The 268,340-nt window shown below is 39.8% G+C and overlaps 9 protein-coding genes and 1 long non-coding RNA gene across 17 annotated transcripts; 4 read left to right on the forward strand and 6 right to left on the reverse strand.

Annotated features, from left to right (window-relative positions):
* Window positions 1-295: 295 nt before the first annotated feature.
* Window positions 296-18,359, reverse strand: galnt12 (UDP-N-acetyl-alpha-D-galactosamine:polypeptide N-acetylgalactosaminyltransferase 12). Its single transcript, XM_017694677.2, has 10 exons — window positions 17,101-18,359; window positions 13,843-14,012; window positions 11,135-11,324; window positions 10,867-11,052; window positions 10,334-10,451; window positions 9,616-9,792; window positions 6,524-6,655; window positions 5,919-6,032; window positions 4,559-4,714; window positions 296-3,400 (listed from the first exon to the last, which is right to left on the reverse strand). The coding sequence occupies exons 1-10, from the start codon at window positions 17,463-17,465 to the stop codon at window positions 3,263-3,265; spliced, it is 1,746 nt and encodes a 581-aa protein (XP_017550166.1). The 5' UTR covers window positions 17,466-18,359; the 3' UTR covers window positions 296-3,262.
* Window positions 18,360-19,884: 1,525 nt separating this feature from the next.
* poc1bl (POC1 centriolar protein homolog B (Chlamydomonas), like) lies at window positions 19,885-36,653 on the reverse strand. 3 transcript variants are annotated; one of them, XM_017694692.2, is made up of 11 exons: window positions 36,313-36,653; window positions 33,318-33,754; window positions 31,093-31,262; window positions 29,282-29,471; window positions 27,864-28,049; window positions 27,333-27,450; window positions 26,478-26,654; window positions 25,447-25,578; window positions 23,951-24,061; window positions 22,118-22,270; window positions 21,912-22,040 (listed from the first exon to the last, which is right to left on the reverse strand). In XM_017694692.2, exons 2-11 carry the CDS (start codon window positions 33,692-33,694, stop codon window positions 21,912-21,914), a joined length of 1,743 nt encoding a protein of 580 aa, XP_017550181.1. In that variant the 5' UTR covers window positions 33,695-33,754; window positions 36,313-36,653. The 3 variants fall into 3 exon arrangements, with proteins under 3 accessions (XP_037391403.1, XP_017550181.1, XP_017550191.1); XM_017694702.2 differs by having other exon boundaries at window positions 36,563-36,649; XM_037535506.1 differs by lacking the exon at window positions 36,313-36,653 and having other exon boundaries at window positions 19,885-22,040; window positions 33,318-33,694.
* Window positions 36,654-50,387: 13,734 nt separating this feature from the next.
* On the reverse strand, window positions 50,388-62,110 carry LOC108425766. Its single transcript, XR_001857731.2, has 3 exons — window positions 61,917-62,110; window positions 53,542-56,601; window positions 50,388-53,442 (listed from the first exon to the last, which is right to left on the reverse strand). It is a non-coding gene; the product is annotated as an uncharacterized LOC108425766 (long non-coding RNA).
* Window positions 62,111-65,435: 3,325 nt separating this feature from the next.
* On the forward strand, window positions 65,436-84,737 carry c27h18orf21 (chromosome 27 C18orf21 homolog). The gene is made up of 5 exons (XM_017694723.2): window positions 65,436-65,711; window positions 71,126-71,145; window positions 71,543-71,742; window positions 82,663-82,859; window positions 83,813-84,737. The coding sequence occupies exons 1-5, from the start codon at window positions 65,563-65,565 to the stop codon at window positions 83,955-83,957; spliced, it is 711 nt and encodes a 236-aa protein (XP_017550212.1). The 5' UTR covers window positions 65,436-65,562; the 3' UTR covers window positions 83,958-84,737.
* A 1,071-nt stretch (window positions 84,738-85,808) lies between these two features.
* On the forward strand, window positions 85,809-95,374 carry rp9 (RP9 pre-mRNA splicing factor). The gene is made up of 6 exons (XM_017694735.2): window positions 85,809-86,252; window positions 88,101-88,131; window positions 88,616-88,745; window positions 90,066-90,157; window positions 90,477-90,538; window positions 94,328-95,374. The coding sequence occupies exons 1-6, from the start codon at window positions 86,104-86,106 to the stop codon at window positions 94,515-94,517; spliced, it is 654 nt and encodes a 217-aa protein (XP_017550224.1). The 5' UTR covers window positions 85,809-86,103; the 3' UTR covers window positions 94,518-95,374.
* A 6,337-nt stretch (window positions 95,375-101,711) lies between these two features.
* On the forward strand, window positions 101,712-206,046 carry elmo1 (engulfment and cell motility 1 (ced-12 homolog, C. elegans)). Of its 6 annotated transcripts, none has more exons than XM_017694746.2 (23): window positions 101,712-101,857; window positions 129,223-129,352; window positions 134,059-134,099; window positions 134,243-134,315; window positions 134,406-134,456; window positions 135,425-135,594; window positions 141,278-141,313; window positions 143,375-143,474; window positions 143,923-144,074; window positions 144,190-144,268; window positions 149,324-149,365; window positions 149,618-149,668; window positions 150,268-150,390; window positions 150,473-150,601; window positions 154,605-154,709; window positions 155,532-155,640; window positions 174,342-174,478; window positions 190,666-190,829; window positions 194,169-194,281; window positions 199,456-199,563; window positions 199,655-199,737; window positions 203,671-203,748; window positions 204,792-206,046. In XM_017694746.2, exons 2-23 carry the CDS (start codon window positions 129,275-129,277, stop codon window positions 204,990-204,992), a joined length of 2,223 nt encoding a protein of 740 aa, XP_017550235.1. In that variant the 5' UTR covers window positions 101,712-101,857; window positions 129,223-129,274; the 3' UTR covers window positions 204,993-206,046. The 6 variants fall into 6 exon arrangements, with proteins under 6 accessions (XP_017550235.1, XP_017550249.1, XP_017550259.1 ...); XM_017694752.2 differs by lacking the exon at window positions 101,712-101,857 and adding an exon at window positions 121,287-121,489 and having other exon boundaries at window positions 204,792-204,992; XM_017694760.2 differs by lacking the exon at window positions 141,278-141,313.
* Window positions 206,047-214,629: 8,583 nt separating this feature from the next.
* pex1 (peroxisomal biogenesis factor 1) lies at window positions 214,630-231,728 on the reverse strand. The gene is made up of 24 exons (XM_017694794.2): window positions 231,498-231,728; window positions 231,272-231,412; window positions 230,888-230,971; window positions 230,170-230,284; window positions 229,371-230,083; window positions 226,972-227,091; window positions 226,708-226,831; window positions 226,518-226,627; window positions 226,317-226,408; window positions 224,194-224,326; window positions 223,911-224,007; window positions 223,641-223,811; window positions 222,919-223,073; window positions 222,244-222,436; window positions 221,992-222,158; window positions 221,408-221,542; window positions 220,895-220,959; window positions 220,590-220,732; window positions 219,224-219,327; window positions 217,804-217,980; window positions 217,423-217,656; window positions 216,186-216,380; window positions 215,918-216,048; window positions 214,630-215,814 (listed from the first exon to the last, which is right to left on the reverse strand). Exons 1-24 carry the CDS (start codon window positions 231,603-231,605, stop codon window positions 215,730-215,732), a joined length of 3,792 nt encoding a protein of 1,263 aa, XP_017550283.1. The 5' UTR covers window positions 231,606-231,728; the 3' UTR covers window positions 214,630-215,729.
* Window positions 231,729-231,997: 269 nt separating this feature from the next.
* Window positions 231,998-234,894, forward strand: rbm48 (RNA binding motif protein 48; the record flags this gene model as incomplete). Its single annotated transcript, XM_017692804.1, has 5 exons — window positions 231,998-232,132; window positions 233,219-233,409; window positions 233,497-233,642; window positions 233,737-234,323; window positions 234,433-234,894. Coding segments are annotated over 5 exons (1,119 nt in total), but the record flags the coding sequence as incomplete, so codon positions are not given.
* On the reverse strand, window positions 234,325-237,194 carry efcab1 (EF-hand calcium binding domain 1). Its single transcript, XM_017692818.2, has 6 exons — window positions 237,066-237,194; window positions 235,594-235,749; window positions 235,392-235,496; window positions 235,154-235,305; window positions 234,963-235,067; window positions 234,325-234,676 (listed from the first exon to the last, which is right to left on the reverse strand). Exons 1-6 carry the CDS (start codon window positions 237,139-237,141, stop codon window positions 234,626-234,628), a joined length of 645 nt encoding a protein of 214 aa, XP_017548307.1. The 5' UTR covers window positions 237,142-237,194; the 3' UTR covers window positions 234,325-234,625.
* A 170-nt stretch (window positions 237,195-237,364) lies between these two features.
* LOC108424660 (progranulin-like) lies at window positions 237,365-244,054 on the reverse strand. Its single transcript, XM_017692829.2, has 6 exons — window positions 243,927-244,054; window positions 243,415-243,549; window positions 240,448-240,717; window positions 240,234-240,371; window positions 238,168-238,404; window positions 237,365-238,056 (listed from the first exon to the last, which is right to left on the reverse strand). Exons 2-6 carry the CDS (start codon window positions 243,547-243,549, stop codon window positions 237,928-237,930), a joined length of 909 nt encoding a protein of 302 aa, XP_017548318.1. The 5' UTR covers window positions 243,927-244,054; the 3' UTR covers window positions 237,365-237,927.
* Window positions 244,055-268,340: the final 24,286 nt, after the last annotated feature.

Genomic DNA, 268,340 nt, shown 5'->3' on the forward strand with positions numbered 1-268,340 from the left:
CTCTCTCTAAGCACTGACATGAAAAAAAAGAACGCACATGTGCTATACTTCCGAGAAAACTTTAGGATTTAATATTCCACCAGTGCTGGGTTTGATTTCAGTTTCTTCATAATCCCTTTGCAAGAGAAAGCGATGGAAGTAGGCCTAAGAAAAAGGGGATTTTAAAGGGACGTTATGGCTGGAAAGATTAGTGTTCTAGAATTCCTAGAAAAAAAAGAAAAAAGAAAAAAAAACACGGGTAAGATGGAAAAAGTATCTACATACTAGGTCAGACATGACATAGCTCGCACTCCCAAACTGTTACTGAAAGGTTTTATTTTAAATGTTAAGATACAAAATACAAACAAAACCCAGATTCACCTGAAACATGCCTGATTCTTCAAAAGGCCTACTGTCATTTGAAAAGTACAAACTCCACCAGAAAGCACAAAGATTTTAATTACAAGTTACTGGAAATATATAAAAAAAGCTGTAAATTAATTTATGATATGTCAAGGGCACTTGGATAACAGCAACAAAGTTACCTGAAGTCACCAGCATTTAGATTTCTTCCCAAAAATCATTTCTTCACTGTAAATCCCATCTCAATGACATTACTATAATGTTAGAAACAGAGTAGATTGTTGAGAATCAGCAGAGGCCTGGCATACAGTGGCATCCAAAAGTCTGAGACCATGTTAACAATCTCAGTGGTTTACAAATAAACAGAAATAAAGTTTTATGATTTAGAGTTTTCTCCAAAAATGATGACAAGCGAAATAAATGAGAAATATTAAAGGCTTCACACTATTTAAGGTCACTACTGAAATTTAAGCCTTTTTTTTTTTTTTACATTGACCATGTCAAGGCCTTTGTACACAAAGGTTCAGACAACTATCGGGTGCATTCAATTTACTCATGAAAGGCGTGGAGTCTAATCCAGCTCGAGTGCTCGCCGTCATTAAAGCAAAAAAGCAAACAAATACTTCAGAAAAAACTCATGTAAACACTTCAAAAGACTTAACTTTTCACTCAAACTGTTATACTGATAGCATCGCTTGCAATGAAAAACTCTGTATTTAAGTAGAAAAGCATGCAATATAGAAGCTTTTCAACTTGTGGTCTCAGACTTCTGGAACCCACTGTAATTGCTCCTTTCAGTTAATGCTTCTGCTGTAGCATTGCTTCACAAATAAAGTGCATATACCAGTGGGTCAAAAACACACCGCAGATATATGAATTATTCATAGCCCTTAGTGAACCAGTTAGCAATGGCCAGTACTTTTAAATGAAAAGAGTACATTTGTTTCTGATTTTATAATACTATATAATAGTATGTTTGATAAAAAGATGTTGTTGCAGAGCTGTATATCTTTTCCATGTAGTGGACACTGTATACATTTTCCTGTTTGTGGATGACACAAAGTTAATATTTATGAAGCGGAATGGATTTCAATTATTCAGATCATAATTGGTTTCTTGGAGACTCATGAACATCAGTGGAAACTGTCCACAGGTTTATATTCTCCTCACCAGTTAACCATTCTCTGCACTCTAGCATTTTGAGGCTCTGACAGGGGAAGCTCCCCCATCGTTGACACAATAGGCTCCAGTGTAAATCCACAGATAATAAATCAGACAACCTCCTGCTTATCTGCAGAAGTTCCATGAACATCTGTGCAGTATTTTGTCAGTGTCACATAATCTCAGCTCAAACAATGTTTGGTGAAATGCAGAGAATCAACAGACTCTGTTCTGCTCACCCAAAACCTCATCTGTAAAGTCATCCAGCTCAGAGGAAATGACTTCAGCAAAGAATGTTAACAAGCAATCTCTTAGACCACTGAGAAAGATTTGTGTCTTCTGTAACACAAAGTAAGGCACTTACATCAGTGAAAAAAATTATAAATTACATTAAAAAAATAGTGCAGTTCCTCGCTGCACAGAACATCAGTTATTATAGTAATAAACAAGAATAATTAATAATTTAGGACACTGATTTCTGTCTATTAATTTGTTAATGTATGCACAGTGAAAAATCAGCATCAAAGTAGTGGAACACTCACTCTCAATGACCGATTACTCAGTTACAATCTGAAGGATCTACAGAGGTTTACGTCCAAACACTCTACACAGGTTATTATTGACGGAGTGCATGAAAAAGAGAAAGTAAAAAACAATTTGATTAATAGGATCACCTAGTATCTACGGAAAGCCCCTTCAGGTCATGATATTTCTTCAAAACATGGTCCCATTTTGAAGCTACCCATTTTTTATGTCCCCATCAGCAGGTGCATGACTATAAGAGGTAGGCTAATGTGTGATTTTAAATGTCAGCATCATGATTAATCTTCATCCTGAACTTTAAATGCTTCGGCACTGCTAAGACCAGCAACGTGAACTACTGTAATTGGAACGTGGGTCGTGTAAATGATCAGCGTTAGCTGAAGAGAGAACATGGAGGACAGGGCAGAAGGATATGTAGGAGAAAATGGAGGAGTTGGCACCATCAAGTGGTTCATAATGATAATTGCAGCAATGCCACTGTGTATATCACTGTGGCTGTTCATCTCAATAATGAGCCAAAAATGCACACCACAGCCTGCTGGGAGTGAGGGGAGTGGAGGGATGGGGAGCGATCCAGCTGCCCGAAGAGGTAACTTTGATGACGAAGTAAATTGTGAAGGTGAGTTTTAGATATAAACAAGCAGAGCTCCTTTAAATATACAGACACTGAAGAGCTCACAGTAAAGTTGATTAACACAAATGACCAGCTTGTGTTATTCTAAATGCCAGTCTGAATATTCAGTTATAGCACTGAAGTCTGGACAAAACTGATGTTTAGAATGTGCTGCGTATGTTTCAGCCAGTAATACTGAGCACCTGCTGGAGAATAACGACACACAGATTATTCTAAAAAGAAAATCAGTACTTCAAAATAATAATCTGAGCTTAAGATCAAAAACATGTTTGCACTGACTAAGAAACTCTGATTTAGTCGACACTTTCAGCTCTTTAGCTATAATGCCATAGTTTTTAAACAGTGGAAATAAAGTCTACACCTCCCTCCCACTGTTTGAAATTCCAGAAATACACTCGCATGAAAAGAGCACCAAATTCAGCAGAGTGAGTGAAATAAAGTGATACACACTGGGGCAAGGACATGCATGAATATTTGTTGAGTGACAGAACTGCCTTTTTTGTACAATGCCCTTTCAAACCTGACTCTATCGCTGCTAAACTGCAGAGAAAGTGCTGGAAGCTTCTGGAAGGTTCCTTTCTGTTACGCTCTCTCCTCAAAGAACCACTGCTGGTAGGCTGAGCTAGTGCAAGGCCGAAGAGCAGGACCAGGGTTGCCGTTGTCCATTGTCTTTACAGCTTCGACACACTTCTGAGTTTGGACATGGTACAGAGTGCCATCCTGTTTAAGCAGAAAGATCACTGGTTAGCGTCATAAGCTCTTTCAGCTCTCTATTTCTGTTCTGCTTTCTTCTTCCATCATCTACCTTGATCTTCAAGGCACTAATTTAACCTCATTTTAGCCCCACATACTACTATTAACAATTTTCTGAATCTGTGTTTGTTTCCTTTATCCTCATTTTGGCAAGTGTGGAAAATGTTGCTGTCTCTGTGCACATTTTAAAACATAACGAAATAAGCATAATTAAAAAAAGCATCAAGAGTAATGGATGCCATTATCCAAGACTTAGAGATCATTTAATCTGAAGAAATAAACTAGCCTTTTGAAGCCTTTTCTATGAAAATTCATTTTCTTTGAAGTGACAAACTGAGTTTACTTGATTATCTCCACATGACTAAAACATTTAACATTAATGCAGGTATTGCAAAAAGTAAATAAATCAAAAGGCAATCTAATTATGCACACATTTGAATCAAGTAAAAATCACTGCATCACTTTTCCAGTTACAATTACAGTCCACTAAAATGCACAACGTTCTTGTACATCTAAACTACCCCAATATGGCTGTCAAGAAAAATCCAGAATGAGCCTTTTGTAGAGCTACACATTAATATACAGAAAAGCTGTTTGTTGTGTGTTGAAATGAAAGCCCCGCAGGACAGCCGAAGGCTTCTCACTCGTACGCTTATGGAATGAGAGGGCCTAATGTCAAAGCTTTTGGTCTTTCTCTCTGAGAGCACTCCAAGGCCTCAGGCTCACTCAAACACAGGCACCAGCCAAACGCAGTGTTGCAGCCCCCTCTCCCAATCCCCAAAGAAAGCCAACACTGGCCCTCCTCATTGCTGCGATGGCCAATGTCCTTGTCTTTCTTTGCTATCCAGACAAAGTCTCACTCTGCTCGCTCACACAGGATTTGAATCTTCTCTGTTCTTGGAAAGGAGTTTATTCAGGAGCCCTACCACAACTAAGTTCCATCATCCTGATTTGTTCAAAAAAGAAGCGTTTTTCCTTTTGATCATTCAATGCACAGCTTCAAACTGCCAGGCGAGCTCATTACCATCAGCATTTTTTCTCAGTTGAAATGAAAACCAAATGTCTAATGAAGTTCAAATATCATGTGTTTCCATGCAGTCCTCACAACCAATGACAGTATCTCACCTCTTTGAGCACAAATTTCTGATCTTCCGGCACTGGCTCTCGGGGTTTTCTGCATAGGCTGATGGTGAGGAAGGTGGAGACTGGGTCAGCCACGGCACAGCCGGCAGGTTCCCTCGTGTTGTACCGGATCTCACTGTCTGAGGAGTACTCAAAGAACTGACACACAGAAAGACACACAGCAGAGGGGGGGGGGGATTAAGATGTGTGATTCAATACAGGGTCCTACTGCATTAAAAGGAATGATTTGGTGTTTGATCTTAAAAAAGTAAGTAACCTGGCTGCCTTAAAATTCTGATTTTACTGAACTTCAAAGTGATGTTAACTTAATATGAAATGCTCAACGAATGCAAAATGTTAAAGCAGCCAGGTTAGCTACAAATACAATTTTTTACAGTGTAGCATTAGGGCATATGTTAAGACTACATACTTCAAGTTGCAGATATCTGTAACATTATTCTCACATGACGTCATAGTTAGATGAAAGAATTATTTGTGCTCATCTGTTCTGCTATTTATATACATAAAATCTAAGAAACAGAAATATTTAAATATCCATTTAAAGAATGGATAGTTCTTTCATGAAGACATCACATCTTTGAAAGATTTGCTTATACCTCTTCAATCTATATTAGAATATTGGAATAAGAGAGAATTCTGATTTTAAAAAATGATATTACTGCTCATCTGATGTTACTGAAATGAAAGTCTAACCCTACAAAATATTGTGATTTTCAGGATGTTTAGCATAAGACTGCCATAAGTCATTGCTGTACAGTATGAACAGGTGTGTACTTGTAACCATACACAACAAAGGGTTAATATCACCATGGAAAAATATACAAACATCCCACGCTAAGCAACCCTAAATGCATCTCCCAACCATGATCTATTTAAAGCACAATCCTGATAGGCCAGTCTTAAAGAAAAAAGTAGGTAATAATATACCATATTGTTTTTATTTCTTTTTGATTGCCTAGTGAGGCTACATTACAAGCATACAAAGTATATTAGTTTGATCCTGTGCGCACAACTGTCTTCGGATCTTGCAGCTTGTGAACAGCATATCCCCCTGAGAGGGAGGAGCTGTTGGAGTCAAACTGCAATGCCAGGCAACTAGAGTCACTAATAACAGAACTGCTTAGATTTACAATGCTATTTTTAATGCAGCATATTATTAATGCACTATATTACTGTTATCTTAAAGCTGTGGAGGGCAGTGCATTTCCTAGATGAGACATAATTCACTTGGTTGGAACAAGTTATGGGGAGAGAATGAGTTACAGTGGTCAGCTGTGCATTAGGGAACTTTACATAGAGTGAAACTGCTCGTACTGCTATAAAGTTTAGAAGAGTATCCTACCTGGTTTTGGCCCATGCCATGACATGGATACAGAATGATTCTGTGGCCCACCACATTATGCTCATCAGGTGGATTGTAGTCAAAGCAATAGTTGGTCATACCTCGATTCTTTAACTGCAATTAATAAGAGAGTGAGGAGCAATGGTAATCAGGGTTTCCCACTCTTAGGTTATACTTCGGCAACCCCCTAAAGTATACTGGAGGTCAACAAACAATGTAAAAAATAAACAATGGCATATAGAGTCACTGATCACCTTTTTCCCTGTGGTCATTTCCATGAGCTAAACTATCACTTTAGACAAACGCTGTCATGAGTTCAGATATCCATATATTCAAATAACCTTTGTCAGCCCCACATTACTCACCCAAGCACTGTTAACTGCAACTGTGATGCTCATTTCAAATTAAAAATGCACTGTTATACACAAACACTCATCTAGGAACCAAAATTACAGCATGGAGGATAAACTTTGATAACTTAAAGGTCTCGTTTGCATACTGAACCTTCTGCAATACCAGTACTACCAAGACCATTAATAATTAACCAACAATACATTGCACAGCTCTGAATAGTGTACTTGGAAAGTTCTACTTGGCCACCTCACCATTCCAAACCTGCCAGGCTGATCTTCTGGGACATGGATGTCAGGATAGACGTTCTCTAGATACCACTTGAAGTCCTTACAGTCTAGACGCATCCTCAGTTTCCGTCTGTCCGTCACATCACCATACGCCTCCTAGACAAAAGAATGGATTAATACTGCACTAGGTTTCAAACAAAAAGCTCTTTAGTATCAGAACCATTCAGTCTCATATTTTACTTCCAGATCAGCTGAACTATTACACAAATAGGTTCTGTAATAAACGACTTTAAGCTGAGGAACAAACATATTCAAGGCTCTGTCTTTTATAGATGCCATTTACACTTTTAAGAAGCAATAAACCTGAACTGTGAACACCAAGAGCACATATTGAACACCAGAACTTTTATATACTCCAGTTAAGGTGAGCTATGGCAGACATTTGGGATAGGTGACAGTACAATAATAATTTAAAAGGTTCACAAAGGACATTCCTAGTCTCTCAGCCATCATTTAGACAAAAGCATGTCATAAAGAGAACACTAGATGGCATTATGAAGAACCTGAAATGAAGCTTCACTGCTTCAATTTTTTTTTACTAACATCACAAGACTGCCCATAATGACACAGTAGAACCACCACAGAGGGTACTGACCCGAAGCAAGTACACCAATAAAAATAAGCTGAGGCTATCCATCAGCATCAGCACACCCCTTCAAAACAGCTGAACCCAGCATCATCTATTCTACTGTTTCCACAAAAAACCCACACAAATATTCACTCGTCAGGGGGAAAAACACCATCCTGTTATTCTAACAACCAAGCATTTCAGCACAAAAACTCAACTGACATAGTCACCCACACACTGCCACCTCACATTTCAAAGATGAATGTGCGTGCTGCAGCCTCACCCTTTAAGCAATCCATGCACAACCTGAAATGCGGCGTGGGGCTTGTTTGTTTGTGAATGGCTGCGGTCGGCCCACATTCCTGCCATCTTAGATGCTGGGTGCTGCTGAGCTATGGCCCACAGAGGAGCAGCGCAGACGCACTTATTTGCAAGCAACATCTGGCGAAGGCAGAGCCCTGTCTGAGCCATTTAGCAGCACTGTGCAAAGACAGATGACAGTGGCCATGGCCGCTTTAAATGAGCTACTGCTTCTTCTACTGCTGAGACGGTGATTCATCAGATTCCTGCATCCGCCAAAGGAATAGTTGGGTGGCCAAGTATTATAAAAGCATAGGGAAATAACTTAAAGCTGAGATTATGCTTACCTTTCCAAATATGGAGTGAAACATATGATCGTTACATTCAAATCAAGTCATCAAAATCAGACTGACTAGGCTGGCTGATGAGAGATCCATCGTTGATCTTTTATGCCAGACTGACACAATCCAGAGATTTGGGCCATTAATAAGAAATGGTTTGAGTCTCTGAGAGTGAAAGAGAGTGAGATCCTTTTACAAAATTGCCTGGAGAAGGACAAGACTTAGTCACACTCGATCCACCCTGGCAGTGCTGGTGTTTGCCTGTGGTACAAATCCAGAAGAAGAAAGAGCCTTATCAGCTCCAATCGCACAAGATCGATTTCCACCTGGGACTGCCACCCTGGCACAATCTCCCTAACGGAGAGAGATGAGAAGTACCCGATCCATGCTAAGAGTGTCTCTTCCCTTAAGTACCGACCCCAGAGGGGCACCAGGAGCTGGCTCCTCAAGGGCAAGTGGAAGACATACAAACAACCAGAGAGAAAATCTACTTTTCAATGCTGTAATCTTACACCTAGCAAACAGGGTGTCACTTTGGGACAGCACTCAACTGAGTGCTGTCTGTCACTGAGTAGGTTCATGCTTACAGCTTGTGTGCATAAGTAAGCATGCATGTGTATCTTATTTCTCAAAGGCCTCATAATCAATCAAGGTCTCCTTTATGCTGCCGTTAACCTGTCATTCAGATGACTGAGTGATAAACATGCCTCATGAAACAGGAAGACAAACATGATGGTCATGGTAAACACAAATTAAAGAGATGGTACCCTTTTCCCAAACGCCGTCAATCAACCAAGACATGTTTGGTGTCTGATGTCTGTTTCTTTAGTCTTACAGTGGAAAATTAACAAGATTTCTACTACAACATTTAGCTATGCAATGTATGTCTGTCTATTTTTATAGATAAATGGGTCATACAGTGTATTGCTGCTGTCAGAAGAAACCCTCGTTATCTCTAAAATGACAACTTTACAGGAGAAAGAAAAAACCTACATTACTTTTACATTTAAGTCAATGGATCCAGACTTTTTCACAAATAATTTGAATGAAAATTGAAATTTACACACAATGTAAAGGGTCTATTCTATAACTTGATGCAGTTTAGAACAAGAGTGTGATTATTTTAGGCTGCAGTTTGCTCAGTGCCAACTCCGGGCCATAGACATCCCTTACCTGTTAGCTCAGACATAAAACTCATAAGCAAGTCTAAAAAGCAGTCCTCTGGGGTAGTTTACTATACCAAAAGGTATTTGACAGACTTCTTCTTTTGAGATCCCACATCTATTATAAATAATGGTCACCTTTCCCATTATTTGCATTCTGTTGGCTACACACTATGCTTGGCCCCCGATGATTGCTGTTTGGGATGCTACTTGTCAATGGCAGCCAAGCTTTCGTAACAGTTTATGACATCACAGAGAAATCAACTAGATTTTCAGACAGAAACAAAGTGGTAAATGACTGTCTTTGTTGCTGAAAATGATCATTTTCACATATTGACCATTTTTGCTCACTATCTGAAAGCCACTGGAAAGAAGTTAGAATACACAAAAATTATATCAGCTCCACTGCTCAGGGAACAAGGATCTCTTTTCATTTTCCAGTAATGTTGGCTTAGTTTTCATTGGCCATAAAAATATACTATATCTGTAGTTTAGATGACTGTGAACTGCTGCTGTGCTGTGTCTTGGAGAGAGGAGGGATTCTCCCTCAGAATTATCTGCTGGCAGTAGACCTCCTCTCCCCCAAACACATCATAGCAAACCACCGCATTTACAGTAGGAGGAAAATTGTGTAAATTTGACCAGCTCAATCTCATACAGTCCAGTGTTCACCCGCGTTCATACCAGGCGTGCATGGGGGTTGCGGTGGTAGTACAGTTCCTTGTAGCTGTCCATCCAGACCTCTGCTGCCCGTACACTGTTAGCAAGAGCCTTGCTGCGCGAGTATGGAGCCTTTTTGGGAAAGACGTGGCCCACATGTGAGCAGGGGTGGATCTCCAAACTTCCTCCACATTGCCAGATCTGTGTAAAAGCAAGGCCACAAGAAACAAATTACCCTAATGCAGTGATGCACTTAGGACTCATACAATAAACAAGACTCTCTGTGCTGATGAACTGAACAGCTATCTGCTCCGTTTCTCATCGGAAGCAAGTTGTTGTGTCATAAATCCATAGAAGCGGTTTCCTTCCTGTCATGACACTCAGAACATAACTCTGCCATTGCTTGGCAAGCATCAATGAAAATGACAGATTTCTTAGAAGCGTGCTTGCTGGAGTTAGTAATTAAAGGACTGAGGTGAACAAACACAACATAAACATTTGAGTTGGGTGAACAAATACAGCACAGGCACACAGGAGATGGCTGCCAAAGAGAATCTGACTGATGGTGTGAACAACACAGGCTGACCTACAGAGCTTGGGAAAATAATCATATTTACTTCACACCAACACAGTGAAAAGAAGTTACATATTACCACTGCAGCAGCATGGAGAAATGGGAAAAGGCAAATAATAGAGAGCTCCACACACAAAAAAGCACTCACACCAGCGCATATATACTCACTCTGAAAGAAAACTCAAGGTTCTCTCCTCCCCAAACCTCCATTCCTGTGTCGTATGTACCCAGGTAATGGAAATACCTCTTGCTGACTGCAAACAGGCCACCAGCCATGGTTGGAGATCTGAAAGAAAACAGGATAAAACTGAATGTACAGAACTTTCTATTTATCCCTGTTACAAAGGTGCTTACAGTTTTTCCTTGACAATTATTCTGAACGATTTCTCTTCCTTCTAGATATTATGTAGCAATTCCTTTAAAAAATACACAGAAATGTTGTTCTTCTTTGCAAGGAAAGGTGATTTAAAGTAACCCGCAGTCTAACTTCAGTCAACATTTCAATACAGTTTATCAGCGTAATACTCTAGGCTCATAAAATGTTCAATGGATCCAAAAGGCACACCTATATAACAAATGTCACTTTTACAGCTTGACCCTGCAGTGTAAATAGTGACCATACTGTCTAATGATGATTTAAGATGTCAGCTAGCAGCTATATAATAGAGCTAATCACACCGTGACTCACAAAGAGTGCATACCTGATGACATCAATAGGGGAGCGCCTTCGTTTCTGCTCGTATTCAGGAACAGTGTGCCAAGTGAAAACCAGGCGCCAGTCAAAGCCCCCAATCTGGGGCTCTCCCGGATTCCCTAAGTACTGGAAAGTGTTCCAGTCAATTACGTCTATTACTGGGCACACAACAGCAGAGGGTTCCTCCTTTATTCTGCAAGAGATACAGAAATCTGGGATTAGCACTATGGCTGAAAGGATGAATCAAAGATTGAAAAATCCTGAGGTGCTCTTACCTATGAAGCAGGGGCTCCAGCCAGCCTTCATGACATTCACAGTGACAGTCAAGGAAAGTCAGCACTTCGCCCGTGGCGATGGAGGCACCCAAGAGCCGAGCTCTGACCAGACCTTCTCTCTTCCTGGCTCGGATCAGACGAACTTTCCTCAGGCTGGCTATGTAGTCCTCCAGAGGCTGCTTCAAATGTTCTAGAGGAGTATGTTCCAAAACCATCACACCAGTGCAAGTTTCCCTGCTTTCAAAACACTTATACACAATATATTTGGGTAGAAATTGCTTTTAATAAATGTTTTGACTAAAATTATGATTAAAATAGTAACTGACTGGATGTGACTTATTTTAGCTTCATAAGCAGAAATAGAACTAACCTCGCCTTTAAAAGAAAAGATCTGAGATAATCTACGTGTGCCGATTCTAAAACAGTTCATAAACAATCATTGATGGTGTTTCTTTTGAATACTGTATTTTTATTTAGTACTTACATGTTCTAAAAGCGTTCTAAAATGCAAAAAGTAACTGTATTCTGAATATTCTGCCTTTTCAAAATGTAATTTGGACTAAAAACATACTTCTGTATTTCTGTATTGTGAATGTGTTCTAAATATATATTCCCGATACCAGTATTCTGAAAATACAGGTAAACGTGGGTAAAAAAAGGGGTAGATGAAATTCACCTTTTGTAGAATTTGCTTAATCTCACACTACAATATACATTCCTTAATTTAAGCAAATTTATTCTGAGAAAAAAAATATTTTTAACAAAACCACGTGTCACAATTATTGGCATCCTGCATATAATAATGTGTAAAACCTCCCTGCGCCAATAAAAGAGCACTTGATCTTCTCCTATAACATCTTTGTTGGAGTTGGAGAATACAGAGCAGGGAACTTAAGACCCTTCCTCTTCACAGAATCTCTTCAGACTGTCCAGGCCTCCAGGGCCTGTCTCGTGCACGCTCTTCTTTAGCTCTCCCCACAAGTTCTCTATGGGGATCTGATCAGGACACTGAGATGGCCATGGTACAAGCTTGATTTTGTGTTCAGTAAGCCATTTTTGTGTTGATCTGGGCCTGTGTTTTAGATCATTGTGCTGCTGGAAGATCCAATGATGATCCATTTTTAGTTTCTTGGCAGAGGCAAGATGATCTGCTATTTCATTAGAGTCCATGATGCCATGTACCCTGATGAGGTTCCCATGGCTTTTGGAAGAAAACATTACAAACATTACCACAACATCACAGACAGTCCACCATACTTAACATTGGGCATCAGATCCTTTTGTGATTACATGACAGAAAAGGGCTTTTTCTTCCAAATAATCTGCTGGTATGGGGGTGGTGTCTCGTGGTAGTTTTGGAGACTTGGTGACCCCATGTTGCTACTTTTTTCTGTACTCTCCAACAGTGATCCTTTGGATTTGTTTTACCCCCTTACCAACCTCCTCACTGAAGATATGGGCATTTTTAGGTGACCTATGAAGGTAAACACATTGTTGCCTTATTTGAATTGTGTGTTCTCTTGTCTTTTCCCTGTTGAAAAATGACTAATGGATTTTGACTTTGACCTTATATATCCCAGTAAAACAGGATGTCATGGATTACAGCTTGAAAGCTTCTGACACTTATCAACTTAAAAAAGTAAAATATAAATGAAAATAATGCTTCAGTTACATTTTGTTTCTAGGAATTTCTGTGGGTTCCAGTAATTGTGTTACATGTGGTTTTGTTAAAAATAATTATTTCTTGACAAGAGATGTTTTTTATAAATGTACAATAAACGTACTCAAAGTAAAGGCTGGATTTTTCTCATTTTCTCAGTGTAAGTTTCTAATGGTGAGCCAACTCACCAAAAGGTCAACCCTCTTTACTTTTTACCAGGGCTGCAAATAATTGTGGAGGGGCCTGTAAATACAGACACAATTATACTGTACCTTTAGCTTTTTTCTTAGTGGTACAGATTTGTTGTGACAGGAGCACTTACCACTTCACACATATTACACAAAACAATTGGAGTGAGAATAATAATCATATTTATAGTATTTTACAGACTGGTGGTTCAGGACAGGATTGTTTTCAAGCTGTGGAAGTATGTAAATGGCTGTTTAACCAAATGGTTTAACTTGCTCTGCTCATGGGGGAGCATCCCTTCAGTGGAGGAAAGTACTTTTTGGTTCCAACACTGGATTCTGACAGTCACTATCATCACTATCATCTGACCCACTCAGCCACTGCAGCACGTAATGAGCCGAACAACATAAAAGTATGATTCACCCTGCAGCCCTAGTACGGTTTTAAAGGTATTTTACTTCTAAATTTGAGTTTATTTACACAAACCACATGTAGCTTCTACTAAAAGTAGAACTTCTACTTCTACTAGATTCAATCTTTTTCACTACTGAAGTGGAGCTTTCTATGGGCCCTGTAAAGCAGGACTTCTCAACCTATCCCTTGGCTGTTGAGATCAGTTGAGTTGGGAGGTGGATCAGTATGAGTAAACATCCTGGGTTGAGAACCAAGTCTATAAGGAGATTATGACAGCTAATACAGACATAATACACACTAAGTAAAAAGCTGGCGGTGAACATGGGTCATATTTTTACTTTGCCACTTCCTTTGCTAGTATTTGCATGTCACCAGGTTTCTGAGCAGGAACAAACAGTGATGAAGTGTAAATAGTCTCATAATTTCTAAAAAGTCCAGTCCAAACCTCTGTCGCTGTAGTCATCCACCAGAATCACCTCTGTAAGCAGTAGGTCAGGTGATGTCTCCAGTACACTGTGCACTGTGCGTAGGAGAGTGGACCAGGCCTCATTGTAGAAGGCAATCACCACTGAGGTGGAGGGCAAGCTCTGGTAATCATATTTCAGATTTTTGCATCTGCAAATAAAAAAAAGTGCAGGCATGACACGAAAACTCTGACCTGACACAGATCATCATTAATTCTCACATTACTACATTACTTTGATGAGGCATGGACCCTGACTTCAACTGCCTCATGTGAACATTTTTACAAGAAACATATTTTCAAAGTTCTAATAATTATATAATAACAAAGTAATTATTTTTTAAACAACTTTTATATTAATTTCTTGAAACTTACAAAGTAAAGCTTTTGTGAAGTGCTACCCAGGACTGTAACTAAAAAAAAACCTAGTGAGGTCCATTTTGCATAAAAAGGAACCTACATCACAGTGACTAAACTAACTGACAAATATGTGTATTACATAAGCTGGAAGTTTCTCCTTTAAACTGTTTAAGCAAATCATTTCACACTTTAACTGTCCATAATTATGTAGTTTTTCCGTTCATTTATTCTTTTCCCCATCCCTCCAGTCTTCTATAAAGCTACTATTACTGTTCCATAAACTTGCTTGCCTGTTAAATTGTATTGAATTAATCATTTAACTATTTATACATTTATTTCAAACTGAAAATACATGTTGAGACCTATATATACACTAAACCAGTTGATAGTTACATTAAGTGTATTTCATTTATCTCTCGGACTCTATTTTGCTCTCTTTCTTCTCTGTCCTCACAGAGGACTGACTCAGCATGCCCTACAAATACTTCATCAAAGTCTGTCACTATCAAACCCCAGCTAACAGGAAAGAAGATACTCATACAGTTAACCAGACATAATACCGCCAAATATACCTCTCCAATATAGTAGAGAGGTACATTCGGTACAGGTACAGTAAACCCATGTTAAATGCAGAGGTGGAAGTGAATCACCACATACACACTAGGGGGCAGTGAGCACACTTGCCCGGAGCAGTGGCCAGCCCTATCCACGGCGCCTGGGGAGCAGTTGGGGGTTAAGTGTCTTGCTCAAGGACACCTCAGTCATGGACTGTCAGCACTGGGGATCGAACTGGCAACCTTCCGGTCACAGGGCCAGTTCCCTAACCTCCAGTCCACAACCGCCCAATTCACTACCAATTGGGTAGTCTCGTCCCTGTTTCCACACTGAATGGCATTAAACCCTTCATAAACTCCCGGGGATCTCTGCGTTCTCACACTAGTTGCTAGTTACAGCCATATACACTCTGTAAATGTAACACTAGCTAAAAATTGTGTTTTCCACACAGACACCCATCGGAGTTTAGTCGAGAGCTGGAGGCAGCACAAAATTTGACAGTGGCGGTCGTAATTCCCTATGCAAGACAAAAACCTGCAATTTATACTCTACATTCTTAGGAAAAAAAGGATCTATATAGTACCAAAAAAGTTCTACAAACACTTACGGCGAAAATAAAATTTGACGATACTTGAAGAAATTTTCACGATACATATGTCAAGATTAATTGATCAGACGTCTGATCAACAAACAGAGAAAAAGGAACCAGTAGTGCTACGTTAAAAAATAATAATAAAAATACTATCAAAAACTGTGAACAGATTTTTTGCAGACTCTGTAGCACTGAATCCAGCTGAAACAGTACTAGCTTTGCTCCCTTTATAATGAAACATGCAATTAGTCTGTGTTTCACAAGTGCTAAAGCGATGTTCAGAAAAGCATATCATACTGTATTGTGACATGATTTACCATGTTAATGATATATACTGTCACAATGCCAAGTCCTATACAGAACCACTCTTTAAAAATGTTCTTCAAATCATAGAGAAGAACCATTCATGTGGCTCTTTGAGTTGTCATGGTTCTATACATAACCAATGCCTTTGCTAAAGAACCCTTGAAAAAACTTTCAAACGGTGTCTATTGTGCAGCCCAACTTTATACTAAAACTATGAAAGCCTCTCCACAGCCTTTTATCATTTCAACAGCGTTTAAAGTGATTTCAACCAACTCTCTGTGAGCACAGCACCAATATACAATTATACAATCTACAATTACAGACTGTTGACCATCTATTACTTTATTAGCACCCCTTTACCCTGTTGTTCAGCGGTCATAACTCCTACAGGACCACCTCAGAGCAGGTATAATCTGGGTGGCGGATCATTCTCAGCACTGCAGTGATACTGCTGGGGTTTTTAATCCGCTCTATTAGACACATCCGCCTTTCGGTCCACCTTATAGATGTATGGTCGGAGACAAATAGCTCATCTGTGGCTGCACAGTTTGTGTTGGTCATCCTCTAGTCCTTCATCAGCGGTCACAGGACGCTGTTGGATGGATATTTTTGGTTGGTGGACTATTCTCAGTCCAGTGACACTGAGGTGTTTAAAAACTCCAGCAGGACTGCTGTGTCTGATCCACTCATACAAGCACAACACACACCAACACCAGCACCATGTCAGTGCCACTGCAGTGCTGAGAATGATCCAGTCACCAATCAATACCTGCTCTGTGGTGGTGGTGGTGCTGGAGGTGTCCTGACCAGTAGAACAGTGTGAAAGGGGGCTAACAAAGCATGGAGAGAACCAGATGGACTAGAGTCTGTAATCGTAGAGCTACATGGTGCACCTATGTAGTAAGTGGAGCTGATCAAATGGATAATAAGTGTAGGTACAAGGAGATGTTCCTGACCAAGTGTTCTGTGACGGTAGAACCTGGTAGCTTTTTTTACTTTACAGGTATATACTTACGGTTCTAACCTACATGTTCTGCCAGGCACAGTGGCTCTACATGCTTGCTTGGTTGGAAGGTAGAGTCAGTTAAGCAACTTCTTGTTAACTAACATTGCTTATCAACCTTCACCTCACACTTGTCAACATTTGCATTACTCCACAGAAATATCACTGAGAGGAGCGTAAACTGGGATGTGGGCTCTTCTTATCTTCAGGACAGGTGTCAGACAGGCCTGCTTTCAGTCTCCTCTGAAGCTCTGCAGGCTGTTTGACAGGCTTTTAAACGTGCCGCAGTAAAAACACAACCACGGTGACCATCTTACAGACGGACAAAGGCAACAACCTAAAATGTAAATGAACCTCTACTTCATTTCAGCCTCTCTCCCCAAAAATCTGCACAAACACAGAGAAGACAGAGAAGTGAACTTACAGCGGGTTCCATCTCTCCGGCAGCCTGCGGTGGAGAGAGATTCTGTCGCTAACGTACGTGTTTATCTGGTGTTTTTTAATGCTCTCCTCCTCTTTTATCTTCTCCTCTCCCGTCAGGTCTAGTTTAACGGCTCTGCCCATCTCTCCCAGCGCATTTAAATCTAACGGAGGCTTCTCATAGACGGGTCTCTTCAGAGACTCGGAGTCCTCCACATCGATGCTGCCGCCGTCTGACACCCCTCGTCGGTTTGGCCGACCGACCTCGCCTGAAGGGCTGCTTCTGTGAAATACGAAGTACACAAACACCGAGGCTCCGAGAATGCACAGCAGTAACTTTGAGCGGCTTCTTCGCCCCCTTAATGCCATAGTGCCTCTCCTCCTCCTCCTCCTCCTCTCCTCCCGGCTCCGAGAGAGCGAGCGGCCCACTTACTTTCAGCCCGAGCTGCCCGAGTTCAACTCCATGAGAAGTTCAGAAGTTCGTCCACTTCCAAAGACAGAGCTGCTCACATGAAAGAAGAACGAAGTGCAGGTACAAACGGTGCCAACTAACCCGAAATCCTCAGCCTGAGTGACAAACGGGAAACCGGCTGAGGGCTCATCATCATCTCCGCATAGACAGACAGACACACAGACAGACGCACGGAGCTGGAACTGGGGAACTGAGGGCGAGGCGTGGATCAGGGCGCAGTGCAGGCAGGAGGAGGATTTGCCCGATTAGATTAGCTAACTGCTACAGCTAGATTAGGCTAGCACCGGAGGAGAAAAAATCCAGGTCAAATCACAGAGTCTTCTCGGGGGTTTTACACAGCAAGAAGTGCTAATCCAAATCCATTTAGCGCCCGCCCGCCCGTACCCGGCCGTGCCCGGCCTTCTTCCTGCCGTGGTGAAGAAGAAAGTTCAGTGAACGAGCTTCCCTCTTGGGCTCGTAGTAACGCCTAGCCACGGAAAAGCGTCGGACTAAGTGTTCAGACTGGTCTCCAGGAAACTGAAGGGAGGAGAGAGTGGGAGGGAGCCTAAGATACCTAGGTTAACCAACTACACTCAAACTAATCTCATGACAAAGTAAGCCAGCGAAACTCGACGAAAAGTCTTCTCTCGTGTTTGTAACTTCGAGTCGCTTTTTTTGACTCAGCGGCCGTTCACGACCAAACGTAGCTACGCAGTTTATAAAAGTAGTATTGCTGCTTCTTTCGAGTTAGTTTAGACACGGCGCGATAACTGCTTCCGGGAGGAGTAGCTAGCAAAGAAGTTAAAACACCGTCCAGACTGGAGCGTCTAAAACGGGCCAAGTCCCAAACGCCCTCCTTTTATACAGCTAGTGCACTATAACGGCGCAGAAGTTATTGCTTCTTGACCTAAGCAGTGCACTGTATTAGGGAGTAGGGAGCCATTTGAGATTGAGCCGCGGTTCAAGTGAGGGACAGTCATGTGAGAGTGTTACTGAGCCATGTGTTACACATCCCAGACATAACAAGAGGCTTTTGACCAGTCAGCAAAATCTCTTCACAGTTTAAAATCTTTATTTCTTTATTTTTAGTTGTCCCAATAAACAGGCCGAGATTAAATTATTTCAAGAGCAGTGACCGGAGTCAATGTTAAAGGGCTCATATGCCTCTTTTTGTTTCTCTGAGGTCCTCTCATGACATTTGTGTAGTTTTATGCAACAAAAAATAGCCATAATTAATTATACATGATCATTTTCAACCCTTTCTTTACCCTTTAGGGTTGTGTTACTGTGCCTTTAAGAGTGATACATGTAAATATTAATGTTTTGATTGGCTGCCCTGAACTGTACTTCATTCAAATAGCTGTCTGGACTGAAACAGGCCTCTTAACTTCAACATAAATGGACGGAGCTAAACTGCTGTAAACGGAATAGGCAGATATATGAATGGATTATATTATATTATTAATAAAACTGTCGTCACAAAACTGTCATCACACAAGCAACTGAACTGGGCTGTTTTTGCTGCTTAGTGTACTGTATGTATGGAGAAGTGAGCAGCATGTTTAGGCATTTTAACAATATTTACTTTTTTACTATTTTTCCATGAAATGGGCCTTTTAGGTGTTTTCACATAACAAAGGAACTGAGCATGTTATGTCAACCTTAGCAAAATAACACTATTCCTTCTCCGAGTTCTTCTCTGAACTATTATGGCTTAGGAGGATGACCTGAATGTGTATTAAAATGTGAGCTGATATGTGCAGCACAAAATACATGTTTATCCAAATTAAAGTCCTCAATAATTGATGAATCTAACAGAGATGAAATGGTAATTTGAGCACCACACACTTTGATTGAGTACTCTTATTATAAAGGTGACAAAGGGTGTTGTAATAATCTATGGTACACTGCACGCCATTTTGCAGAGTCTTTTGAAACCATCCAAACAAAAGGCTGGTATAGTGCTAGAGCTGTTAAAAGGACTGAAAAGAGCTGTCAATAAACATGTAACACATTTCTCAGGACACTATAAACTAATAGGTTTGTAACGTTTTGTATATGTTTTGCAATGAAGAAAATCGAAGCATTGCACCCTCCAAATAGGATTGTCACTGGCATCTTGCAGGTCCTGCCACATTTTCAAAAGGGTGCCTCTGCTCATCTGCATCACAATGGCTTAAGTATATGATCAAACACTTAGTGCCCATAACGCAGTGACTTTCAGTTTCAATATGCTTGACACAGTGCAATTTCCCATATCACAGGCTGTCAAGTGAAACGTATGTAAATGATTTACCACCAGGTGGCACTGTAACAGAGTACAGAAAGAGACATAACACTGATGCTTCTTGTCTTTATAGATTCTACATTTTAAATGTAAAAATTAACCTTGATTCAAACAGAACAATGACAGACTAGATTCATTTGATGGTCAGAAATGAGTGATTCAGCAAAGAATCTCAAAAACAAAGAAACAAACTAACAAACAATTATGTAACAGAAAGCAGTCACCATCATTTGTGCTTATTCAGTAGTTTTAAATAGTCATTTACACTTTACATCATCTCATTAAGGTCCCTTTATACCATTTCATAGACTTTAGACAGACATACAGAAAAAATCACCCTCAGAAACTACAAAAAGTAATGACGTTGGTTATGAGAAGTCTTTGAGGCCACAGTTGGTTTTCTAATATCCATGGAATCCTAACCAGTCCTGTAATCTAGTTCCCATCATTCCCAAACGGAAAATGTAAGACCTTCTGGAACTATTTTACTTCAAGCATAATATTGTACAGTATGTTATTTTGATAGCTGGAAGACCTTGGTAAGAAAAATACTCTGAACAGTTAAAATGTTTCCTTTGGCTAACATTGGGGAAAACTTTCTTAATCCTTAGGATACTTTAACACAGAATGCAGCCAAGAGCCATAGCAGAGGCAGTGTCTATAGACAGTGTTCACAAAATCATGCAGATATTGCACTGCACTTTGTCATAAATGCCTGCCAATGCTTTGAAGTACATCTTCAGATCATCTTCAGATTTATACCAACATGACAACGTCATATGGCATTCTCTTTGGCTGTTGTACATTATACGTCTTTTGCAGTAAAGTGTAGATGTGTCGCAAGGTGACTGAGGCTGCAATGAGCCCAGCGAAATAATGCAGCAGGGGAAACTTGATATAGAAAGAGGCATTCTTCCCTCCAATTCCCCTGTGGACACTATACGAAATCAGATTGTGGTAAAACAAATTTGCTCCCTAATTAAAGAAGGCACAAGTGGTAATTAAAAGCTTAAGTGGTCAATAAAAGTCTCACTATTTGATCTCGTTGTAATCACATTTTTCTTTTCACATCTTCTGACAACCTTCAAGTGCAGTTTCCAGCTTTTTTGCCCAGATTTAAATTGAAACAAATCTAATATCTAAAATCAGTCCAAGTAGATTTTCAATATGACACAAATGTGCTGCTACAAAACATTTTAGAGTCTATGCAAATTATACCCACATCATAATGTAAAGAATCCCGCACATCTTTTTACATTTACAGCCACAAAACATTAAACACGGAACAATGTAATGACAAGGGAAAATCATACAGCAACCCAAAGAAGTTCTCACCGCCCCCTGAAAATTTCCATCCAATATAATCCTTTATAAATAAAATAGTTGTGAGATGTAACCAACTAGTGGCAACCCACAAATCTGCCAATGTATTCATTACTTAAAATGTAGTGCAACCATGTAAACACAAATGCTGTTCCAACATAATATCTTCCCTTGTTGCTACAGAGAGGAATTTTGGTACAGTCTTGCAGTTATTTAAAATATACATCGAACATGTGGCAACACATTCAAAACTATCCATCAGAGAGACATAGGATACAAATACAGTTACAGAAATAATGGCACTCTTGTTCATGTTTGGTTTGTAAAGGCACTGAACTTGATAGCCTGGCTTTGGCCTGTCTGAAAACCCCAACCTCTCTCTTCCTTCCAGTCCACCATTTCATTTGGGACAGGCCAGTTTCAAACCACTTCAGCCAGTAAACAGGCGACGTCCTTTCTAAGCAACTGAATCAGCCTTTATTTTCTATTTCCACACCTAATTTTGGTGCCTCTCAGTTCTTCAGCCCTCAGGGGATTTGCATTGGTCAAACAAGTTTACACAGTAGAGAGGACCAAGAAACTCACAGTGCAAAATAAAATGTCTCAGAATGGGTGAACCAGGCCACTGAAGCGATGACATCATCCGTGTTATAGAAGACTTCACACCAGGTCTTTTTTTTTTGTATCTGCCCCATGATTGAAGAGCTATCCTCATGGTAATTGCACTTGGGTTAAGAGTAATGTGGAATTATAGTCATTCAAACTTCCATTGCTGGTGTTTGTCTCCAGTGGAGCATCTGCTCATTTGCACATCAGTGCGCCCCTGCGACGTGCGGTAAGAGGTTATACACATGTCTGAGTGAGGGTGATATATACTTCCATCCTGAAACAAGACAAGAACCACATGAGTTTTGGTGTGTAAAACATAACGATCAGTAAGGGGTTTGGAGGGGCACTCACATCTTTGAACTCCCAGACAATGGTGGGAGGAATTGGCTCGCCATCTTTAGGACAGTGCTTCATTCCTATGTAGTTCTGCCCTGCTGGAACCTCAGCACACAGCTCAGTCACAGAATTAAAGCGGATCTCCTTATTAGATGTGTATTCAAAGTACTTATAGAAATGGAGACAAAGAGGAAAGAAATAATGTTTGTTAAATAGGTTGGTACTACTTCAAAAAGTCTGACTAACTCATCACTCAGTGCAATACAGTTACAGTACTATATTTTGGTAATAATAGCACTTGCTATTCACAAAGAAGGCAAGACTAAACACCAAAGAGCTCATTAGTGGTAAGCTATGTTTTTTTCCCTAAATGCAATGGTGGAGGGAAAAAAAAATCATCTATTTTTTTCTCTTACCTCAAACATAATCAGGCAAGTTTAGATATTTTAAGTGTATATTTTGCTTCTAGGAATGTACATGGTTAACCAAATAACTGTTGCCACCATTTTTTCCAATAAACTACACTTCCTGTTTGAATAAGCAGGTTAGTTATTAAATGTTTTTTTAATTGTATGCATGACAGCTCTTTGTGTGCTGCTAAAAAATAGCAATACTCATAGTCACAGAAAAAGTGTGATGAATGGCGTGGTGATGCGTGAAAATTACAGAAAATTTTGGGTGTGGAAATTTAAGAGAAGGACGTAACGGATATGACAGCTTTTGAGAGCTCCAGAGCCAAAGCTAGCCCAAGTCATGCCACATGTGCTTGTTTTTAACTTGTGCTAGTAATAGTTTTAGAACTTTCAGCAATTTTCCCCGTTTTAGTTTTTAGACATATATTTATGAACACATTATGATCCTAAGCCCTTTGGTTTCATTAAAGCAGTACATGGTATGACTGTTAAAGTCTCAAGCAATAGAAGTGAAGTTAATAATTAGTAAGCAGGCCAGCACTCTCTCTCTCTCTCTCTCTCTCTCTTTAATGTCACAGATGGACTCTTTCTGCATAAAGGTCAAGAGTGAGGTGTGGCTCTGGAGTTCTACAAAGAGACTGTTCTGTTATAGGAGTGACTTTCACATGTAGATCCTGCTTTGCCATGTCAGAAATCAGCCTCACTTTTCAAAGCACAGCCTCAGACAGGCCACGTTAGATTCAGAAGTTCTGAAACTTATATATTAATTAACTGATTAGTCTGAATCAGCTGAAAGCATTCCACTTAATCAATCACCAGGGGCTGATCACTCTTCTCCCCTCACTGAGTTCTCACATATCGTCCACACAGAGCTTCTATAAAGAGAGGGCCCCTGTTGAGCATGAACTTATTTACCCAGCCAGCATCAGCCATTCTGCTCAGGGACCCTCATGTATCTTTTAAAAGGGGACCATTGTGGAGAGGTGTCTAAGGTTGCCCTTACAGTCTAGGCGGTGGAAACATTGATTTTCAGTCCCACATGGTGCTTTTTCAGAGATACCTGATGCACAATCAAAGCATCAATGAGTAATCAGTGATATCAATCACACACCCAAGCCTTCACTTCCCTATGCCATCCTCCATTAAATATACATCCATATAGACAATTCACTTATTCTACTGGAAGAGGAACTCAAAGGGGCTCCGCGCTTCATCATGGAATCCTGTTTCATGACATATAAAGCCTGCTTTGTTTGTGGCAAAAGACACAAACCAGGTTTGATCACATGCCTACATAACAGGGGGCGAAATGTATCCTGTACCTATTCTGAGGTCCTGCGATAGCACTGGCATTTGTAGAATACCTCTTTTATCTTTCTGACAGATTGTTGTCTATTAGGTATGAGAACAGGAATAGGACACCAATGTTAATTACCTGATTGCCTCCCTGTCCGTGGCAGCCAAACAGGGACAGGTGAGCCCCCGTGGGGCTGTGATCTGGAGCATTATAGTCTAGACACTCGGAAGGGATCCCACCACTACGGACCTGCGCCAGAGAGACAAGCAGAAGAATGACAGAAAGAGAAATAATATAAGCAATAATCAGGTGTGTCTGAAATCACAGTAATTGCATACGTGGTTACTGCAGGATATTTAATGACAATCCATTCTAAATCCATAGGCATTAATATGGAGTTGGTTCTCCCTTTGCTGCTATAACAGCTTCCACTCTTCTGGGAAGCTTGCCACAAGATTTTGGAGTGTGTCAGTGAGAATATTTGCCCATTCATCCAGAAGAACATTTGTGAGGTCAGACAATGATGTTGGATAAGAGAGTCTGGCTCACAATCTCCCCTCTAGTTCATCTTAAAGGTGTTCAATGGGGCCAGTAAAGTTCTTCTACACCCAACTACCCAACCATGCCGTTATGGACCTCGCTTTGTGCATTGGGGGACAGTCATGCTAGAACTTTAGGGGCAGTCGTGGGCTGGAGGTTAGGGACCGGAAGGTTGCCAGTTCGATCCCAGGGCCGACAGTCCATGACATATAATCCACCTGTGTGCACCTCCCTCCACTCTTGTATGTCACCCTGTGTTCTTCCCTCTTCTGAAAATACGTGTTTACCACAGCCATTTCCATTCTCTTTGCAAAATCTACAACCATCTGACCTTCCACATTTCTGTCTTTCACACCATACATACCCAGCACCTCTTCATCCCCTCTGTTTCCTTCACCAACATGTCCATTGAAGTCTGCACCAATCACAAATCTCTCCTCTCTAGGGACACCATCTACCACTTCATCCATCTTACTCCAAAATTCCTCTTTCTCCTCTAACTGACAACCAACCTGTGGTGCATATGAACTGACCACCAACTATCATCATCAACCTCCAACATCAGGCTCATGATCCTGTCTGACACTCTCTTTACATCCAGAACACTTTTCACAAGCTGTTCCTTTAGGATTATCCCTACTCCATTTCTCTTCCTCTCTACACCATGATAGAACAGTTTGAATCCACCTCCAATGTTCCTGGCCTTGCTTCCTTTCCATCTGGTCTCCTGAACACACAGAATATCTACATTCCTTCTCTCCATCATGTGTGCAAGCTCCCTTTACCATTAAATATCTTGTCTTTGTAGTGCATTCAGTTGAATATAGGTTGAAAGGGATTTGCAAATCATCGTATTCTGTTTTTATTTATGTTTTACACAACGTCCCAACTTCATTGGAATTGGGGTTGTATTTGGGTGGTGGGTCATTCTCAGCACTGCAGTAACACTGATGTGGTGGTGGTGTGTTAGTGTGTGTTGTGCTGGTCTGAGTGGATCAGACACAGCAGTGCTCCTAGAGTCTTAGTTACTGCTCCTCTGAGAAACCAAAGTTTTTTTCTTTTCAACCATTAAAATCCACTCCATTGACACTTACAGCTCCATGCCAGCCGGGTCTGTCCTCTGGCACATGAAGATCAGGGTAGATATTATTCAGATACCAGTCAAAGCTCCTGCATTTAAGCCGATCCCGTAAAACAGTCCTGTCTGAGATGTCCCCATATGTTACCTAAGAGACAGCAAAGACCAGTTCGTACATGTTGTAAGAAGCAAGAACAGGAAATCTTAAAACGAAAAAAAATCAAATGTATAACATTTTTCCCCTTATCCCAAATTTAGCTGATCAGAAGTGTTTTGCTCTCTAAAATTTGCCTCTTTAATTTTTAACTGGAATTGGACAAAAGTAAATCACATGACTGCACCACCAGCCATCTTTGAAACTGAATTTCGTAAATTTCTTTGTAACATTCATCCGAAATATAAATAACAGCATGTCTGAAAGTGTGATAACGTGTTGTGCTACAATGTCTTGGTGAAACTATTTTTGGATATCTGTGTAAACCTGACTAAATTATTTAATGAATTCATATTCTTTTATAAAATAAAACCAGATATTATGTGGGAAACGAAAAAAAACTTGTTTTACACATAATTCATGAAGTTATGATTCTAGTATGTACCCTACCTTCTATTCCTGGATAATGCTGACACGTCATTCTCAGTGACCGGACCTGTCTATCTACATGTGTCAAACGTAAGATAAACAAAGCCTACTATTACAACAGGACTCCCTTCAGTGTCCACACCCAGCGCAATCACAAATGTAGGTTAGTGTGTTTGCATTCAAGCAGGATATCACAGAATAACCCTTATTCCACAACATGGCTTCTGCAAGGACACGGATACTCTCATCCAGGAGTGCAAGCCTGTCAGTCTCATGGGGGGAGTAATGTACAAAGACTTGTTCAAAGACTTTTAATAATGCAATCATATTAATGAAGTGATATGCACTCAGAGCTGGAAGCAACAAAGCTCAGTGAGACATAATACATGCAAGGCCTACTTTCTTCATCACAGTGCTTTCCAAGCGAAGGTAGCAGAACAAATAAGCCAAGACCAAAGCTGTACCTTACGAGCAGGAGGGTTGCGGTTATAGAAGTGTTTCTTGTAGGAGTCCATCCAGACTTCAGCAGCTCGGACCGTGTTCTGGAGGAAATTTGGCCTGGCGTAGGGGGCCTTTTTAGGGAAGACATGACCCACATGGGAGCATGGATGAATCTCCAATGAGCCACCACACTGCCAGACCTACGAATAAAATTACCATAGGACAGAAAAAAAAATAAATGTTTTTGTTTTTACAAATTAGCAACAAATCCAAGAGGCGTAGTCAAAAAGAATTTCAGACACAAGCAACATATCAGCAGATCACTAGATATTTCCATAACTGAGACTTCATATCTGTCATGGTAATCTTCCTGAACTTCAGGCTGTTACTCAGAGACAGCATTTGCATTTTGGAAGTTCTGTCCTGTAATCTGCAAAAGAGGAAGTTACTGTGGTACAAGTACAATTTTCAATAACAGGAAAACATCTCTTCAAATAACAACAGAACTGAACTTCAGAAGAGGTGACAACTACAGTTTTATTTTGGTGTGAGATTTTATGTTTTTTTTAGATTCACTGTCCATCAATTATAAATGAAACCTCCTTCAAGACACTGTACTATATTCTGTTTCCACATGCATAAAACATTACTCAGAGGTACGCACCATCAATCTTCATTTTTACCCACAGGCCGGAAGAAGGAAATTCAATATGCGGGATACAACCAGTTATGGAAAGTTCAAACTAAACGGCTATCATACTCGCTGCATTAACTTACAGGAGTGGTAATGACTATGTATTTCAAACACATCCGCTAGCCACCACCAACAAAGGCTCTGGCTACTGGAGAGAAAGCACAAATTACTCAGAAAATCTTACCCTGAAAGAAAGTTCCAGATTCTCTCCTCCCCACACTTCCATGCCCATGTCATAAGTGCCCAGGTACTCAAAGTAGGCCTTGCTCACAGCAAACAAACCCCCAGCCATGGTGGGAGACCTGTGAAATGCAGAGGAGCAGAACATTGGCAGCACATCAGAGATATTCATCAGCACATCCTTGCCAACTCTCCATTGGGTAAGTGCTCCTTAGTTTGCATGCACTGCCTCTGGACAGCATCTACTTTTACAGACATGAGACTGAACCTATTAGAGCATAGCACAAGTACGCACCACAGAGGTTAGGTGTCTATGTGCAATATAAATATCTGTATTCATGCTTTGAAACCCAATTTCAAATTCAAGTGTGTTAAGTAACAGGAGTGATAAAGTAATCGCTATGTATTTCAAGCACATCTGCTAGCCACTACCGAGACAGCCTGTGGCTTGACCCTCTTGCTTAGCATTTCAGATCTGCTTCTTCAATTACTAACACTGCGGTACTCTTTTCAGAGAAGCTGACGAAGCACCAACCTAATGGGGTCAGTCCGGGACTTCCGTCTCTGGCGATCCACCTCTGGCACAGAGTGCCACTGGAAGGTCAGTCGCCAGTCAAATCCACCCACCATGGGCTCTTCAGTCTGCATGTAAAACTCAAACGTGTTCCAGTCAATAGTGTCAATCACTGGGCATATAATAGTGCTTTCATTCTGCCTAATCCTGCAAGAACACACAAAACACATTAAGAAAACCTTGAGCCGTGGTATCAACATGGGGTGAGAACACCGACAGAGATGTTCTAAGCAGACCGGCGTCTCCATCAGTACACACATCTGTGACTTGCTTCAGTGCTAGCCCTCAATAGAGATAAAGGCTTTAAACAGTGCTAGGACGCGATGTACAGCAATATCAACTGTCCTTGTTTATGTTCTAGTTTGTTCTCAGTGGTCACCTTGACATACGCATGAGCACACAGTGGACACTTGTGCCATACTGTTTAAACACCTCAAATTACATGTTTTGCTGGGAAGAAAAGTTAACATATCCTCTACAGAGAATAAATATAGAATCATTTAAATTTGTTGAAAATTCTACATATTTACTGAATTCTATCAATTTATTATTATATTTGGGGAAAAATATAAACTTTAAAATGTGCCACAACTTTTGCCCATATCACATTTTATGGTTTGTTTTTCAATATGTCCCTTTCCAATACTGTCACTATCTTTCTGGCAATGTATTCTTTAAAAAAGGAGACTGAATGTTAAGCCTGTCATTATAAAATTTTAATTGATGATTACTTTCCACATAAACTTTTTTGATTATCAAATGAATTGTCTTCATTTAGACACAATTAAGTTGCTCATGTAATTGTTTATATTAAAATTGATTATATAATAATTGTGAAAGGCCTAGCTGGTGTGTCTCAGATCATTATCATTTGAATAATTTCTTTCTAGGCTTCAGCAGGTTTAACTCTATAATGCCTTTGCACACTTCCGAGATCATGGTCCCATCAATGTATACAAGCTCAAAGCTAAAAACACTAAAAAGTGTTTTTCTCTGTAAATCATTATATCATATTAAAAATTATAGGAAGTAACCTAAAGAACTGGAAACATGCACCCCTCCCCCAAAAACATGCCCTGCCCCTTTGTACTACAATAAACTTTTGAATCTCACTATTGAGGTGTGAGCATTCTGCACAGTTGAGTTTTGGCTTGTATGCTGCATAGCAATGGGGGGGGGGAGCCCCTGCCGTGGTCTTGTTCATTAAGTAAGTAGTAGATGTGGATTCAAGCAGAAAATTCCAGACTGAGAAGCCACAGATTAAAAATAAAACATAATTACAACTAATCTTTTAGTGAAAGTCATGGTGTCAATCATCTGTCCAGACAAATCCATTAACATTGCGAAACTTTTCTCTGCACTTGTCTAATGGAGTATACCTGTCCAGCAGTGGCTCAATCCAGCCGGGCACACACTCACAGTGGCAGTCCAAAAAGGTGAGAACTTCTCCAGTAGCATAGGTGGCACCAATAAGCCGGGCTCGAACCAGCCCCTCTCTCTTATTAGTGCGGATGAGTCGTACACGTTCCAGGTTACTGATGTAGTCCTCTAGCTGGGACTTCAGATAGCCTTCGATAAGCACAGAAAGAGAAAAGCAGCTCTATCACCACCTCACAGTTCTTCACTCCTAACAGACAAACCAGCACAGTGCTCAATCCTGCCAGACAACACCTGATCTATCCAGGGCACTCAACAACTCTTTCAGTGTTATGTGATGACTGAGGCTGTCATGATTACTCAATTAAACTTGATTACTTGCTTAAAATAAAAATCATCAACTGAAATTACAAGTGAATGATGATAAAGCACATTTCAAATAATAATTTTAATAACAACAATCAATTTTATTTATGTAGCCCTTCTCTAAAGGTCATCGTTGCTTTCCAGAGCATCAAAACAGGCCATCAATGATGCAGACTATGAGACACAAGAATATCACAAGGAAAACAAAACAAGAGGGAGAGCTGAAGGCAAAGCAAAACACAACAACACAGTAGAGATGTACTGTATTAACAAAAATGACAAACAGAACAAAGCAGAACAAAAATTCATTCTCAGAAGATTATAAGGAACAAGCAAAACAAACACAGCAGAATCCAAAGACAACTAATAAATAAAATAAAAAGATGTAAAATTAACGAGAAAGAAATGAGACTACAGCATACACCAAAAGCTATGAGTTTAAAACTATTAAGCATCAATTTTCAGGTCTGTTTTGAAAGACGAAATGGATTATCAACTTACCCAAATTATCCAACTTAGATCAAGAAACCACACCAGATGTACACAATCTTTTAAATGCATCTATGAACACAGTGTTTAAAAAAAATTTGGGCAAAGTTTATCCTTTTCCTGATAATCTCTGAAATGGAGAATTGGAGAATGGAGAAATCTGAAGAATTTTGCTGCTGTTAAGTCCATTTTATTTTTATTTTTTTAACTTTAATTACTCTATTAATCATTAAAATAATTTATAGATTACTTGATTACAATACAATCAATAGTGGTAGCCCTAAGAATGATTAAAAGGAAGAGTGTGATCACTGCACATCACCCTTTTTGTGTCTTTTCATAAAAAAAAAAAGTAGGTCAGAAAAAATAGGCCTTTGTTCAAGGAAAAGTTCTTAGCAAGTTAAAAGTTACTGCAAACCACAAGATGATATCACTGTAGACATGTGAATGTGTGGTGGATGCAACTTCTTCTGATCCTTTTGTTCCCCTGGAGGGAACCATGAGAGGTCACTGAAGTCTGAGTTTTATTTTATCCACATCACATTAAGTTTTTATCACTTCCAGTCCCAATCCTTCTGCATAATTCAGTTGGAATTACATATTCCTAGATGCAAATACTTTATGTGTAATAAATTTGTAATTTGTATGTGTAATAATATGTCGAATACATTTTTTGCCAAAGTGCATTTTGGGTGTCTCAGTAAAAGCAGCATGAGTTCAGCAGAATGAGTCTGAGATTCCAGCAGAGCGCTTCAGGGAGGCCACTTGAGAGGAAATGGTGTCTTATGAGGTCAGTTAAGACTCAAGCCACAGGCATCAATGTAATGTCTGAGATGAAGGCAGTGCTGGATCCAAACCAAGCTGGAGATTAATGTTCCTATAAACACTAGGGTGTGACTAGAAGACTAGAGGAGTCGTTCCCCTCTCTTTCACTTGTTCAGTTCAGTTTCTGTCTTACCTCGGTCACTGAAGTCATCAATGAGTATGACCTCCTTCAGCAGGACAGCAGGTGTGGTCTCCAGCACACTGTGGATGGTTCTCAGCAGGGTGGACCAGGCTTCGTTATAGAAGGCTATGATCACCGATGTGGTGGGAAGACGATGGATGTCATACTTTTGGGATTTACATCTGTCAGTGAACATTGGAAAATCAAAAGCAATAATGACTACACAGGGCACAGAAACAGCACCAGTAAACGTTCACAATCCTATTAGAATCAATTCACACCCAAACCAGGCTGCTTTTGTATCAAACTCGGTGATTGACTGTGAGTAAGAAAGCACTGAAAAGTATAAAGTGAAAAGGCTTTTTACACGTCAGCGAGACATGCCAGAGTGGTTTTCACAGGAGTCTGGGGAACAGAAGCCAGTGCCTGAGAGTGGGGGTTGAAGCAGTGGTTAAAGGAGAGCGGCAGCAGTATCCTTGACTAAATAGAGGGTGACAGCTTGTGTTTTGCAGACTGCTACTGGACTCACTCCAAAACACAACTACAAGGGCAGAAGCTCCGCACACTCACTAAGAAGCAGGGAAACTGAAGTGGCGCTGGTTTCTTCAAGGATCACTTATCACAACAAACGATATGGAAAAAAAAGACACCAAGGACAGAAAACAAGCCATAGCAGAAGATTAATGGAGGCAATGGCAGACTTAGAGACAAGTACTGACTTGTTGAACAGCACTTCGGAAAGAAGGTGTCAAAATTTAATACCAGAATACCAGACAGTGTCGAAAAAATTTATTAGCACAGCTTGAGAGCTCCAAAACAGAACTGCAACTGAAGACATTTGCAAAGAAAATAAATGTTTGAATCTTGCCATCCCTTCATTTCCTGAGAAATCTTTAACAGGGGTTTCAGGAAATAAACAAAGGACGTCCTCATTACGGTACTCATTAGCAAAAAAAATCACTGACTAAAGCAACATGGGTTAGATGAGCTAACATGGAAACTGTGGTAGCGTGAGCTGCAAGGGCAAACCAGCTTTAATACACAGGTCTACATTTCATTAGCAAGAACCTGTTGCATGAGAGGCGACAGAACATCGCATAATAATATGCATAATAATATGCATGATATTAATATGCATGATTTTAAAAATCTTAAATGTGTTACAAATGCATAAACGCATAATAATATGCTGAAAGCATGAGAAAACACCAAGATCGTTTGTGGTAAGACCTAGGGCCTCATTTATGAAACGTACATGAATTCTAAATTTGTTCTCAGCATTAGTGTACGACTGACTTATAACAACACAATGTTAATGAATTGTGCACTTCAGTGCCTGCACCTCACTGCTGTTGGTATGTACCGTCGGAAACTTGCATTTCATCAACACATATTTTCAAATTCACTTTTAAAAAAAAAATAACACCTAAAGCTGCACTATGCAAGTTACAGGGATTTGAAGATCTATGGTGGAAACGTGTAACTGCAGAAAACTTGAGAAACAACATTTATTGGTGTAATTCGTGCTTCCCCAAGAGGATGAATCTGATGATTGTGAGTACACTGAAAAAGTTTTCAAAGAGAACTCAGTCAAAATTTGACGAAGAACGTGTCATCTGAGAATTTAAGTAAATTATCTACTACTGTCATCATATATTCATCAATATAATGTTGAGTTTGTATATGAGACCTAAACATCCAGTCAAACCTTCTTTTTGAGTCTGTGCATGTGACATTAATATGTACAGATATATGTGTTCTGAAAAACTCCTGTGAAATCTGACCCAACACCTCTGACTTTTAAATTACTATTTCATGATTTATAGGTGACTCACACCAGCACAAGCACACCATATTTCAGCATACTTTTTCTCCTCAGGTTTTTTTTAGCAAAAAAAAAAGAATTGCCAAAAACATTAAACAAAAAACCTTATATAGTGAAGCTCTAAACATGACTCACCAACAGTGATTTTAAAAATCTTAAATGTGTTACAAATTTTTTAGAACTTAGGCCTCTGGTTTCTTCATAAAGTCCAGCCAAAAATCCAATTCATGCAATTGTTCCCTTTCCCTAAATGTAGTCATAAATGTGCTTTAGTAATGCACAGAAGCTACAAGGCTATAAAGCTCATAAATAATGAAATCATATGGACACCAGGTTAGCATTCTTTATACTGTATGCCTATTCCATCACAAACTTGCCTCAAACTGTCAAATTTAGGGGAAGATAAACTCACTCATGCATTCTGTTATCCTGAATGTGGCGGTGGAGGGATATCCTATCACTGATGAAGATGTTGATGGCATAGCGCTCAATACTGTCCTCCTCTTGTTTCTTCTCCTCAGAGTTGAGACTTAGCCGGGTAGCTTTGCCCCACTCTCCAGGCGCATTAGGGTCTGGCGGGGACTTCATGTAAATGGGCTGCTGGAGGCGCTCTGTGTTTTCTTCAGCCTGCGGTGAGAACTGCCGGACCAGGATGTTGTGGGCAGCATCATCTCCGGACGGTGCCACAGTAGAAAAGCGGAACAGGAGGAGGTAGAATAACCACAGGACGGAGAACAAGAAGCAGGCCTTGGTCAGCAGAGTCACCTTCCTCGACCAGCGCACCCTCATCTCCCAGACCACACACAGCACTATGTGCTGCCACTCAAACAGCTCTGGTGCTACAGCTCACTGAAAGAGAAGTTGAGTACTAATATGAATAACATGACAATTAATAACCATGATACTCTTCTGAAGATCTGAATGCTAAAACTGTGAGTAGATCATGACGTAAATGATCTGATTAGGCTAAGGCTACATCTTTGTATTAAAAAAATCTAAGCCGTACACTAAACTGTACAGAATTTATGCCTTAAAGACAATGTAAGTCATTGAATCAATGTGAAAGCATTTTTCTCTCATAAAATATTCTGGGGCTCTGACTTAGTTGAGGGATAGAAGGTAGGGATGGAAGAAGTGGAAGGTCAAATATGATACTACTGGTTAATAATATTTTCCCTTGCCTGGTGCATGGTGACATTATCAAAACTCAGAATATGAACAGGCAGGAAGAGTGATTACATTTTAAGGAAAGAAGACAGGGAAACATTTTTTTTCTTTTAAATGATATCATAAATCATGATTTATATGAACTTGGACATAAGCCAACAAGCTAAAAAAAAGATTGGTTTTGATTTCATGTTGACTTTAAAAAAGAAAAGAAAAGGAAATAGCTAAGGTACTACCCAAGGTAATTTATAGAGATTACAGGATGATACTGGACTTATTAATATTGGCAGATAAAATCAAAATGTTGGCTTCAGACAGACGTTTAGATTTGGCCAATATCTCAAACCAATATTTGATGATGCATTTCTTGTTCTCCGGAGGAGAAAGACGTTTCGGTGACGCTGGGCTACTGAACTAAAATCTCTGCTCTGTATTTATTTTACTGCATTTTAACCAAAATAACAAAGTTCACATCTCTGAGATACTAATTCAGGTAGATGAAGTCCCAATTTCTAAATGTAATGTTCCACATTCCACATTGGCAGATACGCACAGGAAAAATATTTGTAACTACATGTAAGTTGCAAAGTTACTTTCTCTAGGTAGACAAATCACTTTTTGTAAGTCACTCTGGATAACAGCATTTGCTAAAGGCTGTAAATGTAAAAATATTGGATATTGGCCTCAGCCCACAATTCCCAAATCAATACTGGTGATTAAAAAAGATAAACTGCAGGCATCTTAGCTTGTTTAGTGGGCCCAGTATCAACTTTCTTGTTTTTATATCTTATTCTATGACAAGAAGGTAAGAATCTTCAGAGACCTCAATAGGAGCTCCAAGTATGTAATCAGGCACAGGACAACGGTCTTTCATCCCAAGCTGGAAGAATGTGCTACTCAACATCACTTTGCCTACTGTTAGCCAACCATCCTAGTCAGTAAGACTTACAGACCTGGCAAAGAGCGACATGGCTGTGTCTGAACAGGATCCATCATCATCATGTGAAACCCACAGCGTAATCACATAATTGGTCTTCATTAATATTTGAGCAGGCAGGGATTTGGACAAACAATAGCATTGATAGACATTCGGGCTGATCCTGTCCCTCAATCTCTGCTGCACTATTCCTAAAGCTCATCTGATAAATCGGTGCATTTTATACTATGGCTTCATGATGTGGCCACAATGAAGTTACGGCAAAATAATGATTGTGATATGTCCTCCTACACTCCCGAGTAACTCAGACTAGAGAGGGAAAGAGAGGAAAGAAACAGAGACGTAGGGTTGGGTATCTAAGGGATGATCAGGGTACATGCTGCCATCATTTCTCTGTACACTAAGATGGATGCTAGCTCTACTTGATGAATGAGGGGAGGCACAACTGGGGCACACGCCACTGTAAATAATGATAACTTTAATGTCAGCAAGGGAAAGTGATCTCCAGTGGAATTCGTTATTACCTTGCTGTCTACCATGCAACAGCTATTTTAAGAGAAAAATCCTGAAGAAAATGACTTGACAATGTCGGGACATCCAGACGGATCTGACAGTGTCTGGGGTTTTAGACTATTTTGACAGTGAGCTCTACATTTACTGAGCCGCTTCTCCTGTTATCCTTTACTATGCTTAAGAGAAATGACTGATCTCTGAATCTCTAAAGGCAGCTTAAGACGGTTTACTCTCACTACACTATTCTTGAAAGAGGACTTAACAGCGCAAAGTGGACAGTGCGACGTGGTCTTACGCTCAGTCACCTTTCTGGTCTTTACGCAACACAGTCCAGTTAAACTCCTTCTTCCACGTCAAACCTAACGCCGAACTGTCATCAGAGCCGGTAGCTAACAGGTAGGCTGGGGTTCAGCGCAGAAGAAAGACCTCAAGGTTCAAGTTTCAGAAGTGGAAACCCGCTCATATGCAATGGAAAAACAGGAAAAGCAGGACCACGAATCATGTTAACTTAATTCCAGAAAACTGTGCAGAAGTTAGCTAACGCTAGCTATGTTAACGGAAGCTAGCAAATGTTTCCTGTCGCTCGAAGTTGCTGGATGGAGATAACCTACTGCTGTTAGTGTGAACCACCGCACAGCCACTAACACTGCCGTTACAAAACCCCAAATCCTCAGCAAAACCAGCAAAGTAAGAGGACGAGGGTTAGCTAGCCTGGTACAGTCGGGCTCCAACGACTGTAAAGCGCTAACAGACTGTTTTATGAAGTAGCTTAGGCTGCGTACAGCCCTACCTGTGGTCTGCATTCCGCGTCCTTCCTTCCAGCTGCTTGTCAGATTCCTTCACGGAAAGCTGAAGAGCAAGCGGGGTTAGGCTGTTAGCTAGCTAGCTTGCTGCAGAGTGGGCTGGAGCTGTCAGCTCTCTCTCTCTCTCTCTCTCTCTCTCTCACGCACAGACAGAGAAACCGTCTCCTCGCAGTTCCTCACATAGCGCTTATGGAGGACCTGTTTAGCCTCGCTAATGAGACTAAACTGTGGACATACCGGCTCCTGGAACAGGTAGAGAGAGCGGAGGGGGCTTCACTCTGAGCTGTTCGTGCAGAGAGAGAACATCTTCAGGCTGGTCCTTGTTTTTAGGAAGTTGGCCAAGTTTCAATTACGCCGCTGATCACGTGACTCGAGCTGCACGTTTTAAAACCCAAAAACGGCACGATATACAAAAGCTGCATTCGCTACAGTCACACCTAGCACGCCATTAAAACCACCTCCTTGTTTATACACTCTTTGCCCATTTTGTCCTCTCTGTTTAGCGTGTACATGCACAAATTCAGACTGTAGCCTGCTCTGCATACTATATAAGACCCCTTTTAACCTGGTCTTCAATGGTCAGGACCCTCAGAGCAGGTACTATTTGGGTGGTGGGTCATTCTCAGCACTGCAGTAACGCTGACGTGGTGGTGGTGTGTTAAATATCCAAGAAAGTTCGTTCTTATGCGCACTGCACGGTGTTAATTTGAATGACAGCAAAGTCTGTCTAAGTCTAAGTGTGTGTAGTCCACCAACCCAAAATATCCAGCCGACAGCGTCCTTTGGGCAGCATCCTGTGACCACTGATGGACTAGTCTTTGACCAGCTCAAACTGTGTAGCAACAGATGAGCTATAGTCTCTGAGTTTACATCTACAAGGTAGACCACCAAGGTAGGATTGTCTAATAGAGTGGACTGCACTGCTGTGTCTGATCCACTCATGCCAGTGCAATATACACAAACAAACCAGCACCACGTCAGTGTCACTGCAGTGACCCAAATAATACCTGCTCTGAGGTGGTCCTGTGGGGGGTCATGTACATAGAAGAACAGAGTGAAAAGGGGCTAACAAATTTTTACAGAGAAATTACAGTCTGTAATTGTAGAACTACAAAGTGCACCAAAAGGTAAGCAGAGCTGATGTAATGGACAATGAGTGTGGTTATAAGGAGGTGTACTTAATGAATTGGCTGGTCAGTGTATACTATACTGTTGAGAAGTGTGCAAATGGCATTTCACTGCACAAAAACGTTTCACATTTCAAACTGATGGATAATATCTGCTTGGGTAAAAGATAGCTATCAACATGACATCAACCTTTCACTGCTATGTAGGATGGGACAAACAGGAACTACAAGTCTGAATGATGCAGTAGAAATTTCAGTTCTGACCGAGGCCAATATACACGTAGAAATCCAAGATAAATTGCAAATTCTAGGACGTACATTTTTTTTAGTAGGTACAGTCTGCTTGACACTTCCGTTCAGGAAAGATGTAGTTTCTTTTCTTAAATGTAATGTTTACGGCAAGAACAGAAATTGGTTATTAATTCTTGACAAGCGTTTCCACCATAAAACTGCAATTCTCCAAGACTTTTCACAATCATAATGATAGCTGGCGCAGCGTCCATTGAGAAATAATTAAACAGGCTTGAACTTGAATTGCAGGTTGGCGAAGTAGGACTGTTCAAGAGAAGGCCGAGCTCAATTACCCTGACATTGCACTGACATTGCACTTCACTTTTGTTTTAAACATTTATGTACGTTCTAATCTGTCACTGTGAAGATAACAGGTAACCTTTGGCTCCCCTCCAGCAGACTGATATCAATTGTGTGGTTTTATTTGTGAGGAAGCTGATGCTGACATGTAATGATATGACTGAGCAGGACTGGGAAATACAGACAAGCTTAAACCTTGAGTTAGGAAGTCTTGGAAGATAAATTCTGTGGAAAGTGATCAGTGACAACCTATACTTTATATAGCTATAACATTAAAACCAACTCTTTGGTCTACGCTCCTTGTCTATTTTATCAGCTCCTCTTAAAAAAACAGGTGCATTTTGTAGTTACAGATTGAAGTCCATTTGTTAGCCCTCCCTTTACCCTGTTCTTCAATGGTCAGGACCACCACAGCTTTTTAACACTCCACCTCACCTACTGTCCACTCTATTAGACACACCTACCTTGTTGGTCCATCTTTTAGATGTAAAGTCAGAGACAGTAGCTCATCTTTTGCCCCATAGTTAGTGTTGGTGATTCTCCAGTCCTTCATCGGTGGTTATAACACTTTATAACACATATAACATTTTTACTTAGATTTTTTGGCATAAAATTTTGTAAAATCAACCTATACTGTAAAGGTCATTACTGAATAAAATAACAGATATTATAGCAATTATTAAGTGATTCCAAACTTTTTAACAGTAGTGCATATTTGCTTAAATCTTCTGTGATCAGCCTGTTGTAAGAAATATAAATGGCTAAGTCAGAGTTAGCACAAAAAAAGGGAATTTTAATGTATAATGGCTGTAATTTATAAGGTAGATGTGCCATGAATTGGTAAATAGGTGTACAGCAGCTTTGAGCTGCACAAGTTTAGAATACTGAAGGTATGTCTTAAAGTCCTTACATAATTAGATCACTAATCTGTCTGATCTTACCTGCTGTACATGAAAAACTGGTTTTCACAGCCTCCTCCCAGCTTGTTTACTCTTGGAGGGACCAGCCATTCCTTCCCAACGTCTCCTGCTAGTGCCGGATACCGTCTGGTTCAAAAGTACTGTTTGCCAAACACCTGTGACACTTGGCATTTCCCCAGGTTTGGTGGTCTTTCTTTTCCTTACTGAACCCAATTGACTCTTTTTCTTCTCCAGGAACCTCATTGCGAGTGCAAGAGTTCTATTTCCATGATAACATCTCAAGCAACCTTTACAAGGCAGGTGCTTACATTGTATGTCTTACATTACGGCCTTTCTTCAGTGCACAAACTAAATAAGCTGCCCAAGCCTTTGTGTTAGACCTTGTGTTCTGGAATGGATAACAGTTTGCCTTTTCTAGAGGATCAACAAATTATTTGTGCTCTTAATTTGATGTTTGAGGTGCAGAATTGAGAACTGAATTTATGAGGGGGGGTGGTCTTTGTCCTGTTTGGTTTATAGGCTAAGGATTTCAAGCTGATCATTATTATGCACTGGGCTATCACAGAGCATTTAGAATCTAGAGTCTCGTAATATTAATGTGTCATTAAACTTAAAATGGAAATTTCTGTACTCAGTTATTTTAGCTCACAGAGCAGAACAGGGCCAGTGGGGCCTAATGACTCAGAATATGCTGTCACCTAGTGGTAATTGCTTGGAACTTATGAAAATCAGACAGAGCATTACTACAATAAATTGGTTTCTAATTTTGGTTCCGTTTTGCTTAATTAAAATGGACATGGCTGCTGTAAAAATGAATGAAAAATGAAAATGTTTAATACATTTGGTGCTCCAGTATTATTATTATTATTATAAACCCTGGTGAAATGCATTTTAATCTTTGATAGAAAGCACTCAGTGAATAATAACAGAAACTGATGTAATGTTTCTGTAATGCATTAAAATGTGACCACAGATACAGTGGAGCACTGTAAATCACTGCTGTCCAAAAACAAACCTGTATCTCTGTTGTTGTGTTTATTTACACCGTTAGAAATAAAGGTTTTGTGCAGGTACATTTTTCATTCATCAAGGTATGAGCAATGTAAATGTACAATGTAAAGGTTTAAACAGTGGTTTAAGGTCAAACTGAGTTTTTTCCCAGGTGAAAAGTACACATTTGTATCTTTTCATAAGCTAATGTTTTAAAACAGAACGAGCCTGGAGGCGAGACGAAGTGTGTGGAGTTAAAACTACTTAGAAAATATCACTTTAATGGATCATGGAACAATTATGTTCCCTGACTAATGGTACTGAGATGTACCCTTCAGTGTTACCACTCCAGTGACAAGAAGGGTACTGCCCCAGTCACAGTTTCATACCTTTATTTCTGAGAGTGTATATTCTACACTGAGTGACCATAGAATGACCAATAGAAATCTCTTTACTATTTCAGAGTCATGTTTTTTTTCAAAATGCAATCAAAGATTCTCCAAGTGATGCGAGAACAGAATGCTGTATCAAATCATTACTGTATGCACAGAATCATTGGTTTACAACACTGAAGTCCGTAAAATGCATCATGATTTATGCTCTGTTTTCTCATCCTGGCTATCATGCACTCAGCTTTTGTTTCTTTCTGGAGGTCACTGTTCCTTAATTGAAATTGATTTCGACCCACCGAGGCCCCTCTTCTACACAGAATAATAATAAGAATGATGACTTTGCAGCGTCTTCAGCGATTGCATTTGTCCATTCATCCATATAGAGAGGCTCTGGTTACCTTGATCATGTAAGTAATGCTGCCAAACATCACAAATTCAATGAACACGATAGGCCACAATTTGCACATTCTATTTGTTTTTGGATCAATATCTGTAATAAGGTTTCATTTAAATTCCATCTATGAAAAATCTCTCATTTTTATCATATACACACATTTTATAGGCTTTCTTATATGATTTTCTCCACAGAAGGGGGCACAGGGGTCATTCTCAGCTTTGGCTGTCCCAAGGTTGCAGGAGGCTGGGTGCTGTCCAGTGATTCTGCAGAGTGGAACACTGTGTGCTGTCTGGTGAAAGAACTTGTCCCCAGCAGACCAGTCAGCAACTCTCTTACATTGCACCTCCTTTAAAAGTGCCAGCAGCGAGACCTTTTGCACTGATCTGAGAGCAGTTTTGCAGTTTCTGTAACAAATGTCAAGCGAAAGTTTAGCATCGGTGCAGCTTGTCCTGCATCAGTGTAAAAGGGCAACATTAACAAACAACTGGGAAGCTCACATTATGTACCGGCCTTCTCCCTCCACTTACCCCAATGGCCCTCACCAAACAGCCCCCAGATCTGCACTCGGTGCTCAGCAACAGTCTGAGCTGCTTGTTTGTTCCCAAAAAGTGAGACAAAAGGGGGAAAGTGTAGAAAGTAGGAAGTGTAGGACATTAGTGAGCAGTATTGGCGAGTATGATTGAAGAGCGCAAAGAACCTTTATGGAACAGCCAAAATTTCATCCAGTTGTATTGAGGAAAAAGCTCGTGCTGGGCACCAGAGCTTTTCAGCAGCAATTGGTTTACACCAAAGTGTCAGCTCCTTTTAGCTACTGGAGAACGCCCTTTTGCAATAACATCTTGGCCACAGCACAGAAAAGCAGCTGCTTCAGTGACCTTGTTGGCTTATTTAATGGTAAAATGCCACTTTGATATAGTGTATAAAGGAGGAGAGCAACAGCAGGGTGTGAATTTCACAGCTTTTCATCTAAGTGTCAAAGAACTGTGTCCAATCGTTTTTATAGTAGTGAAGGTTACATTTTTACCTTTTTAATTCTGCATGTTCCTTAAAGAAATTGTCCCACATTTTTTCCACTCAAAAAGCTTAGTTTTTCGTGTTTTTAATGTGAGTTTTTGTTTGTTTTTGAATATGAACTTCTCATGTAAGATATGGTGCATATCATTGCAGGCTCTGAATGGTTTTGTTTGGCCTTTGAATGCATATTTTAATGTGTTCACAAATTTTTACTGCATATAAGTCTTGGTTTGATGGTTATTATTCTGGCTGTACTAGGCTGAGTTATCTGTGCTCCCACTCCTGATAAACATGGATATCAGTGATTTACAGAAACACATTACTCAAACGAATGACGAGCAGTAAAATAATCCCGGGCAAATTGATTTTCAAGTGACAGCTTTTTTTTTTTTGCTTTGCTATTTATAGTGTTTATATGGTTAATTCATTACCATACCCCTGCGCAACATAATCAATACATCATATGCAATATTCTGTGTGCAATACATGTAAAATATTTTTATAGTGTACAGATATTTTTGCTTTTCCATTTATAATGTCTATGTTGTGAATTTTGTGAAGAAAAGAGTTTATGTTTTTGGATCTTTAGTATTACATATATTGTCTATTCAGTAATAAGTAATAAGCTGTAACCATGTTAATTATTAACAAGGATAATAACCTTGTTTGTTAATTCTCTTCTTGTTAGTTCTTTTCTTGAGTGCCTTGCTATCCCTTTGCTGCTGTGGCACTGTGAATTTCGCTGGAAATCATAGCCTGACTGTTGGAGAATATTTTGTTGTTTACATTAACTGTATATAAGAGTTTGTACAAGCAATTTTGCTGCTTCCTTCTAGGACCCATAGAAGCTTAATGAGAGGATCATTTTTGGGCTGTTTCTTACGTTAGCAGAACACCTTACTTACTCTTACTTTTAGAAAAAACACAGAGTACCAGGATCATTTTAAAATTCCGAAAAACAGAAAAACACCTTCAAAAGCTGTCTGTTTCTTTGAATGCAAATGGGGTGGAACGTGGCAGAAGACTCATTGATTGTAGACATTTCAAAACAGAACAATGTACATTGTCTGAAAAATATGACAATGCTGGTTACGTAAGCGTGGCAGACATGCTTTGCATAACCTCTGAGATGTACTCAGCCGTGTCTTGCTGTAAGCGGTATAAGTAGTTGCTAAGAGCCCCCGTGCCACCAGCGGGCCTTGCGAGAATCGAGGTTTATATAAGTATTTATTATAAATAGACACTCAGTGGCCACTTTGTTAGACACACCAACCCTGGATCTACACTCATTGATCATTTCATCAGGTCTGGTTAACATACATGCACTTTGTATGTAGTCCAGACTGTAGTCCATCTGTAATGTCTCAGCATAATTTGTAAGCCTTTCTTTACCTTATTTATCAAAGGTCAGGACCCCCACAGTACCACCACAGATCAGGTATTATTTGGGTGGTGATTAAGGACTGGAGGATGACTAACAGAAACTGTGCAGTAACAGATGAGTTACTGTCTCTGACATCTACAGGGTGGTCCAGCAAGGTAGTAGTGTCTAATAGAGTGGACAGTGAGTGTTTGAAGCTCCAGCAGCACTGATCCACTCATACCAGCGCAACACACACTAACACACCACCTCCACGTCAGTTTCACTGCAGTGCTGAGAATGATCCACCACCCAAATAATGCCTGCTCTGTGGTGGTCCTGTTGGGGGCCTGACCATTGAAGAACACAATGAAAAAACAGATGGACTACAGTCTACAATTGAAGAACTACAAAGTGGACCTCCATAGACCAAATGGACAATGATTGTAGAAACAAGGTAGGTGTGCTTAATAAAGTGGCCAGTAAGCATATTCGATATTATATTTGATCTTTTGTGTCGATCATAATATTGGCTGAAATATATTACGGCTAAAGACGTTATTAATGACTTGATCGTTTTTAAATTTTTAGTTATGTAGACAGTTGTTTCGTTGTTCAAGGCTTAATTGTCTACACACACACACACACAGACACACACATTATCTAAGCCACTTATCCTTCTGGGTCACAGGGGTGCTGGAGTCTATGCCAGCAGTCATTGAGCAGAAGCCAGGAACCATGCTGGACAGGTCACCAGTCCATCGCAGGGCAGATCTTCCGAATACAGTTTATTATTATTATTTTAAATTGTTATGAGGGAGAAACAGGGAGGACAGTATCTAGTTTTTCTGAGTTAAAGGTGATTTATCAACATATACTGGATCTGTGAGTAGAAAGGAAGTGTATACTATAGTCAATTGAATGCAATTGCCAAATGGAAATGCTGTGCCGGAGCTTCCTTAACAAAACTTGTTTCTGCTAATATAGTGTTTTTCCCTCACCAATCAAAAGTATAGGTGTGTTTAGGTGTCAAGTTCTCAGGGCCACTGAAAAGTAAAAGTAAAAAAAAAACTTAAATGTGAAAGTGAAGTAGAAAGTGGTCCACTGTGCTATGCATGCTAAGGACACTCTCTAGCTTATGGCCTCCTTGTATCTTTCCATTACACTACAATTGAATGTCATGGTCTTTAGCTGGAGCATGTCTGTGGAGATTGTAGTGGGCTTTGTATAGTCTATCAGTCATATAGAAGCCAAAAGCAACAGCAACACTTTTGAGAAGCAACAAACATTACAGTTTCAGTCAATTGCGCTGTGGACTTTGAGTGTTGCAGTCTTGTTGCCTGTATTCATCTTCACATCTTGCTGCACTCTACAGATGAGAGTCTGGTGAAAGTAAGAATTGGAAATAATTGGAAATAAACATGGGGTGATAGGGAGCTATTATATTTTTGCCGAGTTTTAATGTTGTGACAGGTGTGATAAATTAGCATGATGACAACAATGATAATAAAGCAGAGTCACCGACTGAAGGCGTGGATGAACGTCTGTGAGATTCAAGCCGTGGTTGTGTTTTGTAGCTCCTCTATTTCCTCTGAAGGGTCTCGTGCTGTGGGATGGGTCTCCTGACTCTGCTTGCTCCTGATAACACTGAGGGGATTGTTCCTCGCTTCCTCCACCCCTCAGCACATTTATCAAAAGCGGTCACAGACACGTTGTGCTGCTTCTACCAAGCAGGGGTGGATTTAGTGATTCTGGAGCTCTAGGCAAAAGACAGGAATGGAGTTCCTTGTATGTACATGCACTGCAAAAAATGATCATTTTAAATAGTGGATATTTGTAATGTTTGGAACTCATCATATATAATCATAATGACTTTGCTTGATACCCTGTATTTAAAGTAAAGGGGTCACTAAAACATGAACTAAGCATTGTATGGCTTTTTAATGTAAAATGCTGTACAACATAAAATAGTATACAAACTAAAAGATCATCCAGAAAGGCTTCAATCGTTACTAAACGTTTACTATCTAATTTGTATTGTCATGGGGCTCTTGGCTCATAGTGGTCCTAGGCGGCGACATATGCAAAGACCGCCCCTCATCCCGAGGTATTTTCAAGCGCACATCTACATCGAACGACTTTTTTTCGCACCCGTTTTCCGACAAACCCCGCCTCCTTCGCTAGGATTGGCTAGTAGTTCCTGCTCACAAGCAGTCCGCGGAGGAGCTACTAGCCAATCGTAGCGCAGGAAGCAGGGCGTGTTGGAATATAGGTGGGAAACAAATTCAGAAAAAAGATCGTTCCTCTCACAGCCCACTGGTCCACTAACGCAGCAGTATTTACCTTTTTAAAGGTGTACTAAAATGACTGTACTCAGTAATCAGGCACTGCTCTTGTGATCTAGCACTTTTAAAGCATTTCTATCAATTGTCAGTGCTTCTCAAAGTGCAGTTCCCTGCCCTCTCTTTGGAGATAAAACACCATAAGACAGGCCAGAGAACTTGTCACCAATCTGCTACTTCCACCTCGGAGGGGTCACCATGTCTGGGCCTGCTGTCCTTTAACTCACCTGCCTTTCCTGAAGCCCGAAGCCTTTGCCATTCAAAGTCATTCAAAGCTGTGCATAGCTGAGGCAGATGGAAAGCTTCTGCTTTTTTCTGTCTGGAAGAATGTGACATTTCCACTACACAGGATGCTGACGTGAAAAGCCAGAAACAGCCATTAGGTGTTTAATCCAGAGCAGTCATCACAGGCAGGTCCACAGAGCGAGCTCAGTGAGCTCACTGGTTTTCAATTTCCAGATATCATAAACACAGTGCATCACTTGACTACCATTCCTGCGGTTTCTCTGTTTGACTCCACTTCTTATTCCACTTTTAGGAGTGAATGTGCATATTGCATGAAAGTGTGTGCCACCATGTTGGTCTGTCTGATGACTAAGACAAGAGTGAATGGGTCTTGGAACATGTCTATAACAAGACTGATATTAGGTACACTGTCAAGGATGTTGATCTGGATTACAGTTGGTTTTTAGGGTTCACTTCATTACATTACTTAAACACTGACTTTTTTCATTCCTTTTCAGGTGGCATGACTACTGGTAGTGAAGGTGGGGCAGTCACACTGGAGCCCATAGTGTGTGGGGACCCATGCTAAACAGGTTGCCAGTGTGTCTAATGGATCCCTAAATTGCTATTGATCAGGGTCGGGATACTACTTTCCCACTAATTTACTACTTTCCCAAAATTTGTAGCTAGTTACAATTTAGCTACTTTTCCAGAAAGAATAGGTTACGTTTTAGCTACTTTCAAAGCACGATTGTCAGAATGTTTGTTTGTGAATACCTGACACACCAAATAGGCCCAACTGATAGTGTGAACAAGACACTGCATTTAATCATGTGCCAGAAAGAATCATACACCTGAAAAGCTGCAAATAAACAAGATCGCCAAAAAATGAAACCAACAATCAAACCTACACACCCAAAAACTTGATATCCAACAAAAATTCAGACTATAGTCAAAGTAAATCATTCCAGGTTTTTACTAACATAACTCAACAAAAATAACTGAATACAAACCAGAGAATTTTGTTTAAAGTTACTACTGTTGAAATAAAACTGCTCCAATTTAAACATTTCAGCAAGATACACTGATCATAACATCCTTGTTTCTACACTCATTGTCCATTTTATCTGCTCCACTTACTGTATAGGTGCACTTTGTAGTTCTACAATTACAGACTGTAGTCCACCTGTTTCTCTGCATACTTTGTTAGCCCCCTTTTACCCTGTTGTTCAGTGGTCAGGACCCCCATGGACCCTCACAGAGCAGGTACTATTTGGGTGGTGGATCATTCTCAGCACGTTATGTTATGTCTGATTGGTGTGTGTACAGATATAACATTCAGAGGCCTTATTAAACTTCAGCCTCAAAAACCTCATCAGTGGCTCTGTTTGGGGTGAGAATCAGGCCTGAAAAATCTCTCCACTGCTGCAGAGCTGCTGCGGCTCCTCAGCAGAACTAGATTTTTGGCGTTAACGCATAACTGCTAATTCACCAGCCTTTAACGCTGAAGACTGACGCGCAGACTGTTGATCACACAATAATGCAGAAAACTGGACTTTACATGATTATAAATCACTGGTTTTCTGATACACTTAATCTGCAGCAACTTGCAAAAATAAAGTCAGCTTCTTGTTTGAATTCTCCTGTTCCACCTTAAATGGAGCAGCAGCATAATCTTGCGCCTCAGGCATCATTTAAGGTGGAACGGGACAATTCTAATGAGAAGCTGGAGAAGCGACTTCAACCTTGTAAAAAGTTGAATATTGAGAGACATTTTAAAAGAAACTCGTGCAGAAGTTTCCTGAGATGCAAGAAAAGCAGCTACAGCTGAGCTGAAGGTTAAAGCAGAGCAAAGTGAGTCTGAGTTTGGGTTTATATTTTTAGCCTGTATTAGCACATCAGCACACACTGATATATACTTACAGCCAAGACGGTAAAGGAGACAGAAAATGTGCCTCTCAACGTGGTTTTATTATTGCTGCAAGGACAAAATAGCTCTTCTTAACATTTCGGTTGCGACCCCTGAGTTTAGCTTGCTCGTAAGGGGTGATCAGCGCGCGGGGCGAGCACATGCACATTTGCTCGAACTGTCCGCAGCTCAGTCAGGATTGCACGATCGCCAACAGCCCAGTGAATGACTGCGCTATATGGTTCAGGTTTTGCTCAGATTGACTGAAGCCTGTAGCGAAATTGTAGGGAAAATTTTCACTATAGATACACAGACAGTTGTAGGCACTACAGCTACATTTCATAAAACTCTAGCGGCTACAGCTACTAGCTACAAAAATTTGTAGCTAACTACAATAAGTAGCATGCTACTTCGCTACTCACCCATCTCTGCTATTGATGCAATTTCACACCCCCAAGTTATGGGTAGATGCAATAAGGTAAAGAGCTAGTGTCTTCTGTTTTTTCATATTGTAGTGTGTTCAAAATGTTCTGCATGTTCATTTTGGAATATTAGATTTATTTGCTGGGTTATTCTATAAGGGCTGTTATTGTGAAGGCAGGTCTAGTAGACTGTCTGCTCTCCTTTTGATTACAGCCTCATCCAGAAACTTTTGCTACTGTGTCACGATTGGCCCCTCCCAGTCACCTCATGTACTTTTGTTTACCTTTTATTTCTGTCATGTGCTTTTGTTTTAATTTCTTCCCAGTCCGGCCCCCTTGTTTTTTTGACTCCGCCCCAATTGTTCCCACCTGTTTTCCACCTGCGTCTGGTTATCTCTCGTTATCCCTGTTTGTATTTAAGCCCTGTGTTTTCCTGAATTTCTTGTTGGACTTTGTATGTTTGTTTGATTTGTTGGATATGTTTAATGTTTGGATGTATTGTGTTGTATTCTCATGTTGTTTGGTTCTTGTTTGAGGTTCTGTGTTTGTTTACCATGTGTGCTCCCCGATCTCTTCACATTGGCTCTATGAACCTGAACTGTTTTGACCCTGATTTTGGATATGCCCATAATAAATCTCGCTTGTCTCCGCACATGCGTCTGCCTCAACATCGCTCCCCATCGTTACATACTGCTTCTGTCCTTCTGTTCCTATGGCTCCTCTCCTACACTTGAAGAACACAGAGGAATCAAGGAGAGGTGAGGAGCAGGAGTAATGGAGAGAAAGAGCAGAAACTGGAGAAATGGGACTTTTAAGATCATTCAGCATAACGTACACAGCACAAAGAATATATAAACACAGATAAATCACAGAATTTAATGTATAGCAGAATTGCTCCATGACTGTCTGTCCTCTCTGGGTGTGTCTGCAGTGATGTCACATTAAATCTGTGAAGGACTCCCTGGATAGCACATCGCTGTTGTCAGAAGAAAAAAACCTTGTATCTCCAAAATGGTAACTTTACAGGAGAAGGAAAAAAGCTACTTTACTTTTAATGTAAGTCAATGGAACCAGACATTTTTCCAAGTCATTCTGGGTCATTTCTTTTAGTTGATTCTTCATGAAATTTACACAAAATATAGAGGGTAACAGGCATTTTCAAATTATGTCAAAAACTGAAAAACATCAGAAGTGAAGATACAAGGTTTTCTTCCAACAACAGTGATATACTTGGGTATCCTCTGCTTAAAGCTGCTTCAGCAGGTACTTTAAGTGGCCTCTCTCATCTCCTCTACTATTAGGACGGCCAGTAAGATGGCATCAGTTTCCAGGTCATGGAGAAGAGGAGGAGGATCAGTAGGAAAAAGCACTAACTTTTAGGGCTTCTGGGCACAGCTTAGGAAGTACCCGTCATTCTGATGCTGATGGCAAAGGAAGCAAGACTCAAGCAAGGCTCAGAGTGAACTGTTGTACTCTCTTTTTGTACGCAGTGGCCAACTACAGCCTTTTAATAAAGCACCATGATTTGCACATCAGCTGGGTCTTCCTTAATAGCACTACAATATTTTTTTTTTCATGAGGTCCAGTTAAGACATCTGTGTGGTCTATGTATTGAAAACAGTCATAATTCAGTTTTATATGATCAATTTCCAACATGTCTGTACCTCCTACAGCCAGGTGGTCTAGCTTGCTAGCTTTTATTTATGCTGGGTTAGCTTTAGCTTGTAGTTTTCCATGATTCTGAAGCTGTTTTGTGTGGGCAGGGCAAGAGACGACAGCCTTATGCTCGGTTAGGAAATGCTTAGGAAGCTTTACCCAAGTTTATGACTGCCAAGTTTACATTGAGAGGAGAGAAATATGGTAAAAAACAGCAGATGTTTATAAGACCATGGGAAAATATTCACAAGACGTCCCAGAGGAACAAGATTATCTTAATGAGAAAAAACTCTTATTTAGGTTTCACTGGGGCTTTGAACAGGTTGTTTGTGCTGCAGTGCCTTTAAAGCTGCGCTCACAGTGAACGTCAATAAAATGGTTGAAAAAAAAACAGCTCACTTAAAGGGGAAAAATACCAAAATGGGAATTCACTTCAGTTAATCTTTAATCCTACAAAGTTGTAAACATTAGAAGCATAAGTCTGACTCTAGTCATATAAGAAGAGGAACGAAAGAAAAGCAAGCATTTTTCAATGCTAGTTCAAGTAATGTTTTATCACTAGGGATGGGCATTTTAATCAAAATTAGATTTTTTTAAATGATAGTATTTGAATATTCTAGTGCCAACAAGAAAATATTTTGTTATATTAAATATAAACATGGATGCATTAGAGAGGCTGTAGGTGACAGACATAATAAAGCACAGGATACTCAGTAATTTCCTTAACACAATTTTATTTCACTCTTTAATGTAACATTTACTTCTAAGTAGCCTTTTTATCCACCATTACAATAATGCTAATTTGCACCCTTATTATCTGTATTGTGTCAGCTTAGTTGTAGAGTATTTTCATTTTCTCACACAAGGTTTAGCTTAAACACAAACTTTAAGCTTGTAAGACAAAGTAACATTCTTTACTGTCTACATTATGGAACCCTGCTAGTGATATCCCATATGAATAAAAATAATGTGTAGCCACCATAATTAAGTCATGGCCACGACTTAGTAAGCCATGGAAACTAGATCATTAGAAACTAGGTGTTTCAGCCAGACCCATTGCTAACAGGTGTATAAAATTAAGCATATAATCATGAAATCATAGACACACTAACAGTAGAGTTGTACTGAAGAACTTACTGACATTAAATGTGTCACTGTTATGGGATGCCAGCTTTGCCACTGAAAATTCTACCTATTCGATCTGCTATATCTGTCCCGCTTAACTGTAAGTGCAAATATTGTAAAAGGGAAATATCTAGGAACAACAATAGTTCCATCACTCACTAGAGAGTTCCAAACTGCCTCTGGATGCAACACAAACACAAGAACAATGATTCATGAAATGGGTTTCCATGGGCCTAACACCTGCACACAAACCTAAGATCACTCTGTGCAGTGCCAAGCGTCAGCTACAGTGGTGTAAAGCATGCTGCCACTGGACTCTGGAGCAGAGGAAACATGTTCTCTGGAATGATTAATCATGCTTCACCATCTGGCAGTCTCATTGATTAACCTGGTTTGGGTGAATGCCAGGAGAACATTACCAACAGGAAAGCATAATGCCAACAGCAAAGTTTGGTCCAGGAGGGATAATAGTCTAGTCTAGGGTTCAGCTCCTTAGTTTCAGTCAATGGTAATGTTAACCCTTAAATGTCCAGGGCCCACTGGCAGCCCACCAAAAATTTTACACACTTTTATAACATTAGAATAGCCAAGCCAGTTTGCATTGCCCCTGTAGTTACTGAATAATAAAAAATCAATGATAGCAAAATGATAACAAAAGCGCGTAAATATAAATTACTTTATCAAAATAAATTACACTGTCACAAGGAGGGCCCATATTTTTTTATTTTATTTTTTGTGCTGGGGTCCACAGGGTCCTAGTTACATTACTGATAGGGTGATGGAATAGTGCAATGTCTCTTTAAAATATTTTACCCATTTTTTCCCCTGCTTGCAGCCCTAGGCCCACAGAGCAGAGCAGATGGTGACGTGTACCTTATCACACTCAGGCTGCCACTCCAGCTTGGCCTGCGGGGCATGGCTAAAACTACATCTGTCTGCGTCCTCCATGCTATGCCTCACTGCCTTTACTGGACCTCTGCCACCGTACACCACAATGTCCTCAAATGTCCTCAAAGTCACTCTGACCCCTAAATCCTTCTCTGTCATAGTTCTGTAATTTTGTTCCCCATCTGCTGTGCTACACAGGCAGCATAGCCCTTGATAGGCTTGACAGTCTTAACACTGTGGATCATATCTGTCACTGAGTAATAGCAGAATGATATTCTATTTGAACTCTTTTTTCAACCTAATCTCAATCTGCTGTGACATGTACCATGTAATCGATTACAATGGACAACCAAAATCACTGAATTAAGACATACTTATAGTAAAAGCCAATGGGCAGAGGCTTCAGCTTCAGCATCTGCCCTCTGGCTTATGTTAAAATTAGGAATGGACTGATACCACTGTTTCCTTTCTGATACTGATACCAATACTAACACCTGATCATTAAGTATCCGCTTACACTGAATACCAATATGGAAACTATCCTATATTAACCTAATATTTATACAATTACTCATAGAATTCTATTCATATGTATATGGCCAAAAGTATGTGGACACCTGATCATTACACCTATATGAGCTTGCTGAACATCCTTTTCCAAAACCATGTGCATTAATACAGAGTTGGTCCCCAGCCTCCAGTCTTCTGGGAAAGCTTTCCATAGGATTTTGGAGTGTGGCTGTTGGAATTTGTCCCCATTCATTCTAAAGAGTATTTGTGAGGCTGGCTCTGATGCTGAACGAGAAGGCCTGACTCACAATCAATATTCAAACTTCTCCCAAAGGTACTCGAGATCCTTCACACCAAACTTGTCAAACCATGTCTTAGAGCTCACTTTGTGCAGAGGGGCATGTTGTTGGAACAAGAAAGGGCACCTTCCCCAAATGTTGCCACAAAATTGGAATCATATAATTCTTTATTTTCTTTGTATGCTGTAGTAATTTTCTCTAGAACTAAGGGGGCAAGCTCAGACCCTGAAAAACAGCCCCATACCATTATCCCTCCTCTACCAAACTTTACTGTTGGCATTATGCATTCCAGTAGGTAGCATTCCCCTAGCTTCTGCCAAACCCAGATTCATCCATCAGACTTATATATATTTAGATTTGTCCATCTGTTAGATTCATCACTCCAAAAAATATACTTAAAATAGATTCAAACTCCAGTGGCTTCAGCACTTGTGTGTGAGATTGTGTGGTCTACTGCGTCATGACTGGGCTGTTGTTGCTTCTCTGGTCTCAAGTGTGAACTAGTTCAACATCGCAGATATGATGCTTGCTTCAGTTCAAGGCTTGGATTCAAGGCAAAAGTGTCTTAAGAAACAAAATCTTTTTCCTACATACTTAGGAAAGAATGATCGTTCCTCAAAAAATCTCTTAACTTTTCTCTCATGTATTATAAGAACATGGTATTCTCATAAACAATATGCTCTTAAATATTTTCTTACCCTCACAACCATCTCATACTCAAATTGTACAAATGGTAACTTCTAATGTGTGTCATAAAATATAATTGTTAAAACGAAAAAAAAAAATCAAACCAGTAACCTGCAAAATGATATTAACAGTCTACATGACAACCTAACCTACATGACAACATAAGCTATAACCTACTATGAAAACAATTACCCAGAAAATGGGGGAACAATAGGGATCACCGAAGCATGTAGAACAGTCAGGATTGGAAATGTGATGAGTTTCTGGGAATGAAAAGAAAATTACAGATTAGGAGATAAAGATTTGTTTAAATATTTACAATTAAACTATAATATTGCAATTTTAGTACAAAACACACAAACTTTCAAGCCTTTAGGTGCAGGAGTAGATGCTGTAGTGAAGACGGGCAAAATTTAAGGTGACGTCCCTGCTTTACTGCAGCCTGAGGGAATGTCAAGTGTCCTCCACTCTGGACATTAAAGCTAAATGAGAGAAAGTTAAGTATTGATATCACAGAGGAAGATGGGACTAAAAGGTATGGAACACAACACACAACCACAAGGATATGGAAAGAATTTGGATGAAAAAATGTGACTATTTTATAACATATAATATTATAACATATATTTAGCTGTTTTATAACACCTGAAATAGGAGTGAACAAACTGATTATGAACAGCCATGTTGGAGGATGTGTGGGATTGAAGAGGCCAATCACACACATCTTTTGGAAATGTAATAAACTGTACTCTTTATGAGAAAGTGTATTTGACGAGGTTAAAGACATTTTGGGCTGTTCAGTTCCCAAAGAATGCAAAGTTATGTACTATGGAGATATAAATGATCATGTGATGGGTAATGAAATATTTAACACGAATACTTCTGATAGCCAGCAAAAAAAGCAATAACATGAAATTGGTATAACAGAGGGGGCAAGACAAATGTATATACTAGAAAAAATGAGAAACTAGAAAATTAGAACTAGAAAAAGACTCACCAGTTTTGAGTGAAGGAAAATGGATGACATGAGACACCATACAAACACACAGGGATAAATGGGACATGAATGCAAGGATACTACACCTTTAAATACATTCATTTGATAAGAGCTTTTAACCACAGGTAGCCTTTTGTCCCTGCTGATGTTTTTCTGATTGTGGCATTCCTTTATTGTATATATTTACATATTTTTGGAAAAATCTTTGGAAAAACACTTAAGTGTCAAAAAGAGAAAACAATTACAGACTTTTTAGAGAATATTTGAGAAGTTTTTACAAGAATTGTATTTAAGAACATTCTTGAAAACCTCTTAGTGTTTGTCTTAAGATTCTTCCTAAGTTTTGTTCTTAGGAAAGCTTTTTTGAATCTGGCCCCAGGTCCACCTACCAGAACGCATGTATGCATTACTCAGTAGTGTACATGCTAATGAAATTGTTTCATGATATCAGTCTTCTCTATTGCTGATATCAATACTGTGCCAGTATCAGCACCGATACAGATACAGTATATGTGCATCACTGGATGAGTGTATTTTGAGTCAAAATGCAGTTTAATAATTGCCCAGAGATTACACATGCAGCAGACAGAGATTAGGCTGTAAAATGCTGGAGTGTTCCTTTAATAAATCATATTTAGCTCTCTCTGCGCACTTTGTCACATTTCTGAAAAGGGGGCCACTTTTTTTCCCTCATCCTCCAGGGAGTGAGTGTATATTGAGTCGCTGTCGAAGCCGTGAGTCCTTGGAAAGCCTTCTCAGGTGTGGAGAGGCCTTTGCACTGAGGGGGTGCTAAAGCAAGGTTATAATAGGCAATGGAGAGAGGAAGCACTTTTCTCCGCAGCACAAATTGCAAGCTGACCATGTGTGTGTAAATGAATACAGAAGAATATTGCTGATAAAGAACTTGATGAATGGATGTGCTGAGAGAAGACAGTGAGCTTCCTCTCCGCATTCAGCTCAGCACTCGGGCAAGCATTTGATGTAATGCGGTGACAGACTCCGGTTAAGTCTCCGTTTAAAGGGCATGGCAGCCAGCCAATAACCGAGTCCACCAATCAGAACATCCAGTAATCCAGCCGCAGCTCCATGTTACAAGGTTAAGCCAGAGACAAGTGATGACAAGGCTGAGCAAGACACTCATTACCTATTGGAGGGAGCTAATAAGTGTCCTGACGACTGGCTGGTGCTGTAAGAGCTTTACAGAGTTACGATGAAACGTTTGATGGCAAGAAGTAAGAAGTCTCTCAGCAGAATTTCACATAAAGGCATCAACAAAGTGAGCAGAAGCGAGGTACTTGACTGATGCCAAGCCTTTGGCATCTGTCATGAGTGTTCATCTGATGTGCCTTGTGAAGCTTGTGAAGTTGTTTTGCGGTTGTTTCTTTGTGGTCTTTCTAACATAAAATAAATAGGACAAACTTGCAACATATGCACAGTCTGAAAGGGTTTTACACTTGGATTCCTTTTACACCTATTTTTTTTCCCACAGCATATGGTCATCCCACGCGTTACTGTATTTGGGTGTTGCTTGGTAGGAGATCAACCTGTGCGTTGTCACACTGTGATAAAAAAGGCCTCAATGTTCTCAATTGCCATTAGCCTGAAAAGCATAGACGCTGCCATTATACCGCATTCAAAACACGGCCTGCAATTCCTTCAACACAAACAATTCAGCTGCCACTGAGAACAGCCCCGACCTCCTGGATTCGCTCTTAGGTTTGAATTCCAATCAAGCGAAACCCTGACACAAAATGACTTCATTTCGCAACTTTCAATTATGCCCACCACCCTAAACCCGTTCCCCTCAGCACAGCAACTCTCAGCTGGCACGGCAGCAACATGATCTGAATATTTACACCTGGCAGCAAATGGCTCGTCGGAGGCCACTCTGTGTGTGTGTGTGTATGCGAAGGTCTGTGCGAGTGCAGAAAAGGCAATCTTGTGCTTCTTCATCTGTGCTATTCATCCCTAACCTTGAGGGAGATAAAGCACCATTAATAAGGGGGGAGACAGGCAGCAAACACACACACACACACACACACACAGGTGCATTACTGTTGACCTTGTCTCACTCTGTTGCTCTGCGACAATGTTTGCTTCTGTTAGAGGAGCGAAAAGTTGTATTTCGGCTCAAGGTGGAACACATTTGCTGTCACCTCCTGTGACACAGCAAAAGAACTTAACAAGCTTTGCAGATTTGTATTTCTTTTATTCAGGTACAGGCTTTCTGTGCTAAAAGAGGGCTGTACATTAAGGCCGTCTGGAGAGAAGTGCCGGAGCTTCATGGTGTTTTTTGTCCTCCTGATGTGCACAGCGCAGCAGTTCCACTGGCTGCAACACAAGACACGAGCGGGAGTCAGAGGCAGCTCCCATGTCCTGTGTTGCAGCCCCTGGCCCAGCCACAGGTCACCTTCAACTGCTCCTGCTGGGAGAGAGAGAGAGAGAGAGAGAGAGAGAGAGAGAGAGAGAGAGAGAGAGAGAGAGAGAGGGAGAGGGAGAGGGAGGGAGAGAGAGAAAGAGGGAGAGTATCAGAAAGAGACCACAAGCAAGAAACAGACAGAAGGACAAAGCAAAAAGACAGAGCGATAGAGAAAGAAGAGAGAGCATGAGAGACAAAAAGTGGGAGGGGGAAAGAAAGAAAGAAAGAAAGAAAGAAAGAAAGAAAGAAAGAAAGAAAGAAAGAAAATGTGAAAGAGACATGCCAAACAAGATAGAGAGAAGGAGCAGAGAGACACAGAAAAAAGGGACAGAGAATGGAGAACAACAGAGACAAAGACAGACAATGAGAGAGAAACGAAAATGAGTGAGAGAATGAGGGAGTGTGTGAAAGAGACAGAAAGACAGTCAGGCAAAGAGACTGAGAGATTGACTGAAAAAAGAGAGAGACAGAGAGGGAGGAAGAGAGTGAGAGGAACAGAGAGCATCAGAAAAGCAAGAAACGGAAGGAGAAAAAATACAGAGAAATAAAGAAAGAGAGGACAGGCAGCATGACAGAACAAGGGGAAGACAGAAAGCAAAAAACAAAGAGAGAGAAAGACACAGAAAGAGTGACACAGAGAGAATAAGAGAGAGGAAGAAGAGTGAGTGGTAAGTGAAAGAGCAAGCGAGTGAGAGAGAGAGAGAGTGAGAGAGAGAGAGAGAGAGAGAGAAAAAAAATGTTCTTCACTGCTTGGACTCCACATTCATCAAAAGCACTCAAAATAGCATCCCTGTTTCACCTTGCACCCGAGGAGGGCAGCGCCTCTCCTGCAGCCACTTGAGAAAAAAAAAGCTGCCATGGCCCAAATTGCCTGAAAGTGAGGTTAATGACATCTTAAGTCACCTTCCAACAAAAAAGAGAAAAACCTCTGGAGAGCCTTGTGGCTCAGAAATCGGTCAATGTTGGAGCAGAAAAATTTCCATTTTTATCTCAGGTATTTAAATCCCCAAGGTAGTTGCAAAATAAAAGGCTATTGCTTGGAGAACGTCATAGCTTGGATCATTTGCGACTCTGTTTCAAGAGTCCTCTGATGCTCTGAAAACACTTTTGAGCTCCCTCTTATCTGGGAGGAAATATATACTTCATCTCTTTACATCAATGTGAAACCTTGCCTACGGTCAATTACCCATCAGTGTCTCTGTCTGTCTCTGTCTCTGTCTCTCTCTCTCTCTCTCTGTGTCATACATAAATACATAATGCGGTTGTCAGAACAAAACCATGTATTTCCAAAATGGCAACTTTACAGGAGAAGGAAAATACACACTTTACTTTTAATGTAAGTCAATGGAACCAGACTTTTTCCAAGTCCTTTCGGGCCGTTTCTTTTGCTCCATTCATCATAAAATTCGACACAATGTAAAGCACAACAGGCATTTTCACATTACATCAAAAACTGAAAAAAGAAAATGAAAAATGAGTTTTTTTCCAACAGCTTTTTAAAATTCTGATGCAAGTTAGTGTAAATTGATTTTATTAAATCAATAGACCATTTCTATTAGTTCATTCATCATGACATAAAAAATTTCACAAAACATAATAATACAAGGAAACAAGGCCTTTTATAATGGAGATACAATGGGCCTCATTTCCCAATAACTCTGTAAGTGTGTCCTTAATTTTTTTTCTTGAAGAAGATCCTAAGAAAAGGTTCTTAAACTGCAGAACTGTTCAGACCTTTGTGTTCTTGAGTGTGCAAAGATTCTGTTCTTACCTAAGAACAAATCCCAAAGAAGAAAACATCAGCCAGAATATGCATGAAAACTGCATAAGTGGGTGTTTAAGAAGAAATTTCTTCTTGAGAACAGTTGGTGAATGAAGCCCAATGTTCTTTTTTAACAGGAAAAATCTATATATTCATGTGAACGACAGCAATCATAGAAACCCCGCAGTTCTCGCGGTTCTCTGTGTGAAAACTGGTCCAATCTACGTCTGAAGCTGCGAGGCCGACCGCAGCGTGACACCAGGTGGCCCAAGGACAGCAAGGTGAACAGAAAGAGGAGTCGACGGGGGGAAAACATGCACACTGACAAAACAGCGAAATCCAGCCTGGGCTCAATCAGATAATGCGGAAATGAGAAGAGTGCGGATGTGCTCTCCTGAGCAGCTTTGACATTGTCAGCCAAGACAGCAGAGCAATGCCTCACAGTGATGGTGACATCACATTTAATGAGAATAAACAACAGAAGTGAAATCCTTGGAGCAATTCAGGTTATCACAACCAGAGGCTGCTGTCTGATTTGTTTCAACCCAATATTTATGCTGCAACCAAAGGGGCAGCCTCGATGTCACTCTAAGTGAATGCAGAATGTAGGTGCACTTCTTTAAGAAAAAACTAGGCCACCCATTAATGCATTTATTATATTGCTTATCTGAATAGCCTTTTATTATCAGTGCAAGAGCCGAATAGATAGATTTGAAATGAGCTTGCATGGTGACTCGCTAAAGTGGCTGTGGGCAATTAATGAGACTTGTAATTAAAGTATTGATGCAAGTTAATAAGTACCACTTACACAATCAGGACAATGACAGCGCGGAATGGGACGGATACGTGCGCAGCATTGTGACTCGGAAAAAAAAAAAAACACCCTCCTCTTTCAATAGAGGGCCTCTCCACGGCCGCCTTATTCTATAGAGCGCCATGACAATGGGCTACTGTATGTCCCACAACAATGGCCAAGGAAAAGAGTGGCACCCGTGCCAGTGGGAATGGCAACAGTGAACACTTTTTCAGCATTTTCCACCTTAGAGAGCGGCACAAAGCTGGGACAGAGAGCGTGGGCTGTGATCTAGGGGTTCGGTATGAGGCTCCTTTGTGCTGTGTTCTCTGAAGGGCCCCATCGCACGCGGACCCACGGCTGTGCCTGCCACCAAAACAATACAGCACACTGTTCCACTGGCCTACTGGTAGCCCGCTATGCACAGCCTTCGGCCCAAAAATGACGACCTTCGTCTTTACCAGGAGCAGCCACTCCACATATTTAGGTGACAGGGGCTTAATCTTTATCAGATCGGTGCACAGGCAGACAGGGACATGCAGGAGCCATCTGTGCTTTATCCAAGGAAAAAAATCAGAGAGCTTAGCATTAGCCATGTTTTACAAGCTCCGATTCATCACTTGGTATTTGATTTAAGCTAACCAGGCTTAATTAAAAATAAAAAAGGGATTTCATGAAGCAATCAGTAGGCTAACATCAAATAATGTATTTCAAGTAGGATGTGTTAAGATAACTTTCAGAAAGAAAAAAAAGAGGCACCAGCAAAGTGGTGAGCTTGTAAGAGCTTAGAATATGATAAAGCTTCTCTGAAAGAAACCGCTTCACGAGTTTCCATCATGTCCTTTTACAATCCACGCTGAGATGGGCAATGAAAAGTCTGGCTCTGGCTGGGCACAGAACCACATGACCCTTTTGAAAAGCCTGGCATCTTTATTCTCTTAAACCTGATTATGCATGGCAGTGCAGGGCATCCTGCAGCACTGTGGCTCATGCAGGAAGACGTCAGGGGAGAAAGAGCCCAAAATGTCACTTTGAAGAGCCATTTAATGCCCTTGTTTTACTGACTCCCATAACCAGAGCAAGCATCTTTTACTTGGACTGAGGCAGGTATTTAAAAAAAAAAAAGTGCAAAAAATAATACTAGGGATTAGCTCTTATATACCCAGACACCTTGTTATGCTACAGTAAATCACCAAGACGCTACACCAACAGAGTTTTTCTGTTAGCTACTTGTCATTTTGGCGTTTCTCTATAGATGCAGTTCCAGACACATTAAGCCAGAACACATTGACTGCTAAATGACTTTTCAGTAAGAAAAGCATCTTTTGAAACGGGCAGAAAAATAACGATCTTGAGGAACACTTAAAAATTCACATTTGTTTTGGCCCCAAGGCTCTGCGCTTTCCATCTCCCACAAAGATTAGAAGAGATACACAGCTAAAAAGTGCTTCATTAAAAATATGAGGCTCTTCATTGGCTTCTATTCATAACACAAGTGTCTCCTTCAGTTTAGCATCTCTCTTTTCTCTGAGCAAAACAGGCTCTTTTCAAAATCTAGTCATACATGCCTTAGAATTCTCAGCTATGCCAAACAGCACATTTGAATGACAGGCGTGCTGGAAGGATGAGGGAATGGGCCTGAGCACATTGTTTTCAGTCTGAATGCATAATAAAAAGGCCCAATGAAACTTTTTAAAAATTGCCCTCTTAATCAATAACAGATTAAGGTTATCTGCCTACAGCCTTTTGAGTCATTCTTGAAAACTATTCATGTGCTAATCAAAGTATTTCCTGAATTCATTTTCATTGCTGAATGAATATTACCATCCCTTAACCAACACATACCCAAACATTCCTGGACGTGCACTGAGTCTAATGTATACAGGGCTACTGCATCTTGCAATACACTTAGCTAAATGGACTGGAAAGTGTGCAGTTTCCAAACCGAACCCTCCCACCTAGCCATACTTCCCGGTCCCGCATCAGTGCCCTGGCTATCATTCACAGGTCTCAGCAAAACCAGAGGTGTCGTGTTATGAAAGTAGAGCTTAGATCTTTGCCTCCTACCAATCTGTTTAGTGTACGCTGAGATTTCTGTTGCCAGGTCATGCAGGAGAAAAATGCTTCTTCTGGCACTGTGCTGAAGCAGAGCGTTTAGTTCAAAAGCTACAGCATCTCTGAAAATAGCTGCCAAGACATTGGCACTTGGAAATGAACATTCTCGCACAGCTGGTACAAACATTTTAACAGCAATGCTAGAGGGGAAATAGCACTACAAGTCTGGGAAATAAGATAAACCAACATAGACTACACTTAAACAGCGCAGAGGCTGTTGAGTGCAGTGAAATGGAAAGTAATGTAAGTGATATGCTTCAAACCGTCTAGAAAAATAAAGAAAATGAAATGACCACAGTCTATGATTCTAGTTGTAGGAACCATTAAATGAGCTGTATCAATACTGCATTAAAATAAATAAATGGAGAACAAATAATGTGACAAAATATATGCCAGGGAACATTGTGGCAAACACACCTCACCTATATATAACTTAATATATAATATAGCAGTATCATATTGAAAACATCAGGTATGAATAACAATAACAATAATAATAATAATAATAATAGAGTAATAGAATTATATCTGCCATTAGAACAACAGCAGTAACACAAAAACTACTACAATGAGGTTGTAAGGACCTGCAATGCAATCAAAATATTGGCTAAAACAGTCTTTTATAGTCGCTGTGGAATAAATGTATTTTACCTGCAGTCCAGGAGCCGAGTTCTCAGATCGCGTGAGTCCAGGCTTTCCTCTCAGAGGGGCTGTGTGCTTGGACGGCTGTAGAAAGCGCTGTAGCCCCTTTCAAACACGGACTGCAGGTGCTCTCCAGCACTGTCCTCAAGGCGGTAGGCTTTTTTCCGCACCCGTATCCAGACAAGCCCCGCCTCCTGACAATCACGTAGGAGATGTGAGACTCTCAACCAATCACAGCACAGGAGACGGGACGACACTAGCCAATCGTAGCGCAGGGGCAGGCCATGTCAGAAAACGGGTGAGGAAAAATATCGCCGCCCGGAGAGCTCGCTCATCCCTAACTCAGCCTCACCGCTAGCTCATTCTCTGCCCGCTCACGTTTTCACAGCCATTAGGAGGTCGAGCTGTTTTGCCTCGCTGCTTTTACATGCCTACGTTCACATATGCCCACCGCGCCACCAGGGGGCTTCCATGCCATTTATATTACTGTTTCCCAGGTCTGTGAGGTGCCATTAAAGCAGAGGTTCACTGTGTTCGCGCTGTCTGAGAGGAACTGTAAGGGTGTGATTTCAGTCTCACAGCACTGTGTGACCTCAAGCCTGTAAAATACATTTGCAAAATACTTGACCTTGAAATGAAAATCACCAGTATTTTACTGTGCTTACCGCAACATTAGCAGGCCTGTCCTGTCCTGGCCCCCTTTAGGTTTGATTCGCTTGAACCACGGTTTAATCTTTCATTCTTGTAGACTAGATAGACACCAGAAGTATATAATCATTATTCATGGAACTATCATGCTGGATTAATTCAGTGATCAACAACTCATTTCACTTACAAGAGAAAACCAGTGGTCCCAAACCACCTTCCTGCAGCCTTTAGTCTTTACCTTATACCTCTGATTATTGCTTTCAGATGTCATCGATTAGCTGAATAAACTGTGTTGTAGTTTTACATTTACATTTACAGCATTTGGCAGACGCTCTTATCCAGAGCGACTTACAGTTTGATCATTTTACACAGGTAGGTGAAGGTGGTGTTAGGAGTCTTGCCCAAGGACTCTTATTGGTTTAGTGTAGGATGCTTACCCAGGTGGGGACTGAACCCCAGTCTACATCTACAAAGCTTATTCATGTACTTAGTACAACCCCAATTCCAATGAAGTTGGGACGTTGTGTAAAACATAAATAAAAACAGAATACGATGATTTGCAAATGCTTTTCAACCTATATTCTAATTGAATACACTACAAAGACAAGATATTTAATGTTCAAACGGATAAACTTTATTGTTTTTTTTTTCATCATCTACAGTCCATACTATCATCAAAAGATTCAGAGAATCTGGAGAAATCTCTGCAAGTAAGCAGCAAGGCAGAAAACCAACATTGAATGCCCGTGACCTTCGATCCCTCAGGCGGCTCTGCATTAAAAACTGACACCATTCTGTAACGGATATTACCACATGGGCTCAGGAACACTTCAGAAAACCATTGTCAGTGAACACAATTCGTCGCTCCATCTACAAGCGCAAGCTAAAACTCTGCCATGCAAAGGAAAAGCCAGATATCAACAACACCCAGAAACGCCGCCGGCTTCTCTGGGCCGAGCTCATCTGAGATGGACTGACGCCAAGTGGAAAAGTGTCCTGTGGTCTGACGAGTCCACATTTCAAATTGTTTTTTGGAAATCATGGACGTCGTGTCCTCCGGGCCAAAGAGGAAAAGGACTGTCCGGATTGTTATCAGCGCAAAGTTCAAAAGCCAGCATCTCTGATGGTGTGGGGGCATGTTAGTGCCCATGGCCTGGGTAACTTGCACATCTGTGAAGGCACCATTAATGCTGAAAGGTACATACGGGTTTTGGAGCAACATATGCTGCCATCCAAGCAACGTCTTTTTCAGGGATTTCCTGCTTATTTCAGCAAGACAACGCCAAGCCACATTCTGCACATGTTACAGCAGCGTGGCTTCGTAGTAAAAGAGTGCGGGTACTAGACTGGCCTGCCAGCAGTCCAGACCTGTCTCCCATTGAAAATGTGTGGCACATTATGAAGTGCAAAATATGACAACGGAGACCCCGGACTGTTGAGCAACTGAAGCTGTACATCAAGCAAGAATGGGAAAGAATTCCACCTACAAAGCTTCAACAATTAGTGTCCTCAGTTCCCAAACGCTTATTGAGTGTTGTTAAAAGGAAAGGTGATGTAACACAGTGGTAAACACGCCCCTGTCCCAACTTCTTTGGAACGTTTTTTCAAAACGAACAAATTTTTGCAAAAAACAATAAAGTTTATCTGTTTGAACATTAAATATCTTGTCTTTGTAGTTTATTCAATTGAATATACATTAAAAAGGATTTGCAAATCATCGTATTCTGTTTTTATTTATATTTTACACAACGTCCCAACTTCATTGGAATTGGGGTTGTATTTAAAGAGCCCATTTCATATATTATTGTATTTTATTATTCTATTGTTTAATGTTCACTTATGGCTTTTGTGTGAGCTTGCGTACCAAATACTGTCAGAATTGATTTTTGCATGAACACTTCCCAACCTCCTTATTTCTTCCCTTTCCTTGTGCTTTTCTTGCTCCCAACACAACTGAGGCAATGAATCAACTTATGAACAAACCTTCTCGTCTGGGTTGCAATGAGGGTGTCAGAGCTGAAAAGGGTGCAAAACAGGGGGCTCTGCAGGACCAGGGCTGGGAAACTCTGTCTTAGAATGAAACAAGCTGTTCTCGTTACTGCGCCACTAAGACTGATATATGTAAATGAGCTGTGTTCTGATTGGCTGCCGTGTTTTGCGCTTCATTCCGGAAGACTCCTGTGTGAAACACTACTTAGAGCTTCGGTGTCAGTGGTCGGGGCTAAACTGCTGTAGGCTATACACGTGGAAGTAAACATGTTGATTTCATGACATCAAAAAAAGAGTGAACACAGCACGAGCTGTTGTTACAAATGAGTTTTCATGAATGGACTGCATGAAGTGGGCAATGAATACTACACCAAACTCCTTTATTTCATTATCCACTGCATGGGCACTTTAAACTCTAAAACCAGCTTTTATATTAAATTTGGCTTGGATGTCAAATTGTCAGAATCCTAAAAAATATCTTTTTTTAATAATATATAATATATTAAGTATCTCACTTCAACTTCACTCGAAAAAAAAAGAACTTATGTGGATGGATGGTTATTTTTTGGCAAAGGTCAATTTAGACAAATAAAATAAAGCCCTCTTGTTTTTTTATTTGTTTTCAAAAGACATTGAAATGCATTCGTGCATGCTGAGCCATTAAAAGAACCTTTAGCAAGTGTAACTTTTTTGCCCTCCACTGGTGTTAAATTCTCACTTCCTTTAATTATATATATATATATATATATATATAACATAATAAACGTCATCAAAAAAAGGCTGATTAAATGCGCTGCTCACTACAACTGCATCCTCTCTATTTACAACGCTTAGCATTTTAAACCATAAACTCTCAGTCTAAGGTTTAAACTCATGAAAGCGAAGGACTTCATTTCCCACAGTTCAATGGTCGCGAGTGAAGAATTGTGGGTATTCTCAGCCGGATTAGCGTGCTGTAGCTAGTCGTGAGGGAGAAGCGTGGCTAATTCTTTAGGGTGATTTACTTCTGTAAAGAAAGATGTTACCGTCGTTTCTGAGCCCTGCAGCCTGCAGTACACCGGAAACTACAGCCGATAAAAAGCAAAGCGTCGACAGAACCCTGCAGTTTCTAATGGAAGCCTCCATGCTGTATAAAGACGCGTGTCCAGAGCAGGCACGGTTCCTCATGTGAGTATCCTAACGCTCCCCACCCGTTCTGCTGCTGTCAGGCTTTTAGAGCAGCTCCTCCTCATGGAGCTCCGGCTTACCTCCCCACATGCTCAAGGAAAGTCGTGTCTGTAAGGCAAGTCTGCGGACACAGGCCTAAGACGTCTTGACCGGGACGTAGAATGCATATTGTGTATTTCTTTATACAGGTTTGCTGCAAAAGTTTGAAAATCATATTAAGCGCTTATAAATACCTTTATATGGTAATTAACCCTTAAAGAAAACAGATTCACTCTTTTGCAATCATTTAATTTGTTTTAATTGAAGTTATCTGTCATTTTATCAACCTTCGTTGTAATAATAAAGTAAAAAATACACATAGGAATTAAACCATAATTGAAATTCAATTATTTTAGTTTTTAATTACCTTGTTAATAATAATTTTATAGTATGTCTGTAATAATACAACAACTACTTAATAAAAAAAAGCTGTTTTTTTAAATAATATTACAGGCAAACAAAAACCGTTGCCTACCGAGTTTAGTTCCAGTCCAGATCTAATACACCCAGTTCAGCTGATCAGAACTGTTTCACTGGTTCAGGTGAAGTAGATTAGGGCTGCAGCTGGACTCTGCAGGACGGTACATCTCCAGGAGTGGAAAAGTTTGGTGACCACTGTTTAGTTTTAGAATGTCTTCTGTAATAGCATTTTATTACCGTTAGGTGGCAGATCTGCCCCTTCACCCGAGGTCCTGTCACTTCCACGTGTTATTAGTTCTGGCTGTGATCACAGAGGAACGCTGCACTTGACCGGTCCGCCAGCTCGTAATTACCGTTACTGGGAAGCAGCAATTCTCCCACTGGTGCCATCAATTTCTGACGAGAACTAAAATTGCTTTGGATCTTTGGGTACTCCTGTTATAGTGGCAGATCCACAGCCATTACTTTTCAGTGTTACTCTACTGTAAATAATATAAAAAAAAACTACATATATGTGTGTGTGTGTGTGTGTGTATGGTTAAAAAAATTTAAGTGTTCTGTGAAAAACTGATATTATCACCTATTATATTCCTGTAGTCCCACTTACTACATAACATTTACATAACTGTAAAACATATTATTTATATCTATAGTATTATATAAATGTTTATAGATATGTATACATATAAGTATGTATACTTGAGGTGATGTGGAAAAGGGGGTCCTTGATTCAGATTGCACTGAGAATCAGGTGAGAGTGGAGATCACATTTTAATACGATTAATTATGCAACCCTGGTTTGTATTAGTATATAAATAATTTAAAGGACCATGTGTCACAGGGTTTGCCATCAGCAATGCTGTCAGATGGTTTCATCAGAGATTTCTTTTTTTGGGGTAGTTTCCACAGTGAATAGAACAAGACAGCAAGGTTAAGACTTTGCTTTTAGAAATTCTAATGATGCAATGTTGTCCAATGGTGTACTTTATTTCCAGCTTATAGCAAGGTTAAGACTTTGCTACCCGAATGCATATGATGCTTTGTACATGCATTGCTCTCCACTTTCCAATCTCTCTCTAGATTTAGAAGCACATGTGACTAAAGTTGGTTATTCTGATGGCCAGAATAAAAGCTTTCAAGCTTATGGGTGTTTTTGTTGTATATGTGTTTTTGTGGTAAAAGAGTGAACTATTCCTTTTATTTTTAGAGTATTAGAATCCTGACAGATGGCTCTTTTGCCTCTGCTTTGCGGTCTGCATCTTCTCATTAGTATGCTTTGTCCCACTGCCACAATAAAACAGAGCACATCTTGCTGACAGCTTAAAATTAGATAGGCTATTATAGGCTGTATTGATGCAACTTAACACATCAGAGTGGACCTTTTACAGCAGTCAGATAAATCACGTCTAGCTAGCAAACTGAATTTAATCTAAATAATTTGATGTTACTGTTTATTTACATCTGAACCATGTTGATTTTGTTGTTGCTGTGCATCAACCGCCTTTAATGATATTCATGATAATGAAGTCAGGTGGAGAGTTTGTGGTCTTAACGCTCGGCTGAGGGGAGCAAACAACCACATCTGAAGGTGCATTGCTTGTACACAAAAGTGCCCATGTGACTTGCTGTTATTTTGTTTATGTCCGTGTCCTGACTGGCACGTACTGAACTTGGTGCACACTGGTGTGTGCCTCATAATAACCTATAATCTTACAACCGTGTCATGCAGGAACACTGACTACTCTCAGTCTCCTGTATACAATTGTATGCAAAAGTGTTGGTGCCCCTGTCAGCTGACATGTTTTGTTGGGTTTTTTTTTGTTTGTTTGTTTGTTTGTTTCTGATGAATGAAAATAAGTCAATGCACAATTGCAGTTTATTTGCTAAATTTAACATACTGCGGCCTGTGCAAAAGTTATTGCACATTTAATATTTATTTTTTTCCTATGTGTTAAACTCAGCAAATAAATAGAAATTGTGTTTTGGTTTGTTTGTGTAATCAGGGATGATCAAACTTTTGTTTGTGTTTGACCTAATAAACAGTGTTTTGGTTTTTTTCCCATTTCAACTGTTTTTCACTACCTCTGTGCCATGACTGAGATTTGTCCCAAGTTAATGAAAGGTCAGAAGGATTTAAAATAGTGCCTCAAGCCTTAAATCCTCTGAATCCCACAGCTTTAATCTGTTAGTGCCCAAACTGTGTGTGTTTTTAGGAAGTGGTACTGATATTGTGGTGGAGAAAATTGCCCAGATATGCTGGAATTAGTGATGGATCAAAAATATTTAGCTTCCTGCTTGAATTTATACTAATTTTGTTTATGATTTAACCTCTTATTATCAGCTCTTGAACCACTTAAAAACAATAGGAGAGATGTGGTGTTACTGTGCAAGTCTAGACCATAGTGTCCTGGCTCTTGGTCAGGACACTGTGACTGTACTGTTATAATTCTTAATCATTAAATTTAGATGTGGACAGCACTGTGTTTGGGTTGTCATGGATGTTTCCTGAAGTGTGGCGACAAAATACTGACCCAGACTTCAAGGGTTCTTCTGAGGATTTTTCTGCCATTTATGGATGGTGTTACATTAATTGAATGGAAAGAAGATTATCTTAGAGTAGTTTGTTTGGCTTTACTTATGTGATGCTATTCTTAGATGAACCGTCATTTTAGTACACGGTCAGTCAGTGAGTCTTTGTCTTATTGTACATATTAAACGCTCTACGCGTTTCTGTTGCCCCCACAAGTGCAAGGTGTCATTGCTCTGACTCACGCCAAGCCCGTACGCAAATTACTGGAAGCAGCACGTCAGTTATGTGGACTATGACAGCCGATGTTGATTAAGTGATTTTCTGCAGATGCTTGAAAATCTGAGGTTGCTTATTTGGTAGTTGGAATCATCCCTGTTAAGCCTAGTTGTCCATGAAGTCCAGTGGTAGCAGCTGCCTCTAGATCACCATGGGGTGTTCCTGACAGCCCGTGGCCAGCTGTGGTCAGTTTTAGTGGAGACTGTGCTGGTCACTTTGGCTGGGACTGCCCCTGCCATGTACATTAAAGACATCGGCCAACTTGGGGTGAACAGGACGTTCTTTCTCGATGTTATCAGGCATCCACTGAGAGAGCTCTCTTCATCCCGAGAGCTTTGTTGATAGCATCTGAAACAGCGAAGGTTTTGTGTAGTCCCAGATGTTTATCTGACTTGAGTATGCACTTATAAGGAGTTGCGTGAGAGGTATTTTAATTAGATTTGCAAAGGAAGCCCGTATGGCAGTGTAACATCCCTATAAGACTTTCTCAGATAGAGTTGTTTAATAGATGTGGCAGGAGGGGACAAGTTCAAACAGTGCTGCTTTAGACTTTTAGTCTGCTTTAGTGCTACTTTTCAGACATCGATAACAGCTAAGAAATTCATAGGAAGAGCTTATTTTTTTCATCCTTTTTGTATGAATAAGTGTTCTCCACACCAGTCCAGGATCTGAAACTCCAGTCCTGATTTGATTTCAATAACACACCCAGCAGTGAGTGCAGAACAGTGGCATACTACCAATCAAGAAAATTGCATCAGGAACAGTAATTTTCGGTTACTTTTAGTTTAATTTTTAGTAATTGTGAGGTTTTTATGCAGAGTTGCTTTTTATGTATGAAAAAATCAGATTTTTAATGTGTTGAAACCTTCACTTCAAGTGTGTTGCATTTTTATAATTAAAGGGCCCATATTGTACATTTTTCTTGTATTTATTTTTTTGCTTGAGGTCCACTTTATAATATTTTGTTTAGTTTTATACACCAAAAATGGTCATGATTAATTTTTACCTGACCATTTTGCTGCCTCCATTTATCCCTTAGAATGAACAGGCTATTTTTGTTACTGTGCTGTTAAGGTTGTTTTTACACTCGTCCCGAATACTTGTCTGCACCCAGGACCGATTCTGGGCTTGTTTGTGGGAGAGGCTCACTATCACTGGTTTGCTTTCACACACAAAAGCAGTGAAGAACAGCAGATACTTGAAAAGACATAAGTTGAAGCAGTCACCTTAGAAAATGACTGACATTACAAAATGAGCCAGACACACATCACATGTGACACTGGGAGTGGACAGCTTCCACACGCACAGCAGACAGCAGCAGATTGGTTCTCTGGACTGCTTCCGGGCTCGGAAGCAGATTTCACGTTTGACCAAATGTACAGAGTTTTATAAGTTCTAACAGTCCATTCTAATATGATCCAATCTTTCAAAATCAGTGCACTTGAATCACTGCATCACAGTGGGTTGATGCATTTTACACCTCCAGCTTTGGCCTTGACTGAAATTTATTTGGCTGTGTGACATATTGCAAGATACTTAGCACAGGCCAGTTTGTCAGCACAAACAGCATGAGTGCTCTCTGAGGGCTTTGTTTGGCACTAGCTTTGTAGATCACTGCTGATGCGGGCACTTGCTAGATATAAGAAGGTGTATTATGATTAAAAAGCACCTGTTCGTAGTTTCACAAACATTGCACACTGTCCGTGTGCCTCAACATGCCTGATATCGGTGTTCAATTATTAGCATTATGTGTACTAATTTTAGAAAGGATTTAGAAAGCTTAGGTGAAGTGGGCTATTAAAATAGTGCTGTATTCCAAAAATAAGACCCATACACAAACAGGCTCAAGGGAAATGAAGGCATGGAGTTTTATTTTGTGTGAGCCATTTTGGTTGGAGAGAATAGCTCACGTTTCCTAGTTTTCTTACATTAGAATGTAATGCTTGGATTGTGTGGAGCCTATTAAACATTTTTGTTTCATGGCAACTGACAGGATGTAGTGTGATGAAGTGCTTTTCTCAGCCACATTGCTGCACCTTGCCCAGCTGATGTGTTGAAAACAAATTGCAGGATATTTTTATAGGAAATAAAATATGTAACCATTGCAGACTCACCAGATAAACCATACCTTTTCTTGTCTTTATTTCAGGCAAAAGCATCAGACGAGTGGTAAGTTTTATGAGACAATTACACTTTATTGCTTTTGTGTTGTTTATTTTCCTAGACTGGTTTGTTACTCTGACCTTGACTGATCCTTGCTAATGGAGGTACAATGTTTATAAAACACTGTGGGGACATTTAGAGTTAGTAAAAGAAAAGTACCGCCTGCTAAGCAGTGCCCACAGTCCCATGTAATAAAACCAGGCTCCACAACACACACTGGCCCTTTCCCAGGCCTAAAGCCTGCCTCGCAGCAGAGATAGATGACCACGTATTGGAAAAGCTGGAAGAACTTCTATCCGATACATGAAAGAAATACCTGCCAGCCTCAGAATAGCACATGATATCACCTGTTGTATTTAGTTAGCAGGCCAAAACGCTCATGAGGTATTGTCCTGTGTTTTAGCTCCTGCCCTGCCAGCGTTTGTGCTCTGCCCCTTCTGTTTCCAGTGGCGCCAGCCGGGTGAGTACCATGTGCGGGTGTGGCCCAAGCGAAGGCCATCAGCACAGGTGAGGAGGCTGCTCAGGAAAGAAGCAGCCCACAGGAGACTTGGTGCAGAAGAAAGAAAAGTTCTCCAGAAATTCAAAAAGGCCTCCAATGTTCTGGTGAGAATCTGTACATCAGACTGAGTGCCCTGCACTTACAGCTCAAACATAAACATCATGCGAAGCACTTTCTAGATAAAGTCATATTTTAGTGATTTCCAGTGTAGGTCTTAGATTAACCCTTGTCATGCACATTTTATACCTCCTTCTTTCTGCTGTAACACACACTGTTTCTGTTTGGAAATGGCCACAGGTGTATAAAACCAAGCACCTAGGCATGCAGGCTGCTTCTTCAAACATTTGTGAAAGAATGGGTCACTCTCAGGAGCTCAGTGAATTCCGGTGTGGTACCGTGATAGGATGCCACCTGTGCAAGTCCAGTCGTGAAATTTCCTCGCTACTAAATATTTCACAGTCAGCTGTCAGTGGTATTATAACAAAGTGGAAGTGATTGGACAGCAACTCAGTGTAAAAAGTGTAAAATAACAGAGCGGGGTCAGCGGATGCTGTGGTGTGTATTGTGCAGAGGTCGCCAACTTTCTAGTCAGTCACTACAGACCTCCAAACTTCATGTGGCCTTCAGATTAGCTCAAGATCAGCGTAGAGAGCTTCATGGAATGGGTTTCCATGGCTGAGCAGCTGCATCCAAGCCTTACATCACAAAGCACAATGCAAAATGTCAAATGCAGTGGTGTAAAGTGCCGCCACTGGCCTCTAGAGCAGTGGAGACGTGTTCTCTGGAGTGACGAATCACACTTCTCCATCTGGGAATCTGATGGACAAGTCTGGGTTTGATAGTTGCCAGGAGAACGGTACTTGTCTGACTGTATTGTGCCAAGTGTAAAGTTTGGTGTGGGGTTGTTTTTCAGGAGTTGGGCTCGGCCCATTCGTTCCATTGAAAGTAACTCTTAATGCTTCAGCAGATCATGAGATTTTGGACAATTTTATGCTCCCAACTTTGTGGGAACAGTTTGGGGACGGCCCCTTCCTGTTTCAACATGACTGAACACCAGTGCACAAAGCAAGGTCCATAACGACATGCATGAGCAAGTTGGATATGGAAGAACTTGACTGGCCTGAACAGAGTCCTGACCTCAACCCGATGGAGCACCTTCAGGATGAATTAGAGCAGAGACTGCGAGCCAGGCCTTCTCGTCCAACATCAGTGTCTGACTTCACAAATGTGCTTCTGGAAGAATGGTTAAAATTTCCCATAAACATACTCCTTAACCTTGTGGAAAGCCGTCCCAGAAGAGTTGAAGCGTTATAGCTGCAAAGGGTGGGCCAACATCATATTAAACCCTATGGGTTCAGAATGGGATCTTACTCAATTTCATATGTGTGAGAAGGAAGACGAGTGAACACTTTTGGCAATATAGTGTATCTTTTCCTAGACTAGCTTGTTATTCTGAATTTGGCAGATCTATGGTTGTGTAGGTTAAATAATTGCAGTTATCTCAAATAACTGCGATCCGGCAATTTTGTAATAATTGTTACAGGCCTATGTGTAAAAGCCAGGCCAAGATATGCAGAGCAAAGGAACTCCTAGCTGTGCAAGCTAGACTCCTAGATACTGTCAGAGAGTCTGTGGGGTTTTGTCGCTCAGTTTGGCCACATACCACCTACTTTGACAGGTCAAGTCTGTTTGACTGATATGAGCCCTACAGCAACAAAGGAGCTGGAGGAATTTCTGGCAGGTACTGGCCGCTCAGAGCCTGCCATTTGCTTGTGACAGCAGTCAACAGACATTGCGCATATGTCTGGGCTATGGGATATTGGATTAATCAGAGTTCATATAGAGTTTACCAAAAAATAAATACATCACCCAAAAACATCTACTGAGTTGAAGGTTGAAGTTTTTGGCCTAGATATCTAAAAGATTTATTTGGTGCAACAACAATGTAGCTCATCAGCTAAAGAACACCATAATAGCTGAGAAGCATGGTGGTTGGAGCATCATGTTTTGTGGCTGATTCTCTTCAGTGAATGGGGCCCTGGTCAAGGTAGATAGAAAAAATATCAAGATATTGTCACAAAACCTGCTGGCTTCTGTCAGAAAGCTAAAGATGAAGAGGTATTTCCCCTTCTGTGTTAATGCTTCGAACCCCAGATCCAAATAAACCTGTGAGTTTGAGGAGCTTGAGATACCTTTTCACAATAGAAGGAACGGTCCAGGCATTAAAAGTACTAAAATATGTACTGCTTATGTAAATGCAAAAGATACTGTGAAAGAATATTAGTTGTGGTAATGTGTATGCTTATGCAGTCAGGGTGTTGTCAATTTTTCATTTTTGATTACTTTTATCTGTTTTTCTCTTGCATTTGGTGGTTGCAAAGTTGCATAAAAGATGTCGGATGTGATTCATCTTAATTTCTGCTGGTTTACCTCACTAAACAGCAGCAGTTTTACTTAGGGTATGTTGAGTTTTTATATCTGCTGTAGATGATCGGTGTATCTCTGTGGGTGTAGCGTCTGAGACCGAGACTAGGGGACTCCAGTATTCAGAAACTTGCATCATAAAACAGACAATATAAGTCTGGGGCGAATCTGCTCCACTGAGCCTCTGGTTTTGGCGTTGACTGGTCTAGAGTAGTTTGATCAGTCATTTGTGTTTTAGCTTCATGGAAATGCAAATGTCATTTGCATTTGATGTCTGTCTCTCGTCCACATCAGCAGATAACAGACAGATAGTAGGAAGTGGCTGCTCACCCAGCTAAGGGCAATGGAAATGCTGTGGCCCATAATAGGGGCTTTTTCTGTGCCTCAGGCTGAAAGGGAAAGTACCATCGATGTGGCCCTCTGCATGTCTGCCATTGACTCTCCAGCCTCATTAGTATGGAGAACAAGCAGGAAGAATGTAAATTTGGAAGCCTCAACTTGACACTTTGGCTTACTCTGTGGTACTTGACCACCACAGTGGAGAATTTGAGAAGTTAATACTTAAAACGACTCTCAAGATTTAACCACAGGAATGATATCTCTTCTGAAGCTATCGTTTAATGTGCAAGACGATCAGCATTTTCTATGCGACTTCAGACGTGCCTTAATCAGATCGGCTTTTTTTTTTTAAGCCTAAATCTTGTAATTTTTGGGCTTTGGATTGGATGATTAAAACTGGAAAACTCTTCTGCAGCCCTCTTTGAATGTGAGGTGACTGCTGAGTAATTTGGGGGATTTTTTTGAGCTGTTTGGTAATGTGTAATAATACTAACCTTTGGTGGCGAACAAGGGGTGGTATACGTGCTACTTCACACCGATACATAGCTGTGTGTTACTGATACTGAGTTGCTGAGGATCTCTGGGGGAAGATTAGCTGGTGTGTGCAGATGCTGTTCATAGCATTTGTTTGTGTGTGTGTGTGTGTGTGTGTGTGACATGTGACTGAACTGCTTGTCACTGCAATGCATCTTTCTCCACCCCCTTGTCATTTGTATTTGTTTTCATTTGACAGATATTTCTAGCCTTGCAAATCATTCCTAGGTATACATATTAAGAATCCACTCCCCAAACAAGGTATGAATAGTACTTATACCCAATACTAATTTGGTCTTAAAATCATTGGCAATTCCCAGTTCTTCAGTTTCATTAAGCATCAGCAGCTTACCGATGTACAGCTGGGTGAGATGGCTCCTCTGCTGCCCAGCATGTGTGTTTAGTTTGGAAATGGGCTTTGGGAGGAATTGTGAGAAAGTGGTTGGATTCTACTAGAACTAACTTATTTTGCACATTCTCAATTCCTTGTTTTGATGCTATGCACTTTTAGCTTCAGATTACACAACATTTACCTATACCAGACTTAAAAAGCATATTTTTAATATTTATTAATAAATATATATAAAACGCAGCATCTGTGGATGGAAATCATCACCAGGTGTCTTTGTGTCTTTTGCAAGCTACTTAAAACAAGAGGCAAAAATAGACTTGAAGCAAAATTTGTTTTGTACACATGTGATCCCTGCTGCACATGTACTGTGCGAAAGACTACACTGATGGGATTTGTTGCTGCGCTTGACTTATTAGATTGCAGCCAGAATAAGCTCCATGATTTTGCTAGATGACTCAAAACATCATGTGTTACTTTAGCATGGGGTCAACCTGACCTCTCAGACTTTATACTTGGCAATAATATTCAACCTCTGCATTTCTTTCACATTGAGCTGCTCTTGGAAACTATTTCTCATCATTTCCAGCATGCCTGCAATTATTGAAGCCACTGTCATCTTTGTGTTCCATCTGCGTCTGGCTTCAATCTTCAAGGTCATGTACTTTGATATTCTTTGCGTCCTTGCGCTGGACGTTGTTGTCTTTAGGAATGATGATACATAGGCACGTCCTGTTCATCTAGGCATGGAACACAGTCTTCTCTGTCAACACAAAAAGTACAGTTGGTGGGGATGGTGATGCCTCACATAACATATTCTTTAGTGTTGACCAACCTCTTTTGGGAGTGTTTCTTCAATGTTGGAATATCCATTTACTGGTGTAGTGCCCAATGCACATATTCATGAACCTCATTGCATTATTTGAGGTGGTCTTTGTCTCGTTTATTTTGCCTACTGTCCTGACTTTTATTAGTTATTCCAAAGAGGATTTCTGCTGTATTGCAATTGAAATCTATTTTAGTTATTCTGCTAATACATTCTATTAACATTCTGTTAACTTTGTCTATTTTCTTCAGTGTTATTGGGAATCTTTAGGATCATGAGAATATGCAAATTTTAAACATTACAATCTATATTCTCTCCATGTTTTCAAGCTCCCTGAGTGTCTGTTTCCAGGAGCTGATGGGAGATTTGAGGCACAGAGATGTCTCGCCTCATTTTTTCCATCCACAACCCTAAAGGGACTGACGCCTGTCGTGGGTGTGAATGGATGAAATGACGGCGCAGAGGACGGGTGGGGGGCTGTTTGGCCTTGGAGTTTTAATCAGATGCTTGACCTGCTGGATCCTCACGTGCAAGAGCTGCCAAGTCTTTAGTGAATTATTTTAAGCATCCCTTCTCAGGTATACCCATGTCAACAAGCAGAATTAATGGCTATTTTGTCTGCCATGACCAAAATAAACTCTACAAATAGTACATTAGTCCCACTTCATTATGGTGGTTTTAAAAAGAGTGAACTTTTAGTAGTGGACAAAGAGGTGATTCCCTCTTTGAAATGCTTTCTGTTGTGTGTAGTATTGCGCCTCTCTAGGGCAGGGCACAGCAGCCGATGTTTTTGTGGCCATAGGCTTAAAACTGCCTCGCTGTATTTCATTTCCTGTGCGCACTCACTCACTGAATCCATCTGGCACGTGCCTTTGTCCTCATCCGTTATTATCACCTTAGATGAGGAATGAAAAACAGCCGGGTTGTAGACAACATGATGAACTGATGTGTGTCTCTCAGCACCCTCCACATCACCATAAACAAGCTCTGACCCCATTGGCTTCTTGAGTGTTAGTTAACTGTGTAAAAATGTAATATTTTGACTCCTTGGAATTGGCTCGAGGGCTTGATGCACATGTTCTTAAATCAACCTGTGGCTCTAACGTATTCCAGCACAACCTGGATTAAAGCAATACTCCAGCATTTCTTCACCAAATCTCAATGTGCTGCTTCTGTAATGTGCATTTGATTACCATAGATATTGCTTTTCTGGGCTTAGAAAACAAAAAAAATCCATTGAATCAAAACACACTTCAGAAGATTCAACTTCAGCCCACCTGCCATTTGAACATCAAGTTGAATGTGACTTACATTCATTCATGCACATTTTCACTTCAAATTGACTGATAAATCCCAACATAAATGTGAATTTTCACCTACAGCCTTTTAAGATCAAATCTGTGCATGCGAATGTTTAATAAATGAGGCTCCTGGTTTTACTTTATTTATACATGCACTGCAGAGAGCAGGGAGTTGCCCTGTGTAAGTGTATGCCACTGGTGCTCTGTAATACAGAGAAAATGCTATTGGGAGGAACAATTTCTTGCTTAATTATAGTTTAATGTTTAGTCATTGTGAAGTAGTTTTGCAGATTCGATATCAAGTCCACGTTTATTCAGGACTAAGAATCTGAGAATACAGTGAAAAGGAAGATGAAAGAAATCCATTAAGTAGGGCTTAACAAAGTCCTCATTTTTCTTTTGTTCCGTGTGACTCAAAGGCACTGGGTAACAGCTAGGACTGGGCAATATGAAAATGTTTATCAATATCATGACAAATTGTTACAATATACTTATCTGAGCATATGGTAGATATCATCAGTACTTAAAGAACATTGGAAAACTGCATACATCATTACAAGACAACATAACTAGTTATTTTGAATTGGATTTAGTGCAGTGTGTGAAACACAATGAAATTCATTTGTATGGACAGTTTTGATAGTATTTTTTTAAATGTGGCACTACTATTTTTCCTTTTGTCTTCCAATTTTACACAACATAAACATGGTGTTGTATATCCAAATCTCCCATCACTAGTAGCATCCCATTCTGTAAAAAAACAGTTTAATGAAACACCACAGGGAGTTCCGCCCAAAACATAGAGGAGCAGACACGCTGCAGCAGCGTTGTTTGTGGGAGGATGTATTTCAGCTTGAAGCCCTGAACATGAAGAATCAAACTACAGAAACAACTGTGAGCTCTGATGACAGTAGCATCAGCATGTGCACTTTAAAAACTTAATGTGTGTGCTTCTTGTTTGTTTTGGTCTGAAGAACTTGGACTTGTTGAAAGACCTTAAATGCTCCGCTAATAATAAAAACTGCTGAGTATATTGTATTTGTAATAGTATATTTCCATTTGTTTCAAAATTGCTTGTTGTCTCTACTCTGGAGAGATTTTAATGTGAGTGTTTAAGCTGACATGCATCTGGCTTTCTCTTCTATGCTTCTACTTCTATACTTTGTTACCTAATAACATGGATGATGGAGCATTTTTCTTTGAACCTTCAATGTTCATAAACTCAATAGTAGAATCACATGAATGACTTGGGTCTTAAATTCTCCCTGTCTTCTAATTGCTGCTAATTGCTAAGTGAAAACTATCTATTGTGATAGAGCCCACCCAACCCCAAGTCTGTATGCAATTCCTGGTGTTGATGACAACCTATTTTCCCCCTGGAGTGGCCTGCCCATGTTTGGGCAAAAGGGATCAATCATCATGGAGAGCAGATGGGTCTCAGTGTTTCGATAACCGTGCCACTCATACACACACCACACATTTGCCACTCTTGTGTATCAAGGGCAGCTGTGTCTACTAAACCACAGTACCAAGGTCACAACAGCCAGCCTAGCCCAGCTTGCGGCTAGTAGGGTATTTTAGGAGCCTGGCCTATTAATAGATAACAAAGAGCTCATCTGCTGGATTGATTTTGTGCATGTGTGTGTGAGAGGGTGTTCAGGAAGTGTGTGGAAAGCTAAGCACTCCAGTCAGAGCCAGTCCTATCTGGGGCTTAGGTGGGTCTGAAGAGAAGCTGACACCTCCCAGAAGGACAGGAATGACTTTAAGCATCCACTAGTAGCAAATTAAAGTGAATTCTTTTTCCAAAACATCTCACAAGTGAAATATTTGTGTCTTTAATTAGGGCTGAACAATCATTTTAGTGCAATTTTCTTGCACTTGCAAGGACTGCATATCAATTTATACTGCCTTTTAGCATTGTTTCACAGAATGCCTGGGGCTTCATTTATAAACATACTTGAATGTCATTGTAAATTTCAGAATCAAATTTGTACACAAATGAGGCCACTGGAGCTTAGTTTATAGAATATTATCACATTTAACATGCAATTTTGGTAAGAAAAGCAGCTAGATATTTTCTCCAAAATGGTTCATTCTTGGAGAGCTGTTCTTCATGCTGCATTATATCATGTAAAAAGTGACACGCGTATGTCGTGCTGACAGGTATGACTGTGTAGTCTGCCCAACACTAAACTAAATACAGCTGGTCTCAGTTCACTTCCATCTCTCTCTGTTCCCTGCCGCTCTCTGTGCACTCAGCTGCTGTTGACTGATTGCATCAATCTCATTGGAGCCGCTGAGTTTTTGGTGGTATGTGCATGCTTCAGAGGGCCCGCAGATTCTTCCTGCTGTAGTAACCCGACCATGCATGCGCATTAAATAGCGCAGTATACATGTCTGTGGATCGCAGGAAATTAGACTTGCACGTGATGGCGGAAAATAAGAGTTCAGCTATCCCAGTACATCTGCTGTTTGACTGTGTTAACTATAATGCTACAGGGCATCGCGTTTATATGTATCCTAGAAGGGGATTTGTGGAAGGATTATTTTTGAGGAAGAGAAGAGTTTTTCTTCATAATGTGAGCTATGTTCCCATCTTTACTCAACTGCAGTGGTCTCTGTACACATCTCTGTACATGCCCTAATGCTGGGTGATATTTATAAAACATTAAAACATTTCTAGATTTTATATATATATATATATATATATATATATATATATATATATATATATATATATATATATATATATATATATATATATATATATATATATATAGAGTACAATATTGTAGCTTGCAATAATAAAATTGATGACACTCCTGAAGACTGGTACTCAGTGCTAAAACATGTCTTAGAAACCTGACATGACTTGTTCTATTTTGCTTTTCTTAAAATCACTACAAAACATGCCCAGAATGTTATACATTAATCAGACAAAGTTATTATTTATTGATTAACTTCTCCATAAAGTTGTCTGTAAACTTAAATTAAACATACAGAGGGGATGGATTTCGAATGTGGCCTGTGCAATGGTTATAGCACTTTTTATTTCTTTTTTTTTTTTTTTAATATGTTAAATTCAGAAGATAAACAGAAATTGTACACTAAAATTAACAGAAAAAGTCCAAGTTTAATGGTGTTCACCATAGAGAATGTTAACGTATTTCTTCCTGAGAAAAATCAACAAATCTTATTTTAATCTTAATTTGACCAGGGATGTTATACTTTTGCAGACAACTGTACATCACAGTTAACTCTGCTTTTGTTATAAATTAATATTACTAAAACTAAACATCAGTATTGTTGTGTGACCAGTGTATATGGTCTACTGGCCCCCAGGACTTGGCCCTGCTACAGAGGATCTCTATCAGGTGGCCTGAAACAAGTGGTCATAAAACTAAAATTACGTAAATAGGAATATGATCATGAATTAGCATAAGCTCTGAATGCTCTGTTCCCATACCACCCCTCCTTCACCCCCCCCCCCCACCCTATTAGGATCAGGAAGCTGAGTATATCTGTTATAAACTGGTTCATAGTGTGTTTTATGGGGTTGTTTTATAGCCAGATTGTTGTCATGGTGAGTAAGATATTTTGGGAGGCTTTCTGCCTCTGATGGAGGACGTATCCTGTGTCCAGGGTTTTGCATGTTTTTAGCTACATATGGAGAGTTCATCTTTTTATCAGCATGTTTAACTGTTATGCACTATAATCACATCTGTAATCGCCGCTGCCATCATTGGCACCCTCAAGCTTTTAGCTTTAGAGTGTTTAAGCCAAAGACAGTAAAGGACCCTTTTAACTGCCATGTTTTATTTTCTCTTACATTTGCCCCCAAAAAATTATTACACATTTTATATTGTGACAAACTGTTAATTGAATTTTCAAGTAATGCCTAAAATCATGTTTAAGTATGTAAGTATAATTTTAAGTAAAATATTTCAGAAATAATTCAAATAAAAAATAAGACACGGCTGGAAGGTTCTCTACCTTGTATAGACTATTGATTAAAATTCTTCTATAATGGCCCTGAACAGTCTGATAAAGAAGTGGTTAAAAAAAAAGAAAAGCCTTACATGGTAATAAAAACATTGACTTCCTGTTACGTTTTGTAGTAGTGTTGAGTCTCTTCTAGTACTTTGATCCAGTGCCAATTATTTTGCTTCATTATGTTTGCTAACCAATGAGAGCTCAGAATTAGTCAGAGTCTCCGCCTCCAGTGAGCTGATTGGCCGAATGCCTATGTGTCTGTGCCATTTTGCTTTATAACATTGTGCGTGCAGTCTATACAGACAACCAGTATCCATCTGATCGAGCCTTGTTTCTGCTCCACCACCTGTTCCTTTCAACAAGCATGGCTACTTTTATCTCGGTGAGTTTTAACTCTTGTGAAGAAACGTCTTGCTTTGTCTGTTTTATAACTGTTTTAATGATTAAATGGGTATGCATACTGGCTGTGCAGCCTGTGGTTGATGTGTCTGAGTAAGGTGGTCTATGAAGTGAAGTTATTGCATTGCTGCTCAGTTGAAGTCAGAGTATGCCTCCTGTTTTGGTCTGGTGGTGAAAAAGGAGCTTGTGTTCTTGTGGAAGCTGTTTCACTGTAAGTCCTTGCTTAGTGTTTGGTATGGATGAGTTGTGCTGAAACAGAGTAAAACTAATTTAGTGGGAGTTTTTTCTTTTTCTTACATGTTCGAAAATATCTTGGTTTTAACTAATTGGGAGAATGTGGCTTTACTTCTTAGCACATAACCATTGATGTAGCCTAGTTCATGTAAGTTGTTTATGCAGCAGGTGATCTGAGGTACATGTTGTGCTCCCCATGATGACTCTGTAAAGTCCCCTGCTCTGTTGTATGCAGATGTAGATCAGGTATCCCAGCATAGCTGCCACCCCAAGTACATGATTCATTAAAGCTGCTGATTTTGGATCTCTCTGAGTTTTTTACACCACTAACTTCTAACTTAACCTGCTTTCCTTTCTTTTATACATTCCCAACATAAAGCTTTACAAAGCTTTACAAAGAATCAACTGTGAACTGGCTGTTAATGAATAATAGAGAGAGGTATTTTAGTCAGATTTGATATGTGTAAGGCATTATTTGGAATGTGTAAGGCATTATTAAAACCATACCTCCTCCAGAACATGTGCAGTGAAAGCTTATATGAGTATCAAAATGTGATGGTTCTAAAACTAAGCATAATGAAACTTGAAATATTGACACTAATTTATTTATTTCTATCTCCACTAGATGGCCACCTGTCACACCTGTAATAAGACATCCAGGCAAGTTGGAGTAAACAGGGAGTTTATGGCTTCCTTTTCAAAAACCTATGGCACTCCAGCGAGCACGAGCAAACGCAGGACACCTCAGTCAGCGAACAAATCAACTCCAAAGTCTGGGATCCATGAGAAAACACCAGGCAGAACACCAGGCAGAACACCAGCGTAAGCCACTTTACATGTGCTGTCTTCAGAGCAAACGTTATGTCACTGTATTGGGAGAGTGGCCAATATGGCAAAACTGTATACATTTTACATTTTACATCATCAACACATTTTTACAACACCACATTATAAGTGTATTCTGTGATGTTTGCAAGTTGGAATGGTTAAACAAAATCCAACAAAAGATTTGGCACATTTAATAGGGGCTAAAAAAAAAAGCAGCATATTTTCTTTAAGTTGTCTAAAATAAACTAATTAAGAAGAAACAGAAGAAAAATGGCTAGAAATAAATACTAACAATTTAAAAATAAATAAATAAATAAGAAAATGGCATGCTTCCATCCAGTCCATTGTTTGTAACTGAACAGTTTATGCAGTTACTGATACTGGTTCTTGTTTATAGGCTCTTTGTAACTGGTCTTTTTGATATATGTAGTTGTGCTCAAGAAGTACTGACTATATACAGTCATATGCAGTTGTGCCCAAATGACATGTTTTTAAATGACATGTTCTTGAATTTGTAAGCAAAAATAAGATCACACATGCTTCACTAAGAGCAAAGGTCTGCACATTTTAATGCACAGTTACTGTTTATTTGCTTAATTTTACATATTCAGGGGGAAAAAACAAGAAGTGTGGCCTGTCCAAAGGCCATATAACATTTAATGTTTTATTCTGTGTTTTATTTTCTAATATGTGAACTTCATCAAATACATAGAAATAATGCAGAAAAAGTTTGTTCATTTTTGAAGTTGTGTTAACTTATTTTCACTTAGAAAATGTGTAAGTGTAAGTAACCTTATTGTCATATGTAACTTTTGCATATGACTGTATATATACTACATACACACTCCTATATGTAGTGTATTGCTGTTTAGAAGAGTTGAGTGGATCTCTTAAGTTTGCCGTGTAGAACACAACCAATATAACTTTTCTGCTTTCTTCCTCTATAGGTCCAAATCATCCAACACCAGCAGCTCATCAAAGTCGGTCAGTGGGAAGATGTCCACTTTCTCTCGCCTTAAGAAGCTCCTGATGGTTGATGATAACCAGAAGAGTAAGAGAGGGGGTCTGAAAGACTTCCTCTGTTCTTTGTGAGGGTCTTTAATGGCACAGAAACCCTACAGCCTACTTGTGCTGTCTGGTGCTCCTGGAATTCAGAGCGGCTCTCAGAGTGGGGCAAAGTGGGGCAGACTGCTGGTCACTGCATCATGTACTACATTGCCACCTTGTGGACTGGAAAAGTAACTACAGCCTGAATTACAAATTCCAGGCTCTTCATATTTCTAGCCCATTCGCCCTAAACCGTATGTGTTCCCTCTGGAGTGTTTTGGGATCATTCCTGTCCATAAGGGCCATTTCAGCCTTAGCAAAGGTTTTCAGTACAGCTGGTAGACCAAAAACACTGTGTCTACCAGATAAACTATTTTGTTTAGGCTATTTGTTCTTTTCAGAATATTAACTGACTGCTCCCTGTTTGCATTTGCTTCTTTGGGTCAGCTTATTGGGAGAAAGTCACTATGGTTTCAGTAAATTTTCATTGATTTGTTTGAGTTTACAGCTCTGTATATGTGATCCTGTTATTTTCAGATCACTACTTTTTATATCAATGCCTTTATAACTTTTTTTTGTTTGTTTACTTGATGCACATGGCCAGGTCAAGTTATGATTACTAATTAAGGGCTGCTAGTGGTTCACCAGTTGTTTACATTTGATGGGCTGTTTTTGCCCTGCAACTGTATTGCACAGACCAAAGATGATGTGTTGTATAAGACACTTTCATGCTATTTCAGCTTAATGCATCTTGTGTGTAAATCATTGATTTTTATTCACTTTACCACTTTGTATTTTCAATAAATCAGTCACAAAGCAAGAGAACTTTGTGTAAATGTTTGGGCCTTTTCTTTGTGCTCAGTAATGCACCATGTACTTAAATTATGTTTGTGGAAGCAAATTAATCACATTCTTTTCACTGCTTCTCATAAATGAGGGGAAAGTAGAGATGGGTTGTGTGTTCAGTATCCGAGATAACAGTGCAGCTGTGTCCTCTGACCACTTTCAAAGGCAGCTTTGAACTAGATTTTGGAGGCAAGGCTTCAGAGGCTAAATTTTATTTCCATATTAAACCATTTCAATAGTTATTTGTTTCTGTAATAATCCTTATTAGGTTAATATAGTAGCAGTAATGTAGCAGTATTTGTAAGGGTGTCAACATTTCATTTTACATGTAAGGGGTTATCAGTTATTAATGTACTAGCTACAATCAGAAAGTTCAAAGTGTAAGAGTAAAGAATATCAAATACATTTAAAAATGTCTGAATATGGCCAAGATGTAGTTAGCTTAATGTACTTAAGCGTTTGAACTACATTTTAGAATGAAACAATATACGCGAAATGTATTTAATGTAAAATTAAATGTATTTTAAAAATCCAAGCCCATGTATCTCTGCTCACTACGGGCAGTGACACCACCGCTGCCTACAGCCGTATCTGGGTCTTCTGTGTGTAGGATAACCGTCTATCAGGACTGGGGGTGAAATTCTGAAGTACGGATTTGGTTTATTTCCACTAGTTTAAAGGTTTTTTTAATCCATAGTTCAGATATAAACAGTCATTCTATAGACGCTTAGCTACCTTGCCAGTATTGTTTACAGCGGTGCTGATAGGAACCAGACGTGCTAACGGTTTAATGCCTCTGAAAGCGTCCTGAGATATTGTTTTACGATAGTTCAAGTAAAGTTTGACTTGTTCTTTCTCCTTTCTTGGCGAAGAGGTACAGGTGCAGCATTTTAAGGTAAAACACACACATTTTCTAAGCCGCTTGTCCTTCTAGGTCGTGGGGGTGCTGGAGGCTACCCAGCAGTCATTGGGCGGAAGGCGAGATCAAACGGAACGATCCCGAATAAGATCAGACTCTTCAGTTTGACCCCTGGCTCCTATCACAGCCGTCCTGAGGAGATGTGAGACGGCATGTCACTGTACAGTTCACCGTGTCACATCCAATGACTATTAAATTATACACGTTTTTAACTTCGCTGTAACGTTAAGCCCCTTAGTTTCGCAGCGTCTCTGTGGGACTCTTACTGTGACACACGAGGGCCACCTCAATTCACCCGGAAGCGAATAGCAGGCTGTTAACTTTCCAGTGGCTCCCTTGAAACTGAGAATCTGACAAGTGTTTTGTTAAATCAGCCAAACTGGATTTCAGCGATCCTGAACATCTACACACACACCCCCGGCTGCAATGTCAGACAGAAAGCGGCGCAGAGAGCATCACGAGGAAACGCGCGAGAAAAAGAAGCACAAAGACTCCAAACAGGAGGAGGAGAAATACAACAAACAAGCCGCGAAGCTCAGCCAGGAGGTGCAGAAGATAAAGCACGTGGAGACTTTGTAAGTTAGCAAGCTGCGTTAACTGTTTTTGAGGCTTCCTGGCGCAGGTCAGTCTTAATTTCCCCTTTGGCTTAGTTACTTGGCTCTGTGCGCTGGTCAGAGCCTCTTGTGGGTGATGTTACGGGACTGTCTGTAACAGCACAAATGAACAGTTACTCTAGGTTTCTTACACATCTTCATTAATTCCAGAGCACATCTTCATCATTTACAGAACACATCTTCATCATTTACAGAGCACATCTTCATCCATTCCAGAGCACATCTTCATCCATTCCAGAGCACATCTTCATCATTTCCAGAGCACATCTTCATCCATTCCAGAGCACATCTTCATCCATTCCAGAGCACATCTTCATCATTTACAGAGCACATCTTCATCATTTACAGAGCACATATTCATCATTTCCAGAGCACATCTTCATCATTTCCAGAGCACATCTTCATCATTTCCAGAGCACATCTTCATCATTTACAGAGCACATCTTCATCCATTCCAGAGCACATCTTCATCCATTCCAGAGCACATCTTCATCCATTCCAGAGCACATCTTCATCATTTACAGAGCACATCTTCATCATTTACAGAGCACATATTCATCATTTACAGAGCACATCTTCTTCATTTACAGAGCACATCTTCATCCATTCCAGAGCACATCTTCATCATTTACAGAACACATCTTCATCATTTCCAGAGCACATCTTCATCCATTCCAGAGCACATCTTCATCATTTCCAGAGCACATCTTCATCATTTCCAGAGCACATCTTCATCATTTACAGAGCACATCTTCATCATTTACAGAGCACATCTTCATCCATTCCAGAGCACATCTTCATCCATTCCAGAGCACATCTTCATCATTTACAGAGCACATCTTCATCATTTACAGAGCACATATTCATCATTTACAGAGCACATCTTCTTCATTTACAGAGCACATCTTCATCCATTCCAGAGCACATCTTCATCATTTACAGAACACATCTTCATCATTTCCAGAGCACATCTTCATCATTTCCAGAGCACATATTCATAATTTCCAGAGCACATCTTCATCCATTCCAGAGCACATGTTTATGATTTCCAGTGCACATCTTCATCCATTCCAGTGCACATCTTCATCATTTCCAGAGCACATCTTCATCCATTCCAGAGCACATGTTTATGATTTCCAGAGCACATCTTCATCCATTCCAGAGTACCTCTTCATCCATTCCAGAACACATCTTCATCATTTACAGAGCACATCTTCATCATTTACAGAGCACATCTTCATCATTTCCAGAGCACACCTTCATCATTTCCAGAGCACATGTTTATGATTTCCAGTGCACATCTTCATCCATTCCAGTGCACATCTTCATCATTTCCAGAGCACATCTTCATCATTTACAGAGCACATCTTCAATAATTCCAGAGCACATCATCATTTACAGAGCACATCTTCATCATTTACAGAGCACATCTTCATCATTTACAGAGCACATCTTCTTCATCCATTCCAGAGCACATCTTCATCCATTCCAGAGAACATCTTCATCCATTCCAGAGAACATCTTCATCCATTCCAGAGCACATCTTCATCCATTCGAGAGCACGTTTATGATTTCCAGAACACGTTTATCGTTTCCAGAGCACATCTTCATCCATTCCAGAGTACCTCTTCATCCATTCCAGAACACATCTTCATCATTTACAGAGCACATCTTCATCATTTACAGAGCACACATTTTTCGTTTCCAGAGCACATCTTCATCATTTTTAGAGCACATCTTCATCGTTTCCAGAGCACATCTTCATCATTTCCAGAGCACATGTTTATCATTTGTTTTTTTTCTTCTCAGCTATGAAAATCCTCCCCCTGGACTTATAAAGGTATGCAATTTTCTGAAAATATCAAATTTATGATTATATATATATATATATATATATATATATTATATATTATAATATTATATATATAATAGTTTTTAAAAATATATTTATTTAAATCCCAGTATATCTGCACTTAAAGATGGTTCTTCAAGAGTTCTTTCATAAAGGATGTGGTTCTAACCATCAGTTTTTTATAGAACCATTTGCATGCTTAAATTAATCTTCAGATTGATGGGGAATGTTTCATATATGCTTCTTTATAGGACCAAAAAGGGTTCATCTACTGTTATAAGCTTATAGAACCACACTTTCTCTAAGCAAAGAGCTGTTTAAACATGCAATTGTTCTGTATAGAACTAATGGTTCTATAGGTTCGTTGCTTTTACTAAAGAACCCTTGAAGAACTGTCTTTTTAAGTGTGTAGCTAAATCAGTTTTATGTCATGGGGATGCTGAATATTATGCTCAGCAGGCTGGTTTTGCAGGAAGAAGAATACAGACCTGAGGACTGTATTCCTGATGCTCCTGGTAATGAGGATGCCAGGAATTTCTTGGCTCATGCGCCCACCAAAGGGCTATGGATGCCTCTGGGGAAGGAAGTGAAAGTCATGCAGTGTAAGTGAGCTGTCAGACGGCCCTGTCCTCTACCTGCTAAGACAAAAGAAGAGGCAGTATATAGATTAACTCAAAAGTAAAAGGCTGTGCACATAGGTTGGAAAACTAAGACAAATCTGAACGCAAGATGAAAGAGCCTGTACCTCGTTTGCAAGTGAGCAGGCACCTTTCTTACTCCTTTTTTTTGGCAGCATTGATTAAATTTAAACACAGAACCCTTTGGTGGGGCAATAAATCAATGTGTGGGAGAGTTTAATAGGCATGCAAACAACTCATCAGTGGTAAATGAGGTAAGTTTGTCTTCTTGTCAAAATGAGTAAACTGAAGTCCCTTAGCACCACCTCCAGGCCAGGTGGTGTCACTTTTGTCCAAGCAGTTATGAATTGACTCTTTAGCTTTGTCCCAGTTAATGTACTTGCGGTCCTGAGGCTGTTGGGTGTCCCATATCAGCATTCAAAGTGGCACTCGCAAGCACTTTATGCACACTTATTGCGATCTTTGGTAAGGGTATAATTGACACGTGCTGAGCAATGGCCTTTTACCCAAAATTCCCTGACATAAAGGCTAGTAACAACCAGAATGGATGGGTTTGTTTACAGCTGCCTGATCAACATGCCAGAGAAGAGGACTTTCTGAGTTGAGTTAAATACATTGTTTATTTATTTGTCTTGTCATCAAGCTGTATTATTATTATAATCTGAATTTAGACTTGGTAGAGAAGTTAAATGGCCAGGGCCCATTAAATGGAAAAATGAATTTTCTTCACTTTTTAAATAAGTTTATGTGGTATATAAACATTCACATATATTAGTCTTTCACATATATCAGTGTTACAGACACAGCAACAAAAATAGCCTGTTTTAGGTCTAAGTAATAAAGAGAGACTTGTAAATATGACAATTTTTGGTATGTAATGTACACACAAATGTGGTAAGTGAATCTTATGGTAAAATATAAGAGTACTACTTATAATATTGCTGGATGCAGGATATGCCCCAGGAGTCTGTGCCAAATGCAAGTGACGTTCCAGGCAGAAATGGTCAAGCTAAGGAAATAGCACTCATTTTTATACACCACTAATTTATACCCTCTTATATTTATGAAATTATTTTCAGAGGTGAGGAGGACTTAGTTTGAACTTTTATTTCCTCAGTAAATGTCAGTAAAGGGGACTGTAAAAACACATTGGGCCTTGCTTGATTTTATTTTTGCACACAGGAGGTCAAATCATGTTATATACTGTGCAATCCTGGGAACTCTGTGCCTTCAATGATTCTTTCAAATAAGGAGACTATTAGAAGGGTCTTGTTTGTATTTTAGGCTGGAGATGCAAGCGTTATGGCCACAGGACTGGTGACCGAGAATGCCCTTTCTTCATCAAAGGAAACCAGAAACTGGAGCAGTTCAGGGTGGTGAGTGTCCTGTTATCAACATTTGATGTCCAAACATGTACTGCTTAATGGTGGTCTTGAGTGTGGTATTGTTGCTGTTGAAAGATAACTGGACCTAATTTCTCTGTGTTTTAAGCCACATGATTAGGTTTATTTATATCAGTGTGTGTGTGTGGGGGCGCTCTCATAACAGTCTTTGGGCACATGCTAAGTTCATTTTAATTATTGAAAAACTAGAATGGGAAAAGCATATAAAGAGTTTAACTTTTATAGTGCTTTTCATGCTTTTTAAATACTTTTCAATAACTACTTCAATATTAAACCATTTATTTTCTTTCAGGCACATGAAGACCCAATGTATGACATCATTAGGGAAAACAAGCGCAATGAAAAAGAGACGAGGTAAATTTCCCTACTCTGTCTTTCATACGTACGTTTACACAATGAGAATGAGATGACATTAGATTACTTGATGGCTATTTTTGGTGTACAGTGATGTTTTGCTGTGCTGTATTCCATATTCTTTTATTATGTATCCTTTCAAGGGCATTGAGTGCAATTATAGCAATAATTTATTTGAAATAATTCAGAAATAGTGTAGTGAGTTCCACTTTAATCTATAAACCAACAGCCAAAGTTTTCGTCCACATTACACATTCCAGAATCTGCAAAACAAGACTGTAAATGACAAGAGAAAACATTCAAATACATTCATATACAGTGTGTTGGAAGGGCTTAGTGGGAAGTGGTTTGTTCCTTTAAATGGAAACGATCCATTATGGTTCATGCAGATCGTGCCCTTTAAGTAGTCTTACTTCAATTTGAATAGTTACTGCCTGCATAAGAATCAGTTATGTGATTGTAACGTGGTACAATATTTCCCATCCTGCACATGCTTTATAAATGCTTGTTCTGTATTTTGCTGTATTAGAGCAGCAAAACAGCATGTAGCTCTGACAATTATGTAATCGTATAACACGCTGTAATTATCATCAGCTACGTAAGGATGTTTTACTGCTGTTATAAAGGGCTAATTATTTACTGGGGGAGTATTAAACTTTCAGCTGGCCATGGAGTTGATTTTAGTCTCTAATTTAGTCCCCAGTAGAGAAGCATTGCTTTACCCTCTTTCAGGCTGCATAGTGTCTGGGTAGATGAGTGGTTTCTGTTACATTTTGGACAGTCTTTTTTTTTTTCTTCATTACTTTTTTTTTAAACTTTATAAAATGGAGAAGTCTAAAAATCAACACCTATCTCTCTGAGGTTTTATACTTATTAAGCTCAAGCAGTGTAAAAAATCCAGTTCTTCTTGCATTTTTTAAATAATGTAGCTTTTCAGAGATGCTTGACTGATTTTCAGCAGCATGTCGGAAAACAAGAAAATTCTTGTTAAAAATACAGAGTTGAAAAACAGATTTGAGCAGCTTTGGAACTGATGCAACCATCTCAGCAAGAAGAGAAACAAATCAATAGGAGTGAGGCAGTGTGTGAGCGGGGGGGCTGCTGCTGTGCGGTTCCCAGGGATACAGGCCTCTAGGAGAGGATATGGACATTCTGAAGAACAAGGCTCCACTGATAAATTCTTAATAGAGTTTTAGGACTGCATGGGAAAAGCTGTTTTGAAGTTGGCTGTATTTTGTACCTTGTGATGTCAACATATGCATATCCAAGTTAATGGTTTTGATTCCGAGAGCATGGCAAATTTATTTTTGGTAGTTTCTTTCACAAACTGTACTTGAACGGATTGGCTGTGAAAATGTGACTTGTGACTACTTTCTTACTCCTCATATACTCAGGTCAGACCTGTGGATACGACCCAGTGGCTGTATGTTCATTCCCTATCAGAACAACTCAAAACGCATATGTTGTGTTTTTATAGCATTCTAAACTACGTTAAAAATATCAGTATATAAAAGTGTGGGTATCTTGGTGTGGTAGTTGCAGCAGAGCAGCTCCTGTGCTGTACTGATTTGTGTGGAGTATATTCTTGTCTGATACAGTGATAAAACTTGCAGTTGTGATTTTGTTGCAGTAAAAAAAAAACAGATCTGCTGCTCATGCTGTGCTGGTCTGAACCTGCTATGTGTTTAATTAGAAAACAAAAGGAGAAAAACAAGCTACTATTTCTGTCTGAAGCGGTTATGTGACAAAACTGAATAGGAAGTGGTGTGGGCCAGACATATGATGGTACTCTGATAATCACTATGCTTACATATTTGAAAAGATTAACTCAGATTAACTTGTGTGTGCACATTCTTCAAACTGCTTATTACAAGTTTTGCACTGAACAAATTTCTTTACAGCTGTTAAAGTGCTCCCCCCAAGGGTTCTCTGTTCTTTTAGCTTCAGTTGTCACTATGGTGAGGTGATGGGATGCTTATAATAATTTAATAATGTATTAGAGTAAACTAGCTATAATTTCTTTTATTTAACCTTTATTTATTTGTCAAAAACCACTGTTGACTATTATGTTGCTGTTGAAACAAAACCTTGTATCTCCAAAAGAGCAACTTAACAGGAGATGGAAAGCTTTAGTTGTAGTTTAAACTTTTTTAGTTTTTAGTTTAAAATATATTTTAATTTCTGTTGATCAGTTTGTCTTGAAATTTTGGTGCAGTTTAAAGGGCAGCTGGCATTTCCAAATTATGTGAAAGAAATGAAAATGACGACCATGGAGATACTCAGTCAGGATGGTGTTCTCTGAATTCAGTGTATGATGTCAAATTAACACGGCTGCTCACAGTCAATAGCAATAATAATATGTTTATTTTTAGAGCATTTTTCATACAAATGGTAGCTAAAAGTGCTTTAGACAAGTGATAAAGCTAAACAGTGAAAGAAGAATCTATGTGTATTAAATTTATATAAAGCAGTAACAGATTAAGTATAGATTTGAGTTCCACAGTTTAGAAGCATAATAACAGAAAGAGGTTCTCTATATTTTACAGAAGTTATCTGCAGATCTAAAATTACAGGTTCAAATATAAACAGACAGACATTCTGTGAGGTATGCGGGTGCTTCAAGGTCACTTGGAGCCTTAAGAAACTAGTAGCAGAACAGAAATCTATCCTAAAAGATACAGGTAGCCAGTGCAGTTGATATGGGCACTCCTTTTTGGTTTTGTTTTGATCTGTGCTGCTGCAGTTAGTTTGAGTTGTAGAGAATGGATTACTGTCTTAGAAAGTCCAGTAAAAAGAGCATTAAAATCTCTGCTTGAAACAAACGCGTAAACAAGTTTCTCTGCGTCAGTCTGAGACAAAAAAGTCTGAACTTTACTAATATTTCTCAAATGACAAAAAGTTCCTTAATAAACTACATTTACATGCCAGTTAAAAAACACAGATTTTGTACATCAGGTTTGGTACACAAAGCAAAAGAGCCTGAAGTATCTTTCTTGGAATTTTAGATCCAAGAGTTATTATTTGAGGTTTTTCTTGTTCTACCTGTAGAAATTTTTGTGGCATCCACTAAGAAATATTTTACACACAACACCTGTGAGAGGAATCTTGGTTTTCAGAGGGAATGGAAATGTACAGTTGCATGCCATCAACATAGATGATGTAAGCAATGGAGTGACCTTATCTAACGGTATCATGCAAAAAGAGAAAAGCAAAGGTCCTAAAACTGAACCTTGTAGGACTCCGCAAGGAAAAAAAAGAGAGAATTTGTTGTACATCAGTCAACACAGTTGGTTGAATCCATAACATTGTTTGAGAAGTTAAGCTATTGTTATATTGCTAACTTTACCCGGCTAGCTTGTTCTAACAGTACTTGCTTTCATGGAGGTGTCCATGTTTTTCACACTTTTTATATTGAACCTGTGGTTGAAAAGGCTGGAAATAATTATGCACTCCAATTGACCTAATTCCTACTGTCCTATTAGTCAAACAGAGCCTTAATCCTGCTCCTGGTGAACCACAGCACTGCACAGTTTGAATTATTCCTTGACTCAACACTCCTGATCCAACTCATTATCTGGTTAGAAGCTGGGCAGGAAATGGTTGAAACTGTGCAGTGCTTCATTTAGCCATGTGCAGGATGAATGACGGACTGTTCTAGAATATTTAAAGCGCATTTGTTTTTAAGGAAACAAAAAGTTGTCCTTAATTGTCTTCATCAACGACTGCTTGACAAACTAGTCTTTTCACACAGACATAGTATGTTGATCCTATGTTGTTGCCTCCGTACAGGATCCAGCAGCTGAGGCAACTCCTGCAGGACACCACGTCTGACTCGGACTCTGTGTCCAGCTCCTCCTCCTCTGACCACACCCACAAGAAAAAGAAGAAAAAGGAGAAGAAGAAAAAGGAAAAGAAGAAGAAGAAGCACAAGAAGAAGAAGAAGCACAAGTCGAAGAGTCATGACGATGGCTCAGACTGAGAGGAGAATGCTGGTGTCAATGTCTTTGTTGGGAGATGAGAAGAGGTGTTTCTAGAAGCAGCTATAGAATCTATAGAGACCTCTGCTAGACCTCTACCCTTCCCCCCCTTAGCCTGCTGGGTGCTCCCTAAAGCTAATTAATAATGCATACAGGCATTTTATTCCTTCTGTCAACAGGGATGGTCTGCTTATTTGACGTCTCCATCGCCCCATAGCTGGATCATATTAGCATGTATGTGCCTCAGGCTTAAGACTGTGCTTGCCTGATGATGAAGTAAAATCTGTATTGAATGGGTACGTTTTGAATGTTGCTCTATCTTGTAAGTGTTGCATTGATTTGTTTTTGAATGTTTTGTACACTTGCCCGATTACCAGAACAGGATTGAGATGAAACCCAGGCTAAAAAAATGTAGGTGATTTACCATTGGCACTGCCATGTAGCCCAAGACTAGGCTTAATCCACAGGCGACAGGCATGCCAAACTAGGGAGCTTCCGAGCCAGAGTGCTGCAGAGATTAGTATTTACCCTCATCTGACGTTCTGAATTCAGTAAATAAAGGCCTTAACAATTAGCTGATGAACTGAATCAGGTGTTTTTAATGAGGCGATGTGCTGAAGTCTGCAGTGTTTTGGCCTACGAGGACTGAAGCTTGACGTGTGTTTCATGGGAAACCAGCCCTGTGTGTTTTGGAAAGTGGTTAGTGAAGTGATTGTGGAACTCTTTGTAATAATATGGTTCCATGGGTTGTGAGACAGCAGCATGCACATGTCCTGAAAGTGTATTAATGCTGTACTGCTGTAAAGTCATTCATTCATTTGAAGTGACATTATTAAACACATTTTCAGTGTTTCATTCACTTTCTGTCTGATCTGTGGATAAAGGAATATCTCCAAGCTAACTTGCTAACAAATCTTATTTTCTTGCTTTCCAGAGCACTTCAAAGTTTCATCCACTCCGTGAACACTTTCCACACAGCTCAGTGTTTGTTGTGAGACAGCTTGTGTGTCAAACACAAGGCCCACAGGCCAGATCAGGCCTGCGACACAATCCTATCCGGCCTGCAAAATGATTTTCATTTCCTATTAATATTAGCTAGTTTCACAATGCGCTGCACTACAGTCCCCAGCATGCACTGCAATGTAACGTTTTCTGACTCTTGCTCCCCAACAACAATCTGTGAAACCGTGGTTACAACTTAGTTCTACACAATTGTACGCAGTTCCACACTAGTCACATCACCTAACAACTAACAGCAGTTCAGCCAAAATGAACACTTAACGGCAGCTCAGCAGTTCAGAAACTGAGCCCAAGTGTTAATGAAATTGCAGCAAAGAGAATGCATTTATGTACATTTAGTACATTTAGTAAATAAAATGTGATCCCCCAAGTAATTTTGGAGCTTTTTTAATTGGTCCATTCCTCATGAAATTTAGACACAATGTAAAGGACAGCGCACAGTTTCTGTGATGACATGAAAGCAAAATGCATGCACAATTGTCTGTATTTCATCCTACACATTCATATGTGTAGGATGAAATACACAGGCATTTATTTACATTGTGTCCACATTGACATGTACATCTACATTGAACATTGATGTTCATAGGGGCGGCACAGTGGTGTGGTGGGTAGTGGGTTTGATTCCCTGGCCAGGTGCACCCCCCCCCCCCGCCACCCTGAGGGAGAAGCGGCTTAGAAAATGGATGGATGGACATTACATGCAGCACATCAGAAGAAGAAGGTTATTTTATACACATCAGCCTTCAAGCACTGTAACAAAAAAAGCAAAAAAAAGCCTATATAACTCTCAAGAGATAAAGAGAGGTTGGAAAATGGTCATGCAAAAATAAAGTACATCTGTTTTTGTTGCATAAACCACACAAAGCTTATGATTAGACATCGGAGGTGGGAAAAAAACAAAAAGACAAATGTAGGACCTCTTGTAAGGCGATACGATGGGTGAAAAAAATGCCTCCTTTAATCTTGAGCTCATCTTAGAAATCTGGCATTCTGTGTCTGTCTTTAATCTTGAGCTTGTCTTAGAGATCTGGCGTCCCATAGCTGTCTGGGGTGTATGTCTGCCATTTTATGCTGAGTTTAACTCTGGGCTCCACATTAACAGAGCACATTCACTGGGTCTTGCCTTAATTAGATGTTATTTAAATACAAATGAGCTGTATGGAGAGAAAAAGAAAGCCAGCAGAGACTGAATATGATAAGCAGGCTATTTAACTGAGGCCTTGGGACACATTTTAGAAATAATTTGTTGGCTTGTTATAATCGCTGACCTTAAGCATGTGTGCATGTGTGTATCTTCTAGTAATATTGTGCGTCGTCTCCTGTGGTTCCTCTTCTTTCCCTCTTTTTATTTTCCATGGTAGCTCTCTGTGGCGATTTGGCCTGAGGGGTTACATAAATCAGCAGCATTAGAACCTTGTGTGTGTGCAGCTCTTTTATCTGGCCTCGGACATCAATCTCCCAGATGAGTCTTCTTAACTGGCACGTACCCCTGTGTTCTTCAGCCAGAGTGAGACCAGACACTCCTTATTGAATCACTTTTGTTCTGAAGCTGAGGGTTTAAGTTCATTTGGAATGATTGGTGCAGCTGTAGAAGGCCTTTCAGCACAAGCAAAGCTGTGAGATGTGTGTTGTGGAAGAAATTATACAAAAAACAGCTTCTCTCTGGAAAGTATGTGATGGAGAAAGAGTAAAAGGTTTTTTAATATGCAGAAAATCTGGAAAAGCGCATGGTTCTTCTCATACAGGAGGTGACAGTGGTTCAAGTCAACAAATTGTGGGCAAAAGGCCTTTTCTGATTGTCACTGTTGCTGTGATATTTCAAAAACATTCTTACAAAAAACTGCTTAACATCAATCTAGGTTTGATTATTTGGCTGTAATCGGAGTGGATTCAGAAATTATGGGCCAACAGATACTGAAGACTGCCTTAAATAACACTTACTAGTGTGTACTCTTTATAATTAAGCAAAGTATTGTAAATAGGTACTTTACAGTACAAACCTACTGGATTGTAAGTGGGAAATTACAACTTTCAGGACCAATGAGTGCTCACACTGTAGCATTTAGTATTTGAATCTAACCTGTGCTGGAAAAAAGGGAGTGAACTTACTGAAACAGATCATGGTACATAAACTTTAAAGAAAGAAAAAACAGTGAAATCAAGAGCTTCTTTTGTTTGAGTAATTCATTAAGATCAAAGTAGTAAATTATTAAGCCAATTGTTCATTTAAAACTTGACATTAAACTGGGAAGTGCTTGATTTAGACATTCTCCATTAATGATGATGGTATGTGAACAGTATTTGACCATAAATGGAATAGAAAAGAAAACTCATGTCACTGTACAAGGTTTAGAACTTCCTGTGCTACACATGCTGAGAATAATACTAGTAATATGTGGAATAGTGACAATAATTGACAATAATAATAACAGAATAATGCAGATAAGACTACAGACATACACAAGACACTCACCCATATGTGCATGAAAATACATAAAACTGAGTGCTAAGTGTTCGCGGTTAATACACAGAAACACAATCCTGATAATACAGTAGCACAATAGCTCCAAATGTTCAGCAAATAACAGACTCACTGCAGTAGAATCAAACAAGATGGAAGGCTAATGTACAGTTTTGTAGTTGTGAGGCTGGTGTGTGTAAAGTTGTGTAAATGTAAGGGTGATGTGTAGTTGTTTATTAGTGTAGTTGTGAGGCTGGTGTGTGTAAAGTTGTGTAAATGTAAGGGTGATGTGTAGTTGTTTATTAGTGTAGTTGTGAGGCTGGTGTGTGTATAGTTGTGTAAATGTAAGGGTGATGTGTAGTTGTTTATTAGTGTAGTTGTGAGGCTGGTGTGTGTATAGTTGTGTAAATGTAAGGGTGATGTGTAGTTGTTTATTAGTGTAGTTGTGAGGCTGGTGTGTGTATAGTTGTGTAAATGTAAGGGTGATGTGTAGTTGTTTATTAGTGTTGTTGTGAGGCTGGTGTGTGTATAGTTGTGTAAATGTAAGGGTGATGTGTAGTTGTTTATTAGTGTAGTTGTGAGGCTGGTGTGTGTATAGTTGTGTAAATGTAAGGGTGATGTGTAGTTGTTTATTAGTGTAGTTGTGAGGCTGGTGTGTGTATAGTTGTGTAAATGTAAGGGTGATGTGTAGTTGTTTATTAGTGTAGTTGTGAGGCTGGTGTGTGTAAAGTTGTGTAAATGTAAGGGTGATGTGTAGTTGTTTATTAGTGTAGTTGTGAGGCTGGTGTGTGTATAGTTGTGTAAATGTAAGGGTGATGTGTAGTTGTTTATTAGTGTAGTTGTGAGGCTGGTGTGTGTATAGCTGTGTAAATGTAAGGGTGATGTGTAGTTGTTTATTAGTGTAGTTGTGAGGCTGGTGTGTGTATAGTTGTGTAAATGTAAGGGTGATGTGTAGTTGTTTATTAGTGTAGTTGTGAGGCTGGTGTGTGTATAGTTGTGTAAATGTAAGGGTGATGTGTAGTTGTTTATTAGTGTGGTTGTGAGGCTGGTGTGTGTATAGTTGTGTAAATGTAAGGGTGATGTGTAGTTGTTTATTAGTGTAGTTGTGAGGCTGGTGTGTGTATAGTTGTGTAAATGTAAGGGTGATGTGTAGTTGTTTATTAGTGTAGTTGTGAGGCTGGTGTGTGTATAGTTGTGTAAATGTAAGGGTGATGTGTAGTTGTTTATTAGTGTAGTTGTGAGGCTGGTGTGTGTATAGTTGTGTAAATGTAAGGGTGATGTGTAGTTGTTTATTAGTGTAGTTGTGAGGCTGGTGTGTGTAAAGTTGTGTAAATGTAAGGGTGATGTGTAGTTGTTTATTAGTGTAGTTGTGAGGCTGGTGTGTGTATAGTTGTGTAAATGTAAGGGTGATGTGTAGTTGTTTATTAGTGTAGTTGTGAGGCTGGTGTGTGTATAGCTGTGTAAATGTAAGGGTGATGTGTAGTTGTTTATTAGTGTAGTTGTGAGGCTGGTGTGTGTATAGTTGTGTAAATGTAAGGGTGATGTGTAGTTGTTTATTAGTGTGGTTGTGAGGCTGGTGTGTGTATAGTTGTGTAAATGTAAGGGTGATGTGTAGTTGTTTATTAGTGTGGTTGTGAGGCTGGTGTGTGTATAGTTGTGTAAATGTAAGGGTGATGTGTAGTTGTTTATTAGTGTAGTTGTGAGGCTGGTGTGTGTATAGTTGTGTAAATGTAAGGGTGATGTGTAGTTGTTTATTAGTGTGGTTGTGAGGCTGGTGTGTGTATAGTTGTGTAAATGTAAGGGTGATGTGTAGTTGTTTATTAGTGTAGTTGTGAGGCTGGTGTGTGTATAGTTGTGTAAATGTAAGGGTGATGTGTAGTTGTTTATTAGTGTGGTTGTGAGGCTGGTGTGTGTATAGTTGTGTAAATGTAAGGGTGATATGTAGTTGTTTATTAGTGTAGTTGTGAGGCTGGTGTGTGTATAGTTGTGTAAATGTAAGGGTGATGTGTAGTTGTTTATTAGTGTAGTTGTGAGGCTGGTGTGTGTATAGTTGTGTAAATGTAAGGGTGATGTGTAGTTGTTTATTAGTGTGGTTATGAAGCTGGTGTGTGTTTGTATAGTTGTGTAAATATATGGTTGGTGTGTAGTTGTTTATTAGTGTAGTTGTGAGGCTGGTGTGTGTATAGTTGTGTAAATGTAAGGGTGATGTGTAGTTGTTTATTAGTGTAGTTGTGAGGCTGGTGTGTGTATAGTTGTGTAAATGTAAGGGTGATGTGTAGTTGTTTATTAGTGTAGTTGTGAGGCTGGTGTGTGTATAGTTGTGTAAATGTAAGGGTGATGTGTAGTTGTTTATTAGTGTAGTTGTGAGGCTGGTGTGTGTATAGTTGTGTAAATGTAAGGGTGATGTGTAGTTGTTTATTAGTGTAGTTGTGAGGCTGGTGTGTGTAAAGTTGTGTAAATGTAAGGGTGATGTGTAGTTGTTTATTAGTGTAGTTGTGAGGCTGGTGTGTGTATAGTTGTGTAAATGTAAGGGTGATGTGTAGTTGTTTATTAGTGTAGTTGTGAGGCTGGTGTGTGTATAGCTGTGTAAATGTAAGGGTGATGTGTAGTTGTTTATTAGTGTAGTTGTGAGGCTGGTGTGTGTATAGTTGTGTAAATGTAAGGGTGATGTGTAGTTGTTTATTAGTGTGGTTGTGAGGCTGGTGTGTGTATAGTTGTGTAAATGTAAGGGTGATGTGTAGTTGTTTATTAGTGTGGTTGTGAGGCTGGTGTGTGTATAGTTGTGTAAATGTAAGGGTGATGTGTAGTTGTTTATTAGTGTAGTTGTGAGGCTGGTGTGTGTATAGTTGTGTAAATGTAAGGGTGATGTGTAGTTGTTTATTAGTGTGGTTGTGAGGCTGGTGTGTGTATAGTTGTGTAAATGTAAGGGTGATGTGTAGTTGTTTATTAGTGTAGTTGTGAGGCTGGTGTGTGTATAGTTGTGTAAATGTAAGGGTGATGTGTAGTTGTTTATTAGTGTGGTTGTGAGGCTGGTGTGTGTATAGTTGTGTAAATGTAAGGGTGATATGTAGTTGTTTATTAGTGTAGTTGTGAGGCTGGTGTGTGTATAGTTGTGTAAATGTAAGGGTGATGTGTAGTTGTTTATTAGTGTAGTTGTGAGGCTGGTGTGTGTATAGTTGTGTAAATGTAAGGGTGATGTGTAGTTGTTTATTAGTGTGGTTATGAAGCTGGTGTGTGTTTGTATAGTTGTGTAAATATATGGTTGGTGTGTAGTTGTTTATTAGTGTAGTTGTGAGGCTGGTGTGTGTATAGTTGTGTAAATGTAAGGGTGATGTGTAGTTGTTTATTAGTGTAGTTGTGAGGCTGGTGTGTGTATAGCTGTGTAAATGTAAGGGTGATGTGTAGTTGTTTATTAGTGTGGTTATGAAGCTGGTGTGTGTTTGTATAGTTGTGTAAATATATGGTTGATGTGTAGTTGTTTATTAGCGTAGTTGTGAGGCTGGCGTGTGTTTGGGTAGTTGTGTAAATGCAAGGCTGATGTGTGGCTGTTTATTTGTGTACTTCTGAGGCTGGTGTGTGTTTGTGTAGATGTATGATCAAGGCTAGGTTTACTGAAGCTCAGAGTGAGTGGGCGTGGCCAGTGCTCAGGGTTTCTGCGCTCTGATTGGTCCGCGAGACTCCTCTCTGCTCTGAGCGGAGGAACTAAGCGGCAGAGGGAGGAGGAGGAAGTGAAAACAGCAGCGCTGTCTGAGAGCGAAAGCCAGAAACAGATAGATAGAGAGATAGAGAGATAGAGTGCGCATTACTACAGCTCCGAACTCCGAACAGCAGCGCTCTGGTGGAGCCTCGCCGCTTCAGGTTAGTGAAACCTCCTCGGCTAAAGCAGCGGTGCGACGACCCGCCCGCAGGCTTGCCTCTGCTTTACTTCTTCAGGCGGCGGGTGAATAGTTTCCCGCTGCGCGGAGGACAGCTGGCCGGTGCAGCACCCCTCGGTGGGGTTGTACGAGTGGATACAACATGAGAGATGGCGAGGGAGGAAGGAAGGGTGGGGAGAAGTTAAAGGGGTGAGAAAGAGCAAAGTGTTGCCCCCGCCACTTCTCTCTCACAGGCTAACTTTAAACGTGGTGTTTGTGAACCGCTTTCTCTCATTTCTCTCAGTGCCTCTGTGACAGCAGTGCAGCCTCCAGAAAAGGGCCAACTTTCTAAAGCAAGTGGCTTCCTTTGTGTCCAAATGCAGAATTGAGCGTCATGTGTCAGGCTGCCGTGTCTTTTCAGAGGCGCCAGTGTTCGTGTAGTCCTTTAAAAGTGGAAGTTAAGGGTGAAATGGGCTACATGGTGCTTGTGTTTCTTGTCAGGGTCTCATGTGGCTGTGTGGAGGGAGACAATCAGAGATGATCACACATGGACACGTAGCTGTTAATGACGTATGCTAATACAATGTGACTGCTAATTGTAATGGGCTTTACTTTCCCATTTACAAGTGGGGTTCACTTTGGAATTTGTTCGTGTAAGGAAATACAGGAGCAAATGGATATCTGAGTATATGAGCATTTGGAAAATGGTCTTAGCCGTCATTCCTGCCAATATTTCTTCTAATACGAAAAAGTGCATCATCCGTCACCTGCAAAAGTTCAACACTGAGCACTGTTTTTCCTGCTTTGGCTTTAAGGAAACCTCCATTATTCTCCATGATATGATTTAATAGCTTGACAACACTAGACTTTGTCTCTAAAGCACCAACAGTCGCTTTCTTTCATCCTCAAGTAGTTGAGTCACTTGTTGGGCTGGAGGCTATGGTGACATCAGTGCCTTCGCCCAGTGCACTGATTGTGAGCTCTTGTCCATGCTGCGCTCGCCAGGACAGGCATGTCTGTATGAAGCAGTCCAGAAGCACACGTCTTGCATTTTTGGGTCAGACCCAATTAAATCATAGTGGAGTCAATGCCCAATGGATGGCTTTAGTCATTGTTGTAATAGCAGCGGATACTCACATTCACATGTGACTACCGCGTGGTGTCCAGCCACATATTTGTTGGCCATATCTGTTATTATTAGTAGCAGATGACGAGGAGTAGTACAGTGAATACATGCAAATGTGTCAGAGCTAGTTAGTACAGTAAGCATCACTTATGGTTTGTATGGCCACTTCAACACCACTTTTAAAGAGAATTTACACCAATGGGTCAGTGGGTGCTGTAGGCTCAGTCTAAAATTATTGTTTTCCTCAGTTGAGCTTTTGAGCTGTGGGGGTGTTATGCTTGTTGAAGACAGCAGCAGAGATTTTTTGTTGTTGTTGTTGTTGTTTGTTTTTTGTTCCACCCACCCAGTTTAAGTTCCTAGTTGACTGTCCTGTGATGAGGAGCTCATTTGAATTACCCACACGTGCAGTGTGCATAAATCTTTTGTGCAGTTCCTCAGTCTCTCACCTTCCACTGCCAATTTTACGAGTAGTCATTTACGAACTGTCTTTGATTTCTCTCACTTCTGTCTTTCTAGCTCCACCCCACACTCATCAGCTCATATCCAGACTGTTCTACTCGAAGGGAGTTGTTGCTTTGTTAATTGCTCCTCTGCTGGTGGTTTCCTCCCTGGCCTTTCTTATCTCTCCCTCTTGATGACAAGCCTGCTGGAACAGTCTCTACTAGCTCTGTTGCCAAAAAAGCTTCATTTCAGGTTAAGACTCTTCAGTTTTTTGCGCAAACGTTGCTGTAGTTGTTCACCGGTTTTTCAGGGGATTGCTGACACTATCAGATGGTGGGTACATCAACACCCCTCCTCCATACTCCATAGTTTGCAGGGTTAGATTAATTTGCTTCCCGTTTGAGATGAAAGTTGCCATGCATGTAATTACCGCCTCTGGTCTTACATTAATTACAGAAGAAGACAGGTGTAAATGGAGGTGTCAGAGTCACAGTGCTGGGAGTGTATGAGGAGCTTTGCTAATATCTAGTGATGTACAATGATATTGGAATAATATCAGTGTCAGCAGTAAATTGCTCTTAAAAAATGACCAGCATTGACAGATTGACCGATGCTTGAAACTGTTATTTGATGTATTTATTATACTCTAGAAGAGCTGAAAGTTTAGGAAACACTGGGCTGTTGTACTAAATTTAGCAAAATTAGTCCCTTAAAATAGGGTTATTTCCTACCTTGATGTTTGCTCATCTTTACTCTTTGCAGGTCTGCTTCTAGTTTCCTTTTCTGCAGATGATTAATGAACTAAACCCTGCTAAGACAAAAATCAGGCCAATGTAAAGATGGACCACTTTAGGGCTTTACTTAATACTAGCTGATCAGAGGCTATTTTGTGGCAGCCTTCCTCCAGTCCAGTGCAAGAGTAATAATCTATGGTGGGCTCCCCTGCACCTGTGTGATCAGGAACTCAGGAATATGATGGCATGTCCCTTCTACTTGCTCCTCTTCTGGATGGACTGGCCTTGCTGGTGCAAATTTGGCACAGGCTGCCAGCCTCTGCCTAGGCACAGAGAGTCTTTTGTATAGAGGCTCACCACAGAGTTGTGCTTCAGCTCGCTGCAGCTGCATGCTCGAGGTCTGTCCAGCTGTACTCGCCTGTATACTCCAGCTGTGGCCGCTATAAAAAGTTTCCCTCGCTGATATTTGTCAGATGTCTACGCTCCTGGTGTAACCCTCAGACCAGAATATCAAGCATCGTCCCCGTTGCGAGTTGCTGTCCCTTTTCTCCACTTCGCCACCTCTCCTGCTCTGGCACTGCCATTAAAAGAGCTTGTGACTGAGGGCGATGACACTAATGAACTTGGAGCTCAAATGCAAATCTGTATAAATCCAGCAGTGATCCTGATACCACTCCATGGATCATATGGGCTTAAACTAAGGCACTAATGGCTTAGGTCTTTATCCAGTTTGCTCAAACTTGCTGCTAAGTTGGGATTTACTGTGTCTGTAGTGGGGCTTGCTAGGTGTTTTGAATTTATTGCTTGTGGTCGCACTATTTCACTGGTTCCTGGTCTATAGAAGTATTCCTGTGTGATGGACAGCACTGAACTTTGTTGCAGACGTGCTTTGAGCTGAGTGAGAGAGAGAGTCTCTTTGACCTCTTGAACTGTGGGTTCCATCATACTAAAATTGTTAATTTGATTTGACAGCACATATGGATGACTTGCAGAGGAGAAGTGAAATAAGGGCTATGTAGTAGCATTGTGCTGTGCTTTGGCTTCTAAGTAAACTTTATCTCCCCTTGCTTTGTCTTCTGAATAAGCTTTAACTGCCTTCACTTTGACTTCTAAGTGAGCTTTTACTGCTTTTACTTCGACTTCTTAGAAAGATTCATCTTCCTTTGCTTTGACTTCTAAGAAATCTTTAGCTCTCTTTGCCTCGACGCTCAAGTGCTTTCTTTCTCAGCTTGGCCCGGATATTGCATTATCGGCTGCAGTTTTCAGTCTGTTTATTTTAAGAGGTCAGAATTGCCCCTGTTTTTGAGTGCCATTTTCTTGTTGATGAATCGGGCAGCATTAGACTTAATTAGGCTTTACGCCACTAGAAATGTTTGTTTTGGGCGTGCCTGATGTCTACATTGTGAACTTCCTTTTACTACTTCAGTTGTTAATCTGGAAAGTCATGAAAATTGTTTGTGGTTTTGTTTCTCTGTAAGATCCTGATGTGCTTTTGTGTGAAGATCACTGCAGTATCTGGCTGATTGTATTACATTGTGCCCGAGGTCCTCATTGCAGTCTGACCTTGATTTTAAATGCTTGCACATATAGAGAGCAGCAAGATAAGCAGTTACTGAAATATGCAGTTCTCATATGGACATTTGATTGACTCTTGGCACAGATTATTTGACCATTTTTACAACAAGATTAAAAAAAATGCAGAGATTAACTAGTTGATTAGTTGCTGCAGCAGATCTCCATATATACCTCCAAAAAAAAAAAGACTATTTTGCCTGTTTTTAGATGTCAGTCTGCTTAGACTGCATTTGCTGGTACATTGTGGAATTTAAAGCACCACCAGAACTAAGCACTGTCCATTTGATGGTGATCTGCAGGCTATTTCTCATTTTTCTGAAATAACAACTTCCACTGCGAATATATCTCACTGTCTATGTCATATGCCCCCAGTGCTCTCCTGACATGGATTTCCCCGTTGGATTGACCCAATTTGGCAGCACTATTGAGCACTGAACCCAGCTGATTAAAATGCACCAGTGGTCACCTTCAGCCAAGTTTTCAGCACCACTGATTATGTTGGGCTGCTTAGCATTACAGCTGGCACAGAGCCAGTCTCAGTGACAGTTATTCTTTATGCAACATCATATACTTAGAAAATAAGTCGACCATGAGGCACGAAAACAGAGTGCTGTATCTGAGATGCAGTGCCAGGATGTCTCACATGAACCTTTCCCAGTTTTTGACAGCAACTCCACTATGAATATCTCACCCATTCAAATCTCTTTAGCTCTAGATCAAGGATGCATAACTTTACTGTTGATGCGCTACTGACTTCTAACAAGTGCTTTTCTTTGCTACACTGTAGCTCTGACATCACCATAGCCCCAATATGTGTGCAAAGCCCATACAGAAGGAACTGGAGCTGAGATCAATCTGAAGGTCGACATTCAGTTGCACTGATTTTTGTAATGTTAGAATTACTTATAATAAATGACATACAATGAAGTTTGCGCTGTTTTTTGGCCCAAGTCAGATGTTAAGTTTATTTTCAGTATCAAAAATTACAAATGGGTGTTTGAGTCATTCGAATTTGTGGTCTGCAGGTATGAAATGTAAATGTATATGTACATTTTGCTTCATTTCATTTAATGTTATAAGCTTAGACACACAACTTATTTCCCCTTATACCTTTTAACATAAACGTAGTGAGTTTATGAAGAGTTAGTTACATAACAAATTATGTTATGTTTTATTCCATTAAATTTCTATGGACACATTGTAAAATAGGCTTGAGGTTCCTGTTTTATTCTGTAACGCTTCCTGTGTGCTTGGATTCTGCTGTCTATCTGCTACCTGGAACCAGGGTCCCTTTAGCAGCGCGGTGCAGCATTTCTTGTCTGGTGTGTGGTAGCTTGGTAGTCTTCAACTGGCTCCAGTCAATTTTCTAAGCCCTCTGGTCGAGTATAGTGTACAGACATCACACTGTTCTTTGGTATGAGAACGCATGACATTCTATTTACTAATTTGCAGCACAATTCAAATGTTTCAGCATTCTGATTCATCTATAATAAAAAAAATAAAAAAGATGTGGTATATTGTTTTCTGCATACCCACATCTGCTAAACACCTCTGGTCACATTTGAAATAATGAAATCAAATTGTGATGTATTTTGAGATTTCATGAAGCATTGAATTGATTCAGGAGTAAAACAAGATTTGCGCCCCTATTGGCAGCCAGCTCCCCTCAGTGGGACCTGGAATTGGAACGAGACAAGCGACTGCTGAGTGTAACAGACAGTGAATCTGTTTTCCGCTTTTTGTTAGCATGTGAGCCGCTGGAATTCCCATATGCCACGCTTCCACTCCAGACATGCTTGACCTGGCCTACCACTCCAGTCGGAATGCACTTCAGGTGGTTTTCTTTTCTACTGCCCTGCTTTCCCTGCTGCACTGTTTGACTGTTCCCCGTCTCTGTCTCTCGCTCTGGTTGCCGGTACCCTGCTAGGCGAGGCATCTGTCTGTTGGCCACCTGCTGTAAGCTCTGTCTCACAGTCTGCCCTCTCACAATACTGTGTCTGCAAACAAACAGTAGCACTGTGCTGGACCAAAGCTGGGCTGACACCAGGCCAATGCCAGGCCGCCTTCATGCGGCTGTACAGACTAAGCTGGGTTGCTTTCCACTTGCACTTCTGTTTGGATTTGGTGTCTGACTGGACTGAGCGCATTGCTCCATGATCCAGGACTTAAGTCATGCACGACTGTCTCATAAGCCACTGCTAACAACAAAGAACCACTGAGGCTCTATAAAAGAGAAAAAAAAAAGAAGAGCTCACATCCGTCCTCAGCGTGGTGGAAATGTCTGAGAACAGAGTCAGGTGAGCTGCTTCCTGTTACAGCCTGCAGTGTGCTATCATCCATTTCCTCCTTTAACAAACACTACATTTTTCCATCAACGAGTATCATTTTCCTTCCTTTTTAATGCTTGATTCTATCAAAGTGACATTCAAGAGGACAAGAGAATCATGTCGATTAGAGGACCACTCTCTCCATGGGCAAAATGCAGTTTATTACCAGATATAATTTGAACAATTAGATAATAAGAGTTTGCAGACTTTTTTAAACAGGCTGAAGAGAGTGCTTCTGTACTGATGTGTTTTTTTTTTTTTTTTTTTTTTTCAATTTCTCCTTCCTTGCAAAAAAATAAATGCACACAACCCACATTTAACCTATGAAAGGACAAAAAATTATGGTTGTAGGTCACCATGCCTGTGTTCATGGCCTGAAATAGATGTGCAGCAGGCGCATCAAAGCCTTTGCCCCCAAATGAAGGACCTCCCTCACCAATGTAACTTTGAGTACCATAAAAAATAATAGCCCATAGCAAACCTAAATGAATGGGTAGGGCTGAAGAAGGGAGAGATGAAAAGGGTGTGTGTGGGCACATACAAACAGCAGTCTGGCATTGTGTAGCCCTCATTGGCTGGATGGGGGCGTTTCTGCTGGCAGGGCTTTGACTGATAAAGATGGCTGTTCCTCATGTCCAGTCAGTGTGTAGAGCCTGGATCTCTGGAGCTTACCCAAGCCTGGTGGAGCGAAGGGTGTGTATTAAACACAGCTGGGGTAAGGGAGGCGAAGGGGACGTGTGTGTGTGTGTGTGTGTGTGTGTGTGTGTGTGTGTGTTGCTTGGATCACAGTGTCTTCTTTGTTTCCTCCCCTGTGCCAGTCACAAAGTGGATCTTTTAAGACTGCAGCCATTGGGAGGCCCCTGTTTCTAAGCCTTAATCCTCAGTATCCACATTGTGGATCCGTTGCTATGGGTCAAATTGAGAGCTGAAGGAGTTTTGAAGGCTGAATTGATCAGCAGGCCATAGACTGCCACCTCTGAAGCTGTGTTGTTGTTCTGTAGTCTGACACACCCATATTAGGAACTCTGGGTCTGAGCTCTGCGAGAAAATGAATGTTACTATCACTCTCTGTGGTAAACAAAACTGTTCCAAAGCCCAAGTGTTTTGCCATACAATTTTTTTTTTCCACACAATGTGGCTAATTCCTTTGAATTTTGAGCTGAAATATGAATAATGCTACAGGCTAATGCTGATATTTAACTGACATTGTAACACCAGCAACCTTATTAAAAACTAAAAACATGCTTTGTCAAAAGTGCTAGTTAAGCTGCTTTGGCAGTAGTAGGCTACACTTATACAACTGTGTTGAAATATTAAATAGTAGACTTAACTTGCAATTTATAAAAATTGTGCAGGAGTATTAGCTTGCTTGGGACGTTAGTGTACATTGCAGCAGTACAAAATGTATTGGATTTGGAACACTTTACCTCAGGGTGCTGCTGAGACAACTTTCAGAAGTGCCATTCACTTTTCTGAGAGACAATTTGTTTAGAGCAAGGGCTCCTAATTTAGACTAGAAGCCTGAATTCCCAATGACACACAACTTCAGAGGTGTAAACTGTTACATTATAAGTGTTGTATTTATCATTGCAATATAAGCCTTAATGGTTTAAAAAGCAGTATTCAATATTGTATCATTATGTCGTATTGTAGCGTTTGTAGTGCTATTTTGATGTGACTGCTGTGTTTCAAAACCCTTCTTTTTGGGTAGGAGTGTTGGTGGGGGGGTGATGCTGAAGCTGTAGTGTCTTTGAAAATTAAGCCAGCCAAGGGGCCTTAGATGTTTGACTTCATTTTGTGTGTGTGTGTGTGTGTGTGTGTGTGTGTGTGGAAACATGTTTATTTTTGTGGCTCTCAATAAGAGTTTCCACAGACTATGGAAACTGAGGATAGAAAAGCACTGTGCCTCTATGTTCTGTTTCTGTCAGGTTGAATGGTAAACTGCTAAGTTTTTCTAAGGGGATTCAGACTTACCCTCATTTAGAAAAAGACTTTTTCTGTGCCCGACTTCCACTGTCTGTGTATGCTGAACCATTTTTCTTGAAGTAGGACATATAAAAATAGTAACAAATCAATCATAGAACATTCCAGGCTCTTGCTGGTCTCAATCTAGGGTAGCACAGCCCATCAGGGGTTTTCTCTGATATGCTCCTAGGATTTGCAGAGCTGAAAAACTTGACTTGTGAACCTAAAAGGGTAAAAATAGAGCACCTGAATTTAGTTTAGCCTATAATTATGGACAAACGATGTTACACAGGATTTGACTTGAGTGTGAGCATGTTTTGCTCTGTTTTGTTTCATTTTTAAAATCTGAATAGTTAATTCCAGGTCCCTTCCATATCATGTACGTACTAGCAAGTTGGTTTTAAAACTAGCATTTTGACCATCATAATTAACAATGGAGCGCCTCCACTAACTTGGAGGCGAGTGTTACTGTGCCATCATGCTGTTGCCTGAATGGCTGCTGTGTTGCATAATTTAATAATTGGCAAAATGTGGAAACGTAGTGATTTGTAGGTAAGCTAAATATGCAAAGAAATGTGTATTTCTAGATGCAAAGAACCCCATGGACCTGGCTTCAAAATTCAATGTCGCTCGTGTTTAGCAGTCTGCTTTAGGGTGGGTTCCCCATGTTGCGTAACTGGGGGGAAGTGAGGACTTAGCCCAGTGAGGACTAATTTACCATTAAACAGCTTGTAAATACTAGGGTTTATATTTGAGAAGTGTGTGGACATGTGCCCAAGTAATCTGTTGTTGTTTTTTTTTTTTTTCCTGTTTGAGAGAGACAGGAAGAGAGAGAAAGAGACCCTTGTTCAGAAGAGCTGTGATGCTAGCCTTCCCGATGGCTCTTACCCTTCTACTTATTTTACACTGTTACATTCAGCTTGACCAAAAATAAACGGCAACATACTCCAATTTGCTTCAGTGAGTCACTGCAGTAAAACAACCAAACTACAGTGAATGACTATTACCCTAGAGCAGCTAGTACCATCCCTGAAGAGAAGGTTCTTCTTATACGTGCAGTAACGTCTGTTATATCAACAGGTGAAATGGTTTTCAAAAGATGTTAGGTTACTTTTTATTGTAGTATTTGATATGTGATTTTATTAAAGAGGGCGACATGGTGGATAGCAACCCCCGCGACCCTGAGGGAGAAGCGGCTTAAAAAATGGATGGATTTTATTAAAAAATTTTGTTTAAACAGTTAATGTTAAAAAAATACACAAAAAATAGAATAGAAAGTAGATAAAAGCTGCAGCGGACTGTGTGTATTGAGGGGACATATAATTGGTAATCATGAGTTTTGTGTTGTGCATTTTCCTGTGGCTCATTTAAGAACTGAAAGTGCTAATCATTTGTAGGGAAGCTTGAATGTTCTCCAGATGAAAAGTGCCTCATGGACCTGGCTTGTGAACTCACTCATGTTTAGTTGTCCACAAAGGAGAGCTAGCACTTAAGTATCTTTTGTGTGCATTGAAAGAAAGGATGAAACCCACACCAGCTTGATCACATGCATGTATGTTTTATACCTGTTTTCCTCCAGTTCAAGTCTTTTGTGTGTATCATGAAAGGATATGTATGAATGAAAGGCCTGGAACCATACTAAACACACTCCACATAAGTACACAAAAGCAGGGTCCATTCAGTGTTGCTATCTCTTTAGAAACTCAATCACAGTTATGAAACTTCAGCAAAAAGCAGCAGGGATGCTGTAGAAGAGGGCTGATTTGCGTCATTGACACTGTTCACCTTCATTTGTTAGTTTTGGGCAGAGTTACCTTCACAGGGAAGAGAAAGCGAACAAAGTGTGTGCAGGCTTGCAGTATGATCTCCAGGTTGGTAGTAGATTCTCAGGGATGAATGGGTGTGTGACCTGATTTAAACTTTTTGGACAGCCTGTGTGTAAATTCCACTGCAGATGTCAAGTGTGCATGCTTAACAGGCCCTTCAGCACAGAGACGCAAAGACTTTGTGTTAAAGTGCTTGGGCCTGGAAACTCGCCTGAGCCACCATCATGCTGACAGTCATCGTTAATCTTTTAATTGTGTGATGGATTGTGACTGGTATGATGGAGCACATGTGACCACAGTTAATTTCCACATTGCCTGAGAGGACCTTGGTCATCTGTTGTGGAGTCTCTGACCTGGAGTATGCGGTTCACCATTTCCACTGCCTTATTGACTCTAGGGAGAACTGAGACAAAACAAGAGTGCTGATCTCCTTCTCTCATTCGAACCCACTCACCTCATGGTGAAAGGAGTCATCAAAACGCATTTAAAACAGCCACTGAAGCGTGAACCCCTGCACTCCGTTCGTGAAAAGTGAATCTGAGCATTTTTGTGGGGAAGCTGTTTAGAGCAAAGAGAGTTCAGTAGTGGGACGGAATAGCCGTAATGGAACGTGAAGCCTTGTAATTATGGTAATGTTTTTTGTTTGCTTGTTCCTTTTACAGGGAGGGGGTGGCGGGGGGATTATACTTGTTCAATGCTTGTGTGGTTTCATCACTAATGAGTGGTACAAAGCGTTTAGCTACAGCATTGTGTATGTGTAATCCTGCTGCTCGGTGCTGGCTCCTATTCGCACAGCGAATCCCCAACCTGCTTGCCAATTGTCTGAATGAAGCTCCAGCTCTACTCGGCAGTTCAAGTGGAGCGAGTGCACAACCCCTACAGGCACACAGCGCATTTACCTTGACTATGAAATGAAGTTCTCCCCCCCGAAATTTCATTATCTATTTAATGATCTCTGTGTCTAACAAAATAGAACTTGGTCATGCAGGAGCTGCCTGCTTGTAGGGACTTCCTTGAGGCTTACTTCGACATGGTTTATGTTGAATTTCGTGGTTAAACACTGATAAATTACCCTTGCCTGCCATGACGCAGAGTTTGAAAGACTGAATGGAGAGGCCAGACATGTGTCCCATCCTGCAGTGTTTATTTTTACTTTTGGGGAAACGTGCTCTTCCACTTCCTCTTTCTTCGTGGATCTTTACATGGTTTAAGCCAAACCGGAGGTCTTTTTTGTTTCATTACTACTCTGCAGCTGGAACCATAAAATGTATCTATGAGCTCTTGGATCTCACATATTATGCTACCTTAGCTTGGCAGGAGGCCAAGCTCAATAGAAAGAGGCAGCTTGCTGCGCTCCTGCTGCAATTCCCAATGTACATTACAACCAACTCTTCATGTTACTGAGAGCAACATGGCAGACTTTGCCTTTATTTCACCGTTCTATTGTGCAGTAGAGTTACATATTTGCCCTCCTATTGTGAATTTAATAAGGAAGTGGATCTCTGTGGTTAGACTGAGATTCGTGATCATGAGTCTTCTTTTTACCCTGATTACCTAATATTTGGTTTATTTTTCAGCGTGAGGTGCGTTTCATAACCCACGTATGTGAGCCATTCAGTGCTTTTTATAGCGCTGAATATTTCTGAAAGAACAGTTAGATTTTTTTTTTTTTTTTTCTGCTACCAAGTGCCGCCCACTCCATCCCACTCCGCGTTAAGTACCGCTAAGAGCAGCATTGCCCTCACGTTGAGCATATCTGTTTAGATATTACAGTGGTTGGGCTTTGGAGCTGCTGAATAAAGGTTTTCCTGGCCTGTCCCTAGAGAGATCCACACCATTCCCTCCTCCACAGGCCGCCACCATCAGCCTGTTTGGAAAGACAATGGAGACGGTGGGCTGTTCCTATGGTTGCCCCACCCACGTCCCCAAACAAGGCCAGTCATGAGGGTCGAGGACAAACTGCTTTGTGCAATATGTGCTGCCCACACAGCCAGAGGTCAGCTGCATGTTCTCATAGTGCGCTCATCCTTACTGAGTAAATATGGTAATAATGGAAAAGCTCATTCATTCAGCTATTTTATTGATTTCTTACATGTTATACTTACCCCTTTCAGTGTTCAGTGAGAGGATCCTGGATTCCTAGTCCTGGAGTACCCCTGCCCAGCATACTTTTGATGTTTTTTCCTTTTCTAACACACCTGATCCAATGAATCACCTAATTAATAAACCCTTGCTGCAGTGAAGTGTGTTAGGGCAGGAAAAACAATTCTAAATGCTTTTAAAAAACTCTAGAATGTGTTTCACTGAAATATGAACCCACATTGAAGAAAAAACATATAAATGGACCAAACCATCATTTGCTCTCTGCAGACATTCTTTGGTACGTGCAACAGACAAATTTTTGGTTGAGTCAGTAATTACAGAATGGGTATTTTGGCTGAGGCATGCTCGATACTGCTCTAACATACTCCGTCCACACACACCATCACACGCATCACTCATACATTAATGTGGCAAGTTGTAACATTTTATGAAAGCAATAAGACGTTCAAGGACATGTGTTTTTCACTGTGACTCAGTGATTTCACCCTGCACCACTTTGGAAAACCAGTGTAATGCATGGCTTTTCATTGCTTATATCTTTAAAATATCACAAGACCTGCATAAAACCCACAAGCTGAAAGAACACAGCATTGTTCAGAACGAACAGTAGATATTCTCCTAGTTATTGTTGTTGTCAAATGATGTCATAAAATTTGCATTATGCTTTTGTTTACATCTTTTGGTTTAATGCGAAATATGTCTGTGTAAATGCTAAGTGGACCAAAAGTAAAATGCAACAGTGTACTTTCTGATTTAAAGAAACCAGACTACAGGCATGAATGCGCCCTAAAGTGTACAGGGTGTGGGACCATAACTGTACTTACAAAATCTTCCATCTCTATAATAAAGAAAAAAACTTTCTTAACTTAAACGTTAATTCTAATTTATATTGGTCAGATGTTTTTCAAGTTTTTGACATTTATCAAAATGTAAAATGATAAAAATAGGAAAAATGGAGTAAAAAGTTATAATAGTGATGATATTCTTGGTTGATGTAAGGATCAGAGAATAAAGATGATGCATTGCTCTTCTTCGTAGGTGCATTGGGCAGTAATTCTTGGTCTAGGATAAGTTCAGAGCCTCTGTAAAAGATGTGAGGAGGATGGGTTTGGCGTCTGCAGGCCTTGCGTAGCTGGATTGCTGGAGATTGTCATGAGATTCAGATAATGCAGATTGTTGGGCTTGTAGTAGTTGAGCTCACATTCCTGACGGAGTTGTTCTTCAGGCATGAACGACTGCAACCACTGGCCTAATCTCTCAGCTATGTCAATAACACATTTTGATGAGCCAGGAGATGTACTAAACAGAGTCTTGTGGGATGTGGAAAAAAATCCTAGGATTTCTCTCATCCCATCTTCTTCCCCATTTAAATAGATATAATTAAGTGGAAAAGAGTGCGGTGCTTTGACAAGGATTGATTCATAAGAGCACTGTGCATCTCCATTTAATCAGGCTGAGAGAGAGTTGATAATCCGTCCAGTCATGCTCCAGGCCATATGCTGGAGTGTTTCAATATGTATCAGTAATTGAACAGTAATTTAGTAATTGATGAGTGTTTTAAATAGTCAAAAGAACTCTGAGCACCCAGCAAAGGGCATTAATAGCAGAAGAATGCCATGAAAATGTGTATACATTATTTTAGGCTGTTAGTGTGATTACTGTTATGGCTAAATTAAAAGATTTGCTCATCTCTGAATGATACCCAAGCAAATGTGCTGTCCAGGTTGTTGATACTGCAAATTGAGTTAAATCTTAAACCAACAGTGTTATATAAGCCATGATCTACTGTAATTCTATCCAGGCCTTATGAACAAAAGCAAAGAATGATTTGCAGGCCTAGTATTCTGCTTGTGTTTACATTCTTGGCTAGTTGGGCTTTAGGTATCCCTCAGTGCGAGGCACAGTCTGAGTTCCCCTTTCTGTTTTGTTGGAAAGAGTTTGTGGGCTCTTGCCTTCTTTGATCTCTCTCTTGCCTATGGTCAGTGTTTATTAGGGCAGGGTGGTGCTGCCCCTGACCTGCTTAGCCTGTTGCCCGCTGGGCAGCAGAGCCTGAGAGCAGAAGGTCACACAGTCAGTGACTCTCTCAGCCCTCCCTGCCTCCATCAAACATACTGTCAGTGCAAAAAGCTTCAGCACCACTGACCCTTCAGGTTGTTCAGTTCTTGTATTTAACAGCAGCTCTCACATCCTTTAAAGACCCTCTGTGCTCACTTTGCCCAGAGTTTAAATGACAGAATTAAACTGCAGAAGATGCATTGAAAAAGATTTTCAGTGCAAGTTACTTTATCACCAGTTCCTGGAATACCCTGGGAGCTAAAATGCAGCTTTGAGTTCTGCTGCTATTTCTGCTGGTCCCTCCCTTCCTCAACTAGGATAATGTTACAATGAGGCGAAGTGCTATTGAGAACACAAAGGGATTTCATTTGAAGGCTGTAAATTGTTTTTCCCAGTTTAAGAGCTGATAAAGCAATGCCAGTGGCAGCTGTATGCTGCTGCAACATTACATAAGACAACTGTCATGTTCTCTCTTTTTTAAGAGCACTGTTTTTAGAGGATTTCATCCAGATTAAATGCCATTAAACCAATAGCACTGGAATATGACTTCCGGAGTCCCCTCTACAGTTAGCTGCACTGTTGAACATAAACCTGATTTTTCATTCTGAACCATGTATTCATTATTAAGTTGAATTAAACTCTTTGTTGTTTATTTCTTTTTGCTGTTCGCTTATTTTATTAATCACATTCTGACATTTTAAAGAAGGCAGCTTTGATGCTGTGGCCAAGCGGGCCGCACAATATATTTACAACAAGCACATCCTCAACCTTGTCCTCATCTGGCACGCAGTCTTCAGTTCTCCATTCTTTAGTTCTTTTTCTCAGTAACAGCTTTGTTGTTGACTTCACGAGTGGTCTCCTCATAGTGGAAGGAAGGACAGAAACATCTGTAGATTTTTTTCAGATTTGATGCAAGAGTGCAGTTTCATTTTCTCTTTTATCTCAAAGATGAAAGTTTAAAGTGCTTTTTTTCTGATAATGACAGTTTAGTGATCTGCAGGGTCTTGCATGCCTATTAGGAGTCTCATCTCTATCATCTAATAATTTTTTTTTAAACTTTTGTTTATGCTCAGATTTTCCTTTGACTTTCCTCTTCCTTAGGCTAATCTCCTCAAAAGCATCTTCTGAAAAAAAACTAAGTTGTGCTTAATGGCTATTTTCATCAGCCTACATTTCTAACGGTTGTTTTCTAACACAGAAGAAAACAGTTGCCTTCCAAATTAAAACTTCTGCATTGCAGCTGGACTAATGATATGTTGCCTTTATTAAGCACCATTAAGACTTCCCTAACTAGTTAGACTAAATTGCTTAAACTTGTTTTCTAGCCATGCTGAAGCACAGCTTTGAGGCCTACATATAAAGGGGGCACCACATATAAGGTATAGTACCTTGTCATGGCAAAGTTTGTGGTCTGTAATTTCTTTTTGTTTAAAGGACCCGTCTCTTGGATTTAAATTTCTCCCTTGAGTCAACTGACCAAAAAGAGCCATAATTCATTTTTTCTTGTCCATTTTCCAACTTTTCTTTATCCCATTTTAAACAGGCTGTTTTTCCTGTGACTAAGACTGATATATGTAAATGATCTCTGTTCTTATTGGCTGCCCTGCATTGCGCTTCATTCAAGAAAGCAGCCTGGGTAGAAACACTCGTTAAAACTTTATCATAGTCAGAGCTTAACTGCTGTATACCGTATAGATGCATGTAAATGTAGATAAATGTATTTGATTTTCATAACATCACAAAAACGAAGTGAAAGTGAATTGAAAGCAGTTTTTTTTTAAGCTTATTTCTATACATGAGCTGTTTGGACTTGGCACTGAACAGTATGTTCTGAAACTTTAGCAGTGTTTATGTACTATGTCAAACTTTGTGATTTCAAAGAAATTAAGAATTTTTTTTTTTACGGTACAAAATATTGACTTTTTTTTTTTTTTTTCCCCCATCCTCGTGCACCCCCCCTCCTTCTGTATGTTGCATGTACTGAAGGGGTGTGTGTGTATTTGTGGACCACTGCTGTAGCTCGTATTGCAATTAGAAATTATCTCACCTCAGTCCCAATTGATAAAATTTTCATTCTTGGCATGTGCCCTACTTTCATTGCGAGTCCTCATGGGCCTGGTAGCATGTGGTTTCATCAGACCTGTTGGAGGCAGACTGCTGTAGGGGAGGGACGAACCCCAGGCTACTGAGCAGAGAATGAGTGGAGGTACTGAACGCTGCGTACAGCTAATTGGAGCACGGCGCATCACACATGCATCTCCAAGGAGATGCTCGACTCTTTGCTGCACAGGAGGTGCCAGCTACGTTTGGGTCAGCCATATGTGTCTCAGGTTTAAAAACAGGTTGAGAGAGGCCTGTGGAGTTTAACCTTCAGTGAGAAATTTCCCATGTAGCTGTAATGTGGTTATTGGGTCGTTTGGGTTGATATGGGGAAAAAATGAATTTGTCACAGTGTGTTTTCTTCAAAGACTCAGTCTTGCAGCAGTAATGGCCTGTGATGCACCACACTGTGTGAATCATTCACAACTACACTGTAGACTTCCTGTTCAATGTGGAACAGCGATAGATTTTTCACGGTAAAGACGTGACAGCACAGTTCCTAATTTTAGAGCGTGCATTAACTGTAGAAATTCCTAATAGAATCCACATAAAACTCTCTCTCTCACTCATTCTTCTCTCTCTCTCTCTCTCTCTCTCTCTCTCTCTCTCTCTCTCTCTCTCTCTCTCTCTCTCTCTCTCTCTCTCTCTCTCTCTCTCTCTCTCTCTCTCTCTCTCTCTCTCATTCTCTCATTCTCTCATTCTCTCATTCTCTCATTCTCTCATTCTCTCATTCCCTCTCTCCAAAGGCCATCTGTAGCAAGAGACAGTGTCTAATTTTACCAGTTGTATTCTACAGTGCTGGCTTGATGTGCTTACCCGCCCAGTGCCTTGGGCCAGGCCAGACCTTGTCGTGGTGCTGCTCTGCTGATCCCTATAAGGAAGGCAGAGCAACTCCGCCTGCCTGGCACCTAGTAAAGAACAGGCTTATCCCTCAGCTGGCAGACCAGAACAGCCTGCCTGGCCCTCCAGAGCCCACGCTGGGTGGAACCCACATACGTTGCTAGTCATCTAGTGACATGAGCCAATTAAACCATCATCCCCCTCCACTTTTAATGTGCACAGAGACAGTAGAAGCCTATGTGTTTGACACCCTCCTTCTTCCCTTTCCTTCTTCAGCACTAAAGAGCAGCTGCTACTGTTGCATCAGTAATAAGGGGAGCGTTCACACTCCTCTAAAGGTCGTGAAAGCGGGAAAGGATGTTGGAAATTAAAGAAGCTAGAATGCTGTAATCAGCAGCTCTTGTTTTGGATGGGCTTTTTTTTTTGCCTTTGTGGTAATTAGCTCACTGTGATTGTGTGAGACTGCAGTTCAGTGCTATAGTTTTGGAGATGCACCTATCTTTGAATGCTATAACACAGCCTGAATGTTCCTTTAGCTACCTATTCTGGGCAACTGTAATCCTACTTTACTAGTTTGCTGTAGTTATGAAAGATGAGCAGTTATATTTTGAAAAAACTTATTGTTGGCTTGTTAGTGAGTGGTGAGTTGATTTGTGCCTGAAATTATTTGGATCGCCACTGAAACTCCTGCATATATAGTTGTATGCAAAGGTTTGAAACCCTGGACAAATCATATGTTTTGAAACAAAGTTAACACATCCTCTAAAGAAAGCACATTTAAGTGTGGCATTTCTGAAAATTGTAATGCGCAATATCTGTCTGCCAATAGTGATATTATGGTACATCCCCACCAGGTTTTGCTTAAATAGTTTTCTTTTCTGAACTACTGTTAAAAGCACATTTTGAAAATCTTTTAGTCCAGAGGTGGTTTAAATACATGAAAGGTTTGAATGCTGGTGAGTGCTGGCATTGCCACAAGGGAATAAAATGTGGGAGGTATGGTTTTATTTACAGGTTAATGCTTTTTCAGTTGTTCTTTCAGTGTTGCAGTTTTTACAAAGAAAAATAATTGTAAGATTTTTCTGTTTAATATTAGGTTATTGTAAATTGGTGAAGAAAAACATGATTATTTCTTAAAGCCTTTTTGTCAATCTGATTGTCCCCAGTATTTTGACAGTATGATGGTGATGATGACAATGATAATAATGATGATAATAATAATATGCTTTATTTGTATGGCACCTTTCATCCATATAATGTGGCTCAAAGTGCCTCCAGACAAAAGCAAATTATGAAAAACAAAGTTTGCTGCTTCTTAAATGATGTATCAATGTTGCCTGTCTAATCTCACTTGGTAGACAGTTCCATTTTTTGGGTGCTTAAAAGCAAGAAGCTGACTCACCACATATTTTCTTGTAGACTTTACACTGTACATTACTTGTACATTAAACTGCCCTCCAGTGCTGGATCTTAAAGAATGATTCAGGGTTTACTGTGACAGACCGTTCAGGATATATGATGTTGCTTATTCCATTGAATGCTTCAGAGGGCAAATACCATGGTAAATCTAATTTTCCTTGCTTTATTTTGGGTTGATGTAGTCTGTAAACACTAAAATTGAAAACGTGCTGTTCACTCCCCAGCCCATATGGTCCATATATGAATAGCTGCAAAAACTGTTTTAATGTCACTCTTTCTGTGATGTCGTCGTCATTAAAAACCAAAAAGTTTACATATCCTATCCATATATATTCAGCTTACAGCAGCTTAGCCCCACCCATTCACATTTAAGTAAAAGGGGCTATTTCAGCCTGGGCTGTATTTGAATGAGGCACAATATGGAACAGCCAATCAGAACAGAGGTCATTTACATTAATCGGTCTTAAAGGCACAGTAACAAATATTTATGTTTTTAAATGTATATGTTCTGTCTGGAGTGTTCCTGTTAACACAGCGTTCTGAATGAGCTGCATCTTATCAGTGAGCTTTGTTTTTTAGGTTTAATCCCTTCTTATTTTAGTGCATTGTCTTTTACGCAACCCCAGCTTCACCTGTGTTCAACCAATTCCTGCTTTCATTCTTTTATTTAATCCTTTCTTCTCTAGCCTCCTACCCGTCAGTGTGGAGGAGTCACTCTGACAGAACTAACTGTCTGTTATTGTTCAGTTATGTGTGCAATAGGTGGCTCTTTAGTTGGCTTCCTCTAAACGGCTTCAGTTGTTTCTGAGCTTTGAATTTTACCGCTTTCGTGTGGGACCGCCGCCGAGCAGTTTCCTCTTCTTCTGACGAACGCCTACTTCCTCCTTCTGTTCACCTCTCCTTCTTTCTGCCTCTCTCTCACTCTCTCTTTCTCTCTGGCTACGACAAGAGTGCTAAGTAAAGTTGTCTGATAAGTAGCTGTTTAAGGTTTGGCCCAGGGGGCTGCCGTGCCTTGCTGGTGATGTATATCTGAGGAGAAGCTGCATCCACTGCTGCCTGGCACTAATCGGCTTACAGAAGAAGCAGTGGCTGCTTCACACAGTTGGCCTGGCGTGGAGGTTCTGGGTGAGTTCCTCTTTAGCTTTCAGCAGCACACAAGGCTTCAGGGTGTGGCCTCGAAGAGAAGAGGCATCTCAACTGCTGACCTTAGCTAGAGTCCATCAGACGGAACTTCTCCTTTTGGTGAGTTTTGATATCCAGTATGCAGAACGAGTAGGTTTAGAATTCTCTGTGAGTTATGTTTTTAATTTTCATTTGATTAATACTTGATTACATGAGGATTATAGTCTCCAAGGGAATCTACTTAAACATGCCCTTTTTAACACTCCAGCCTGGTGCACATCACCTCAAAGCAATGCACTGCATGCTCCCCCGACCCCCGACATCCCTCCCCCCCGACACTTGAGTTTGTTGTTGGATTTCTGCTGAGGCTGGTACTTTTTAAACATTGCTATTTCAGGAGGCAGGCTTTAAAAGAGAACTCTGCTTGGCTCCTGTGTTATGAGATGAGAATAGGAATAGTCTGAAGTGTAAATTGCTGTTTTGCTGGATGTAGAGTCTTGGCGGAGTCATTTGACAGGATATCCTGGTTACTACATGAGAGAAGGAGGGGATGTTCGTGAAACAAAGACGGCTGCCACGACCCAGTGCTGCTAGCTTGCTGTGCTCTTGTTCAGACTGCAACTCACTGAGACAAGTTTATTTTAATTCCAATGGCCCACATCCCACTTTTTTTGCATTTTAATTTCTTATCTTTGAGGTCCACTTGTGTTTAGGTAGGTTTATGTACCAAAGATGGTCACATGCATTTTAACATGATCATTTTCCATCTCTTTATGCCTTAGAATTAAACAGGCTGTTTGTGTTGCTGTGCCTTTAAGACTGATGTATGTAAATGAGCTCTTCTGCGTTACTTCTGTATCATGCTTCATTCAAAAAGCAGTCCCACCTGAAACACTCCTTATAACATCAGAATGAGTTGGCGGGGCTAAACATCACAAAACGACTGGATTCAAAACAGCTGTTTTTACATATTAGCTTCTTTATGTGGACTGTATGAACTGTAAATTGAACAGCAGATTTGAAACTTTAGCATTGTTTACCTCAAACCTTTTTATTAAAAAAATAAGGCACTTAAAGAATTTAATATTAAATTTTTATGTTTTTCATTGTGGACTATTTTGCTTTAAATTGCATATCCTGCTGAGCTCAAAATGGCTTCTGCAATGTGTTTTTTTTTTTTTTTTTTTGTATGTGCTAAAAGTCTCCACAGTGCCCTGGGCCACTGTTTTCTCCTGCTGTGTATCACTCATTGTTTTGTCACACAGAGATTAGTATAAGGGATGTGGGTACAAAAGCTCCCCTTTTAACCTTGAAAACTCATACTTTAACAAGCTCGCTGTCTGAGGGAAGAGGAGGGTGGCTAATGCATGTAGGTATGAGAGAATATCGAACATCGTCTTTCATAAGCCTTTTTTTAGGTGTATGTTCTACATCACCCCTGCAGGTGTGTGAGAGAAAGAGAGAGAAATAGAGGAGAGACAGAGTAGTAATAACCCAGTGCTCGTGTCCTGGGCTTTTGTTTTCCAGCAGAGATAAAGGCTGCTGGTCCTTTGTAGCCATGCTTACCGCCGTCTCTTTGTGGAGGTGTCAGATGTATCGCCTAAAGGCTCTTTTGAAATCCATATAGGATGGGAGCAATGGCCAACCCCCCAGGTGCACACACAGAAGGCCAGTCAGTGAGAGAGCTGAACAGGACTCATTTTCTCACTCTGTTTGGGGACCGGACACCGGTCACGTTTGATACACTGCAGCTGTCTGGTTAGGTGGTATTGAGTTTGTTTGAAGTTTAGAACTCAACACTAAAGCAACATGGTAAAGACTGTTTGTTGGCAATATTGGCAAAGAGATCCAGTGACATCAATGCCTTCTGTGTCTGAGATTTGAGCAGGAAGCTTTTTTTTCCCTGTCCACATCTAAGTTTCAGTTGATAATTTATGCTTCAAAGTACTGGTATTAGGTTCAGTTCTGTGTATAGACAGACTGTGTACAGAAAATGTCCTATCATGATATTTGAAACCTAAAGTGAATAGTTCTGGATATTGTGCTGGTAAAAATGTGTTTATAAATGTGTCATTAGAGCTCAAGTTCTTGAATAGTTCTGTGGAATGTTATGTTAAATATTGTATCAGTCAGTCAGTCAGTCAGTCAGTCAGTCAGTCAGTCAGTCAGTCAGTCAGTCAGTCAGTCAGTCAGTCAGTCAGTCAGTCAGTCAGTCAGTCAGTCAGTCAGTCAGTCAGTCAGTCAGTCAGTCAGTCAGTCAGTCAGTCAGTCAGGATAATGAAAAAAACATCACGGATAAACTTTATTTTCCCATGCAGGTAGCATGACACACTAAACTTGCGCAGTCTGGCAACCCTAAACTGATTGCTGGTATTGTTTGAACATGTCAGTGGTGTGCGGTGCAGGTCAGCACATCTTTAGTTAAAACTCATTGTTGCCTTAAATCAGCCAGTTAAGAACGAAGATTCAACAGTCTTAATAATCTCCCAATATTCTTGTGTGCAGAGCTGGCAGCTCTGTGCTACTATTGATAAACTAATGTTCAGCTTGATAAACAAATGCTTGTGTGGATGGTTGATGAGTGTTATTTGAATAACACTAATAGTATTAATTTAATTATATCAATTATCTAGTTTTTTTTTTTTAATATTGAACACTTGTACTGCTGTTATTGGAATTATTGTGTTTTGAAATGTTTATATTATAAATGTATAATAATTATAAGAATCTGTAAACATGTAGTGTTTTATCAAAGGTTTTTTACTGTCCAGTATATGATCAGCAGTTGTCCCGTTTCTATTACTGTAATTGACCTTAGAGCAGCATTTTCCCCACCAACAGTTAATGCTAAAATTAGTTTGGGGGAACTAATATCAGCACAAAAGGGCCAGAATGTACAAACCGTTCTTGGAGTGCACAGTGCCAGCTGGGTGGAAGTGCTTTGCTGTGTCTGAGCTGCCAGTGTTGTGTGTCCCCAGTTTTCTCTGGAGAGAGGGATTGCATGTACTGCCTGTCTGAATTACTGAGCTCAAACTTCACCATAAAATCCTGTCTACTCCATGAAGAAATCAAATCCCTGCTTTCTGGGCGTCAACCAACCTGCCTCCATTTCAGTGATGGGACCTGGGTTTCAGTCTCGGTTTGGATTCCCATCCTTATTTGAGTGCTCTTTGGGGTGGTGTGGTCCAGATGAGGGAAAATTTTTAAATGAAAAAGTGAGGAGGACTGCCAGTACTAGAGTGTAGGACTATGCTTACATCCAAAGATTTAGTTTATCAGTATGACCCCAGCTGTGTGGGTTTTGGTGTATGTGGTTAATGTTATAATGATTTATAATAATTTATAATCTTAAATTGATAGTTTTCCCCTAAGCCCCCGTTTAGTTGATCAGCCAAAACTAAAGAAAGAACCTGGATAGGAAACATGTCTTGGCTATGAGCACACAATCTCTGCTTAAAGAAACGTTCCAGGATTAAAATGAAATAAAATCTTGTTTGACCCAGATGATGTGGCGATTGCTAGGAATTGAATAAGGGCTATGTGCGTATTGGAACTGAAAGAATTTTTTTAGGACAGAGTAAGTCTAGTGATCCATTTTTTAAAGTTTTTATATATATATATATATATGTGTGTGTATATATAAAACTTTAAAAAATCCACATGAACCAGAGCTGACAAAGCCATGTCCCTCAAGACTAAACTTGTAAAACACTTGAGCTGTGTTCATGAAGGCTCGCTACAGGGTTGTCAGCTTGATCTCAAAAATCTCTCCCATCAGACAGTGTGGTGCGGTTGTTGCCCACATCCATGGTATTTTCCTTACCCGTGTTGGGTCAACAGGCCATGTGGTATGCAACAGCTTTTCCTGGAATGGCGCAATAGCTCAGTGCCTGTTTGGTTTCTTGGATCTTGAAGGGAAAAAGACACCCAACCCTGCGAAAGGGAAATATTTTGAAAGAGAGGGAGTGATTTATGATTGTTGGAGAAAGAAAAATCAGAAAAGATCAAAGGACAGTGACACACACTGCCTGCTAATGATGCACTTATATGTGTAATATTAATATAATGGATTCATTGATTAGTATGGGCCTCTGTGATGACCATATTAAAGGAAAGCTTTGAGGGAAAAATCTAATATTCACATTTTCACATACTGCATATGTAGTTGATCAGCCATATTTGGTGTCCAAATTTTGCTTTATTCAGTTTAGTTCTGGTGCAAGTCAGTAGTCATCCAAATCTTTTCTTAAATCACAGCCCCAAAACCCTCATCCAGGTCTAGGTTTAGGGCACTGTACAACTGATCAGAACTTCACCTACCTCTGTAGTATGGTTAATTATAAAAGGCATTATATAATTGTGCCTGCCTTATATTTGTGCCTGCCTGCATAAATGTAAATGTATTTGGGCATCTGTTGACTTCTAGTGTTGGTTAGCAATGTCAGTCTTGTAGCCCCAGTGCTAAAGTAAAGAAAATTTGGTCTGTGTAAGTAAACTGTGTTTGGGGTAAGTGGAAAATTGTGGGTTTTTTTTTTCCAAATTTATTCCTATAAACAGGTCAGATATAGGCCAGCCCAGACTGATCCACATTCAGTTTTATTTCACAGTCATTGTCAATTGAACATAAAAAAAATATAAAAATGTTAAGTTTTATAAACCTACCAGGAGAATATAATTTTAAAGTCTTAAAAGTATTTTGATTTGACGGTCTCTTAATTAATAGTAAAGGCCAGTGTAGGGCCAAAATAATCATGATTTATAATGGATAATTGGATGATTGGGTTCAGGAAAAAAAAACTTGAATTGCTTTTAGAACCTTTGTATTATGTGGGCATTCTTTAAGCTCTAAAAGGTTATACACACTAATGCATCTTGTTTAAAAGAACCATCTAGGTACAGATTTTTTTACAGAGCCAAAAGCTGTTCTTCTATGGCATTTTGCCAAATATTTTGTATGATTCAAGGTATATTTGGTACATTAGGTCCTACTGTATATGTATGTGCTTTACTTCTAAGAAGCTAACAAACAGAGCACCAATATCAGGTCAGTATCTGCCGTCAGCCAATACCCTCAGAATTGTTATTGTGAGAGAAAAAGTTGGATTGGTGCATTCCTTCTCTCGGCTGTCTGCAGATTCTGTCAGGATTTGTGGGCTCTATGTGTTTTGCGGGTTCAAGGATTTGGCCATGAGAGATGTGACTAACAGTGACAGTGGCATACTCCATGGCCCTGCTTTTGCGTCATCAGTGCAAGAAAGCAGACATTGCAGTCATCTCTGAAACACAGAAGGGGGATGTTTTCTGAGGTTTTTTACCCCAGAGCCTTAAGGAGAAAGATTATAGAGAGAATATCACATGGAGCTTGGTTAACTTGCACACAGCTTGGTTTTTAACCCACCCCACCTCCCAAAAAAACAAAACGCACCCACTCTGTGCTCTCTGCCATCCACCAGTCTGTCTCCCATGTCAGCTTAAGAGCTTTGTCCATCTGCTGTTTGGGGAGTTTCACTGAGTCAGTGTCCGGGAAAAGGGGGAATCAATAACCACAGGGTTTCAGATCTACCCCTTCGCCTCCTGTTCTCAAATTCAGTGAAACTCAGCCCTGCTTCGGTTTCTTACTGCCAAAGCCTGCAAATTCATGATGAACCAGCCTACTAAGGATGTGCCACAATGAAATTTTTTGGCGTTACAATGTGGGATAATAATCTTTAAGTTAAGACTCTAAAGATTGCATTGTATAGTTAAAGCAGACATGAGTCATTGTACATATTTAGCTTATCTTGGTAAACGTTTAAGACATCAGTCAGTCAATCAAAGCAGAAAAAACGTGACAACAAAGGGACAATGGGAGCACAAGTAGGATAAAAGACAAAAGGGACCCAAATAAAGCGATGATCAATCAGATAACAGATGTAGGTGTTGTAGTCATGAGGGAGAAGCATGTTATGTTCTACTTCCAGAGGTGCTTCTGTAGAGTGAAATGTGATAACTGAGCGTAGTATGGATAAAAAGAGGGGCAGAGAACCAGAAGAAGATAAGTGTGCTAGAGGTTGAAGGAGGAAAAAAATCAGTAATACATGAACAATTACTGAGGACGCTATTAGTGAAAAGAAAAAGAATTACGTTACGAATTGCAATTTGCTGTCTTGTTTATTCTAGCCTGTGCCCAGGAGGTACCTGTGTACATCTGCATGTGAAGAAGGTCAGTGCCATCTGAGGAGGCTAATGTTATTCCCAGCCTCATTTCGTATGCGCTCTGAAGAGTGAGGTGTGGGGGGGGGGGAAGAGGCTCTTTGGCCACCGTTGGGCGGAGGGAAGAAAGGGCAGCTTGTGCTCCTATGGACGATGCCTGTGTATTTCGGATTGCTGCGTTTTTCTGTTTCTCAGGCCCTTCAAAGAGCACAGAAAAACAGGCATCTCTGAGTGAGTTTAGAGGAAAGTAAAGAGAGACAGGAGACAAGCAGGCTAATCTGAAAGGAGTGCTCGCTGCTCCCCTGTTGGCCATGGCCATGAGTCTTAAATCAGGGTGAACACCAGGTTTTCACAGAGATGTTCTTTGAGCAACTGGTACGAAAACACGACTGAAAAGTTGTGTTGTTTATCTGCGCAGTTCCATCGAGAAGCAGCTTAAACATTACCCAAAACACCACCCTGCAATGATAGACGCAGCTAATGATGCAACAGCCACCATGGCAACAGGCCCTGGGTGATGTCTGTGGAGATTATTATGGGATGAGTCATGGCAGGCGAGTGACACGACGACATATTTGAATAGACTGCATTGATGCCTGCTACACTGACCGGGGAATGTTCTTGTTTTCACCAGAGGAGTCATCCCTTGCATTATGAAAGCAGGATTAAAAATGTAAAGAGGTTCATACACACAGAAAGAGATTATTCTCACCATCCAGCCTGCCTGGAGTGCTGAATAATTCACTCGCAGCTTTGGGGGGTTCTGTTTATCAGGCTTTTTTTTTTTTTTTTTTAATAGATGTTCTCTGAGAGTCTTCATTGTTTACTGTACTTAGATTATTCAGAATGGAATTTGAACTGTAATTATGTAGCATGTAAGTGCAAGTGTATTGCCAAAGCTTTATTTGAAGGTATATATACCTTTTTATATATTTGCAGTATTATATAGTTGTTGATCGGCAAGGCTTACCAAATTCATTGCTTCACTTTCACTAGCTCCTAATACTTTATGTATGTGCTACCCAGGCCCTTTGATTAGCCTTATTTAACCATGGCAGGAAGTTCTGCTTTTTATGTGGGTTAGCATTGACAAGATCCATATCTTTTTTACTATAAATATATGCATGTTAGCATGGTGTTGGCTCTGTTGATTTTTGCTATATTTTGTCCTCTGTGCATTTGTTGTAATTTGGACGACTACAGAATCTGCCTCTTACCACAGGCTTCACATTTGCTGGTGCTTGGCCCTTTTAGCCTCTGCAGCAGGCCACTGATTGATGTCCAGTGGGGCCTGAGTACCTCCCTGGTTTGCCGGTATCATATTGTTGCTATTACACCATATAAAAACAGCCGCTGCCCTTTAGATTTTTGTGAACCTTTTGTCACATGGATCCATTAAAATTTTTAAAAGCAAGTTTACATTTTAAGTTAGATTAAGAGATGCTAAATTATCTTTTTTTTCTTCTTCTTCCTTTTATGAAGATTTTCTTAGGGTGCATTTTGGGTTATATTTTGACCCTCTGTATTTGTGTCTCCTTTTACAGGTTTGAATGAGAGCCAGGGAGCAGTGAGGCTACATTCCCTAGTGCTGCAACCATGCCACCACCAGCAGACATCCTGAAGGTGGCCATTGAGTGGCCTGGGGCCTTCCCCAAACTAATGGAAATAGACCAGGTCAGTGTTTAAAAGGTGTATGTTACTGTGTAGCATATGTGTATAAATAGCATGCAACAGAATGATCATGATGCAGGGTCAACACTGCCTTTAGGTGTGTAAGTAGAACATGCAGTTTTGATACAGGAGGTCACGTGTATGGGCTCTGTGTTGGGTAAAGCCCACAGGCCTGCCATGTTTAATAATAGCTGTGAACCTGCTGGTTGTATTGTCAAGCCAAATGTGAAATGTCACACAGTTCTTGCTGTGAACTGTTGTGCAGTCACAGTTTGAAGCTATAGTGCAGTAAATATTTCCACAGTCATTGAGATCCCTGCTGTCTGGTCCTACAGTGTCACAACTTCAGGAGCATTATGCTGTAACATTGGATGACTAAAGAAGTATTTGAGCTTAAATAGCTTTACCAGGGGTGGTTCTGTGATTGTAATTTGTAAAGGATTGGACTGGCTGATTCATACAGAATCGGTTTAGCAAAATAATGCTTTTTTTCTTTTTCTTTTTTTCTACTTGCCCCATATGTAGAGGACCAGTTGAGATGTTTAAATGTTTCTTTCCAAGCATTGAAATGTTTCTTCTTTTGTTTAGAGATGGAGACACATTGTCAGCATTGCTAATAAACACTAAATGTCAGTATTCACCCCTATTTTTTTCTGTAAACACATCACTAGAACATCTCTCAACATACTCAAACCAGAGCTTCCTTAAGGTTACAGTGTGGTTTAAGTACGACTTGCATTGAATGCAGCAGGAAGCCACTTTACATAGTGCTTGAAGTTTTGAACATGAATTAAAAAAAAAAAAAGGTTAGGGTGACTATTCACTATTAGCAATGTTAGCATCATAGTGATAAACTAAAGCATCATCAAACTCTCTTGGCTGATTGACTACATCTGGGGTAAGTGCAAAAAATGTGCACTTATTTTATTATGTTTCACCAAACCATTCCTTTAAATTATAGTGAGGTCAACTTGGACAGGCCCAATATTACTAAGGAAGCTATACACAATGGATATTTATACTAGATTAAAATGACAGATCTCAGTACCTCCCCAGGTAAAAGTAATCCAGCTGGAGTAGTGGCCAAGATGCACTACTTTAGTCACCTTAAACGCTCCTTGCCATACCTACTACATTGTCGTTTTATAATTGGTAACATCTTTGCCGATTGCACACATCTGTGTGAGCATTGTGTTCTGGTCTGGGGGGCATTCGTGCACGTCTACTGTAAATTTAGGAGTACACAAAAGCTCGGGTTTGCTCTTAATCCAGTGTCAGTGTGGGTCCATGTGGCAACACTAAGCCTGCAGCATATGCCTGAGTGAGTCACTGCTAGAATGTGCTAAAGAATCTGTGGAGTCCACCGAGAATAAGCCTGCATAAATCAGCACTGAAGTGCGCTCTTATTCAAACATGCTCTTAGGTGCTTTCTCTCCCCTTTTCCCTCCTGTTTGCTTAAATATCTTTTGCCTTTGGGCTCCACATGCAAGCATGATCTCAATAGATATCAAAATGAGTTCAGCAGGGATGTGATAGCATGGATTCAGGGAGTTTGGTGGGTTTTATAGCTCTGTTCTGGAATCAAACTGAGGGGCTTGAGGGGGATTGCAGTGCTGAGGAGGAGAAAGCTGTGTGTGTGAATGTGAGTGTGAAGACTGGGTTGACCCACAGCCGCTATCACAGATGAGATCACTAGGGCACTGCTAGAGAAATAGGATAATCTTTCTTGCTAGCTGTGGGGAGCGTGTGCAGACCTAATGCTAACTGCCACTGATCTGGCCACACTTGGATATAATTGCCACACATAATTGAATAGTGAATCTGCCCATTAAGTGGATTAGAATAAATCATGTGGATTAGATTTCAGGAGTGCTATTGGATAATATTAACTGACTTAACATTCCTAAAATCTTTGCCTTAATGGTGCTGATAAATGAAACCTTTCTGCAGGTTAATTGGAAACAGGTGAGTGTCATGATTGGGTATAAAGGGAGCATCCCTGAAAGGCTCAGTCATTCACAAGCAAGGATGGGGCGAGGTTCACCACTTTGTGAACAACTGCGTGAGCAAATAGTCCAACAGTTTAAGAACAACGTTTCTCAATGTGTAATTGCAAGAAATTTGGGGATTTCATCATCATACAGTCCATAATATCATCAAAAGATTCAGAGAATCTGGAGAAATCTCTGTAAGTAATCGGCAAGGCAGAAAACCAACATTGAATGCCCGTGACCTTCGATCCCTCAGGTGGCACTGCATTTAAAAACTGACACCATTCTGTAGCGGATATTCCCACATGGGCTCAGGAACACTTCAGAAAACCACTGTCAGTGAACTCAGTTCATCGCTCCATCTACAAGTGCAAGTTAAAACTCTGCCATGCAAAGCAAAAGCCACATATCAACAACACCCAGAAACGCCGCCGGCTTCTCTGGGCCCAAGCTCATCTGAGATGGACTGACGCCAAGTGGAAAAGTGTCCTGTGGTCTGAGGAGTCCACATTTCGAATTGGTTTTGGAAATCATGGACATCGTCTCCTCCGGGCCAAAGAGGAAAAGGACTGTCCGGATTGTTATCAGTGCAAAGTTTAAAAGCCAGCATCTCTGATGGTATGGGGGTGTGTTAGTGCCCATGGCCTGGGTAACTTGCACATCTATGAAGGCCCCATTAATGCTGAAAGGTACATACGGGTTTTGGAGCAACATATGCTGCCATCCAAGCAACGTCTTTTTCAGGGGCTTCCTGCTTATTTCAGCAAGACAATGCCAAGCCACATTCTGCACGTGTTACAACAGCGTGGCTTCGTAGTAAAAGAGTGCGGGTACTAGACTGGCCTGCCTGCAGTCCAGACCTGTCTCCCATTGAAAATGTGTGGCACATTATGAAGCGCAAAAACAGAGACCCCGGACTGTTGAACAACTGAAGTTGTACATCAAGCAAGAATGGGAAAGACTTCCACCTACAAAGCTTCAACAATTAGTGTCCTCAGTTCCCAAACGCTTATTGACTGTTGTTAAAAGGAAAGGTGATGTAACACAGTGGTAAACACGCCCCTGTACCAACTTCTTTGGAACATGTTGCAGGCATCAAATTCAAAATGAGTGAATATTTGCAAAAAACAATAAAGTTTATCCGTTTGAACATTAAATATCTTGTCTTTGTAGTGTATTCAATTGAATATAGGTTGAAAAATAAATAATTTGCAAATCATTGTATTCTGTTTTTATTTATGTTTTACACAACATCCCAACTTCATTGGAATTGGGGTTGTAGAACACGTCTATTTCTTTGTACTTTTGTACTCCCTATGAGAGCTAAGTGGTCTGCAAATCGCAAGTGGCAATTACAGGGGTCCAAGCACTTTACAGAGTTTTAGTATGGCCTCTAATTATAATACCTTGGATCTGAAAACGAGATGTCTGCAGTATTTTGCACACATGGACAAACAGTTCAAAATACCTGTAAGGCTGTACAATTTGACATGACTTTGGCATAATTGTTACCTTCTGTGTACTGAATAATTCTACAGGGTTACCCAGACATAGTCCTGGAGAGCTACCACCCTGTAGAGTTTAGCTCCAGCTGGTATCTAACACACCTGATCTAGTTAATAAAGGCCCCTGAACACAAACCGTGGCACCATTATGAACCCACCTAAAAATGTAGAATCACCATTGGTAAAACATATTACATGGAAAAAAAAAACCACAGTATGCTCTGCTTGTGCATAAATGTACATTGTTCTGTGAACTGTCTAAGGCACAATGTTTGCAATAAACTAGGTGCATTACATGATTTAGATGATTATAATATTCGGCTATCTTATTGACCTGATTCCAGGTCATTAAGCAATAGTTTGTTACTGTTTAATTACGTATTTTTGATTTGATCTTTTTAAAAAAGCTGATGCTTGATAGATTACTCAATGAATAGCAGGGTTTTCACATTAACACATTTACAGTTTTGCTCAAATGTTTTTTTTTTTTCTTCAAATTAAAGTAAAAATGCTTTATTATAAATGAACTTAGGGAAGTACTATATTTTTAGTACTAGTCAAAGCACCATTTCAGAGGAAAAATGGACTCAAGTACTATAATGAGCGTAAATGTACTTCATTGCATTGCATGTGGTCTTGAACCACTAAACTTTGGAACATTCTTTCCGGTGATATTATTCTCTCTGACATCAACAGTCACTTTTAAGGGATGACGTAAGACCCATTTTTATTCTCTAGCTTTTGCGAGTTGTGATCATATATAGTGTGTTCTAATGTGTTCTTTCTTGTGGGGGGGTTTTTTGTGTGTTGGTATTATTTTTTTTATTTTTCTCTTTTTATTGTTTTTTTTCTCTTATTTGATTTAATACTTCATTTATGATGTACTTTGTAATCTTGGTTTGGAGAAATGCTATATAAATAAAGTTTGCTTACTTTAGTAGTTTAATGGGGCAATTTCTCTCCATTTTGTTCCATTACTTCATAGCTGCATTAGCTTTGTAGTTCCAGTGCACTATATTTGGTATAATCATATAAACTTGTTTTTCAGCCAGGCAGTCACTTTCATAGCGTTATAGTGTGTTAATACATGCAACATATATTAAACTCAGCTTCTGTGTTTTCCCTTATTGCAGTAGAGGGAAATTTTGTATGCCTCTATTATTATGTTAATGTAATGTTTACCATTTACATTTTCCATTTCTGTTCTCTGCAGAAAAAGCCACTCTCCGCCATCATTAAAGAAGTCTGCGATGGGTGAGGAATTGGAATTTACATGCTTTTAAGTCTACTTTTGCTTGACTGGTTTTCATTTTGCCATTCTATAACAGTGTGCATCACTACAAATCATTGTGCATTTAAAGTGCAACTATGTTGTTTCCTCAATCTCTGCTCTCCAGGTGGCAGCTGCCAAACCATGAAACTTATGCTCTGCAGAATGCTGACTCCACTAACTTCTACATCACAGAAAAGGTTTGATGACTATTACATGTCTCGCTAAATTTGCTGCTTTGTGAAAGTCCAGATTTATTTTGTTGTCTAAATAATAATTCCTCTCCACAGAACCGCAACAACATCAAAAATGGCTCTATTCTGCGGCTGACCACCTCTCCTGTGAGTAACAGCTTTTGCAGGTTTTTTTTTTATTCTTGTGTCAGGTGGTGTTTATGAGGGCACTGTCTGCCTGAGAGACCTGTTTTTATCCCATTTACACCACCCATTCCCGCTCCGCTCCGCTAATCCCCCAGATATGATGGGGATGCTGATAGGTTAGGCTGCTGAAGCTTCCTAAAGTGTCAGCAGCTGCAAGGGATTCTTGCGTGACGGCTCGAGATGGAAGCTTTGGCCAGCTGCAGCTTTTCTCACCCCGTTGCTTTACTGCCAGCCGAGCAGTAAAAGCTCAGAGGATTCTCTGCATGCCAGCCCTTTGTTGGGGTTGGCACTTCGTTATGAAATGCATCCTTCTGCTGAAATGCCTGTTTTGTTAGAGGTGCAAATGAAGAAAGTGCTTATCTTGCAAGCAAACGTAGGCCAAATGGGTCAGTGCTAATGAGAAATGTGGTACCACCTGTCATTCACAAGTTTGGAATTTGTTGTAGTAATAACCTATATAGTACAGTTGCCATATTGATAGAATAGTATACATGTCCCCATAAAAGATGTTGTCTAGAAGGCAGTTGCTCCAAAGCCTGACTATATCTTTCAATATTAATGGTTACTTGTGCCATGGGCACTAATACACCCTCTACATCATGAATGACCCTGAGCTACATCATGAATGTTTTGAGCTTTATGCTGGTAACAATTTCAGTGGTCCATCTCGTGGTGATATCCATCACATAAGTATGTCAATATGTAATGCAGTACCAACCCAAGGGAGTTTACGGGCACTCAGTTGTGGTCTCCCTAGCTTTTATGCACAGAGATTTACAAGAATTAAATGAAAGTATAAAATTTAAGCTTAGAGTCTGTTTAGAATGTAAAAGCTGTTAGATGTCAGCTGTTCAGCCGGGTAATGACCTCATTGTGTGTATATGTGTCTGTAACCCCTGTGCGTCTGCCTCTGCTGGCTGTGCTCCCAGGCCCAGATGGCTATGCAGCTGTATGAACGCGTCCAGTCCACCAGTTTGGACATGAAGCTGGATGCTCTGAAGGAACTAGCCAACTCTTCCAGAGACATCACCTTTGCCCAAGAGTTCATTAACCTGGACGGCATCACCCTGCTCGTCCAGATGGTGGAGAGTGGCACAGAGTAAGTGAAGTTTCTCCTTCCTCGCTTTTCTTCTGAAGTCATGCTCTTCATGACATCCCTTCATTCTCCGGTGTGCCCACGCAGCCGGACTGGAGCTGTAGAGGCACACTATGAGACACTGCGGCCCACTGACTTGCACTGTTAACTGTTCTGAACTGGAGTCTAGCCTGCATTAGCAGCATCTTTCCTTGAAAAACATCAGCTCTACTGAGTCACCCTTGAACATTGGCTGCAGCCTACCTGATTTTTTTTACTGGCATAGAATCTCAACTGCATGGAAAAAGGTTTTGAGGGCAGTGGTTAGTTTACATTACAAACACACTGCTCTGAAAAACCCTGAAAATATACTCCATTATTCCACTTCTTTTTGTCCTCCTCTTGAGCGTGTGTGTGTGTGTGTGTGTGTGTGTGTTTATACGTGCATGCATACACAGTTGTGTGAAACAGCGTGGCTTAGCCGAGGGGTTGTCGCAGTTGAAGGTTAAAGCGTGGCTAGACTATCTGCTGAGGTAGAGCTTTTGCAGGGTTTGTTCTGACGGCAGCCCCATAGGGAGCCTGTACTCAGCCAACAGACTGCAACACTGCCTCTGAGAGAGAGAGGGACGGAGAAAGGGGGGAGAGAGGAGAGATTGTGAGATCTAGAGTGTAATGTTACCAGTAGTATAATATAAAACTGATCTAGTGTTATAATCCTCAGAAGTGGTCTTGGGACATTCTCTTAATACAATTTGTGTCTTATTCATGAATTATTTTTATAATTTGTTTCTAAAAAGTTACAGCATCCAGCAACAACAGCCAGGTTTACTAACTGAAACTCAAAACAATCCTGATTAGAAACTGAAGACTTAAGCGAGGCAGTAACATTAGTGAGACAGGCTTTATTGTCTCTGTCCTCTGTAGATGTTAGTATTTAGTATTTTTAGGTTAATATTTTGTTGCATATCCCTTCTTTTGGATGACCGCTTGAAGTTGTCTAGGCATGGAGTGCATACGTTTGCACAATTGATATTCAACCAAGCTTGTTAAATCATCTCTTTTGGATGGCCAGAGTGAGGCAGGTTTTGAACACGTCTCTCTCTTTCCACCTCTTCAGCACACGTTCCTTTCTTGATTGTGCAGTTTTCAATGAATCTGTCTCAAAGATGTTTTGTTACCAAGAGGTAATATTTTGAGAGATTTCTTCAACTCCGTATTTAAGTTTCCAAAGAAATATCTTTTAGAATGTTAATAAAATTTAGAGTGAAGTGTGTTTGATGGTGGCTTTACAGTAGTAGTATTGAAGATCTCTGGTGTTAACGTGACATGTGGACATGCATTTGGATTATCCATCCATCCATCCATTTTCTAAGACGCGTCTCCGTCAGGGTCACGGGGGGGTGCTGGAGCCTATCCCAGCAGTCTTCGGGCCGTAGGCAGGATACACCCTGGACAGGTCACCAGTCCATCGCACTCCAGACCATTTGGATTATATTTATTTATTTTTTAAATGGAGTGCTAAGTGAAAGTTTTCTAGTTTACTATTTATTGTCCAGGACCAAATATCGATTAATGTGTTATAGCATAAATTGCTTGTGAATATGGTAATGCGTAATTTCCACAATACGTTAACAAGTAATTCAATAATTCTAATGATGATGATGATGATGATGATGTCCAAAGACTACTTTTGAGCATTATATGTGGTCTAAAATGAAGGCTTTATTTCAGTTGCTGATTTTCAGTTGCAAATTGACAGTTCTAAAACGGTTCTAAACAGTTTCAAACACTTAATCTGAATTCTGTATTAATGTCGCAAGTTATAAAGTCATTGTGATGTTCACTAAGTTTCTTAGATGACATTGTTTATTGAATTGCATATTTGAGCATTATGTTAGGTTGTAAATGATATTTTAGAGATTTGATAGGTGACTGCTATGGCTAAGACTAGGGTATCATTACAGTTTTGTCAATACCAGTACAGAATACCTTACTAATTACCTTACTGTTTCTATACCTTCTTTTAGGTTACAGCCAAAACGTAGGTGGGGCTTAAAGGACATATGAATGTGAAGTGCTGGAAAGGGGTATATTTAATGACAGTGATGGATTACAGACTAATAAAGAAGCAAAGGGCATTTAATAACATGCTTACGGAATGCAATTTAAACAGCCCATTTAGCAGTGTGGATTTTGGAATATGCCTGTTAGCTTGCAAGTGGTAAGACTGACTACTTTTTGAAATTCAGCATTAAATGAATACTTTGTTATTAAAGTTATTCTGTTAGTGCCATAAAGGTATTGCATTTCAGTACTCAGCTCTGGTGAGAACTGGCATAATCATATAAAAACTATAAACCACTAGGGACCATACATTGCAGTGTTCTTACCATGGTTAAGAGAGAAGTGCTTCATGCCTAACAGTATAGCTTGAACAAATCTATGGTAAATTCTCTGTAATGTGTTGCCTCTCTTGTCATATAGTTTTGATATGATTGTCAGTTCTTACCTGTCAAATATCTTAAACTGAAAAAGCAGAAGGCTTCAATTGTGGTTTTCTTATGTAACATTTAAAGAGATGGTGCCTTGTTGATGGGGTTTTTGCCAATGCTGATGAATCTGTGGAACTTCAGTATCAGTAAGTTTTATAAGCCAGTTGATGTATTAGCTGGACCTTTCAGAAGGAGGAGCTGTAGTGAGAGTGCTGGACAAGGAGAGAAAGTGGGGTGGGGAATGAGAGAACAAAGACTGAGATTGAGGTAAAAAGAGAGCTGAGTGCTTGTGGGGGGCAGAAAAGGAGAAAGAGAGAGTGGGGACATATCTCTGTTGTTACGCTCCAGCTTATCCACCCACTGAAAGCAGCTTTGAATTGTGATGAATGGCCGATGGTCCTCGCTATCTGTCCTCCAGGCAGGTCAGCCTCAGGACAGCGTGGGGCCACTCAGCATGGCCTCTGGGGAGTTTTAGCCTAATTATTCCTCCCCCAGTCAAGCAGTAACGAGTGGGATAAATATGGACTTTTTTTGCTCAGGGCTTGCAGGCAAATCAGACAATAAATGTTTTCTAATTTGATAATGGATATTATCTAATGGACCTTATGCTGTGTCTTTCAGAATGGTAGGTAAGGATGGGACAAAATGGAGAGCAGAACAACCACATGATGTACTTAAACAAGTTTAAATAGAACATATTTTGGGTCATCTTCTTTATTCCCATATTCTAGTACCATAAAAGTAGCTTATCAAAGTTTTTGTTTGAAAAAGTAATTTTACAAGTGTATCTATTGTCAAGTTGTGCATGTAAGTCACAGATTTCATACCTGTGTTATTTTAATCGCTCTCGTTTCCAGCACTGTTTTGAGGCATGCAGTAAATCGCAGCGAGAGCTAGCCAGGCTAAATTACAGCCTCCGTATGATGGGGTTAGTTGTACACAGTGTTACAACTAAGACCAAATAAGTAAACAATGAGAGAACTCCACATAAATTCTCAAATCATATTGTATTTGTTGTGATTAATATAGTATGTATTTAGTAGCTTTTAGTACTTTTAGTAGCTTACAGCTAGCCACACCTATGGGGCAACATTTGCTCTCATGTCTCTTTTTTGGCTCATTTGTTTGTAGACTGTAAATCCTCAAATCTATGCTTATGTTTTCATGTGTAGTGCATATCTGTATTTTACTTTCATATATTGAAAAAGATCTTGATGAAATTTTTAATATCATTTTTAAAAAATTAAAATGTGCTGTGCCCTGCACTCTCCTGATGATTTTACTGTGGTGGCAATATAAAACAACAAAGATAACTGTACTGTGTTATAATGTATTCATTTTGATAACTGGGTATCATTACTGTTCTAAAAGTGACAAATAGCCTACCATTGCAGTCTCCCCATTACACGTGAGAACAATGCATGGTTTTATTGTTATTTATTGTAATTAGACCCTTATAATTGATTTATTTTTTGTTTATAAAGAAATATATGAGGGGTTATAAATTAGTAATAGACTATAAAAAGTCTATTAATATAATACAAATGGTAAAGTGTTTCTGTTTGAGTTGGAGCTTTGAGTTTTTTTTTTATCTTTTAAGAATAATGTGATAATACAGAAAACTGATAATATTAATAGTCCCAGATATAAAAGGCAGAGTGGGAAGAATCTAGTTAGATTTACTCAAGTGCATGTACTTGTGAAATATTGTTGAAGTCATTTAGATTTACTTATTAATTTCTGTTTAATTTCATTATATTTTGTTGATCACAGTATGTGTACTGTGTACTACTATCTGTCCTACTCTAATCACCTCTAATAATAGGAAATGTTCATATCACTCGCTCCCTGGTGTTATGTCCCTCCAGTACTACAGGGGAAGGTTCTGCTCCCTTCAATGTGTGCAGCTGGGTGAATTATAGTTAGGAAAGAGGCTGTTTGTCTTACTTCAGTGTTCCAACATCATTATTTTTTCATCATCCTTCGTCCCCCCACATTGGCTCCCAGTGGAAGTATTTCCACATCACTCTGAACTGGAGCAATGGCCTTGCTTTTGGTTTCTATGAGCATGCCATACATAAAGCAGCTCTGTGTCAACAGCTCCTGACCTCAAGGAACTTGTATGTGGGTTTCTGTGAAGTCCTTTCATACTGAAAGGCACCAAGGGGCACGCACACACAAACACACGCACACATGCCGAGACTCAAATTCTTGCCACAGATTCCTGTGAGGCACTGACCATACTGTAATTATTAAGGAGGCTAAAGCGTGACTGCAGTCTTGAGGGCACAGAACCCATGCTTCAGGCTCGGTCTGATGACATCATGAGGCATGAATGTGGGCAAAAGCAGGCTTGATCAATAGAAGGTCTCCCTCTAGTGGCCATCTGCTCTCATTAAACTACATACCGTAAGCACCACATAAAATAGACAGTTAAGAATACAGTGTAAGGCAGTGGGCCAACAATTAAGCTGCCACATGAACAATGTGCTTCAGCTTGAAAGAACAGCATGTCACACGCGATCAATCACATTTATGGAACATACAGTATATCCCGCTGACAGTACACTGAGACATGACAGAGAAACAAAAGCCATTTGTTTCATAATGGTTTATGATACATGGTAACAAACACATGTATAGGAGTGATGCACATTGTATTTACTGTTTGCTGTTATTTGTAATTGCAGTTAATGTAACTAGTTGGCCTGTGTTCATGTAATGCAGATTTTGTGCACATATTTGCTGATGTCATACCTATTTCTAATATTTTGCATTTAGAAGTATATATGGCAATGTACATTTTAAACGCTGCACCAAGTCTGCATTGTATGAAGATTCAATGCAAGAGCTGGTGAGATTGTGGTGAGCGATGCTCTGCTTTGCATGCTTTTTGTCTTTCGTTTGTGAGTTCATTTTGTATGTGTATCAGTCTGAAGTTGTCTTTTTCTTCAAGTTGTTACATGTAATGGAAGTTATAATGGAATTTTTCATAAAACCCTGTTTTTTTTTTTTTCTATGTTGTTTGATAATGTTGTTTGTTCTGTCGCTCATCTGCCCTGTCACGGGTACGATCAGTAATAACTGTCCTGCTGTTAGAGTTTCTCTATGTGCTGGCTCTGATTGATTGTATCAGAAGGAGACCAGCAGATCAGACCATTGTCTCTGTTCGTTTTTGCTGTCTCCCTGACGTCAAAGTTTTTAAATCTTTGCAGACGTTATCAGAAACTACAGAAGATGATGAAGCCCTGGTAAGCCCCCCTCGAGCTGGATAACCCCACTGTCTCTTAGCCTCTAATCCTCCTGACCACAGTCTGCATGATCTGGCTCTGGTCAGCACCATCAAACTGATGGAGAAAAAACATGGCAGTCCCTGCATCCACTACTGGTGTCTTTTATGGTTCTGACTTAATGATTGTTTTCATGTAACCCAATCAGCACTCTTCATTTCTTTTGCATGTGGTATTGGGCAACTCGGGCTTTTAAGGTGTAGACTGGCACTAACCAACCTGCTCACCTGGGAAATGTAGTTGTGGCTTTTTTTTTTTTTTTTAAATAAACCCTAGGTATTAAAATCATTTGGGTAGCTGCACATAGCACTGACAGATTATCCAGTTTAGTTCATCCATAATATCTGTGCCAACAAAGAATAGCACACTTATTAAGAGTAGTCTTTTCATAAACTGTATAACTATTTTTCTGCAGCTTAGATTCTGTAGGTTTTCTATTTAAACCAGTTATCATTGTGCGATACCTTGTGTATCCTGTGAATCTAAGACCTAAGCTCCTCTCACATTCCTCTTTTCTGTACACTTTCCAAAACATCTAGTCACAGGAGTGGGTAGATGATCTCACACCTCCCCACCCCATCATTCATATGATCTTTAAAAAGCTGTCTGCCAGCAGTCTTAGTATAGTTATAGTATAGTTACTGCTCAATTCCAGGTGCAAATGCTTACTTACTCAAGTGATTAATGTACTGACTGCTATACTCAAACTAATATCTCACTGGGCCCCTGATGCTATATTAACCCATGCTGCCTTCTGGGCCTACTCTCAACAAGTCTGTCAACTTCCAAACAAATCTACAGACTATGTTTTAAAACTGTTATTTTGGTTAGACATCATTTATAACATGTTTTGTTGATGTTAAAGGGTCCATATCCTACATATGTTTTATTTTTCCTCTTTTCCACAGCCATAATTAATTTTTTCTATAATCATTTTCCAACATCTCTCTATCTTTTCAAATAAAAAAACTGTTTTGGTTACTGTGCCTTTAAGACTGAATGTGTGTAAATATGTATATATTCTGATAAGCTGATTTGCATTGTGTCTAAACCAAAAAGCAGACCAGCCTGAAACACTCTTCATAACTTTAGTGGGAATGGGAGGACCTAAACTGTTGTAGGAGTAGTTGGACATGTGCAAATACACTTTTAGACAGGCTACTTTTTCAGTTCAGTTTCCATATATGGACTACATGGACGTAGCTTTAAAACATTAATAGTTACATACTACAATATATTAAATTCTCATTTCAGAAAATTGGGAAAGTTGCTTTGCAATGATATGGGCTCTTTAATGTTTTAATGTTGATTTTCCTTACTTCTGTTAAGATTCTTATTTATTTATGTAAATTTTATTTATTTGTTTATTCTGTTTACACAATGTCTATGCTGGTTTCAATTCAGCTTTATCTGTTTAGCAGTTTGTTTGTTTGTTTGTACATATAACTCAATTAAATTTAAGGAATGAGCTATGAAAGGGAATTGTTATTTAGTAATGTTGTGTCATCAAGGTATGGCCATGAAAATGCAAAAATAGACAAAATGAAAAATGTTTTTGTTAACAGCTTTACAGTGTTTCACACTGATTATAGAGGCCTTCTAATTTCAGTATCCAGTATAATCTGTTGTCATTTATTTACTGAAAGAACTTACCTAGTAGAAGATGATAGTTCATTTACAGATTTACTAAGCTTTGCCTCACACAACCTATGATGTAGCAGTTCCCCATCAGACAGAAGATTTTTATGCACGGGTTTGCTGCTGAGTTGTGCTGCCGCCAAGCTGCTGCCTCGCACCCGCTGATGCTCTGGCGCCCCCTATCGCTGTTTGAGTTGAAGACTTTAGTGCCAGTCTGGCTCTTCTACTCTAGCTGTGTTCGCTATGGCTTCTCTCTTGCCGTGCCGTTTGCTGAAACCCCTGCAAATGCCCTCCCTGCCCCAGTGAGGCTGACGCTTGGCTGTGCTCCAGGGCAGCTCAGTAGGTAGACACAAGGCTAGTCGCTGTTGTCTTGTTTTTCTGCAGCTTTGGGGAAATGCTCTCCTTCACACTGACGGCCTTTGTGGAGCTCATGGACCATGGCATCATCTCATGGGACACGTTCTCTGTGGCCTTCATCAAGAAGGTGTGTTTGTAAACCCTACATGTCTACGTTACACAGAGTGGGTTGGTTTGCTCATTTTGATGTATGTCTTTAATAAATTAATACATTAATAAAATAAATTAATAAATTAAGCAGAAGAAATGACCATCTAGGATGTCTTATATTTGAAATGTAGTGATAAATTGCGAAGGAGACAACATGAAAAGAAATAAATGGTAAAATAAATCGATAAATAATTTTACAAAAGAAAATTACAGTATATTAGCATTTAAGAGCTTCCTGTCCCCCAACAATATTGAGGAAAGGTTTAAAATGTCTTCTGATGTCTAGATGATAGTACTTTAATTTTGACTGTGTAGGTAATTTCTGAATAAAATAACAATCCTGTGATTCCAAGCTTTTAAATAGTAATACTAACTTGAAGTAACTGAGTGCTGCTTACTCAGACCTCTTCGCCTCTCTGCTGCAGATTGCCAGTTTTGTGTGCAAGTCCTCCATGGACTCCGCAGTACTCCAAAGGTCATTGGCCATCCTGGAGTCAATGGTGCTCAACAGTCAGGACCTCTACCAGAAGGTGGCGCAAGAGATTACCATCGGCCAGCTCTTGCCCCATCTACAAGGGTATAGATGCACAGATATGTATCATCATTTACAAAAACAAAAGAATTGACAAAGACTAAGTGTTGTTCTCTGTCCCTGTGCCTCTGGGTATTGTTTTTTTTCTCTCTGTGCTCAGAACGGATCAGGACATTCAGACTTACACCATCGCTGTGATTAATGCTCTCTTCCTGAAAGCCCCCGAGGAGAAGCGACAGGTACACACTCACATCCACAAGCACACACTACATGTATTTCTCATAATGCCAGTTCTTGCTGGTAAATTTGTGCGCTACAGGCACTAAGAATGAGGAATGAAGCTCCTGAGCAAAAATGACAATTCTAGTGCACGGTCATAGTGGATTCAGTTCTGGTAACCCACAAGACTGTTTTTACGGTTTATAACCCACTGCTGATAGCAGGACTTTGTGTAAACCAAATAAGAATTGCAAGAGCTGCACAGTATATTTATTGTTAATCATTATCGCAATTTCATCTTTGCGCATCTGCTATCCCATAAGGCTGAAATATGCACATGAGCCTCTAACCACTCAGGGGTTTTCCCAGACATGGATTAAGCCTTGTCTTAACTACACAGACTTATAAAAGGAGATTCCTAGGGATGCACGATTGGAATTGGCCAAGATAGGAGTTGGCAGACTTTTGCTCCAAATGCACAATCAGCAGTTTGCCGGCAATCTGTCTAGATAATTTGAACAATTTAAATGCGCTCACCCTGTATTTGAGTGCTGCTGCTACACCTGAACCAAAATGTCCTAGGATAATTATGCATGCCTCATTTGCCAAGTTTCTAGGTGGTGCTGTATTTGGTTCATGTTATTTAAATAGACAGCTGTTTTCTTGTTTAAGGATGTTTAACTATGTTTAAATATGCTTCTGTGGTTCATGTGTTCATTTAGTCCACACAGTGTAAATGTCTAGTGAAAGAAATAAAAAGATAACAAACTACCAAAAAGCCATTGGCTATTTGGTCCATCAAGAAAGTGGAATTGGAATCAGCCCTGAAAATTCATGATCTGTGCATCCCTAGAGATTCTCCATTGAGAGGAAAATGTATCCAAAAATCTAGTCTGATGTAATGCATTTATTTTCATCTGCTTTTCAGCTGCTATCTTCTTTTTTTCAGGTAGCAGCCCTCAGCTTTAGTTACCAACAGGGCACAATTTTCATGTATACCTCAGGCCACTAAATTACTGAATAAAACTACCCAAAATGTCTGTATGTAGTAACCCTCCCCTTTTTCTGTCCAGCAGATTTAGAGTGAGGAGCTTTAACTTTCTGTCTTATTGTGTTGTTTTCTTGTACCCGTGTTGCCAACCATGGTTTTTACTGAAAAAGCTATTTAACAATCGGTAAAGTTCTTACTGATTTAAGGGAAGTTCCATTTGTTTTCATTTTATTAATCAATTCATTTAGTAAACTTGCTCATTGTTCACAGTGATTGGAACCAGATGACTGAGAAGTTTAATGCCTTTTTTAAGCTACATCTCAAAAAAACATATAAGGTTATGAAGACACTGACTGGTGCCTGAGGTATTGTTTTGCAGTAGGTTTGAGAAGGTCTTGACCCGTTTTTTTTTTTCTCATCTTTTTTTTCATCATCCGTTTATTAAAAAAAAAAAAACTCTGAAGACATGTCAGATTCATTAGTCATTTTGTATAGTAATTAAAATATCCATGTTTGTGTTGTGGTGTTTTAGTATTGAAACTCCTGGTTTCTTTTTTTTAAATATATATTTACCCAATTTCCTCCCCAATGTAGTTGTCTCCAATTTCACCTGCTAGTTAGGACTTCCCCAATCACATGATACTACCAACACTAGGAGGGTGATGGCTAGCACAGGCTTCCTCCAAGTCCTGTGAAACCACCCACCCAGAGAGAGTGAAGCCAATTGTGCTCTCTTGGACGCCCGGCTACGAATGGCTGCAGCATCACCAGGGATCGAACTCGCAATCTCCTGATGATGGGGCCAACGCTTAGACGGTTGTGCCACTCTGGAGCAAAACTCCTGGTTTCTTTTAACACATTGTAAATAGTCTGTATATTTCTCTACAAAAAATTTCATACTCTGAATGATTTGCTTACATCTCAGCCATTAAATTATGCAGAAACTTTGAACATTTTTACTTTGAAATACTTTGTTAAATTGTGCCCAATTGTGTCGTTGTCCCTCCCTGGTGTCATGTGACTTGTTAGTTACAAGGTTCCAGGGGTGAATGGGAAGCAGGGCTGTTAAATTTGGTGTTATTGGGTACAATTCGCTCATACTGGTCACTGGATATTCAACATGGCATCTCATGGCTAAGAACTCCCTGAGGATGTGAGAAATTGTTACTCTCCACAAAGATGGCCTAGGCTATAAGAAGATTGCCAACGCCCTGAGTTGAAGTTGTCCACATGTTCATGCGTCATATCCAAAGGTTGGCTTCAAAAAATAGGCGCATGAGTGCTGCCAGCATTGCTGCAGAGGTTGAAGAAGTGAGAGGTCAGCCTGTCAGTGCTCAGACGATACGCCACACAATGAATCGACATGGTCTGCATGGCCGTCATTCGAGAAGGAAGCCTCTTCTGAAGCTGATACACAAGAAAGCCGGCAGTTTGCTGAAGACAAGCAGTTCAAGAACATGTGTTATGTTCCCACAAAAGGCTACAGTCCAGGGGAGAGTGTGGGGATAGCAACGTGTGCGGTGTGAGTAGTTGGAGATGGCCAACCAGTGAGGAAACTGGAGAATACAGAAAACAGATTTAATTCAAAGACACGTTGATACACAACATTATACATAGGACATGAATTAATTACAAAACACCTCAAGACAACAAACAGTAGGACGTTGAAGAACTGGACCAGCCTGGGAGAGAACACAGACAGCACCAAAGAAAAGAAAACAACAAAAGGAACTACACTAGCTTGTATTTTAGTATCTTATCTAACAAGCAGAAATAAGAGCTGACTGCTACTCTAAGCTAAACTAGACCAAAAGTACAGGGGGTGGTACCGCCTCTAAACTAGTGTCTAGACACTCAGACTACCTGCGTGTGGCAGTGTAAGTGCGCGCACGTTCTAGACTGTTCTTCGTCCCAGCAGGAAACCAGCTCAGACACAGGGGAGACAGTCACAACAACCAATAACAAATGGTTAACAACGACAACAGCAATACAAGTCATACATATAACGATAACGGTTATATGTAAAGAGCTAAACTGAGACACAAACGAATTCACAAAACAGCGCTGTCTTAATCGAGCAGCACAGCGTGAACACATCCCAACAAGCGAGTCAGAAGGCTTCCGCGCAAGTGCCGCCGCGCAGCTTTTGAGCTCGAAGTCCCGCCTCTTTCTGGGTCCGAACGTGCCCTCTGATTGGCCAGTAAGAGATGAGCATCGTAGGATGATGAATGACCCCGATGCACCTATAAGGTGAAAGACCGACTGGAGCAGAAAAGAGGAGAGAAAAGAGCTAACGAGAGAGAAAAAACGCACCAGGCGCTTGTTTCTGTGATTTGTTATAATGAATACAGGCTTATAAAATAATACAGGCTTTTAACATGGTAATCAGTGTTCTTTTTAATATAATACACGGCATATCACGTTTGCAATATGTAACGGTGTAATTCCAGTGTGATATTTTGTCCACATTGTGTAGTTCTACTGTGTGTGTGTGTGTGTGTGTGCGCATGTGTAGCTGCACCTGTTTTTTTGTCAGTTTTGTAAGAGAACAGTGATGGAAGTGTGTCTGTGTGAGTGTGTGAGCGTGCTGTATTAGAGCACTGTATCTGTGGCTTGCTGAGTGTGTTGAGTGAAACAAGCTGTGACTGTACCTCTCTTCTGTGCTGACGTTGGAGCCCACTGCCCCTCTGGTCTGCCAATCATGCAGATGCTGAGGCTAGATGGCAGGACTGCTGGTCAGCAGTTCCGTCCCAGAGCTCTAGATTAGTACTGATCCAAAAAGTCCAAATCCAAAAAGAAAGGCTGATTGCCTGTCTGTACACCTTACAGTAAGACTTTAGTTCAAAAATCAGATGCATTTAGTTTGTGTGTGTGTGTGTGTGTGTGTGTGTGTGTGAGAACTTTGTGAGGTAGCTTTCAGTGACATTAAATCAGTGATGTATTGTAAGAAAACAGTGGGTATACCATAAATGTTTGCCAGCCCAGCACACACGGTCAGCAAATAAGAGATATTTTAACTGTAGTGTTTTTAGATGTTGAAACTTAAATACTGAAGCACTGAAGTTCTTTTTATTCTTTCATTTTTTTAAGTGTACAGGTCACTGTACAACACTTACTTTTGGAATGAACTAATCAAAATAGTTTTTAATCAGGGAACTGACCAGTCATAATGAGCTCAGAGAAAGTCACATGATGGTTTGTCTTGGAATAAAAAATAAGTGAGTATACACAATTCTTTTTTCTGACAGCCCCCCAAAAAAAAGTCTGTATACAACAGACTGTGTTCAGTGCTTCAGACATCTGGTTTCTATCACCACTGTGAAAACTCTGAAAGTCTGAAAAGTCTTTAATTCTCTCTAGAGCAGAGCATTTTGTATCAAATCACTCTGAATGAGGTTTAAGTCTTAATGGTTTGGTTATGCATAAAAACAGTGGAACTCCCCTGTCGGTAAATTCAAAGTTATTAAAGGACTTGTTACTAAAGATTCTGATACTGTATGAAATACTATAAGATTAATCTGTAAAAATTGATAAAGGAATAGACAAAATCCATTCAACCTACTGCTACTGTCAAGGATTTAGGTGTGATGCTAAATGGAGGAGTAGAAACCTCAATTGCTTGTTAGCTACAATATTCTAAACTATATAATAAGTGCTTTATTATTAATTACACTGATTACAAATGAGTTTGATGTTAAACATTCAATACAGTAAGCTATTCTGGAGTGTTGAATGATAATAGTATTTGTATTAAAGCTGTGAGGTTTTGCTTTATTGTTATGGAGCGGAGAACTCAGAGGCCCAGAATCTGAACAAGTGTTTTCTTTATGGCGATTTTAAAACTGCTTATTGAAATTTTTTTTTTTATCCTGAGTGCTCTTCAGTCTAATAGCAGACGTATTAGGATGCACAGAGATCTGATGAAACTGCAGCTGAGCATAAAAGCCAGAGTGAAGTTTCTCTGCACTTGTTTCGCTGACTCACTGCTCTCTCCTTTCTGCATTACTAACAGAATGCCTTTGCTTGCCCTCCCTCTGAATTTCTGTTTCTCTATTTCTTTTCCTTGCTGCGTATGTAACGGTAGTTTGATGAGAGCAATGTGAACATCCTTGATTGTCCCCTCACAGTAAGTGCGTCTGATTTGGTTTTAAATCCTCTGTTGTTAGAATGCAGCTGTTTGTTCAGCATCTAATCTGTGAACATGAGAAAATTATCTCTGTGTGAGCGACGTCTCACACTGACCATTTTAATAGCTTTTCATGAGTTGGATGTTTTTTGCTGTATTTCCTTTAAGACTCTCATACAGATTTACCTCTTAAAGTCATCCAGGCTGTGATTGTTGTTTGTGAGTGATGGATCTCTCTGTGTCTGCCTGCAGGAGATGGCTCATATTCTTGCACAGAAGCAGCTGCGCTCCATTATTCTCCAAGTGAGTTTCTCTCTCCTCTCTTCTCCTCTTTCTCCTTCCCTTTCTTTACCTTTCTTTTGCTTTTTCTTTCTTTTGTTTAAATTTTCTTTCTTTTTTTTTATTTTCTCACTTCATTAGTTTCACTTCATTTGTTTTGTTTATTTTTGTATTTGTTCATTATATCTTTTGTGCTTTCTTTCATTATTTCTGTCGGTCTTCTTTTTTTTCCCTAATTTTTCTTTTGCTCATTTTTGTTCTTTCTTTTTTCTTTTGTATTTCTTTCTCTTCTTTTCTCTCTCTCTTTTTCTTACTTTGGTTTAATGTTTTCTTTGGCCCACTTCATTGTCTGTCTTTTTTTTTTTTTTCTTTCTCACATTTTTTTTCTTTTTTCTTGTTCTTTTCGGTCTCCTTTTTTTCTCTCTCTTTGATTCTTTCTCTCTGTCTCTTTCTTTCATTCAGTCTTTTTTCCTTTTTTCTTTTTTCTACGTTTCCTTATTTCTTTTTTGTATTGTATGACCCATATAGTGTCTAAGCCAACTCAGCCACTTTCTGATGTGTTCTTTTCTTTCTTTCATCCTCCTTTTTTTACTCTAAATATTGTTTTGACTTGTCTCTTGCAGAATGTCATCAGGAGCACCAAGCCCATTAACGACGAGATGGCTCACCAGCTCTACATGCTGCAGGTGCTGACCTTTAACCTGTTGGAGGACCGCATGATGACGAAGATGGACCCTCAGGACCAGGTGCATCTCTGCCCTTGATATGTAAATAATCTCTCCAGTCTGTGAGGTAATTTATCTCGCTCTCTCCGTCTCTCTCTCATAGGCTCAGAGAGATATCATCTTTGAGCTGCGCAGGATTGCCTTTGATGTCGAGTGCGAATCCAACAACAGCGGCAGTATTGAAAAGCGCAAGTCCATGTACACCAGAGACTACAAGAAGCTTGGTTTCATCGTAAGTCTATTTCACAACCCACACCCACATTAAGTTAGCCTCGTTGTTTATTCTCAGATGTTCAGTAAGACATCTTATTATGCCTCTCCTGAGGGCTCTAAACTGTTATGCATCATTTTGAAGTGTGCTGTAAACACTCAGCACCCCTCTGTCAGCTGTGTGCTGCAGCTTTGGAGCTAACAAGCAACACAATTCGGCTGATATGCTACACAGGCTGCTGTTCTCTCATGCATGCTCAAGAGCAGGGAGCAGAAGGCAGCTGGGCTGCTGGCATGAAGCAGTGATAGCAGCTACAGCTTTCTTCCTGAAGTCTCTCAGGCAAGCCTCCAGCAGCCTTATCCATGTGGGAGAAGCAGCATCTCAGGCCTGGTAGAGTGGACTCTGGACTCAGGACTGCAGAGTGAAGGGCTTGGAGGCCTTTGAGCTTAAAATGATATTTGCACAGTTTTCTCCTTACTTCAAATGCAGTGTTTCAACTACAGCAGCTACATAGTAGTCTATAAGACATTTCTGATGTCTAAATTTTGCTGCAAAGTTAGCTGCAAGGCTAATGTAGCTAAGGAGTAATGGAAGCGTCCTGGTTAGCATTGTGCAATCTATATGCGTAAGTCATGATTTCCTTCAAACCGCATCAATTTGAAAAGGTAAATGTACAGTAAAGTAGTTACAGTAAACAGTAGTAGTAGCAAATGGGCTACTGCTGTTTTTAGCTATGCAGTGTATGTTTGCCATTTTTTGTAGATGACTGTTTATTGAAATGTCACACATTGAGAAACATTTAGACATGCAGTTTTCACAAAGGAGAAAATGGTGTAAATTACATTATATTTATTTTATTGAAAGGAGTGAGAATGCAATGATATACAAGATTTTGAAATCATTGTATGTAATTTTTTGCTGCAGTACCCATTCTGCGTGCCTCAGCTTGCATTCCTAAAGCTTTCCATTAGTGTACCTACCCAACCAACAATGTCCCCACTTTCAAAATATATGTATGTATATAAAACATATGTATTTATACATACACAGACACACATATAATCATGTATATGCATACATGTCTGTAAATACACCGATCAGGCATAACATTATGACCACCTCGTTGTTTCTGCACTCACTGTCCATTTTATCAGCGCCACTTACTATATAGTTGATCTTTGTAGTTCCCCTTTTACCCTGTTCTTCAGTGGTCAGGACCCTCATGGACCCTCACAGAGCACTAACACTCAAAGCACTTAAAAACTCCAGCAGCACTGCTGTGTCTGATCCACTGAGCAGAGCTGAGAATGTTCTGCAGAAGACATGCAGAGCTCATTTAATCAGGCTGAAGCCAGCTGAAAACTGCGATAACTCTGGTCTCGTAAGTTTATTGCATGTCACACTAGCAATAGGTTTTAGCAACCAAATTTTTTTTTTTACAATTTGCTATTTTTGTTTGCAACGGCATTTTTGCAGCAAAAATTTAAGAGTATATCTCACGAGAGAGACAGAGAGAGAGAGAGACACACAGAGAGAGAGAGAGAAGGTGAGTGGCCGAGTGAGTAGGAGAGAGAGGCAGTGAGGTCTGAGAGCATCAGAAAGCGTATCACTGGCTGTGGCTTGATGAGGGGGAAGCTAAAGCTGTCATTTTCTCCTAAACCCCCCTGAGCTGCCAAGAGCTTGCTAAAGACCCCTCTCATGCTGCCGTGTGCTGCAAACTGATAAGGCCTGCCTTAAAATCCTGCAGTACTGTTAAAGCCCTCGCACATACAGACACACACTGACCCAGGATGTTCTCATGTTAAGCCCAGCAGGTAGACGGTAAGTTTGCAGACCTGAAACTTTTACTTGTAGTAGCAGTGGTGGTTTGATTGCTCTTAGTGGAGTTATGCAGGGTGTGTTTAGAAGGAGTGTGCTAATGAGGCCTGTATGTTTTTGCTTTCAGAGCAGCCCAGAGTGTCTCTCTCTCTCTCTCTCTTCAGTGTTGCCAAATCAGTGAATAGTGATAACTGACAAAGAAGAAAGGTTATTGATTGTATACTTATTGTACATAAAGTTACATGCATGCACATCTTTATAAAAAAAGAATAAGAAAAAACACTTTTGAGGTTATGCAGTTTCTGATTTTATGCTGCTAAGCTTGTAGTGGTACAATTTTTTTTTTTGTATGGTCTACATGAAATGAGGACATTTGAAGCTTGTGAAAGTCTGTTATTCAGTGTTTCACACATTTGAAATATTTCATAATTTTTTTTTTCCCCTTTTGTTTCTTTTAACAATGGTAGCACTCAGCTATAACATATAATCAGGTTTTCATTTACAAGATTACGTTGGTGTGTCAGTTACATACAAACATATACATATATATACATGTATATACAAATATACATACTGCACTAATGCACTTCTAATGGTGGTGTGCCATTTTTACATTTAATATTATACGGTTTTTGATGCAGCCAAGGACTTCTGAAGTTAATTAGCAGAAGCAGAAATGTCAGATGGTGGCTGGAACTAGACTGTACAGGAAGTTAGATCTCCAGGGGTTGGTGACCAGTGCTGTAGAGCACTGCTGCTGTGCTATTCTTTGAGTACGAATTAAGTTTCTTTTTTTTAGTCTGTGAGACTATTGGGCTAATGAGTGAATGTCAGGATTTGCATCCTTTTCTGAGTGGTTTTGCTCTGAGAGGTCACACTACAGCCTACCAACCAAAGAAATCATACTAGCTGGCAAAAGAGTTTTGAAAACAAACATGCTTTGAAAACAAAGGTGCTAGCTAAACTCGAATGTCATTAACTTGAATGTTGAATGCTGAATGACCAGAATGCATTCTCTATACCTTGTATGTAGCAGTTTTACAGAGACATTTTGAGTAAAGAGCCTTGGCATAGATTATTCCACCTTTTTTCTCTTTTTAACAGCTGACTGAAATCTGATGATGAGGCTATCTCTTATATTCACTCTCCGTGATCTATATAGGACTCCAAAAGGCCTTATGCTTTTTCTCATCAAAATGTGATTGGTTGATTCCACTGTACATTCCTAATTATGCTTGTAATTATTTTATTATGTTAGACCTCCTGTCAAGCTCTTGATAATACAGTAAGGATTAAGATTAAGAGACTTCACCTCCACATTTAACCCATCCGTGAAGTGAAATACCACATACACTCTAGTGAGCGTACACATACTAGGGGGCAGTGAGCACACTTGCCCGGAGTGGTGGGCAGCCCAATCCGCAGCGCCTGGGGAGCAGTTGGGGGTTAGGTGTCTTGCTCAAGGACACCTTAGTCATGTGCTGTCGGCTCTGGGGATCGAACCAGTGACCTTCTGGTCACAAGGCTGGTTCCCTAACCTCCAGCCTGCGACTGCCCCCGATTGTTTGTGTGATTTGTAATTTTAGATTTTATACACATATTTACAGAGGACATCTCTCCCCCACCCCCTTCCTTTTCCTACATATAAGAGAATATTAAACAGCTTGGCTACTGATGAGTTGCTGCTCATAACCCCTTTAATATTTCTCACTGTCTGTAGATTTAGGGCTGAACGTGTGCTTAATGTGCCAGTGGAGATAGCTTTTTGCCTTATCTTTAATCAGCCATGTCTCTGCTCATCTCTTTCCCCCCCAGGGGCCCAGCAGGCCGTCCAAGCCTCGTTGCTCTTGCGTAGGCAGAACAAGAGCCACCCGAAATCCAGCCAGACATCTGCAAAGCTCACGTCCTTCATGCCACCTTTTTTTCCTTGTTTGAAAAGCTCAGATTTGTTTGAAGTAGACAGGCACATAAAGAGAGGAGATATCAGTGTATTCACATTTTTAGTGAGCTTGTGACCAGTGATATATGGGGTATATGTGTCTATAGAAAATAAAAGTTCTGATGTCGCTGTTGATTTTCGCTTGGTGCAGCAGGACCATGTAGGAGCAATTTCTAGTTCCTGTGTTGTGTGGGAAAATAAAGTGTTAGTATGGGAATATATTGTGTGATCATAATTCTGCGTGTATTTGTGTGTGTGCATTTCTAGAATCATGTGAACCCAGCAGTTGACTTCACTCAGATTCCTCCAGGGATGCTGGCTTTGGATAATATGCTCTATTTTGCCAGACACCATCAGGATTCGTATATCAGGGTAAGATGTACTTTGTGTCTTTCTGTCTCTGTCTCTCTCTCTCTCTGTCTCTCTCTTTCTTTCTTTCTCTCTCTTTCTTTTCTTTCTTTTCTTTCTTTTCTTTTCCCTCACTAACTTCTCTGAATTGTTAAGGCTACAGCAATGTTCAATTACACTGAGCTTCAAGTCAATTCAAGCCAAAGTTTATTCATATAATGCTTTTTACAACAGACCTTGTCACAAAGCAGCTTTACAGAAAATCTGGCTCAAAGCCCCACTGAGCAAGTCAGATTCGACAGTGGCAAGATCAGGTGGAAATAACCTTTATAGAAGCAGGACTTAAAAATTAGAACTCATGCACCTTCAGTCGAAACCAGATAACATAAAAACATAAATTCAGGGTTCAGTTCCTTACAATGTAAACTGACATTTTTTGGAAATTATGTTAAATTTTGCAAACCGTTTGACTTTTTAACAGCATGGCAGGTGTCCTGTGTCAATGATTTGAGGACATTTAATACTTGTCCTTGTTAAGTGGTTCATTGATCTACTTTTCAATATAATTTCAATAAAATATTAGTCCAAACAGAAGTAGATGAACAAATCCACCTTCAAATCACTCCATCTGAAACTCCATTTACAAAAATGACGTTCATTGATTCCTGGAAAGTGTTGAGCACACCTCTTAAATCTACTTAGAGTTACTTAGGGATAAAAGTGAGGCGATTTTTGCCATATTTTCATATATCTATTCATACTTGAGCTTAAAGGCCACTGATATTCTCAGTCTGATATTCTCAACCTCTTTACATGAAACACTGTGTGTATTTGTGTGTGTTTCAGATCGTTCTGGAGAACAGCAGTCGAGAAGACAAGCATGAGTGTCCATTTGGCCGCAGCAGTATTGAGCTCACCAAAATGCTATGCGAGATCCTTAAAGTAGGAGAACTACGTAAGTGTGGCTCTGTTTCTCTGAACTCCGTTAAGAGTTAAGTCAGCAGAATACCTCAAATAGAAATAAAATTTTGTGCTTTTTCATTTTGCAAATGGATGGACCACAGTAGACCCATTGGAGCTTGAGATCAGTGCAGTTGATGCTCAACTTACATGTGCAGAGTTAAGTTCTGTGCAAAGAAAAACAGCCAAAGATATGCAGGCAACCATACTATATTACTTACCATTTGCAGTTGAATATGTACATGACATGGCTGTGTTAAAAATTTTGTCTAATTTGACTGACCAGCCTGCATTCACAGCTGTGAAGAAGGACCAGTTTGGTCACAAACCTACCATTTTTCCTCTGCGAATTTGCCAAATTCAGTTTCCTTTGAAGTACACTGCCAGCTTTAATATTAAGATTAAAGTGACTTTAAAAGCCAGGTGCATCTCTGTCTCTCACTCTCTCTCTCTCCTTCTTCTCTGTCTCTGTGGTTGAGAGTAAACTGTCTCCCACAGTGAAGATAAAAGCAGCCATTAGACTTTATAAGTGTGCAGGAGTTCATCGATTAATAATGCTGAGGGCCCAACGCTCACCCTTTGCCTGAATTGCCCTTTTCCAGCTCTTCTTTATGTCTGGGTTGGGCCTCTGAGAACTGGCTGCAAGATTCTGTGGGCCTGGCCTGAGTCTAACCCAGGCTGGATCTGACTGGCTTTAGACTTTTGTCCAGGATCCTCAATCACACTACATTTTCTCCTCTTACTTAAACATAGTGGATAAGCCGAGACATGCTTGTTGCCCAGAGTTTGCTGTTTAGCTTTGCATTGGAGCTACATTGGGCTAATGTAGCTAACAAGTAATGGAAGCTTTTTTTCCCCAAGAGCCCATATCCTGCTTTTATTTTTCTTTTTTCCTTTTCATTTGTGCAGTTTTATGTGTCCGTTTTCAGCTTATCTTTATCCCTTAGAAGTAAACAGGCTGTTCTGTTACTGTGCCTTGAAGACTGATATGTATATGTCAATGAGCTCTGTTCTGATTGTCTGCCCTCTGTTGTGCCTCATTCAAAAAGCGGTCCGGCCTAAAACACTCCTTATAACTTTAGTGTGAATAGGTGGAGCTAAACTGCTGATTAAGTGGATATATATGTAAATTAGTTGGATCTTGTGACATCACAAAAACATTTCATTTAAAACAAGCTGTTTTTGGAGCTTAGTTTCCATTTTGGTTTGTATGGACTGGAGAGTGAGGGGAAATTTATTTTTCCATTATACAGGCCTTTAAAAGGCTGCTTCTGATGGCCTGACTTTCTTTTGATGTGATTGGTCAGTACAGAAAAATACATCCTGACATAGCCTAGTTGACTACTTTGGGTAGAACTTCTTTCAACTCGGGGCACCTGGAGCTCTCTGCATAAGAGAGCCAAGCATGGCACATAAAACAGAAGGCACTCAGAACACAAAACCAGTGAGCAAAATTTCCATTGAATTTCCCATTGAAAACATGCAAAAAAAACATGTACAGTGTGAATCTTCCTTAAACATTACACACTTAACTCAAACCAGGTCACTTTGTTAAGTAAGCTCTTGAAAACCTGCTTATGTTATTTCAGACTCTGTATGATCTACAGTTGTCTAAAAACATGGGCAAAAATACAGTGGACTGCTATACTAGTCGTACCAGCCATTTTAAACCATTTTGTCCATACTTTTGAACATTTGAGGGCGAGAGAGGGTAAAAGGTGATTAATGAGAATAGGTATAAGAGGTGCTGAATGTGAAACTGAAGAATTGAGAGAGGAGGTTGGATTGGGATCTCTTCAGTTTTCAGCTGCTGAGATGCAGTGACCTGCAGTTGGTCTTTTGCTTACTCCTGCCCAGTCTGTACTTCTGAGTCCCTCTCACACCTTTTCAGGTCAGCAGACCATGCAATATATTAATTTTTCAACATCAGGAAATTAGCAGAAAATCCATATTTAACCAAAAAAAGTGCACTGAAGCTTGTAAACATATACATCTCCATTTGCTTTTATAGCAGATTCTGTTTTTTTACCTCCTTTAAGTTTTTAAAAGCAATCTGCAGGGATATTTTACCACACCTCCAAAGTTCAGTCCTAAAAATTGGTTGTTTTTTGGCTTCTCATGAACCAAATAAATTTAGCCTGTTCAGTCCATGAACCCTTACTCTATGTATCAGATGTCAAGTTTCTAGTGCAAATCATCTTTGTTTCTGAGAAAAGCCTATAGAATAAAGCTTCTTGACAGCTACACATCCTTTCAGACTCATAATGAGGAGTTATTTTCTTAAAGTTGGAGAATGATGAGAAGCAGAACAATTGTATTAACAGTTCTTAAAATAAGGTTCCAGTGTCAATCTTTACTTGTTCTGTAGTTCATCTCAGTCAGTCACAGAATCAGGACTATTTTGTCAGGAATTGTAACAATAAATTGTATCTCTAACATGGTCTAGCTATCGAGTAATGTCCATGTTAGTGAAAAAATAAATCCTCAAGAAACTAGTCTTTTAAAAAGAGAGCAGGCTTTTCTTCTGGTTTGAGCTCTTTTGCTTTGATTTTTCAGCCTCACAGGCACCCCCAGCACAATGAAGCTCCTTTGTCACACCTCTCTGGAGGGTAAAAAACATGCAAAAGCACAGTAAATCTGTTGCTTTGTTCAGTCACGCACAATTTGAAGCAGCACCTCCTAAAGTAGAACCCGCGACAAATCCTTCACCGTTCACCCAGTGATTCACTGCATACTTTATTCTCTTACTGAAGTGTTTAATGTTCAGCTACTGTCTCCGGCAAAGCATTTCATCATCTGAAAACTCTATTTGGCAGTCTAATGCAGGTAAGAAGGCTGGAGGTATTAGCAGCTGTACAGCCGGTTCCGAAGAAAGAAATATGGGCATTATTTAAAGTCGTGCTTACCAAAGTTCTTAGTGCTGGGGTACTGCAGAGTTATTGGAGCCGAGGAGGCAGAACGAGATGTGAGGCGAAGATAATGCCATCCAGTGTTCTTCAGCCTCTAAATGATTTAGAATGTGTGGGCTGCAACATGGCGATGCAGTCAACCGTTAATCCACCAAAAACTTAATTAAATGAATTAGAAGAGGAAGCTGGATGTAATTCCTCATTAAAGAGTAATGAATTCCTCTCAGAGTTTGGGCCTAGAAAAGACCTCCTACTGCTCAGTGAAGACTGAGATCTTCAGAGAAAATTCTTCTCTCCTGCTTGTAACTGATTGGGATATCAGGGATGAAAAATAGATTATTGAGAATTAATCTTGATTCAGTAACCTATCCTTGTGAATCATCATCATCATCATCTTTTCCACACCCTCATAAAGTGTCAGTAAAGCTTAGAAGGCCTGAAAGTCCTGGCCCACGCTCAATGGAGCGCAGCTTTACTCTAGCTGTGTTTATTGGTAATTTGATAAAGTTCAGTGAAAAGCCTTCAAGCAATTTCATGCCTTTTACACCAAGTGCCTTCTTCAGAAATAGTAGCAACAGCAGTGGGGGTGTGGAAGACTCTGGGACCCGGATAGAAGTCTGGTGTGCAAGGCTGCCAGCTCTGCTAGGAGCTGTTCTTGCCGTCCATTTCAGTACTCATTTTAACTTTTCTTAGTGGCCGTTCCATTTCTTTATTAGTTCAAGTGAAGTTTTGATGAACTCTTGCAGAGTTGAAGGACAGAGAGAACATGTGCCTTCAGTAGCAGAAAACATCCAAAATGTTCTTTTCAAATACCCCATAAATGCTGGACCAAGCTGGGTTTTTAGCAATAAAATACTTTATAATATTCTGTAAAAATTATGACATTTGATTAGCACTTTACTTGTAGCTAGCAAGCTAAAGGCTGCACAGCTAGCAATACCCAAAGAAAGGCAATTACCTAAATGTCTAAATTAAAGCTTATGGTCATACAAGGCACATTTTCACTAAATGTATGTGTTATTTTGCCCTGCAATGGACTGGCGACCTGTCCAGGGTGTAACCTCCTTCCTCCTGATGACTGCTGGGATAAGCTCCAGCATCCCCCATGACCCAGAAGGATAAGTGGCTTAGAAGGGGTGTGTGTGTTTTATATTCACACGGTTAAAATTCTTACTGAGGCTAAGTGAGTTTAACTAATCAGCTACTTGCTGCCTCTTCCTCCAGTTTGTAATGTGCATGGCCACTTCTAAATGTATGTGTGGCGTACTTCCGAGAAGCAAGTTGAAATTGGCATGGGAAAAACAGTATTGAAACCAGACCTTGGTCCACAGTGCACAATGAAGTTCTCCTTCAGAGTTCATTGTGCCTACAAATATAATAGATACAGAAATGCCAGCCTTCATGTATGCATTATTCATGTGAATACCCAGAGTTGATAGTTTTAGGTACACATCTCTACTATTGTATTGAGCCTCCTCTTGTCTTAAGAACAGCATGAATTTGAATTGTATAAAATGCTTCATGTGCTGAACAGGAACTTTGTTGTTTTGGGAAGTGGTTGATTTGTGCAGCAGCTGCAAAGTATTGCTGTATACAGGCCTTAACCACCTCATCCCAAAATGACTTGATAGAGTTGAGATTTGACGACCGTGCAAGCCACTGAAACAATGAAAAATTGCTCTCCTCTTCCTGGATCCTTTCAGTGACAGCATGTGACTTAGGATATGGTGCATTGTTGTGTTGGAATCGTCCATCTGAATGTGGATAAACTGTAGCCATTAAAGGATTAACTTGGAGAGCACAATTACACAGAATACTGATCGCTCAATTACATTGAAGCAAAAGGAATCTGAATTTGTCAGACTAGGCAGTTTTTTTTACTACTCAACCGTTAACCCCTCAAAGTTTTATCACACTCTTCTATAACCCAACTCAGCCAGATTCCATGAAAGATCCTGAATGATGAGCCTTAGTATGTAGTAAGCCTTGTTTTAAAGGGGTTGTGGTTCAGTGCTGATGTGCCCAAAACAGTGATTTTCCATTTGAGACAAGTTCCGGATGGCATCCTGCTCTCACAGGTCTTTAATTCTGATGTGATCTGTTGAATCATTAGTATTTTTTTTGCTTTTATTTCCTCTGTAAACATTTGAAACAGCTGTGCATAAAAAAACCCATGACCAGACGTTTGAAGTGGTACACTTTGCACCAACTAACATTCAATATTCTCTAAAGTCTCTAAAGTCTCTAAAGTTGATCATGTTACCATTTCAGGTGCTCATTTAGAAACTATGTTAGCAAAGTACAGAAACAGTGAATATATACTTGTCTGACAAACTAACACGTTGCCACATCATCCATTGAGCAGCAGTCCCAACATCCAGCATTGTACCAGTTAGTGCAGCCATCTCCAACCATGGTCCTGAAGAGCTACCTTCCTGCAGGCCCTAGTTCCAACAACAATTTGCCAGTTAGTTCTACATTAATTATGGCTGAAGCCCATGTTTTCCATTTTGAGTTTGTTTTTTTTTTTCTTTACCAAAACGAACTGAATATTCATTCATTAATATACTCATTCATAATGAATGAGGCAGTCCTGTGCTGGAGCTTAGGGAACCAGCCCTGTGACCGGAAGGTTGCCAGTTCAATCCCCTTTTGCTGACAGTCCATGACTGAAGTGCCCTTGAGCAAAGCACCTAAGCCCTAATTGATCCCTGGGCACCGTGCATAGGGCTGACCACTGCTCTGGGCAAGTGTGCTCACTGCCCCCTAGGGTGTGCGTTCACTAGTGTGCATGTATGTGGGTGTTTCACTGCACGGATGGGTAAAATGCAGAGGTCTAATTTCACAGTATGCAAACACAGTGACAAATTGTTGTAAATTCTTCTAATTAATGAATTCTTTCATAAATATTCATTCTTATGGATACATAAATATATTCAGAATGCACATCCCTAATATACGTCAGGCAGACAAGCATTTCTAGCATCAGCTAGAGTAGTAAGCCTAGTTAACAATAAAGTTGCCCTACCTCTGACTTTTTAGTTGCATCCTCAACAGTGCAGTCCTGGCTGTGCACTTATGTTTTGGAGTAGCAAGCAGACTCATGACTTTTTTACAGTACTAATTTTTTTGTCTTCCTGTAAGATACCTGAACATTGATTTTAGTTTTTAAATACTGGCACTTTTGAAAAGTTAACCGAGTGCTTGAGTATGTGGGTGAGTCCCTGATGTATACAACACATTATCACCTATGACTGTAAATGTTATATGAGGGGTTTACCTAATAAACTGGCAGCTCATTCTATTTTGATCATGAAATGGTGAGTGCTTTTATTTTGGCTAGAGCTCCTGTCAGCAAATGCATTAATCATGACCCATCCAGGTGTCCCTGTCTCACCTCATCTGCAAGAGCCACAGCACCTAAAAGATTTATAACTCCCCATGTTTCTCCAGCCAAAGCCTTAATGGAATCGGCGACGGTCAGGCACCCAGCGATGACTTCTCGCACTTCAGTTTAAAAAGCCTATGTAATATTTATCATGAGATTGAAAATGACAGTAGAGAGAAATATCTCCCCTTATTGATTCATGTTATCACACTTTTTGGGAGGGAAATGGATTCGCGGTTCAGGCTGATGGAACACAATAATTTTTGTCTTTGACAGTGAGAAGTTGAGTCTGCCATATAGATGCTATGATCATGCATGGATCTTGGATGTATGTCTGCAAAGAGGAATGAGTGAGAAATGAGGTCAGAGACTGGAACGTCAACCCTTTGAGACTGTCTCTGCTGGCACCTGGTGTATTAGGAGTGTCCGCAGCTGTTATCATCACCACACATCTGCTGGAACGAGATTTCTGAGGTATCTCTTGGGCCTCAGAGGTTTCCCGCTGAGATGTAGCACACTTTCTAGTCTAACACCAGGCACCATGCCTGGGCTGGCCTGTGAAATGCCCGTGGGATGGAGCGTCCAAGGTAGTCAGCCGAGCCAGTGCAGTGTTCCGGCAGCTCTAATTGTTGCCTAGATGCCAAGTGAAAAGATGGTGTGGGTTTTTAAGAGGTGCTTGTCAAGCGTCTCTTGACATGGCGCTCCCCAAGGTCTTGTTAAGCACAGAAGTGTATTTGTTCAGCAGTGAATGTTTGCACTTTGTCTAGATTTTTGCTTCCACAGTTCGCTTCCAGTCCACACACATTAGAGGTGGATAGGGCTTTCAGCTCGTAAATCAGATATTGGCAGGCAGTGCTGCACAAGCACTTTACTTCAAGTCCTCCTAGGCTCACCAGTAAGACCATTCACAATTGCAGTTTCTGGAGTACGGTGGAGGTAATTGTTTATTTTAAAATTAGAGTTTTGCTAAAATTTTAGATGGGCTTTCAAGTGGTCCGTTCAGCCTCTTTTGGAAATTAAATGATCTGTTATCAGCTCCAATATACTCAGACGACCTTTGAAGAGTTGTGTTTTACTGGGCAGTGCAATATGCTGATTAAGTTTAATGGGCAGAAAAAGCTGCCCTTTTAACAGTCTTAAAGCACTGTTTTAAACTGAAAGAGGAAAGAAACTCAAAGAAATGACGCAAAATTTGAAAATATTTTTAAGATGATATAATTATAAGATAATATAAAATATTTTTAAGATAATATAATTTTCTCTTTCCAAAGTGGTGACATGGGTATGCTACTTTCCTTGTTGGAAAAGCAAAAGAGTTTCACTGCCTCACATGAACAAAACTTTTGAGCATTATTTCCAGATGGCTATGATGTGTTTTTTTTATTCTTTTTTGGTTGTTCTGGAGATACAGCAATATATTCAATTTTGACATTTGTCAAAACATTTTGGTTGCTCGGACATAACCAATCCATCATCTTGGTTGTTTGTATGTGAATGCCAAGGACAAAGGTCTTCATGTCGTATTCAAGTTTACAAAAGTTGAACAGAGGATGAGCAAAATAATGTTGCATTTTCACCTTCTGAAAAATTGTGGTTTCTATCATCAGTAATACATGTTTTTTTAATAATTATTAATTATTCTTATATATTATAAGTCTTATTTATCCCAGTAAATCACACTTGGTGTGTAAAGGCCTTTACAGTAGTGTGAAAATAACCATGAGTGCATAGACCTGAGCATTGACATACATTATAAATAAATGGAAAAAAAAGGAAATTTGTCAGGCTGGTTGAAAGGTCTCAAACGCAAATACGTCATTATATTACTGAAAACATTATAACAACAGTAGATAATTCACTTTCATCTTCAGAAGATGTGCCCTTCACAGAGTTTTTGTATTCTCTTCAAATACTCTTTCACCGTGAATGTGCTTACAGTTTTTTGCAAATCCGTATTTCCTTCAGAGAGGTGTCCACATACCCAAACTTACAACCCCATTTCCAAAAAAAGTTGGTATGCTGTGAAAATTGTAAATGAAATCAAAATGCTATGATGTCCAAATCATTTAAACCGTATAGTTCATTGAAACTGATTAAAAGGCAACACATCAAATGTTGAAACTGGGAAATCTTTGTTTGTGGAATTATTTTTTTGTTTGTTTGTTTTTTTGTTTTTTTTGTTTTTTTAATATGCCCATTTTGCGTGCTCCAAAAAATCTTGGACGGCACAGCAAAAGGCTGGTAACGCTGTGTAATGCTGCTTTTAAAAAAAAAGAGAAAAAAAAAGCACCTTGCCTTTTTAGGTGATGGCTCTGGTGTTACCAAAACATTTAACAGCATTTGAAAATGTGCTATTATTTGAAAATAGTCAAGGGGAATTGTCAGATTTTTGGTATTACATGAGTAACGGAGATTTCAGGTGAGCCAACACTAACCCAGTGGTCTCCAACCCTGGTCCAGGAGAGCTAACAGGGACATGAAAGAGGTTGATTAGCTGGAGCGGGTGTGGCAAATTGTCGGAACTAGCGCTGGCAGGAAGGTAGCTCTTCAGAACTGTGGTTGGAGACAGTTGCAAAAGTCATTTAAACCCTATATTTAATTGAAAATGCAACATATCAAATGTTGAAATTGAGAAAGTTTTGCTCAAATGTTTACATACCCCTGTAGAATTTTTGCTTTCTTGGTCTTTTTTCAGAGAATATGAATGATAACACAAAAATATCTTTTCCACTCATGCTTAGTGGTTGGGTGAAGCCATTTATTGTCAAACGACTGTGTTTTCTATTTTTAAATCATGACAACAGAAACTACCCAAATGACCCTGATCAAAAGTTTACATACCCTGGTGATTTTGGCCTGATAACATGCATAGAGGTTGACACAAATGGGTTTGAATGGCTACTAAAGGTAACATCCTCACCTGTGATCTATTTGCGTGTAATCGGTGTGTGCGCATAAAAGCTGACTGAGTTTCTGGGATCCAGACAGACTCTTGCATCTTTCATCCAGCCACTGATGTTTCTGGATTCTGAGTCATTGGGAAAGCAAAAGAACTGTCAACAGATCTACAGGACTAGGTAGTTGAACTGTATAAAACAGGAAAGGGATACAAAAAGATATCCAAGGAATTGATAATGCCAGTCAGCAGTGTTCAAACTGTGATTAACAAATGGAAAATCAGGGGCTCTGTTAAAACCAAACCACGGTCCGGTAGACCAACAAAAATTTCGGCCACTGCCAGGAAAATTGTTCGGCATGCAAAGAAAAACACCCTGAAAACTAGTGGTGTGGCTGTTTCAAGATGCACAATAAGGAGGCACTTGAAGAAAAATGGGCTGCATGGTTGAGTCGCCAGAAGAAAGCCTCCATCTCGCCTACAATACGCCAAACAGCACAAAGACAAGCCTCAAAACTTCGGGAACAAGGTAATTTGGAGTGATGAGACCAAAATTGAACTTTTTGGCCACAACCATAAACGTTAGTTTTGGAGAGGTGTCAAAAAGGCCTATGATGAAAGGAACACCATTCCTACTGTAAAGCATGGAGGTGGATCGCTGGTGTTTTGGGGATGTGTGAGCTACAAAGGCACAGGAAACTTGGTCAAAGTTGAAGGAAAGATGAATGCAGCACATTATCAGCAAATACTGGAGGCAAATTTGCACTCATCAGCCCGGAAGCTGTGCATGGGACATACTTGGACGTTCCAACATGACAACGATCCAAAACACAAGGCCAAGTCGACCTGTCATTGGCTACAACAGAACAAAGTGAAGGTTCTGGAGTGGCCATCTAAGTCTCCTGACCTCAATTTCATTGAGCCTCTCAAGCACGCAGTTCATGCAAGACAGCCCAGGAATTTACAGGAACTGGAGGCTTTTTGCCAAGAAGAATTGGCAGCTTTACCATCTGAGGAAATAAAGAGCCTCATCCACAACTACCAGAAAAGACTTCAGGCTGTCATTGATGTTAGAAGGGGCAATACACGGTATTAAGTGGGGTATGTAAACTTTTGATCAGGGTCATTTGGATGTTTTTGTTGTCACTATGATTTAAAAATAGAAAACACAGTTGTTTGACAATAAATGGTTTCACCCAACCACTAAGCATGAGTGGAAAAGATATTTTTGTGTCATCATTCATATTCTCTGAAAAAAGACCAAGAAAGCAAAAATTCTGCCGGGGTATGTAAACTTTTGAGCACAACTGTATGCCTGTTTTGAGTTTGATGCCAGCAGTGTGCTCCAGATAAGCTTGGACAGGGCAACAAAAGGCTGGTAAAGCTGTGTAATGCTTAAAAAAAAAACACCTGGCGGTTAAATGGTAACAGGTCAGTAACAGGACACTGTCCTCTGGGCTAAAGACCACTCAGCTTCTTATCAGTGCACAATTCAAAAGCCAGCATCCATGATGGTATAGGGGTGCATTAGTGCACATGGGTGACTTGTACATCTGTGAAGGCACCATTAACAATGAATGATATATACATGTTTTGGCAACATATGCTGCCATTTAGACAACGTCTTTTTCAGAGAAGGCCTTGATTTCAGCAAGACGATGCCAAACCGCATTCTGCATGTGTTACAGCAGCATGACTCCATATTAAAAGAGTCTGGGTGATAAACTGGCCTGACAAAAATATTTGGCACACTATAAAATTAAAAATACAACAATGGACTATTGCGCACCTCTAATCCTATATCAAACAAGAATGGGGAAAATATTTCACTTTCAAAACTACAGTAATTGGTCTCCTCAGTTTCTAAACGCTGACAGTGTTAAAAGAATAGGTGATGAAACACAGTGGCAAGCATGTCCCAGTTCCAGCTTTTTTGGAATGTGTTGTTGGCATCAAATTAAAAATGGCCGTATATCATGAAAAAACAATGTAATTTCTCAGTTTCAATGTTTGATCTGTTGTTTTGGTTATATGTTCAATTAAATATAGGATTTAATGATTTGCACATCATGGGATTTTATTTTTATTTACATTCTGCACAGCTTCCCAGATTTTTTGGAAATGGGGTTATATATTGTTCAGCACATTTTTTTTAAGTGGCTTTGTTGTTTATTTTGGAGAAAAAAAAATTGTTGTTTAGGCGAAACAACTCTTTTCATAGTTGTTTGATGCAAAATTCATGAGTTTACAAATGCATCCGCAGACAGTACAGGGTCTCGCATTCATGAATATCACACACATAAAGTTCAGATAGAGCATCTGTTCAGGTCGTGTCTTGGGCAAATTGATGCCCTGAAGTGAAACAGATAGGAGATTCAGTCAGACGTAGAATGAATGGTTGGTCTGTTAGAAGGAAAATGGATTGGGTAAAAAAATGTGTGTATGTGCATATGTGTGTGTCAGATGGAGACGAGATGTGTGAACAGACTGGGCAGCTGTCTCAGACCTCATCTGCTGTGCCCCATTCTGTTGTTTACATCACAGTGGCTAACCTGCCAGAAGCGATAGCTCTGGCTCTGCTCAGCTAATGCCCCTCAGCTGTCAGTCCAGGCAAATACTCTTTGCGTCTGCTTCCAACTTGGTTGACTAAAGATTGACTCTGAAAAGAACAAGAAACTGACTCTGAAGCATTCGTTAACCAATGTTGAAATACTTCCTTATACAATGCCTGTTATGTGTCTTGTTAAGGGCTATTCTTATGCCAGTTTAATGATAGACAACCGAAGAGGGAGGGGGAGACTCAGTGCTAGAAGATTAAAGCTCATGACGTGTCAGCTGCACTGTATTTTGATGGGCTCTAGAGAGTTGACTTCTTTAAGGATGTCCTAAGACAGCTGGTGGGCTGCTGGTGATTTTCTCTCCCCTGCCCTAGCTTTGCATGACTGGCAGGCCTGCAGGGCTGTTCATTAAGATCAGGATGGCACCCTTCACTATGCATTCATCAGTCCATCTCTGCCCTTGCCTTCAAGGTGACTCGCAGAGCAAGTCTTGTCTGTTTCCCTCCTTGCTATTGCCACGGTCTGTCTGAGAGAGAGTTTGCCCAGATGTTCTCTCACTCATTTAGTCACTGTGTTCTTTTTTTTTTTTTTGTTGTTTTTTTTTTTGGTTTGTTTGGGCTCATCTGGATGTCTGCCTGTTCTCTGCCATAATTAGTGGTGGCCAAATTTGATGCACTCATGTCAGATTTGGGAAGATGGACGGACATCGATGGCCCATGCTGCTCTCTGTCCTGGGCTTCTCTCACTTCGCTGCAGATGAAGTTAGATCTCAGGGCAAGAAACCAATTTGCAGCAGAAATGACACTTTTTTTTTTAACTGAGGTTCCACAAAAATAATGAAGTATTAAGACCTTAGATGCCTACAAGGATTATGCTATAATCTATTTAAACCCAAGGCATCGATTGAGACAGTAATAAGCTAAATATATACAAAATCATCCTTTATAGGGTACTTTCTATTAGGAGGTGGGTCCCCCAAACCCTAACCCCTAAAACTGAACTTCTGAAGATAATGCTTAAATTGTTTTTGCATTTCTTCTCAAAAAATGTGTAAAGAGCTATTTGATCTTTCTTAAAGTGACGTTGAAAGATTTAGATTTATCGTGTTTAATTAAACAAAAAACTTATAAAGATAATAATCTAACTAAGATAATACAAAAACGTAATAATAAGAAAATGCTGCTCCATGTGTTCGTCACTACTGAAACACAGAGGCTGAACCTTATTTTAGACACACCCCTGCAGTTACAGGCAGGAAGACTGCATCTCTGTCCCTCATGGCCACGTGCTGAACAGTTAGAGCCCATTGTTTTGAAGTAAATGTGTCCCACAGTCTGAAGATCTTTGTGTTTTATTGAGGAAATATTGATATGATTTTGTATGTGTACTAACAGTACCTGTTCAAAGCTTTGTTTGCTAGTCATGTACTGATTAGCATTTTTGAGTTATGCTCAGAAATAGCTAAATTTGTCATAGTGACAAAATGAAATATTCAGCCATTTGGTTTAATAAAAAAATTTAAGGTATAGGGTCACTTAAAGCAAAATAATTTTATTAATAATTTAATAATTAAAGTCCAATTCAGTTAAAGGTCTAAAAGTGTCAAATACAGGAGTGAAAAGTTTGATGTCTGTAAGCTAAGAAAAAGTCAGCTATTTTAATTGTAATCCATACAATAAAAATCATAAGCTTTTGGGTGCAATACCGCTGGAATTTTAAGATGTTACAATTGCAATAGCCCCTTACTAAGCTTCCCATTAAAAGACGCACAGCACCTTACTTAACTTCCCGTTCCCATTAAATTTTGGATTATGGTCACATCCCTGCTGCATCTGTTACATCCCTGCTTAGATTTCTCTTTGCTTGGCAGCACAACTATCCAGGGAATATTATTCAGTCATTGTGAATAATGAATAAAATCCCCATTAGGAAAATTGGAAAGGGTTTGGAGTTTCTCAAAGATGTAAAAGAACCATGCCAAGCATATGGAAGCTCCAGCACAAACAGATGGGCTCAGTTAGTTAGGGATTTTGTTTCATTGGTTAAAAAACACATTAAAGACTCTGAGAAGGACCGAATTCTCATGAAATGCAGGATATAATATTAATAAGGCAGTAAAACTTTTATTACTCTGTTGATGGTCCTGAAGGTCTGGAGATCAACAGTACTTTATTACTACACATTTTACTGTACTACAGTACATTATTGAAATTCATAGGATGTCCTTGTCCTCCATTGTGATGCTGTGAGAAGAGTTGGTGCCATATGGCCTGTGCCCTCCTACTGAAGATGAGTCATCTTCTCAGCATGGGGCTTCTCTCCTCCCCTGTGGAGCTTCATTGCCCACCACAACCTGACCTTGCTGCACCAATGATGTGACACTTTCAAGGAAACCTCTGGACAGAAAGGACTCACCTTGCATTTGTTCAGATGAGCTTGGTTGTGATTAATAAGGAAGTTAGCAATGCATGTTTATGTATGCAGCGTTCATCATCATCATCAACAACTGCTTGATTCAGCTAATGTTGCCGGTCGCAGTAGAGAGAGCAGATTTCTGCAAAACTCCCTCAAGCTCATTCTGGGGATCCAGAGCTGCCGCTTGTAGCTCATTCTTTTGTTCATTACACAAAGCTCATGACCATAGGTGAGGGTTGGGATGTAGACCTTACCTGCAGTGGACAAGCTATCCTTTCCGAGTCAAGAACCATGCACTTGGAGGTGCTGATCCACATACCAACCACTTCACACTCAGGAAGACCTTCCACAATATATCTCGGAGAACATGGCCGTACGCCTTCTCCAAGTCCTCATAACACACATGGACTGGGTTGTCAAGCTCCTTTGCCCCTTCATCAATCTGCATGAGAGTGAAAAGCTGGTCTGTTGTTTGACAGCTGGGACATTGTTCCTCTTCAATCCAAGGTTCAACGATCGGTTGAAGCCTTCGTTGGCTTCCTTGGCATAAACTTTCCCAGGGAGACTGAGCAGTGTGATACCCTGGTAATTGGCACACATCCGCCACCCTGCAAAGTCCCCTTTTGTATGCAGCACTCAGCTAAAAAGTGCTAAATAAATAAAGTACTGAATAAATAAAATGGAACCAATTCTGTGCTGGAATGTTCTGGGCAGAAAGAAGAGAAAAAAGTATTACAAGTGTACAAGTGAGATTGAACAGTGTCTTGGTTCAGACTGAGGAGAAACCCATTCAAATGTAATGTTAGAATTCCATCAGAATATAAGAAATAGATCTGGTGGACTGCCAATCATGTTGGATGTGAAAACATGGTAGGTAAAAACTCAGTATTGTGTATGTCCAGAAACAAAAGCTCAGGAGTTTATGCAAATACAAATAATGACTGCTGTTTAAGTGATGAATCCCTGTTTAATTAGATCTTTTTTCCAACCACACCTTTTTCACCACATTTAAATAGCATATGCAGATGTCTCCAGAATGATCAGACTAGTCTTGTGGTCAGGTGGAAACACAACAAGAAAATTTCATCACCAGAATTATAAGACAGCAAGGGTGCTGGTATACAGGGCAACTTGTTGAGAGATGTCAAAAGTATAACAAATTCAAGGCTCACCCATTTTGTGTGGCTTTTCTGTCTTTGGATTGTTACTTGATGTGACCCTGATGCTGTACACAATGAGCTTGGATGGTTTGTGAGAGTTCAGAGAGGCTACTGAGCTTCCAGATTAAGGTCATACTGTGCCTGATACTGTGTCCAAAGAGCTGAGGAGCATTGCTTATTTATACCGGAGTTATTGCCTTTTGTTACACTGTTGATGAGGTTTAGTCATAGGAAGTGTACAATACTTGCTGACAGCCACCTGATCAACCACGAACCTCACCAGCTTGTTCTTTCTCACCAAAATGTGCTGATGTTTGCAGCCTATGTCCGATTTATAGGTCTACTTGGTGATTTGTTTGCCTTGGGAGATGCGTTGCGAGTTGCTATGATGAAATATTCAGGCTTTGGAATTGTACATGTGTATTGTTCTTCAGGGGAAAGTTGCCCCAGTTAGAGGAATTATTGTAATACTACATCATACTGCATGTTGATCAGGAAATAAATGGTGTTCAGTTGAAACAAGATTAACATATTAAAAAGAAGCAAGATTAACATATTAAGAATAATGAGCAATATTGAATTGTAGTAATTGGAAAATGTCACGTAGTGAAGAGATGGTTCTGTGTGAGCAAGTGTCTTCCTGTGCTACACTGGGTAGGAGATTCGTCCTGTTCTACTATTGTGAACAGAGATGGTGCCATCTATAGCAACATAAGCCAGCGACATGTGACTTGGAATGAAATCTGACAGTTGGGGTGGGCAGTATGAAGATATGTTATCATCCTTTTCTGAGTATGTCGGTAGAACATCTAGAACACTGAACAACTGCATGTATCACAAAAAATTTACACCAATAATAGAAACCCTGTCACCGACAGCAATTTAGTAACTGCAGAGAGGGTCTATGTGGTAAGGCAGTGTAATTGGATATCAGAGATGACTGGCTTGTATCCCAATGATGATGCTTCAAGGGCTTTAATTGCAGTTTTGGGAAAGAGACTTAATAGAATACAATGGTTGACTGCGTTTAATTTAGCTTACTGAAAAGTAAATAATATGTATGTGCATTGTTTTTACTGTTTTGTAATATTATACAAATGATTCCTAAGGGGCATTTAATAAGTAGATAATGCTCATTGTCTTTGTTGTCCAGAGTGACATATCGTCTGATGACATATTGTCTGAGGAAAATTCTCTGCTTTTTCCTGAACTAATGAGTTGTAAAAACATAATTAAATGCTTCATGGCTTTCCACAGGCTTCTATAGCTGAGTTCCATAGTGCTTCTGCTGTAACGACAGATGGAATCTTTTGTATTTTCATTATGTAAAACATGTGGATGTGGATTTGGAACTTACTTGTGAACATTAAGTACTCTGAAGTTCCTCCACAAATGGGAGCTAGTAGCATGCAAGTCATTTTTTGTGCATGGTTTAAAGAGAAGAAAGCCATGAACCTGCACCAGCAGGAGCTCATGAATGTATGAGTTTGCAATAACAATTCTATAATAGTTTATTACCAAAAGATGTTGAGTTACTCAGTATTATTTGATTTTATTTTTGCTGGTGCGTTTTGTCTGTTTAACAGATTCTTAGATATTCAGTTTTATGATGCATATCATGCAAATGTGAAAAAAGTATTGATATTTTTGACATACTGTATGCCTGTATGTGGAAATATTACATCATCTGCATCAGTTCTTTCAGTAACAACGTAATTTCAAGTTAGATTGTGTACCTGAGAACCTGAGGATTAAATATAGAGAGCTGAGATTGTGCTTTCACTAGATTGTTCTTGTTATTCAAATCTGTGAAGTCACATCTCCAGTGAACCTCAAAGTGACTCTCATTCCTCAGTAGAAATCAGCCAAGGCCACCGCCCTACCTCCTCCCACCTTCCTTCTCTCTCTCTCACATCTCCTCCATCCCTCAGAACCCTAGTTGTCCTTGAACTTCTCTAACTCTTGAGAGACAGAAACCACTCAATCGAATCTGTCTAACCCTTTCTGGTTGTAGCCATTTGAATGAGCATGAGATCTCTGAGCTTGTTTGCTCCTTTTGCTGGCCAGCAAACTGATGGCACTTCTGTCCTGCTATTGGCTGGACCAGCCGGCACACTGCTCCCAATGAGAGCCCGCTGTTACCCTTGCAGCCATCATTCATTATGCTGTGAAGTTTCAATTTCTGCAGAGCCAATTCAATTACCTGGCCTCCGCAGGGGCCTGGGACTGTTGTGAAGCCTCCAGGTCCACTAAATGTGCTCTCCAAACAGGACTTGCGATTCAGAGCTCCATTGTGCTGTGGCAGAAGTGCACTTGGTTTTGTATTAAAGCAGTGCGTTATTGACACGCCGGCACACTCTCTGCAGGGGCTCCGGCTGACTGTGGCCGCCATTTCATTTTCTCCTTCAGCACGGCCGCTTATGAACACAATAATGGTGCCTCCAGCTTTCTTAGCTTGTGCCCAGAACTTTATTTTGCCCTGCTTTGATTTGATTTGAGGAGAAGATGCTCCTCTCACGCCAGAGGCAGAGGATTCACTCTCCAATCTAGCTCAAGCTCCCCCAGGGAAAGGTTTAATGAACATTAATTAGGTAGCAGGTCAGGTGGAGAACGTGTATTAGCCTTTTCATAAAGGTAGCTGAATTGCTTCACAACAGGCTTTGAATCGTTTTCATTCAATTTATTGTTGCATAGGTTCAAGTGCACTTCGACAGCGAATTGTCAAAGTTGTTACTCTTTGCTTGAACATGTTAATTTAGCACAAACATATCAGGATGTTGTAATTAGTAACTCTGATTCGCTATTATGTTGAACAGATCACAGAAGATAGTTTCTTTACCACAAGATGAACACTTATCATGAATTTCTGAATAAAGAGCAATCAGTGCAGGCTGGCACAGGGTGCATTGAGAGAAAACATGCCCATCAAAATGCCATTTATAGCCTGCCGTTTACATCCTCACTGAGCGTGTAGGTGTCTTGAGAGCCAGGAGCAGAATCCTCTGGGTAGAGAATGAATGTCTGATGTGTTTCAGTGGGAAACATCGTGAGGAACCTCCATCTATTCCTAGCTGGGCCTTATGTGAGCATGCATGAGGAGCCCACGTGAGATGTTGGGGAGCTAAAAGCAGACACACATTTGAAACCAGTTTGAGTGTCGGAAGAACCTTTTCACCTGTTAGATGTCAGAGTTGCTGAAGCACCTGTATGATTCTTATCTTCCATACTTCTATCTTCTTATGTTTACATACAGCTGTGGCTTTGAGTCAGTGAGTGAGTTCTTGATAGCTGCACAACCTCCTGTCACACTCAGAGTTTAATATTTTGCCCCACTGAAACAGCAAAGTTTCTGTCTGCACTCTCTCCACAGCCAGCGAGAACTGCCACGACTTCCACCCCATGTTCTTCACTCATGACCGATCGTTTGGGGAGTTCTTCTGCATCTGTATCCAGCTGCTCAACAAAACCTGGAAGGAGATGAGAGCCACATCTGAAGACTTCAATAAGGTAAACGGTTTTGTTACTAGAGTGCATGCATTTCTCTTTCTCTTTCTCTCGCTCTCACTCTCTCACTCTCTCTCTTACACCTCTCTGTAACTCTTTCTTTCCCCCTCTCTTCTCCTGTACCTCACTCTCTGTACATCTCTTTTGCTTTCTCTATCTATCTTTCTCTCTCTACCTTTCTTTTCCCCTCTCTCCTTCTTTACCTTTTGGCCATCTATTTAGCTCTGTATCTCTCTCACTCCTTCGTTTTTTTTCCCCCCATCTTTTTTACTCATTGCGGCCCCACTGACACACCACATATTTCTATGCCCACTATAAACATATGCCCCCCCCCCTTAGAATCTCTCTATCTCTCTCTCTCTCTCTCTCTCTCTCTCTCTCTCTCTCTCTCTCTCTCTCTCTCTCTCTCTCTCTCTCTCTCTCTCTCTCTCTCTCTCTCTCTCTCTCTCTCTCTCTCTCTCTCTCTCTCTCTCTCTCTCTCTCTCTCGGTTTGAATATGAAGGTAGTCCAGGCCACTTGCTGGAGACTAACCTTTGGCGCAAGTGTGCCAGAATGTTCTTTGTGTAATTATGGTAATCACACTGCAAACTTGTCCCTGCAAAACCCACACTGGATGAAATATCCAGCTTGCATGAAGCTTTAATATTTGAGCTTAATGAGGATGCATGGCCATGAAAATGGATTTATTATTGTTCTTCTTTTCTTTTTTTTGATTTCCATGGATCACATTTGTCTGTGCACTAATCAAATCCATCAGCGCTTATATTCTTACATGAAAAAGCACATCTGAAAATTCTTTGGTCGCTTTTGTTTCTCATCTGTATTTCAGCCTCATTAAAAATAAGCATGTGGTATATAGAGAAAAAGAACACTGTTTTAATGTAGTGATCAGAGGAAGTCCCAATTCCGTCTGTCTGCTCATGTCCCCCATTACCAAAATAAGAACAGACAGGCAGGTATGGCAAACTCAAAGGGAACTGACTCTCTCTGTGTTAAACTACCTTTTGAGAAACTACCCAGTGATGATTTGTTTTAAGTTTGCTCTCAGCATGAGGTTTGTTAAATATGAATTTGACTCGAATGAGAGACATGAGTTATGGCATGCTTTGTGGACAGTCTGGCAGCACTGAAGCGAGTGTGTTTGTACTGCAGCAGTGTGGAGCAAGAGGAGAATCTGCTGTTCTCTGGATCACAATGGACTTTGTGGACCAACTCTGATTATCTTTACACTAAATAAAATGCAGTCATAGACTTTTTCACTATGGGAGTAGTGTTCTGTGCACTGCCATGTTTAGACCTGCACTCATTAAGAATTACAACTTGAAGGTGACACTGTAATTGGGAATAAATTCTAATTCAGCAGCCAGTGTCCCTGTTGAGCAGTAGGAAGACACAGAGCAGCAGTATTTTTTTGTGTGTTTACACTAGGTGGACTCTGCAGTCCTCTGAAAGTGGCCTGACAACTTTCAGATGGACTCTTCGTCATAGGTGGGTGGGCACACAATGGGTGCAGTTGGGTCAGGATAAGTTTTAACCTTTACAGATGCTGTATTCTCACAATGTCTGGACATCAGGCTCATAGCCCATAGCTCATCCTACCTATTCCAAAGGTACAATACAGTAAAAAGACACATGTGTGTACACATAAATGAGAATGCAGGCAACTGACACTGTAGCACTCATCCCTATGAAGTATGTGCCTGCTTCGACAGACTACTTGTAACTGAGCAAAGATTACATAACTAAAATATGCTATGACTTCAGACAGCTGAGAGTAAGCTACACAACAAAGTTGAGAAAAATATCATCAGCAAACTTAAAACCTACACTGTCAAGCATCCTAAGCTAATGCATGCTGCCACAGCAGGCTTGAAAAATGTGAAAAATCGGCACAGGAGTAGACAATTGCTTTGACATAGCCCGTTTAAAGCTATTTTACAAATAGAATTTTACATTGTTCACTAATTATAATGCTGTTACCTTTTGCAAAGGGCCCATCATGTTAAATCAAAATTGAAAATATACCATTTACACCCCAGTCTGTATAGTCCACATATGGAAATGAAGCCAAGTAGCCTGTTTTGATATATTTGAGCTTTTAATATGCAGCGCAACACAGAGCAGGTAATCAAAACAGAACTCATTTACATCTGTCATTCTAAAAAGCACAGTAACAAAAACAGCTGGTTTAATTCTAAGGGATAGTTTTTTTTATGGTCATAAAAATGTCATTTATTAATTTTTGGTGCATAAATCCATCCATCCATCCATTTTCTAAGCCGCTTCTCCGTCAGGGTCGCTGGCATAAATCCACATAAACATAATATGTATGTAGGATATGGGTCCAGGTAACATATGTATGTTTGGTTTCAAAATAGGTAGATGACGCTCTCTGTTCTGTCAGAGTGCTAGATAATAAAGAAAATAAAGCAAGGCTTGGGTTGAACTGCCTCACGCATATATATATATCCATCCAACCATCCATCCATTATCTTCCGCTTCTCTGGGGTTCGGGTCGCGGGGGCAGCATCCTAAGCAATGAAGCCCAGACCTCCCTTTCTCCAGCCACTTCCACCAGCTCTCCAAGGGGGATTCCGAGGCGCTCCCAGGCCAGCTGGGCGATATAGTCACGCCAGCGTGTCCTGGGTCTTCCCCGGGGTCTCCTCTCAGGTGGACTTGCCTGTGACACCTCCCGAGGGAGGCGTCCAGGAGGCATCCTAACCAGATGCCCGAACCACCTCAGCTGGCTCCTCTCGACATGAAGAAGCAGCGGCTCTACTCAGAGTCCCTCCCGGATGGCTGAACTTCTCACCCTGTCTCTAAGGGAGAGTCCAGACACCCTGCAGAGGAAACTCATTTCGGCCGCTTGTATTTGCGATCTTATTCTTTCGGTCATTACCCAAAGCTCATGACCATAGGTGAGGGTGGGAACGTAGATCGACCAGTAAATCGAGAGCCTTGCCTTATGGCTCAGCTCTTTCTTTACCACAACAGACCGGTAAAGAGCCCGCATCACTGCTGACCCAGTACCAATCCGCCTGTCAATCTCCCGCTCCCTTGTACCATCACCCGTGAACAAGACCCCAAGATACTTGAACTCCTCCACTTGAGGCAAGACACTATCCCCGACCCAGAGAGGGCTCTCTACCCTTTTCCGCCTGAGAACCATGGTCTCGGATTTAGAGGTACTGATTCTCATCCCAGCCGCTTCACACTCGGCTGCAAACCAATCCAGCGAAAGCTGAAGTTCGTGGCCTGATGTCCCCAATAGGACCACATCATCTGCAAACAGCAGCGATGTGACCCTGAGGTCACCAAACCGGACACCCTCCATCCCCTGACTGCGCCTAGAAATTCTATCCATAAAAATTATGGATTCACTGATGGAAGGAGGTTTTGACTTAAAATCTTACGATACATGGCCCCGTTCATTCTTTCCTTAACACAGATCAGTCATCCTGTCCCCTTTGCAGAAAAACAACTCCAAAGCCTGATGTTTCCACCCCCATGCTTCACAGTAGGTATGGTGTTCTTGGAATGCAACTCAGCATTCTTCTTCCTCCAAAAACGACGAGTTGAGTTTTTACCAAAAAGTTCTATTTTGATTTCATCTGACCACATGATATTCTCCCAATCCTCTTCTGGATCATCCATATGCTCTCTGGCAAACTTCAGACGGGCCTGGACATGTACTGGCTTAAGCAGGGGGATACGCCTGGCACTGCAGGATTTGAGTCCCTCTCGGCGTAGTGTGGTACTGAGGGTAGCCTTTGTTACTTTGGTCCCAGCTCTCTGCAGGTCATTCATCAGGTCCCTCCGTGTAGTTCTGGGATTTTTGCTCACCGTTCTCATGATCATTTTGACCCCACGGGATGAGATCTTGCGTGGATCCCAGATCGAGGGAGATTATCAATGGTCTTGTATGTCTTCCATTTTCGTACAATTGCTCCCACAGTTCATTTATTCACACCAACCTGCTTGCCTATTGTAGATTCACTCTTCCCAGCCTGGTGCAGGTCTACAATTTTCTTCCTGGTGTCCTTCGACAGCTTTTTGGTCTTGGCCATGGTTGAGTTTGGAGTCTGACTGTTTGAGGCTGTGGACAGGTGTCTTTTATACACATAACAAGGTCAAACAGGTGCCATTAATACAGGTAACGAGTGGAGGACAGAGGAGCTTCTTAAAGAAGAAGTTACAGGTCTGTGAGAGCCAGAAATCTTGCTTGTTTGTGGCTGACCAAATAATTATTTTCCACCATAATTTACAAATAAATTCTTTAAAAATCCTACAATGAGATTTCCTGGATTTATTTTTTCTCATTTTGTCTCTCATAGTTGAAGTGTACCTATGATAAAAATTACAGACCTCTCTCATCTTTCTAAGTAGGAGAACTTGCACAATCAGTGGCTGACTAAATACTTTTTTACCCCACTGTATGTGTGTGTGTGTGTGTGTGTGTGTGTGTGTGTGTGTGTGTGTGTGTGTGTGTGTGTGATTTTAAATAATAACTTTAGCCTTTTTTGTAGTATTTTTAAAAAGGGAGTACCATTTTGGCTGTAGGACCTTGTAGTTTACTCTAAAGTGGTCTAGAAAGTGTGCACATACACGCTTAATTAGAGGTTAGGACAGCACTGCTGTCTAATCGGTGTGCTGTAGTGTGAGCTACTGCAGTGAGATTATTAGGAGCTGTGTTCTGTTAATTAAATTTAATTCTGGTTAATTAAAAAAGAGGCCTGGTTTAGGTATGTGTTGAAATCCATCATCATGGGATGAGAAGTAGTTGAGTAAGAAGAATTGACTTATTCATCATGGAAAGCTATTTGAAATGGGGATGCACCACGATGGGAATGGTGTCCACTGTTTTTCATGTCCATATCTGCCAAAGTCAATGCCAATACATAAACATTTCTAAAATCTGGAAAATAAGGCTTCCTGTATTATCATTACTGAAAATGTAACATTTATTGCTTTAGGGTTAAAAATATAGTAAAATGTATAAAATGCAAACACTTTAGCACAGTAGCCCAGCATCACCTAAACATTCAGCTCTTCCAGAGTACAGTAAATATGTTGTCATATCAATTAACTCTTTTGTCAAGTCTGTGGTCAAATCTGTCTGATGTAAGTAATTTAAATCTGAGTTAAATATGCTTGTACTGATATTAGTTTATTAGTCAGGCATCTCTGATTTTAGTGGTTATGGAGTACTGTAATTGAACACTACTGTACATTGCTTGAAGTATCAGATCACTCATTTTTGTTACATTTCAGAAATTGATTAAACACTGCAGTTAGCAGTTTTAACATATGGGAGTGCCTTAGTTCTATTCAGACATTTACATTAGGGATGCATGATGATCACAATTATTGTGACTGATGGTAAAGTATCTGCATTTGAGTCATATTACTGGATTTGTAAACCTCTAGAAATGTGTGTTAAAATTGGAATAGATTAAGTCTTGTTTCTACATTGTGTAAACATTTATGTATCGACACCTGTATTGGCAGATATATGGATAAAAAATAATATATCGGCATCAGCCCACATTTCCCATATCAGTGCAACCCTGACTTATATTGTGCATTTTGGACCTGATGGAGGAAAGTGCGTTTGCTGCTGCTCTTTGTTCCGTCCACTATCAGTGTGATATCTACGAGTATGTCCTCCATTTTGTGCTGGGCAGCAAAGGCCGAGTCAGACATACTTTAAAATGATGATTACGAGCCTGTTTACAGATGACTGCACATCCTCTCAATCATAAACCCCTGTGTACGCACACTCACATGCACACCTCATATTTCTAGGCACACTATAAACACATGCCCCCACCCCCCACCCCTCTCTCTCTCTCTCTGTCTGTGTGTGTGTGTGTGTTTGGCCTGTCAGATTTAGTAAATGGTAAAAATTTGTTTGTATGTGTATGATGCTGAGGAGGGAGGGAAGCATTTGTGGTCTCTCTGATGCTGATGCTCTTGGGGGCAAAAATCCGACAGGCAACGTTTTGCCTGTTTCCATGGTGACCGTATTCTAATTATTGCTACTCCAGCTTCTCCACGGTAAGATGGAATGCCTATTGTGTGCAAGGGCGAGAGAAAGAAAGACATGAAGAGAGAGAGAGAGTGTTTGCTCACGTTCAGCTGCTAACCCCCCACCCCCTCCACCAACCCTTCAGTGAATGACGAAAGCAGTTTGGGCACCTGAGCACAAACGGGCGCTCAGTGCATCCGAGCAGAGTGGAGTAGTGATGTAGCGGCTGTGTTTAAGCTAGCAGCTCGTGCTCCTCCCCCTGCTTCTAAATCCTCCCCCCACCCCGACCCCCTCTCTCCTCCCTGATATAAAACCCTCGTGATTTCCTGTACTGGACTGCCATTGGCTTAGTCCCCATTGCATCTGTCCAATCACACAGCAGCGCTGGGATGGACATAAGCAGAGATGCTGGGCGATGCTTTCTGTCTTCAGCGCTGATCCAGTGAAGAGAAATGAACAGGCAGCTGAACTCTCCATCCTGTGGCTATTAGAGAATCTGGCTTCATTAGTAGTACGTCTGGACCACCAGGGGACCCTTTGGTTACTGCAACACTCCATTCTTTCACTGACCACTTGCCTCAATACCTGGTCATTTGTCTACTCGGCTGCTGTGAGCTCCACCAGTCTGGAGCCCAGCTCCCAAACATGGAGGTGACGGTGACATGTGAGTACAACACTGACTGAACACAGAGCTCGTGTCGGACTGTCACTGGACACGATGCGTGGAAGTGGCAGACTGGAACTAGCTGCACTCATGAATTTGGACACTAGTATTAGTAACAAATTATTTTAATTTTCATCCAAATATTTGCTTTAAAGATTTTAAACATAACCATAAAATTCTGTTTACCAGTTAGATGCAGAAAAGAGAGAATGAGCCAGTGTTGAGATTAACTCCTTAAAACCTAGACTTATTCAGTTATTAATCCTGAGGCATAGTATCCAGTGGCTACTATTAAGCAAGTAAGTAACTACTATGTAATGTGCATACTTTTGAAACTGAAAAATGGGGGTCCTTAGAATTTAAAGGGTTAAAATAGAAGAGGTTAGAGAGAGTGGATAGCGAGGGAACAGGCTAGTGGCCGAGAGCCTGGCCACGGACAGATGGGGCTAGCTGAGGCTGTGGCTCAGGCGCAGGTTGCATGCAGGCTTTGTGCGAGGCTGCCAGTAGTAATCAGGTTAGAGGCAGATTTCAGCTCACGATTAAATACCCAGCAATCTAGAGCAAACACTCGCTTTGACCTGTAGACTCACCCTCACAGGGCACCAGATATTATGAATGGGCTTGTTACTCTTTTCTATGTGGCTTGTTTTCTCAGTCAATCTAGTGTTCACTGATATGTGGTTGCAATGTATATTCTTTGTTATTTGTAAGGTGAATAGGAGCACAGTAACTCTGTATATGAAGTGCACGTGTGCACTTTCAGACTGTAAGAGAATATATTCTTGAGCGCGGTTTGTTTTTGGGTGTTAACCCAAAAAAGCCTGAATTAGGGTAATCCTCTTTTGTACTTGCTCATTGTTTTGGAGAGCTAAGGATTCTGCCTGATTCGATATTCAGAGGATCGGCTTCTGTGGATTATCAAAGAGGAAAAACATAACAGCCTGCAGGCTGTACTGCTGATGTACACAAAGGTTTGGAGTATGCTTTCTGATGTATGTTTTGCTGGGTCAGATTAGCATCTGACCATGACTGGAAATGGTACTGTGGCATCAGAGAGAGTAATTTGTGACATCATGTAAATTTTTCAGACTAATTAATGTGTGTGAACATATGATAATTAAGGCTGTCTTAGACAGCAGTGCTTAGCCTTCATTAAAGCCTGGGAGTGTGCAGCTTGTTTACTTTCTTGATTCTTTGATTTTTCCTTTGGATTTCCATCCTTCTTGTCATTCTATAGGGTATTTTTCACACAGCCACCTGTCTTGCCTTTCCACTATAAAAAAAACATTTGTGAAGTTATGACAATATCAGCTTCACAAAGCTCTTAATATCAGCCTTGTGACTGTGCTCATTGTCATCTTTGTCTTTTTGGCCTAAAACTAACATTATCAAACAAGGTCACAACTGGACCTCTGTCCTCTGAAACAGTTTTGGCCAGCGGTATAAAGCTTTTAGATTTATTCAGAAAGGCATGTCTGGCTTTGGAGTGTTGAATCACTCAGGCCAGCGGTGGAAATGCATTTCTAAGTGCTGGGCTAAGGCCCTCAGGTGTCGTGTGTTGGTGACTCAATGCCTCGATCCATGTTTGTGTTTGAAGCACAATGCTAGAGAGCTTTGGATTACTGAAACATTCAGTATTGTGAGCTTTTAGGCTCAGTCGAATTTCTAACCATGGCTTCCAGAAAAATCCATCTGAGAGAGGATGAAAAACCGTCTGCCTCGCCCTTCTGTTTCTCCCTTCATGTGAGATTAATCTTCTGCTTTGGTTTATGTTTCCTGAGGCTCTCTAGGCCATTTACAGCCCGTTACTAAAATCACTATAGAATCGATCTGTGCCACCTGAAGAAAGGAGGCTTTCATACCAGTTCTGACAGATTTTAGACCAATTACATTTAACTAAGCAATGACAAATGTTTTGCTGAAGTGCTCTAGAGCAGTGGTTCCCAATCTGATCCTCAGGGACCCCCAGGTGGTCCACATTTTTCCTTCATCCTTATGTGTTAGTTTGGGTTGGAGAAAAAATGTGGTCCATATGGCGGACACTGTGGACGGGGTTGGAAACCACTGGTTTAAATCCTCCCAGAAACAGATAAATAATTTCTATAGATTCTAAAGCATTTCAGCAGTGTTCATTGGCTTTCATGCCTGAAGAAGTGGCTGCACTGGACACCTCCTCCCTTTTAGCATCAAAAAATCTAATGCTACTTTAAGTCACTGTCATTAGAGTTAAAGCAAAAACTGTGCCATCAAAATGTAACTTTACCCTTTGTTCCACCAACAACAGCTTTGTCACATGGTAGCTTCTGTGGCTTCAAGATCTCTTAATGACGGAGACCCTAAAATTGATCCATAGTGAACCTGAGAAAATATTTCTTCTTTAACGTGTGAGAGAAACAGTAAGTAAGAGAGAAAAAAGGGAAAAAGAGGTAGAATACTTTCACAAACGTGACATGTGCCATCACTCCACAGTGGGCTGAGGACCACTCAGCCGTGATGGAGAGGACGAGCCATCCCTATTGGTGCCTCAGTACTAGGCCGCCTGCTCCCCAATCAGTCCAGTCCATTCTGCCTCACAACTCAGCATAGGGCATATATATATTGACGACAATTACACACAGTATCCCTGTAAGCATCACTGTGACTGGTTAGTTTGCACAATTCTTCATTAAATGAAAATCATGAATTTTTGGCTTAGAACTAAGATCATGATTCTCATTTAAGATTCTTCACATACCAGTTTGCCTCGTGGTGCTGCTGCTACTGCAAAACACAGTCAGCATCATCGTTAAAACTGAAAGCTCCTCACAATGAAAGTGTTATCTTCGCAACTTCTTAATTATGCTGGTCAGACAATTTGTTTTCTTCGTCATGGCATCCTCTTCATGATTATTATTTTTTTGAGGTTGACTCACAATTTTTCCAAAGTTGTTTCAACGATTTCCTTCTGTAGACTTACATAGACTGTTAAAGCGTTCTTAAGTACAGATGATGCGGTGTTTCGACCCTGAAAATAAGGAGAATTGGGCATTTGGATTTTTCTACTGATTGCTGCAGAATTGTCATGGATCTTAATGCAGATTTTATTTAGAAACAGATTAATAATTTTTTTATACAATGGAAATCTTTTCAAAGCTTTAATCTGAAGAAGTGCCCTCCTTGGACTCGTTAAAAGAAAAATGTGTTGACTTTTCTTACACAGTTGCTTGTTGCATTTAGAAATGAATTTTAATTTTTAATATGCTGAGCTGGGTATCCCTACAGTCTAAACAGTTATGTTCGTTTTCATGTTATGAAGCCGTGGTCAGACTTCAGGAGCTCATGAATGTGCTGGTAGACGTAGACAGTCTGTGGAGGGCCGCACAGTGCAGCACACTGGGTTCTTTTGCCTGCATGCCTCTGATTCCACATGAGATGAGTTGTGCTTTCTGCTTCACCTGCTTCCCTTACTGCTCATAGCCTGCCCATAGCTTGACACTACACAGCACACATGGCTAGCTAACCGACCCATCTGTTTAGATGCATGAATATACAGCATGCTGTACTGTTTCATATCCAAATGCATTGAAATGCGATGTCTGTCTGATGCAGTGGCTTCCCACATGTGCTGATTCATTTGGAGAACAGCACATTGCATGGTTACTAGCAGTAGTTAGTGCTTGGTAATGTAAACATTTTTGCACAATAATCATGTCTATTTGTTCCTGACAGTAATGTCTCTCGCTTTGATGTGGAGTGTAATTAAGTGATATAATAGACGCCCAGATAAAAAATAATGTAATTAACATGTCAATAGTGAAATGCGCAATGTTCCCCTTTTTCTACCCACAAACCCTACAGCACTCTAACAAGCACAAAGCAGGACACATTCATGATTGCAGAGCCAGCTTCCTTGGCAATTGCAGTTTCTGGCTGTCGATGAATTGATTGCTTTTGTTTGTTTTTAGATGTGTATTCTCTGAACTTTTATGTCTGCTTTAATGATTCTCCAACTGAGCTTGATGTAAGAGGCAGGTGGAAAGCAAGTAAATGGAGCAGCTGTGGTGGTAGATGGGCTGTTGATGTGCATTGCAACATGTACTACAGGGTCACATGCCATCGCTTCTAAATCATAACCTTTGTGTATGTGTAGATACTCAGCGCTATTTATAGGTTTTGGTTTGTAATGTTTTAAGCTTTGAATTTTTGTGAAAGGACACCATATTCCAGTGAGTTTGTGGTCTGTTAAAGGTACTGTCTCCTGTTTGACCTGAGATAAAGTCACCCAAAGTCATTTCTGTTCTGCCAGTAATAAGTTTTGCTGGTCTAAATGTAGGCTTTTTCATAATCACAGGTCAAAAATGAATCTGAGGCTTAATTATGAGGCAGTACGTGCAGTGGAGACGACTCTGTGTGCATTTATGATGGATAACCAGGCAAGGTTGTAATTAAAATTAGAGACAGGAGCGATAAATCTTACACGCCCTAATTGCAGACAAGCCAGCATTCTGATTGGCTGTCTAGACTCCAAAGCTGACTAGATCACTAAGGTGGAGACTAAACTCGGGTACTAGTGGTACTAGAGGAGAACTCTGGCTACCTACCGGAATCAACTAGAACTAAGAAAGATTAGCCATGGTGGACTGGAATATGGATAGTAGTTATGTCCTGTCTCAGACCAATCTAAACCAAAGTTGGAAAATAACTCATTTCTTTCTCTCTGTTGATTGGGGTTCATCTGATCATTGTACAGTATAGTGACTTAACTTTGCTCTACCACCATACAAATATTGTTCGCCGTGGTACAGGGGTGGTCCCTAAAAACTGTTTACTAGTTTGTTGTAGGTACATGGTAAATGCTTTGTAAATTTACTCTTTTAGTATCATAGTGTGTTTTAAATCTAGGGGTGAACAATATGGCAAAAATATAATATCACAATATTTTAATGCATTTTCAGTTATTCACAAAATGTTTTGTTTGTTTCAAACACAGTGCTGCATGAAATTCTAATTAAAATGACTAATTATGCTCTTTAAGTTACTGTTCTACCGCCACCCTATCTGGACTGAGTGGTTACTGACGATGATTTGTATATCAATTTCCACTTGGCTTATCACAAAATATATATATTTTGAGTCAACGAAGTTGAGTAGAAATGGGAAAATGAGTTTGCCTGGCAATCCTGCCCATGAACCCTTTAGTTTTTTTGTGTGTCAATCAAGACCAACTATTGGACAAAAGCTAATCCAGAACAGCAGTATGCTGAGTCTGTTTTTGTTTTGTGCTGCTGTTGTTTTCATGAAGGGTCCTGACAGTGTGCTATAATTCCCCATTTTGAGTTCATGTTGTTTGAATAAGCTTGTCGCATCAGAGGTTTGTAAATATCTAATAATTTTGCAAAGCTGCTTCAGAAACACAGTAATACTGGGATTAATGCCTTGTGTATTTGAGTTTGGAAAAGGCAGCAGGATGTGGGAAGGAGGATTTAACTTTGAATGGTTAGGTGCTGTTTGGGAGTGTAAATGGGGCAGATATATGGTTAGAAATTTGCAATTTTGGTCTTATGAAGAAATGAGGAAAGGCTTTGTCTCTAGAGAGCACTCAATTTGAGCACACAAACGAACATGCCTCTCCTCCTCCCCCTGTATGTCGCTCTGCATTATCTGTGAGCTGACACTGGGCGAGTGCGCTCTGTGCATATCGATGCTGGGGAGAGTATAAAAAAGAAGAAGGTGGTGGCTGGTTGAGACTTCAGTGTCTCAGTGAGGCAAAGGCACCGAGTCTGGCTCATCTCAGCGTTTCTAAAAAAAAAAAAAAAAAAAAAAAAACGGGAGCTTTTCCACTTTATTCACAAATACCACCACCCACCCTCTCAGCAGCAGTTCTGCCATCCTTCACCTCCCTGTCGCTCTGCCGGAAATCACACTCTCATTCCTAAAGAGGCTGCCCACCATTGTGACCGCTGTTGCTTTTTACAGGCTATCTAGAGTTGCCTCGAGAAAAGTGCAGTTAAGCCAGAATCAGAAAAAAAATTGACAACATAGAAATAAATTCAGTGCCCTCAAGAGACATAGGCTTCCTTGATGTAGGCATGCAAGCAAGACTGTGAAAAATGTCTATGTTTATCAGTATGTTTATCAGAATGTAGCCCAGAAAATGAGAGAAACCCATATGAAAAACTACAAATATTTTTTTTTTCTTCAAAAAGTTCATAACAATCTTCTGATCGTTCAGTCTTTGGTTCCTGTGGATTTGGACATCTGTGTCCTGTTGGCAGAAGCAGTCAGGATTTTCTCAAAAGTCTCCTAGATGCCAAGATGTAATATGTCCCAATAATATTCCTCACAATCTTTAAGAACTAAAACAGCTCTATGACACAATTGATCCACCAACATACTACAGTGTGGATATTAGCTTCTTTTATGCATCACTCAAATGAGGTGTTTGTCAGTGGTGGACAGTAACTAAGTAAATATAATTTGTTACTGTACTTAAGTAGTTTTTTTGTGTATCTGTACTTTACTTAAGTTTTTCCATTTTGGGTGACATTTTACTGTCACTCCACTACATTTCAAAGTCAAATATCTTTTTACTCTACTACATTTTGAGAAATCTGTCGTTGCTTTTGGATTTTGTGTGTATAAAAATGTAACATGTCAAAATTAAAGAAGTGCAAAGTAAGAGCACCAATCAGGGCACAGCGGTCGTTTTTGTTTTTAGCTTGTTTTGACCTGTTGGTCATACCGACCCAGTGCAGCACACAATTCAATGTCGTAAAAATTTGGGTTTCGGTTAGTTTATGTTTATGAACATATAGACCTACAGATCAATACAGTAAAGGAAAACTTATTTGTGATCCTGAGTTTAAAGCAAGCTTTTGCTCAACTTGTAACTAATTTACAAAGTAATTCTTAAACTGAAACTTTGCTTGTGTGTAAAAAGTGATTTCAGAGCCACTCGGTTCTCCCTGATGGAAACTGTTTACCTTCAGTGTTTTGTGCTTATGATCATTTTAATAGAAGTCAGCATCACTAATTAATGACGTTCTATTAAAAGACTGGTTTACCAAGAGAGACGCTGGAGGGCTTTCACCTGAAATGAGTTCAGGAAGTGAGTCTTGTTATAAAAATGATAACAGGACATCAGTCATGATTAATCTTTTAGCATTTTTACTTTTGATACTTAAGTATATTTGAAGCCAAATACTTTAGTACGTTTATTCAAGTTGAGGTCTAGAGTAAGGACTTGTACTTTTACTGGAGTCATATTTTACCTTGAGTTTCTCTACTTTAACTCAATTACATGACTTGTGTACTTCGTCCGCCTCTGGTGTTTTGTTGCCAGAAGCCTCCACTGTTGTCTCATCTATGAATAAAACCTAGTTCCAGTGTTTCAGTGATATTTTGCAAGTTCAGACCACGCCTCCACCATATGAGAAGCGATTGTATGAGGTGATGTAGGAGGGCAGAAAACTCTGAGGACTCTGGTCAGCTTCTGCTATAAGGCTGGACCCCCCTTTTTAATGACCGTGATAGGACAGAGGAATAAGGAGCAGCTGTGATGGTGGTGGGGTGCAAAAATATCATCACAGAAAACAGAAGAGGGTAAAGACGGAACTTTTAAGGACATTACATGGTAAAGAGGAGGAACTTTAGGCATGGCCCTCCTCCCTACCTATTAAGTGATCATTTCTTTTGTATACTCTCTGATCTTCTCCATGTTGACAGAAGAGTAAGGGCCCCGCATTTTGCCTCATATTTAATCCACTGCAAAGCAAGAAGTCATGCAATTTTTGAGAAATATTTCATCAGATTATTTTACTTCACAGAAAAATCAGATTTCATATATTTTCAACGTACCCAAAGTGTTGAGTAAAACCTGGTTAAAATACTGCGTAGTGCCAACAGCATCTGCCATTAGATCACAGGCAAATAAAATACAGAGTATATATAATATAAAACAATGCTATAGTGTGTGTGATATAGTGAGCTATCCAAAATAAACTTTGAATTACACTTTAATAAATGTATTTATCAAGCAGTACAATTAATTTCATCAAAGAACATTCCAGACGTTATTCGCCTAGGTTCAGCTAAATGTTTCAAGCTCTAGTTGATGCACAGATAATGTAGCTAGCAGCTACCTCTAGCTGATGGACAAAAATATCTTCAGCCTTTTTTTGGCTCATATTGACTGAGGGTGGCAACAATTTCAAAAAGCACCATATTTTTTACATAGAAATCAGCGAACATGCAGATATATGCTTAGAAAGCTGAGTGCCTGATTAGAGATCGCTCACAGAGCGCAGCTCACATCTGAGACACTGACTGCTGTGGTCCTTTGAAAGATTATCATGGCTATTACATCACACCATCTAGGTTTATCCCTCAAGCAATTACTCCTTCCTTTTCAGAGCACAGAGGCAGATTAGGGTAGTGATTTGGGAGGAACCCTGACCTCTTCTTATCACTAATTAAAACCTGTCTAATCCCAACGCCACTACTGGTTAGCGGAGACGCTGGTTGTGGGAACGGCGGCTGGCCTTGACTCCACAGCTAAACACACCACGCGCTCAGCAGCTGGAGGTTCAAGAGCAGATTCAGTGACTCACTCTTTTCATGCTTGGGGCCGTACACTATCAAAGCTTTGCAGGGTCTGGGTGAGCTGAAGGGTGTCCAGGCTTCATGTGTGTTCCCTGGGTGCTGAGTGAGGAGAAGAGGGGGGGAGGCTGTAGGCTTGTGTGTAGAAGAGCTGTGAGCACGCTCTCTGCTGGGGTGTGAGGGGGATGGTGGCTGAGCTGCTGGCTGTATGGAGAGAGCTCTGTGCACACTGGCTCTTGTCCAGAGTGCTGCCACGCTGTAGCTGATCAGGAGCTAGGCTCAAAAAGCTGAGAGCATAGCCCAGAATGTCTTTGGATAGATTTTGGGCACTTGATGAAACAGCATAACAGTGTTTTATTTAGATTTGTGATGCATAGGTTTTTTTCCATGCACATTTTCGCCCTATTACTACTACTACTGCTAACAAAACTGTTGTTGCTGATGTTGTTGTTGTTGTTGTTGTTGTGCAGGTAGAGAGCTTTTTAAAGTGTGAGGGTCTGTCAAAAATGTCACAGGATGCCAATACAATATGATCAGTCAGTGGCCCTTTTTAGATCATCTACAGTGTTCATGAGATACCCTGCGTATGAACAGGTTAAAAGGAAGGTTTCATTGTTACCCCAGGCTTTATATGTGGGGCTACAGTGCTTAGATGTTTTTTCTTACTCAGGTGCCTTTCCTTTCAATGTTATATATTATATTCCTTTCAACTCATGAGGGACCAGTTTCTCCTCTTGTATTCATACAAAACCTAAAACATACTTTGATTTTGTGTCTCATTTTTCCAAGTGACTATTATAATATTATAAGTCACAAATACACCACAATATTTTGAGACTAATACAAAATAGGAAATTATGAATTGTCTGTTTGTCAGACAGTCTCAAAACTCATTGTTTGTTTTATGTCTGTGTGATATAGGTGATGCAGGTGGTGAGGGAACAGATCACGCGAGCTCTGACAGTCAAGCCTAACTCTCTGGACCAGTTTAAGAGCCGCCTGCAGAACCTGAGCTACACGGAGATCCTCAAAATCCGGCAGTCTGAGAGAATGAACCAGGAGGACTTCCAGTCTCGGCCCATTCTGTGAGTACAACATACACTGGCCTTTCACATAATCACATCTGCATGGACTGTACTGTCTATAACACACACAATACCTTGGCATCATAAACACCCCCAACATTATACTTCAAAAGTTTGCAGTCATTGTTTTCAACGATACAAAATCAGTTGCTGATATAACAGCCCCAGAAATTATTGTATTTATACTTGTTACAGAGAAAAACACTTTGCACAACACTTATGATAGGCCCTTTGTATGGAGAAAATCTGGAGAATTCCAACCACCAATGCTTCTGTAAATGTTTGACATTTTGGTTCCTGGCACAACAAAATTCATACATTTCTTTCATTGCACACTTGCTTTCATTACGTCTCGGTTAGAGTACTGCAGTTTTCTGTTTTATAGTTTATCATCTAAAACTATTTGTTTTCTTCAGTACCTCCAAAATTCTGCAGCCAACCTATATCCACTTAGAAATATACCTATATTACGCCCATACTTCATCAGTTACACTAGCCACCCACTTGCAAAGCATATATACCTAGATATAAACCTAGCTTTTTTCTGAATACTTTCACACCCTGACCTTGTAAAGCGACCTTGGGTTTGTGAAAGGCACGATACAAGTGTACATTGTATTGTTATTAATATTGTTGATTTTTTTTTTTTTTTGTAAAGTAGTATTTACTTACTAGTTACTGTAATGATTAAATGCATGTACTATATATCATATAAATAATATTACAAATCCTCTATAAATGATAATGAATAAATAATGAATAGAACATGCCCAACATTATCTAGTTTCTAATATTTTGATTTTTTATTATATGCATTATTACTGAATAAAATAAAAATTATTTATATGGGAATGATTTCAAACATGGTGTACACATGGCCACCATGGTAACAAATCATGCTGGACTTGTAGGAACACAATAGCTAAAAAGTTCAATCATCCAGCTCCTGATTGTGTACTCTGTTATAAAGGAACATGCACTGTTGGCCTCTTGATGATGCACCTGTGTCACTCATGATTGCAAGCACACATTAAAATGGCATTTCCGCTCAAATGGCAATAGGGGTGAAGGCACCATAGACAATCTAAATGTCATTAGGCTAAAAGGACTCTCAATTAAAGAAGTTTTGTGGCTCCTGGCATGCCATTTGTGCAGCGTTCTGTGCCAGAAAACATGCTGGCAAATCTCCATGCAACATTTAAACTTGACAAAAATGGCTACGATGCCCTTTTTAAGAATCATTTCAGATGAGATTTAACAGAACTGTATATAGTTTCATAGCTAATTGATATGAAATGTATGTAATAGAACCAACTGATATGGAAAAAGCTGTAGCTGATATTTTAAGGGGCTAAAATCCTGATATCATTAAGTTTATGAGTTTAGCCCTTTTTTTCCTTTCCATTTTGTATGCATGAGCACTTTGCACACCGACCTGCTCTCTGAAATGCCAGTTCTGGTTTTGCTTCAATTAAACGCGCAGCAGTAAGTTGCCCTGTGAGTGAGGGTCTGCCACAGAAAACGCTACCAGAGACCATATTTATAGTTTAATATTTTGTTGTTATGACATCTTTTCACACTGAGCAGATCTTGACAGCTATAACGCACTGATAGCTTCACATCAATTCCAACGCATGAAGAGTGTGAAGAGAACGTGACAGGAAATAGATCCAGCGAGTAGTAACTGCAAAAAAGTTATGATTTTGCTTTTAGCCAGTGTGACTCAAATACATGCAGCATGTGGAGTTCTAATGACACACGTAAGCTGAAAATCTGCCGTGGTGCTATGTGTGTTGTGTGAAGGAGCTCGTGCCTCTGATTCAGAGCATTAAAATGAGTGAACAAACAACAGGAGGGACCATGAGCGCAGATGTGAAAAAAGGAGTTAGTGTTCATGTTTTTGAAACTTGATGTGTTTTTGTTTAGTTGGATTCTGTGTGCATGTAAAACTGAATGTGAAAAGCCCTTTAGCACCAGAAAAAGTGACAAGGCCAAGGATTTGTCACCTCTTCTGGCACAAATGGAACCTGTTACAGATATCCTGACCACAACCATAGTTTTAAATTATTAGAAAACAATGTAATTCTGATTGATCACTTTTTATATTTATTATTAATAATTTATCACACCAGCCCTAATTTATATTTTTCATTTTATACTCCAATTAAATTAAAGTTAGTTAAACTTTGCTTTGCTGGTCAGTATGTCACACTTTTTAAACTCAAATAAATGGCAGAAACTTACAGCCTTAAATTATGTAAAGACTAGCATTGGGGGTGGAGCTGCCCAGAATTCTATTTACGATTTTGGTTTCTGTTAATTACTTCTTTTCTTATTTTTCATTAGATGTCTCTTGTTTTTTGTGTTATACTGATACTAAAGGTTAGGTTGGGATACATTTTATGTGTTTTATATATGTTTTTATTCTCTTGTTCTAGCCATGATGCTATTCAGCCTGCATGGCTATCATATTGTTAAGCAGGAGATTAATCAGTTTTTGTAGGCAGGAAGTTGCAAGGTTATATCTTGCTAGTTTTGTGTCCAAAGATTTTTGGTGATCATCAGCATGTTATCTACAATATTTTTGCTGATGCAAATAAAACTGTGGCATCAATATTAGTGGAATATCAGTTAGCCTCCAGAATGTAACATGTTAAGATCTAAGAGAGAAACTCTTCATTTTTTTCAAATCCTACTCGCTGCACCCAAAGGTATCTCCTGATAATGTCATGGCAATAGATGAGTGTCCATTATTATTTAAATTTCCTACATCGCTGTTTATTGGAAGATCATTAAAATCCTTTTTTCCACTGCCTTTGTGTACAGATTATCCTTTTGACTTAGTGGTGACAAGATAGGCAGAGCTTCAAACCAATAATCAGTTTAATGAAGCTCTATGCTGCAGATTTGAAAGCAGTGAGGCACAGTAAATTAGGGAGAAGTGTTAGCAGGGCCATGCAGATGAAAGAGGGACGTTATTGGAGTGTCAGCACAGTTCTGACCCTGTTCCACTCATTTGCTTCCTCCATACACCCCAGCCATGCAAGCCACATGCCTCTCAAAGTCATGCATAATTCACTTTAATGACTGCTTTATGCATACAGGAGAGTGTGCACATTCATCAGGAGAGCATGCAGAATATGAAAAACAAGCAAGCTATTTGCAGACTTTGTGATGGCTGTCTGCAATGAATCATTGTCTAGCAGTTTCGATCATGTAATTTTTGTTTTGATGGTTTTCCTGCACTACTACAGTTACAGTTTCTGTGATTTTTGTTATAACAGCAATGATATAAACTAAACACAACATAGAATGGCATTTGTCGTGTGTGTTGCACAGGGAGCTGAGGGAGAAGATCCAGCCGGAGATCATGGAGCTGATCAAACAGCAGCGTCTGAACCGTCTATGTGAGGGCACCTGCTTTAGGAAGATCAGCAGCCGCAGGAGACAGGGTAAGGCTTTGTCCTACACAAGCACATGCAATTTCACACATCTTCTTTGTTACATATAGATGTATCTTCTTGTCTGGGAGTGTTTTTTCCACCGGAATCTCAGTTGCTTACTGGCCTGAAGTGCAGGAATCGATTGCAGTAATGGAAGAATTGCTTAATTCAATTCTCCTGCTTCTCAAGGAGTCCAGGTCACGAGCACAACTCAGATTGACCACAGGGGCTGACGGCACATCCACTAATCTACTACAAAAGGCCGCGCTTCTTTCTCACATCTTTCAGAGCATTAATACGACACTGCTTTGCATGGCTGAGAGGACAGTGCCCTCGCAATAACAGCTCTATCCCTCTATCCTTCCATGAATAGCTTCATGGTTTCTATTGTTAGTTTGGCAGGGAGGCTTTGCGGGTGTAAAAATAGCTGATGCGAGGCTGAGAGAGCGCAGGATGCTGGCTCGTGTTTTAAGTGAGAGCCGAGTGGTGGGAGTGCTGAAGCTTGTGTGGAGCAGAGATGCTGAAAGTAATATCGGCTTTCACGCCAGCTTGCACGAGAGCAGAGCTGTCTGCTGGAGCTCAGAGAGGAGATTTATCAGTTAGACCAGATAATTTAATGCTTTTCACACGACTGGATTAGATCACTATGAGGCTAAGCACCTTTCCGTCTGCTCTCCTGCTCTCCATTTCACTCCCTCTTTCCTACTCATTTTCTCTCAGTTCCGGTTCTCCTACACCCTTCTTATCTTTCTGTAACGCTCTCATTCAGGTGCTCTTTATGCCACCTTCTTCTTTTTGAAACACTCTTAATACACTGGCACTGGGGATATGCAGCAGTGTCTGACTGGTTAATTCTTAAGCTGTAGGCTTATATATGTATAATTTGTTAATGGTTCCTTGCTCCAAGCTCATTAAATTGAGAAATTCTCTTGAAAGTGTAGGTCTCTTATTTTGATTTTTCCAATTTTCTCCCAAATTTCATCATATTCATACTTTCACTCAATAGTTACGACTCCGCTTGGAGTGAAGCCAGCCACAGCATCTTTGAAACTGCTGCTAACTCAACAGCATTGGACAGCTTAAATGCACTTGGAGGAGAACACTAATTGCCAGTTCTGTTACATCAGCTAACAGACGCCTGCACAGACTAGCATAGCTCTGACTGAAGGGGCCATCAAGGGCCATTTTTTTTTGTTGGATGATCAAAACAAACAGAAAAGTCAGTAGTGCAGGCTTAAAGTTGTTGATACAGATTACAAATTTGACTATTTTAAATGTAATTCATTGCTTAATTTGCTGTGTAATTACATGTATAGTTACATGATTTCATTTGAATAATGTAGCCAGATGTAATTAAGTAACTATTAATTTTAAGGGTTAAACAATTCTGTAAAAGATTCCATCTTTTACTTACCTTCATGTTAGGCTACAGTTTAGCATCAGAGCAAAATATGTACGACTCATCTCTTATGTAGTTACTGACTAATTTGTAGTAGTTACTGAATGGCAAAACTTAAGTTTAATAATGGAATACTAAACCTGCAGTTGAAGGGGTTAATTCTAAATAGACTTATTATTATGCATGTAGGGGTCACTGCACTGCATCAGGGTCATTAAACTCATATCAGATTATTCCCCCATATATCACAAGAGCCCTTGACATTCTCAAAATCTAAAAATGCTCTTTCCACAAATTCCATCTTTACAATAGCAGTTGGATGCAAAAATGCATCTGATGGACAGAATTCAGATGTTATCTCCACATAACCCCAGGCCAAGAACATGCATCTAACCTCAGTAGGGCAAGATGAAACACATGCTAACCCTGGCCTGTCATTACCACTAGTCCAGCTCTAGCCGTGTCACATACTGATCTGTATTTCATTCTCTATTACTGTTAAATTATTATCCATGTCTCATGTATCACTGTTACATTTTGATTAAATACAAAAGGCCAAACCATAAAAACTGAACAATAACAAATAATACATAGCCTGTCAATGGTTCTGAAATATTCTTTTGGAAACTATCTATAGGGATAGACTAGAATGCTACATGGCAAAAAAAGGTTAGATGCATTTAAAATATGTATAACTCTGATTCAAACTGTCACCTAATCATAGCTGCAGACTCAGAAAGAATATAGATTTTATTCCAAGATTATTTTTAAAATTGAGTTTAATAATGTAATTTTAATGGTCCTACCCTTTCATTTTTAATGATCACATATTTGCATATTACAGTATAGTGGTACTTCATGCAGATTCCCAGTTCTTCCCCTTATTCTTGACTCACAAGATGACCAGCCATTCAGAAGAATGAGAAACTTTGCTCGCCACTGTTTTGAAGAAGTCTTTTGATGTGCTTCTATTTGGGGAATGAGATGAGTAATATTTTGTTGGTAACTCTCGTCTGAGTAATTTCATGGCAGAAGCAGGCATGTGCACCCACACATCACTTTGTCTTCACTGCCTTTTCTCTCTTTGTGTATTTATTCATTTAATAAGTGTACTTAATACTACATTCACACACAGCTTTTTTTTTGACAGTGTATTATAGCGTGTTCTACTGTTTGCTAGTATCTGCTGATGTGTTATGTATTTTAATGTGTACTGTTGTTTGTGTGTGTGTGTGTGTGTGTGTGTGTGTGTGTGTGTGTGTGTGTGTGTGTGTGTGTGTGCCTTCTGCCTGGACTTGGGCTAAAGGCTGTATGTAATATACATACTGATTCCTGTATCTCTCTCTCTCTCTCTCTCTCTCTGTCTCTCTCTCTGTCACTCATTTTCCCTATTGCTCTCATTCTCTTGCTCTCTCACTGTCTCTCTCTTACTCTCACCTTCTATATCTATATAGTCACTTTCTCATACTCCCCTCTCTCTCTCTCTCCCTCTCCCCTCATCCCTGCTGTCTCTTTGCTGTCAGTACTCTTCAGTACCTGAAGAGCTCCTCTCAAAATCACATCTGCCCATCAAATATTCATCGAGCTGCTCTTAAATGGAAATAACTTCTCTCCCTCTGTCTCTGTGCACCTCCTTCTCTGTATGAGCGTCTGTCTGTCCATTAGCAACAAAATCTAACAAACCTTGCAACTAGAGCCCCTGCAGAGGGAACTCTCTTTTGAAGCCTTGTTTCATTGTGCGCTTACATCTTAAACTAATCAGCATGGCGGATATTTTCTGACATCTCGTGTGCGCACACAGATGGCTGGCGCTTCCACTCTCTTGTCACTCTCTCTCGTTCACTTTGTGTTTGTAGATAAACGAGCTTCAGTCGGTTGTGTTTGTGTTGTTAGGAGGTCTGGTGCTATGGAGAAAGCATGAGAGTAATGAGCAGGCTGTTTTGCTTGAAATCCTCCTTGCACTGTGCCATGGGAGCGAGCGAATGAGCTATGGAGCGCCATTCCACTCGACTCCACTTAGACCCAGGTGCTGGCACCGTGCCAAGCTCCTGTTCCCAGCAATTAGCTTTTGGATGGAGCTGCCAGGGCAAGTGCCAGCCATCAGCCTCTAGCCTGTGCACAAGTAGCAGCAGCAACGGCAGCTCGTGCCAGCCTTCTGCAGAGTGCAGGGGGCTCCAGGCAGGGGGCTACAGAGCCTCTGTGCCAGTCCCAGTGTTATCCAGTCAGTAGGCTAGTGATGTGCCTGCTACTTAACCACAAGTCCTACCCTTATACATAGGTGATACGGAACGTTCACACAGAAGCTGGAACATGTTTGGTAATGCAATGAGAAGTAGGTTGACCCTTATTCAGTTGTCTGAAGACTGACCATCAGGGCCTCCTCCTCACCATCACTAACCGGCTCTCCAGTTCATTTGTGCCAGCTGCAACACCCTCAATTACATCAATGTGCCGTCCAGATGTACCAGCATTGAGAGAATGGGACTGTTTCAGCTTACTCCCACTTTTCATAAAGATTGTCAGAAACTGCCTCTACCAGTGCAGTTTCTAAAGCTTTACCATCCAGTCTTCAAACACAGATCCTCTTAGCTTTCATATGGCATTTAGCTTATTAAATTGTAAATACTGCTTGTCCAGATAAGCATGGATCTCCCCTTGTGAGTCTTGGTTCCTCCCAAGGTTTCTTCCTTCAGACTGAGGGAGTTTTTCCTTGCCACCGTCGCCTCTGGCTTGCTCACTGGGGGATATGTTATAACTGTGTGTTTTCAAACTCCTGTAAAGCTGCTTTGTGACAACATTGTTGTAAAATGCACTATACAAATAAACTTGAATTGAATTGTCTTTTTGACTCTGTTTGGCCCAGTGACCCTTGAAAAGGCCAGTCCAGTTCCTTCATTGTTGGCTGTGTAACAAATAACAAATCTTTAAGGTATTAAATATTAGAAATTGTCACTGTATTATGCAAACCTCACAAGCCAATATCAGAAATGGCAATGTCATACCACTTATGCCATTTTTTATTTCCTGACCTTAAACATGTTGGGCTGGGCAGGCAGTGCCACCCAGCATGACTGAGAAAATGCTGAAGGATTGGTAGATATGAGATTTTATTGCAGAAGATTTTAACATAGTGTTTGGATTGTATTTGCTTCCTTGCATTCATTTTTATATGGTTTGCATTAATTTTTTAGCCAAAAGAAAATCAGAATCTATAAAAATATAGTAAATTATTCTTTGGGCTGCAAAAGCGTCGAGTTCCACATGGATTCTCCTGATATAAATTAACTATCAGTGAACTCCTAACCTCACACAATTGCACTTCTTGACACAATAAATGCATAAATGTGAAATTTTGGGTATACAATGTATTTTGAAAAATAATTCTGTGTGATGCTACTTCAGCCCTGTGTGATGGCAGCACATACATAGGACAACACTGCTTTGAAGGCTCTACCATCCAGTCTAATAAAGAAAAAATAATTATTTTACTAAATTAAGTACAGAACAATGTCACAAAATATATAAAAAAACAGTTACTAGAACCTAAAGGGACCATTTTTGAATCATTTCAGATGGTTCAGCATGAAAAGTTTGCACAGTGTTAAGAGCAGGTGGCATTTTCAAATGGTGTACAAAAAACATGCAAATTGAAAGAAAAATTGTATTAGGTTTTCTTATGATAGCAACAAAATGTTTGCTTATTGACATGTCAAAATAGACACACCTATGCTACCAAACTATTGAGTAGATTAGCTGACACTCTGTTTCTTTGTTCTTCTTACAGACAAGTTCTGGTACTGTCGTTTGTCGCCCAATCATAAAGTGCTGCACTATGGAGACTTGGAGGAGAGCCCTCAGGGAGAGGTGCCTCACGACTCTCTGCAGGACAAATGTAAGTGTAACTGACGGTATCAGTGTAGCTCAGTGAAAACTTCTGATAGCTGATGCAGACCCAGCTCAATGTTCCTTTCTCCTCTCGGCAGTGCCCGTGGCTGACATCAAAGCCGTCGTCACCGGCAAGGACTGTCCGCACATGAAAGAGAAAGGAGCCCTGAAGCAGAACAAGGTGAGAGGGAATGAGGGAATGTGTGCGTGTGTGTGTGTGAATGTATGGGTGTGTATGTGTGTCAGTGAGAGACTTGGGTGGATTTATCAGTATTTGTCCCTAGTTGTGTATCCTCTGGCTGTCTGTGCTTGTATGACTCAAACATCAGCTCATATCACCGCTAGAGTCACCTTTCCTGTTCTCTGAGCCAGGCTCAGTGTCAGCAGTATAACAGATGACTTTGGTCAGATTAAGTTAGAAGGTATGTTAAAGGGTTCATATCCAAATTGTTTACTTGCTTTTTAAAAAAAAAAAAAAAAAAAGACAATGTAGTGTCTAAATCTAGCTTTTTAGCAAGTTTCAAAACATGACAAATTACATCATAATATGCTTTTCTGATCCTCAGTACAACTACATTTTATTACAAAGAGCATAGTAAGTCCTGTTTAATATTATTTAATGCAGTGCATGCAATTTTGAACCAAAGCACTGTATAGATTTTATGTTTTTTAATGTGGCACTACTGGCTTTTTTCTCTGTTTTTACAAGACAAAAACCATATCGCCCACCTCTAGCCCAATTCAACAGTTTACATCTATTTGTTGCACTCTCAATAAAAATACAACACACACTGTTTAATCTTATGTATGTATGTTCGTTAGTAAAGATGAGAGTTAACAATAGAAGCTGCATCCTTAATAAGAAAGAAGCCAAATATAATCAAAAAGAGTTAATTGGAATAGTGACATAGAAGAAACCACTTTTGGTTCCCTATAGAACCTTTAAATGGATGATTGTTTAAGGATCCTTTTAAAGGGATTTTTCTTGTTTTTGGTTTTGGTTTGTTTGTTTGTTTGTTTTTTTTTTGTTTTTTTTTTTCATGAGGTCCACTTTTGGGGTCCACGATTATGTGTTTTTATTTACCAAAAATACATTAATTCATTTTATATGGCAATTTTCCAACCCTTAGAATTAAACAGGCTGTTTTGTTACTGTGCTTTTAAGACTGATATATGTAAATTGCTTCTGTTCTGAATTGTCGGTCATTTAAAAAATAGTGTGGGCTGAAACACTCTTTACAACTTTGGCATAAATAGGTGGAGCTAAACTGCTGTAGGCTGAATAGGTAGGTATGAATTCATATTGGGTTGTTTTACAGCCTAATTTCCTTTTATAACCTGTATGGACTTGGGAATGAGTAAATTAAAAAATGTTATCAGTGTTTAGATCCAAGTCTTTCAAAAAGGTGAGGGAAATGATATGGACCCCTTTAAAGAAACATTTCATAAATGAGAGTCATGGTTTAAAGAACCTCCATAGAATGTGAGTTCTGTGCAAATGAAAGGTCTTTCCAATAACCATACATACAAGTAAGCCAAGTAATGTTTGGGAATCTTAATTTTTTGAAGACTGTAAATGGCAGTTAGCCTGTGCATGTCCAGCATAAGTATAGTACATTAAAAAAGTTCAAGAAAATAGTACTTGTACAAATAGTACAAATTACTTGGGCCAGACAAACTGACAGTTTCCTCAGACTTTCAGCAGAGCTCTGAGACTTCACTTCACTGAGTGCACTTCAGTCATGCCTTTAGATGTCACAGACCAATCATAATGTATATAATTTTTAAACTAGAGTTATTCTCATAAAGCTGCTGTGAACACTGTTTACTTGGATGAACTCAGTGGCCCAGAGGCTCCCCCGAGCCTGCCATCCGCACACGGCTGCTAACTGATAGAGGCCGATAAATGTAGCAGGAAAGACAAAGGAGCTTTGCGCCTCTGTCTCAGCCAGCTTTATAGCTCTGTCGATAAGCATGCAGTAGAAGAATTGCTGAGGGGTTCAGGGAGAGCCCCAGACTGCCCGCTGCCTCTGGTCAGCAAGAGAGGAGCCACACAAACCCTATAGCTATCATTCTTCCTGAAGAATAAGCAGATACACTGTCTGTGTCAGTAACTGGAGACCACACCATAATTTAGTTTAAATCAAATATTTTTAGAAATACTCCAAGGTGCAAAAAGTAGCAGAAATTCCTACTTAAGTAAGAGTAGTGTTACCACAATCATGGTATCCTTAACCTAAAAGTAATAATAAAGATAATTACTTAAGTTTGGCTAAAATAAAGTTTTGTGCAAAAACACTGTATATGTGTGATTACAGTCTGAAAGTATTTTGGAAATAACCTGTACAAACTGGTACAATCTAGAGCCGTATTTTCCACCAATTTTATATATATTTTTTGTCTGTGTCTGTCTAAAGCACAAGGTTTCACTAGGCTGTGAATTGAAGGAATACTTTGATGGAAAATCAAATATATCCAATTTTCCACTTATTCCAGAGTAAGTCCTTCAGCCAGGATATGTTCTGAGTCCAGTTTTGAGTCAATCTCCACAGCTCAGTAGTCACCCAAATAATTTCTGTAAAAATATCTCCCCAAAAACCTCTCCAGGTTTTCATTTACTGTGAACTAGAAAAAAAACTAAATTTCACGTCTGGGTAGCCATTTCAGAAAACACTGGTATTCACCAAGCAGTACTGATCTTGGATCAGTTTCCTCTATACTTTATATGGCTGACTACAGATTTGTTCATTTCAGGTTTTGAGTGGGTTGAAAGATGATTTGGTATTTTTACAGAAACAATTTGGGCTATTTGGGTGACCATTCAGTTCTAGCGTTTGTTTAGCGATGCTAGCCTTCTGCTGTGGTCATAAACAAAAGAAGCTAAATATGGACTTCAAACTTATCTCAGCTGATTGACAATGTCTGGGTTTTGAAAAATTGTATAAATGTGATTTTTTTTTTTTTTTTTTTTTTTGCTGAGCCACCGAACAGTGCTTGCTTTAAAAAAAAAAAGATAAGCAAAAAAACAACCTTACTGAATCAGCAGTAATTAGTTGATGATGATAATGAGGGCATCTAATTACCGGTCAAATTGCATACTGAAGATTATTCACAAGGGGGAGCGTTTCACACTCGGATCACATTTGTGGGCATCACTGAAAGAACGGAAACCCACGCCAGCAGGATCTCATGCAGTCACAAATTATGTGTATATGAAAAGGAAACCGAACTGAACATGCCCAGACTTTACATGATCACCTTGCTTTTTTTTTCTTCAAAAAGTGCCACATTTCAAACCTCAAACTGAGCGTGCATACTTTATTGAATACTATTATAGGAAATAATAAATGAAATGGATGTGTTTGAATCAGAGCGATGCACTGAATGCATTCTTACACCATTACTGTACACAATAATACTGCTTACTGAAAAATTTTACTCCTATATATGACAAGAACTTTGATTGCATAGTTATCAGTGACTGTTTAGCATCTGTTACAGTCTAGCATTTGAGTATTGACAGCTCTCCAATATACTCATGCTTCCCTGAGCTTTGATTCCCTGCTTATGAATGCACTGGGAACAAAGGCAAATTGGTTGAAACAGGCACAAAACTTTGAGGGTCCTTCTGGAGAAATAGTGTTTAAGCATGTTCTGCAACTGAAGCCCACTTAAAGTCTTTGTACCCCGTGGGGGAGGACTCTTGTAAGGATTTGCAACGCATAAATTTTTCAGTTTTGTAAAGACTGGTTTGTCCGACATGCTGACAGTTTTGTATCCAGTAATGTTTGCCTGTGGTGCTAAGTGGATCCCCCTGATAGCTATCCTAAAAACTTTTGCTTGTACTTTGTCAGGAGCTGAGCCACAGTGTTGAAGCCTCTTGTTACAGTAAAGCAGTGAAACGCTCCCTTTGCCGATTGTCCTAGTACTGTCCCCTGGTGCCCAGCAGGAGATGCAGCGCGCACACACACACGACAGATTAGCCATCTGTTGTAGTAATATGTGCTGAGGAGACGTGTGAAAGGCACGCAGTAGGAGGCACGCAAACACAGCAGCCCCATTAGCATCTGACTGGTTCTCTCTTTTTCTCCCTCTCATTCTCGCTCCCTCACAGGAAGTGCTGGAGTTGGCCTTCTCTATCCTCTATGAGTCTGACGAGTATTTAAACTTCATCGCTCCTGACAAACATGAGGTGAAATCACCACACAAACGTCACAGCAGGAGAAAAAGCATCATTTCAGCCACTCCATATTTAGCTTACTTCATATCATACAGCATATCTCTGCATAAACACAGACATTGATTTAAACATTCTAAATGGTTCAGAGAAAGAATATACACTCACTGGCCACAATAATAGATATACTTACCTTGTGTCTACACTCATTGTCCACTTTATCACAGCCACTTACTGTATAGTAAGGGTGTAATGATTTCAAAGCATGTCGAAAAATCAAATGTGAAATTAAAAATTGTATCACTGACAAAACCCCTCTATTATATCAAATCAGATCTTACACTTTGTCCATTGTTACACCATATAATTGCACTTTGTAGTTCTACAGTTAGAGATTGTTTCTATGTACAGTTTGTTACCCCCTTTACACTGCTCACAGGAGGTATTATTTCGGTGTTGGATCATTCTTAGCACTGCAGTGACACTGATGTAGTGGTGGTGTGTTAGTGTGTGTTGCACTGTTATGAATGGAGCAGTGCTACTGGAGTTTCTAAACACTGTCCACTCATCTGTTGCTGCACAGTTTGTGGTGTTCATCCTCTAGCCCATCATTAATGATCACGATTGGTGGACTTTTCTCAGTCCAACAGTGACACAGAGTTGTTTAAAAACTCTACTCATACCAGCACAACACACCACTAACACTCACCACCATGTCAGTGTCTCTGCAGTGCTGAAAATGGTCCACCACTCAAATAAGACCTGCTCTGTGGTGGTCCTGTGGGACATTGATGAATAGGATAAAGAATATCTTAACACATTGTGCAGAGAAACAGATGAACTTTAATTTGTAATTGTAGAACTACAAAGTAGACCTGATAATATGGACAGCGTGTTATGGTGTGTAGATATGGACAGTGAGTAAAACTGTAATAAGCAGCCAGTGAGTGTGTATTTTTAGTTTTCAGTCATGTTTACTTGAGGGACACTGTAAAGTTTAAAATATCATGATGTTACTTTATTTTATTGATATGTCTGTGCATGTGGCTCTTTTTCAGTACTGTATGTGGACAGATGGGCTGAATGCTCTATTGGGGAAGGAGATGACCAGCGAATTCACCCGCTCGGACTTGGACACTCTTCTGAACATGGAGATGAAACTCCGCCTCTTGGATCTGGAGAACATCCAGATCCCTGAGGCTCCGCCCCCTATCCCCAAAGAACCCAGTAATTATGACTTTGTCTATGACTGCAACTAACCCCTCCACTGGACCAAGTGATTTATTTTTTTTCTTAAATGAAAACTGGAAGAAAAAGAAAAAACTTTTAGAAAACTGTCAAAGAAAAAGTACAAAAAAGGATTTTTTTTTCTTTCCTTTCGCTATACTTGCTAAACTTTTTTTTTTTTTTAAATGCGTCTGCTCACAGTGAGTTCACTGGACTTCAGCTGTTGTTGCCACTGACCCATCCCGTCTGGTTGGGGAGAGACCCAGGTCCTCAGGTCCAAAAACCTCCACTGCACAAAAAACCTCCTGCTGTCAACACACTCCCACTTCACACGTCATGCACCTGCACCTCATGTACAAGCGCTCACTCTGTGTTAATGCTCGGTCCATCCCAAAGCTTTCAGTTGTTATTCCCATCCTTCCAGGCGGTTTGAGGTGAGAGCCTTTCCTGCTGAGCGTGTGCTGAGCCTGGGGACTTTGGCTTTTAGCACTTAGCGCAGCATTACGACTCTGAGTCACACAGGCGGCAGCTAACAGCACAGAAAAAAAAACAGCAGGCCAGTGTAGTCCAAGTACATCTCCACCACTGTCTCCAAGTGTCTAGTTCATGCTACACAAACTGTAGACTGTTAACAGAATGGGGCAGCATCAGCCTCCTGTGTCTTATATTAGCCCTGCTTTGAATGGGACTGACATACCTGGTCAGTGCAACTATAACACAAGCTTGCAAATACAGCCCTCTCTTCACCTTGATACCCACCAAACTTGTGGTAGACTGCTGTAACATTCCAAAGCAATATTGAGCTTCTGTTTTTGTAAGATGGTGTAAACATTAGTGATATTTGTGCTGCCAAGTAGTCAGTATTAGATGATTTTTGTGCGTCAGTTAAGGGATCTTGTTTTTTTTTTTTGTTTGTTTGTTTGTTTTGTTTGTTTTTTCAGGATCATCAGAAACATTTGATCATTTATTATTATTTAAGTTAAATGATATATCCTGTCATTGTTATATCTACTATGGTTTATTTTTTATCCCATCAGATGTTATAAGAGCCCATGCTGTTTACATTAAAGATCAATTCCAATTCAACCCTCTGGCTGCATTTCTCTCAGGATAATAGTTCGCAAATTCCAGTCATTCTTTGTGATTGCTTGTTGGTCCAATAGTCACATTAATGTGTCATTAAGTCATTTAGGTGTGTTTCCCCACACCAGCCAGTTGCTGTGCTTGGTTTTAATTGCCTAGCTCAGGGGCACAGAGAGAGCAGCTGGAATCGAACCCATTACCCGTTTGGCTCATGGTTCAGTGCTCATAGATCAGACTACTGGCATACATACGAATATGGGTTGGTAAAGTGGTTAATTCAAGAATGCATTCTAATGGCATTTGTACTTGAGTATGGAAGTCGGGGGAAAGGAGTGAACTGTGCAGTCGAAGCTTTGCTACTGGATTTTCCAATCACACGCCTGGCTGTCTGGGGAGGCTTTACTTTACAGAGATGACCGAAGTCCCTCAGTGGGCCCAAATCCCTCCTGTGGAGTGCAGTTCGCAGAGGCCCATCCAGCCTGAACCCTAAAACTGTTTTTAATAAAGGAGCATGTATTCTTTTTATTTGCAGTATCTTAAGATATTGAGGATTAACCAGGGCTATTCTGAGGAAAACAACTTTGCTCTTGAAGTGAGACAATGAGTGAAAAACTGTTTATATATATATATATATATATATATATATATATATATCCCTTAGCAGCTGTTACTGCTGAACATACCATCTTTATACAAATATTCAAGAATGCCTTAAAAACTGTTCCTATAAATTACATGCCTTTATAGCTGCTGCGTGAGTTTTGTTTTTTTTTTGTATGCAGTCTTATGAAAAACGAGCCTCTAGTCAAATTAAATGTTTTGTTGATTTTCTAAAGGGAAAATAAGTTAATACGCAGCACATAAATAGAAAATGTTCTCTAACATTTGCAGAAAAGTGTCATATTGAAGTGTGTTCTCCATAAAGAATTATTTTTCTTATAAAACAAAAAACATGTAACTGGATGAGGGTTCTTAAGACTTTCATATGACTACAAATGCATAAGTTAGTTTTATTATCATTATTATTATTTATTTTTGCCATAAACATGCATGTGTGCAATTGTTATCCATAACATAATCCAGGTTTGTGTTTCATATTATTAACTTATACTAACTACACAAAAACTCTTTAAATTACAGTTTTATGGAAATGTTTCCAAACTTTATTGAAAACATGACAGACAGACAGATTTTGGCTCTGTCACTCACAGGGTTAATGTACAGGTGAATTGTGTCCTGTTCATTGTGGTGGTAGAGACCACCAGTGGCCAGTGCAGTTTGCCCAGTCTAAATCTCTGAACTCTGAAACTGGACTCCAGTCTCAATGAACTTCAGGTCGATGTTCTGTGATATTCATGTTGAGTAAAGTTGGCTTCCACTTAAATACGTTCTTTGTTTAAAAAAAATATAATTGTATTTGTTTTTTGGAGATCTTCCCATTTTGCTTATGTAGTCACATTAGTTTCATTATGAATTTTGGGTAATTCCACTCGAAGTGTATATGAAAAAACCATTATCCCTCTTACAAACCTACAAACCACATCAATGAAAGAGTTAGATAGCTTTACAGACCTGTGGACTTGCTCAGTAACGCACACATTAAGTTTGCATGTCTGCAAGTCTGGAGAAGACCAGAGATTTAGACTGGGAAGTTGAAGTGGATTAGGTCTTTCCTCTGTGCCTGCCTGTAACACTATGACTATTAGCTCCTCATTAGCAGTGGCTGGGGGCCTACTGCACTGCTTCAGGAGCTTAGTAGACTCAAAAAAAGCCACAGGGAAGAGCACAGATGATTCTTTGCATTAACAATGTTTTGCCTTCTCTTGTAAAGTTCTTCTAATTCTAATTAATTATTATTATTATTATTTTTAAACGGCAACAATTTTGCATGACTGGACTACAGTGAGCTGGCATTATATTCTCCCTTAATTCGTGTGTTTGTCTTTCAGTCAATGTCATTCTCAGAAGTCAAGTGTGATCCAGCATTACAAACAGAATTTTAACATAGCCGGATAAATTCAAGGCGACAGCCTGAAATATTTTTTGTCACTTCTCAATTGTCAGTCATCTGTAATCCGTTTGAGTGCCGGGAGGAGGTTCGGTTTAGGATTTAGTTTCAACAGAGGTGAGACCAATTATTCATTAGAGCTGTAGACAGATTTAGTGGAAGAAAGCCCTGAATGAATAATTCACAGCACTTGCGTCCCCCCTGAGTGTCTCTCTCTCTCTCTCTCTCTCTCTCTCTCTCTCTCTCTCTCTCTCTCTCTCTCTCTCTCTCTCTCTCTCTCTCTCTCTCTCTCTCTCTCTCTCTCTCTCTCTCTCTCTCTCTCTCTCTCTCTCTCTCTCTCTCTCTCTCTCTCTCTCTCTCTCTCTCTCTCTCTCTCTCTCTCTCTCTCTCTCTCTCTCTCTCTCTCTCTCTCTCTCCCTCTCCCTCTCCCTCTCCCTCTCCCTCTCCCTCTCCCTCTCCCTTTCCCCAGCTTGCCTGTGAGTGAAGTTACGGTGCTGGCTTTGTTTAGATCCAGATGCTGTCATGTTGCTGTAGGGCCTCAGTACACGCTACTCTGGAAGCCAGCCAGGCACGCTAATCAAATCAGATTGGAGGTGGCAATTATTTGATGACTGGCATGCTTCAGCTACATGTCAACATTCCCCCACCCAGGTGTTCACGGCTAACTCCACACGCTTCACATCCGAACAGAGAAGCCAAAATACATTTCACTTGATCACAATACAAGAATATCCCAGACTAGAGCTCCTGAAGCAGATGCTTTAAAGGAATGTCACACTTGTATTTGTGTGATAACATACCCTGCTAGACCATGCCCCTATTTCAGCAATCCCAGTGAACAGCGTTTGAAAAAGATAGTACGATGAACTTTTAAAGGTTAAAAGAACTCCGTATAACACAATTAATGAAATTTACATAAACAGTTCTCCAATGGCTATCCACTTAAAGGTTTTTAGGGAGTCTCCTCCACAGACCTCAGACTTAGGGGGATATCAGATGATCGGTGTCAGAAATTTTTCTAGTTAATCAACACTTATCTGTTAATTGCCAAGTTTAGTGGGTGTGTTTGGGTAGAGAAACCAAACTGTGCTGGACCCCTGCTCTAGATTCATCTATGGACCTTGCACTTTTCTGTGGATTTGCTGAATGACTGTCAAAGCGGTAACCAAAAGGGCTGCAACAGAAAGCTTGAGCCTCCAGGGAGGGCAAACTGAAACAATAGTAAAAGCAACTGAACAACATGCTTACACAGATAGAAGATAGTTAGGCTGGGCAATATATCATCTGTACTGATCAGATACTATGATATTTACACATTGTTACGTTGCTGTTCTGTTTTAACAATATTACAAGCAATGTATTTAATAGATGATAGGTGGTAGATGATTATATCCATGGTATTGTTATGAACCTTTTTCTGTGCCATGAAAAAGAGCCTGGAGACTGGATGCAGTAAAGTTCTCATTGCACATCAGCATGCAATGCCTGTTTTTTGTATTCGGACAGTGATCTATTATCTGCATTCTCAGTTTGCAGAGATCTTCCTCCGTCATCAAGCAACGTCCCAGTCTGTAAACCCAATCTGTTTAGATCTGCACCGTTATATACATTGAAGCATAAACTGGCACACCTGTGTCCATAACCTTTGGTGACAGGGGCTCTAAAAATTACAGGAACGGTCCCTGTAAAGACCTGGAGTCTATTCTGAACCTAAAAGAGTGCAGCATGCACCTAAAAAACACAAACTGTTCAGGATGTAGTCCTGGAAACTCCGAATAAAGCTAGACAAACCAGAAAATTCCTAGTATGACATGCATGAAATAGCATGGTTCCTGTTTCAGTTTTATATTTTGTGCAGTATATACAGAATCGGATAGTTTACTACAGTGTACGTCATTTAGTGAGGTGCTTTAAATGGTTTTAAAAAATCAGCTTAAATGTAAATGACAAATGGTATGTCTATAAGATCTTTTAGCATGCAGTAACCTGGGCAAAATACTTTAAAAAGGTGGTGATGGCTGAATACTTGTTTGTGTATTCAGTTACATATTCCATTACATTACATGCGTACTTTTTAACCCAGTTCACTCTGTTCATCACTCAGTTTTCTTCATGTAATTCTTCTGTTAACAGTTTTCATTAAATATTTGCTTGTCATTTAAATTACATTCTAAAAATTCTTTTTTCTCTCTCTCTTTTTTCCTTTCTGCCTTCTGCAGTCCACTGCGGTTCCCACAATCAACACAATTGCTGTACAACACCAATACTTGCAAACATCACTACAGAGGATTTGATCATTCCTCAGCAGAGCTCAATAACAATGAGATCAATAACTGGTTCATTGCCTTATCAGACTACTCAGGCTTTAGGACCTTAAGTGCTTTTAAAGAAGTTGTTAATTGAGACCCACTCTAGGATTTGCCTAGCATGATTCTAAAATAGTTAATAAACAAGCGTTGATCGTTTGAAGACATATGTATGTGTTTTATTTAGTGGGTAAGTGTTCTAAAGGTATTCTCCTTTATTCTGCTTTATTCTTCCAATACTGCTGTTACAAAATCTAACAGACTGAATACAGATACTTCATTTCTGCAATCTGAACTTGTACAATACTTATATTCTGCTACATCCCAACCATGACAGTAACAATATTCTGGAACTTTAACTTTATTAATGCATAAATAAATTTAATGTAATTAATTTATTAATTAATTTAATCTAAAAATGAAATGTATTAGTACTAAAATATGATTTGATGATGCAATAATGTGATATATTTGGAAAATATCGCCCTAATAGCTAGCTGGCATTAGTAAACTTTACTGTTGAGCAGAACAGACAGACTTTCAGCTCGTTGGATGGTCCAAATTGTAATGTTGGCTAAAGTCTGCCTAATGTTGAAGGCAACTCTTAAAATGATCAATACATTTTACATTGATTGTCTTTGTGGCTTTTGTGGTGTTGCTCATAAAAATCTGGTAGTTGTCTTTGTTGCTGCATTTACTGCATTGTTTCAGTTTGATGGTTGTGCTTAAGTGACTATTAATTTATATAGTTTTATTTTGATATGTGTTTATGTTAAATGACTACGTTCTCCCTCCAAATGATCCTCCATACATATGTGTCTCCAATTATGCAGATTTTCAGAATCATGTTTTTATAATGATAATTATCATTATTCTTATTTAATCTGGCTGTGTGAGTTCAGGCTGGCCTTGCCTTCATTATTACTGCTGACTAAACTTCTCATATACTCTATGAGTCTACCTCCTGCCCCAGGCTCAGCCATTGGCTGTGGGGTTCTAATCCATCTTTATTGCTCTTTTGCTACAAACAATGTAGATTCAAGGCTAAACTCAAACAGATACTCAACAACCAGCACTGCTATAACAAATATATGCACGTTTGGCTCATTTAGGAACTACTTTTCTATTCTACAGTGATAATCAAGCTTGTAGATTGTGGTTGGGGAGGTTGGGGTATGAGTATGTGTGTCAATAGCCTAAGGGCAAGATTAACAGGGCAGAATAACTTCATTACATAAGATCCAGCTCAGCTCCGACTGAGATGACATCTCTATCCAACAGAAGATAACAGATGACACTCGCACTCTCTGCACACTCATTTCCCTTCCTTCTGTCCAGGGTTGCCTTTGCTGCTGGGTTTTTAAATAGCCTGTTTCCAAAGAAAGAACCTCATTTCTTGTAAATTGGCTCTGGTTTTGGTTTGCTCTGTTGCTGGTGAATAAGACACTGAGGAATTTATTCTAATTGTAGTCATTTCAGCTGCTACCATTTCACGGCTACAATACTTCAAAGCACTGTGCATGTGATGTTCTTCATGTACTGCATTACTTATATATTTAAATTCAAACCAGTCAATAAGCTAAATCAGTGGTTTGTAACATAGACGGTCACTATTTTCAGTATTTTACAGTATCATTTGATATCAGTATTATGCAAATTCTTCATTTTTTCTTTTACTAACAGTGTCCCAACAGTGATTTGACCGATTATCCCAGGCTAGTTAGGCCAAGACTTGACCTTTGCCTAATACATGGTCTTATTGGTTTGTTTGGATTCTCTCACGTCTTACAATGATGCTTATGTGCCCTATCCTTCAATGAAACACCATGTAGAGACCCCTGTCTGTTTTTAGAACCTGTCTGATGGATCTTCTGAGCAGAGAGAGCTTTATTTATAGCAGATGCTGTGCCCTCCCTGGGAGTCTGATTTGATTTGTCACTCAGACATGCCCTTACTTGTCAGTGAATGTGTCTCTCCTGGTGATGTAAACAGCAGAGCTCTTTCTCTTGCCCCCCTTTTCTATCTTTCCTGTCTTAAGATGGCAATTCGCTGGGCTTTTGTTTCAAAGTCACTCTGCATTATTTTCAAACCACAGCAAAAGTCTGCCTGGTGAAGCTGGGAAATTGACAGTCATCCTCCATGCAACAAAGGCAGAGAGCTGCTTTGAACATACAGCTCAAGGAGGGATAAGAAGGAATTGGTGAGAGAAACAACGCATGGCAGCCTGTGGACCTCAGCTGAGGGAAAACGCTTCACTTTAAGCTTCCCCTGTCTGAGCTGCCCTTTTTGTTTTCTTGAGCTCCCTTTTCGTCTCTTGAAGTGGGAGCACTTCAAAGTCAAAGCGGTTAGAGTACGCATTAACAATGGGCTTCTGAAAACGCAGCTCCAACTCCTGAAAAGAAACACGTCCGATTTGTCCTACATATGAGTCCTGTAGCAACTTTAGGCCAAAAACTTCACAGTCCACAGAGGCTACTCTCAGCCTGTGCATGCATCCCTTCGGGACTGTACACCCACTCTGCTGAACAGATATGCAGAGTGTAGGGATATCAGGCTTTGTCTCCTGAGCGGACTGGGCTTGTAGGTGCTGCATCTGAGCAGACTTTTCACCTGGGAAAAACTTATTTAAGGTACACAGTTGTAACTTAAAACCACTGTTGTACCTTTAAGGTGGTCAGTGGTCAGTTTCTTTAGTAGTCCCTCCTTTATGTTGAGGTGCAGTTAATACTTGATGTAATACCTATAAAGTGCATTTATAGGTGTAGGTAATAAACTGGCAACTCATCATATCGCTGCTGTTGGAACAAAACCTCATCTCCAAATTGATTACAGGAGAAGGAAAAAACCTACTTCACTTTCAATGTAAGTCAATGGAACCAGAGTTTTTTTCTAAGTCATTTAGACACAAGGTAAAGGACAACAGGCGTTTTCAAATCATCTCAAAAACTGAAAAATGACCCAAATGGAGTTAGAAGGCTTTGTTCCAACATCAGCAATATACTCTATTGAGAGTTTCCATTGTCATTCTTATTAGAGCTGTTTCTGAGCATTTGGGGGCCCTAAGTGACATGCTACCCTATCCCTCAAGTATATTATTCTTTAAGAATGAAGAAAAAAATGTGATGAGGAAATAAGTAGGATGAGTAAATAACCATATACAGGACAAATATAAATACATTAAATACCAAACTACACGTTTAAAGTGAAAAAACAAACATTACATGTTCATGAGGCACCTTTAGGCCCTTTGGTCAAGCTAAGCTAATGATTCAGCTCAGATTTTTTTCCTCAATACACAATAAACATAGGCTACACTTGGAGTAGCTTTCTTTGTTAATTACTTCACTTATTTTCACATCAAGAATCACCAGAAGTGAAGCTACTGTTACTTCACAGCAGAGATTTCTAGTACTCACTCCACCACTCTCCCAGCGGAGGTAGCTATTGATTCATTACAGCGCTGCTCTCACAATGTATCAGCAAAAGGCATGACAGCCGAATGGGCTGTAGCTGCACGTGCAGCGCTCTCCTGGGCTTTAGAACGTCTCCCGCAGTTCTCAGTAATAGCCCACGCCGTGTTCTCTGATAGAACAAAGGCCTGCTATATATAAGTCTGCAGCACCTCCCGTGTCAATGTGTAGGCTGCTCTGTGTCTTCTATTCCAGGAAGACTGTAAACTCAGCTCAGAGCTGCCAAACACAAGGCAGAGTGAATGGAGAGTGTGCTCTGAACATTTAACGACAATCAGAAATGTGCAGAAAATGTGCTTCAGCTACAGCGCGTGTCTAAAAAGGCTTGTGGAGGAGCACGAAGACAACTTTGACGCACTAAGAAATTCAAGTTATTCACATCAATGCTATTATTTGAACTAAACCACAAATTCATTAAGTTTTCAGAAAGTGTTCATGGGTTCAGTTAAGCAAATGTTTGGGTCTAGTGGGTTTTCAAAAGTGTGTCAATTTATGCTGTGAGTAACCCCATCTGATGGTTTAATCAATATGATGAGTATACTGGCAGTCTGCTACACATTAGATATTCCTTAGTTATTTGTAAGATGCTGCCATCTGCTGGTATAGATAAATATCAAGTGTAACAATAAACTGAGATTAATTCAAGGCCCTCTGGTTTATTATAGTACAACTGTTAAGTAATTGGTTTTGTGTCAGTAATTGCACGAACGAGAGTTCTGTAAATAACACGGTAGACCTTGATGAAAGTGTGCATGTAAAGAAGGTTATAGGCAAAGTACTTGGAGGAAGCAAATTAAAACACTGCGGATGAATAATAAATCAATATTATTTTAATGAAGTTAGTAATTCACATATATACATACCTGTTATTTGATTACACATTTACTTCTGCATTTACAGTCTAGAGTGTAAATGTTCCCAAAGCATTTCCTAAATACATTACAATTACCTAAAATCTTAATAAGAATAGAAAATAAATGAATTATTAAACTGTCTACCTTAAGAAAGGTCATTTACATAATTTACAGTTCAAATGTAGATATTTATCATCATCAAACATGACTATGATTAAAGCTTAGGCTGAAACTTTTGATTCATTAAGGCAAAGGAGAACAGCAAATAGCCCTACATACAAGATTTCATGACTTTCCTAAAGAATTCACATCCACTACTTACACCATTACTGCTTTTCTACATTGAACACTGAGGCCTGTTACACACATAATACCTCTGTATGACATGAGCGCAGTGGCAGCGTGACCTCTACAGCGAGCAGGCGCTAACCACCAACACATTGATGTTTACGTACCTGTACTTAACCAAGTTCTACAGACATCCACATTTCAGGTACTTTATTTTGCTTAATAAAAACATAATTAGTACACAATTTATCTGTTAACCCAATCATATCAAACCTATTTACATACAGGAAATGTGTTTTTAGCATAAGACATTAAATTATTATTTTGCTTGATAACTGCCATTAATGACAAAAATGCATGTTTTGATATTTTTATCATTTTTTTGTAGACTTTCTCATTTGTTTATAATGTTACCTATTCTCTACATTCTCTTCAAATTTGTCCAGTTTACCAGTCCTGTATTTTGTAAACACTGGTGGTGAAGTGTTAATGTAAGAGACTGGCCACTTTGTGCCTCACCTTCCAGTTATTTACAAAATCCTGGACTGGAAACTGAATTCAAGGCCAGGATTTGAAGACCTCTGTCTCTATATACAGTGCTGCTTTGGTTCTGCAATTGCTATGCAGTACAGTGTGCACGGTCTAACCTCTTAACATGAGCACTGAAATAACAAGCAAGATGTCCTGTGCTGAAGTAGTATGCATGAAACAGGCCTCAATGTGTACTCAGTATACAGACTAGGTGTGGGTATAGTCCTCATTAGGCCAGGGTTACTCGCTGCCCTGGTGTAAACAGGCCTGTATTTTGAGGTTTGCCCTCCCTTGAGGCTCCAAAGGATTCATAGCTGAGAGAGATACAAACAAAAACAATAGTCATACATTTTAATTAATAGTTTATATAAAAAAAATCTGTTGTTTGAAAAAAAATCTCAAACAGCAGATACTCACAGTTCACTGTACCTCCTCCAGTCCTGTCTGCTGATGGAAGCTCTAGTGCTGGCCAGTGCTGAGGTCATATGAGTTTGACATATCAGCAGACCTGGTTTACTGGGGCCTGTGCTCACCGACGAGGAGTCCTCCTAGAAACATACGCACATGCACTAGGTTGTAAGCTGTGTATGGTGTCCTGTATGGTATCTGTGGGCTCTAGATGCCCCTAAACACCTTGATAATATTAGAACTATAAGACATGTGCCAATGCAGGACTCTAACTCACAGGGCTCCTGCGGTAGCTGCTTTTGATTGTGTTGAGATCAGCTCTGAGGCGTTCGGCCTGTTCGTGGCTCTGTTCCTGAAAGCCCTCCTGCAGAGAGGTCATGATGACTGGGCCATAGAGGCAGCCTGTGTCCCTCACTGATGCACCCGTCAGGTCATGAGTGGTAGAGTTTTGAACAGACAGACACTGTGAATTCTGGGAGCAGAGGACACAATATTGGAGAGCAAAACATCAAACTTTGAGGATTGAACCATTTTTCACCTATTACAGCAAACTGTTCATTTACGTTGTAACAGCACTGCATCACATATACTGCCTGTCAAAGGTTTGGGGACACTTTTCAAAAATGTTTTAAAACAAATCAGTTGCTGCCACAACTTAACATATTAAAACATGTAGCACAGTCTGTGCTACCCTGGCTTTAGGAAGGATGCTGGAGGTAGGGCTAAGGTTGCAGGTGACATACAACTTTTTCTCCCCAAACACATAACACAAAATTAAAGCTATACACTTTTTTCAGTGGCTACAAACTAGACTTTTCAGTCCTTCTCTCAAAACCAAGCTCTTCAGCTCCTCAGTTTTTTTCTGCTTCTGCTGCTGCTCGTTTCTGTCAAATCATTATTTAGGTTAAACATGCTGAGCATGGATCGAAAATCATAACACACTGTCCCTCATATTGTGACATTTTTCTGAGTACCGCTGTATCAGGGTGGGAGCTGAGATAGCTGAGTGCTTCGCTCAATAATAGATGGGGAGTGGAAGACAAGGGAGATGAAACACAGTACTGCTTGTTAGGTTTTTCCCTGCCTGATGGTGATAATCAAATATCAGATGACATTTCTGAAGGTAAGCGACACTTTGATTAAATATTATTTAAAAAAATAAAGTTTTTTTAGTCTTTTAATTATAGTACAGTGAATTTTACTTAATATAACCAAAGACATGAACTAAGTAGGAATACAAAAGGTCAAATTTAGATTTTTGTTTCTTAGATGTTAACATAAGACACTTTTACTCATAATATTGGTTCATAAATAACCTTTGTATGTATTTATTCTTACTTAATCTTAATTTTCTTAATTAAAGATATTTTGAAAGAAGACTAAACCTCAAAGGAAGTGTGATTGTGCTGCTGTTTTGAGAAATTCAGAATTGAAGCTGAGATGCTGTGTGTACTCTCTAGAACCCAGATGGAAAATCATTCCAATCAAAAGTGCTGCAATAAACCACCTCTTACCAGCTCCGACGGGGAGTGGTTGCCCAGCTCTAATTCAAAGGAGCTGCCAAAATAGAGGCGCCAGATGTTGTGGCGGGGATCATCAGCGGCCAGCTCACTGTGCTCCAGCAGCACTGCTGCAGAGGATTCCAGCCCAGCCTCACCTTCCCCTGCAGAGTCATCAGAGCCACTGCTGTGGTTCAGGAAGATCAGCGAGGACAGACTCACATCACTGTCCGATCCTGAGCCCAGATCCTGAATCAGAACAGAGGGAATACTGACCTCAACAGCTTTTACAGCATTCATTCATTTCCACATTCTAAAACGTTTATATAGTTTCTAAATGTCACCTTTTTACATTAGAATATAGCCAGACACCACTGTGAACTGCAGGTAACTTACAGGCAATAGACTAGGTCCCAAACTGCTGTGAATGGCCTCCAGCTGGGCATTGTAGAGCAGAGCTTTGAGGTCAGCTCCTGTGAAAAGCTCAGTGGCCACAGCAATCTGTTCCAGGTCCACATCTGTAGCCAGCGGCACTGAGTGAGTCAGGGCCTTAAGAATCTCCACCCGTGATTCCTGGAAGCCACACCACTGACCATCATGTCACCATCAATGCAAATCTCAGCCTACACAGTCTAAGGCTACATTTACACAGCAGGTAAATGCTCTGATTTTTTTGTTTTTGGCTGGAGGTAAACAGTCATGACGGCCAGCGGACGCCTGTCGCCAGCATCACAGGAGCTATTATGAAGTTCCAGTGGTTGACAGCTGGACTCATCACCCACAATGTGTTCAAGTTCACTGTAAAAAAGAGCCCGGTATTCGGCCACTTCTTTGGTTCACGTCCTCGGATTCTTTAAACTGTTCTCCGACGCTGCAGCCTCTGTCTCCCCAGGCTGCCCTTGGCCGTTTTGTTTGAAGCCTCTTCAAACACGGAGTGGCTGCAATGAGTCTCTTCTCATTTTTTGGTACAGAAACATCAGCCTAAATGCTTGTGTCTCAGCAGCGAGAAATTATGACAAATGTCAATTTGGATTGACGTAAAAGTCCCTGAATTCCGATCTGGGTGTTCAGACGGAGTCGCATTGCCGCAGATCGGATACAGATCAGATTTCAGTATCAGTATCTCATATCGGAATTGAAAATGTCAGATTCAATGTGTTTTTTGCTGTTCACACTGACACACAAATGGCACATCTGTGTCACATTTGAGGAAAAACATTGGATTTGAGCCATATTTCCCTGCTGTGTAAACGTAGCCTAAATGATGTGATTATGCATCAAGAGAAAGGTCATTATAGGTCAAGGTCAAGCTATTTGGCCAGATATCGTGTTATTTGGCTATGTATGCTGCTTATGTTCATAAGTTAAAAGGTTGTTATTTGAAATAGCTCAGATCACATGTATTTGTTTTATGGGAGGGGAGTGCTATGCTCATATTGGTTAGAGGACATGATTCAAAGCTAAAAATGTGGGGCTTCTGGACAGCAATAAAGACATTTTGATTAAGTATGTTACTAGACTATAAAAAGGAAAGGACAGTCATCTAAATACATAAAGTTACACATAATTTAACCATTTCTGCAAAATCTCTTGCACAATTGTGAATTCTTTATATGTGCATTAACAATGTTCAAAATTCACACTGACATTTGATATTAGAAATCTAAAGCAGTTCAAGCCTTCGTTAAAACAAAAACCTTTGTAAAGATGAATTCTTTCTTCTTTCTCTCCATAGGGGCTGTAGATTTCATTCACATATCTACTTCACAAAACAAGTGAAAGTGAAAGTTTTCCAAACAAGTAATTTAAGACTGACCCGGTCTGGAGGGGGGCAGTAAACAGACTTGTCCAGCCGCCCAGGTCTCAGCAGGGCAGGGTCGATCAGGTCAGGACGACTGGTGGCAGCCAGCACATATACTCCTGAAAAAAAATATAGCAGTTCTGAATGAGACTGCAGACTACACTTTGATATCTATTCTCCACTCAACAGGAGCACTAAGACACAATTGTGTCATAGCCTGTGACACATCATAGTAAAGTAAAACATTAGCTGCACATCTGTACAGAAATTTTGATTTCCACAAGACAGCAGCTATCAAAAGTTGTAGAGATACGTGTATTGGGGTCCGGGTCGATATCTAATATTTATTGACACACACATCTGTGGATACATAAATATTTATGGAGTGTAGAAACTGGAACTTGATCCTAGGCTTGATAGCATGAGCATTAACAAAATACCATCATCTGATTGTGCCCCATATCCAACGCTACTGACTTTTCTTAACTGACTTTATCATGAGGGGCTGCTTTCTCACACCACCAGCATACCCTCTAAGAGCATTTTCAGTGCATGCAGAAAAAGGAAGCTGTAAATATAGACTGCAGGCTGCTCCTTACACTGACAGACCAAGGATCCTCTTAATCAATATCCACAGAACCTGTTTCACTATCCAATAACCTGATTCAGCATGGCAGTGATGTGGTAATATCATACTACCTGTCATGGTTGGTTATAAGGGTGAAAATAAACATGCTTTCTAGTAAAAAAAAAAAAGCTTGCAAGCTAACTTTGGTATGGTTTGGTAATTAATTGGTATGGTTTGGTAGTACTGTACTGTTACTGTAGCTACGTGTTGTCTTTTTTTTTTTAATGACTGACACAGAGGTAGGTAATTTAGGTCCAGAGAGTAATAATCCTCCCCAGGATTTTGTCTCAACTGCCTGGATACCTATGCTTCTGGTTTGAGTTAATTAAAGAAGCCAGGCAGCTGGAACAAAACTCTTTTACTTTCTGAATCTAAACCAGCCAAATATGAACTGATGTAATCACTACATTAAAATCATTTAAGCCCTTGTTCATGTTTAACAGCATTTTAGGGCTGATTCAGGATATGGACGAACACTCCACCTTAAAAGAAGCCAGACTGCAAGACAAATATAATCACTTTTGTGCATCTTAAAGCCATGGACGGCATGTTTTTGGACATTTACTGTCCATTTTCACTGACAACTGTGATCTACTGTAATGTCAAGAGGGCCAATGTTACACTGAAGGTAGGTTGTACCAGCTCAGAATTCCAAGAAAATGTCAAAGATGTTCATAACTTTCAGTGGCCTGGACATCATGCATTGCTTAATTATAAAGATCCCTGAAAATGAAGGTGTATTTGGGTGTGCACCTTGCAGTCCCTCTACTCCATCCAGCTGTGTGAGCAGTTGGTTAACCACCCGGTCAGTGACTCCTGTGCTGTCATGACCTCTGCGAGGAGCCAGTGAGTCGAACTCATCAAAGAACAAGATACAGGGCTTAGCTGCTTGTGCTCTGTAATAATCAATAGGTATAAAAAAAGACAAAAAGACAAAGACACAAAGACAGAGAGACTGAGCTTTTTCAGTTTGTTAAACAACTTGTAAACAGCTTTGTCGTGTGGCTTGTACTTTGGTGGTGAGGTGGATGTTTTTTAGTAGTGAATGTGATGCAAACCTCTGAAACACGCTCCTCACAGCTTGTTCACTGGCACCAATGTACTTGCTGAGCAGCTCTGGACCCTAAGAGAACACACAGTCCTTAACAGCTCAATCCTTTCTATGACTAATACAGTGACACTTATTAGTGGTGAACAACACCACATAAATGCACAGTAATGGAACCTCTTCAGCACTGGCATTACAGGTTGTTGGTACAACAAATCCAGCAGAGAAAAACAATAGCTGTAGCTAAAGTGAACAGAGTCCTCCTACAGAGAAGAGAGCTGGTACATGTCTTATGTTATCTTAACCAAAAGATTTACATTTTACACTCATTTAATAAATAAAATAAATTAATAAATAAAAAGGATAACATCATCACATTACATCACTATCCACAGCACGGCTAGGGCTATTTGTGTATGTTATGTTATGTAATGGAAATTAGGCTTTTGGTCAGCCACATATGTTTAAGGCCCAGCAAATAACAAGTATACAAGCAGCTTTTCACACATCACCACACACTCACCTTGATGCTGATGAAATTCATCCCACTATCTTTGGCCACAGCTCCAGCCAACAGAGTCTTGCCTGTGCCAGGAGCTCCATAGAGCAGAACCCCAGAGCGCTGGCGAATGGGCAGACTGGAGAAGAGCACAGGATACTGGAACACATCATACAGGATATCAGCACTGGTGGCTAGGAAACAGTTGCTTTGCCTTGTTGTTTAATTCCAAATTTTTGCTCAGATTCCATCACTCTGGCTTAACAGCTGACATTTGTGTTTGTAGGTAACAAATTAATTGGTACATATACTATTGAGAAGTTTGGAATCACTTTGTTTTTATATAATATTCTACTCCTGTCCTTCATTGATTTTTGATTATTATTATTGGGACACTAGGGACTGTGGCAAGTGATTCTAAACTTCTAAAGTAAGTAGTGTATCTTTGCTCTGAAATCAGTAAGATTGCATGTATGTGTGTGACTGAAAAGTGTGTTGTAATATGTTATAATGGTATGTAACATAACATGACAATGTAATATAAATGAAGCTGACAAAAATAACCAAAACAGAATTGGCAAGCTGTTTAACATCCAGCTCTGCTTTACCTTGGCAGGCAGCAGGATAGTGTCTATCAGGAGCTGGCGTGCTTGGTGAAGACCCCCTACCCACTCCATGCCCATCCCACTGGGCGTCTGCAACTGCACCCCCCACAGGGAGGGAGGTGTGAAACCCTGCAGAGCCTGCTGGAAGTCTTTACTGCTCAAACACAAACCTGTGAGAAAATAGCAGAGTTGAAGATCTTCAGGAGAACAACAACCACATCATCAATGTAAGGTGTTATTTGATTGAACGCATGCCTTGAACAGTGTCACTGCCTCTGTTATGCGCAATGCTGGCGTGAATGGCTCTGTCTAGTAGAAGGTTCAGGTCTCGAGGAAGGTAGCCCTCAGTTTTCATGGCAATGGTGTCCAGATCAAGATTCATGACACTGTTTTCAGATATGACATTCTTACTGTCCATCAGGGATCTCAGGATGTCCACTCTCTTGATCTGTACACACAAAACAACACAGATTTTATGTATGGATGAAAAGCAAATTACATAACATACAGCTTTCTTATGAATGTAAATTCAAATACGACACACAAATACAACACCTTTTACACATTACTTCATTTACAAGTGGCCTATACACTAATCCTACATTGAAGCTGTTGGAAAAAAATCCTGCATCCCCAATATAGAGACTTTATTTATAAAAAAAAAAAAAAAAAAAAAAAAAAAGACAAAAAGGGAGAGACAAGGTCCAGACAGTGACAATAAATAATAATAATAGTAATAATAATAATAATAATAATTATAACAATAATAACAAAGTTAACATTACTTACGTTACATTTTAAGCAAATACAATTTTGTAATTGATTTTATTTTACTAAGCAAATTACTTTATTAAATTACATAATTAAAAGTAAACCCACATGAACTATACAGTAAAGATGTACTGTATGTAATTAGCTTTGTGAACTAACCTGGTCTGGTGTCTGGATCTTGCAGAAGCTCTGGAAGAAGTGTGTTCCCTGTACTTGGGTCAACATTGGGTGAAGAGAGTGCTCACTGTGCGCAGTGACCAGCAAAGCTACGAGACTGGAGCGCACCACTACTTCATCTACCAAATCCATCAGGCCTGAGCAGCGCGCACACACACACACACACACACACACACAAGGGCACTATCAGACCACACCACTTCAAAGAAAAAGCAATTAAATGTGAATAGGGCAATGTTCATACTATAGAGCAGAACTGGCCTTTTCGTCTGATTTTGTCATAGCAGTGTGGACACAAAAAATCAACTCAGATTTGAGGCATTTTCATGTGAGTTCCTAAATTGGACAGATATTCGAAACATGGACATGATGCGACTGTTATTACAATAACACTTCTCTGCACATATCACTGACATCATCATGTTGTTTCAGCGGTGCCTGTATTTGTATGCATGTGGGTCTTTTCATAGAAGAGGTCTGTTAACAGTACTTATAATACAAACACAAATGTCAAGGCGGAAAGGCTACACTCACATAAGCCTGATATAGAGAGATCTGATATAAGTGTCCAAATAGCATTAAAGCAAAAAGTAGCCTGGTAATGCGCACATAGCCAAAGACTGGGTCTGGGCAAAAAATCTGAATTAAGCAATGAAGCCTGTAATGTGATTGTAGCCTGAGAGAAGGCTAGAGTGGTGTAATACTCAGTGCGATGTGCTGACGCAGCACAGCCTCCGTGCCCTGCTCCTGTTCAGGTGAGGTGGCTGCCCCAACCACGTGATCCAGGTCGTCTAGCAGCACCACTGAAGGCTGCCTCCACACGGCCTGCTCAAAAACCTCCTCCAGTCTCTGTCTCACTGTATCTGCTCTCTTGCCTGAAAGATTCAGATCATTTCATGTACTCAATATCAGTCTGTATCCATTAAAATGAAGGAGCAACAGCACAGCATAAAGGCACAAAGGCTTCCTCCCACCTTTAAGCTTTATGCAGTCCACCACCTCAACATGAGCATCCAGCTCTTCTGCTGCCTTTCTGCAGAGGGCCCTGGATAGTGCAGACTTTCCACTGCCCTTTAGTCAACCACAGGATTCATCACACTCTATCATTCTCAGCTATCACTGTGATCACCATTACTTCCACATGATGAAAAAAAATATTGAAAATAATAATGGTACTGCGGTCTGCTTTTTACTTTATTTGACACTGGTCATTATAAAAAGGTGTCTACAAACATGAGTCTAGTGTTATGTGGTCACCTTGGCTCCTGTAATGAGTAGAGCTCCACTCCGGAGACCGCAGCCACTGGACACCAGCTCCCAGGACAGAGGACCCCCCATCAGACTGTGGAAGATGTGCTCAAAAGCAGAAGCACTGATGTCATCCACTCCACTGGACAGGCACAGTCAAGACAAGCATATAAGATCCACAGAAGTATGCATAAATCAGGAATTAGGGATGCACCGATATGGGAATTGTGGGCCAGTGCCAAAATCCATTATTTATCATATATAATGTATATCTGCTGATGCTGATGCCAGCATTGATATATAAACATTTATAACATGGAGAAACTGTTACTAGATCAACCTTGATTAGCAGTACAGAGGGATGTATCATTTATTTGTATAGGGTTACAATGCAAAATACATACAGCTAAAGTAGCCAGGCATCACCTAAACATTCTGCTTTTCTGAAGTACCAAAAAACTGGCATCAAATGTTAGTTTGAAATATCTGTCAATGCCAAACATTTGCCAATATCTGCAGATATTGATGACTCTGATATTGTTGCGCACCCCTATCCTTATGCCCATCCGGTATGATTAAGAGTATTAAGATACTAGTGCAGTACACACCCATTACAGAGAACACACTTCTGCACACTTTCATGCAAAATCACTGTTTCTTTTGCTGAATTTAATACAACCTCATTTCCAAAAAAATTGGGATGCTGTGCAGAATGTAAATATAAATAGAATGCAATGATATGCAAACCATGTAAACCATATTTTTAAATGAAAATAGCAGAAAGACAACATATCAAATGTTGAAACTGAGAAATATAGCCAGAAATATATGCCCAATTTTAATTTTAATGCCAACAACACGTTCCATTTTTCATTTCATAATGCACCAGTTCTGGACCACAGGCAGGCCAGTTTAGCATCCGGACTCTTTTAATACAGAGCCATGCTGTTGTAATATGTGCAGAATGTGGTTTAACATGGTCTTGCTGAAATAAGCAAGGCCTTCCTGGAAAAAGACGTGATCTAGATGGCAGCATATGTTGGCAAAACATGTATGTATCATTCAGCATTAATGGTACCTTCACAGATGTGCATGTCACCCACACCATGTGCACTAATGCACCCTAATATCCTCACGGATGCTGCCCTTTGAACAGTGTGCTGATAACAAGCTGAATGGTGTGGACACAGTGTCCATGATTTCCAAAAAGAATTTTAATGCTGATTTGTCAGACCACAGGACACTTTTCCACTTCCTCTCAGTCCATTTTAAATCAGCCTGGAGAAGGCAGCAGCATTTCTGGATCCTGTTTATATTTGGCTTCAACAAACTTTCAGAAGTGTTCCTGAGCCCAACCAGTGATATACACTACAGAATCATGTGGCACTGCATTAAAAATAGACAAGAGGGCCTGAAGATCATGGCCAGCAAATACTGAATTTTGTTCTTGTCCCTTGCATACAGAGATTTCTCCAGAGTCTCTGAATCTTTTAATGTTATTACGTACTGTAGATGACGAAAAGCAAAAGTTCTTTGCTATTTTACGTTGAGAAACATTATTCTTGAATTGCTGCACTATTTGATCATGCAGTCTTTCACAGAATGATGAACCGCTTCTCATCTTTACTCCTGAAAGACTCAGCCTCTCTGTGATGCTCATTTTATTCCCAATCATGTAACTGGCTAGTTGCCAATTAACCACCAGGTGTTTTTACACAACTTCACCAGCCTTTTGTTGTCGTATCCCAACTTTTGTGGAATGTGTTGCTGCCATCATTGCATTTATGTACATTTTGCACAGCGTCCCAACGTTTATATAAATATATAAAATGTGAAAACGTTATGGTGCATTTTATATTTTATTTTTGCCCCAAGATGTGAAATGTACAAAATGTACATAAACAAGTTTCTTTCCTGTGGGAAATGCATTTATTTATTTTCTTCGAAAATCAAAAAAACATGTCATTTGATTGGGGGTTTGTTAAAATGTTTCCATATGACTGCATACCTTGGAAAACATTGGAAACTTGGTACAAAGAAAAATTGCGCCAAATTTTTTTTCTTCGCCAAGGTTTGGTATCGGTGGTTTATGTTGCTATGAAACATTGCTAATGTTGGTACTCATGACTTACCCAAGAGAGCTGAGGGAAGGAAATCCAACACAAGGTGACTCATCTGCAGTTTGTACTGAGCTTGTGTGGTTTGTATGATGTTCCTTAACAACCTAGATAATAAACATGAAACAGAATATTTTGGTGTCAAATACCAGTTAAATGCATGTAAGAGCATGAAAATGAATTACAAATGTTCCATCCACTCATTCATCAGCATACCTGTATGTCTGGTTTGCACAGTACACTGGTGGATAAAAAAAAGATCTCATCCACTTGTTTTGGGGTTTCAGGCTCAGGTTTCAATACAGTCAAGACAAACTCATAGTTTCCTACGAAGAGAGAAGCATCAAATGGGATTAAGAAGACAAACAGTATTAAATTGTATTAAATACACATGCTTTGTCTGTACCTTCAGTGCAACGTAAGAGGATGATGTTGGTCCGACCTGTCAGACAAGCTAAAGGCTGGTGGCTCAGAGCATGCAGCCAGCCTAGAAACGCAGACTGAACATCCTCCTCTCTCTCACTCTCAGCCTACACCAGGAGAAAGGAAGCACACAGCAGAGTGAAAGCCCCTTATTTCAATGTGTCCAAAATTATATACACATACTTCTGATATTTAAAAGGTGAAATGTCAGTACACACTGTACTGCAGAGAAGAGAGATGCACTCACTAAGGGTTGTAATGGCTGAAGAGAGACAGCAAGGGCTACTTTAGGAATGCACTTTATGGGACAAACTTTCACAGCAGAGTGTGGGTCTATATTCAGCCTGCTTCGCAAAATGTTTGGAATCTGAAGAGAGAAGAGAAAGACTACTCATTTACAGAAAATTTGAGTTACCACACTCAGAATGAGTGTTACAGAATTATCATCCATTAGCAAACAAAATTCCTACTAGGCCTGTGATAACTACATAATGATATAATCGCCAGATTGCAATTATTTGCGCTCACCATGATTATTTTAGGCTGATCACAATTATTATTCACAGTTGCAATCACATGTTTATGTAAACAACACAGGATTATGGAGTTTTTAATCAGATTTTTAATCAGTCAAAATAGATTGAGACAGACACACACATAAAAGAAAAATGAAAACACAATTTATTGCGGTATTTTATGGGTTTCACACTGTTCTTACTTATGTCCTATAATACCTTTAGGGGCAGCAGTGAGTAATATTTGTTTATTTGAGCCTAGGATGTGTCTGTTTCAATTGGGAGCTACTAAGTAGCAATATATTTTTTATAATATTATATTTCCAAAAGTATTCGCTCGTCTGTCTTCATACACACATGAACTTCAGTGACCTCCCATTCTTAATCCATAGGGTTTAATATGATGTTGGCCCACCCTTTGCAGTTATAACAGCTTCAACTCCTCTGGGAAGGCTTTCCACAAGGGTTAGGAGTGTGCCAAAATCTCTTGGTCTGCTGAAGCATTAAGATTTCCTTTCACTGGAACTAAGGGGCCGAACCCAACTCCTGAAAAACAACCCAACACCATAATCCCCCCTTCCACCAAATTTTATACTTGGCACAATGCAGTCAGACAAGTACCGTTCTCCTGACAACAGCCAAATCCAGAGTCATCCATCGGATTGCCAGACAGAGAAGCGTGATTCGTCACTCCAGAGAACACATCTCCACTGCTCTAGAGTTCAGTGGTGGTGCTTTACACCACTGCATTCGATGCTTTGCATTTCACTTGGGGATGTAAAGCTTGGATGCAGCTGTTCGGTCTTGGAAACTCATTCCATGAACCTCTCTAAGCACTGTTCTTGAGCTGATCTGAAGGCCACATGAAGTTTGGAGGTCTGTAGTGATTGACTCTGCAGAAAGTTGGCGATCTCTGTGCACTATGCACCTCAGCATCTGCTGACCCCGCTCTGTCATTTTACATAGCCTATCACTTCATGGCTGAGTTTGTGTCATTCCCAATTGCTTCCAATTTGCTACAATACCACTGCCAGTTGCACAGGTGGCATCCTACCACTATACCATTCTGGAATTCACTGAGCTCCTGAGAGCGACCCATTCTTACACTAATGTCTGTAGAAGCAGTCTGCAGGCCTAGGTGCTTGGTTTTATACACCTGTGGCCATGGAAGTGATTGGAACACCTGAATTCAACGATTTGGATGGATGAGTGAATATTTTTGGAAATATAGTGTAGCTATAATTAAACTGTCTATCACAATTATTTATATGAAAATTAAGCATCAGCTAAGATTTAATGGAGGAAAATGGAGGCTTATGGAAGCTTATAACCACCAATTAGCAAACTGCATGCCTAAATAATCACACATTGGCCTTAAATACATTAAGTGATCTTAAATAGACTTTTATTTTATGTAGCTTTTAAAAAACCTCTATAACACTGGCTTAAGTACATATAAAATCTCAACAAGGCTGCTGATGTTTTTACCCCTTCAACATACAACATACAAGTTCCATTTCAGTGAATTCATGGTCATAATACCATTACACGGTAGCTATGTTAGCCTTCCAATACAAAAGCAAGGATGCAAATTGTGGATATTAAACAAAAGAAATATAATAATATACTCTGCCCATGATTCAATTTGACTGGGTCCATATTCTACTGTGCCATATTCTGATCAAAAACTGAATAATGTTGTTGTACAGTGTACTAATGGACATGCAGCTGTATGTTGTTAGGTTGTGAATTTTGGTGCTCAAACAATGCAACTTGTTGGTATAGTGTAGTGGGCAACACTTCTGCCTTCTACACTATAGACAGGGTTTCAATCCCTTGCTTGGACAAGCACCCTGCACTATAAAAACAAGAGTCCTTGGGCAAGACTCCTAACTCTACCTTTGCCTATCTGTGCGAAATTACCAAAATTGTAAGTCCCTCTGAATAAGCCACCCCATAAAAGAAATGAACAGAGAGCATATTCTTCCAGATCTATTGTTATATCTCCATGATGGACACAGGCAAGTTTGTTTTTCAGTGCGATCTCACGATGTCACGATTCACTGTTACGCCCCTACCAAACAAGTCTTAACTTGAACTATGAAGAAAAGTGCCATAGGACAGTACTTACCCACACCCTCCCACAGTAAATCTCTCCCATTCTGGAGGATTTCTGATCTGCTTGTAGCTTCTCCACATTATGGCACAGCATCCTGACCACCACAGACTCTTTCATGTGTTCCTGGACATCATTTTCTGTCTGAGGGGCATTTCCACTCTTTTTCTTCTCCATTGTTAGTTTGACTTGCTCCCTCGCTTCTTTAGGAGAATGTACCTTAGACAGTCTAGCATAAGTTAACACTGACTGTTGTGAACTCCTGTACTCGTACTGTAGGTAGTCCCATGGTAATAGGTGAACATCTCTGTGACTTGAGTCAAGATGTCTGATTGCACTTGGTGGGGATCTGCTCACTCTTAGCACACAATCTGGGAAAATTACAGGGATTGTAGGGACTTCAGGAATCTCCTTTGCTGGCTCAAATTTCCCTGTGAACACATATCTCACCAGACTCCTCAGGTCAGCTATTCCACCCCAGTGACCACCATAGTGGCTCTGACTGAATTCTAGTTGATCAATGAATGGATCATGAACAGAATCAGTTCCAAGGGAGGAGGTGGTGGAAGAGGATGTGAGGTCAAAGTTCTGCTGCCTCTGCAGGACCTGGCTCTTTGGATCTGGAGCCACTGGGGGGAGTTGCCTCTCTCCACATCGAAGTTTTGGAGAGACAACCAACTCAGTGAATTGCTCCAGTCGGCCATAAGAGACAGATGGAGATATGGAGACTACAAGGACAAGAGGGACACTGTTTTACAGAGAGTACAGTAAGTTTAAGAGTACTGCTTTATGACAATGGTACAAGGATACAAACCTATCTTAATGTAGATGATGGTGTGATGGTCCACCCACACAGGGAACACTCCACTGCTGAAGACGACTCGAATTTGGTCTAAAAGCTGCTGCTCCAGAGCTGTGCTGTGAAGCTCCTGGAAAGAAATACATTAGATTATGTGGTTATACATTTAATCATGATTTATGTAAATAAATAAATTAGTGTAAATAAAAAATTCTACTTATACACCATTTGGTCACTTTATTAGAAACACCTAGATTGCAGGTGCAAAATCTTTAGCACATCTATTGACATACGCATATTTTGTTAGTCATTCTGTTAGCCATCTTGTATCCTATCATCAGTTGTGTTGTGTGTAAAAACTGTTCTGTTCTTGAGATACTCACACCAACACCACACACTACCATGCTACCACCATGTCAATAACTATCAAAACTGTACGGAGAAAAGCCCACTACCCAATAGTATCTGGTTAACAGTAGACCAATATTCAAACCGATCAATTGTCAACAGAGAGTGGCTAACAAATTGCAACAGATGGACTACAGCCTGCAATTCTACAGTGGACACTGAAGCAGACAGGCTTCAGAAACCTGTCAATATGTGCAAGAACAAAGTCTTTCTAATAAAATGGACAGTACGTGTAAATGTGCATCTTGACAATCACTTTTGTGTAACTGCACTACGGTGACAACCAGCCTACCCAAAAAAAAATATATTTCCAACTGGGACTCACCAGGATCTCCCAGTCATCTGAAGACAGAGGTTCTACAAACACCTGCTGCACAGACTGCACCTGACCACATGGCCGGAGGAACCCCTGAAACATGATGATATTTATCGTTATCATGAAAAATTTGTCACAATATGCTTTTCTGAGGATATTATCATATTCATAGTTTTCTATCCAAGTGTTCTCTTTAAATGTAGCTAGCACTCCTGGTTCCTCTTTGTCTGCTTCAATTCCTCTAGTGTCAGAAAAAAGAAATATTGTGACACACTGTGAAAATATCGTCTTGAAATATTGTGACACTGGATTTTTCCGTATCGCCCACCTCTATGTTACAACAAATGAGGTGAATTCATTGTTAAGTGGGCGCATTCAAACCTCTAACCTTACCTGTTCTCCTTCCTGTAGTCCTAGTTTCTCCCCTAACTGTCTGCTCAGCTCCACCCTGTTCTCTTGCAATGATGTGTGGCTTCTTATCCAGCTGAGGAACACAGGAGCTGCACATCCCCAGGAGAGCTCCAGGGCCTGGGACTACATTTGATAAAGACGGGGTTAAAGTGCACCCTTACTAAAGCCGCACGCACAGCTCAGCATGCTATTAACTACTCACACACACCTCCTGTAAAGACAGTTGAGTGACTAATTTAGATGGCAGGTGAAGAAAGCAGTTTTTTGAGTTGTTGAAGACCAGCGTGACTGGCTGTATTCCGCAGCTCCCCAACATTGCACGCAGATGCGTTCAAAAACACTTGTTACTTCTAGATGATTATGGAAATTAATACTCGTGTGTAACAGCAGGCTAACCTGACTACAGTGGCTGAGACGCCATGCCAGATATGTCAATAATCAGAAGCAGTCTTGACCAATCAAGCTGCCGATTGCGCGGCTTTGCTTAGAAAATAATTATGGATTTCTTGAGACATTCAAACCTGAATTGTGATAGTGGCTTTGGATAATACAGCATTTTTGTTATGTAAATTTATTAATTATTAAAACAAAAATGCAATAAATATGAGATTTGAGATTCTTTTGCTTTTACTGTAAATGCCCAGAAACGGCTTAGATCGATTAGTAAGGTCTTAGCCTGTATGGGTTTCGCTTGTGCGTCGGTGGTGACGGAGGGTAAACATGGCGGCTCAGAAGGGGAGCTCTGTGTGGGATACGCCGCAAGTGTACAAACATCATGAGCAGCAAAACGTCTGTCTCACACGGCCAAAGTATAGAGAGGGGAGGAGACCAAAAGCAGTTAAGGTCAGTATAGTATTTTTGTCGGAGCCTCTAAATGAAATAAATACGCTGAATGAGCGAAAAGCAACGTTAGCTAGCCAACGGAGCTGAACGAAGTCCGCGTCTTACTCGAAAAATTTCCATTTCCATCTCAAAACGTGACACAGTTACTCTCTGAAAGTAACGGCCAGAGTGTAACTGCTGCACCATTTAAGGTGGAACGGGAAAATTGGAACAGAAAGCCAACTTCAGCCTCCTAGCTAGCCAAGCATCCCATCACTGACTTGTTCCAGCTCTTCAGCGTTGGCCATCCTCCTTTCTCCTTACTTAAGAATGTTTCATATAACTTACAAGTTCCAGACCCTGGTCCTGCAGTACCCCCTGCCCTGCCTATTTTTGTGTTCATCTGCTCTGACACACTCACGGGGCAAGGGGTCCTCTAGGACCAGGATTGGGAACCACTGCACTAGATGTTAGAACGTTTCTGTGAGAACTGGATTGCGTTCATCCACAAGAGCACTAGTGAGGTCACGTGCTGGTGTTGGAAAATGTAGACAAACGTCACTCCATCTCATCCCATAGCTGTTCAGTGGTGTTCAGAATCCGGTTTCACTTCATCACAAGGTTATCGATCTTTATACCCCTCACGCTGACGCTTGGCATTAGGATTGGTGATATAGTATGCCATTCTATTGGCAAAGCTTTTTTACTGAGATTTTGCAAACTGTGTGAGCAGTTGAACGTATGTGTGGATATCGTGTGTAATTTAAGGGGCATTCTGTTCTAAAACTAGCAATTAATGTTATTTGTCATGTTACATAATGTTCTGTAGTGCTGCATTACATCGCTTACATCCATCACTATTTTCACACTAAACTATCCAGGATGTGTTGTGCAAAATACATCAGAGCCATTGGAACTCACACTCCTCCCACCCCCACAGCCATAATGAAATCTACTGATATAGAAGCTGATAGATACAGAGGTGATCTTCATCCTGGCAGTAACAATAGCTATCTAAATTTCATCTGCTGTAGCAGGTAAAAAAAACCCACAGTGCTTGTAGTTTTCTTGTAGTTACAGCATATGCTTTGCTTTTTAAATCTTTAGGTGTACACAATTAATCTGGAGTCTCGGTTTCTGCTGGTCCAAGGAGTGCCTGCTATTGGGGTAATGAATGAGCTGGTGCAGCTCTTTGCTCTCTATGGAGTGATTGAAGAGTACAGAGTACTGGATGAATATCCTGCTGAACAATTCACTGAAGTTTACCTCATCAAGTTCCAAAAGCTCACAAGTGCAAGGTGAGAATGAGTCCCTGTTATGTGATGAATATTTTATTATACAGCTGGGATGGACTTATTATTGATGTAGTATTTTGTATTGTTCAGGGCTGCCAAAAGGAATACAGATGAGAAAAGCTTCTTTGGGGGACTGCTACATGTGTGTTATGCTCCTGAATATGAGACTGTGGAAGACACAAGAAAGAAGTTGCAGGACCGAAGAAGATATGTTAACAGAGCAAGTCAAAGAACAGGTATTTAGTCCTTGCACATTGTTTTATATGAATTCTTATTTTCCCTGTGTGACCAAACAATTGCAATTGTCTTGTACCATACATTTTGTTACAGATAAAGACTGTGAGCAGGCACAACCCATAGTGAACCCTCCGACTGCCTGTACAGAGTCACCAACTCCACCGTCTGCTGCATGTGAAGACAGGACATTTCCTAGGAGAACTCAGGGGGACAGTTCTAGTTCTAGCACTCATTCTGGCTTTGCACTATTGCCATTACCACCCTGTGAAGAGGCTCCCCAGCAATATTTGTTTCCTAAAGACTCATTTCAGTCATTCAGTGTACATGGGATAAATGTAGCTACAGAGGATAAAATGGGATCTTTACATAATTTCATCCCTAGTGCCTCAGGACATTGCAAGCAGACCTTACCTTCACCACCGTTGATGTCTTCTGGCTATGAGGAAAGAGAAAGGACTAAAAAAAGCAAAGGTCTTCCAACCAGTGCACCAAGGTTTATACCAAGGACTGCACATTTGGAAAACAGAAAAAGGAAAATGGAGGACAGTACACACTTGTTAGAAGTGGCAGACAAAAATGCTCCCTTGTTTGGACCCAAACTACCAGAACCACCAAAGATGGACATGGAAGATGATTCATTAAACAAAACTGCAAACATAATCAGGCATACAATGGCAAAGGTTAGTAGTGTAATTATTTTATTTTTTACATCATTGACTAAAAGAGTCTGGATTATGATGGTAAAGGAAAGGTGTCGTGTCTGCAATTATTTGCTTTTTCTTTTTGTAGGTTTCATCAACTCCATCTGAGAGAAGGACAACCACAGCAAAGCCACGGCGAAGAATTTAATCACACTTGTTTTGCAGTTGCAACAGCAATACATTACTCAGGTCTTCAGTGTACATTACATTATTATTATCATTATACTGGAGCGGTGGTTTGTTATGAAATAACAGTTTTCTCCTTTTATTATTTGAGCGATTCAGCGCTCCTGAGGCTCCTGGAATGCATGTTGCTCAAATGCCAGAATACTCTGTAATAAAAATTTACAGTGAACAGATTTATTTATTACATTTTTACAGATTTATTACTACATTTTTACGCAGCAAAATCAATCTCATATTAAAAGAAGTAGGTAGAGCAATATTGAAAGACCCACCAAGGTGGGTAGAGCAATGCATTATTCCATTCACTATGTGGCATATGTCTTATATCTTGTTACAAGAACATTAAATGATTGCAACTCATTCATTTATCTCCTGCTGCTGTATTTATATAAATCATCAACACCAGTAGCCATTAGTAATGTATAATTTTACCTTTGCATCAGGAAGACAGGTTCCAAAAGCCTCTAGTAACAGGTTTTCATCCCTCACAGCCTTCTCAAAGTCAGCACATGAAAGTCTGCTGTCATGGTCATAATCCTAAACACCCAAACCAGAATCAATTTCAGTGGAATTGTTACTTTTTATCTTCTTACTATGCTGGACCACTTCTCTTTTTTCCTCACCATTTTCTTCAGAGTTATTTCCACAAGGTCCTTAATCCCCTCATCAGGGTCTTCCTCGGTCGGCTGTCTGATCAGGCTGTTCTTCAGCATGTGGAACATTTCCTCCCTCGATATGTACCCGTCTCCATTCAGGTCGTACACGTCAAAACAGTCTGGCAAAAATGTCAGAAGGTGAAGTACAGCATGAAAGCAGTGTTCAGATCATTACTCTGGTCACGCACACTACCGGGCTTCTTACATTTGATTTTTTCATCCATAGTGCCTCGAAGGAAGATGGCCAGTCCTTCTACCCACTCCTTAACACTGATGTAGCTGTCGTTGTCCTTGTCGAAAGCACGGAAGACTGGGGGGGTCAGAGAAATGTTAGCCTTGTAGGTGTGTTCACTTCTACAAGTGTTAGCCTCTACGTGCAGAGCACAAGGCACCCCCAGTGACCCTACCTCTGTCCATAATCATGTCATCTGTCATTCCAAATGTGTTGTGCAGGATATTTCGGAATTTGCTTCGGTCCAGGCCGAGCCCCACTCGCCTGTCGGTCTGCTCTCCCAGCAGACCGTTGAAGAGTCGAATGAGGCACTCTGCCTCTGTTTTATTAACTGGAGAATGAAAATGGTTCTAGTTCAGTTTGTAGACTTTTAGATAAAAGCAGATGTTAGTAGAATAGTCTAAAATCCACACTTATTACTTAACTGAAATAATAATTCATGTAAATGAAAACGTTAAGTACTTGGGTTTTGACTTCCCTATAAAACTTAAGATGAATGTCTTATCCATAATGTCTTAGCGAATCCAGCATCTATCAGTATAGAAACGGGCGTTTGTTCTTCAGCACTCTTTTTATTCTAAAATATAAATGATGTCACCCTAAACATCACCCTGAATATCAAAAGTGAGAGGTGTCCTGGAGATAAACCAACTGAACATAATAATTAAACACAAAGAATTACTATTTGTTCCTCACCAGTATTATTAGAAGTAAAAATACTAATTAATATATAAAAAAAACTCTGTTAAAATCCCTGTAACAGAGGAGTTCCCTTTCAACTAGGGGCAAAACAATTTCTAAAGGAACAATGTTACTGACATGTAATGAAAAGGACATGTAATGAGTATTAATGAACGCCTTTAGTGCTGAAGTTGAATATGCACCTGGAGTCCAATGCAGTTTACTAGGTCACACAATGATCAATTATCTACTAAGTTGACAGATGTTTTGGGTGCAACTTTAAGATTAACTGTTGTTGTCTTCCAAACATTTGAATGGGAGGTCCTGGTTTTGTCTGTCTGGAGAACTGCTATGTTTGTAATTCAGATGATAGACTTTTAGATGAAAGAGTTTCGGACTGACAATCAAAAAGAAAAAGACATACTGACTCAGAATTGTTCACAGTGGTGGTGATAATAACCAGACGTCTAAAGCGCTTAGAGCCTCTAAAAGCTACATTATGAAAAGGTTTTAATGAAAATGGTCATGAACTTGTTGCCTGGTGCCTGAGATGGTGTTTTAGATAGATGTGGTCAAAATGTACTTTTAAGATATATTCATGGAGGAGGGGTGCCTGCAGTCAATGTTATATATAAAAAGTCAGAAGACGCGTGTGGCTTCGCTGGTAGTTCTTCGTAATGAATAAAATTGCTATATTTTTGTGGGTCACATCGCGACTCCTGTTCATATCACCACCACTGTAAAGAAACCGTCGGTAAGTTTCTCCACAGCGTTTTCTCACCACACCAATCTGAAGGGCTTTGTTTACATAGCAACGATTGAAACATACGACAAATTTGAAAAATTGGTGGAATCCCCCTTTAGCGCCCTGCTGTACTGTTGATAGATGGCTCCTTCTAGCTATAGTGTTCCTGTGGTCGATTAGTGTCTGTTAGTAGAAAAGTGGGCGGCAGTCCAGATACTTACAGTGTTTCACTTGTTTAGACAGCGTTTCTGCGAGGTTTTGAATGATTTTCCTGCTCATCGCCGACATTTCTGTCATTTTGAAAGCGCACTCGCAGCACCGCCGCCGGGCTGTTGATACGGCGTTGCCATAGAAACCCCGAGTCACATGTAGGGGCGGAGCAGTAAACCGAAAAAGTGCACGGACGTTCTCATAGGAAGAGCTTCCCGAGTAAAGCTGTGTGAAAATGCTTGCTGAAGTCAATTAAAGGGATAAAGGCGTATTAAACAACACAGTTTATAGTGCCAGATCGAACAAATGGTTTGAGCAATCATGGCTTATTTTGTCTTTATTCATTAGGATGATATAACAGGAATACCAGAGCACATTTTGGTAGCAGTTTATGTAAAAAAAAAAAAAAAAAATCAGAGCATTTCAACTGTTTTTTCTCACATTATACAGCCATATTATACCAACTCAGCCTTATTGGTGTTGATCACTGCACATCTTTCATTCATCAGTGGTCAGTAACTACAGAGCTGCTCTTGGCTGGGTATTTTGAAGTGATGGTCAACTCTAAAGCAGTAACAGTGATGTATGTAAACACTACTGCCTGATAAACTACTGCATTATATTGTATGGCAGAGTGTATAATTCTTATATTAGTCTAAAAGCAAAATCTTGATTTGCAAGCAAAAGCAAAAAAATCTGGGGAAAGAAAAACTCCTGCGACATTAAAGATTATTGACAAATAAGCAGACACATTGATTCAGAGAGGCAAAATGTACCACAAAAAAGTAATAAATGCAATCAGTGCATGCTCCTTGCTTTATTCCTTATATGGATAATAGCCTTCCTTTTAGAGATCTCTATCAGTGCATGGGTTTAGAGGATCAGCGCCTTTTTCTTGAGGCGAGCAGGGATGCTTTTGTAGCCCTTCATGCAGTTGGAGGATGATGAGTTGCACTTGTAGCCAAAATCACAGCAGTGCTTTCCATCCTTACAGCACACACCCTTTAAAACAAACAAACAAACAAAAAAATTAAAACAGCAACATCACTCTAAACAAAAGAGCTAGACAGAAGCCTGTGGCATGCTCATAGTAATACATATTACTCAGTTTACCAGACGATATGGACAACATCCAAACTGGCCAGTAGGTGTCCTGCAGCAGGTGTATGCAGCTGGGCAGTAGAAGCGGGTATTGCAGCGTATGACCCCAGCCTGGACCTGGCTGTCTGAAGCCTGCATCAGAGGAACTACTGGAATCACCATTTCAAAGTCATTCACACAGGTTCTGCTCTTCTCATCACAGTGGAACCCTCGGGGACAGCAGCCCGTCTCACTCAGACAGCACTGATCCTGCACAGAACCACTGAGGTTATCAAACTTAAAAAAGTTTAGCAAGGAATAAAGTCTGATCCTACATTTCAAAAAGGCAGGAATCAGATGTGTGGTCATAAAGGCTACAGTTGTCAGAATGGAAATCAGAATCCACATTAAATCTAAATCTAAAAAGACAGTATTATTAACTGAGTGTATAGGCTAATGACATTTAACCTGAAATTTGAAAATAGCAAATGTTTAAAATGATATTTTTTATTAACTTAATTAACTGGCAAATAACAATATAAATGTAAATCTATCAAGTTATTAAATGAAAATAAATACAGAGAATCAAATTCAAAGAGGTTTACAGTAAAGAATAAGCTTTTGAAAATGCCTTGTTTTGAGGAAAAACGTTACCCTTTATGTTGTTCTATTATCATTTAGTCAGAGGTCAAAAATCACACATTAAGACAAACTTGTAAAACTATTGTGTGGATGTCGTCTAGTTTATTGCACATGAGCTGATTTTACGATAATTTGATCCATTCCATAAGGGGTCATGCGCATGATTGGAGGGACAATTTAAGAGTGCAAATGCAATACAGTACTGCACCAACTCTTCCTGATACCACCACTGCTTATGAAGCAACTCAATGTGTTTCCTGACAATGAAAAGTTTTGTTTTAGGCTTTTTTGGACAGTTTTTTACTCATGAATCGCTAAAATGTAGCTTTTGAACAGCCATCCCTTTCATTACACTCATAGATTCAGTTACATCATAAAACCTGAAATGGGTTGCATTACATTGCTTCTATTTCTGTTCCTGTTCCTCGAATGCCAAGCAAGGTGTGGAGCTCTGCATTTCGAAAGACTGCCATTTTGGAGTCAATCAGAGTTCATGCAATCGCTAATGATGGCCAGCGTGCTGATGGTCTAGTGATATTAAGTCAAAGTGGGTGACTTGTCATAGTACTGTGAGATAGTTCAGTGATCTGAACAACTGAAAACTGTCACAGACCCTGTATGGGGACAGAGATGGCGATAACTAACCAATACAATATTAAATTAAAAGTAAAACAAGTAAATACCAATAACTCTCCTCCACCAAAAGGTCTTTAACATTTTCGTTTAAAACAACCACATACACGCCACTCTTATGTTCTTAGGAAGAGAACAGAGAAGAGTACAAAAGTTTATACGGCCCTGGTCAAATTACATTTTTGTTGGCTTTCTAAGTGAAACTGTTTTAAGTACGCATCGTCCACAGAGGACACACCTCTGTACATCTAAATACACATTTACTGTTCATATGCTAAATTTAACATATTGGAAAAAAATAAAACATATAATTTGGTCCATACAAAAGTCATGGAACATTTAATATTTTAGGTTTTATTTATAATAAATATAAACTGGGCAATAAAATCTACAGAAAAATGCTACATTTCAGTTTGTTCCCTGTGAAAGATTTATTCAATGGAAAAAATACAGAGAATGCATTTCAAAGTAAATAAATAAATAAATAAATACATCTTGACATTTTCAGCTGCGCTCAGTGAAAGGTGGTGGTCTATCAAGCTCCTTCCTGTCTCTATGCATAACTGCCTTTATGACTATATGAAAAATTAAAACTGAACCTAGATCAGGAGTTATGAATTTTGTTGTGCCCAACTTCCTTTTACACTCCCTATTTTTATAGCTCATACTTTATTAATGTTTAACTTGTTCAAGCACGTTTCAGTCATTAACCCAGTTACTCTCACAGAGTCATATGACACTTTACTACATCAGTGGTGAATGTTTTTGCTCTATACTCTGTCACGTATTATGCCACTGGATGCTATAATTGCTCTTTCATATACCTGCTTGGTGCTGTTGAATGTTGCAGGTATCCGAGGAGAAGCAGGCAGGCTCAGCTCTCCCTGCAGGCAGCGAGTGGATGTGTAGTCACAGTGGTAACCATATGGACAGCAATGGATGCCATCAGGACAGCACTGGCCCTACAGTACCAGAAATGATGTTAAAGACAGAGTCAAAATCCTGCTAAAGCATGCACCCATGGTAATGTATACCTACCATATTGTAGATGCAGCAGGTCCATATGCCAGAGGGGGTCCTGCAGCATGTTGTACCATCAGGGCAAACATGATAGTTGTCGCAATGCACCACAGATGCAGAGAGGACGGGCATATCCACTGCAGGAGATGGGGGCTTTTCCTCAGAAGCTATCTGAGGGGACATTGGGAAGTTGTACCATGGAAACCCCTGTTTCACGCAATGCTGAGTCTGCATGTCACACTTGTAGCCTTCTGGACAACAGTGGGCCTTGTCCAGACAACAGACAGCCTTCAAAATGACATATGGCATTGTTAATTCCAGTTTATTTTAAAGACATTTTCACATAGTGGATTTAAAAGCAATGTTTTTCAGAATATGCCATAACATTACAACTCAGTGTTACAATTGCAGTGTATGAAATGATGCAAAGAAATTATATAATGTCTATTAATTTATCTCACAACACTTTTAAAAAATAAAGATGCCAAAAGGACTCTTTGTGATGCCATAGAACAACTTGTGATCCTTCTAAGAGCCTTCTACAGTCATGGCCAAAAGTTTTGAGAATGATACAAATATTAATTTTTACAAAGTCTACTGCTTCAGTTTTTATAATGGCAATTTGCATATACTCCAGAATGTTATGAAGAGTGATCAGCTTAACAGCAATTAATTGCAAAGTCAATATTTGCCTAGAAAATGAACTTTATCCCCCAAAACACATTTCAACTTCATTGCAGCCCTGCCTTAAAAGGACCAGCTAACATCGTTTCAGTGATTGCTCCATTAACACAGGTGTGGGTGTTGATGAGGACAGGGCTGGAGATCAATCTGTCATGATTAAGTAAGAATGACACCACTGGACACTTTAAAAGGAGGCTGGTGCTTGGCATCATTGTTTCTCTTCTGTTAACCATGATTATCTCTAAAGAAACACGTGCAGTCATCATTGCACTGCACAAAAATGGCCTAACAGGGAAGAGTATCGCAGCTAGAAAGATTGCACCTCAGTCAACAATCTATCGCATCATCAAGAACTTCAAGGAGAGAGGTTCCATTGTTGCCAAAAAGGCTCCAGGGCGCCCAAGAAAGACCAGCAAGCGCCAGGACCGTCTCTTAAAAGTGTTTCAGCTACGGGATCGGGCTACCAGCAGTGCAGAGCTTGCTCAGGAATGGCAGCAGGCAGGTGTGAGTGCATCTGCATGCACTGTGAGGCGGAGACTCTTGGAGCAAGGCCTGGTCTCAAGGAGGGCAGCAAAGAAGCCACTTCTCTCCAGAAAAAACATCAGGGACAGACTGATATTCTGCAAAAGGTACAGGGAGTGGACTGCTGAGGACTGGGGTAAAGTCATTTTCTCTGATGAATCCCCTTTCCGATTGTTTGGGACATCTGGAAAACAGCTTGTTCGGAGAAGACGAGGTGAGCGCTACCACCAGTCTTGTCTCATGCCAACTGTAAAGCATCCTGAAACCATGCATGTGTGGGGTTGCTTCTCAGCCAAGGGAATCGGCTCTCTCGCAGTCTTGCCTAAAACCACAGCCATGAATAAAGAATGGTACCAGAATGTCCTCCGAGAGCAACTTCTCCCAACCGTCCAAGAGCAGTTTGGTGATCAACAATGCCTTTTCCAGCATGATGGAGCACCTTGCCATAAAGCAAAGGTGATAACTAAATGGCTCAGGGAACAAAACCATAGAGATTTTGGGTCCATGGCCTGGAAACTCCCCAGATCTTAGTCCCATTGAGAACTTGTGGTCAATCATCAAGAGACGGGTGGACAAACAAAAACCTACAAATTCTGACAAAATGCAAGCATTGATTGTGCAAGAATGGACTGCTATCAGTCAGGATTTGGTCCAGAAGTTGATTGAGAGCATGCCAGGGAGAATTGCAGAGGTCCTGAATAAGAAGGGTCAACACTGCAAATATTGACTTGCTGCATTAGCTCATTCTAACTGTCAATAAAAGCTTTTGTTACTCATAATATGATTGCAATTATATTTCTGTATGTGATAAAAACATCTGACAAACACACATAAAAACCAGAGGGCAGCAGATCATGTGAAAATATAATATTTGTGTCATTCTCAAAACTTTTGGCCATGACTGTACATCTACTTAGCCACATCCTAAAGATTATTATTCAGTAATTGCATGGAAAACAATGGGAATTGAATTATTCATAAAGGGAGATTCTGTATAATCCAGTCACTTAGACACAAATAAAGTCATTCGAAAGTTTGATATGAAATTGTTAATTGTAGAGAAACTTACAGACTCAGATTTCTTTACAATGGTGTTGATAGGAGCCAGGAGACACAAGGTCTACATTTCAAATATAGCCAATTTATTTAATTTTCTAAAGAATACGTCAATCTACAGGTGCATCAGTAGTTTTTATATGTAATATGAATAATGGTAAAGTAGTGGTAAATTTGAGCTCAAAACTATCATTAAACAACATCTCATGCATCAATTAACTTACTCATAAGCTTGTGACCTAACCTATTAAAATCCCAGGCTTATTACCTAAGGCTTATTATTCAGTAACTACAGGGACTTCAGTACAAATTGGCTGAGCTATTCTTAAGGTAAACAAAACTTTGGGCCTACTGGTGGTACCTGGCCATTTAAGGGGTTAATAAGTTTATGTAGTGAGCTTTTAGAAGCATTCAACTCTTCAGACATCACCACCACAGCTCTACAACTCTAATTGTATAAGTGTCTCCTATACGCCTCATTTCAGATCATACTACTTCCAATTATTTTGTTTACATCTTAATGATTTCATTGTGCGGAGATGTCTTAAATAATTGACGGACGTTATTTGAATGTGGAATGGAAGCCTAGACTTGTTGGCAAATATACCAGCATTTTTCAACCTACTCTCTGTAGCATAATATTCAGTACCACTGACAAAGTAAAAGAACATAAAGCCCATCTACTTCAAGTATAATAGATAACAAAACAGTTATTGTCCTTACATTGGGATATGGGCAGCAGGCATATCCCGTCTCAGTTAGACAGCAGGTGTTTTTGTCCTGACAGTGTGTTCCATCAGGACAGATTACAGCACTGGAGACCAGCCCTGCCATGAACAGCACCAACACAGCAATCATCTAGATGTGGGGAAAAACATAGGATAGATTTACATAGTGTAAATAGTGTAAAGAAACTACAGCCAAAGCAGAAAATAAATAGCAGTCCACTTTAAATGATGCGCTGTGTTTCCCATATTACTATTAACCTTCAGTACCACAAAACACAGACACTGACAGACACACAGACACAAAACTGTCACGCTATGAACTATAGTCACAATATACAGTATGAAATCAGGCATTTCAGATATAGCAATAAAGAAATACCTCATGTTATTGTATGTTGATGTTTCCCACTTACCAACATATTCTAATCAGTTCTACCTATTTGCTACCAGGCCTGATTTCACAGATGATTTAAAATGAATAATACAATTACAAGAAACCACACTTGCCTTGCTCTTGTTGTGACGCTGTCTTCTAGCAGTTATACATGTTTCACTTCAAGCTCCTCATGTGATAGCCATGACCCGTGAACACAATGCGCAAGCAGATGTTAACCTCGCCCACAAGCAAACATGAGGAACTGAGGCATTCAAATCTGTACGGTCAGTTTCATAGACCCAGGCACTGAAGTGAAATGAAATGAAGGTGACTGTATGAAAAAGGAGAACTGACGGGTCTTGAGAAGTTAAGCATTTCTCATGCTTTTTAAATGCTTCTCATGTCACCAGATTTCCCTCAGTGAAATATAACACCAGCTCTTCTGACAAGGACAATATCAATACACACACAAACACACATATATGTTTATATATGTACAAGCATTCATGAGCACTACTGAATTTATGTTTCTGACCATAAATGGCTTGATAAACAGACCTGACTTTCCTCTCCATCATAATCATGGGAAAACAGCTCTGTGACTTACTTTCTGATGAGAAAATATTTTAGTGGTATAAAAAGTATTGCAGTATCTACAGACAAACTGCCCTTCTTAGGTGGTAAAGCACAGAGCGGCTGGCTTACCCTTGTGCAGAATCACATGCTAATATGCTTTAGATACGCAAAAGGTAATGGCCTCAAATGTAGTCCAACTATCTATAAAAAGTTTGGGGACACCTAAAGTGGGGTCCAAAAGTCTAGGCCACTAGTGAATGCGCTTCTGTTTTGCATCTAGTTTAACACAAAATTTTCATGAGAAATGATATTATCAACATATATAACCTGAATGAGAAGTAGAATCTTTGAAGTAGTTACATGCATATATTTACTTTAATAATAGTGTCCGCTTGAGCTGGCATGGACTCTGATCACTAACAGTGACAAAAGTCTATGAAAAGTAAATGAAATCATCTGAGAGTCGTCTGAACACGAGCTTCAATGGAAGAGGCAAGATAAAAAAAACTGACCTTTCTGTGCAAAGTCCTCAACATGATCAGTGTCACAGATTTGCTTAAAATTTGACCACTAAATTGTGCAAAGTCATGAATATTTCTTCTCATCTCCTCATTTCTACTCATGATATTTCTTTTGGCTTTCTGTTTTTCAACATTCTAACATTTCTGATGTTTATTTGCAAATTGAAATGAAATGTCTCAGACTTTTAGGCTCCACTGAAGCCTTGGAAAGTGTTTGCAATAAATGAGCATGCAGACGCTGTCCAATAAACAAGTACCAAAATGGCCACTTTGCAGAAGAAGGCAAAAATGTTCTTAATGTAACAAAAAGTAAAGGGCAGCTGCTGCTCTCAAATACGTGGAAAACTAAACATTGTGAAAATTGAGGTACTTTTAACAATATTTTGCCAATTACAGAACATTACAGCTACAAGAAAACTACACAAAAGCATCAGCAACTAAATACAGTATTATTTTTTTCATTATTTAGTGTTTTCACTCTTTGCCTTTAGTACAGCTTCCATTCTTTTCAGGAGACTCGCTTTCAGTTTTTCAAAGAAATCTTCAGGGATATTTTTAGACTGCTCCAAAGGTCTTTCAAGTTGGTTGCATTTTCTGCTTCTCACATTCCAAGTAATCCTAAACACGTTCAATGATGTTGAGGTCTAGGCTCTGGTGTGGTCAGTCCATTGTTCTAAAAACACCTGCAGCTTCTTTATTTGGTTTGCAAATGTTCTTCTTTTTTGTCTATTTCCTTTTCTCAGTAACATATTTTTGACAGCTACACATCCTTTCAGACTCACAGTACTGAGTTGTCTTCTCACAGTGGGTGGATGGACAGAAACACCTGTGGATTTTTCAGATTTGAATCAAGAGTGGGGCTTGATTTTCTCCCCTCTCTCAAAGATGAAAGATTTAAGTACTGTTTATCTGATGGTGACAGTTTTGGTTTTCTAGCAGATCTTGCAGGGCTAGCAGGTTCCTCTATATATTTAAATAATCTTTTGAACCCCAGTTTTGTTATTTTTCACTTATTTCCCCTTTCCTTATGCACATGGAAGATCCTATCTAGTATCTAATCTCCTCAGAAATATCTCCTGAAAAATTAATAACTTGAACTTAAAGGCTGTTTCAACTGGAATTAAAGAAATGAAGGGTTGTCTCCATGTTTTGCACAGCACTGTTTAAATGTAAAGCTTTTAATATGTTGCCACCTTTCTTTGTGAAAACTGTAAAACTGAAGAAATAACTGTCCAAAGTCTTAACATGGACCAAGACAAAGGAGAGATATTAATGTTTTTTTAGCCAAATTTTAAAAACTATTTATGATGTTTTTGTTAGATTTTATCACTGATTTCAGGTCAATTTTGAAACATTGATATGGCTTTTTAGTCTTGTTTTTATGGGTCTCTCCCCATTCAGAGAGAAAGGATCCTGGCCCATGACTGGAAATAACTGCAAGAGTGTAAAGACTTTAACACTTCTCTAAATTTCTTAAAGAAGTCGAGGAGTGCTATAACTTAAGAGCAATATGAAGTCAAAATAAAGATGGTGCTTGGCCCACAATTGCTACAGTTACTGAATATTTCATAATCCTGGACTCTCCCAAGATATTTCTCTTTTTTTAATTCTGGGTGGTTACATTAACTTCCTTCAGTTCCCAAACTCAGTGCTGGGAAACAAGAGCTTTAACTCTATGTTGAAGTCACAGTCATGAGGCTGCAGGTTCACAGAGTCCACAGAGTTGGATTCCACCCTGAGAACATAGACTTCTTGAGAGAATGTGACCGCTCAAAAATAATTACTACAACTCTAAACTACTAAACTGATTCATTGTCTTCTGAAAGCGTTCAGGTTTAAGTGAATTTTTATATTATTGCTCTAACTAATTCCAGCTTCTTAGATGTCTACATCTTTCGAATATTTTTTCAGACAGCCAATATAGCCTACAGTAACAGTTAGCCACTCAATTTCAGCATGGATAGTGATCCAAATCCAGTCATTTTTCTTCAAGCAATGAGACGAGATTTATTACTTTCTTCTTTAATGCACTGAGCTGAGCATGCAAACATTCACTTTCTGGCTCTCCTCTTTTCCTGAGCAAAACCGTATCCAATCTAGATGCCTTGTGGAATTCATGATATCTAACACTTGTTGAGCAACTTTCTGATGTACTGGGTTTGATGATAAGGTGATAAGGTTTAACAGGTTTAAAATATCCAGGTTTGGGATGTAGAGAATACAAGCATTTGGAATATGTATTCAGAATATAGAAATTCAGTATGCATATTAAGCACAAGTTACATTTTGTAAATTCAAAATACAATTACATGTTTAGAAGAATGCTTTTAGTAGACTTACCCAATTTTTAAAAAAACATAAATACATCTTTATTAACTATTTTAAAATTAGGCAATGGCATGAAAAGACTTCAAGGAATGACTCAAAAAGTGGCATCTTTACAAACACTGATGCTCCTGCTAAAGCCTGAGTAGACTGATAAACCATTAGCCAGTTAATAATCTCAGCATCACTAAACTCTTGAGGGATGATGGATTTGAACTCCTCAGTAGTGAACATGTTCACCAGTGATATGCTTAGTATCAGCGTTGCAGCCTTGTACTGGATTTATGCAGGCATTTTATGGCAAGTTACCTCTTTAACTGAAAACCACAGGTACTCACTTTATAGTCTAATTTGTAAGAGTATGTCACTGGAATATGACAAGTTGGTTGTTTATAGAGCCAAAATAATGCAGAGAACTTCATTTAAATAAGATACTTTTTAGGGAAAGATATTGGCACAAGAATTACACAAAGAAACTGCCAACAAGTACCAGTGAGAAACAAACAAACAACAAAAAAAGAAAAGAAAAGAAAAAATTACAGCAGAATTTTTTCCCCATCTGCTTTATTGAAATGTGTTTGAAATGTATTCTTAATGATAAAGGCCAGTTGAAGCTCTTTTACTGAAATGTGCACTTTCTCTTGAAGAGTTTGTTCTTAAAGACAATCTTAATTCTTCAGCAAGTTCTGCTCAAATGCAAACTTCAGTAGCAAAATGTGATGAAATAGAGCCAAAGGACTACAATGCATCATGAATTTGCACTATTTTTAAAAACACTTCTTCTACAGGAAACTGAAAGTACTCTGCAAAGTTTGTTCCTCAAATCAGAGGTTTTTAGCTCCAGTCCAGGGAGGCTCCAGCCCTGCACCCTTGCCACTTCAGTTCCAACTATTACCTGCTCAACTCACCTGATCCTACACCTACACCTAATTATCAATCTCTAAATGAGCCAGATAAGCTGTGCTGTGGCAGAGAGCACCTGAACATGTACAGAGCAGTGAATCCACAGGACTGGAATACTCAGCCTGGCTACTGAGGGCTGAGGCATTGGGATTTCACCTCATTATCTCCTGATGGTCAGGCAGGCAGACAGTCACAGCACTCTGAAGCTGCAACTTTACAGAAAGAAAAAATGAAAATAATTCTAAACATTTAATAACACATTAAAAACAGTTTACTTTAGTTAATTTATTTATTGAAACTGGCCACTGTTCTTTCTGTAAGTGCAGACAATGAAGAACTACTTAAACAGGGTTTAACACTTAGTTACTTCACCTGCACATTCTTTCTTGAACTGTATAACTGCTTAATCATCAAGAAATTGCGAGTTCAAATCCTAGTGATGTGTTCTTCCTCTGCAGTCAGGCGATTGAGAGGAAGGAGCCCTCACCACCCACAGCCTCGGGATACCATGCGATTGTTGCGTGTGTTTGGGGGATTAGGAATGACTAAATTGGGGGGTGGAACTGAGGAAATGTCCAACCACAAAAAAATAAAGCAATTTCAGCTTATAAGGAGGCAAACACTTATTTGTTTACTGAGAGATGCAGCACTGATAACATGAATTTCTTTCAAAATAAAATCACTTACAAGGATAAAAACCCTAAAATACTGTAGTTTTGGCTTTAGTTACTGTAGACTGATGGAATAATGTCCTTACAGCTATCCAGAAATCTACTCAACATGCCATATGTGTTTAATGTTGGGCAGTTGTGGGTTGGAGGTTAGGTAATCAGCCTTGCAACTGGAAGGTCACTGGTTCAAACCCCTGAGCCAACAGTGCATACTTGAACAAGGCACCTAACCCCTCACTGCTCCTGCTCCTGCTCTGTGCTTAGGGCTGGCCACTGCTCTGAGCAAGTGTGCTCACTGCTCCTAGTGTGTGTTTCACTAGTATGAATGTGGTGTTTCACTGCACAGATGGCTTAGATTGCAGAAGGTGAAATTTCTATGGTCCGAAAATGACATGCTTTTTTGCTTTGTTACAGAGACGTAATGTGATGTATACTTCACTGCCTCATTTCTTGCAATTTTACCAGCTACAAGTGGGCTTGCATACATACATACATGCAATCTCTGAAAAAAAGGTGCAAAATTGTCACTGGGGCAGTACACCTCTTGTCACTGGGGCAGTACTCCTCTTGTCACTGGGGTGGTACCTTCAAGTTTATATCTCAGTACCTTTAGTCAGGGAACCTAATTTTACTGTAATCCATTGAAATAATATTTTATAAGTTGTTTTCACTCCACACACCCCGTCTCATCTCCAGGCTTTTTATTTTATTGCTCTGCATTAAAACATTAGGTTATTTAAAGATATAAATATGTACTTTTCACCTGTGGTAATTGTTTGTACCTTGATGAATGAAAATGTACCTGCACATAACCTTTATTTCTAACAGTGTACATGCATAGGGCTTCGTGATGATGATGTCAACATACCTTCAGTGCCCTCCTTTAACTTGAAACAGCTGGTTCAGCACATAATCTACTTAAAATGAAAGTAGCTGATTACATTACTTGCTGTCAGTGGGTCTTTAACAAGACAAAAAAGAGCATGAAAGAGGCCTTTGCATTCACATCAGGAACTGCAGTTTGATCCAAACACATATAAAACTCTAGATGGTGCTGTTGAATCATACTACATGTGAACACCTTTGAACAGTGATGCACTGTCTATTGAACAGTTAACATGAGGGTTTGTGGGGGTGAGGAACTGGGCACTTGATAGAATCATGCTCACAGTTTCACAGGGATGCCAGAGAGTGTTCATATAAAGATGTGGGTGTTTGTGTGTTAGACTGGCTGAATGTGTGTGTGCGTGCTCACGTGTGTTTGGTGCGGTGGAGTGCACCCTGTGACACCCGCTGGGCTGGCTGTGTGGAGCTCGGCTCCTCTGGGCTGACACTGTGCAGGATGGAAAGATGTGGCCTGAGCCAGGAGAGGCTGGAAAGAGGCCATTGTGACACTGCAGCACAGCCAGTCTCTGAGACGGAGCTGCACACAGACACTGCTGACTCCAGCCAGTCCAGTGAGGACCCTTTAGCAGTGGACGTATTCTGAACCTTAATACTTAGGAAAGCCATATCTGACTCAATTGGTACGAGTGGTGGAAAAAGTTGTGATGTGTGGATCTGTGTCAATTTTGGAATAATTGTATGATTGTAATAATAGCATTCAGGTAAAGTAGGGGAGAGTAAACTAATGCAGGGTAAAAATGTAAGATAGATAGTTAATAAAGTTAAATAGGTTCCTGTTTTCATTCCAATTTTTGCATCTCCCCATAGCACCATCATCTGTGCCTGCCTTTGGACAGATATTTCTCCAAATTAACTCTGCGCCATAACTTTTCTTAATGCAAAGATTTTTTTAAAATTACAGAGCTGTAACATAGCATTAATATGACGCATGCAACAGTGTAGGCTTAGCTGTAACACAGTGTTTTTGGACGTTTTTACACCCAGATTCATCAAATGTGTATTCTAGATATCATGAAAATAACATACATAAGACTGATATTCGCTCTTCTACTTTGGGGTCAAAATGAAAACTTTTTTCACTCACCACATTTATTTATTTTTATTAATATATCACTGGCAACCAAAAAGAAAAAAGAAAATGCCTTTACTTTTTCTACAAAATTCGAACACTGTAACTGTAACTTACATTATCTGAAATTTTCATTCTGAATAGCCTAATGTAAATGCTTCAAAATTAAATCTTATTACATAAACTTATATTAAAAGTAAATTTTAGTAAAGTTTTGCTTTCTCTTGTAAAGTTGCAATTTTGAAGATAGCTTTTTTTTTTTTTTTTTAAAGTGATGATATGCCCACATATTTAGGTTGAAAAGCTCAGAAAACAACATAGAATTGTATTGAATTTATAATGTTTTCCATTTATTTATCAGACTTTTAGTTACATCTTTTGGTTACATCTTACATCTCGTAATGTTTGCACTCATGACACTTTTGGTTGGATTGTTTGTAGATTGTAGATGTTGAAAAACAAAGTGTGTGTTTTCATTTGTGTAGGTTGCTTGTATAAAAATGAAACACTTTGTTGAAATGCTTCATTCTAAAATTACTAAGTACTGCAACAATCAACACTTCTAAAAACAAAAACCAAAAAGATCCCCTACATTGTCATATTAAGTAGCTTTCACTGAATCTTTCAAGGTTGGTTGAGAGCAGCAAGAGCTAAGAGAAAACAGCAACAGTGACAAATAATATTAATAAAATGATCTATTTATAGTTGTTTCTTGATAAGATTTGATCACCATGTTTCAAATACAAGACGTCCTGGATGTGAATTTCATTACAACTTTATCCTCAATGTTCTCCAGCTTCCTAAATCAGTTTAGGATCACCTGCAGCTCTCCTCATCATTCTGGGCACACTTTTTATACATCTTCCTGCTAAATAGCTGAAACCTGTGAAGTTGTAAAGTAGTAGAAACATTTTATACATTTACCTGCAACACCACTGGTTTAATAGGAATGTAAATGTTTTTATTATTTTTAAATGATTGTGAACTGTATCAAAATCATTTTAGGAGCAACCAAAATCATTTTCAAAATAATTCTGAAACAAATGATCAAATTGAATCAGACTGTGGTGAAATGTAAGATGTGATTGACTCATTTCCTAAAGAATTTTATTGAACTGAGTCATTGTAAGTCAGAGATTTACACTCCTAACATGCACACAGCCCAACATGGTACACTGCACTTGTACTCTCCTCAATAATGCCCTGCTGCATTATGGTATGAGCTAATTGTTTTCTAAGGAATAAACCTTAATAAAGAAGAAAGTGGGCAGGCATGCAGAGTTGAGCCAGAAATAGGGAGGGGGCAAAACACTGACAGGATAAGACTTGTCAAAAGGTTTTGCGTTTCCTTGGAGATATGCCAGCTGTAAGCCATCTAACTGCTCCTAGAGCTCCTCTCACTTAGTGACCCTCTGGCATACCTGTTGCATACCAAGAGCACAGGGGTGGAGATCACACAGATAAAGCTGCTCCCAGGACTTTGTGCAGCAGGTGTGTGATACCCTGTTTTTCTCACTACGAGTTGTGGCATAAAGCATGAGTGAAGTGTAGCAGCCTTGTTCTCCCCCAGAGCCCCTACCCATACAGTACCAGCACTGTTTCTGCACAGCTGAGATACAGACAGTGGGGAGAGAGGCCCAGAGTTTGGCCAGTGTTAAAGAGGAATTCCACCAATTTTTCAAAACCTCTGCATAATTAAATAACTGAGATGTAAACAAAATCATTCAGAGTGGTTTGATGTGAAATTGTTCAATTGTAGAGAAATTTAGCCATTCTGATTTCATACTGTGGTGGTGATAGGAACCAGAGATCACCATATCTACAACTATTTAATTTACCATGCAAAACAACCAGTGAACTACAGCCTTCTGATGTTTTAAATTTAATGTTAATAATGGTGAATGTTGGTTTTCTATGGGCGTACAACCTCCCACATTTACTTCTGCACCATGAACGGATTAAAAGAAGTTTTAGGCCATAACCTTCTTTCAAAACAATCGTAAAGTAATCATCAAGCAGGGTATTCATGACATAATTTCAGTCAGTAACTTCTGTGAAGCAGCTTTTAGGCAGTAAAATCTTCAGACATCTGGTTCCTTTCGCCACCACTGTGAACAATACTCACTCAGTAAGTTTCTCTAGAACTGAGAATTTGACATCAAACCACGCTGAATGACTCTGTTTACATCTCAAGGATTCATGCAGAAATCAATGCAATTCCCCTTTAACCAGTCAAGTATGCTCCAATTACTTTCGTTATTAGTTTCCATTATAAGCTCCCAAGTTCAGCCAAGACATGTTTGTCACAGCCAACAGGAATTTTCAGTGGTTTGCTGTCAACATTATTATTAAGTATTTACCTGATACACCACACTCCACAATCTTGAAACATTCACATAATACACAATCACCAAACTAAATAATAGATATAAAAAAAATTCTTTGAAAAACTTTGTCCTCAATATATATATATATATATATAATTAAAGTAATGTTTGGTGCTGGAGCTATGAGGCTAGTGTAGCTAGTGTATAATGGTGACTTATTGTCCTTACTTCTGTGCATTTTAGACAGTATTGTGCCATGCATCGTTACAGAACACAGGTAACATAGATCACACTGCATTATACAGAAACTGTATTTGGAGGTGCCCTAAATGATACACTCACTGATGGTGTGATCATCACTGTCTCCTATCTCCTGACCAAACCTTCCACTGCCCCCCCCTTTGCTGTTATAACGGCAGCTTCTTCCTCAAAACGTGTGACACACAGATAATCTTCCCAGCGTGCCCTCTCACAATGCACACACAAGCATATTCACAACACGTATGAAGGTGCATGTACTTCTTTTGTAGGTAATTCTAGTAAAATGATGTGCTAGTGGTGAGTTAGAACTCTTACAACTGTACTGGTCTATGCAGTTCAGAATGCAAGAATAAGGAATACATAATAGGAAACATGAGGGTGACATTACTAGACACTTGCTGGTGATTAAATCTAATCACAAGAGGTTTGAGACACTGTGTGTGCGTGTGTGTGTGTGTGTGTGTGTGTGTGTGTGTGTGTGTGTGTGTGTGTGTGTGTGTGTGTGTCTGAAACACGTTTCCCTTCTTCTGTTAACCCATAAAGCCTATCCAGGGTGTGTCCTGCCTTCCGCCCGATGACTGCTGGGACAGGCTCCAGCACCCCCTGCGACCCTGAGGGACAAGCGGCTCAGAGAATGTGTGTGTGTGTGACTGTGTGTGTTAACCCATAAAGCCCTGTGGGACTGTTTGTGGTACTACAGCGCAGTTCCTCACTCTCATATAAAACTCATCTATGCTCTCTCCTCAAATGTGTCCTTCCATAGCAATTGTTGCTAAATTGGACAAGTTTAATGAAATTTAATAGTATCTCAGGGCATTTATTGCAATCTCATTTTTGTCCAGATGTAGTTGAGCAGCCAATATATGATTTGTGCCCAAATTTTGCTTTATTCGATTAGTGCTGGAGCTACAAGGCTAATGTCGCTAACAAACACTAGATATCAATAGTCACCCAAATTTTTACAATGTAGCTGAACACTGTGGGCAGCCACTTCAGACAACGGGCGCCGGGTCAGAAATCGACTGCCTGATCACCATATAGATGCTACTACAATTGTTATACAACACACTCGTGGGCAGAGCCAGATTCATGACGCATTCTTAGACCGCATAATTGTTCACACCATTGTGCTCTTGAGTGAGTGTAGATTGTGTTTTTACTTAAGAACAATTTTTTTGGTTTGATGATGTTTTCTGTTCTAGATAAACTTACTGAGAATTGTTCACCGTGGTGGTGATAGGAACCAGATGTCCAAAGAGTTTAATGCCTCTAAAAGCTTCCTCATGTAAACTTATTAATTAACATGGTTATGGATACCCTGCCTGATTTCTTTGAAAGAAGGTTTTGATCTATATCTGTTTTTATTCCAAAATAGTCCCCAAAGGAAACATCTTGGTTCATTAGTTGATATGGGTAGTAAAAAAAAAGGCGATATTTGTGCTGTAGACATGGTGACGCCTGGTTCCTGTCACCACCACTGTAAAGAAATTAGAATCAGTACGTTTCTGTACAATGAACCATTTCACATCAAACCAGTTTGAATGACTTTGTTTAAGTTAATGATTGAATTCTACAGAAATCTTGAATGGTATTGAAATTGGTGGAATTCCCCTTTAAGATTAATAGCTGAATTATAAGGCTGTGGTAAGGGGAACACTGTGTAAATGCATTTTTTAATCTTTCTATTCCTTTAATGTCTCCTACTGAACTCATTAAGGGGTTAATGATAGATCTGACTGATCCTCTGTGTTGCTTGTTGCATGCATTGATGTGCATCATATGCAGACCACACATTTCTCTCATTGTTGCCTGACTTGGTGGCTTGTCATACGTCTGAAATGTATCATTATTCCCCTCACTGCTGCAGGGACAGTCAGAACAGGAGTGTGTGTGTAAGTGTAAATGCGTTAGGGAGGCTGTGCTGCGGCCTCACCCCTTTAACGCATTTACTTTCACTCAGCTATCTTGCCCACGCACTCGCCATGTGACTGCTGCCAGCAACAGGAAATCAAGGATGTCAAATCCTGCTCTCTCGCTCCACTCACTCACTCACTCACTCACTCACTCACTCACTCACTCACTCACTCACTCACTCACTCACTCACTCACTCACTCAGCCATGGCTGTCTGGCTGAGGAGTCTCCCACGCTGAGCACTAACATATGTGTGTGACTCTAGTCGATCCCTGTCTGTGCACTTCCTCAGACTCACTCTGACATTGTACATTTATACATTTGCATACATAAACATAATTATTTAAAGTAAGACATTGGCGAAAATCACACAGTTTCCTGTTTCTGAAGCTGCTTTCTATAAAAATGGACAAAAGTTCAGGCTTCAAGAAATCAGGCTTCAAAATTTAGGCTTCAAGTCGTCTGCTAGGTACTACTGTTTTTAGCTACGCAGTGTACTTTTGTCCCTTTTCAAGATATTAGTAAATGATACAGTGATTATAGATAACTTTAAGGGGAATTCCACAGATATTTTCACAGAACTTTCTGCATAATTCAGTGGCAGAGGTGTAAACATTCAGAAGTTCTGAGTGGTTTGATGTAAAATGGTTTGTTGTATAGAAATTTACAGAATAAAATTCTTTAAAGTTGTTGTAATATATGAACCAGGGGTCACAATGCAATATCATCCAGAGGGTCAGTTCATGCAGGTGAGGTTTGCACAGCAGAAATAATTTATACAGCAGAAAATTCTATGGTGGTCAAATTAGTCCAGAAGGCTGGTGAGCAGTGGGCACCTGATCAAGGCAGATGAAGCAACAGCATCAGACCACACAGGATGGGCAGTTATTCAACTCGGCAAAGAAACAAACAGGCAGTTACTTCTGCTAAGAGAGACTGATTACAGTATACAGTGTTAACAGAGTGCAGCAGAGACTCCAGCAGGTTGAGCTATTACAGCCTAAGTAAGAGGGAAAGCCAAAAGGCTAACAGAGACATAAGGGCTCCCTGAGATGTCAACGCCCCTCCGCTTCACTGTCAACAAACTTGCGTGAGAGCAGCATGATGACAGCACCAACACTCCCAGTTTGCCATAATGCTTTATGAACCCCCAAACGTCTATGAACCCCCAGATCTGCTCCTTGTATCTAACGGGAAAAGCTAATTACCAAAAACTAAACAAGTAAGTTTTTTGCCCAGACTTAAAGACTGAGGCTGGGTCTGAGTATCAAAAACTGACTGGAAGGTTGTTTCAAAGCTGGGTAGGTTTGTATGAGAAGGCTGTCCCTCCTGAAGTAACTTTATTGATTCTAGGTACAAATATTAAGCCAGGACCTTGTGATCTAAGTAGCCATGATGTTTTATAATAAGATATAAGTTCACTCAGGTGCTGAGGAGTGAGGCCATTTAGAGCTTTATGTGTCAGGAAAAGAATTTTGTACTCAATGTGGAATTTAACTCATAGTGTAGGTTTGATGAAACTGGGCTTATATGGTCAAACTTTCTAATTCTTGTAAGAATTCTGGCTGCAGCATTCTGGACTAACTGAAGCATGTTGAGGCACTACAGTAATTCACCCTTGAGGTAATCGAGGCATGAACTAGCTTTTCTGCGTCCTGTAGAGACAGTGGACTTCTTAATTTTGCAATATTGCACAGATGGAAGATAGCTATTCTTGTTATATTTGTTATACGTGCATCAAAGGACAGATCAGGGTTGATCGTGAGCCCAAGGTTTTTTTTACAGATGTGACTGAGAAACTTTTAAGTGTTAGACAGTTTGTTGGGGCAAAGAGAAGAACCTCTATTTTGTCTGAGCCGAGTTGGAGGTAGTTACTGAAGTTTATCATCTGATTTGGTATAATGTATACAATTGTCTGTCATCAGCATAGCAGTGGAAATTGATGCCATGTTTACTGATAATAGTACTCAGTGGGAGCATATAATATAATAGGAATAATAGAGGTCCTAATACAGAGCCTTGTGGAACACCATACTTCTGTGAGAACAGATGAAAGGCTTTTTCTGCCTTAATCTTTTACTTTTAAATAGGGCCCACTTTATTTACCATCCAAACTTACCAGTGAACTTACACATGTAAGTTTTTATATGTATAGTGGATAATAACAAAATGGTGGATAATATAGCAAAATTATAAAATACCCCATAAAAAACAGAAATTATCTTTCTGTTCTATTTGGCTATACAACTATATAGCTATACCCTGCATGTGCCCCTCTGCCACGAATGGCTTTTAGGCCAAAACTTTATGTCACATCTATTGTAAAACAGGGTCTCAGACATCAGACAACATGCTCGTAACCATTTCATGTAACATCCTTCTGTGATGTAGCCTTTCACGGCATTTACCCCTTAAAGTTCCAGGCTTATCACATACTAAGGCTTATTATTCAGTAACTACAAGCACCACAATGTAAGTTATTCTTGTGAGTTATTGTGAGTTATTCTTAGCTTATAACAGTGTGTAGTAAAACTGTGGAATTGCCAGTGGGACTTGGCCATTTGAAGGGTTAAGCCCTTCAGATGTCTCTCTCCTATCACCACTTTTCTGAACAGTTCTGACAGAGTAGGTTTATCCAGAATGGCATATTTCACATTGTACCACTCTGAATTAGTTAGATCTTCATAGTTTAATTATGCAGAAATTTAGAAAAATCTGTGGAATTATTCTTAACACCTCATCACAGTTTGAATCAAATGTATGTTAAAGTGACACTATGTGGGATTTGGGGATTTAGAGACCTCTCTGGTGGAAATATGTAATTATACACTACGTGCAGACATTTTGTAACATGAGTTGTACTTTAGTCCCCCACAAGTGGATGAATCTGACTTTTATAAGGTCATTAAAAGAGTATTTGAAGAGTACTCAGTCAAAACTTGGTGAGTGACGTGTATTCTGAGGATGAAAATGAATCTACCAGTGTTATTATAGCTTCATCAGCATAATGTTGATTTTGCATTTGAGACCTGAACATTGAGTCTGACTCTTTTCTTGAGCCTGTATATGTAGCTTCAGATGTAAATGTTTAGAGTATATGAAGAGGTATGACGTCCCATTAAAACCTGTCCTGGTACCTATGACTTTTAAATGATCATTTCAGGCTTTACAGGCTGACCCGTAGTTATGAATGCACATCATATTTAGTCTATTCTTTTTTCTCCATACTCAGTAATGCTACTTCTTTCAGTTTTAACTAAAAATATTACTGTGCGGCTTTAATGTAGTCACACAGTATGGACAGTGCTAATCGGTAGCATATAGATAAATTAGTTACTTACTTAAATTTTTGTTCTTGTGCAAAACTAAACAAGCAAACTTTAAACACCAGACCTGCTTTGGGGGATTGACAACATTTTGGAGAAAGGGGAAATTGTGCGAATTTCAGTTCACTGAGGTATTCCTTTATTGTCTCACTCTGAACTAATTTATATAGACCTCATTGTGATACTGCAGAGTCACTTTTGCAGTAGGTTCTGTTTATCTTGCGAAGTGGGCTGGTAAAATACAGTGTAGCAATCGTGCATGATGTCAGGGCTGTTTGGTTTGTAATGCTCTCCCTGCTGAAGCAGACTGAGCGGCGAGGCAGAGTGGACTACGGCCAGCAACTCTCTCTTCACTCACCTGGGGCATGCAGCACTCACTGACCCTAAACAGCGCAACAGCTGCCTCACTGTAGCTTTGCAGTTCTGTGCAGAAGACTAATAAAACTATATTTTAAGATTTATATATATATATATATATATATATATATATATATATATATATATATATATAAAACACTAAGACTACAATAAGCATTAATAAAATTAATTGTGATTTCAAGTCTGTCAGCATGTTACCTGTTCCCAGACTTTTCCTCACTGCAACCTAGTTACCATCCAATACTCGGTTTGTCTAATCAATACTTTATGAAGTCAAATCAGTTGTGCTAGTGATGGAATTTAATCCATGTAATGGGTAGGATCTAAGAACAAAACCTATATTTTTTTACCCATCTCACAGGATATAAATGCCTTGTTTGAAAACAAGACACTCTTGTTAATAGAGATGCATCAATACCACTTTTCTTTCCGCTCTCTCAATAACATTAACTCGACAGACGAGTGATTGCTGAAAGCAGCAGCTCAGCCGTTTACGTAAGTGGCTCCATTAGCGTGTTCTTAACACCGAAACATGCCGTGACAGATTCCAACATGTGCATTTTTACTGCGGCTTGTCGTCCCACACTGCTGACGTGTTGTTAGGTTCTATCTACTGACGTGAATTCAAATTGCTTCGTGGGTATCAGTCATAGGTATCGGTATCCCCATCACTGATACCGAAACTGCATTAGACTGCCAGTATCAGCACCAATATGGATACAATATCAGTATTGGTGCAACAATACTTGTTACTTGAGATCATGTCTTACATTTTTCTGATGTTGTATTTGATGTTGTATCTGAGGTTCACTTATGATGTATGTAAATGTGCTCTATTTGACTGGTTTGTATTCTGACTCGCTGAAAAAGTAGTCCTGGCTGAAAAGCTCCTAATAACTTATGCATGGATGGGCAAGTTGTAAGCTAAGTAGATATATGTAAATATCTTGTTGTGACATCACAAAATAGCCTGTTTTTGCAGCTTAGTTTCCATTTATGGAGTGGGGATGACTGAGGTGTCTGAGGAAACTTTAACACTGTTGATGTACTACGTCAGTCTTTTATGTAAAAGAGAAAAACCAAGCAACATCTGATTTTCTATTACATTAACCATTTACCATTTATTTACTTTTATTTCACCTACATTTTGCTGTATGTTTATGCATATAGTGTTTTTTTAACTGCCTAGATAAATAGCTTTAAATACGTATTTGACTGGCCTAAGATTTCTGTACAGTACTGTATGCTGTGGCATGCTGTGAACGTCATATGCAGGAGCTCTACCCCTCTATTCACTATAATAATGAACAGTCTCTTATGATGAACAGAATCTGTCCAGGCATCCATTTGGGCCAGAGTGCCATCATACATCAGATATTGAAGGTAGTACAGAGGTGTGTGGCTACTCTCCCCCTGCTGCTGCAATAAATCATTTAACGAAGACAAGTAATTTTGCTCAGCTGGGGTGCAGTCAACTCATACACACACACCCACACACACTCTGTGTTGTGGGTCCCCTCACGTGTTGCTCTCTCTGTCTGCCGGCTGGCCAAGTTTAAACTGAGATGATGTAATTTAAAGAAGCATTTTTTCCAAGTATGCAGCATGCTATACAGACTCATGTATTAGACGCCAGACAGACAGACAGAGCCAGAAGTATGCTGGCTCAGGCACTTTGCTCTGTCACCAAAGTATTCACTAAAGTAAGTCAGATGGGATTTTTTTGACTGCACATGCACAAACAGAAAGACAGAAAGACTGCTGAAAAGAAGGACTGAAAATAGCCCTTAAGTGACCAAATACTTTACTTCACTCCTTGATATAAATTTCATAAATGGTTTTTGGCTTGGGCTCACTGTTCTAGGAAAATCTTTAACTGGTAAAAATGTTTTTAAAGGCTTATTTACAAAAATGGTATATCTGGTATATGGTATATCTATATAGTCTAACTACATCCCCAATTCCAATGAAGTTGGGACGTTGTGTAAAACATAAATACAAACAGAATACGATGATTTGCAAATCCTTTTCAACCTATATTATGTTTTACACAACGTCCCAACTTCATTGGAATTGGGGTTGTATATATCTACTATTAAATACTGCTACAATGTTAAAATACCAGCTCCTCAAAGTGAGGCATACTATTGCCAAAGCAGCTTGACTACAACTTTTGACAAAGCTTTGTTTGTGTGGGATATTTTGATGAGGATTCCAGTCTCATGATGTCAGTTCAATGTGCAGCAGTGTTAGCTTGCATGTAGCAATATTAATATTCTCTTAACTCCTTAATGGAATTCAAAGGATCCAGCAAAACGTATGAGATTTTGGAACAATAAAATTTTTCCACAGGGTGCAATATCAGCAATATTTGAAAAAGCCATTCATTTTTCCCATAGAGGAAAACTGCTTAGACCCACAGTTCCTTATATGGGCATGACACCAAATAAGAAATGATGACATACTGTACCTTCAGAACTGTATGGTGTAGAGAGACTTAATGGCTCAGATTTCTTTACAGTGGTAATGATAGGAAACAGGAATCACAGTATCTACAATGCAAACATATTGCATTTCTTTGCTATGTAAAATGACCAGTGAACCTATGTGAGTCTTCTTTCAATGGATTGTTTTATATGTAATAATGATAATGGTGCAATAGTGGTACAAAAATGTTTTGCCTAACAACCGCCTGTACCTCTCTGCCATAAATGAATTTTTAGGTCAAAACTGTAGTAAAATGTCTAGTGCATCAGACAATGCATTTATAGTCATGTCATACAAACTTAAAATGTTAAAATGTAGCTTTTAAAGGCATTGCCTGCTTTGGACGTCCGGTTCCTATCACCACCTCTGTGAACAATTCTGATTCAGTTTCTCTAGAACAGAGAATTCTTAACTATGAAATTATGCAGACAGTTTTAAAAGTCAATGGAATTCACTCCTAAAAAACATCCATTGACAAATTTTTTAGGGTGACATCTCTCACCTTTTTGGTTCCATTTGACATCTTAATTTAAAGAATGTTCTCATTTTAAATGTAAAAGTTCCTTTTGAAAGTTTATTCATGTTGTATTTAGCTAATGAACATTGTGATTATAGTCACTCTCCTCAATGTTTGTTAGACAAGGTTAACAAATTACCACACAACGGGATTTCCAAATTCTACCAGTTATGAAACTGAAAATTACTGATCTCGAAATTGTCAGGGAGGTCCCACCTGAAATGATCAGTGTGTGCTGGATTCATTTGACTCAGTAAAAATAACTGCAACTTAACATAATTAGGATAAAAATGCATAACACCGAGTTCAAATCAACTCAAGCAGATGTTCTTCAAATTTGCGATTCAGTGCATCATTTATGGAAAACTACTCAACAGCTACTCTAGTAAGCGGTTCAGGTAAAATGGTACTTTCTACTGCTGCATTGTACAGTCTGGTACTTTCTAGCACACATAATAAGGGGGTGCACTTTTTTTTTCACTAAGAGATGCACGACTCATTATTTGAGCATGTTTTCACTCTCTGAGACGCAGGTGATTTCTGTGGGATAATTTTAATGCTTGGCTATCTTTAATACTTAAGCCTATGGACAGCATGCTTGACTGAGACCTACTGCAATGTAAAAACTTCCAGATGGTTTTGAAACAGAGCTGACCAAAAGTTAAAGCGGTGACACCTTCAAAGATAAAATCAAAGTTCTTGCCTTGTAAAGATAAAGTGGCCTTTTAACTCTCTCTTGGGCCAATATAAACTAGATATGCACAAGGATTTGTGGCTACAATATTTAGGAAGTGTGGCTGGATGACAGTAAGCTCATGATGTTTCACATTATGGTCAGTGAGAGTGGGATATTACAAGGTAAGTGAAACTACAAGCTGAACCAAAGTGAACAATAACAGAAAAGGTTGCTAAGCAACACAATCAGATATATTACGAATGATTAAAAAATGACACCACCACATTTCCTTCTTAGCAACGTCAAAACAGACACTAGCTGCCACAAGGTTCAGGAAATGAAAGAAGTTGAAAAACAAAAACTGAACGTAGATAAAACTTTATTGCAATAACTGGGTGGAAATATCCTGTATAAAGTACGATAGCAGTCCTTTATTATGACAGAGGCAGGCAGTACCTACTATTTATGCATGCTCAAGCAAAATTTTGCTAGATTTATGCTTTCCAGAGGTTTATAAATATTAATTTAACGTTTACTAGTATATTTGTGATGAGAGGAATCTACTTTCTACTATATTTTAGTCATTATCGTTCAAGTACTAATTCATTTTTACGCTTAATTTCATGTTGATATTTATGCTTTTTTGATGACCGCATATGTACTGTTTTGTGATTGGTCACTTTTCAAACTTTTTAAGGATTGTCAATTACTTTAGACCCTAAGGACCCTAAAAAGAAAAGAACAGTGTCAAACAAACTTCAGTTCCTGTGCTGATGGACTGAATGTGCAAATTTCCCCTGCTGTTCATTGTGTTATTCAGTCCTCAGGTACTTTTTTGACTGGTATTTTTGTGCTCAGGTTGTTAAGTTGTTAAGGCAACAGTATTGATACACTACTTTGAATGTACATGACTCAAATCATGATCCATGTGTCAAGTGGTTGCAAATGAATAAAACAAGCAAACTTAAAGGAGTAGGTTGGCAAAAAAATCAGATTTACATGATTTTCAACTCCAAACACAGTTGGTCAGCTGAGACCAGGCATTTTGCTTGTTTAGTTTAGAACTAGGTAAACTGTGCAAACACTCAAAGTAAATAGTCACCAAAACCATTTCCAGAAATGCATTACTAAAAGATTTACGTGTTTGCTTCAAATTATGTCATTAAGCATGTGTAAACTTGTTGAAAAAAAAGATTTAGTAAAACGACACAGACCTTATTTACACATTTCAGCTAAAATTGGAACTACATTCATCCACTTTCCTGTACTATTCCACCTCTAAACTCTGGGAGGCTGAAGCACAGTGCATTTTTCAAAAAACAGAACAAAAAACCTACAGGGATTCTGATATGTTACCACCAATTACCTACACAGTTTGCATGCTTTCGCTTATGACTCACAAACTTACAAGTGAGGCATTAAGTTACCATCCAAAATATTAATGTATATGGTAAGACCTCTGTCTTCTATGTTGTAGACTGGAGTTCAAACCCCTGCCTGGGCAAGGACCCTACACTATACCAATAAGAATCTATGGGCAAGACTCCTAACACTACCTTTGTCTATCTGTGTGAAAAAAAAATGAGTTGCTCTGGATAAGAGCATTTGCCAAGTGCCATTAATGTAAATATGATGATAATTTTTAACCAAACGATTGCAAGGATGGTCTCCAGTGAGATATTCTAAAATTTGCTGCTGTACTAAGTTCGTTCTGCTATCATGCAATTTGCGTATGAAGCTTAGCGGACAAGGCTGAAGTTAGCTTCGTATTCCCCAGACTCCTATTATAATTTTTAATTTCACCTTAAATGGTGTAGCAGTGCCTCTGAGGTACTACAATTACTGCTGCATTTTTAAAGATGGAATGGAAAAGTGGCTGCCTTTAGCTTCCTGCTAAGTGGTGGGTCCAGGAACTTGCCAATTGGGCCAGCATCCAATTGACACAATTCTTCATATGTATATATGGTACACAATGTGGTTCTGAAATTCATAATCTGACATTGATTTTCCGAGTAGTTACCTTATATGACATCTTATAAAATTCTTTAGCCCTGTTTTGGGTTGTCTTGCGCAGAATGATACCTAATTGCTATCAGGAAAGAAGTGGTTGCGGCCTTTCTAAATGGCTGACACTATTTTTTTCTTTTTCATCATTTTATAGTGAATCATACTGTGTTCTAAACCACACTGACATGTCTGCATGACCTGAATTAAGACCTGGATGTGATTTAAGCAGGGTAAGACAGTTTGGGAGCCTATTGACTTCCAATGTTTGTTAGCAACATTAGCCTCATAGCTTCAGTTCTAAGCCAAAGAAGCAATATTTTGCCACCGATCATGTCTTGGCTAATCGCATTTATAAGTTTAGTGGAAATTATAAGTTAATAAATTATAAGGTAAGTGGAAAATCAAGTTGCTTTTATATTTCTGCTGAACTTTTTCTTTAAAGTAAGCAACTATTTACATTTATTTTACTTGTGCTCAACCACTTGACAATTAAATCATGAACCTGATTGAAACTGTGAAACTGTGTTTGAGCGTGGGTTTAGGCTACGCTGCTCTAGGCCACTCCCTCTGGATTACGATATGATTATGATAGGTCTTTATGCTGACCCCAACTGAACTCTCCTGCACTAATTTTTAAATGAGATTAGAGTACAGTACCCTATATTTTGCTCCCAGCATACTTGTTACGCTGTGGGAACAGTAGTTCATTTTCACATGAATGTGAGGGGCAGCTGTCAGTTGAGCACATAAAAGGGCCATGAAACATGAAGGGCAGAGAGTTGGATAAATAGTAGACAGCTGGGCTGAAACAATGGCACCTCAGTTAATCATTAATACTGTTAATGAACAGAGCACAAGAGCTCCTGGTACTTTCCATGAAGGGGGGCGGGGGAGGGAGGTTAAGGAAAGAGAGTGTAACTATTTCAGTACAGTACAAAAAATGAAAAAATATTTGTGCACCAAAATTTAGAGCAGTATTACTTGTGTGCCTGTCAGTCTCTTCTGAGCGTCTCTCATTTGCTGTTTTTCAATGAAAGCACCATGGATTATCACATCGTTATACATCCGTGTGTATCTAATGCGAGTAAAGTGGGATAAGAAGTGGGAGGGGCTTATGCTATACATGCTCCCATACCTACATGAATGAATTTCTCTCCTGAAGCTGCTTATAAAATGTAGGGGGCACAATTTTTGTGGCATATTTTGTTGAAAATGAACTAGATTTTGCTAAATTTCCCTCGGGATCAATAAAGTATCTATCTATCTATCTATCTATCTATCTATCTATCTATCTATCTATCTATCTATCTATCTATCTATCTATCTATCTATCTATCTAGAATGTCAGAACTAAAACATTATATCAAACCTGAAAATATGTATATAATAACACCCCTTTCCACATTTCTCATAAGCATCATAACGTGTTACAACAAATAAAAGTCCAATAAAGGAAGTGATAGCAGATGTGTATAAATACATCTGTAAATGTAAATGAACATGAAATGTAGTGTGGTGTCCCATGTGGCTTGGTTCTAGGATCTCAGATAGTTTTCTTTACTGACTTTGCAGGGTTATGAACAGTAGCTTCCACTTCTATGCTGATGAAACATGATTGTATGTACAATAACTCAAGGTGTATGTAACTATATGTGTTCAACTGTATACTGTAAACTGTATATCAACTCTATGTCAGTAAAGGCAAATAACAGGCACCTGTTAACTAATAATCAACAACAGAGAAAGTTTTGCAGGAAATCTTGAATAATATACATTTTACTATTTAATTAGAAAAGAGAAGTGCTTTTAGTTAGTCCATTTCAAATATGCAAGGTTTTGTTGTGATGATAACAACTTTTTAGGTGCATCAAGTGAAGCATTGACATGCATTTTAGCCATTTTCCCTATATGTCTATTTATGAGCTCCCAGTCTATGTGAATTTGTCATGTATTCAATCTGCTCAAAGGCAACCCATGACAACCAATGACAAACTGTTCCGAGCTTGTATCATGGCATCCCGATTGTGTGAATCTTAACACTATAACAAATCACTAATAAATGGCCATTAATGGAAGTGATAACAGATGTGTGGGTCTCATTGGGGGCCAGTGAAAGTGTGTTTTGTGTGATGCGTAAATGCGCAGTGTGTTTGGGTGTCCATTCGCAGAGGTGGCAGGTGTTCCTCCTTTCTCCACAGAGCAGGTTTTTATGTCCCTCCTCAAGTTAGTTGCTTGGTTTCCATGGAAATGCCCAACAGAAAGAGTCTTGTCTTAAGGGGCCTGTTCTGGGGAAGGCTTTACTAGCTGCCTGACCTGGACTTCAGTGAAGACAGAAGGGGGAAAAAAGAAAAAAGAAAAATCAAGCCAGCACAGAAACAACCTTGCATTGTCTCTAGCTTGATGCACAGACTCAATGGAGATGTTCAGGACAGATGTTTTAAATGAACTAGCTCTGTGCCCTTCACATTGGGCCAGCATGTAGACTCAATGCTTTGTTTCATTCTGATGGGAATATTCACTATCAATTCCCCATTGTAATATCATTGAAACATTACTTTTCTATATTTTTCCAAACTGAGGCCATGTTCGACAGTTTTTAGGAAGCATAGTCAGCCATCACTGATACTTACTTCTCATTTGCTAAATATATGTAAAATATTAAACTCTTACAACAATGTCATTAATTTTAATATTTTTTTCCGTAAACTGTTCATATTCGTTCAAATTATATTATTCTTGCATCAAAAACCCTCAAAATAATGCAGCTCAGACTGCCTAAAATATTCCCCTATGAAAAACTAAATAAGAATAATAATAGTAATAATAATGATAGAAAATTGGTCCTCTGCCCATAATATTAGTTTTATTACACTCTGTATAAAGTGCATCATAAGAAGGACAAAATGTATATAATTTAATTAATTTAAAGTGTATTAAAAACATGGTGAGCTCCCTGAAAGCTTATGAGAAATATGTTTTTCTTCTGCATTCTACAAGTAACAAACTTCATTTAAATTATTCTAAACTGACTCTTATTAAGAAAAACATTTTATTAATAGCACTCTTCAAAATCTATTTTTGAAAATCAACAAATTTAGGCCTTAAAAAACCTATTATTTTTAATAAGAGGGTCATATTTAATTTTAGATGCTAACCACTGCAGGCATATGTCAGCTGATGTAACAGAATTGGCAGTCTGTGTTCTACTCCAATTATGTTGAGCTGTCCAGTGATGCTCATGTGTCTCAGAAGCACAAGCTCACCCTCCCAGCTCAGTTAGCATTGGTGATAGACCTAGTGGAATTGGCCAGAAATATACTGGTCAAAAAAACTGGGTAAAAAAGTTACTCATGGTTAGCTGTTAACAAAAGCTAGTTCCCTGGTGATAATATGCCAGCCTGTATAAAGGCCACTTAGGGGCCTTTTAATCTTTGCTTTCTTCTTCAATGCATGAAACATAAGTTTTACAATGCATCTGGCTGTTACATTCTGTAGACCCACTTTATGTGAATAGCCCCTTATAAATGTGGCAGTATAACCTGGTGTCCCACAAAGGCTCTGCTCTGAGACCACAGTTAGTTTGTACACATGGCATTCTTACTTTACGGCACTTGGCTGACACTTTTATCCAGAGCGACTTACAATTTGATCATTTTACACAAGTAGGTGAAGGTGGTGTTAG

This window comes from Pygocentrus nattereri, chromosome 27 (assembly GCF_015220715.1).
Source record: "Pygocentrus nattereri isolate fPygNat1 chromosome 27, fPygNat1.pri, whole genome shotgun sequence".
Lineage (NCBI taxonomy): Eukaryota > Metazoa > Chordata > Actinopteri > Characiformes > Serrasalmidae > Pygocentrus > Pygocentrus nattereri.

What these genes read in the sequence shown, in the direction of transcription:
- galnt12 (XM_017694677.2), bottom strand. Translation starts at nt 17,465, where the DNA reads ATGGCATTAAGGGGGCGAAGAAGCCGCTCAAAGTTACTGCTGTGCATT. An exon ending in ATGGCATGGGCCAAAACCAG is followed by an intron (nt 4,715 to 5,918) that starts GTAGGATACTCT and finishes TCTGTGTGTCAG; the next exon opens with TTCTTTGAGTACTCCTCAGA. An exon ending in AGAAATTTGTGCTCAAAGAG is followed by an intron (nt 3,401 to 4,558) that starts GTGAGATACTGT and finishes CTGCTTAAACAG; the next exon opens with GATGGCACTCTGTACCATGT.
- poc1bl (XM_037535506.1), bottom strand. Translation starts at nt 33,694, where the DNA reads ATGAGGGTGCGCTGGTCGAGGAAGGTGACTCTGCTGACCAAGGCCTGC. An exon ending in CAGGATAACAGAATGCATGA is followed by an intron (nt 31,263 to 33,317) that starts GTGAGTTTATCT and finishes GTTCACTGACAG; the next exon opens with ATGTAAATCCCAAAAGTATG. An exon ending in TTGTCTGGGAGTTCAAAGAT is followed by an intron (nt 22,041 to 22,117) that starts GTGAGTGCCCCT and finishes GTCTTGTTTCAG; the next exon opens with GATGGAAGTATATATCACCC.
- c27h18orf21 (XM_017694723.2), top strand. Translation starts at nt 65,563, where the DNA reads ATGTTACCGTCGTTTCTGAGCCCTGCAGCCTGCAGTACACCGGAAACT. An exon ending in GCAAAAGCATCAGACGAGTG is followed by an intron (nt 71,146 to 71,542) that starts GTAAGTTTTATG and finishes CCTGTGTTTTAG; the next exon opens with CTCCTGCCCTGCCAGCGTTT. An exon ending in AAAAGGCCTCCAATGTTCTG is followed by an intron (nt 71,743 to 82,662) that starts GTGAGAATCTGT and finishes TATCTCCACTAG; the next exon opens with ATGGCCACCTGTCACACCTG.
- rp9 (XM_017694735.2), top strand. Translation starts at nt 86,104, where the DNA reads ATGTCAGACAGAAAGCGGCGCAGAGAGCATCACGAGGAAACGCGCGAG. An exon ending in ATAAAGCACGTGGAGACTTT is followed by an intron (nt 86,253 to 88,100) that starts GTAAGTTAGCAA and finishes TTTTCTTCTCAG; the next exon opens with CTATGAAAATCCTCCCCCTG. An exon ending in AACTGGAGCAGTTCAGGGTG is followed by an intron (nt 90,158 to 90,476) that starts GTGAGTGTCCTG and finishes ATTTTCTTTCAG; the next exon opens with GCACATGAAGACCCAATGTA.
- elmo1 (XM_017694746.2), top strand. Translation starts at nt 129,275, where the DNA reads ATGCCACCACCAGCAGACATCCTGAAGGTGGCCATTGAGTGGCCTGGG. An exon ending in ACTTCTACATCACAGAAAAG is followed by an intron (nt 134,316 to 134,405) that starts GTTTGATGACTA and finishes TCCTCTCCACAG; the next exon opens with AACCGCAACAACATCAAAAA. An exon ending in CTCTTGCCCCATCTACAAGG is followed by an intron (nt 144,075 to 144,189) that starts GTATAGATGCAC and finishes CTCTGTGCTCAG; the next exon opens with AACGGATCAGGACATTCAGA.
- pex1 (XM_017694794.2), bottom strand. Translation starts at nt 231,605, where the DNA reads ATGTTGGGGAGCTGCGGAATACAGCCAGTCACGCTGGTCTTCAACAAC. An exon ending in CATCATCTACATTAAGATAG is followed by an intron (nt 230,084 to 230,169) that starts GTTTGTATCCTT and finishes TTGTCCTTGTAG; the next exon opens with TCTCCATATCTCCATCTGTC. An exon ending in TGAATTTCATCAGCATCAAG is followed by an intron (nt 220,960 to 221,407) that starts GTGAGTGTGTGG and finishes GTGTTCTCTTAG; the next exon opens with GGTCCAGAGCTGCTCAGCAA.
- efcab1 (XM_017692818.2), bottom strand. Translation starts at nt 237,141, where the DNA reads ATGACAGAAATGTCGGCGATGAGCAGGAAAATCATTCAAAACCTCGCA. An exon ending in TATGGATGAAAAAATCAAAT is followed by an intron (nt 235,306 to 235,391) that starts GTAAGAAGCCCG and finishes CATTTTTGCCAG; the next exon opens with ACTGTTTTGACGTGTACGAC. An exon ending in CCTGTCTTCCTGATGCAAAG is followed by an intron (nt 234,677 to 234,962) that starts GTAAAATTATAC and finishes TTTTTATTACAG; the next exon opens with AGTATTCTGGCATTTGAGCA.
- LOC108424660 (XM_017692829.2), bottom strand. Translation starts at nt 243,549, where the DNA reads ATGATTGCTGTGTTGGTGCTGTTCATGGCAGGGCTGGTCTCCAGTGCT. An exon ending in CCTGCTGCCCATATCCCAAT is followed by an intron (nt 240,718 to 243,414) that starts GTAAGGACAATA and finishes GTCATTTTGAAG; the next exon opens with GCTGTCTGTTGTCTGGACAA. An exon ending in CCTGCTGCATCTACAATATG is followed by an intron (nt 240,372 to 240,447) that starts GTAGGTATACAT and finishes CTGGTACTGTAG; the next exon opens with GGCCAGTGCTGTCCTGATGG.